The following is a 243,793-nucleotide window of genomic DNA, read 5'->3' on the forward strand; positions in this document are numbered from 1 at the left end:
CTAGTTGTCATGAATTACTGCTTATGTCCAACCCTCACTGACAATCTTTATTGGAACGATCAGCTTAACCATACTGCTGGTAATGGTAGTCGTCTTTGATATCATTAAAACGCATTTTGAAACAGGTATTGGCTAGATTGAAAAAACTTCCACTAGACAAATGGGTGTCTCATCCTAGAATATGGTTGTGACACTGCGGATCCCGACACAGAAGCAACTTATTAGCTTGAAGAGATTCAGGAGGGTGCGACACGGTTTCTGCCCCCAAACTATGACTTTACAAAATGATCCTCTCAGATGTGCGAAAGTGTATGGTTGCCTGTCTTACAAAGACATTCAAGTATTTATGGCTGGAGCTGTTTTACAATGTTATAGGCAAGATATGTTTTACAAAAGATACATATATGAAAGATCGCCAGCTCTATACCATCTTGTTTCAAGCATGCTGTAAAAGTTTGAGGATATATTTAAAAACTTCGATTTTTTTTTTTCAAACAGTGCCTGATTGGAATAAACTGCCGAAGAGAAGTCAGCCCCGCCATCTTTTCAAAAGAGTATGCCTTGAATTTTCTTGGGATAACTGCTTTTCTGCGCGTTTATCTTGTGAAATTTCTGAATACAGAGTTAATTCTACAAGTGAAATTGTGTTCGAGCCATTTGCACTTCATGGTTCTTAAAAAATAATGCGTCATTGTGTTCTTTGTTTGATACAGTGCGCCTTCTGTATAACCAGTTTTTCATGCCATATAATACATGTTTTCTTGTTCTGTGTGTTGCCCAGGATATCGATATGGCGATTTTTATTTTTACCATGGCTTGCTTTGTTTTTACCCTCTTTTAGCACCCATTTTGTTTTCAAATTGGAAGTAGTTTATTTTCGTTTCATCCTCTTTTTTACAATGTGTTATCTGTATGACAAGGTAAATTTCCTCTCGTATCCCCCATACAAAAAGGCCTTCAACGGGAGCTGCAAGAATCGGAATAAACAGAAAGGTAAATAAACAAATTTGTGTGAGAAATATTGCCGCCGTAATGATGTAATGCCCGACGAGCCCTGAAAACTTTTTTGGAGTTCGAAACCAGGCATCAAAATTGGTTTGGTTTGGTTTAGGGGGTTTGACGCCCCAAAGCGACTCAGGTTATGAGGGACACCGTAGTGTAGGGCTCTGGAAATTTCGACCAACTGGGGTTCTTTAACGTGCACTGACGTTGCACAGTACACGGGCCTCTCAATTTTTGCTTCCATTGAAATTTCCTTAAGGCATACCTCCAAACGCATCAGTAAAATAGCCACTATTATTATCTGTGAGAAGAGACCTTCTATCCTGTTTACCGAACGCATTGTTTTGAACGGAGATAAACTCAATTTGAATTTGAATGTCGAATGGGTAATATGGAACTGGGATCTCAAAAGTCGCTGACAAGGCATCGTAGTGTGCTGAAGGCTGTGACGATAGCCACTACTATTCTCTGTGAGAAGAGCCCTTCTATCCTGATTACCGAACGCATCGCTTCGAACGGAAATAAACTGAATTTGAATTTGAATGTCGAATTGGGCACATGGGACTCTATTTTCCAAAGTCGCTCACAGTGCATCGTAGTGTGCTGAAGGCTGTGACGCTGTCTCGAGTGTGGCAGGCTTCGATGGTCCTGTTATGTGCACAGTCTCGTCCATCCAATCCGCTCCGCGAGCAGACTCCCTCAAAAATTGTGGCGAGGCTGGCCAGCCTGCAAATGAAGACCATTGGTGTTAGAAATCAGGGTGTTTTACAAAAAAACTTAATTCGTAAGTGTTTGAAGCACTGAAGCGACTCTTGTGGTATGAATGATACTGTAGTGGTAGGCTCCCGACTAATTTAGGCGACCCGTGCTCGGAAACATGCGCAGACATCGCAAAAAAAAAATAACCAGAGCATGCCCTAATGTGTACATGGCCAATCTTTTAGGACTAACGCGCTACGACGAGATTAAACGCCATTGCTTCGTCGCTGCGCGCCGTGATACGGCGCTGACAAGGCGTCCGAACTACAGTTGCGGTACGTTGTTAAAAAATTGCCCGCGTTTTCTTACGATTTATGCCCTGGCTAGCTGGTTTGCGATTTCATTAGCACAATAATGACGCCAGGAAATAACGTTACGACGATTGCAATTATGCTAGAGAAGGGTCAAAATTTGTGGTCTACAGTTTGCACAGTCTTTAGGTAAAAACAAAGCGTCTGCGAGAGGGCTTGCGGGAAGCGCGCAAAACTCGTTCATCCACCTGCATTTTCCCCGCAGCATGTCGGTGTGATCTTGTCGCCCGCTTGCGGGCAGCGTCCAGAAAATACCGCTGTGCTTTAGCTGTGCGCCAGAATATCTAGCACGTTCATAGGAGTGACAAGTCACCGCTTAAAGCAAAGTGCTGTAGAGCGGCTAAGGGGTTAACTAAAAGACACATGCCGACTTGCTCCTTGTCACCTTCCCTTTTAACTAAAGGGCTCACGCTGACTGGTCTCCTTCCCTTGTGTGCCTTTCCTCGGCTCTTCCTTCTCTCTATGGACGCCAAACTACAACTTTAGACAGTGATTTAAAGAGCTTCTGCTGCAAATAATACATCCTGATCGAACGGAAATAGTTTTTGGCAAAGCGACTTTCCCTGAAATGTGACGATCGAGGCGGTGTTCATACGGCGGGGAAAAATGTCACAAAGCTCAAGAGGCAGATTTTGACATGCAGCCGCACTACCAGAAAACGTTATCAGTTTGGAAATACCAATATTAGGAAAATCACTTCTCAGCTAATATTTTTAAAAATTCATACTCCGGGAACCTTATTTTCATTACATTTCATTATAGTGAGTGATGAACAGAACATCGGGGAATTGACAATGCAAAGAAAGCAACCAAACATTCAAAATAGGCAATAAATGCAAGTGGGTTGTTGCTGGGCAGTTGGTTTGACAGAAGAGAAAGGAACTGCGTGGAGGCCAGATGGTGAAAGTCTAAGAACTTCAGTTGTTAGTGCCTCTCTGGTTCACCTTTATCGTCCTTTGCACCATAGATACTCTCCGCAGATAACACCGAAGAAAAAATTGCCTGCTTGGTCTCGGGTTTTTATTAATCAGGAAATGCTCTAATTTCCCTATTAATCAAAACGAATCGGTGCAGCACTGTGGACGCCGTGGTGGCTGCTGACCCGAAAGACGCGGGTTCGGTCGCGGTCGTGGCGGTCGAATTTTTGTGTAGGTGAAATTCTAGAGGCCCGTGTGCTGTGCGATGTCAATACAGGTTAAAGAACCGCAGGTGGTCGAAATTTCCTTAGCTGTCCTCTGTGGCGTTCCTGATAGAAGAGTTGCTTTGGAGCGTTAAGCCCACATAAACCGTAAACTGTAACAGGCCAAGGACAAAGCAGTTAGGCCATTGCTAACGACGGTTATTTCTTTATCAATTTTTGTTTTTGTCCAAACGGCCGCTCTAGTGTAGACCGCTCGGGGTGTACAGGTACAAATTCGACTTCCCCAGCGCTTTAAAATAGTACTGCCGCGCGAAAATCTCCTCTTAGTGCTGACGCCGAGATCCATGCAGCACGTAATAATTCATACTGAAGAGTCTTAACAGCAATGTCCATAAAAACTAATAATTTAAGGTGACAGATTGGTAGGTTTATGGCGTTTAACGTCCCAAAGCGACTAAGGCTATGAGAGACGCCGTAGTGGAGGGCTCCGGAAATTTCCACCACCTGGGGTTCTTTAACGTGCACTGACATCGCACAGTACACGGGCCTCGAATTTCTCCTCCAAAGAAATTCAGCCGCTGCGGCCGGGATCGAACCCGCGTCTTTAGGGCCAGCAGCCGAGCACCATAGCCACTGAGCCACCGCGGCGGCTCTTTTAAGGTGACAATTTCTTCCTCATATCTGTTCAGTGCTCTCTAGGTGATTTAGGTGCAAATTTTGAGAGCACTGAACAGATATGAGGAAGAAATTGTCACCTTAAAAGAGCCGCCGCGGTGGCTCAGTGGCTATGGTGCTCGGCTGCTGGCCCGAAAGACGCGGGTTCGATCCCGGCCGCGGCGGCTGAATTTCTTTGGAGGAGAAATTCGTTCAGTGCTCTCTAGGTGATTTAGATGCAATTTTTGTTTTACTGTTTGTTCGAAGTATTCTTGAGATGTTGTACAGAAGACTTTTTTCCCCTGGGGAGTACTGCGCTGAATTTCTCTTGAACTTTGTGGGGGCAAAAGAATCATATAAGGAACGACATTGGACATCATATGGCGATGGCATTTCTAATGTCCTTCAGTGACTCAGGCCGTGCATAACTTCAGACTTCACAGCCCCCACCAACCTTTCTTTTCCTACTTTTCAAACACAGCACTTCATTTGGACGAGCAACTTATTTGATGCCCTTGTTTGAACAATTGATTTTGGGAGCCGGTGAAACCCGGTGACGGATTCTTTCTGCATAAAGTTTTCATTTCTCACGAGCACTGAATCGCACCATCCTCAACTGCCTCTCACGTAGCTGCCTGAATGATTAACTTCAGCTTTAGTCGGAGATGTCTCCCCTTTCACTCATATCATGCGGACTTGGATGAAGGAGTAGAGCAGCCCGCCAAGCTCAGGGCAAACAAGGCGATCGTAGACCGCACCTTGGCTCCACATCCGAGCCGCCAGAGGCACCCTGCGAAGGTGAACCATGCACTCATTTGCATGATGAAGCACAAATAACGTTAATAATAGCACCATTCGTCCACGCTTAAACATTTTGTACGAGTTGCGTAGCGGAATGTAATGTCTCCCTTATGTCATGTCTCAACCGAGACCTTTGAGGAAATAAATAAATAAACTGTTCGGATATTTTCCTAAATATCCTCAGTATACAAAAAGATACACCTAGCTATCCAAATCAACAACATCCAGGCAACATCCAAGCTATCCAAGCAACAAATCTCAGGGTTTCTATATAATTGCGTGATTCAAGCCAAAATGGAGGAGGTGCACAAAATACGTGCAGTGAGTTGCACATAGACAAGTACACACAGAAAGTGCAACTGTAGAATGTGCGTACAGAATCCTAGAAAATATAAAAAGCCTTTATTTCAGCGCCTGCTAGCGCGTCCTACGAAAATTAGCGGTTTTTTTTTTAATGCTTGGTTCACTCCTTTCATTTTATTGGGTGATAGGCGGCGGTTGCTTCACCTTCACTTTTAAGTTACGCGGCGCTTGCTGCTGACACAAACAGATGGTACAACTTCGCGATGAACACAAAAAGCTGGACATCCTCGGCGCGGCTGATCAGCAGAGGAGCTCAAGCAAATGTCTGAACGCGAATAAGATTAAATTGAGCCCGAAAATCTTTTCTGAACTTTCACGAATAAGGCTAATACAAAAGTGAAAGCGAACATTTCCGCTGCTTATTTCGCCATAGCATTCTATGTCTGTTTATCATTTTTTAACAGCACGAAAAGACGACGACGTTTACACACACAACAACACGAGCGCCGTCTTTTCGCGCTGTTAAAAAAATGGATGACAACCACCTCGCCCCGCTTTCTGTTCTTCTATGTCTGGTTTATTGTTAGAGTAAACTTCCGGTTTAATAGCTGTGCGCAGTAGCTAGCTTTGCACCCCTGTCACCCCCAAGGCTTTCGGACGCACTGCGAAGCTGTCCGTCGAATAGCGCCACATGTGGTGCCGAGTAGCGTCACAAGTAGCGTCACTAGTTGCGTCACAAGAAGCGCCGAGTAGTGTCAGCATGTCCTACACCGGTGGCGTAATAGCTTTTGAATAGTTTCGTATGAGATATGGCTGCGGGAAAGTTCCCACGTGCGTGCTTTGGTCTTCATAAGGAAAGATATAGTTGATGTGTGTGTCTGCACTGCACCCCTAATGGGTCTAGGGACGGTCTCTTTATTTCCTCAGTAGGCTGACTGCCTGCTACGAAGGCCGTAAAGTCCAATGCATTTTAGCTGACCATTCATGCGGCGCTCACAGGAAAAATGAGAATGTGAGCGCTGTGGTGGTGGTAACCGCGAAACAATGGTTGAAAAATGGCGCGTTAGTTACCAACAGCGCTATCTAATAGTCATCACGTTCATTCAGAAGTGCACGCCAGCATTTTACAAGTTTAACCGTGTAATGAAAGGGTGATGTATCTAAGGACTTCCATTTTCGCGAAGCTTGGTGCTTCGATTTATGGAAAAAAACTACGTCAGCAGCATGACTTTCGTTTCTGAATCCCTCTGCTGAAAATGCACAAATTACTTTTCTTAATTTCTCGGCGGAATTTCCTTGGAAGCCTAACCGAAAATATGCCCAGAATATACAAATCCAAAGGCCGAAGTCATGCTGGAACCTTCACTGCATTGTTTTAAACGCGGTTAGCTTGTAACATTTGACAATGAATGAAGAGGGGTAAAACGGAGTTGGGCTGAAGAAGTAATGCCACTGCCCTGCATTCATTGCCTGGAAATTTTGTTCAAAGAAAACAGCCTCGTGGTAAGCAAGAAGCGCGCAGATGAGGAGTGAGGATCGCCAGAATTGAACCCGAACGGAGCTCTGACATTTCAGAAATATTTACGCCAACCGCTTATTCGGAAACACAGAAATTTATTCGGAAACACGGAAACACAGATGCAACCGGTACAAGGCTGGCTCCTTAATTAAAACTACTCGCCCGATAAGTGGACTGTGGAACTGACGCGCCATCTGGGCACTCGGCTGTAGGCATCGCCTTAAAGCCATCACAGCGCCTCCGACGAGAACCGCGTAACGGGTCCGGCCTGAGAAAAGACAAGGTGGAGTTTTAGGATTACAGGTACCTCTACTGCAGTGCTGGAATGACACTGAATCCTGAGTTCGCAAGCATTCAAGCGCTTTCGGAATAGGATAGGACACCCTCATCATTGCTTGTTTACCTGTCGATACATGGCGTCGCTGGATCCAAGTCTGCACAGGGGGCAGTTATTACACCATCCACCAGGCAGGAGGTTAACCACCTATCCGGCGTAGGGTTTCCGTGACCAGAACAGGGTCTAGACCTACATAGCACCCAACCTACTGGCTGTGGATTCACTGCACTCAAGATTCATGTGAGCGGTCAGCATATCCCTCTCTCCTACGGACCGGTCTCTCTAATACACACTGCTCGGTGTAATGTCAGTCTGAAGCAGTGCGAACGAAAATGACTATAAGAATTCTAGTCAAAGGTGACTTTTTTCCCCTTAGTCTGTAATCTGTAATCTGTGGTGTCTAGGTGGCTTAGACGCAATTATTCTTTCACTAAACGCTTGGTCGCAGTGTTCCCGCGATGTTGTAGGAAACGAGGGTTTTTTTTCTTTGGAAACATTGCACTGAATCTCACTTGAACTTTCCGGCGGCAATACAATCCAGTAACCGGAAATACTCGCCATTATATGGCGATGGAATCTCTTCAGTCCTCCGGTCGTACATAAAAGACACGACAGATCCCCCCCCCCCCCCATTCCCCCCAGCATATTTTGCTGTGTTCCTTACTTTAAAAATACAATTCTTCAGTTTTTACTACCTGGACTAGCCGCTTATTCAACGCCACTTGTTTCAACAAGCTATTGCGGTAGCCAGCGACACCCGGGCGCCGCATTGTGTCTGAAAGCAGTGGTCACTTCTGACGAGCACTTAATCGCACCATTCGCAACTCTGTCATGCAGCTGTCTGAATGACAAGCTTGTACTTTAGTCTGAGATGGCTGCCTTTCACTCACACCATGGCGACTCCACGTGCAGATATACAGGAGCAGCACCAAGCTCAGGGCAGACAAGGCGACGTTCATAGTACAAAGCGCATGTAGCGCCTGTAGTACCCTGCAAAGGTGAAGCATACAAACATTTGCTTGACGAAGCACCTCACCTTAAGGCTTTCTCACACTGCCCGTCGAGTAGCGTCACAATTTCTCCTCGATGCAACGCGAGCGCTGTGTACCAGTGTACACGTTGGCTTGCTCTGCACCAGTGGCATAACACGCTTTCGAATCGCGTAGTATACGATATGGATGCACGCAATTCGCACGTGCATGCTTTTGTCTCCATAAGGAAAGGTATAGTTCATGCGTGCGTCCGCATTTCGCACCTAGTGGGTATGGGGACGGTCATTTTCTTTTCTGGGTGGGCTGACTGCCTGCTATGTTGGCCTGAACGTCCAAAGTATTTTCTCTAACCATTCATGCGGCGCTGACAGGAAAAATTCGAATGCGAGGGCAATGGTGGGGATAACAGCGGTTAAAAATTGGAGCGTTAGATACCAGCAGCATTCTCCATTGGTCAGCACGTTCATCCAGAGATGTACGCCAGCAAGTATAACGAAGAAGGGTCATTCATGTCAGGTGTTCCATTTTCACAACGCTTTGAGCTTCGATTTATGGGGCAAAAAGTCATAAGCAGCAAGACACGTCTATGTATCTCCTTGCTTAAAATATGAATATCACTTTGCTTTCTGTGGAACCTTTACCGAAAAAATTCCCAGAGTATACCAATTCAAAGGCTGAACTTATGCTGGAACCTTCAGTGTATTGTTCAAAACGCGGGAAGCCTGTAGCACTTCATAAAGAATGAAGAGGGATAAAACCGAGTTAATGTGCAGAAATAATGCCATTACCCTCTATCCATTGCCTGAAAAGTTTGTTGAAAGGAAACGGTATCACGGTGCGCAAAGAGCATGCAGGCACAGCGAGTCAGGTTCGAAAGGACTGAGCCAGAATAGTCCCCTCTCATTTCACAAATATGTATATCAGCCACTTATTCCGAAATCCAGAAATTTGATTCTCGATACTTCCTCCACCCGATACAAGCCTGCTGCTACACTAAAAACTACTCACCCACAGACTGGATTCTGGAACTAGCGCCGTACCCGTCTCGCAAAAGCCATCAGAGCGCCTGCGACGACCCTCGAAGACGGCTGGTGCCTGCGAAAAGACAAGGCGGAATTTAGGATTACAGGTAACCCTCCTGCAGTACTGCCGTTATATTGAATGGTAAGTTCGCATTCTTTCACGCGTTTTTGAAATAAGAAAGGACACCCCTCTTATTGCTTGTTTACCTCTCGATATAAGGTGTCGCCGGATCCAAGTCTGTAGAGATGCTGCGGCCGCAGTTTTGACACCAAGCAGCGGGAAATGCGTTAACCTCCCACTCGGTGCGGCGTTTTCGTCGCCAGATCAAGGTCTAGATCGCGCATAGCGCCCAACCTGTAGTTTGAAGAATTACCGAGTCCTGATTCATGTGAGCGGTCAGCATACCTCTCTCTATATGCATTGGTCTCTCTAATACGCACTGGTCAGTGTGATGTCAGTCTTATGCAGTACGAACGAGAGTGTCAATAAAAATAATAATCAAAGGTGACTATTTTTTTCTCCATCTCTAATCAGTGGTCTCTATGTAGCTTAGACGCAATTATTCTTTCACCTAAACTGGTTGTTCGCAGTGTTCCGGAGATGTAGTAGGCAGATGTAGATGACAGATGTAGATGTAGGGGACAAGGCTAAATGCATATCGCTGAACGCTTCAGCTACCCTGCACTTACAGCTCTGGTTTATCACAAACGTTAGAAAAGAAAATAAATTTTGGTATATCAGTCATATTTTCAGTCGTGCACCAACTCCCCAGTGCCTCTCATTCTGTATAGAGCAGGCATTATTCGACTTTAAGAGTGACAGCTCTTATTCATAACGTTTCTCAATTTCTTGGGGTCAGCTACCACCTTCCTTCGACGTGAAATTTTCTGTCAACTTTTCTGTTTGCGCGAAATTTTTTGTGAACTTTTCTGTCCGAGGAATTCTAAATTGCGGCCCCAACAGTAAAAGGACATAGACCCTAATTTTTGATTGATTGGTGATGTTATAATTAACTAGTCACATTACTATGTTTAACTGCTTTTAACACAGTAATTATTAAGGCATCATAAAACGAATTAGATATTTTGAATCCCCTATATAAGTAGAACAGGATACAGCCCAAATTTTACTGAAGTTAATATTTAGTTAAGGTTATGATTATATTTATTTGCTATATTTATTAACCAATAATGTTATGATGTACCTAATGGATATATAATAACTGGCTCGATGAGTAGGACATGTTGGACACCAATATTGTCCAATTAGGTCAATATTTACTTATGGTTAGGCTTAACATGGCGGTCATGTCGTCAGCACGCGGGTGACAGTGGATATACTGATTGCTATGATGAAACGTCGATGGACAAGAGCCCACAAAAAAAAAGAGAGAGAGAGAGAGGAAAACTTTTATTTAAAATGAGGAAGGTTGCTCGAGCAACTTGGGTGGTACCCCTAGTCCAAGGTTTCACTGGCTTTCGCTGACTGACGGACTTGCTGAACCAACTTAAGTTGCTGATCCAGGGTCTCGCTGGTCAGGGCCACCTCCCACTGCTCATATGTCGGGATGGATACAGGGACTAAAGGTGGGGTGAAAGAGCTCTTTCCCAAGCATTTCACCCTAAAATGCCCGGCACCAGGCAGAGAAAGCTTGTATCTGGTGTATCATGGACGCGTCCCCGCCTCACTGGGTATCGCCCCAGGCACCTCCCACATCCCAGGCACATGCTCAAACGACTAACTAAGCAACCGCTGCGGTCTTCAAGTTTGTCTTCGGCCTGTCTCACAAATTCAGCGGCTCACGCAAATGGTGAATGAACAGAACTGGATCAAACTGAACACCACAATCTTTGCTGAACGCTCAAAAATTAAGATGATACATAAATTATGTGTATGACTCCAGTAGGGTATACTCCGATAGCATTCTAAGCGTCTTTTGAGGTAGGAAGTTAGCTCTAGTGGGCCCAGTGAATCCACATGAGACACTTCGTGTTTAATAGCTCTGCGTAATAGCTAGCCCTGCACCCCTGATATCCACAAATGCTTTTTGACGCGCTGCGAGGCAGTCCGAAGTGTAGCGTCGCATTTTCTCCTGCATCTAACCCAGTCCGTGCGTTCCAATGAAACCGCCGGCATTACCTGCGCCAGTGGCGTAAGAGCTTTGGAATAGTTTCGTATCAGATATGGCTGCATGCAATTCATACGTGCGTGCCCTTGTCCCAACCGCGGTTGAAAATTGGCATGCTGGATTCCAACAGCACTATCCACTAGTAGCCACATTAATCAAGAGGTGTACGCCAGCAAGTCTAACAGTTTATCGAAAAAGGTTCATGCATATCAGGTGTTACATTTTTACAACGCTTGGTGCTTTGACTTATTAGGCAAAGCTGCGAAAAAGCAATAGTTTTGTTTATATATCGCCTGGCTAAAAATATTAAAATTATTTTTCCCTCTACTCCAAAGAAATTTCCGTGAAAGCCTTGCCTAAAATACGGCCAGAATGTACCAGTCGAAAGGCCGATGTCATGCTGGAACCTCCAGTGTTTTGTGTTAAACGCCGTAAGCTTGTAGCACTTCTCAACGAACAAAGAGGGTCAAAAGCCATGTTAATGGGTAGAAATAATGTCATGCAGATGGAACAAGTTAGGTTCGCGAGAACTGAGCCAGAACGCAGCCCTCAGTTTTCACAAATAATTAGACCAGCCACACATCCACAAATACAGAAATTTAATTCTCAATCCTTCACCCCCTGGAACCGGTACAAGGCTGCTGCTTACTTAAGACAACTCACCCGCTAAGTGGATAGTGGTGCTCGCGCTCCGTCTGGGCACCCGCCTGTAGGCATCGCTGTAAAGCCATCACAGCGCCTGCGACCAGAACCTCGAAACTAGTGTTGCCTGCGAAATGACATGGTGGAGTTTTAGGATTAGAGGAACCTCTTCTGCAGTACTGCAATCACACTGAATCGTAAGTTTGCACGCAGTCGCGCATTTTCGAAATAGAGGACACCCATCTCATTGCTTGTTTACCTGTCGATATCCGGTGTCGCTCTATCCAAGACTGCAGAGGGGGCAGTTATGACATCAACCACCGGGCAACTTGTTAACCACCTACCCGGCGTGGAGTTTTCGTCCCCAGAACAAGATCTTGATCTTGACCAACATGGCACCCAACGTACCGGCTGGGGAATCACCCCACTACAGATCTATATTTGTGTCAGCATGTCTCTCTCCACTCTAAGTCCTCTCCATCTAACAAGGCAGTATCGCTGAGAGCGATAGAGGCTTGTTAAATGGTGAGCGAGGGTTGTAAATGTGCCTCTTTTCTTCCACTAAACAATTGGTAGTGGGCGCATATTAACCTTGTTCTTTCTTGGGTTGTTTTTGTTGCACCTCAGTATTTTCAGTCATGCAGCAACTCGACATACTGCCCGACATTTTGTAGAGGGGGAACTATTTTAATTTTCACCTCGGATGTAAACTCACGAATCACCGATGAGATACGCGGTGTTTGCTGCTGATACCGACAGATGACACAAACGGGCAATGTGCACGAAAGACGGACAGTGTCGTCATGATGATGATGATAAGTTTTTATGGTGCAAGGGTGTCTTAGGTTGAAGAGCGCCATGGCACCGGGTTTTTCCTTTACTCAAGGTGGGGTGAAATACCCATTTGCCAAGAACATCACCCTTAAAAAGTCGAACACCAGGCATGGGAAACTTGTTACCACTGTATCACCGGTAGGTTCCCGGCGGCACTAGGGATAGCACCCCGAATCTTGCGCAAGCCAGGCGGACGTTCAAATGACTAGGCTACCGCTGCTGTCTTGAAATTTGTCTTCGGCCATGCAAATGATGACTAAACCCCAATTGGGCCAAACTGAGCGAGACAATCTTTCCCCAACTTTGAGAATAAAAAAAAAAGCTGATGCAAAAGTGAAGGTGGACGGCTCCGCTGGATATCCCCCGATAGCATTCTAAGCGTCTTTTCTAGTAAGGAGTTAGCCCTCGCGGGTCATTGATATATACTTCAGACACTTCATGTTTAATATTTCTGCATAGTGAGGTGGAGGCCGCTCACCACTAAGTCTTTCTGACACGCATCCGACTATCAATTCAACGCGATAACTACAAGCCGCCTGTTTGGAATATGCCGCTGGCGTAACAGCTTTTGAATTGTGTCCATGAGTCTGTTTGAGGTATGGCTGTGGGATATCCGTACGCGAGTGCTTTTGCCTGGGCAAGGAAGGAAAACAGTTGATGTTAGTCTCCGCATATCGCCACTAGTGGATGAGGCGAAGGCCATTTTATTTGCTCAGCACACTGAGTGCCTACTACGCAGGCCTGAAATTCCGTTGTATTTTCGCTAACCATTCATGCGGCGCTGACAAGACACATGTGAATATGAGCGCCGTGGTGGTGGTAACCGCGAAGCCACTGTTGAAAATTGGCGCGTTAGATACCAACAGCATTATCCACTACGCGCTACGTTCCTCGAGAGGTGTACGCCAGCATTTTATGTGCAGCAGTTTAACGAAAAACGGTCATGCATGTCAAGTGTTTCATTTTTAAAACGCTTGGTTTTTCGATTTATGCATGGGGCAAAAAGCTACGTTGGGAGCAAGTCTTTCGCTGCTGTATTCTCTTGCCCAAAATACGAAAATTACTTTTCCCTCTTCGCCGCAGAAATTTTCGTGGAAGCCTAACCAAAAATACTCTCATAATTTACCAATCGAAAGACCAAATCCATGCTGGAACACTTAGTGTATTATGCTATACTTAATAATATTATAGCACTTCGCAAACAACGAAGAGTGGCAAAACCCTGTTAAGCTGTTGAAATAATATCAGTGCCCTGTATCCATTGTCTGAAAAGTTCGTTCAAACGAAACATCGTCCCGACAAGCCAGGAGCGAGCAGGCGGAATGAGTGAGGTTCTCCGGAACTGAGCCAGAACGGCGCCCCCAAATTTCAGAAACATTTGTTCCAGTAATTCATTCTGAAATACAGAAATTAGTCTCTCGATCCTCCCTGCAACCAATCCAACGCAGGTGCTGTAGAAAGCACTACTCACCAGCTGACCACAAAGTGGAACTGGCTCGCTGTCCGGGCACGTCACTGTACCCGTCGCGGAAAAGCCATCAGGGTGCCTACGACGAGACTCCGGGTGCTGCCTGCGAAACATCAAGGTGGAGTTTGAGGATTAGAGGCAGTGCTGCAGTCACACTGAATCGTAAGTTTGTCCGCTTTCACGTGTTTTCGAAATAAGAGAGGAAACGCATCTGATTGCTTGTTTACCTGTGGATATGCGATCTCGCGAGATCAAAGAGTACAGGAATGAAGCGCCCGCACTTATGACACCAACCTCCGGGTACTATGCTAACCCCCCACCTGTTACAGGGATTTCGTCACCAGAACAAGATGTAGATCGACACAGCGCCCAACGTATGGGCTGGGGAATCACACCACTCCAGATTCATATGAGCGGTCAGCGTACCTCTCTTTACTACGCACTAGTCTCCAGTACGCAATGGCCAGTGTGAGGTCAGTCTGAAGCAATGTGAACAACAATGTCTAAAAGAGGTAATAATCAAAGGTGACCTTTAATTCCTAGTCAGTGGCCTCTAGTTAGCTTAGACGCAATTTTTCTTTCACTAACCGCTTGGTCGCAGTCATCATCATCATCATCATCATCATCAATCTGACTACGCCCACTGCAGGGCAAAGGCCTCTCCCATGTCTCTCCAATTAACCCTGTCTTTCGGCATCCGCGGCCACCATATTCCCGCAAATTTCCTAATCTCCTTAATACATAAATTTCCAACAGCGTCTCATCTCCCCCCCTTCCTCCCTCTCTGTTTCCTACTATCGGAATACAATACTTCAATACTTGACTTTTTACTGCATGGAGTAGCCGCTTATTCAACGCCACTTGTTGCAACAAGCTATTACGGCAGCCGGCAACACCCGGGCGTCGCATTCTTTCTGAATGAACTGGCCACCTGTCACAAACACTTAATCGCGCCATCCTCAACTTTGTCATGCAGCTGCGTGAATTGCAAACCTGAACTTTAGCCAGAGATGTCTCCCATTTCACTCAGGCCATGCCGACCCGCGATGAAGCAATAGAGCAGCCCACCAAGCTCCTTGCAGACAAAGCGACACTCACAGCCCGAACCTCGTTGCCACATCCGAAATGCGAGAGCTACCGTGCAAAGTTGAAGCATACAATCATTTGCAATACGAAGCATAAATAATGTCCCGAATACTATCATTTGTCTGCATTTAAGCATTGTAGACGAGTAGTCTAGCGGCCACTAGTTGGGACTTTTTAAAAATATTTTCAGGATACAAGGAGAACACGCAGACACATGGAAAGTACGTTGATATATTTTGCGCACTATAGCCTTGAAAATCTTTAAAAAGTTCAATTTCAGTAGTGCCAGCATGTTCTATCAAAATTCGCATGGTTATTTTGTATGCACGTTGCGTTACTCTGAATTTATTGGGTGGTAAGGTCAGGTGGGAAATGAATGAATGGAAATATTGCGGCGTATTGATGACAACAGAAGAAAGAAAAGGGCAACGCATGCACACACTGCGAACTGTTTATTGGAAGAAAATGGCAATAATTATAAGCCTTGCTCAGCATGTAACAACGCCCTATCGCTCTCATCTCAGCCAGTAACAAGTAATCGGGAAATGACAAGTCTGAATACAAACCCCAGAGCGCTTCTTTAACCCTGCACTTATAGCACTAGCCTATGTCAAAGGTTAGAAAAAAAAATAGCAGTAGCGGCGCCAGTCAGTCGTAGCAGAAGCAGTGTCGGATTGTAAGCAGAAGCAGTCAATACCTTAATAGCTAAGTGGAGATAGGTAGACTTGCTTTGAACAATAAAAACTTCAGCGCAAGACTAAACCAAAACAAGAGATGTGCGAAAGCATCGACCTACTATGAAAAAAGCCTGCTTCTTGACATCTTCAGCATCTTTCCCACTTGTACCCTAGCGCCTTTCAGAGTTTTTCCGCAGCAACTGTAAGTCAACAATAGAGAGTTTTAGTATAGCGAGCTTTGCATGTAAAATAACTACATATTAGACGTGCAAACAACGAAGCAACATAAAAAGTGACAACAACACCGCCTAGGTTTAGGCATCGGACTCGCAAATAGGGAAGAAGGAATTTTCGCGGTACAAGTCTTCATAAAAACGTTTCCACTTTTTATTTGATACTGGCTGGGCTGAGAGCCATAGAGCCTTGTTACTTGATGAGTGAGGTTATAGATGTGCCCCTTAAAATAAACAGTTGATACTGTTCATATGTGCTGTCTTTTTCTTGTGTTGACGTGGTTGCGCTGCAGTATTTTCAGGCATACACCAACTCGCCCCAGAGCCCGCAAATCTGTAGAGCCTGCGACGGGTGAAATCTCACCCATCGCTGTTGAGTTACGTCACGTTTGATGCCTGCGCAGACAGATGACACAAGTGGGCGATTTGCACGAACACTGAACTTGGTCCTGATGATGATGATGGTGAATTTTTATCCCGCAAGGGCATCTGTGGCCGAAGAGCGCAAAGGCACAAGGTTTTTTTTTCTACTCAAGGTTGGGTCACAGACCGAGTTCCCCGGCATTCCCCCCTAAAAATGCTGAGCACCACACAGGGGAAAGCTTGTAGACATTGTATGAGCGGTGGGTACATGGAGGCACTGGGGATCGAACCCCGCACCTCCCGCCTGCGACGCGCTGCCCGAACAACTAGGCCGCAGTGGCGGTCTTGAAATTTGTCATCGGCACGGCTCATAAGCACAGCGACTCACGAAAATGGTGACTGATCGCAAACTGGACAAAACTCAGCCCGACAATCTTTGCCGAACTCTCAGAAATAAAGCTAATGCAAAAGTGAAGGTGACGGTCTCCACTGGGTATTCCCCGACAGCACTCTAAGCGTCTTTTCAGGTAAGAAGCTAGCTCTTGAGTGTCCAATGACATGTACTTGAGAAACTTCGTGTTTTATAGCTCAGCGTAGCAGCTGCGCCTGCACCCCTCACATCCACTACGACGTTCTGGTACGCTGTGAAGCTGTCCGCCGAGTAGCACCATAATTTCTCCTCCCTCCAGCACAACCGATGCTTTGCAGTAAACCCGCCCGCATCGGCTATGGCGGTGGTGTAACAGCTTTCGAATAGTGTCCCGATGCCTGTGTAAGATATGGCTGCGAGAAATTCGCACGTGAGTGCTTTTGCCAGGGTAAGGAAGGAAATAGTTGAGTCTCCGCATTTCGCAACCAGTGGGTGAGGCGACGGCCATTTTGTTTGCTGAGTATGCAGACTGTCTGCTACACAGGCCTGAAATTCCGTTGTGTTTTCGCTAACCATTCAGGTGGTGCTTACAGGAAACATGCGAATGTAGGCGTCGTGGTAGTGACAACCGCGCAACCATGGTTGAAAAGAGGCGCACTAGGTACAAACAAAACTATCCACTAGTCGTCATGCTCATCCAGAGTGTACGCCAGCAAGTAGAACACTTTAAAGAAGTAATGCAATGGAAGTCAGGTGTTCTATTTTCACAACGCTTTGTGCTTTGATTTATGGGTCAAAGCTGCATTAAGAAAAAGACACGGTGATGTTACCCTTCTTAAAATACAAATATCCTTCTTTCCTCTTAGAGCAGAAATTTCCGCGGAAGACTAACCGGAAATATTCCCAGAATATATCAATCAAAAATCCAAACAAAGTCAAGCTGGAACCTTCAGTGTATTGTACAAAACTCAATAAGCTTGTACCACATCACAAACAATGAAAAGGGATAAAGCAATGTTATCTGTTGAAATAATATCACTTCTACACATTGCCTGAAAAGTTCGTTGAAAGGGTATAGCGTCACGGTAAGCGAGAAGCGCGCAGGTGGAACGAGGTAGTTTCGTCAGAAATGAGCCACAACGGCACCCTCCCATGTAGGAAATACTGACACCATCCACTTATTCGGAAATCCAGAAATTTGATTCTCGAACCTCCCTGCACGCGATATAAGGCTGCTGATCTACCAAAAACTACTCACCCGCGGACTGGATTCTGGAACTGGCGGCGCTGTAGGGCACCGGGCGAATGCATGCATCGCCTAAAGCCATCAGAGTGCCTGCGACGAGACCCGCCAAACGGATGCGGCCTGCGAAAAGACACAGTGGACTTTGAGTATTACAACCACCTCGGCTGCAGTACTGCAATCACGATGAATCGTAATTTCGTGCTCATTCGCGCGCTTTCGACATAAGAAAGGACACCAATCTCATTGATTGTTTACCTTTCGATATACGGTGTGGTTGGATCCAAGTCTGCCGTTGGGCAGTTGCTACACCAACCCCTGGGATAACAGCTTAACCACCTACCAGGCGTGGGGTTTCCGTGGCCAGAACAAGCGCTAGACCGACATCGCACCCAACCTATCGGGTGGGGAATAACCCCACTCCCGATTCATTTGAGCGGTCTGCATACCTCTCCCTGCAATGGACTGGTCTCTGTAATACGCGCTAGTTGGTGTTATGTCAGTCTGAAGCTGACAGAACGAAAATGTCGTCAATCTCTCATCATTGGTCTCCAGGTGGATTAGACGCAATTATTCTTTCACTAACCGCTTGTGCGCAATGTCCCCGAGGTGTAGGAAACAGCGCTTTTTATCGTGGGGAGCAGTGCAATCAATCTCTGCTGTACTTTCCGGCGGTGTACCAATCCTCTAAGGGGCGTTTTGGACATTATATGGCGATGGTATCTCCTCTGTCCTCCTGACGTAGCTATTTGAAACCACTTTCCCCTCCCCCGTGTTTTTTACTTTCAAAATACAATATTTCAGTTTTCAGTTCCCTGGACGACCTACTTATTCATCGCCCTTTGTTTCAAGAAGCTGTCACGGCAGCCGGCAAAACCCGGGCGTCGCATTTTCTCTGAATGAAGTGGGAGCACGTAATCGCACCATCCTCAACTGTCTATCATGCAGCTCTCTGAACGACAATCTTGAACTTTAGTTTGGAATGGCTCCCCTTTCACTCACGCCATGCCGACTACAGATGCAGCAGTACAAGCGCACCGCCAAGCTTAGGGCAAACGAGGTGACATCTACAGCTCGAGAGTGGGTTGCCACATCTGAAACGCCAGAGGTACCCTGCGAAGGTAAAGCGTACTATCAGTTGCGTTACAAATCATAATTAATGCTCCAAATAGCACCATTTGTTTTCGTTTAACCATTGTAGACCATTTGTCCAGCGGCCGCTGGTTGTATTTTTTGCAATATATCCTCGGGATACAAAGAGAAACATCTAACGTGCCCACGAATGTCTCCGTCTCCAAACAAATGTGTCATAGAAGCTTTAAGTCTAAAAGATTCGGCAGTAAAAAATGTACGCACCGACACGCGCATACAATCAAACACGGAAAGTATTTTTGTATAATGTGCACATAGAAGCCTAGAAAATCTGGGAAAAAAATTTCTGCAGTTGCCAGCACGTTCTGTAGAAATTCGCGTGGTTATTTTGCATGCTTGGTACGTTTCATTGAATTTTCGGGGCGAAATGGTGCAGCCGCTTGGGGTCGAGATGCAATGACTGAAAATACTGCGGCGCAACGACGACGACGAGAAAGAAAAAACCAACACATGCGCAAAGTACGAACTGTTTATAGGAATAAAAGGGACAGGTTTATAAGCCACACTCACAATGTAACAACGCTCTACCGCTCTCAGCACAGTCATTAGGAAGTAATCTGGAAAAGAAAAGGCCAAATTCAAATCGCAGAACGCTTCTTCTACCCTGCACTTAAAGCACTAGTTTATAGCGTACGTTAGAAAAGAAAAAAAAGATAAGCAATAGTTGTATCAGTAAAATAAAAAAAGCGACAACACCACCTTGGTTTAAGTAACGGACGCCAAATAAGGAAGACGGAATTCTGGGTGGTGATAGTCTTCATAGAAACGTTTCCACCTTTACTTGTTACTGACGGGACTGAGAGCGATAGAGCTTTGGTAAATGGGGAGTGAGGCCTATAAATATGACCCTTTTCTTTCATTCAACAGTTGGTAGTGTGCGCAACTGTTGTTTTTCTGTCTTTTATTTTCAGACATGTACCAACCCGCCCCACATCTCGTCACTCTGTAGTGCCGGAGCTATTCGATTTTTCGCCACTGATGAAAACTCACCAATTGCTTTTAGTTACGTGGTGTTTGCATGTGACGCCGAAGGATGACAAAAGTTGGCGATGTGCACGAAAGGTGAACACCGTCTTAATAATGATGATGATGAAATTTTATGGCCCAAGGGCGCAAGTGGAGTCAAAGACCTATTACCTAAAAATTTCACCGTAAGAAATCTCAGGACAAGGCAGGGGAATGCTTGTACCCTTTGTATTACCAAGGGGTACCAGGCGACACTGGGGATGGCACCCCGCACCTCCGAAATGCGACGCGGATGTGCAAACGACTAGGCCACCGTAGGGGGTCCTGAAATTTGTCTTCGGCGTGGCTCGAACACAGCAGCTCACGCAAATGACGACTGAACGCGAATTGGACCAAACTGAGCCCGACGATCTTTGCCGAACTCTCAGAAATAAAGCTAATGAAAAAGAGAAGCTTCTCTTCAGGCAAGAAGTTAGCTCTCAACTGTCCAGTGATATGTACTTGAGACACTTCATGTTTTATAGCTCAGCGTAGTAGCTAGGTCCGCAACCCTCACATCCACCAAGACATTCTGGTACGCTGCGAAGCTGTCCGCCGAGTAGCACCATAATTTCTCCTCCATCCAGCGCAACCGATGCTTTGCAGTGAACTCGCCGGCATCAGCAGTGGCGGTTGTCTAACAGCTTTCGAATAGTGTTCAGAAGTTTGTGTAATATATGGCTGCGAGAAATTCGTACGTGAGTGCTTTTGCCTGGGTAAGGAATAAAGTAGTTGATGTGAGTCTCCGCATTTCGCAACCAATGGGTGAAGATACGGCCAATTTATTTGCTCAGCACGCTGACTGCCTGCTACGCAAGCCTGAAATTCCGATGTATTTTCGCTAACCGTTCAGACCGCGCTGAAAGGACACATGCGAATGTAAGCGTCGTGGTGGCGATAACTGCGCAACCAGGGTTGAAAACCGGCGCGTTAGGTACCAACAGCGCTATCCACCAGTCGCCACGTTCATCCAGAGGTGTACGCCGGCGAGTTAACAGTTTAACGAAGTAGGGTCTTGCATGTCAGGTGTACCATTTTCAGAACGCTTTGTGATTCGATTTATGGCGCAAAACTGCGTTAGCAGCACAACTTTCGTTTATGTATCGCGTTGCTGAAGGTATAAAACTTAGTTCTTGCTCTTGACCACAGAAATTGCCGTGGAAGACTAACCGAAAATACGCCCACAATATACAAATCTAAAGGCCGAAGTCATTCTGGAACCTTCTGTGTTTTGTGCTGAACGCCGTAAGTTTGTAGCCCTTCACAAAGTATGAAGAGGGGTAAAACCATGTTAATGTGTAGAAATAATGTCACTTCCCTTATCCATTGCCTGAACTGTTAGTTCAAAGGGTACACGGTAAAAAGGAAGCGCGCTGATGGAACGAGGTAGTTTCGCAGAAGTGAGCCAGAACGGCACCCCCATAGGTCCACTTATTCGATGGTACAGAAATTTGATTCTCGGTCCTCCCTGCACCCGATATAAGGCTGCTGTTATGCCAAAAACTTCTCACCTGCGGACTGGATTGATGAACTGGCGCGCTGTGTAGGTACAGCTGTACCTGTTGCTGAAAAGCCATCAGTTCCTCTACGACGAATCCCAGCAGAAGGTTCGTGCCTGCGAAAAGACAAGGCGGAATTATAGGATTACAGGCACCCCTACTGTAGTACAGTAGTCACACTGAGTCGCAAGTTCGCATGCTTTCGCGCGTTCTCGAAATAAGAAAGGACACCTCTATCATTGCTTCTTTATCTGTCGATATAGGGTGTTGCCGGATCTAAGTCTGCAGAGATGAGGCACCCGCAGTTATGACACAAAAAACCGGGCAGTGCGTTAAGCACCTACCCGGTGCGGATTTTTCGTCACCAGAACAAGATCTAGATCGCGCATAGCCCCTAACCTATAGTCTGCGGAATTACCCCACTCTTGATTTATGTGAGCGTTCAGCACAGCTTTCACTACCGCGCACTGGTATCTCTGTAACGCACCGGTCAATGTAATGTCAGTCTGATTCCATGTGATCCGGAATGTCTGTAAAAATAATAATCAAAGGTGACTTTTTTCACCTTAATCTCCAATCAGTGGCCTCTGTGTCGCTTAGACGCAATTATTCTTTCACATAAACCCTCTTTGGCAGTATTCCCTAGATGTTGTAGGAAACTGCGCTGCGCTTTTTATCCTGAGGAGTACTGCAGTCAATCTCTCCTGAAATTCCCGCCAGCAAAACAATCTCGTAAAGGGCTACGTTGGACATTATGTGGCGATGGTATCTCTCCTGTCCTCCGGTCGTGCATAAGAGAAAGGACGGCCACAGCAGTAACGCCGTGTTTCCTACTTTGAATATACAAGACTTCAGGTTTTACTTCTTGGACCAACCACTTATTCAATACCACTTGTTGCAACAAGCTATTATGGCAGCCAGCGCAGACTGGGCGTCGCATTATTTCTGAATGAAGTCGTCACTTCTCACGAGCACTTAATCGCACCATCCTCAACTGTTTATCATGAAATGAAATGAAATCTTTATTGGCCATCAAATACAGATGGGCGGATTGTAGAAAAAAGCTGTCTTTGGACAGCTTGACGGGTCCACAATCCCTTATTTCGGCAGAGTGGCAGCATCACATAACATATTCTTCATATCCAAACACATACATACATATTTAATATGATACAGGTATGTATCCACAGTAAACGAAAACAGAAAACAACAGCAAGGTTAGACAACATTACATAGAAACCAAATACATCTGCCGGAGGTCCTTGTAGGTTGCCGCGAAGAGGTCAGAACGGTCCGAATTATAATAATTCAGAAGCGTTGCTATTGTGTACTTAAGGCACTGTTTCCCGTAACTTCAACGTGGCATCGGTACTGACCAATCCTCGAAGTGTTTTTTAAGGTAACTTGGAGTTCTGTCCTGTAATTGGGATAGTTACGTATATTGTTGAAATTCATGTGGATTTCCAGTTTATATACATGGCTTAAGTGATATCTATAGAGATTGTGAGCTGGAATTACCGCAGAGTTGCTAAAGAAAGTTAATGTGGAAGCAGTATAAGAAGCATTATATGTGCAGCATTATATGCAGCTGTCTGAACAACAAACTTTAACTTCAGTCGGAGATCGCTCCCCTCTCACTCACGCCATGCCGACTCCAGATGCAGGAATACGGGTGCGCCGCGAAGCTCTGTGCTGACAAGCCGACATTCGTAGCTCGAAGCGGCTTGCCACATCCAAAACGCCAGGGGTGCCCTGTAAAGGTGAAGCATACAATCAGTTGCTTGACGAAGCATCACTAACTTGCCAAATAACACCATCTGTTTTTATTTAAACATTGTAGACGAGTTGCCTAGCGGTCCCTGGTTGGAATTTTTCCAACATGTCCTCACGATAAGAAGAGGAACATCTAGTGATCCCACGAATCTCCACGTCTCTAAAAAAGTGCATGATGGAGGCAAAAAGACTCTTCGCACATGTGCGCGCTGAGACACAATATCTCACAGGGAAAGTACGTTGGTACGATATGCCCACAGAAGCCTTGAAGATCTGAAAACACCTTTGAGTTTCAGCAATTTGTGGGGTTATTTTGAGTTCCGGGTGTGCTACAACGAATTTGTTGGTTGCTAGGGCGCAGCCGCGACGGGTACAGCAAGACTGGCTGAAAATTCTGCGCCGCTAGCACGACAACACAAGAAAGAAACAAGGAACACATGCGCGCACTGCTAACTGTTTAATATAAGTAAAAGTGTATATTTGGAACCCTTTACTGAGCATGTATGTACCGTGTATCGTTCTGAGCCCCGTCAGTAACCAGTAATCTGCAAATGACAAGGCTAAACGTAAATCGCAGAATGCTTCTTGCACTTAAAGCTCTAGTGTGTATGAAGCACATGAAAAGAAAAAAAAAATCTTTGCAATGGCAGCGTCTGCTGACTATCATAGCAAAAGCAGTGTCATGCATTTTTAGGGAAAGCGGTCATCGCCGTAAACGGAAAAGCTGAACAAAAAAAGTAACAAAGACATTGTAACAAATAAGTGACATATGAAGAAACAATGACACGACACAGGTTCGGGCATAGCAGCCCAAATAAGGAAGACTAATTATTGGAGGTACAGGCCTTTATAAACACGTTTCCACTTGTTACAGGCTGGGCTCAGAGCGGTGGAGCGTTTTTACATAGTGAGTGAGGTTATAAATGTGCTCCTCCCAATAATCAGTTGATAGTGTGTGCTTGTGTTGTCACTTTTGTTCTTGTGTTGGCGTCGTTACGGCGCAGTATTTTCAGTCATGCATCAAGTCGCCCCCCGCCCGTCATTCTGTAGACCAGGAACTATTTCATTTTTCACCGCTGATGAAAACCCGCCCATCGCTCTAGAGTTACGAGGCGTTTGCTGCCGACACCCAGAGATGACACAAGCGGGCGATTTGGACGAAGTCTGAAATTCGTCTTCATGGCGGTGATGATAATTTTCTTGGTGCAAGGGAATCTGTGGCCAAAGGGCGCCACGGCACAATGTTTTACGTTTACTCAAGATGGGGCGAAAGACCTAATTCCCAAGCATTTCACCATAAAAAAGCTCTACACCAGGCAGGGAAACCTTGTGCTCATTGTATCACCGGTGAATACCCGGCGGCACTGGGTATCGAACCCGGCACCTCCCGCATCCGAAGCGCATGCTCAATCGACTAAGCCACTGGTGTAGTCTTTAAATTCCTCTTCGGCACGGGTCACAAATTCAGCGGCTCGCGCAAATGATTATTGAAGTGAATTGGCCAAACTGAGTCCGGCAACCTTCGCTGAATGGTGAGAAATAAATCTGGTACAAAATTAGGACGCCCACTTGAGACACTTCGTGTTTAATACTCCGCGTAGTAGGTAGCCTTGCACCCCTGACACCCTCTAAGGCTTCCTGACGTGCTTCGAAGCTGTCTGCAGAGTAGCGTCACAATTTCTGCTCCACCCAACCCGGGCGCTGTGTGCTTGTGAGCCCACCAGCATGACCTGTGCCAGTGACGTAACAGCTTTCGAATAGCGTAATATAAAATGTGGCTCCGCGCAATCCGCACGCGCGTGCTTTTGTCTACATAAGGAAAGTTAGTTGAAGTGCGTGTGCGCACTTCGAACTTGGTGGGTCTAGGAACGGTCATTTATTTTCCGAGTAGGCTGACTGCCTGCTACGCAGGCCTGAACGTCCAAATTATTTTCTCTAACCATTCATGCGGCGCTGACAGGACATCTGCAAATGTGTGTGTCGTGGTCGTGATATCCGCGCAACCGCGGTTGAAATTTGGCGCGTTAAATGCCAACAGCCCTAACCATTAGTCGCCATGTTCATCTAGAGGCGTAGGCCAACAAGTTTAACAGTTCAGCAAAAAGGTTCATGCACGTCAGGCGTATCATTTTTACAACGCTTGGTGCTTTGATTAATGGGTCAAAGCTGCGATAAGAGCAATAATTTCATTTATGTATCCTCGTGTTGAAAATACAAAAAAAAAATATTTTTCTGTCTTCCCCCCCCAAAAATTTCCGTGAAACCTAACCGAGAAGACGCCCAGAATGTGCCAATCGAAAGACCATATTCATGCTGCCATCTTCAGTGTTTTGTGCTAGACGCCGTAAGTTGTAGCACTTCACAAAGAATGAAGACGGGTAAAAGCATGTTAATCTGTAGAAATAACGTCACTGCCCTTATCCAAAGCCTGGAAATTTCTTCCAAAGGAAACAGCGCCGCGCTGACCAAGAAGCGTGTAGAAGGAATTTCATTCTCAATTTTCCCCTGCAATCGGTACAAGCCTGCTGCTTACTTAAGACCACTCACCCGCAAACTAGATATGGGACTGACGCGCCATCTGGGCAGCCGCCAATAGGCATCGCCCTAAAGCCATCACAGCGCCTGCGACTAGAACCGCCAAACTGGTTTTGCCTGCGAAAAGACAAGGTGGAGTTTTAGGATTACAGGCACCTCTACTGCAGTACTTCCGTAACATTTAATCGCAAGCTCCCACGCACTCACGCGTTTTCGAAATAAGAAAGGACACCCATCTCATTGCTTGTTTACCTGTTGATATACGGTGTCGCTGGATCCAGGAATGCAAAGGGGGCAGTTATGACATCAACCACCGGGCAACTGATTACCCACCTACATGGCGTGGCGTTATCGTCACCAGAACAAGATCTAGACCGACATAGCAGCCAATGTGCTGGATGGGGAATCACCGCACTCCGGATCCATATTTGTGCCGGCATGTCTCTCTCGACTCTATGTCCTCTCAATCTAAACAGGCTCTATCGCTGAGAGCGATAGAGGCTTGTTATAATGGTGAGTGAGGTTTATAAATGTGTGCCCTTTGTTTCCAATAAATAGCTGGTAGCGTGTGCATGTGTAATCTCTTTGTTTCTTGTTTGGTCATTGTTGCACTGCAGTATTTTCAGGCATGCACCAACTCGCCCCACATCCCGTCATTCTGTAGAGCAGGAACGATCTGAGTTTTCACCGCGGATGTAAACTCAACCATCGCTGTTGGGTTACGTGGTGTTTGCTGCTGACTCCGAAAGACGACACAAGCGGGCAATGTGAACGAAAGCTGAACTCTGTCTTCATGATGATGATGACACATTTTTAAAGCGCAAGGACATCTGCGGCCGAAGAGCACCATGGCACAAGGTTTTTTCCTTTAAACGAGATGGGGTGAAAGGCCCATTTGCCAAGAACCTCACCCTAACAAAGCCGATCACCAGGCAAGAGAAAGCTTGTATCCATTCTATAACCTGTGGGTTCCCGGCAGCACTGGGGATAGCACCCCGTTCCTCGCGCATGAGAGGCGGATGTTCAAACCACTACGCCACCGCTGCGGTCTTGAAATTTCACTTCCGCACGGCTCAAACACAGAGCCTAACGCAAATGATGACTGAACGCGAATTGGACCAAACTGAGCTCGAGAATCTTTGCTGAACGCTGAGAAATAAAGCTTGTACAAAACTTAGGTGAACGACTCCGGTAGTGTATTCCCTGATAGCATTCCAAGCGTCTTTTCAGGTAAGTAGTTAGCTCTCGAGGGTCCAGTCACATGCACTTGAGACACTCCGGGTTTAATAGCCCTGCGTAGTATCTAGGCCTGCACCCTTCACATCCACTAAGGCTCTCTGACGCGCTGCGAGTAGCGCCACAATCTCTTCTCCATCCAACGCGGGTGCTGAGTTGCGGTGAAGCCGCCAGCATTTTTTATGCTGGTGGCGTAACAGCTTTTGAATTGTGTCCACGAGTCTGTGTAAGATATGGCTACGGGTAATTCGTACGTGAGTACTTTTGCTTAAATAAGGAATGAAACATTTGATTTGTATGTCCACATTCCGCAACTAGTGGGTAAGACAACGGCCATTTTACATGCGCAATAAGCTGACACCTTGCTACGCAGGCCTGAACTTCTGATGTATTTTCGCTAACCATTCAAGCTACGCAGACTGGACAAATGCGAATGTGAGCGCCGTGGTGGCCATAACCGTGTACCCCGGTTGAAAAGTGGCTCGTTCGATACCTACAGCAATATCCACTAGTCGCGACGTTCATCCAGAGGTGTACACCAGGAAGTTTAACAGTGTAACGAAAAAGGGCCATGAATGTCAGGTGTTCTATTTTCACGACGCGTGGTGCTTCAATTTGTGTAGCAATGCTGCATTGGGAACAAGGCTTTCATTTATGTACCCCTTGCTGAAAATACAAAAATTAAATTTCCCTCTTCCCGGCAGACATTTACTTGGAAGACTAACCGAAAATACGCCCAGAATGTACCAGTCGAAAGGTCGAAGTCATGCTGGAACCTTCAGTGCATTATACTAGGCGCAGTAAGCTTCTAGCACTTCAGAAATAATGAGATTGGGAGAGAAGAAAATTAATCTGCTAAAATAACGTCACTGCCCTCTATCCATTGTCTGAAAATTTCGTTCAAAGGGAACAGAGTCACGATAAGAAGAAGAGTGCAGATGGAAGAAGTGAGGGTCGCCAGAAGTGAGCTAGAATGGTGCCCTTGTATTTCACAACTATTTACACCAGCCACTTATTCAGAAGTGGAGAATTATGATTCACGATGCTCCCTGCGACCAGAGAAGGGCTACTGCTATACTAAAAACTACTCACCCGCTGACTGGATTGTGGAACTGGCGCGCCGTCTGGGCACATGGCTGTACCTTTCGCCTGAAAGCCATCACAGCGCTTACGACGCGACCCGCCAAACGGATGCCGTCTGCGAGAAGACAAGACGGAGTTTGAGGATTACAGACACCTCTGCTGCAGTACTGCAATCACACTGAATCGTAAATCAGCACGCATTCACGCGCATTCGAAATGAGAAAGGACACCCCTCTCAATGCTTGTTTACGCGTCGATATACGGTGTCGCTGGATGCAAGTCTGCAGACATGCTGCTCCCGCAGTTATGACATCAACTACCGGGAAACAGGTTAACTACCTATCCGGTGCGGAGTTTTCGTGACCAGAACAAGATCTAGATCGCGCATAGCACCCAACCTACCGGCTGGGGATACCCCGCACCAGATTCATGTGAGCGGTCAGCATACCTCTGTACAACGGACTAGTTTCTCTAAAACGCACTGGTGAGTGTGATGTACATTAAAGCTCAACTCCATAAGAATCCCAAAAGAAACGTTGCGACCATAATGATCAATGCACATTTGCTCAAAGGTCAGGGAAGCGAGCGATGGGACCGCTATAATAGATGCTTGGAATGACGAAATCATATTGATATGCAGCATGACCACCTCTTTCCCAGAAAACTATACACGCTTGTATATGCCGCTCCGCTCACCACACTGCGTTGCACACAGAGCGGTGCAAAGGCAAAGTAGAGGTTACACAAGAGAGGAGAACACGGACGGAGTCTCTATGTTCAGAAGCATATTCCAAATGCAAAATGCTCAAAGCTTCTTGCGAACTCTGCAACACGACCACTCATATGTTGTTCTAAGAAAGCGCGAAGAAAGCTCCAACTACCGTTTTTTGATAACACGACAGTTCTAAGTAGGATCACAAGTGGAAACTCGGGAAGAATGACCTGATCTTATGGCATGTTATCTCGAATGCCAAAACATTTCGTTTGATCAGATCAGAAGCATTCGAGGTCAAAACGAACAGCGGAACCTTCCTCTTTTCCAAGTTGGTTTGGTTCGGTTTATGGGCGTTTAACGTCCCTAAGCGACTCAGGCTAGAGGGACGCCGAAATGAAGGGCTCCGGATATTTCGACCAGCTGGTGTTCTTTAACGTACATCAACATCGGACACCACACGGACCTTTAGAATTTCGTCTCCTTCGAAATTTCCACCGCCGCGGCTGCGATAGAACCCGCGTGCCATAGCCACTCCGCCACCGCGGACTGGTTTCCTGTTTTCATCACGTGGCCGCCAACAGTAGAGGCAAAGGGAAACAATGCTACGAGCAATTTCATTTTATATGGTTAGCGGACCAGTTTCACTCTTTTTGCTGCTGTGCATGCAATTGAGGGGGAATAAATCTGGAGGTTCACTTGCCGCTGTCCTGATCATATTTACTAATAACACACAGTTCAGTTTCAGTTACGCATCAAGGGGGCTGTTGTACATTCGGAAATGTTAAGTTCTAATGCTATCCAGAAGACAGGCTCATGCCAGCCTCCCGTCACCGAATTCTTTTTATTATGTGTCAGTGCTTGTGAAGTGCTAATTACTTACTCCATGCATGTAATGTTGGAAACTATATTTTCCGAAGCCCAAGGAGGAGTAAAAAACAATGGGATACTGGTGTATAAAAAACGCGTATCTAAAAAATCTTTCTTGCGGAAAGTCAGACACATGGATCACTAATACAAAAATAAGTCTTGTATTTTGATATGAAAAGCGCTTCCACTATTTCCAGCGTAGTTCGATCTCGGTGACCCAACAGACCGCTCGTTCTCGAAAGTAACGGAGAGCGTTCTTTTTCCCCTTTGTGTTGCTGTAGTTTCAACAATGTGCTACCTAATTGCTTGAGGTATCACTCCTTGTGTGTCTTAGCAACCCGTCTTGTTGCGAGTGAACGCTTTGTTCCGCCCTTTGTGTCTGTCTGTAGCGCTTGCGTCCTTCACAATTTATGTTTACCAACTTGCTCAGTTATCTGCCCTGACGAAAATGGCTGATGCGAGCCTTCTTGCCTCACCGGCTGCATCGGTGATGAAGTGCGACCATACCACGACTTGGTGGATGACGACTGTTCATCGCACGCTGTTCCCATCGGCAACTTGCTCGCGCAGTGGATTCTCGCCGATTCCAGCCTGGCTCGGCTGTCTGCACAAAGAGAGAGTTTGCCGCAACAATTCCTGTAGTACGCTGTTCAGCCGATCGGCGCTTGTGCGCATAAACACATGCGAACTGTAATGTCTTGGAAGCAGAGCAGCTGCGCGCGGTTGTGTCCGTCGTCATATGACGCGACACTTTACACACATAGAATTAATTGCGGGCGCTGTGTGCTACCTCGCGAACATCGTTGAAGGCATGAATGTATAGTGCACGCAGGGTACCACTTTTCAAGCTCAGTAAGCACTTATATGAACATGAAGGAGCAGCACGTTCAGTATTACTTTCACGGCAATTATTTTCTTTGTTATAGCTTAATACGATCGCAGCTATTTGCAGGAGCACCCAACAAGGAGTTAGGCTGTTTAGCTTCATTCAGCATACCTTGGGCATTACGCTGTCACTGTGTTTTTGTTTAAAGAGGCGCCTCCAAACTGCCACACACGACGCCAATATGACAGCGACACTCAACGCGAGTTCACTACTTTTTGTTGGCACAAAATGATCCTTGAGGAAGACATTCTAAGATATTGCGCCATCAATATTACCTCTTTAGTTCGGCGACTCCAGTTATGGGCTATTTTTCTAGATCGTAAACGTTTTCAATGCATATATTCCTCGGTAATATAGAAATTGAACAATGGTCGCGGTAAAAATGGCCAAGGGCCAATTTGGTCGATATGCTTTTCTGGACTGCGGCAATGTGGTAGCTTTAGTACAGAACACCAGCAAAATGCAGTGGGAAATTGCCCATTTTTAGGAGGTTCATGCTTTACACTCGTACCGTGATCAGTGAGCGGGCATTACCATCAGTCGTATTGCGTCATTGGCTGCGAAAATTGCGCTCTCTAGAGCTCCTGCTCCGTTAAGTATTGACTGAGTACAGATATCACTTAGTGGTGCGTGCGGCGTGGAAAGTCGCAGAGCGGACACGGCATCACGCGTTTGATCATGGAGCACCACAATATTTCAATCATAAATACTTCAAGGACAATGCATACTGACTTCCCAAACACTGGTTGAACTTGTTCTTAACTGCCAGTCAGTATGCAGAGATGAATACCTATAAAAGTTCCTAGATTTCAATAATTTTTGTTTCTCTTTCTTCACAATTTCTTGCCCTTTTACTTGCCAACGTTCAAAAACAGCAATATATAAAAAGCAATGTCTTATTTCTCTTCAAAATACACCCTTGTTCAAAGTTTCTCTTTTCGTATGTTGTGCAATTAATTTGCAAAAAATTAAAACTATATTCTCAGCTTTTCTGAGAAAATAGGAATTATTACAGGAAAACGGGCGTATATTGAGCCTTGCCGGAGCCGAGTGTTGTTGAAGACCACTCTCATGAATAAATTTAGTTTAGTTTGAGTTTAACGTCCCAAAGCAACTCAGGCTATGAGGGACGCCGTAGTGAAGGGCTGCGGAAATTTCCGCCACCTGGGGTTCTGTAACGTGCACTGAGATCGCTCAGCACACGAGCCTCTAGAATTCGCACAGCACACGGGTCTCTCTGAATTCAGCCGCCGCGGCCGGGATCGAACCCGCATCTTTCGGGTCAGCAGCCGAGCGCCGTAACCGCTGAGCCACCGCGGCAGGGTACTCTCATGAATAAACAATGTTTAAATGAACAAAACAGAACAAGCGTAATTGAGATACAGTTGGCGATTTCCAGAAAGAAAAACACTGAACTAAAGACTTTGTATATTTAAGTCCCAGGCACGTACCAGACGACCTGGAACGCGCCGAGTGCGGCAGCTGTCATTGGCTGCTCAGTGGCTGGTCCATCTGCAGGAAAGAAAACCGAGTTTACGTTGGCACAATGGACAACCCAATGAACACTGGTATTCTCTTGGACGTCCCATTGACGTCCTAAACATCCAAAGGACGTTCAAGGAAGTTTCAGAGCTCATTGAGAACTGAATTTGGTGTTAACAGTACATATCTGGTGAAGGCAGCCCATGGTAATGAAGGGTGAAGACTACTGGAAACTATGAAACTAAGTGGGCAGTCGTTTCAGAGGCCAAAACCATACGCGTCAAGAGTTTGTAGTTTAGCGCTAGGCCCTTAGAGCGAAGGAGCGAGTCCTCGCAGAGGCCTCAATAGCAGATCTGCCATAAGCGCGTTCGTAGGTTGTCATACGGCATACTCACATCAACGATTAATTCTCTCAGGAGGAGATAGCGCTGACAAACAGCAAATATACCGAAGCAAGGAGCCGGTGTCCGAAACTTTACTTGGTTACAAAATCGAAGAAAGGTGAATTCTTTACCTGGAATCTCTGAAAAAAAAAGATGCAAATGAGTGAGGCATAAATACTACAACTCTCAGTTTCATAGAAAAGATAAAACGAAACCAGCAAAAAAAGTGCATTATCTGTGGGGGGTGACATGATGCGACTAGGGACTAGTTTTGCGGGAGGTGCGTTTAGTCGCAAATTCCACCGATGTGCTACACAGGCCTTTCCGAGGCCGAACGCATATTGTCCATTGAGATTTTCTGGCGTGCATTGTGTTTTATTCCAGATCAATGGCTCCAGGTTACATTAAGACGCTGTGATTCTGCGGCCGCTTTTACCATCTCAGCTTTTTACAATTTGCTGTGCACTTCAGTTCATGCCAACCTGCCCAGATTTCTTCAGCGCGCGCCAAGCTAATAGCAACGGTGTCTAGCGCGTTTTAAGGCTGCCAGCAATGCACAAGAGGACATGGAAGTTTTGCTAGGCTCACAGTCAAGCAGTGTTTGTGCTTTGTTTATCCATAAACATTCGTAATTGCTTCTAGAGTCTTAAATGGCAAACGCGAGCTCTGTCGCGGGCGTACATACCTGAGTAATGTCAAGGGCAGGCAAAATTACTGGAGCCCGGCGTTCATTTAAGGCGCTATTAAAACATTTAGATACCACCCGCTGCTTATTAGCTGATGCCGCAATTCTAGTCTCAATTAATCTTGTACTCAGCCACTGGAAGGCTTCCATCAAGCAAGGATGTGTATCCAAAAAGCTCGAACAAATTACGCTTAGGCTCGTGCTTCGTTCTCCTAACTTAAGAGGCGAAAAAAACTCATTGTGACACGCGAACCTGTTCTTGAATGCAACAGCACCAAAAATGCGTTACCTTCGCCTTTCGCCCACTTGCTCCGTGATATTCGTCTTCGAGAGCGCAAATAAACAACAAAGCGGACAGACAGTGCACGCAAATACAGTGCGCGCAAAAACGCTTTAGCTTCAGATCCCCACACAAAATTACAGTCAATCGCGATACTCAAGCTAAACAAATCAACAATGCGACATGTGTTGCATCGGAACAACGAAAGAGCTGGACGTCGGAAGGAACTCACCGGGTCACAGTAGTGCGACAGATGCTACAGGACTCGGCGCCGCTGGAAAGTCTGCTATTACGCGATGCAGGTATGCCACACGAACCAATGGCCATCGACCGCAGGAACAGCTCCACTGCATGATGCTGACACCTGCATGATTATGCGAAGCTTCAAAAGGCGCGGCCCATCACGACCCAGTCAAGAGTGTGCTTTAAATATAACAATTGCTTCCTTCCTTATCAATGCTTGTCAGGTTATTCGCTTTCCGATGGGAGCCATTGCGAAGTCACTTATTGAACAGGCAGGTGGAAGTTAACGATTGGTCGCTCCGGAGGAGCAACCTGGCCCGCACAAGCCCCATCGCTGGCAGCATCTTCCATCGCAGGGCAGTGGCGCATCCCTTAACTGCTTTACCACTGCGCTAGAGGAGTATGAGGACTACCAGTGATATATGAATGCAATGCAGAGAATGACCTTCTGCATATAGGCGAACTAACCCACTTGTCTTATCGCATTTGTCTTATATTGGAAGATATTTATAACGATTGTACACCTATTATAGTTCTCCATAAAATCAGCAATAAAATTCCAATACGGAAAGGTGTCAGGCAGGGAGACACGATCTCGGCAATGCTATTCACCGCCTGCTTACAGGAGGTATTCCGGGGCCTGAAATGGGAAGTGTTGGGGATAAGAGTTAATGGAGAATACCTGAATAATTTGCGATTCGCTGATGACATTGCCTTGCTAAGCCACTCGGGACAAGACCTGCAAAGCATGATCAATGAGTTAGACAGGAAGAGCAGAATGATGGGGCTAAAAATTAACATGCAGAAAACCAAAGTAATGTTCAACAACCTAGCAGGGGAACAGCAGTTCGAAGTTGGTAGCGAGGTGCTGGAAGTAGTAAAAGAATATGTCTACTTAGGTAGTGACCGCAGATCCGGATCATGAGAGGGAAATAAATAGAAGAATAAGAATGGGGTGGAGCACATATGGCAGATTCTCTCAGTTCATGAACGGCAGTTTGCCAATATCCCTCAAGAGAAAGGTATACAACAGCTGTATCTTACCGGTACTTACCTATGGGGAAGAAACGTGGAGGCTATCAAAGAGGGTTCAACTTAAGTTAAGAAAACACAGCGAGCAATGGAAAGGAAAATGATAGGCGTAACGTTGGAAGTAGGCGGAGTGGGTGAGGGAACAAACGCGGGTTAAAGAAATCCTAGTTGAAATCAAGAGGAAGAAATGGGCTTGGGCAGGACATGTAATGTGAAGGCAGGATAACCGCTGGTCCTTAAGGGTAACGGAGTGGATTCCAAGAGAAGGCAAACGTAGTAGGGGACGGCAGAAAGTTAGGTGGGCGGATGAGATTAAGAAGTTTGCGGGGATACAGTGGCCGCAACTGGCAAAGGACAGGGTTAATTGGACAGACATGGGAGAGGCCTTTGCCTTGCAGTGGGTATAGTCAGGCTGATGATGATGCGGATGATCTTACACTTAAGGCGGTGCGCTTTATTGTCCACTGCAATCTTGTCCTATTTTTTCCATCTTCTTTTGCTTATATATTTCAAGCCTACTAAGGATGAGCAATAAGCTCGGGTGTGCCGCTGGCTGCATCTTTCGGTTGCGCTGAATAGCGGCACAGGGTGGACTACGCAAAACTGCTCTCGCCGTGAAAATCCGGGTATTGGAGGCAGCCTCTTCAGATGGAAGTTTGACGCTGCGCATTTAGTTGCTTCGGTCTTACCGCTGTGGTAGTCACTGCGAGGAATACCTTTCGTCCCTTCGCCCTACATCTTCTGAGGTTTCAAGCAGTTTAATCGAAGCCTTTGAAGCTTTCGGCCTGATACATGCAACATTCGGCAAGCATATATGAATTAGAAAACACGTTAATAAAGAACTTCTCTAAGCGGCCAATCTGGAGAGCTCATTTACCGGATATATAAGGAGCACGTATCACTAAAGCCCCTCTTGAACATGCTCTTCTTCATACGATTGGATCTGTGGTGCGTACGCCTGTACTGCTAAAGTGCTACTCCCCTTGTACCTTGCTTGACTGTGGTTTACCGCGGGCTGCGCTCCGGTTTACGAGTAGAAGATGGGGGAAATTCATGGATAATCGAAACAGTCATTAATGAAGCCTATACTGAACACACCCCCTGGTTTTGTTTTTCTTGTTTGCCTTAAAAATAATAACGTCCGCCGCAGCCGCGTTTCGACCTAGGCGAACCGCAAAAGGCGCCCGTGTGCTCTGCGAGGTCAGTGCACGCTAAAGATGTCCAGGTGGTCGAAATTATTCCCGAGCCCTCCGCCACCCTATATTCTTCTTCTTCTTCTTCTTCACCTCTTTATAATGGCACATACCCACGTGGGGGGATTGGCCAAGGTGTAGTGGTATACGTAAGGAAATTTTCATAAGATTACGAGAAAGTATCGGAGCCAAACGTGAAGTTTAAGAAATGTATTCATGAAAAACGACAGAAGAATATTTGAAGTGAAATAACAAAGAACATTTTGGCGAGAATAATAATTAAAAAAAAAACTGCGAGATTTTTATCTGTCTCTTTCTTCTTTTACTTCCACCTTCTTTCCTTCCCTTACGGCGCGGTTCGGTTATCCACCGATGAGAGAGACAGTTCATGCGCCATTTTCTGTCGTCCAAGACCAGATTTAAAAAAAAAAACACATTACCCTTTTAAATGTCAGTCTCAAAAATGTTTCGCACGCGCAGTTGTAAGAGCGTGAAAAAAGTTGCGTTCATTCTAGGAGGATACTGAGAGGCTTCAGAGACTCTTTCTGCCACGATTGCAATGGAGTAAAAAATGGGGCCAGGCGAAAATAACCAATTGGCACCAATTTCAAATTCAGGACGTCCCTCCGGTACTATTCTCCGACGGCTATGCGGAGTGGGCAACACAGATCACCAACATACAGAAGCAACACACGCAAACACTTCACACCACCGACGAGATCCCCGCAGTGGACAATCACCTCCTGCATCTGTGGGAGGCGCGCCGGAGCTTAACAAAACGATGGAATAAACACAAGACGAATCGCAAGCTTAGAGCTCGTATTGCACAACTTACGGAGCAGGCTGCGGCATATGCCGCCCAGCTCACAGACACCAATTGGATAGAACGCTGCAACTCGGCAGCGCGTCAGATGAGCTGGAAGCGGACTTGGCGTCTCTTGCGCAGCCTCATCGACCCTTCTCAAACGAAAGGGGAGACGCAAAAACAGCTCCGGCGGGCTCTGCACGGGTACCAAGGTACGACGGCGCAACTTGCGGACACTTTGTGCGACAGGTATCTCTGCCGCACAAACGACCCGGTTGGGCCCGAGTACACGTACTCCGGCAAGCCAAATCAGGATTTAGACGCCCCTTTTGAGTTGCATGACCTTAAGGCGGCCCTGGCTAAAATGCGCCGAGGTGGGGCACCGGGTCGGGATCGCATAACAGTGAAACTGTTGGCGAACCTCTCCGACTGTGCATATCTCCATTTGCTACAATACATAAATCAGATCTGGGATGGGTGTCCGCTCCCACTCGAATGGAGAACATCCCTTGTAACGTTCATCCCCAAAGCAGGTAAAGCCGTGACTACGGACAACTTGAGACCCATCTCATTAACCTCGTGTGCGGGAACGCTCATGGAGACGATGGTTCGGGATCGTCTCTCTCCATACATGGAGGGTAAGGGCCTCTTTGCAGACACTATGTTCGGGTTCCGCCCGCACATGTCTGCACAGGATGTCCTACTCCAACTACACAGGGACATAATACGACCCACAGCCATGCAACAAAACGACAAGGCCATTCTCGCCCTAGATCTTAAGGGGCGTTTGACAATGTTAAACATGCCACCATACTCTCTAACTTGAACACCACTAACTGCGGGGCGAAGGTCTTCGCCTATGTCAGAGACTTCCTCCCTGCGCGTCAGGCACTCCTCCGGATCGAGGACGAGGAGTACGGCCCGTACTCTATGGGTACACGAGGTACACCACGGGGGGCGGTGTTATCACCGCTCCTTTTCAACATCGCCATGATGCACCTGCCCGGCCGACTGGCTCAGGTAGATGGCATAAAACACGCACTCTACGCAGACGACATTACAATCTGGACCACCGAGGGGAGCCTTGGGGAGATAGAGGACCGCCTTCAGCAGGCCGCCACCATAGTCGAAGCATATGCTGCCGACTGTGGTCTCCAATGTGCTCCCGCCAAATCAGAGCTTCTACACATCAGGACAAACCACAAGGACAACACGTCTCTACACATATCTCTGTCGGGCGGTCCCATCAGAGAAGTGGCGGAGCTTCGGATCCTGGGTCTGTTCATCAATAACAAACTTAGGCCGGACTCTACTACAGCGAAACTCAAGAGCATAGGTGAACAGGTAGGGCGCATGATCCGCCGTGTTTCCAACAAGCGGGGTGGTCTGCGGGGCAGGGACGCGCTACGGCTCGCCTATGCCTTCGTGGCCAGCCGGATCCTCTACGCCGTGCCGTACCTACGCACCACCAAACAACAAGACGAGCGCATTGACGCCATCATCAGGAAGGCAACAAAGCGAGCACTGGACCTCCCGGTGGCTACCTCCAACGCCAAACTGAAGGCGTTGGGAGTGGTAAACTCCTATCAGGAGTTGCGGGAGGCCCACCTCTTGAACCAATATACGCGGCTATCGCAGACGGTGCCTGGGCGCCGCCTGCTAAACCGCTTACACATCCAACACACATGCATACCAGAGGGGACGGAGAACAATCCGGTGCTGTGGCGCCACATGCTCTTGGTCGCTCCGTTCCCGCGTAACATGGACATGGCTTCACATGAAGGCAGACGACAAGCGCGGGTTCGCACGCTTGAGAGGCAATATGGGTATAAAGAGGGCGTCTATTACGTGGACATCACAGGGCCGTCGCCCGCGGGATTCTTCACGGCTGCCGTAGTCCACCGGGGAATGAATGTCGATGGGCTATCTTTTCGGGCCCCAAATTCAACACGAGCGGAGGAAGTCGCAATAGCTCTCGCTGCCGCCGATCCAAAATCGAAAACGGTTATCACAGACTCTCGCCGGGCCTGTGAACATTATCTTGCAGGCGAAATATCACCTCTGGCCTCGCAAATTCTAAGACGCGCTCTCCCCGATCCAACTCGCACAAAAGTGATCTGGGCTCCTGGCCACCAGGGTCTACGAGGCAATGAGGCCGCTGATGCGGCCGCCCGAGCGCTCACACACCGGGCTCCTCATCCTAGCTCTCATGGCTCAGAAGCTCATAAACCGCTTCTGCGGTTCCGCGAAATCCTAATTTATTATTGCGACAGCCACCGTCTCTACCCGGCACCTGCCAAGGGGCTGAGTAAGGCGGAGGAGCGAACTCTGCGGCGCCTGCAGACAGGAACCCTTCTCTGTCCTGCAATAGCAAAACACTTCGATCCGAACACAGATGGGCGCTGCCCGCACTGTGGAGAGATCTGCGATATCTTTCACATGGTGTGGGCATGTACTCAGAATCCTCATCTTCCCCCCTCCCCCACCCCCACCCGAGAGGCATGGGAGACTGCCCTCCTCAACTGCTCCACACTGGAGTCCCAAAGGGCTCTGGTCAAGCGGGCGCGAGACGGGGTCTCGTCATGCGGTGTCCCGGACTAAGGATACCGACCATGCAGCAGGGTTATTTCTTTTTAACCCTCAAGCTCTCTTTGATTAAAGTTTTTCACCACCACCACCATGGACATTGTCGGGTTTTAATTGGGGAGATAAATACGTTCTCCCCGCTTAAACCGGCTGACGCAGTTCAAAACCGCGCGGACTCCACCGCGTGGTCGAGTACGCTACCGAGCGTTCGCCGACCACGGCGGGCCTTGCTCTACGGGAACAAAGGAACGGCACACTGGCTGACACAAACAAGGCATTCATTGGTACAACGACAACAACGCCAGCTAGCAACAAAATACGCTGAGGAATTGAGCACGTGCGACTCACCAGCACGGCTACGAGCGAATGTTCACCCATGTTAGGGCAGGGGGAAACTCCGAGGCCAGACGGCGCGGACTGGCGGGAGCATGTTCCGACCAGGAGGCTCCCGTCGACGAAGAGAGGAGCCGCGCGCGACATGTCCGCGCGCTTTCCCGATGCCGAGAAGAGGCCCGTCTCTCCTCCGCGCGGGATGAGCTAACGCGTCATCCGTGGCGCTGGTGTCGCTGCGACGCGAGTGCCCTCCCCTGTTAGTTAAATTAACACAACTAAGGAGAGTGCGTTGCGGGGGAGTTAACCACAGTTTAGGGTGCATTGCGGGAAAGCGTACCACAGGGGACGAATGTCTCCCCACAACATATAGAATAACAAGAGAATATTTTACTCCTCTAGACATGAAATGAAATACAAACTAACTAATGAAACACGAAATAAAAATCTTAGCAGAAGGAGACTGAATACTTCAGCAGTTACTCAAAATTTGATGGCGCAAATAGGTCTTAAGAAGTGTGAAGAGAGCTTGGTGGAGCTCATCACGAGCTGTTATTTTTTGTTGCCCTACTCGAGATTCAGTTTTCGTGCTTTCTTTGACGCTAATGGTAGCGGTGAGCGGTAATAATTTAGATGCATTCCGTTAGGTGCAATAGGTTGAGGACCTAATTTCTCCGGGTGAAAAAAAAATTGAAAATTAGTTTGGAGGAAAGGAAACGACGTCGTAACTCTCTCATATTCCGGTGAACACCCGAACCGCGCCGTAACGGAAGGGATAAAGGAGGGTGTGAAAGAAGAAAGAAAGAGGTGCTGTAGTGGAGGTCTGCGGTAATGATGATGATGAAAACTTTATTTATAACAAGGGAGTTTTGGACACGTCGGTCCTTGGGCCCCCGCACGGCCCCACTGCACTCAAACGTTCATGTCCCGGAGGCTCATGACGCTGGCAGCCCGGCCGGTGGCGATGGCTTGCTTGGCCGGGTCCTCGGAGCGCAGTAGGGTCTCCCAAGCCTCCCATGAGGTAAGGTGCTCCAGGCCCCGCGGGGGAGGATCCGCCGGGCAGAGGAAAAGAATATGGTCGAGGGTGGCTTTGGGGTGGTGGCAGAGGGTACAGGAAGGGTTCGTGTGGACTGGGTGATATCGCGAGCGTATATAAGGGGAGGGCAAAGTGCGTGTTTGGAGCCGCCTCCAAAGTGTCTGATGGTAATTGTCGAGGGAAGGATGAGGTGGGGGGCAGAGCCGACGCTCGGCTTTGTAGGCCTGCGTCATTTCACTGAATGAGTGCATGCGCTCCCGCGAGAACCCCAGGTCGGAGGCCGCCGGTGCCCGGTTGAGAGAAGCTCGGGCTAAAGCGTTGGCGGCCTCGTTTCCGGGATTCCCGGAGTGGGCAGGTACAATTTCAACCATCTGAGGATCTTCAGCGTGCACCTACATCGCCCAGCACACGGGCGCCATTTGCGTTTCGCGCTCAATGGAAACGCAGCCGCCGCGGTCGGGTTCGAACTCGGGTACTCCGACTTAGTGGTCGAGCGGCCTAACCACTGACCATTAGCATTTTGCATCCACCTTACGCAGACAAAGAATACCGTCTTAACCACGTAAACCATGCAGTACACAATACTTTTGTCTTCACCAAGAAAGACTGAGGTATTTACCTGTGAGCTTGCCTTTCGATCCTCCTCAGGGGCTGTCGTCAGTTGTTTCCGTGACAACGAAGAAACTGCGTCCTTTAGCCACACCTGCGGATGCGTCGGAAATTCGGAAGCTGGTTAGAAAATACGAAGAGAGTTTTTTTTCCCTCAGCATAGGGAGCGTAACGATAAAAAAAGGCGGGAACCAAGTCAGTGTCGGTCTCCGACGAATACCACGAACAACGGCGAGGTTGTGGCTGGTAGTTTAGAGGGATTTGATGGTTATCACAATCGTTCCGGCTAAACGTACCAGGAAATTTATTTCCTGACGTGACGGTCACTTAGTCTGCAACAAACTTGACGGTGCAGGATCGAAGAATCCTTCAGCTAGCTAGGCTCAGGTTTTCGCTGCAGCGTTCATGCGAAAATGCCCTTATGTCAGAGCAGTTTATTCTCGGTAGGTTAAGCCTGAAATGATCCCCTTCAAATCGCGCTCGAAGACGTGCCTTGGGCAGTCGGGAAAGGGCAGACCCAGTACACTCCAATTGTCCACCTATAGAAAATTAGAATTTCGGTGGAGCGAAATTCTAGAGAGGAAAGAGCTGCCGCAGCGGAGGGCTCTGAAACGTGCCCTGGGAACGCACGGCACGGGTACCTTTTCGCGTTTCGCCTCCATCGAAACGCGGCCGCCTGGCCGGGTTCGAACCCGGGAACACCGGCTCAGCAGCCGAGCGCCCTAATCAGTGAGCCACCGCGGCGGGGACTTGGACATGCCCCCTTCGGTCTGTGCCAAGTGAGGCATACTTTGCTAAACCTTGCCCGTATTTAATGATAACGTGCTCTGGGATGAAGTGCACTGAAGACTGCATCAGTGCTGGCACCAGCTAAAACTAATTTTACTAACCCTACATTGAGGATGCTTACGGTTTTGCACTGAAGTGTCAAAACAGAGAGAAGCATTCGTTTTCCTAGGTGTTGGATTTAAACGAAAATTACGCGAAATGCGACGGACACGGCGTTTTCTTGCTCCTTTCTTGAACAGATACCAATTTCGGGACTTGCGGTCAGTGGACGCTTCAGGGCAATGGACCTAGTGGTGGTATTTTAACATGATAGCGTTAAGGGCCCCGTGTCGTGCCGCAGAAAAGCCGGTGTCGTCGTCGCCGGCGTTGGCTGTGAACGAAAAATCGGAGCAGCATTAATACATAAAACTAAAAGACTTTCGCGTCATAGCTTGAATTAGTCAAGAAGGCTTGTTCTAATGTATTGACTACTAGGACGTCCGGTCTATACAAAACTTTGTCTGGCCCATGACGCGGGTTCGATCCCGGACGCAGCGGCTGAATATCGATGGGGACGAAATTCTAGAGGCCCGTGTACTGTGCGATGTCAGTGCACTTTAAAGATCCTGAGGTGGTCGAAATTTCCGGAGCCCTAAACTACGGCGTCCCTCATAGCCTGAGCCACTTTGGGACGTTAAACCTTAATAAACCAAAACTTTGTTATGCAGGCTTTCGTCGGTACGGAAATGCGGCTATAGCGTTCGCCGGGTGCATCTGCTAGTTTCTGTAGTTCTGTGGCGCTCTTTTCAGTATCGCTCACATAGTCGTTTACGCCCTAGCGTTCGGTCGAAAAGCCGTCGGCGTCGTAGTTGTAGTTGCTGGCATCGCGGTGGAAAAAAAAAGGCATCATGCCAACCGTTTGCCGCAGTATGTCATAGACGGTGTAATACCATTCAGCGTTTCGAGCAGCATAAATTTACTGGTTTAGTCTGAGAGCTTGCGGCAGGAATTCTAACCTGAAACCTATAATCGTGGCTGTGGGTGTCCAGCGAGATGAGTGAGACAGTTACTACAGCTTCCTTTCCTCAAATCCAATTTTCGTGTCGTCCAATACGGCAACGAGACACAGCATCTGTTTTTCTCTCTCTCTCTCTCTTGTTTCAATCCCACCTACCTGCCTACTCAAGCTTAGCCAGAGCGAATTTTGTTATTTACTGGTAATAAAAATCAAAATGGAAGGAAAAGATGTTGCTAGCCGTGGCATCTGCCAGAGATACCTGTTTGGTGGCTAGCGGGAATAAAAGGACAGGGAGAGGGAAAGAAAGAGGAGAGTGAAAGAAGAAAGGATAGGGGCTCGGTGGCAACATACAATATGTATACAAATACACGATGTTTCGCCTGCAAAGAAATGCGGCCTTTGCGGCGGTGTTGAAACTCGGCAACTCCGGATTAGTAGCCGGGCGCCGTAACCACTCAGGCACTGCAGTGGATGTCCTTGGTCGTTATATTTAAAAGCTCCACCAGCAGCAGTCGCTGACAAATCATTCGAGAAAAAGTGACTTTGGTGAACTGCATAGGCAGTTGTTTTCCTAAAGGCACAAATATGCGAGTATTAACAACCTCCTTAAGGGCAGTTACGAGAGTTCGTAAATCTCATACTTGCCGCCGCGTGTAGCATAAGTGCAGTTTTTTTCAAAATTGAAGCGATATCGAGAAAATGACAGAATTAAAGCGCAGCAGCGAGATAAACTAATCAGACAGGTTAATCAAAGAGAGAACCGCAAAGATGCTGTCTTATCGTTTTGGTTCGTGTGATCACGTGTTCCTATAGTAATCATGAATTAAAGGATCCAATATCAACTTTGCCAACTATACCTCTTAACGATGTCGAAATTGTCTCCATGTCGACGTCGCCATTTCCCTGACGCGATGCTTTGGGGGTTTAAAAGTTCTTTCACATATTCGCCGCGGTAGCTCGGTGGTTATGGCGCTCGTCCCCGTAAGACGTGGCTTCGATCCCGGCCGCGGCGGTCGAATTTCGATGGAGGCGAAATTCAAGAGGCCCGTGTGCTGTGCGATGTCAGTGCACGTTGACGAACCCCTGGAGGTCGAAATTTCTGGACTCCTTCACTGCGGCGTCCCTCACAGTCCGCATCTGCTCATTTCTACTTGTTCGTTGACCGAGTGTTGGGTGCGCAGCAATGCAGACTTGGATATGAGCCTGTTCTCCCCTGTGCTTATTGCGTGCTGAAGTGCTCCTCCGGACACAGAGTCCTACAGACTTTGTGCATTGAATCTGCTGACTCTGTACTGATGTTCGGGAAGTGGATAGTGCGAATAGCTTCCGAGAAGACTGAATTAATATGAAACCTTTCTGCTGTGTTGAGGTCAAGACTGAAACAGATTTTAAAACCCCTATTAGTCCTCCGGTGCGGGGTTCTTTGGAAGATTATTTTTGTGTGTCGGTCGTTTCAAGGTGTATGTATATTTTGCGAACCGCGATTTGCTTTTAGTGAGCGAGTTGTAAGGCGCAGTGGCTACAGGTAAGACGCAGATAGACGACGTCCTGAGGAAGCTATCCTGTAGACCTTTCGGTTTGGTTAGGTTTATGCTGGTTTAACGTCCTAACGCAACTCAGGCTATGAGGGACGCCGTAGTGGAGGGCTCCAGAAATTTCGACCACCTGGGGTTCTTTAACGTGCACTGACATCGCATAGTACACCGACCTCTGGAAGTTCGCCTGTATCGAAATTGGACCTCCAAGGCCGGGATCGAACCCGCGTCTTTTGAGTCCGAATTAGAGAAATTAGAACAAGAAACTAGAAGCAAAGAACCAATATTTTGTTGTCCTAATATTCTCTTTCATGTGGTCTCGTAATCCAATGGTAATCATGAATTTAGGAGCCCGATACCAGTTATGCCGGCTATGCGTTTTAACGATGTCGAAATTGTACTCACGTCGGCGTCGCTCGTTTCCTGAAGGCCATGCTGCGGGTGTTTCACTGCCTCTTTCACATCGATGCGAATTCCTTCTTCCTAAAAGTGTAAAAGAAAAGGCCTGATAAGCTTCTATTTTTTTATTTGTTATTTTTTATTTATTTTTTTATTTTTTTGGGGTTTAACGTCCCAAAGCAACTAAGGCTATGAGAGACGCCGTAGTGGAGGGCTCCGGAAATTTCGACCACCTGGGATTCTTTAACGTGCACTGACATCGCACAGTACACGGGCCTCTAGAATTTCTCCTCCAAGTGTAACGTGGTATTTATGTGCTTTTTGCACGCGTTATTAGAAATCGGAAATTATAATTCCGTGCATTATCAAACGCACAGCTCCATTGATATTTAGATAAACATTGAGAAGGCACTGGCAGCAGTTATTTTTTGTCTCTGTTTGGAGACCAACCGGCGCTTGCATGCCGGTCGCGTAGGAGGGCTTAGAGAGTCTCGTTAAATCTCGTTAAGTCTCGTACGGTGCCCGGATGTTCTCATTTCAGAGCCCGGATGACTGGAATTCAGTGCCCGGATGAGTGGATTTCAGTGCCCGGATGACTGGAATTCAGTGCCCGGATGAGTGGATTTCAGTGCCCGGATGAGTGGATTTCAGTGCCCGGATTATGGCTCTCGGTCTCGGCGTGACGTCACCACACTGCCGACAACGGGAGCTAAAAGCATTTCATGCTTAAAAAAACGTGCAGCCCGGTTACTTTTGACAAAGACCGTATGTGGGATGATGAGAGAGAGATAGATGCGGGCTGTACTATAGGTTAGCGCTGGCAATGGTGAGCGAACTCCCGCGATCAACCATTAACTGCCACCTGCCAGGGTTGCAGGGTGGGTGGGGATATTAATATAGATATGAAGACAACAGGCATTCCTTACCACTGATGTGGGAGAACAATAGGAATTCCTTACCACTCATGTGGGAGAACATCCGGTTCCTCTCGCTCGTCACGCCTCTCTCGGCTGTGACAACCTCGCGAAATGCATAGACCTCTTCTTTGGAGTCGAGGCATTGGTGCAGCACAAGCTTCCTTCATGACACTCAAGAACTGTTAACAGGGTGTTTCTTGAGGAAGAAATATGTGTGAAATATAAAAAAAGTTGCCTGTAATTGTAAATACCTGTCTTGCTCGAATTCTTTGCCTCAATCTATCGAAAAGCTGAAACAGCTGACATGCTGCGCTCAAATTTCGCATTAGAAGGCAACGCAATCATCGGCAATTTTTTACAGTGAGAACAGAAGAATTCCCTTCGGTACAGAGCATAAAATAGGTTTAGTGGAAAGGAAGGTCGCCGTAGCAACTTCACTTCTCGGTGGGCAATTCTAAAGCACCGTTACTAAGGGGAGGATGCGGGATGGACAAAGGAAAGAGATAAAAGGTGCCGTAGTGCAGGGCTCCGGAATAATTTCGATCTCCTGGGAATCTAACATGCACTGGCTTGGTTTAGATTGGTTTATTGGGGTTTATTCTTCCAAAGTAACTCAGGCTAGGAGGGACGCCGTAGTGAAGGGCTCCGGAAGTTTCGACCACCTGGGGTTCTTCAACCTGCACTGACATCGCACAGTACACGGGCATCAAGAATTTCGCCCTCATCGCAATTCGGCCGCCGTGGTCGGGGTGGAACCCGCGTCTTTCGGGTCAGCAGCCGGGCGCCGTAACCACTGAGCCACCGCGGCGGGACTAACATGCACTGGCGTCAACTCAGCACACAGGTGATTCGCGATCGTTGTTTTTAGTGGCTATTTACTGTTAATAAAAATCAAAATGGAATTAAAAGATGTTGCTAGCCGTGGCATCTGCCAGAGAAACCTATTTGGTGGCTAGCGGGAATAAAAGGACAGGGAGAGGGAAAGAAAGAGGAGAGTGAAACAAGAAAGGATAGGGGCAGGGTGGCAACATACAATATGTATACAAATACACGATGTTTCGACTACAAAGAAATGCTGTCTTGGCGGTGGTGTCGGAACTCGAGAACTCCGGATTAGTAGCCGGGCGCCGTAACCACTGAGGCAATGCAGTGGATGTCCGCGGACGTGATATGTAAAAGCTCCCCCCGCCGCAGTCGCTGACAAATCATTCGAGAAAAAGTGACTTTGGTGAACTGCATAGGCAGTTGTGTTCCTAAAGGCACAAATATGCGACTATTAACAACCTCCTTAAGGGCAGTTACGAGAGTTCGTAAATCTCCTTCTTGCCGCCGCGTGAATAATAAGTGCCGTTTTTCCAAAATTGAAGCGATATCGAGAAAATCACAGAATTACAGGACAAGAGCGAGATAAACTAATCAGACAGGTTTCATTTATTTCATTTCATTAATTTTTCCCTTAAAAGCCCGAGGGCATTATATAAGGGGGGAGCACACTCAAGATTTGTACCAAAAAGACAAGAACACTACAAAGAAAGAAAAAAAGTAACAGTGAAAAGGAATAGAAATGTACAGCAGGTAAGGGGCGTCGAAAAGGTTATACAATATGTAACAAGTAAAAAAAAAATTAACACATGAGTAAACAAAGGCTAAGGAATGAAAAAAAGCGAGGGCACTTGTCTGTATCAAGCACAAGATATAATTGAAAAGATTGCTCTCACGAAAAATGGTGCTTTAGTATTTCACGGAATGATTTGCGATTAGTGCATGATACAATGATATTTGGCAGGGCATTCCATAGAGCTATTGCGTGCGGAAAAAAAGAAGAACTCAGTGCTAACGTGCGACAGTTAATGCGAGCGATGCTATGATCATGGTTCAAGCGGCTAGACGTCCTATGGAGGGGTTCTAGATTTGCGTGGCGTGAGCGCGGATGATAATAGAAATGATGCAGAAGACAGAGGCGAGATATGATGCGGCGTGACACGAGCGATGGAATGGAGACGGACTGTTTCAGTGCAGTGATGCTGGTTTTTCTTGAATAGGAAGATGTTATAAAGCGGATGGCGCGGTTCTGTACGGCTTCGAGGTCGGCGGCGAGATAAGCTTGAGATGGATGCCAAATGGATGACGCATATTCTAATTTTGGGCGAATAATTGTCATGTATGCTAGTTTGTTTATTTCAGGGGATGCGGCCTTCAAGTTACGTCGTAAGTAGCCGAGTGTGCGTGAGGCTTCTGCGCAAATGTTTTGAATGTGGGTTACCCATGATAGTGATGGTGTTAGGTGGAGGCCGAGATATTTGTATGATAATGTGCGGTCGACAAGAAGTGAGCCAATGCTGTACTGATACGGATTCACAGTGCGTTTTCTCGTGAAAAACATAGATTTGCACTTGCTAATGTTTAAGGAAAGGAGGGACTTATTACACCACGGGGCGAGTGTGTCAAGATCGATTTGAAGTAAAGATGAATCATTGGTCGCCTCAATAACTCTGTATATGACGCAATCATCTGCAAAAAGCCGTAAATTAGAGTTTATGTTGCAAGGGAGATCATTAATGTAAATGAGGAATAGAAGCGGTGACAATCCGGCGCCTTGAGGGACCCCTGATGTTACGCTGGTGAAGGGTGAGTGGCTATCGTTTGCGGAAGTGAACTGCTTGCGTCCTGAAAGAAGATTTTCGATCCAGTGGATTAGGTTGGCGGGAATTCCTAGCAATGAAAGCTTTTGAAGTAAGTGGTTATGGGGCACGCGATCGATTGGTTTAGAGTAATCGAGGAATATGGCATCTACTTGAAGGTTATTGTCCATGGATTCGAGTAAGTCATGTATGAACTCCGCAAGCTGTGTTTAGCATGAAAGGTGTTTCCTAAAACCGTGCTGGTGAGGATAAAAGAAGTCGTTGGATTCTAGATGTGCCATTTGGTTCGTGGATATAATGTGCTCGAGAAGTTTGGACTGAATACCGGTTAATGATATAGGACGGTAGTTAGCGGCTGATTTGCGGTCACCTGCTTTAAAGACTGGAACGATTTGGGCTACTTTCCAATCATCCGGGACTTCATCCGATCGCAAAGACTGGGTGAAGATTAATTCTAATATCTGGGACGAGGTTGATGATGGGTTTTTAATAACTTACTGTCGATGTGGTCACACCCAGCCGAGGAAGACAGTTTAAGAGAATCAATGAGGTTGCTGATACCGTCGGGATTAATCAGTATCTTACGTAGAAATGAGAGAGAATCAAAGAGAGAACCGCAAATATGCTGTCCTATCGTTTCGGTTCGTGTGATCACGTATTCCTATAGTAATCATGAATTTAGGGATCCAATATCAACTTTCCCAACTATACCTTTTAACGATGTCGAAATTGTTTCCATGTCGACGTCACCATTTTCCTGACGCGATGCTGCGGCCGTTTTAGTGGTTCTTTCACATGTTCGCCGCGGTAGCTCGGTGGTTATGGCGCTCTTCTTCTTACCCGTAAGACGTGGGTTCGATCCCGGCCGCGGCGGTCGAATTTCGATGCAGGCAAAATTCTAGAGGCCCATGTGCTGTGCGATGTCATTGCACGTTGACGAACCCCTGGAGGTCGAAATTTCTGGACTCCTTCACTGCGGCGTCCCTCATAGCCGGCATCTGCTCATTTCTACTCGTTCGATGACCGAGTGTTAGGTGCGCAGCAATGCAGACTTGTATATGAGCATGTTCTCCCCCTGTGCTTATTGTATGCTGAAGTGCTCCTCCGGATACAGATTCCCACATGGTTTGGGCGTGTCAGTCAAACCCATCTATCCCCCCAAACCCCAGCCCCAGCAGAGAGGACTGGGAGGCGGCCCTGCTCGGCTGTCAGGACCTAAAGACCCAAAAGGCCTTGGTTCACCGGACGCGGGCGGCGTTGCTTGCCAATGGGGCCCCGGAATAGGGGCTCCACCTAGTATTGTTAGGGGAAAGGGCCAATAGGGCCTACCCCAATCACCTCTCTGTAAATATTTATTGTATTATAAATGTTTTTCACCACCACCACCTACTGACTTGCTGCATTGAATCTGCTGGCTCTGTATTAAAGTTCGGGAAGAAGATAGTGCGAATAGCTTCCGAGAAGACTGAATTCATATGAAACCTTTCTGCTGTGTTGAGCTCAAGACAAACAGATTTTCAAACCCCTATTAGTCTTCCGGTGCCGGGTTCTTCAGAAGATTATTTTTTTTTTGTGTGGGTCTTTTCAAGGTGTATGTATATATTGGGAACCGCGCTTTGCTTTTACTGAGCGAGTTGTAAGGCGCAGTGGCTACAGGTAAGACTCAGATAGACGACGTCCTGAGTAAGCTATCCTGTGGACCTTTCGGTTTGGTTGCGTTTATGCTGGTTTAACGTGCTAAGGCAACTCAGACTATGAGGGACGCCGTAGTGGAGGGCTCCGGAAATTTCGACTACCTGGTGTTCTTTAACATGCACTGACATCACGCGGAGCTCTAGAATTTCGCCTCCATGGAAATGCGACTGCCGCAGCCGGGTTCGAGCCCGCGTCTTTCGGGTCAGCGCAAACACAGTTCCTATTTTCAAAAACTGGATTTCATCGTTTGGCGCTCGATTTTGTTCAGGTTTACTAATGTTGAAAACGTATTACTAGACGTCCTAATGCAATAGAATGCAAACAGGCATCCTAAATTTATAATCGAAGCAAAGCAAAATGCCAAAGTAAGCACAGTTTTGCATCAATAATTTAATGTAACTCAAAATTAAGTCGTGAAGCTTTATTTACCTTTCTGATATTCACTTTTCTTTCGTAGTGTAATAAATTCTATTAGAGAGTGATGCTGACAACCTACGACTTGACTGGCGTGACTGTACATGAAAGCATATTGACCTAAGGAACGGCGTACCTTATGAAAAAAAAAATGGCCAAACTTGTCGCTCTCCGCGCATTTTACTGTTATATTACGCATAGAGTTCTGTCATACTCAAACTCTCAAAGCCATAAGTGTTATCCTGACTTAACCCGATGTAACGCATGGGTTATTTTCAGAAGGGTCTCGAAGCGTGTATTTTCTTTTATTACCACGAATTATTTGGCTGTTCAGTGTAAACTAATTATAGATTGATTAATAAATTGCATCCTAATACAGTGACACGAATGTGCGATCGGGGACAAAAGTGGTATACTCCACGCGGTGGGAGCCGGAGCAACGGAGAACAGCGTTGCAATGTCAACTACGGGCGGCATCTGGGATCGTGACAGCCAATCTGTGACCTTTATTATCAGCCCACATGTCGCTTGGCTCGTTTCTTTGTTTGATGCGTTAGCGCACCAAAATGCCGCTGTTTTTCGTTGCTCCGGCTCCCGCCGCGTGGAGTATACCACTTTTGTCCCCGATTGTACATTCTGCAGACTGACTAGGCGCATAGCTTGTGTTTAGTGTCTAAGTTTTCGATGGTTTTTTCGAAACGTGTCTGTTTATTTCCCGGCGCATAAAAGTAAGGTATTATGAAACGTATATTACATCTTATAATTAATCAGTGAAATTCACTTCACTGAAGCTACAACTTCAAAATTACAGCCTTAAATAATTCGGACATATGACTTTATGTTGCAGCGTGCGGCGGCAGAAAGTCTTTTATGCGAGCGAGAGTAGGAATTTCACGGGGATAAGGTGGCTGTATTTGGCACAGGCCTTAGATTGGGCGTAGTTAGGTTAATGGGGATGATGGTGATGATTAAGATATTTCAAGGTGCGCGCATATTTTGCAACATCTGACAGTTTTCTTGAAAACGTGACGACAGGGTAACTCAGGAACCACCCTTGACTGGATTCTGCTTTGAAAAGCCGATGAAAAGGCGCTGACGCCCAGGTGGCCTTTTCTAGGAAGTGTGACGTTAACAGTGATACTGTCGCGTCGCTCATGGTCGAGGTTGGCTGTGTTTAGTTCTGGCAGCATATTCGGAGCGCCAGTAGTGTTGAACGAGAGATAGCACGATCAGCGTGACTATGCGCATTTTAGGGCAAAGGCCTCTGCCATGTCTGTTCGATTAACCCTGTTACCCTGGACTGCATTCATCTTGCATTTAATTCTTCGACCCCATGAGACACGCTCATGCACCTTTCCCTGTAACGCCAGCTTTTATTAAACCGCGTGTTATTTTCGTATGAATAACTAGACTGCTGGAAAGCCAACTGCAAAAGCAAGAAATATTACAATAAAAGTAGGTAGTTTAAGCAATCTTGTATCTTGCTTTATACACCGGCTGATTTGTTATGAGCCACATTTCTTGCAAGACAACATAGTTGTGTTCCGAATGTTTCTCTGAGCAAGACATATCGGCTAGTTTTATCTCTTTGTGCATTATGGCTTGCTAACGATAAATATGCGGAAAGGGGGGGCTGGAGGGAGCTAGGAGACTGAAAATAAGCATGAAGGGCTCTTCGCGCTGTTGCGGCGCACAGGGGAAGATTTCGTAGGGATCGATTTGACACACATTTAGCTCTATTTTAGCGCACTCAGTTTGTGTATTGCTGAAATGTCCACCTCCTCGCGGTTCAGTTATGCGACATCATATATGTGCGGGGCGGAACTGGGTCATGAACGCTGACAAAGAACCCTCTGAAGGATGGATTTCGCCGTACTAACGCTAAGGCTGTTTTACATCCAACAGGTCCGCTTTAATTTTTCAAATAAACTGCAAATATCAGCGTCACTCTCAAATTTGCTTCCGCGTCGGAAAAGAAATCATGTTATGCGCTGTCATCCAGTATACAAGTGTCGTGTCCGGTCGCTGTGTTGAATGCAGCGAAAGACGCACACGGTACTTTAAGACTTCGTTTATTTAAAGCCGATGAGGGTGCGACCAGCGTCGACCGAGGCAGGAGCCGAACTGGCCGCCCGAAGAAAGGAGGGAGCGGAGAAGCGTCCACGGGAGGGAGTGGCTTCCCAAAACAGGAGGAGGATGCGGGGGCGCACCATGGGGGGGCATCTGGCGACAGCGTGCGACGAAGGGCAAGTGGTCGTTAGGAGGAGAATGCGAGTGGTCGTTAGGAGGAGGATGCGGGGGCGCACACACACAAAAGCAATAAGGGGACACAACACTTCCTTCCCCCTTAGAAAGTTGCCTGGTATCGTGCAGGGGGTCGGCGCTCACGCGTGGAGGCGCGCTGGCTTTGTGCGCTCGGGGGAGAAACACTTGTAGGCTGGCTGTTGTTCGCTGTGTCTCCTCGGTCTGTCCTGGGCGAAGTCTCTTCTTCCGGGAAGAGGTGCCAGGCTATGTGGGAAGATGGTGCACGTGTTCTCTCCGCTGGCGGACAGCTCTCAGACGGCGTCGTAAATCTACGCAGCTGGTTGAGATGTCGGCGTGCTACTGTGCCATGTATGTTGACGAGCCAAGAGCGCAGGCCTATGCGTCTGACAATTGTAGCTTCCTCCCAGCGTGGCGTTTTCAGAAACTGTCGGGCGAGGACGCGCTGCCCCTCATTAAGCGTGCCGCAGCGCGGAATTGCTTTTTCTTCCCGGAACGTCTCTGCCTTTGGCTCGGGGAGGATGGCTGTGAGCTGGGTTCGCATTTCACGCTCGAACATCATTTTCGAGGGGGTCTCGCCTGTTGTGCTCTGAACCGTCGTGTGCTGCTTGAAGAGAAAGCGCGCAAGGCGACGCTGCAGCGAGCCTGTCTGATCTTTTTGAAGGGCGCGTTTTAGCTCGACTACGTAGCGCTCGGCTTGTCCGTTTGTCGCTGGGTGGTAGGGGGCCGATGTAACTGATGAGATCCCGTTGTCGCGATAAAACTTGAGGATCTCCGCAGACACAAACGGTGTTCCGTTGTCCGACACTACCTTGCGCGGCAGGCCGAACGTTGCAAATAGTGATCGGAGGTTGTCAATGACTGCTGCCGAAGTCGTCTGTCCCATTTGCCTTATCTCAAGCCACTTTGTGTAGGCATCTACGACCACAAGGAAAGTGCAGCCCTCAATTGGTCCTGCAAAATCAATGTGCAGTGTGTGCCATGGTGTGTCTGGCTTTTCCCATTCTGGGACAGGAGCTTTCGGCGGGGCGCTCCGGCTGCTCTGGCAAGGCTTGCATTCTCGCACCACTGTTTCGATGTCGTTGTCAATGCCAGGCCACCACATGTAGCTTCTGGCACACTTTTTCATTGCAACGATGCCCCGATGTCCGGCGTGGATGAGAGACATAGCTTGTGCGCGTAGTTCTCTCGGCATCACAACTCGGGACCCAAATATGATGCAGCCGCGATGGGTGCTCAACTCTGTAGCTCGCCTGCGGTAAGCGTCGAAGTTGTCCCCTTTGAGTTTATGCACGTTGCCTTGTTGAACAGCTGTGTAAACTAGCCGGAGAGCTGCGCACTTCTGCGTAGATGCTGCAACTGTGCCTGCTGTAAGCGGAGGTTCTGGCAGTGCTTCGAACATCAGAACGTCTCCTGGTGGAAATGGTTCGTCAACAGTTGCGTCTAGTGGCAGACGGCTTAGCGCATCGGCGTTTTGATGTTTACTCCCATTGCGGTAGACCAGAGCGTAGTCGTACGCTGAGAGTTTGATGCACCAACGTGTCATTCGCGGAGACAAAGTTGGTGGCATAGGCCTTTGTGGTCCCAGAATGCCCAATAGCGGTCGGTGATCGGTTATAAAGGTCACCTTCCGGCCGGCAATGTACTGGTGAAAATGTGTCGCCGCGTAGACGATGGCTAGCCCTTCTTTGTCAAGTTGCGCGTAGTTGCGTTCTGCTTGCGACAACGTACGTGAGGCGAAGGCGATGGGAGCTTCCCTTCCTTGCTCGTCAGTTTGCGATAGAACCGCGCCGACTCCGTACGGTGATGCGTCGCAAGCCAAAAGCAGAGGCTTCCTTTCGTCGTAGTGGCGGAGGACTGTACATCTTCGAATCAGGTCTTTCAGGGCATCGAATGACTGCTGATGGCGTGGCGACCATGTCCATGTCACATCTTTCCGAAGGAGTTGGTATAAGTCGTTGGCCACGGTAGCTCTTTGTTCCAAGAACCGGTCGTAGAACGTCAAGAGTCCGAGAAAAGCCTGTAGCTCCTGCTTGTTTGTTGGAGCTCGTGCTTCTGTGATCGCTCGCACTTTGTCCTCGGTAGGGTGAATGCCTTCCGCATCAATTCGGTGTCCCAGAAATTGCACCTCTGGCACCGCAAAACAGCACTTCGATTTGCTTATGCACAAATTAGCGTTTGCTAGCCTTTCGAGAACGAGCTCTAGGCGCACTGCATGCTCTTCAGTGGAAGTGCCACTGATGATGACATCGTCAAGGTAGACACAAACTCCTGGGATGCCCTGAAGCACTGTCTCCATGAATTTTTGAAATATGGCCGGGGCTGCAGCTACGCCAAAAGGCAGTCGCTTGACTTTGTACAAGCCTTTCAGTGTGTAAATTGCCAATAATTCAGCAGTTGACTCGCTCACCTTCAGCTGCTGATACGCCTGGGTGAGGTCCAATGTGCTGAAGACTCTTGCGCCACGCAGTACACTGAATACTTCTTCAGGTGTCGGTAGCGGGTAAGAGGACGCTTTAGTCGCAAGATTGACGGTGCTCCGGTAGTCTCCGCAGAGGCGTATGGTTCCGTTCTTCTTGCGAACTACGACAAGTGGTGTGGCCCATTCTGAATGCTGCGTCGGCTCGATGACACCTTGCTGCTCCAGTTTGTCCAACTCTTTTTCAACTGAATCTCGGAGAGCAAACGGCACCGGCCTGGCCTTCAGAAATTTGGGTTGCGCGTTGTCCAACAACTCCAGTGTGACCGGGGGCCCTTCGTTTCCTGGAATCTCTTCCGAGAATACTCTTTCGTATTTCTCTTGCAGTTGCTCAACCATGTTCTGGCTCGGCGTCTGGTGTATGCCGCATATCATCACGCCTAGTGGAGAAAACCAGTTTCTCCCTAGAAGGCTTGATCCTGTGCCCTTCACAACAAGCAGAGGTAGCGTATGGGTCTGGCCGTTGTAGTTAACCTGCACGTTGGCAGAGCCCAATAGTGGCAGATTCTGTCCTGACCACGTTCGCAGGTGCGTGTCGTCTTGTTGCAGGGCGGGTGCGTCAGATGGCCATGAAGTTCGGAACGTGTCCTCACTGATCAGAGTACAGGCTGCGCCGGAGTCCACCTCGAACTTAATCAGCTGGTGATGTACGCTTACTTCTGTAAAAATCTTCGGTCGCGTGCCGAGATTCATGGTGTTCAGGTCGTACAACACAGATGGTGTTGCTGATGTTGCTCCATGGAGATCAGATAGCGGCGTATTCTCTGAGGCGTTGACGCTGTGATTAGGCTGGGAAGGTGACTTTATCTTGGCAAGTCTCCGTTTCGTAATGCATGCTCTTTCGATATGCCCTCGCTTGTGGCAAAAATTACACGTGGCTGACTGGAATCGACATCCCTGGGGGTTGTGTTGGTCGTCACACCGCCAGCAGCGTTGTGCCTTTTTGACCGATTTTACAACAACAGAAGGCTTGCGCACCTGGTTGCTTGTCTGGTGTACCGGCTCGGTGTTCCGGCGAATCCCTCTCTGCTGGTGACCGGCGCTCTCCGCTCGAACGGCGATGTCGTAAGCTTTGCTGAATGTGAGGTCCTTCTCAGCGAACAGGCGCTGCTGCAGTGACTCGTCACTCAGTCCGCACACAAATCTGTCGCGTAACATCACGTCCAAGGGAAGCATGGTGGTGTTAGCAGAAGAAGCTGCGTCTCCCTCCTGCCCGGTAGCTGTTGTCGACAGCGTTCCAAAATTGCAGTCGGCAGCGAGCTTCTTGAGCGCGGCTACGTAGGCGCTCACAGTTTCTCCTCCCAGTTGATCTCGTCGTTGGAAGCGAGCCCGGCTGTAGACCTCGGATGGCCTTGGGTCGTAGTGCTTTTGCAGCGCTTTTACGATGTCGTCGTAAGACACTGCCGCTGGTGTGCTTGGCTGAATAAGGGCGCAGACAGTATCGTAGGTCTGCTCCCCGCACAGCGTCAGCAGGTTGGCCCTCTTCAAGGCTGGGTCTGTGATGTTGTTAGCTTCAAAGTAGAACTGAAGGCGTCCAACCCACGATGACCACGATGAGCCGTTGAACTCTGGTATCTGATTGGGAAACCCTCGCGTAGCCATGGCTTGTCAATAGCGTTGCGTAGCGCGGGTCGAATCCACTTTCTCGTCGCCACTGTCGTGTCCGGTCGCTGTGTTGAATGCAGCGAAAGACGCACACGGTACTTTAAGACTTCGTTTATTTAAAGCCGATGAGGGTGCGACCAGCGTCGACCGAGGCAGGAGCCGAACTGGCCGCCCGAAGAAAGGAGGGAGCGGAGAAGCGTCCACGGGAGGGAGTGGCTTCCCAAAACAGGAGGAGGATGCGGGGGCGCACCATGGGGGGGCATCTGGCGACAGCGTGCGACGAAGGGCAAGTGGTCGTTAGGAGGAGGATGCGAGTGGTCGTTAGGAGGAGGATGCGGGGGCGCACACACACAAAAGCAATAAGGGGACACAACAACAAGAAAACGAAAGAAATAAGAGGTACAAGGAGTGGCATGAACCAGAATAGTAGTAAACAGCGAACATTCTACATTGCTTTGAGAACACACTCTAAGAACAAAAGGAGTGCGGGGAACTCCTTTCGATGGAGTATACGCTTGTCCCATATTTCACTCCTTTATCCAGAGTCGCCGCACTCCTGCTAGGCGCACTCCCTCTGCAGGAGTAGCAACACTCCTTTATTACGAATGGCTGGGGAAAAAAAAAAGCTGCGCCGGAGGGAGGATTCGAACCGGGAAACTCTGCATTGCGAGCCGAGTGCGCTACCTCTCGGTAATGCTTTTCAGTAGTTATATATGCTAACATTTTGAGTTCAGCGGCAGTTTCGTGCGTAATGTCGCGAGTTCTGTTCTCTAAATTGGTAGATCGCTGGCTGGTTAGAGTTGGCACAGCTCAGTAAATGATGAAACAGTAAAGGCAACATCTGAACGCCACAACGCCACGGTAAATCTTTACTCCACAGCAATTTCATGGTGCACAGTACGTTGACTCGCCCTTCGCGAACGAGTTAACTGGTGTCCTGATGCACTATTATTCGTATTAAAATGATGTTTAGCTTCCCTAGAGCACTCGTCGATCATTCATACCGTAGTAGGAATGCCATATAAAGTGTTTAGACTAATGTTTCGCCGTCGACCGCGAAGGTTTACGGGATCTGACAGAAGTGTTTTCCTTTAACAGAAGCATCGCTCGTTTCTGCGAACCGCTTTTTCTTGGAGGTTGTTGTGCTGAAATAGATGTTGCAAAATGTGAATGGCTGTTCCGAAGGGCATAAAATATATTCACACAGCAATGAACTAATGTTTAGGATAAATTGCGACACTTACCATGACAGTCTCTTCTTAAACGCATTCTACGCAAGTGCATGACTTCGCTGAATGGTATAGACTATTCAGAACCCCGCGGCGGTCGCATTTCGATGAATGCGAAACTACAAAGCCTCATGCACTGCGCGATGTTAGTGCACTTCGCTTTGGGATGTCGCGATGTCAGTGCAGTTGCTTTGGGACGTAAAAACCATTGAAATCAAATCAAATACGCTGTATGAATGGAACGCAATAATCTCCAAAGTGTACACTGCACGTATCGGTTATGTACAAGGTCTGGCTCTGTGGGCGGAGCACAGCGCACTTTCTTGTTTGGTTGTTTTTGCTTATCACTAGTTTGCATGAGATGCGAATCACAGGTCACTATATATATGGCTCCGCTGCAGTACAAAAGCTAAGAAAATAAACAACCTCCAACTCCCTCAGGCCCTAGAGGGAGTGCGCTCGCAGTTTTACTCTTTACCGAAGGAGTCGTTTCACTCCTTAGGCAGTTTGGGCGGAGTAAACTGCTGCTAGAGAGAGTACAGTATCCGGTATACTCTATCATAGAGAGTATCAGTTCTTAGAGTGCACAGTTTCATGTGTGACATTGTAACGAAGTAAACAAAATATCGAAAGTTTGCTATCTAATGTGTGAATGAAGGGAAAGTAAATCACTCGAGGGAAAGCAGATGCTGATAGTGTTGTTCAAGTTCCTTCGAAAAATTTTGAGCATGTTTTATTCTAGACGATCTGTTGTTCCATATTTTTCGGAACGATGGTGGCGCCGTGCATCATCCGAGCACACGGCAGCTGATCTTCGCCACACCAGCGTGTGTGCAGCCAAGTGAGCGTCCAACAACAGGTCCATCAGCTGGTCGACACAGTCGCCGCTATCCGGTGGAAGGCGGCGTCCAGCATCCGCAAGGTGTCGAGGCCCTCAGAGCGGCGGTGGCCAATGTCACCGTGCGCTTCATCAGCCGGTGGTGGAACTAGGCTGTCAGCCGAGTCCGGCGCTTGGTTCTGGGCGCGATTGAGCATCATCCCAGTTGCCACCGAAATAGTGCGGAGAAAGACAGGTCAGGGGAGGAGACCTCCGGCAGGGGGCGATTCTTTCTGTTCCTTCTGCGTCGCACTCTCTGGTGCCTCTTCGCCTTCTGTGCGGCGCGCTCCACATAAAAAGAGGAAAACGAAACAATAACTATAAACTACAGACATCTTCCTCAGAATGTCTTGTGCAAATTAATGTAACACATGATTTACATGAATGCTCTACCCTCATCCAAGAAGACAACTTTTTTTGGGCAAATGCAACACGCCTTAAGAACGGGTCTTTTCTACGAGACACAACTGATAGAATTTGGTCATAAATTAGCACTCTCAGTTAACAATGATAGCCAGGTTGACTGTACGCTCTTGGACTTCCAAGAACCTTTAACTCGGTTGCACACATGGTTTTTGGTGGTGAATTTGCCTACCTTCAAAATTATACCTTCCCCGTTCAAATGGCTCGAAGCGCATCTTTTGAGCAGAAAGCAACGTGTTATTCTAGAAAGAGTGCCAACAGTTCTGTGCCGTCTTTTCTTAACATTTAGCAGTCTTATAGTTCATGAAGTATCTTGGGGGGTGAGATCGTACGCGGACTGTTGCCTCTACCGTGCTGTCACCTGTGTGGCACCTGTCAATCAGCTACAACGTGGCCTAACCTAAGTCTTAACATGGTGCAGTACCTAGCACACGACATTAAATTTTTGAAAATTTTTACATATCTACTAAAATTAACAAAAAGCCGACCATTAACTGAGCAGTACTTTCTACTGACACGAACATACTAGTTGTCATGAATTACTGCTTATGTGGAACCCTCACTGACAATCTTTATTGGAACGATCAGCTTAACCATACTGCTGGTAATGGTAGTCGTCTTTGATATCATTAAAACGCATTTTGAAACAGGTATTGGCTAGATTGAAAAATCCTCCGCTAGACAAATGGGTGTCTCATCCTAGAATATGGTTGTGAGACTGCGAATCCCGACACAGAAGCAACTTATTAGCTTGAAGAGATTCAGGAGGGTGCGACACGGTTTCTGCCCTCAAACTATGACTTTACAAAATGATCCTCTCAGATGTGCCAAAGTGTATGGTTGCCTGTCTTACAAAGAGATTCAAGTATCTATGGCTGGAGCTGTTTTACAATGTTATAGGCAAGATATGTTTTACAAAAGATACATATATGAAAGATCGCCAGCTCTATACCATCTTGTTTCAAGCATGCTGTAAAAGTTTGAGGATATATTTAAAAACTTCTATTTTTTTTTTCAAACAGATCCTGATTGGAATAAACTGCCGAAGAGAAGTCAGCCCCGCCATCTTTTCAAAAGAGTATGCCTTGAATTTTCTTGCGATAACTGCTTTTCTACGCGTTTATCTTGTGAAATTTCTGAATACACAGTTAATTCTACAAGTGAAATTGTGTTCGAGCCATTTGCACTTCATGGTTCTTACAAAATAATGCGTCATTGTCTTCTTTGTTTGATACAGTGCGCCTTCTGTATAACCAGTTTTTCATGCCATATAATACATGTTTTCTTGTTCTGTGCGTTGCCCAGGATATCGATATGGCGATTTTTATTTTTACCATGGCTTGCTTTGTTTTTACCCTCTTTTAGCTCCCATTTTGTTTTCAAATTGGAAGTAGTTTATTTTCGTTTCATCCTCTTTTTTACAATGTGTTATCTGTATGACAAGGTAAATTTCCTCTCGTATCCCCCATACAAAAAGGCCATCAACGGGAGCTGCAAGAATCGGAATAAACAGAAAGGTAAATAAACAAATTTGTGTGAGAAATATTGCCGCCGTAATGACGTAATGCACGACGAGCCCTGAAAACTTTTCTGGAGTTCGAAACCAGGCATCAAAATTGGTTTGGTTTGGTTTATGGGGTTTGACGCCCCAAAGCGACTCAGGTTATGAGGGACACCGTAGTGTAGGGCTCTGGAAATTTCGACCAACTGGGGTTCTTTAACGTGCACCGACGTTGCACAGTACACGGGCCTCTCAATTTTTGCTTCCATTCAAATTTCCTTAAGGCACACCTCCAAACGCGTCAGTAAAATAGCAACTATTATTATCTGTGAGAAGAGCCCTTCTATCCTGTTTACCGAACGCATTGTTTTGAACGGAGATAAACTCAATTTGAATTTGAATGTCGAATGGGTAATATGGAACTGGGATCTCAAAAGTCGCTCACAAGGCATCGTAGTGTGCTGAAGGCTGTGATGATAGCCACTACTATTCTCTGTGAGAAGAGCCCTTCTATCCTGATTACCGAACGCATCGCTTCGAACGGAAATAAACTGAATTTGAATTTGAATGTCGAATTGGGCACATGGGACTCTATTTTCCAAAGTCGCTCACAGTGCATCGTAGTGTGCTGAAGGCTGTGACGCTGTCTCGAGTCTGGCAGGCTTCGATGGTGCTGTTATGTGCACAGTCTCGTCCATCCAATCCGCTCCGCGGGCAGACTCCCTCAAAAATTGTGGCGAGGCTGGCCAGCCTGCAAATGAAGACCATTGGTGTTAGAAATCAGGCTGTTTTACAAAAAAAAAACTTAATTCGTAAGTGTTTGAAGCACTGAAGCGACTCTTGTGGTACGAATGATACTGCAGTGGTAGGCTCCCGACTAATTTAGGCGACCCGTGCTCGGGAACATGCGCAGACATCGCAAAAAAAAATTAACCAGAGCATGCCCTAATGTGCACATGGCCAATCTTTTAGGACTAACGCGCTACGACGAGATTAAACGCCATTGCTTCGTCGCTGCGCGCCGTGATACGGCGCTGACAAGGCGGCCGAACTACAGTTGCGGAACGTTGTTAAAAAATTGCCCGCGTTTTCGTACGATTTATGCCCTGGCTAGCTGGTTTGCGATTTCATTAGCACAATAATGACGCCAGGAAAAAATCTCTGCCTCTCCCGTAACCGAGAGTAGAGTAAGCATGAAATGTTTACGGGCCTAATGTCATCTCGGTGGACACCCGAACCGCACCGTACAGGAAGGGAGGAACGCCACCACCCGTTCAGCGCGATGCCTTGTCATTTGAACGCAAGGTTTTTTGAGGAAAGGAAATGGCGCAGTAATTCTCTGCCACCTCGGTGGACAGCCGAACTGCACCGTAAAGGAAGGGAGGAACGCCACCACCCGTTCGGCACGATGCCTTGCCCTTTGAACGCAGCGCTTCTCCCCCGGATCACGTACGACAACGAAGTGCAACATGCAATTTATGTGGTTTTTGCACGCGTTATTAGAAATCGGAAATTATAATTCCGTGTGTTATCAAACACACAGCTCCACTGATATCTTGATAAACATTGAGAAGGCACTGGCAGCAGTTATTTTTTGTCTCGTTTGGATACCAACCAGCGCTTGCATGCCGGTCGCGTAGGAGGGCTTACGGAGTCTCGTTAAATCTCGCTAAGTCTCGTACGGTGCCCGGATGTTCTCGTTTCAGAGCCCGGATGACTGGAATTCAGTGCCCGGATGAGTGGATTTCAGTGCCCGGATGACTGGATTTCAGTGCCCGGATGACTGGATTTAAGTCCCCGGATGACTGGATTTCAGTGCCCGGATGACTGGAATTCAGTGCCCGGATGACTGGATTTCAGTGCTCGGATGACTGGATTTCAGTGCCCGGATATCTGGATTTCAGTGCCCGGATGACTGGATTTCAGTGCCCGGATGATGGCTCTCGGTCTCGGCGTGACGTCACCACACTGCCGACAACGGGGGCTAAAAGCATTTCATGTTTAAAATAACGTTACGACGATTGCGATTATGCTACAGAAGGGTCAAAATTTGTGGTCTACAGTTTGCACAGTCTTTAGGTAAAAACAAAGCGTCTGCGAGAGTGCTTGCGGGAAGCGCGCAAAACTCGTTCATCCACCTGCATTTTCCCCGCAGCATGTCGGTGTGGTCTTGTCGCCCGCTTGCGGGCAGCGTCCAGAAAATACCGCTGTGCTTTAGCTGTGCGGGAGAATATATAGCGCGTTCATAGGAGTGACAAGTCACCGCTTAACGCAAAGTGCTGTAGAGCGGCTAAGGGGTTAACTAAAAGACACATGCCGACTTGCTCCTGGTCACCTTCCCTTTTAACTAAAGGGCTCACGCTGACTGGTCTCCTTCCCTTGTGTGCCTTTCCTCGGCTCTTCTTTCTCTCTATTGACGCCAAACTACAACTTTAAACAGTGATTTAAAGAGCTTCTGCTGCAAATAATACCTCCTGATCGAACGGAAATAGCTTTTGGCAAAGCGACTTTCCCTGAAATGTGACGAACGAGTCGGTGTTCATACGGCGGGGAAAAAATGTCACAAAGCTCAAGAGGCAGATTTTGACATGCAGCCGCACTACCAGAAAACGTTATCAGTTTGGCAATACCAATATTAGGAAAATCACTTCTCAGCTAATGTTTTTAAAAATTCATACTCCGGGAACCTTATTTTCATTACATTTCATCATAGTGAGTGATGAACAGAACATCGGGGAATTGACAATGCAAAGAAAGCAACCAAACATTCAAAATAGGCAATAAATGCAAGTGGGTTGTTGCTGGGTAGTTGGTTTGACAGAAGAGAAAGAAACAGCGTGGAGGCCAGATGGTGAAGGTCTAAGAACTTGAGTTGTTAGTGCCTGTCCGGTTCACCTTTATCGTCCTTTGCACCATAGATACTCTCCGCAAATAACACCGAAGAAAAAATTGACTGCTTGGTCTCGGGTTTTTATTAATCAGGTAATGCTCTAATTTCTCTATAAATCAAAACGAATCGGTGCAGCACTGTAGACGCCGTGGTGGCTGCTGACCCGAAAGACGCGGGTTCGGTCGCGGTCGTGGCGGTCGAATTTTTGTGTAGGTGAAATTCTAGAGGCCCGTGTGCTGTGCGATGTCAATGCAGGTTAAAGAACCGCAGGTGGTCGAAATTTCCTTAGCTGTCCTCTGTGGCGTTCCTGATAGAAGAGTTGCTTTGGAGCGTTAAGCCCACATAAACCGTAAACTGTAACAGGCCAAGGACAAAGCAGTTAGGCCATTGCTAACGACAATTATTTCTTTATCAATTTTTGTTTTTGTCCAAACGGCCGCTCTAGTGTAGACCGCTCGGGGTGTACAGGTACAAATTCGACTTCCCCAGCGCTTTAAAATAGTACTGCCGCGCGAAAATCTCCTTTTAGTGCTGACGCCGACATCCATGCAGCACGTAAATAATTCATACTGAAGAGTCTTAACAGCAATGTCCATAAAAACTAATAATTTAAGGTGACAGATTGGTAGGTTTATGGCGTTTAACGTCCCAAAGCGACTAAGGCTATGAGAGACGCCGTAGTGGCGGGCTCCGGAAATTTCCACCACCTGGGGTTCTTTAACGTGCACTGACATCGCACAATACACGGGCCTCGAATTTCTCCTCCAAAGAAATTCAGCCGCCGCGGCCGGGATCGAACCCGCGTCTTTCGGGCCAGCAGCCGAGCACCATAGCCACTGAGCCACCGCGGCGGCTCTTTTAAGGTGACAATTTCTTCCTCATATCTGTTCAGTGCTCTCTAGGTGATTTAGGTGCAATTTTTTAGAGCACTGAGCAGATATGAGGAAGAAATTGTCACCTTAAAAGAGCCGCCGCGGTGGCTCAGTGGCTATGGTGCTCGGCTGCTGGCCCCAAAGACGCGGGTTCGATCCCGGCCGCGGCAGCTGAATTTCTTTGGAGGAGAAATTCGTTCAGTGCTCTCTAGGTGATTTAGATGCAATTTTTGTTTTACTGTTTGTTCGAAGTATTCTTGAGATGTTGTACAGAAGACTTTTTTCCCCTGGGGAGTACTGCGCTGAATTTCTCTTGAACTTTGTGGGGGCAAAAGAATCATATAAGGAACGACATTGGACATCATATGGCGATGGCATTTCTGATGTCCTTCAGTGACTCAGGCCGTGCATAACTTCAGACTTCACAGCCCCCACCAACCTTTCTTTTCCTACTTTTCAAACACAGTACTTCATTTGGACGATTAACTTATTCGATGCCCTTGTTTGAACAATTGATTTTGGCAGCCGGTGAAACCCGGTGACGTATTCTTTCTGCATAAAGTTTTCATTTCTCACGAGCACTGAATCGCACCATCCTCACCTTCCTCTCACGTAGCTGCCTGAATGACAAACTTCAGCTTTAGTCGGGGATGTCTCCCCTTTCACTCATACCATGCGGACTTGGATGAAGGAGTACAGCAGCCCGCCAAGCTCAGGGCAAACAAGGCGATCTTATGCCGCAGCTTGGTTCCACATCCGAGGCGCCAGACACATCCTGCGAAGGTGAACCATGCACTCATTTGCATGATGAAGCACAAATAACGTTACAAACAGTACAATACGTCCACGCTTAAACAATGTATACGGTTTGCGTAGCGAACACTGGTTCGCTATTTTGCCAAATATCCTCAGAATACAAAAAGATACACCTAGCTATCCAACAAATCTAAGGGTCTCTATAAAATTGCGTGATTCAAGCCAAAATGGAGGAGGTGCACAAAATACGTGTAGTGAGTTGCACATAGACAAGTACATATAGAAAGTGCAACTGTAGAATGTGCGTACAGAATCCTAGAAATATAAAAAAACCCTCCATTTCAGCGGCTGCTAGCGCGTCCTATGAAAATTAGCGTTTTTTTTTAATGCTTGGTTCACTCCTTTCATTTTATTGGGTGATAGGCGGGGGTTGCTTCCCCTTCACTTTTAAATTACGTGGCGCTTGCTGCTGACACAAACAGATGGTACAACTTCGCGATGAACACAAAAAGCTGGACTTTATCCTCGGCGTGGCTCATCAGCAGAGCATCTCAAGTAAATGACTGAACTCGAATAGGATTAAATTGATCCGGACAATATTTGCTGAACTTTCACGAATAAGGCTAATGCATATGTGAAAGCGAACATTTTCGCTGCTTACTTCGCCATAGCATTCTATGTCTGTTTTTATGTTAGAGTAAGCTTCCGGTTTAACAGCTGTGCGCAGTAGCTAGCTTTGCACCCCTGTCACCCCCAAGGCTTTCGGACGCGGTGCGCAGCTGTCCGCTGAGTAGCGCCACATGTGGCGCCGAGTAGCGCCACAAGTAGCGTCACTAAATGCGTCATTAGTAGCGCCAAGTAGCGTCAGCATGTCCTACACCGGTGGCGTAATATTTTTTGAATAGTTTCGTATGAGATATGGCTGCGGGAAAGTTCCCACGTGCGTGCTTTGGTCTTCATAAGGAAAGATATAGTTGATGTGTGTGTCTGCACTGCACCCCTAATGGGTCTAGGGACGGTCTCTTTATTTCCTCAGTAGGCTTACTGCCTGCTACGAAGGCCGGAAAGTCCAATGCATTTTAGCTGACCATTCATGCGGCGCTCACAGGAAAAATGAGAATGTGAGCGCTGTGGTGGTGGTAACCGCGAAACCATGGTTGAAAAATGGCGCGTTAGTTACCAACAGCGCTATCTAATAGTCATCACGTTCATTCAGAAGTGCACGCCAGCATTTTACAAGTTTAACCGTGTAACGAAAGGGTCATGTATCTAAGGACTTCCATTTTCGCAACGCTTGGTGCTTCGATTTATGGAAAAAACTTCGTCAGCAGCACGACTTTCGTTTCTGAATCCCTCTGCTAAAATGCACAAATTACTTTTCTTAATTTCTCGGCGGAATTTCCTTGGAAGCCTAACCGAAAATATGCCTAGAATATACCAATCCAAAGGCCGAAGTCATGCTAGAACCTTCACTGCATTGTTTTAAACGCGGTTAGCTTGTATCAGTTCACAAAGAATGAAGAGGGGTAAAACGGAATTGGGCTTAAGAACTAATGCCACTGCCCTCTATCCATTGCCTGAAAATTTTGTTCAAAGAAAACAGCCTCGTGGTAAGCAAGAAGCGTGCAGATGGAACGAGTGAGGATCGCCAGAACTGAACCAGGACGTATTTCTGACATTTCAGAAATATTTGCGCCAACAACTTATTCGGAAACACAGAAATTTATTCGGAAACACGGAAACACAGATGCAACCGGTACAAGGCTGGCTGCTTAATTAGAACTACTCACCCGATAAGTGGACTGTGGAACTGACGCGCCATCTGGGCACTCGGCTGTAGGCATCGCCTTAAAGCCATCACAGCGCCTCCGACGAGTACCGCGTAACGGGTCTGGCCTGAGAAAAGACAAGGTGGAGTTTTAGGATTACAGGCACCTCTACTGCAGTGCTGGAATCACACTGAATCCTGAGTTCGCAAGCATTCACGCGCTTTTGGAATATGATAGGACACCCGTATCATTGCTTGTTTACCTGTCGATAGATGGCGTCGCTGGATCCAAGTCTGCACAGGGTGCGGTTATTATACCATCCACCAGGCAGGAGGTTAACCACCTACCCGGCGTAGGGTTTCCGTGACCAGAACAGGGTCTAGACCTACATAGCACCCAACCTACTGGCTGTGGATTCACTGCACTCCAGATTCATGTGAGCGGTCAGCATGTCCCTCTCTCCTACGGACCGGTCTCTCTAATACACACTGCTCGGTGTAATGTCAGTCTGAAGCAGTGCGAACGAAAATGACTATAAGAATTCTAGTCAAAGGTGACTTTTTTCCCCTTAGTCTGTAATCTGTAATCTGTGGTGTCTAGGTGGCTTAGACGCAATTATTCTTTCACTAACCGCTTGGTCGCAGTGTTCCCGCGATGTTGTAGGAAACGGGTTTTTTTTTTCTTTAGAAACATTGCACTGAATCTCTCTTGAACTTTCCGGCGGCAATACAATCCAGTAACCGGAAATACTAGCCATTATATGGCGATGGAATCTCTTCTGTCCTCCGGTCGTACATAAAAGACACGACAGATCCCCCCCCCCATTCCCCCCAGCACATCTTGCTGTGTTTCTTACTATAAAAATGCAATTCTTCAGTTTTTACTACCTGGACTAGCCGCTTATTCAACGCCACTTGTTTCAACAAGCTATTGCGGTAGTCAGCGACACCCGGACGCCGCATTGTGTCTGAAAGCAGTGGTCACTTCTGACGAGCACTTAATCGCACCATTCGCAACTGTCTGTCATGCAGCTGTCTGAATGACAAACTTGTACTTTAGTCTGAGATGGCTGCCTTTCACTCACACCATGGCGACTCCAGGTGCAGATATACAGGAGCAGTACCAAGCTCAGGGCAGACAAGGCGACGTTCATAGTACAAAGCGCATGTAGCGCCTGTAGTACCCTGCAAAGGTGAAGCATACAATCATTTGCTTGACGAAGCCCCTCACCTTAAGGCTTTCTCACACTGCCCGTCGAGTAGCGTCACAATTTATCCTCGATGCAACGCGAGCGCTGTGTACCAGTGTACACGTTGGCTTGCTCTGCACCAGTGGCATAACACGCTTTCGAATCGCGTAATATAAGATATGGATGCGTGCAATTCGCACGTGCATGCTTTTGTCTCCATAAGGAAAGGTATAGTTCATGCGTGCGTCCGCATTTCGCACCTAGTGGGTATGTGGACGGTCATTTTCTTTTCAGGGTGGGCTGACTGCCTGCTACGTTGGCCTGAACGTCCAAAGTATTTTCTCTAACCATTCATGCGGCGCTGACAGGAAAAATTCGAATGCGAGGGCAATGGTGGGGATAACCGCGGTTAAAAATTGGCGCGTTAGATACCAACAGCACTCTCCATTAGTCGGCACATTCATCCAGAGATGTACGCCAGCAAGTATAATGAAGAAGGGTCATTAATGTCAGGTGTTGCGTTTTCACAACGCTTTGAGCTTCGATTTATGGGGCAAAAAGTCATAAGCAGCAAGACACGTCTATGTATCTCCTTGCTTAAAAAATGAATATCACTTTGCTTTCTGTGGAACCTTTACCGAAAAAATTCCCAGAGTATACCAATTCAAAGGCTGAACTTATGCTGGAACCTTCAGTGTATTGTTCAAAACGCGGGAAGCTTGTAGCACTTCATAAAGAATGAAGAGGGATAAAACCGAGTTAATCTGTAGAAATAATGCCATTACCCTCTATCCATTGCCTGAAAAGTTTGTTGAAAGGAAACAGTGTCGCGGTGCGCAAAGAGCATGCAGGCACAGCGAGTCAGGTTCGAAAGGACTGAGCCAGAATAGTCCCCTCTCATTTCACAAATATGTATATCAGCCACTTATTCCGAAATCCAGAAATTTGATTCTCGATACTTCCTCCACCCGATACAAGCCTGCTGCTATACTAAAAACTACTCACCCACAGACTGGATTCTGGAACTAGCGCCGTACCCGTCGCGCAAAAGCCATCAGAGCGCCTGCGACGACCCTCGTCAGACGGCTGGTGCCTGCGAAAAGACAAGGCGGAATTTAGGATTACAGGTAACCCTCGTGCAGTACTGCCGTTATATTGAATGGTAAGTTCGCATGCTTTCACGCGTTTTTGAAATAAGAAAGGACACCCCTCTTAGTGCTTGTTTACCTCTCGATATAAGGTGTCGCCGGATCCAAGTCTGTAGAGATGCTGCGGCCGCAGTTTTGACACCAAGCAGCGGGAAATGCGTTAACCTCCCACTCGGTGCGGCGTTTTCGTCGCCAGATCAAGGTCTAGATCGCGCATAGCGCCCAACCTGTAGTTTGAAGAATTACCGAGTCCTGATTCATGTGAGCGGTCAGCATACCTCTCTCTATACGCATTGGTCTCTCTAATACGCACTGGTCAGTCTTATGCAGTACGAACGACAGTGTCAATAAAGATAATAATCAAAGGTGACTATTTTTTTCTCCATCTCTAATCAGTGGTCTCTATGTGGCTTAGACGCAATTATTCTTTCACATAACTGGTTGTTCGCAGTGTTCCGGAGATGTAGTAGGCAGATGTAGATGACAGATGTAGATGTAGGGGACAAGGCTAAATGCATATCGCGGAACGCTTCAGCTACCCTGCACTTACAGCTCTGGTTTATCACAAGCGTTAGAAAAGAAAATAAATTTTGGAATATCAGTCATATTTTCAGTCGTGCACCAACTCCCCAGTGCCTCTCATTCTGTATAGAGCAGGCATTATTCGACTTTAAGAGTGACAGCTCTTATTCATAACGTTTCTCAATTTCTCGGGGTCTGCTACCACCTTCCTTCGACGTGAAATTTTCCGTCAACTTTACTGTTTGCGCGAAATTTTTTGTGAACTTTTCTGTCCGAGGAATTCTAAATTGCGGCCCCCACAGTAAAAGGACATAGACCCTAATTTTTGATTGATTGGTGATGTTATAATTAACTAGTCACATTACTATGTTTAACTGCTTTTAACACAGTAATTATTAAGGCATCATAAAACGAATTAGATATTTTGAATCCCCTATATAAGTATAACAGGATACAGCCCAAAATTTACTGAAGTTAATATTTAGTTAAGGTTATGATTATATTTATTTGCTATATTTACTAACCAATAAGGTTATGATGTACCTAATGGATATTATAACTGGCTCGATGAGTAGGACATGTTGGACACCAATATTGTCCAATTAGGTCAATATTTACTTATGGTTAGGCTTAACATGGCGGTCATGTCGTCAGCACGCGGGTGACAGTGGATATACTGATTGCTATGATGAAACGTCGATGGACAAGAGCCCACAAAAAAAAGAGAGAGGGACTAAAGGTGGGGTGAAAGAGCTATTTCCCAAGCATTTCACCATAAAATGCCCGGCACCAGGCAGAGAACGCTTGTATCTGGTGTATCATGGACGCGTCCCCGCCTCCTGGGTATCGCCCCAGGCACCTCCAACCTCCCAGGCACATGCTCGAACGACTAACTAAGCCACCGCTGCGGTCTTCAAATTTGTCTTCGGCCTGTCTCGCAAATTCAGCGGCTCACGCAAATGATGCCTGAACAGAACTGGATCAAACTGAACACCACAATCTTTGCTGAACGCTCAGAAATTAAGCTGATACATAAATTAGGTGTATGACTCCAGTAGGGAATTGCCCGATAGCATTCTAAGCGTCTTTTGAGGTAGGAAGTTAGCTCTAGTGGGCCCAGTGAATCCACATGAGACACTTCGTGTTTAATAGCTCTGCGTAATAGCTAGCCCTGCACCCCTCATATCGACAAATGTTTTTTGACGCGCTGCGAGGCAGTCCGAAGTGTAGCGTCGCATTTTCTCCTGCATCTAACCCAGTCCGTGCGTTCCAATGAAACCACAGGCATTACCTGCGCCAGTGACGTAAGAGCTTTGGAATAGTTTCGTATCAGATATGGCTGCATGCAATTCATACGTGTGTGCCCTTGTCCCAACCGCGGTTGAAAATTGGCATGCTGGATTCCAACAGCACTATCCATTAGTAGCCACATTACTCAAGAGGTGTATGACAGCAAGTCTAACAGTTTATCGAAAAAGGTTCATGCATATCAGGTGTTACATTTTTACAACGCTTGGTGCTTTGACTTATTAGGCAAAGCTGCGAAAAAGCAATAGTTTTGTTTATATATCGCCTGGCTAAAAATATTAAAATTATTTTTCCCTCTACTCCAAAGAAATTTCCGTGAAAGCCTAGCCAAAAATACGGCCAGAATGTACCAGTCGAAAGGCCGATGTCATGCTGGAACCTCCAGTGTTTTGTGCTAAATGCCGTAAGCTTGTAGCACTTCTCAACGAACAAAGAGGGTCAAAAACCATGTTAATGGGTAGAAATAATGTCACTGCCCTAATCTATTGCCTGAGTTAAAAATTCGTTGAAGGGGAATTGCGCCGCGCTGGCCAAGAAGCGTGCAGATGGAACAAGTTAGGTTCGCGAGAACGCAGCCCTCAGTTTTCACAAATAATTAGACCAGCCACACATCCACAAATACAGAAATTTAATTCTCAATCCTTCACCCCCTGCAACCGGTACAAGGCTGCTGCTTACTTAAGACTACTCACCCGCTAAGTGGATAGTGGTGCTCGCACTCCGTCTGGGCACCCGCCTGTAGGCATCGCTCTAAAGCCATCACAGCGCCTGCGACCAGAACCTCGAAACTAGTGTTGCCTGCGAAAAGACATGGTGGAGTTTTAGGATTAGAGGAACCTCTTCTGCAGTACTGCAATCACACTGAATCGTAGGTTTGCACGCAGTCGCGCGTTTTCGAAATAAAGGACACCCATCTCATTGCTTGTTTACCTGTCGATATACGGTGTCGCTCTATCCAAGACTGCAGAGGGGGCAGTTATGACATCAACCACCGGGCAACTTGTTAACCACCTACCCGGCGTGGAGTTTTCGTCCCCAGAACAAGATCTTGATCTTGACCAACATGGCACCCAACGTACCGGCTGGGGAATCACCCCACTACAGATCTATATTTGTGTCAGCATGTCTCTCTCCACTCTAAGTCCTCTCCATCTAACAAGGCAGTATCGCTGAGAGCGATAGAGGCTTGTTAAATGGTGATCGAGGGTTGTAAATGTGCCTCTTTTCTTCCACTAAACAATTGGTAGTCGGCGCATATTAACCTTGTTCTTTCTTTGGTTGTTTTTGTTGCACCTCAGTATTTTCAGTCATGCAGCAACTCGACATACTGCCCGACATTTTGTAGAGGAGGAACTATTTTAGTTTTCACCTCGGATGTAAACTCACGAATCACTGATGAGATACGTGGTGTTTGCTGCTGATACCGACAGATGACACAAACGGGCAATGTGCACGAAAGACGGACAGTGTCGTCATGATGATGATGATAAGTTTTTATGGTGCAAGGGCGTCTTAGGCTGAAGAGCGCCATGGCACCGGGTTTTTCCTTTACTCAAGGTGGGGTGAAATACCCATTTGCCAAGAACATCACCCTTAAAAAGTCGAACACCAGGCATGGGAAACTTGTTACCGCTGTATCACCGGTGGGTTCCCGGCGGCACTAGGGATAGCACCCCGCATCTTGCGCAAGCCAGGCGGACGTTCAAATAACTAGGCTACCGCTGCTGTCTTGAAATTTGTCTTCGGCCATGCAAATGATGACTAAACCCCAATTGGGCCAAACAGAGCGAGACAATCTTTCCCCAACTTTGAGAATAAAAAAAAAGCTGATGCAAAAGTGAAGGTGAACGGCTCCGCTGGATATCCCCCGATAGCATTCTAAGCGTCTTTTCTAGTAAGGAGTTAGCCCTCGCGGGTCATTGACATATACTTCAGACACTTCATGTTTAATATTTCTGCATAGTGAGGTGGAGGCCGCTCACCACTAAGTCTTTCTGACACGCATCCGACTATCAATTCAACGCGATAACTACAAGCCGCCTGTACGGAATATGCCACTGGCGTAACAGCTTTTGAATTGTGTCCATGAGTCTGTTTGAGGTATGGCTGTGGGATATCCGTACGCGAGTGCTTTTGCCTGGGCAAGGAAGGAAAACAGTTGATGTTAGTCTCCGCATATCGCCACTAGTGGATGAGGCGAAGGCCATTTTATTTTCTCAGCACACTGAGTGCCTCCTACGCAGGCCTGAAATTCCGTTGTATTTTCGCTAACCATTCATGCGGCGCTGACAAGACACACGTGAATATGAGCGCCGTGGTGGTGGTAACCGCGAAGCCACTGTTGAAAATTGGCGCGTTAGATACCAACAGCATTATCCACTACGCGCTACGTTCCTCGAGAGGTGTACGTCAGCATTTTATGTGCAGCAGTTTAACGAAAAACGGTCATGCATGTCAAGTGTTTCATTTTTAAAACGCTTGGTTCTTCGATTTATGCATGGGGCAAAAAGCTACGTTGGGAGCAAGTCTTTCGCTGCTGTATTCTCTTGCCCAAAATGCGAAAATTACTTTTCCCTCTTCGCCGCAGAAATTTTCGTGGAAGCCTAACGAAAAATATTCTCATAATTTACCAATCGAAAGACCAAATCTATGCTGGAACACTTAGTGTATTATGCTATACTTAATAATATTATAGCACTTCGCAAACAACGAAGAGTGGCAAAACCCTGCTAAGCTGTAGAAATAATATCAGTGCCCTGTATCCATTGTCTGAAAAGTTCGTTCAAACGAAACATCGTCCCCACAAGCCAGGAGCGCGCAGGCGGAATGAGTGAGGTTCTCCGGAACTGAGCCAGAACGGCGCCCCCAAATTTCAGAAACATTTGTTCCAGTAATTCATTCTGAAATACAGAAATTAGTCTCTCGATCCTCCCTGCAACAAATCCAACGCAGGTGCTGTAGAAAGCACTACTCACCAGCTGACCACAATGTGGAACTGGCTCGCTGTCCGGGCACGTCACTGTACCCGTCGCGGAAAAGCCATCAGGGTGCCTACGACGAGACTCCGGGTGCTGCCTGCGAAACAACAAAGTGGAGTTTGAGGATTAGAGGCAGTGCTGCAGTCACACTGAATCGTAAGTTTGTCCGCTTTCATGTGTTTTCGAAATAAGAGAGGAAACGCATCTGATTGCTTGTTTACCTGTGGATATGCGATCTCGCGAGATCAAAGAGTACAGGAATGAAGCGCCCGCACTTATGACACCAACCTCCGGGTACTATGCTAACCACCTACCTGTTACAGGGATTTCGTCATCAGAACAAGATGTAGATCGACACAGCGCCCAACGTATGGGCTGGGGAATCACACCACTCCAGATTCATGTGAGCGGTCAGCGTACCTCTCTTTACTACGCACTAGTCTCCAGTACGCAATGGCCAGTGTGAGGTCAGTCTGAAGCAATGTGAACAACAATGTCTAAAAGAGGTAATAATCAAAGGTGACCTTTAATTCCTAGTCAGTGGCCTCTAGTTAGCTTAGACGCAATTTTTCTTTCACTAACCGCTTGGTCGCAGTCATCATCATCATCATAATCAGTCTGACTACGCCCACTGCAGGGCAAAGGCCTCTCCCATGTCTCTCCAATTAACCCTGTCCTTTGGCATCCGCGGCCACCATATTCCCGCAAATTTCCTAATCTCCTTAATACATAAATTTCCAACAGCGTCTAATTTCCCCCCTTCCTCCCTCTCTGTTTCCTACTATCGGAATACAATACTTCAATACTTGAGTTTTTACTGCATGGAGTAGCCGCTTATTCAACGCCACTTGTTGCAACAAGCTATTACGGCAGCCGGCAACACCCGGGCGTCGCATTCTTTCTGAATGAACTCTCCACCTCTCACAACCACTTAATCGCGCCATCCTCAACTTTGTCATGCAGCTGCGTGAATTGCAAACCTGAACTTTAGCCAGAGATGTCTCCCCTTTCATTCAGGCCATGCCGACCCGCGATGAAGTAATAGAGCAGCCCACCAAGCTCCTTGCAGACAAAGCGACACTGACAGCCCGAAGCTGGTTGACACATCCGAAATGCCAGAGCTGCCGTGCGAAGTTGAAGCATACAATCATTTGCATGACGAAGCATAAATAATGCCGAATAGCGTCATTTTTCAGCGTTGAAGCATCGTAGACAAGTAGTCTAGCGGCCACTAGTTCGGATGTTTTCAAAATATTCGGAGGATGGAAGGAGAACACGCAGACAATTATACATGGAATGTACTTACGTTGATACATTTTGCGCACTTTAGCCTCGAAAATCAATTATACATGGAATGTACTTACGTTGATACATTTTGCGCACTATAGCCTCGAAAATCTTTTTAAAAAACTTGCAATTTTAGTAGTGTCAACATGTTCTATCGAAATTCGCATGGTTATTTTGTATGCAGGTTGCGTTACTCTGAATTTATTGGGTGGTAGGGCGCAGCCGCTGCAGGTAGAAAATGAATGAATGAAAATTGAAAATATTGCGGCGCAATGATGACAACACAGGAAAGAAAAAGGCAACGCGTGCACACACAGCGAATTGTTTATTGGAAGAAAATCGCAATATTTCTTAGCCTTGCTCAGCATGTAACAATGCCCTATCGCTCTCAGCACAGCCAGTAACAAATAATCGGCAAATGACAATTCCAAATAGAATCCCCAGAGCGCTTCTTCAACCCTGCACTTATAGCACTAGCTTTTAACAAAGGTTAGAAAATAAAAAAAAATAGCAGTAGCAGTGCCAGTCAGTCGTAGCAGAAGCAGGGTCGGGTTGTAAGCAACAGCAGTCAATACCTTAATAGCTAAGTGGAGATAGGTAGACTAGCTTTGAACATTAAAAGCTTCAATGCAAGACAAAAGCAAAACAAAGAGGAGTGCGAAAGCATCGACCTACTCTGTAAAAAGCCTGCTTCTTGACATCTTCAGCATCTTTCTCACTTGTACCCAAGCGCCTTTGAGGGTTTTTCCGCAGCAGCTGTAAGTCAACAATAGAGAGTTTTAGTACAGCGAGCTTTGCATGTAAGATAACTACATATTAGACGTGCAAAAACCGAAGCAACATAAAAACTGACAGCAACACCGCTTAGGTTTAGACGTCGGACGCGCAAACAGGGAAGAAGGAATTTTCGCGGTACAGGTCTTCATAAAAACTTTTCCACTTTTTACTTGTTACTGGCTGGGCTGAGAGCGATAGAACCATGTTACTTGGTAAGTGAAGTTATAAATGTGCCCCTTCCAATAAACAGTTGGTACCGTTCAAATGAGCTGTCTTTTTCTTGCGTTGGCATGGTTGCGCAGCGTGTATTTTCTGGCACACAACAAAACGCCCAAGAGCGCAGAGATCTGTACAGCCCGCGGCGGATGAAATCTCACCCATCGCTGCTAAGTTACGCCACGTTTGATGCTTGCACCGACAGATGACACAAGTGGGCGATTTCCACGAAGTCTGAACTTTATCCTGATGATGGTGATGATAATGATGAATTTTTATCGCGCAAGGGCATCTGTGGCCGAAGAGCGCCATGACAAAAGGTTTCTCTCTTACTCAAGGTTATGTCAAATACCGAGTTCCCAAGCATTCCCCCCTAAGTAAAACTCTAGTTTGGGCGAGTTGGTTCATGATGAAATAAAAACTGGTATGGCGCAAGAAACGGGGACACAGAAGGCACACAAAACACAGGACTGACGCCAACTTGCAACTGGGGTTTATTTATTGCACCAAGCCTGCCTTTTATACCACAACCAAGCCATATCCACGAAAGCGTAAACGTTGTACATATAAAACGGCAATTCATGCGACCACTGGCAATAAAGTAACGCTGATCATAACAGAATCTAATCTAAACAGAGCTTGGGAGGCCAACTTATTTTCTGGCCAGCAGAAACACATCAACCAAGGCAAAACGTGCCCACGAATGTCTAGGTCTCCAAACAAATGTGTGATAGAAGCTTTAAGTCTAAAAGATTCGGCAGTAAAAAATGTACGCACTGACACTCGCATACAATTAAACACGGAAAGTATTTTTGTATAATGTGCACATAGAAGCCTAGAAAATCTGGGAAAAAAATTTCTGCAGTTGCCAGCACGTTCTGTAGAAATTCGCGTGGTTATTTTGCATGCTTGGTACGTTTCAATGAATTTTCGGGGCGAAATGGTGCAGCCGCTTGGGGTCAAGATGCAATGACTGAAAATACTGCGGCGCAACGACGACGACGAGAAAGAAAAAACCAACACATGCGCAAAGTACGAACTGCTTATAGGAATAAAAGGGACAGGTTTATAAGCCACACTCACAATGTAACAACGCTCTATCGCTCTCAGCACAGTCATTAGGAAGTAATCTGGAAATGAAAAGGCCAAATTCAAATCGCAGAACGCTTTTTCTACCCTGCACTTAAAGCACTAGTTTATAGCGTACGTTAGAAAAGAAAAAAAAGATAAGCAATAGTTGTATCAGTAAAATAAAAAAGCGACAACACCACCTTGGTTTAAGTAACGGACGCCAAATAAGGAAGACGGAATTCTGGGTTTTGATATTCTTCATAGAAACGTTTCCACCTTTACTTGTTACTGACGGGACTGAGAGCGATAGAGCTTTGGTAAATGGTGAGTGAGGGCTATAAATATGACCCTTTTCTTTACTTCAACAGTTGGTAGTGTGCGCAACGTTGTTTTTGTCTTTTATTTTCAGACATGTACCAACTCGCCCCACATCTCGTCACTCTGTAGTGCCGGAGCTATTCGATTTTTCGCCACTGATGAAAACTCACCAATTGCTTTTAGTTACGTTGTGTTTGCATGCGACGCCGAAGGATGACAAAAGTTGGCGATGTGCACCAAAGCTGAACACCGTCTTAATAATGATGATGATGAAATTCTATGGCCCAAGTGCGCAAGTGGAGTCAAAGACCTATTTCCCAAAAATTTCACCGTAATAAATCTCAGGACAAGGCAGGGGAATGCTTGTACCCTTTGTATTACCAAGGGGTACCAGGCGACACTGGGGATCGCACTCCGCACCTCCGAAATGCGACGCGGATGTGCAAACGAATAGGCCACCGTAGGGGGTCCTGAAATTTGTCTTCGGCGTGGCTCGAACCCAGCAGCTCGCGCAAATGACGACTGAACGCGAATTGGACCAAACTGAGCCCGACAATCTTTGCCGCACTCTCAGAAATAAAGCTAATGAAAAAGAGAAGGTGAACGTGTCAACGGGGTATTCCCAGATAGCATTCCAAGCTTCTCTTCAGGCAAGAAGTTAGCTCTAAACTGTCCAGTGACATGTACTTGAGACACTTCGTGTTTTATAGCTCAGCGTAGTAGCTAGGTCCGCAACCCTCACATCCACCAAGACTTTCTGGTACGCTGCGAAGCTGTCCGCCGAGTAGCACCATAATTTCTCCTCCATCCAGCGCAACCGATGCTTTGCAGTGAACTCGCCGGCATCAGCAGTGGCGGTGGTCTAACAGCTTCCGAATAGTGTTCAGAAGTTTGTGTAATATATGGCTGCGAGAAATTCGTACGTGAGTGCTTTTGCCTGGGTAAGGAATAAAGTAGTGTATGTGAGTCTCCGCATTTCGCAACCAGTGGGTGAAGATACGGCCAATTTATTTGCTCAGCACGCTGACTGCCTGCTACGCAGGCCTGAAATTCCGATGTATTTTCGCTAACCGTTCAGACCGCGCTGAAAGGACACATGCGAATGTAAGCGTCGTGGTGGCGATAACTGCGCAACCACGGTTGAAAACCGGCGCGTTAGGTACCAACAGCGCTACCTACCAGTCGCCACGTTCATCCAGAGGTGTACGCCGGCGAGTTAACAGTTTAACGAAGTAGGGTCTTGCATGTCAGGTGTACCATTTTCAGAACGCTTGGTGATTCGATTTATGGCGCTAAACTGCGTTAGCAGCACAACTTTCGTTTATGTATCGCGTTGCTGAAGGTATAAAACTTAGTTTTTGCTCTTGACCACAGAAATTGCCGTGGAAGACTAACCGAAAATACGCCCACAATATACAAATCGAAAGGCCGAAGTCATTCTGGAACCTTCTGTGTTTTGTGCTGAACGCCGTAAGTTTGTAGCCCTTCACAAAGTATGAAGAGGGGTAAAACCATGTTAATGTGTAGAAATAATGTCACTTCCCTTATCCATTGCCTGAACTGTTTGTTCAAAGGGTACAAGGTAAGAAGGAAGCGCGCTGATGGAACGGGGTAGTTTCGCAGAAGTGAGCCAGAACGGCACCCCCATAGGTCAGAAATGTTTACTCCATCCACTTATTCGATGGTACAGAAATTTGATTCTCGATCCTCCCTGCACCCGATATAAGGCTGCTGTTATGCCAAAAACTTCTCACCTGCGTACTGGATTGATGAACTGGCGCGCTGTATAGGTACAGCTGTACCTGTTGCTGAAAAGCCATCAGTTCGTCTACGACGAATCCCAGCAGAAGGTTCGTGCCTGCGAAAAGACAAGGCGGAAATATAGGATTACAGGCACCCCTACTGTAGTACAGTAGTCACACTCAGTCGCAAGTTCGCATGCTTTCGCGTGTTCTCGAAATAAGAAAGGACACTTCTATCATTGCTTCTTTATCTGTCGATATAGGGTGTTGCCGGATCCAAGTCTGCAGAGATGAGGCACCCGCAGTTATGACACAAAAAACCGGGCAGTGCGTTAAGCACCTACCAGGTGGGGATTTTTCGTCACCAGAACAAGATCTAGATCGCGCATAGCCCCTAACCTATAGTCTGCGGAATTACCCCACTCTTGATTTATGTGAGCGTTCAGCACAGCTTTCACTACCGCGCACTGGTATCTCTATAACGCACCGGTCAATGTGATGTCAGTCTTATTCCATGTGATCCGGAATGTCTGTAAAAATAATAATCAAAGGTGACTCTTTTCAGCTTAATCTCCAATCAGTGGCCTCTGTGTCGCTTAGACGCAATTATTCTTTCACATAAACCCTCTTTCGCAGTATTCCCTAGATGTTGTAGGAAACTGCGCTGCGCTTTTTATCCTGAGTACTGCAGTCAATCTCTCCTGAAATTCCCGCCAGCAAAACAATCTCGTAAAGGCCTACGTTGGACATTATGTGGCGATGGTATCCCTCCGGTCGTGCATAAGAGAAACGACGGCCACAGCAGTAACCCCGTGTTTCCTACTTTCAATACACAAGACTTCAGTTTTTACTTCTTGGACGAACCACTTATTCAATACCACTTGTTGCAACAAGCTATTATGGCAGCCAGCGTAGACTGGGCGTCGCATTATTTCTGAATGAAGTCGTCACTTCTCACGAGCACTTAATCGCACCATCCTCAACTGTTTATCATGAAATGAAATGAAATCTTTATTGGCCATCAAATACAGATGGGGGATTGTAGAAAAAAGCTGTCCTTGGACAGCTTGACGGGTCCACAATCCCTTATTTCGGCAGAGTGGCAGCATCACATAACATATTCTTGATATCCAAAACATACATACATATTTAATATGATACAGGTAAGTATCCACAGTAAACGAAAACAGAAAACAACAGCAAGGTTAGACAACATTACATAGAAACCAAATACATCTGCCGGAGATCCTTGTAGGTTGCCGTGAAGAGGTCAGAACGGACCGAATTATAATCATTCAGAAGCGTTGCTATTGTGTACTTAAGGCACTGTTTCCCGTAACTTGAACGTGACATCGGTACTGACCAATCCTCGAAGTGTTTTTTAAGGTAACTTGGAGTTCTGTCCTGTAATTTGGAGAGTTACGTATATTGTTGAAATTCATGTGGATTTCCCGTTTATATACATGGCTTAAGTGATATCTATAGAGATTGTGAGCTGGAATTACCGCAGAGTTGCTAAAGAAAGTTAATGTGGAAGCAGTATAAGAAGCATTATATGTGCAGCAGTATATGCAGCTGTCTGAACAACAAACTTTAACTTCAGTCGGAGATCGCTCCCCTCTCACTCACGCCATGCCGACTCCAGATGCAGGAATACGGGTGCGCCGCGAAGCTCTGTGCTGACAAGCCGACATTCGTAGCTCGAAGTGGCTTGCCACATCCAAAACGCCAGGGGTGCCCTGTAAAGGTGAAGCATACAATCAGTTGCTTGACGAAGCATCACTAACTTGCCAAATAACACCATCTGTTTTTATTTAAACATTGTAGACGAGTTGCCTAGCGGTCGCTGGTTGGAGTTTTTCCAACATGTCCTCACGATAAGAAGAGGAACATCTAGTGATCCCACGAATCTCCACGTCTCTAAAAAAGTGCATGATGGAGGCAAAAAGACTCTTCGCACAACATGTGCGCGCTGAGACACAATATCTCACAGGGAAAGTACGTTGGTACAATATGCCCACCGAAGCCTTGAAGATCTGAAAACACCTTTGAGTTTCAGCAATTTGTGGGGTTATTTTGAGTTCCGGGTGTGCTACAACGAATTTGTTGGGTGGTAGGGCGCAGCCGCGACGGGTACAGCAAGACTGGCTGAAAATTCTGCGCCGCTAGCACGACAACACAAGAAAGAAACAAGGAACACATGCGCGCACTGCTAACTGTTTAATAGAAGTAAAAGTGTTTATTTGGAACCATTTACTCAGCATGTATGTACCGTGTATCGTTCTGAGCCCCGTCAGTAACCAGTAATCTGCAAATGACAAGGCTAAACGTAAATCGCAGAATGCTTCTTGCACTTAAAGCTCTAGTTTGTATGAAACACTTGAAAAGAAAAAAAAATCTTTGCAATGGCAGCGTCTGCTGACTATCATAGCAAAAGCAGTGTCATGCATTTTTAGGGAAAGCGGTCATCGCCGTGAACGGAAAAGCAGAACAAAAAAAGTAACAAAGACATTGTAACAAATAAGTGACATATGAAGAAACAATGACACGACACAGGTTAGGGCATAGCAGCCCAAATAAGGAAGACTAATTATTGGTGGTACAGGCCTTTATAAACACGTTTCCACTTGTTACAGGCTGGGCTCAGAGCGGTGGAGCGTTTTTACATAGTGAGTGAGGTTATAAATGTGCTCCTTCCAATAATCAGTTGATAGTGTGTGCTTGTGTCGTCACTTTTGTTCTTATGTTGGCGTCGTTACGGCGCAGTATTTTCAGTCATGCACCAAGTCGCCCCCCGCCCGTCATTCTGTAGACCAGGAACTATTTCATTTTTCACCGCTGATGAAAACCCGCCCATCGCTCTAGAGTTACGAGGCGTTTGCTGCCGACACCCACAGATGGCACAAGCGGGCGATTTGGACGAAGACTGAAATTCGGAATCTGTGGCCAAAGGGCTCCACGGCACAATGTTTTACGTTTACTCAAGATGGGGCGAAAGACCTAATTCCCAAGCATTTCACCATAAAAAAGCTCTACACCAGGCAGGGAAAGCTTGTGCTCATTGTATCACCGGTGAATACCCGGCGGCACTGGGTATCGAACCCGGCACCTCCCGCATCCGAAGCGCATGCTCAATCGACTAAGCCACTGGTGTAGTCTTTAAATTCCTCTTCGGCACGGGTCACATATTCAGCGGCTCGCGCAAATGATTATTGAAATGAATTGGCCAAACTGAGTCCGGCAACCTTCGCTGAATGGTGAGGAATAAATCTGGTACAAAATTAGGACGCCCACTTGAGACACTTCGTGTTTAATACTCCGCGTAGTAGGTAGCCTTGCACCCCTGACACCCTCTAAGGCTTCCTGACGTGCTTCGAAGCTGTCTGCAGAGTAGCGTCACAATTTCTGCTCCACCCATCCCGGGCGCTGTGTGCTTGTGAGCCCACCAGCATGTCCTGTGCCAGTGACGTAACAGCTTTCGAATAGCGTAATATAAAATGTGGCTCCGCGCAATCCGCACGCGCGTGCTTTTGTCTCCATAAGGAAAGTTAGTTGAAGTGCGTGTGCGCACTTCGAACTTGGTGGGTCTAGGAACGGTCATTTATTTTCCGAGTAGGCTGACTGCCTGCTACGCAGGCCTGTACGTCCAAATTATTTTCTCTAACCATTCATGCGGCGCTGACAGGACATCTGCAAATGTGTGTGTCGTGATCGTGATATCCGCGCAACCGCGGTTGAAATTTGGCGCGTTAAATGCCAACAGCCCTAACCATTAGTCGCCATGTTCCTCTAGACGCGTAGGCCAACAAGTTTAACAGTTCAGCAAAAAGGTTCATGCACGTCAGGCGTATCATTTTTACAACGCTTGGTGCTTTGATTAATGGGTCAAAGCTGCGATAAGAGCAATAATTTCATTTATGTATCCTCGTGCTGAAAATACAAAAAAAAATTATTTTTCTGTCTTCCCCCCAAAAAATTTCCGTGAAGCCTAACCGAGAAGACGCCCGGAATGTGCTAATCGAAAGACCATATTCATGCTGCCATCTTCAGTGTTTTGTGCTAGACGCCGTAAGCTTGTAGCACTTCACAAAGAATGAAGACGGGTAAAAGCATGTTAATCTGTAGAAATAACGTCACTGCCCTTATCCAAAGCCTGGAAATTTCTTCCAAAGGAAACAGCGCCGCGCTGACCAAGAAGCGTGTAGAAAGAATTTCATTCTCAATTTTCCCCTGCAATCGGTACAAGCCTGCTGCTTACTTAAGACCACTCACCCGCAAACTGGATGTGGGACTGACGCGCCATCTGGGCAGCCGCCAATAGGCATCGCCCTAAAGCCATCACAGCGCCTGCGACTAGAACCGCCAAACTGGTGTTGCCTGCGAAAAGACAAGGTGGAGTTTTAGGATTACAGGCACCTCTACTGCAGTACTTCCGTAACATTTAATCGCAAGCTCCCACGCACTCACGCGTTTTCGAAATAAGAAAGGACACCCATCTCATTGCTTGTTTACCTGTTGATATACGGTGTCGCTGGATCCAGGAATGCAAAGGGGGCAGTTATGACATCAACCACCGGGTAACTGATTAACCACCTACATGGCGTGGCGTTATCGTCACCAGAACAAGATCTAGACCGACATAGCAGCCAATGTGCTGGATGGGGAATCACCGCACTCCAGATCCATATTTGTGTCGGCATGTCTCTATCGACTCAATGTCCTCTCAATCTAAACAGGCTCTATCGCTGAGAGCGATAGAGGCTTGTTACAATGGTGAGTGAGGTTTATAAATGTGTGCCCTTTTCTTCCAATAAATAGCTGGTAGCGTGTGCATGTGTAATCTCCTTGTTTCTTGTTTGGTCATTGTTGCACTGCAGTATTTTCAGGCATGCACCAACTCGCCCCACATCCCGTCATTCTGTAGAGCAGGAACGATCTGAGTTTTCACCGCGGATGTAAACTCAACCATCGCTGTTGGGTTACGTGGTGTTTGCTGCTGACTCCGAAAGACGACACAAGCGGGCAATGTGAACGAAAGCTGAACTCTGTCTTCATGATGACGATGACACATTTTTAAAGCGCAAGGACATCTGCGGCCGAAGAGCACCATGGCACAAGGTTTTTTCCTTTAAACGAGATGGGGTGAAAGGCCCATTTGCCAAGAACCTCACCCTAACAAAGCCGATCACCAGGCAAGGGAAAGCTTGTACCCATTCTATAACCTGTGGGTTCCCGGCAGCACTGGGGATAGCACCCCGTTCCTCGCGCATGAGAGGCGGATGTTCAAACAACTACGCCACCGCTGCGGTCTTGAAATTTCACTGCCGCACGGCTCAAACACAGAGCCTAATGCAAATGATGACTGAACGCGAATTGGACCAAACTGAGCTCGACAATCTTTGCTGAACGCTGAGAAAGAAAGCTTGTACAAAACTTAGGGGAACGACTCCGGTAGTGTATTCCCTGATAGCATTCCAAGTGTCTTTTCAGGTAAGTAGTTAGCTCTCGAGGGTCCAGTGACATGCACTTGAGACACTCCGGGTTTAACAGCCCTGCGTAGTAGCTAGGCCTGCACCCTGCACATCCACTAAGGCTCTCTGACGCGCTGCGAGGAGCGCCACAATTTCTTCTCCATCTAACGCGGGTGCTGAGTTGCGGTGAAGCCGCCAGCATTTTTTATGCTGGTGGCGTAACAGCTTTTGAATTGTGTCCACGAGTCTGTGTAAGATATGGCTACGGGTAATTCGTACGTGAGTACTTTTGCTTAAATAAGGAATGAAACATTTCATTTGTATGTCCACATTCCGCAACTAGTGGGTAAGACAACGGCCATTTTACATGCGCAATAAGCTGACACCTTGCTACGCAGACCTGAACTTCTGATGTATTTTCGCTAACCATTCAAGCTACGCAGACTGGACAAATGCGAATGTGAGCGCCGTGGTGGCCATAACCGTGTACCCCGGTTGAAAAGTGGCTCGTTCGATACCTACAGCAATATCCACTAGTCGCCACGTTCATCCAGAGGTGTACACCAGGCAGTTTAACAGTGTAACGAAAAAGGGCCATGAATGTCAGGTGTTCTATTTTCACAACGCTTGGTGCTTCAATTTGTGTAGCAATGCTGCATTTGGAACAAGGCTTTCATTTATGTACTTCTTGCTGAAAATACAAAAATTAAATTTCCCTCTTCCCGGCAGACATTTACTTGGAAGACTAACCGAAAACACGCCCAGAATGTACCAGTCGAAAGGCCTAAGTCATGCTGGAACCTTCAGTGCATTATACTAGGCGCAGTAAGCTTCTAGCACTTCAGAAATAATGAGATTGGGAGAGAAGAAAATTAATCTGCTAAAATAACGTCACTGCCCTCTATCCATTGTCTGAAAATTTCGTTCAAAGGGAACAGAGTCACGATAAGAAGAAGAGTGCAGATGGAAGAAGTGAGGGTCGCCAGAACTGAGCTAGAATGGTGCCCTTGTATTTCACAAATATTTACATCAGCCACTTATTCAGAAGTGGAGAATTATGATTCACGATGCTCCCTGCGACCAGAGAAGGGCTACTGCTATACTAAAAACTACTCACCCGCTGACTGGATTGTGGAACTGGCGCGCCGTCTGGGCACATGGCTGTACCTTTCGCCTGAAAGCCATCACAGCGCTTACGACGCGACCCGCCAAACGGACGCCGTCTGCGAGAAGACAAGACGAAGTTTGAGGATTACAGGCACCTCTGCTGCAGTACTGCAATCACACTGAATCGTAAGTCTGCACGCATTCACGCGCATTCGAAATGAGAAAGGACACCCCTCTCAATGCTTGTTTACGCGTCGATATACGGCGTCGCTGGATGCAAGTCTGCAGACATGCTGCTCCCGCAGTTATGACATCAACTACCGGGAAATAGGTTAACTACATTTCCGGTGCGGAGTTTTCGTGACCAGAACAAGATCTAGATCGCGCATAGCACCCAACCAGCCGGCTGGGGATACCCCGCACCAGATTCATGTGAGCGGTCAGCATACCTCTGTACAACGGACTAGTTTCTCTAAAACGCACTGGTGAGTGTGATGTACATTAAAGCTCAACTCCATAAGAATCCCAAAAGAAATGTTGCGACCATAATGATCAATGCACATTTGCTCAAAGGTCAGGGAAGCGAGCGATGGGACCGCTATGATAGATGCTTGGAATGACGAAATCATATTGATATGCAGCATGACCACCTCTTTCCCAGAAAAATATACACGCTTGTGAATGCCGCTCCGCTCACCACACTGCGTTGCACACAGAGCGGTGCAAAGGCAAAGTAGAGGTTACACAAGAGAGGAGAACACGGACGGAGTCTCTATGTTCAGAAGCATATTCCAAATGCAAAATGCTCAAAGCTTCTTGCGAACTCCGCAACACGACCACTCATATGTTGTTCTAAGAAAGCGCGAAGAAAGCTCCAACTACCGTTTGTTGATAACACGACAGTTCTAAGTAGGATCGCAAGTGGACACTCGGTAAGAATGACCTCATCTTATGCTTAACTTTGGCATGTTATCTCGAATGCTAAAACATTTGGTTTGATCAGATCAGAAGCATTCGAGGTCAAAACGAACAGCGGAACCTTCCTCTTTTCCAAGTTGGTTTGGTTCGGTTTATGGGCGTTTAACGTCCCTAAGCGACTCAGGCTAGAGGGACGCCGAAGTGAAGTGCTCCGGATATTTCGACCACCTGGTGTTCTTTAACGTGAATCAACATCGGACACCACACGGACCTTTAGAATTTCGTCTCCATCGAAATTTCCCTCGCCGCGGCTGCGATAGAACCCGCGTGCCATAGCCACTCCGCCACCGCGGACTGGTTTCCTGTTTTCATCACGTGGCCGCCAACAGTGGAGGCAAAGGGAAACAATGCTACGAGCAATTTCATTTTATATGGTTAGCGGAGAACAGCTCAAGAGAATGCAAAGAATACACAGAATTTGATCAAAACAAAGCGGACCAGTTTCACTCTTTTTGCTGCTGTGCATGGAATTGAGGGGGAATAAATCTGGAGGTTCACTTGCCGCTGTCGTGATCATATTTACTAATAACACACAGTTCAGTTTCAGTTACGCATCAGGGAGGCTGTTGTGTATTCGGAAATGTTAAGTTCTAATGCTATCCAGAAGACAGGCTCATGCCAGCCTCCCGTCACCGATTGCTTTTTATTATGTGTCAGTGCTTGTGAAGTGCTAATTACTCACTCCCGGCATGTAATGTTGGAAACTATATTTTCCGAAGCCCAAGAATGAGTAAAATACAATGGGATACTGGTATATAAAAATCGCGTATCTAAAAAATCTTTATTGCGGAAAGTCAGACACATAGATCACTAATACAAAAATAAGTCTTGTATTTTGATATGAAAAGCGCTTCCACTATTTCCAGTGTAGTTCGATCTCGGTGACCCAACAGGCCGCTCGTTATCGAGACTAACGGAGAGCGTTCTTTTTCCCCTTTGTGTTGCGGTAGTTTCAACAATGTGCTACCTAATTGCTTGAGGTATCACTCCTTGTGTGTCTTAACAACCCGTCTAGTTGCGAGTGAACGCTTTGTTCCGCCCTTTGTGTCTGTCTGTAGCGCTTGCGTCCTTCAGAATTTATGTTTACCAACTTGCTAAGTTATCTGCCCTGACGAAAATGTCTGATCCGAGCGTTCTTTCTTGCCTCACCGGCTGCATCGGTGATGAAGTGCGACCACACCACGACTTGGTGGATGACGACTGTTCATCGCACGCTGTTCCCATCGGCAACTTGCTCGCGCAGTGGATTCTCGGCGATTCCAGCCTGGCCCGGCTGTCTGCACAAAGAGGGAGTTTGCCGCAACAATTCCTGTAGTACGCTGCTCAGCCGATCGGCCCTTGTGGGCATAAACACATGCGAACTGTAATGTCTTGAAAGCAGAGCAGCTGCGCGCGGTTGTGTCCGTCGTCATATCACGCAACACTTTACACACATAGAACTAATTGCGGGCGCTGTGTGCTACATCGCGAACATCGTTGAAGACATGAATGCAAAGTGCACGCAGGGTACCACTTTTCTAGCTCTTTAAGCACTTATATGAACATGAAGGAGCAGCACGTTCAGTATTAATTTCACGGCAATTATTTTCTTTGTTATAGCTTAATACGATCGCAGCTGTTTGCAGGAGCACCCAACAAGGAGATAGGCTGTTTAATTTTAGCATACCTTAGGCATTACGCTGTCACTGTGCTTTTGTTTAAATGGGCGCCTCCAAACTGCCACACACGACGCCAATATGAGAGCGACACTGAACGCGAGTTCGCTACTTTTTGTTGGGACAAAATGATCCTTGAAGAGGACATTCGAAGATATTGCGCCATCAATATTACCTCTTTAGTTCGGCGACTCCAGTTATGGGCTATTTTTCTAGATCGTAAACGTTTTCAATGCATATATTCGTCGGTAATATATAAATTGAACAATGGTCGCGGTAAAAATGGCCAAGGGCCAATTTGGTCGATATGCTTTTCTGGACTGCGGCAATGTGGTAGCTTCAGTACAGAACACCAGCAAAATGCAGTGGGAAATGCCTATTTTTTGGAGGTTCATGCTTTACACTCGTATCGTGATCATTGAGCGGGCATTACCGTCAGTCGTATTGCGTCATTGGCTGCGAAAATTGCGCTCTCTAGAGCTCCTGCTCCGTTAAGTATTGACTGAGTACAGGTATCACTTAGCAGTGCGTGCGGCGTGGAAAGTCGCAGAGCGGACACGGCATCACGCGTTTGATCATGCAGCACCACAATATTTCAATCATAAATACTTCAAGGACAATGCATACTGACTTCCCAAACACTGGTTGAACTTGTTGTTAACTGCCAGGCAGTATGCAAAGAATACCTATAAAAGTCCCTAGATTTCAAAAATTTTTGTTTCTCTTTCTTCACAATTTCTTGCCCTTTTACTTGCCAACGCTCAAAAACAGCAATATATAAAAAGCTATGTCTTATTTCTCTTCAAAATACACCCTTGTTCAAAGCTTCTATTTTCGTATGTTGTGTAATTAATGGGCAAGAATTTAAAACTATATTCTCAGCTTCTCTGAGAGAATAGGAATTATTACAGGAAAACGGGCGTATATTGAGCCTTGCCGGAGCCGAGTGTTGTTGAAGACCACTCACATGACTCGAGGAAGAAGAGGAGGTTCCGCTCCGGCCTTGGGTCCCTGGGCACGGTGGCATTGTTTCTGATGAGAGGGCTGATTTTTTAGCAAAGTCTGCCCTTGATGGTCCTATTGTCCCTTTCGTCCCAAATACTATTTACTTGACTCTAGCACGCTTTCAGCGATTCCAGCGTTTCCACACCTTGAGCCATGAGCCTCTCCTCGCTGCAGCGGATTTTCAACACCTGGCATTTCCTTGGAGTGTGCGGATGTGCAGTTAAAGGCAATGTGAGGTGTCCATGACCCTTTTGCGCTGCAGGATACCGCGGCTAAATCTTTATTTTTGCCGATCGGGGCTTTCGATATCCAACGTTTGTGAGTCTTGTGGCGAAATTGAGTCTATAGAACATTTTTTCCTCTCCTGCCGGCGGCTCGCTGCTCTCCGTAGAATTTGCTTGGAGTTCCCCCTCGCTCGGCATGGGCTTCCTCTATCTATTCCGATTCTCTTATCCTTCGGGGCAAGCGCCAAGGGATATGCCCTGAAACCAGTGTTCGATTCTATTCACAATTATATAATTTCATCTGGTAGATTCCTCTGCTAGAATGTGAATTCACAACTTTTCTTTCTCCGTATTTTTTGTATTGTACAAATTCTAGCTCTGTGTCCCAAATTTTAGATTTAATTATACTCCATTCCCTGTACATGAGTGCGTTTGTATCCGCTATGCACCCTGGCCAATCCCCCGCTGTGGGTATGTGCCATTCAGCCGAAGCACATCATCATCATCATCTTCATCATCACCTTTCGGTACTGTCACCGCTTCTCGGCTTTTTTTCATGCGCAACAAACACTCAAGAGCTCACTCTTATGTCCAACCTATCCTAAAGGTGAGCGCTTTCCAACCGCTAAAGACATTACTAGATGCAGTCCACTCTTCTGACCGCACCGACGTCGTAAAGTTCGCTCCCGCCGCGCTGGGCCTCGCCTCGCCTTGAGGCTAGGCCTATCACCGGCAGCGCACCTACCCCAATAGCCATGGAGGTGCAAGCGCAGGGCGACAACCTCGACCCTGAAACGTCCCGACCCAGTGAGTGGACCGCAGTGCTCCACGCATACCAGGTTCGAGAACCAAGCCCGAATACCCTGGTTGGACCCGCACAAACAGCCGTGTCCGCCGTCGGTGCTCAGGCCGAGACTGCCCCTGCGCCCTTTAAGCCGACGTACCGTGCTCAACAGCAACAGCTGCGCGTGTCGCACGCTGTCTCGCAGCGAAGTAAACACCTTGCTTCACTCCCACCCGGCACTATACGGGTAGTTTTTCGACCGAGAGGCGGGCTCGCTTTGAACGGAGCCATGGCGCAGCCCCTTATGCAAGCCCTGCCAGTCACTGCCGAAGGCCGGGACCTAGGGGACTTTCACCTCCGGATCCATACTACGAATAACATATTCACCGTCGCTACCCACCAGGAGACAACCGCCCTGCACCTCGTCCAACTCAAGGAAGTGGTACTCCAAGGGACCAGTTACCCTGTCGCCGCCTACATCGCACCGCCGCCCGCAGCTGTACGTGGAGTCATCTCGCAGGCCTACTGGGCGGAAACCACGGAGCAGATGCTACGAGACCTCCAGACCCGCAACCCGGACGCTGATATTATCGCAGCACGCAGAATGGGGAGGACGCTCTCCATATTAATCACTTTTGCGCATGGACCAGTCCCTCATACCATACGCTACATGTGTGGTTTATAGATGCACGGCGTACAAGGGCATTCCAGATGCCTGCACCAACTGTCGCCGACCGGGCCACAGATATGACGTCTGCCCCCACCCCAAGACTGGTCTCTGCACGCGGTGCGGGGACAAGCATGACCCGCAAGCTGTTCCTTCCTGCATCCCGATCTGCATTCTGTGTGGGGGCGAGCACCTCACGGGTACCGGCTCATGCAAGGAAAGACAACTCCGAAACAACGCAGCCCGCCGCCACAGAAAACAAAGCCCTTTAGCAAGAAGGACTTTCCCCCGCTGCAAACGACCCTTCCCACTACCTCTACGTGGGCCTCCAAGGCCGCCAGGACTCATACGCTGACCTCCCAGGACCACGAAGTGACTGCTCTGCGGGAAGAGGTAAGGCAGCTCAAGGCAGCCATCTCTACCTCCACCACCGCTCTACCCCCAAATCCTCCACCCCAATTCTCTCCACCCACCTCGCCACCTGTCGAACCTCCTTCGAAAAAGAGGAGGCCTGATGAGACGCCAGCACAACCCATAGACTTGGAAGCAAAATTTCAGGACTTCGCCAAAAACTTAGAAGCTAGGCTCGCAGAGCGAATTACTGCACAGGTCACTGCACAGTGCCAAATTTTGATTGAAACTACCATTACCCGTTTAATGGATACTGTCATAACTAGCATCATGGCCAAGGTAGAGGAGCGTTTACATCAACTTGCTCCTAGCCTCTCACAGGCCTCTCCTTCCACAGTGCCACCCTCCACACCCCTCCTGCGCCCTCTACGCTACAGCATGGCTCCTCCGACGGACCATAACTCTTTACACATTATTCAATGGAACTGCAGGGGCTTTCGGCGCAAGCGCGATCCTCTGCTGCAAATTATTGCTACTTCCTCATCCCTACCAGACATCATCGCAATTCAGGACGCAAACGTTTGCAAACAAATTCCCGGATACGCTCTTATCCCCTCGGACTCTACTGATCTTCCTCGGGCGGTCACATACGTCTGCAACTCTTTGCATTACATGGAACACACAATTACCACACCTATCGCTCACAGGTTCATCGAAATTTCACCTCCAACCCCTGCACAATCTCCCTTGTTCGTTCTTAACTGCTATCTTCTACCACGACAGCCAGTTAATCTACTCCCTCCACTCCTCAAATCCGTGGCGCAATTGGCTGGATCAAATCCCCTACTAATTGCCGGTGACTTCAACTGCGCACACGTGGACTGGGGCTATCGGCGCACAAACCACAGAGGCACAGTTCTCTGCAATGAAATGATGATCCTCCACTTGTCCATCTATAATGATTTCAGCCTGCCTACGCGGGTTGGTAACAGTGTTACTACAGATACCAGCCCAGATCTCACGCTTAGAATAAATGTGGCCCACCTGCAGTGGGAAAGAACGCAAACCACACTAGGCAGCGACCATCATTTAATTCGCATAACACTAAGCTATCGCCGCCCTCAGCACAAATTTACCGTTAGACAAAGTAATTGGGACCAGTTACGAAAATTTCACCAGGAACACGTACAGTCAACACAGGTACCCTTCGAGCTAGACACCTGGACTACCCAGTTACAGGAGGACATTCGCCAACATACCCGAACGCTAGACACTACCCCAGACACCCCCGTAATTGACAGTAAGCTCGTGCACCTCCTACAAGCTCAAGAACGCATAACACACAGATGGAAAACTCAAAAACATAATAGGAAACTAAAACTGAAACTCGCACAGCTTCAGAGTTAAATAGAACACCACAGTGCCACTCTTTGCAATGCTAACTGGAATCAGATTTGTGACAGTCTCCGCGGCAATCTCTCCACAAGCGGTGCCTGGCACCTCTTACGCCACATGCTAGACCCCACGCAATCTAAACACGCCTTAGCATTCGCCGCCTTACTCATAACCACAGGCAGGACACGAACGCCTTCCTCGCGCAGGTGAAATTAACATATACCACCCCAGGTGACCCTTGCAAGCACCCCGAGTACATGGGTCCACCTCAACCCCAGCTTGACGCCCCTATTACAGAGGCGGAATTTCGGAAAGCCCTTTTGAAATTGCGCAATACTGCACCCGGGGAAGATCAAATTACCAATGCTGCCATCCGAAACCTTGACGATGCCTCCATATCTCATCTAGTCACCCACTTCAACGAGTGCTGGAAGTCAGGTACCCTCCCAGCCACCTGGAAGCATGGAAAAATCATATTAAGCATGAAATGCTTTTAGCTCCCGTTGTCGGCAGTGTGGTGACGTCACGCCGAGACCTAGAGCCATCATCCGGGCACTGAAATCCACTCATCCGGGCACTGAATTCCAGTCATCCGGGCACTGAAATCCACTCATCCGGGCACTGAAATCCACTCATCCGGGCACTGAATTCCAGTCATCCAGGCACTGAAATCCACTCATCCGGGCACTGAATTGCAGTCATCCGGGCACTGAAATCCACTCATCCGGGCACTGAATTCCAGTCATCCGGGCTCTGAAACGAGAACATCCGGGCACCGTACGAGACTTAACGAGATTTAACGAGACTCTCTAAGCCCTCCTACGCGACCGGCATGCAAGCGCCGGTTGGTCTCCAAGTGAGACAAAAAATAACTGCTGCCAGTGCCTTCTCAATGTTTATCAAGATATCAGTGGAGCTGTGGGTTTGATAATGCACGGAATTATAATTTCCGATTTCTAATAACGCGTGCAAAAAGCACATAAATGCCACGTTACACTCCGTTGTCATATGTGATCCGGGGGAGAAGCGCTGCGTTCAAAGGGCAAGGCATCGCGCCGAACGGGTGGTGGCGTTCCTCCCTTCCTTTACGGTGCGGTTCGGGTGTCCACCGAGATGGCAGAGAATTACTGCCCCATTTCCTTTCCTCAAAAAACCTTGCGTTCAAATGGCAAGGCATTGCGCTGAACGGGTGGTGGCGTTCCTCCCTTCCTGTACGGTGCGGTTCGGGTGTCCACCGAGATGACATTAGGCCCGTAAACATTTCATGCTTACTCTACTCTCGTTTACGGGAGAGGCAGAGATTTCTTGCCCGACTAACCACGTACATGGAAGACAACCACCTTTTTCCGCACAGCATGATGGGCTTTCGTGCGCACCTATCTGCACAGGATGCCCTAATACAAATTACACATGACGTGCTTGATGACACGATCCCTCACCTCACTAAAGCTATTCTGGCGGTAGACCTCACAAAGGCATTTGACAGGATTCGACACGATGCCATTTTGCGAGAACTGCAGGCACTACAGGTAGGCTCAAATACCTACAACTACGTTCTCGCCTTTCTCTCGGGCCGCACTGCCTCTCTGCACATAGCAGAGCTGAGCACACCACCTTATACACTCGGCGAACTTGTAACCCCCCAAGGCGCGGTCCTCTCCCCTCTTCTCTTTAATATTGCTCTCATCCCCCTAGCTCATAAACTCGCTGTCATCCTACACCTAAGGCATAACTTGTACGCTGATGATATTACCGCATGGACCACTCATGGATCTGATGGAGAAATTGAGGAAACTCAATTAGCAGCTGAAACCATCTCTGCTCATGCGTCATCTATTGGGCTCGAATGCTCGACCTCGAAATCCGCACTTCTCCTCATAAGACCCGAAATCTGCAGCTAACTCGCCCATTCAAATCGCTTTAAAAGGAACCCCTATCCCCGTCACCCCCACCCTCCGTATCCTTGGCCTTTACCTGCAGGATTCAGGACGCAACGATCATACCCTTAAAACACTCAAGGCCTCCACGCAATCTGTGTTGCAACTTGTACGCCGCGTATCCTCCCTGCACAAAGGTTTAGACGAAGCGGACAGCATGAAAGTAGTGCATGCTTTTACACTTAGCCGCATTTTATACGCCACCCCACATCTTAAGCTCAACCGCATGGAAACAGAGCGAGTGAACGCCATGATTCGTCTAGCAACCAAGGCAGCCTTAAACTTACCCCGCAGCACTAGCACAGCCAAGCTCCTTGAACTAGGCATGCATAACACCTTTCAGGAACTAGTAGACGCGCACCTCCAGACACAGTATCTGAGACTTGCCGCGAGCGCAACTGGCCGGCATATCCTCGTTTCCCTTCGCATCAACATTCCCGCTAATCAGACATGCCTTATAGCTATTTCTCGACACATTCATACCCCCCTCGTTGTTAACCCCTTCCCCGGAACGTTCATCCCCAGTACCACATCCCTCGCCGCATGGCTCGCGCTAAAGCCCTACACAAGTATTATGGACAAGCCCAGGACGCCATTTGGGTAGACGCCGCGTGCACAACTCATGAAGCTGTAGCTGTTGGTTACAATCCAGCCCTCGCACAGCCCCTCACACACCGCCTTCCGTCGGGCTGTACGCCTGAGGAGGCAGAGGAAACCGCCATCGCCCTAGCCCTTGTACATTCCAATGCAAACTACATCTTTAGCGATTTCAAAACGGCTCTGTTCAACTTCGCGCGAGGCAGGATTCACGCCCCTGCTTGGGAGTTGTTGAACACACCCACCAAAAACTTACCACGCAGGGTAGAGCTCCAGTGGGTGCCGGCTCACTCTGGGAATCCAGGAAACGAGGCTGCCGATAAATTGGCCCGAGGTTTGATTTGCCGGGCTCAGGACGGCCTCGATCCAGGTTTCTCGAGAGAACGGGCGCACACCTTTGGAGAGCTCACGCAAATGCCCCGCTTGGACCGCCGGACTTACCCTCCTCCACACCCCTCCCTTACCCATTCCCAACAGATCCTCTGGAGACGCCTCCAGACCCGCTCTCTCTCATCCCCTCAGCTGCTATCCCACTACTGTGGCACCTCCCCTGCATGCACCCTGTGCGGCGACCCTCACGCCACACTCTCCCACATCCTTTTCGGCTGCCCTGCTGATCCTCCCCCGCAGGGACAGCCCGCGTTATCAAGTTGGGAGGACTGGGAGGTCGTGCTCTCGTCTCCGGACCCGCCATCGCAGCTTGCTGCGGTGCTTCGGTGTGCCGACGTCATGGACAAACACCACATGAACGTTCCGACGGAGAGTGGGACCGTGCGGTGGCCCAGGGACCCAAGGAGGGTCTAACACACTTGCCATAATAAAGTTTTTCTCTCTCTCTCATGAATAAGTTTAGTTTAGTTTGAGTTTAACGTCCCAAAGCAACTCAGGCTATGAGGGAGGCCGTAGTGAAGGGCTCCGGAAATTTCCGCCACCTGGGGTTCCTTAACGTGCACTGAGATCGCTCAGCACACGAGCCTCTAGAATTCGCACAGCACACGGGCCTCTCTGAATTCAGCCGCCGCGGCCGGGATCGAACCCGCATCTTTCGGGTCAGCAGCCGAGCGCCGTAACCACTGAGCCACCGCGGCAGGGTACTCTCATGAATAAACAATGTTTAAATGAACAAAACAGAACAAGCGTAATTGAGATACAGTTGGCGATTTCCAGAAAGAAAAACACTAAACTAAAGACTTTGTATATCTAAGTCCCAGGCACGTACCAGAGGACCTGGAACGCGCCGAGTGCGGCAGCTGTCATGGGCTGCTCAGTGGCTGGTCCATCTGCAGGAAAGAAAACCGAGTTTACATTGGCACAATCGACAAAATGAACACTGGTATTCTCTTGGACGTCCCATCGACGTCCTAAATACCCAAAGGACGTTCAAGGAAGTTTCAGAGACCTACCTTAAAGTGCGATTTAGGGGTCCACTGAACCAGGGAGCGATTTATCCGCCTTTTCTTTCCTCAAAAACCGGATTGTGCAGCGTTGTCAGCTCCAATAAGACGATGAATGGCGGTTACCTATTCTGTGGCGTGTTTGTGCCACGTTACCCTGAAAAACGGGTTCACTAATTCCACGGCTTTCGCCGAGAATGCAGCTACAATTTCTAGAAGGGATGTCGGGGCACGTTATGTTTCACCCGGTAGTCCAAATTATTCGAAAGCGCTCCACTACTGCGTTTATTTCTCTCTATCGCCTTGCTCTGTGATGTGAGACAGTTACTGCGCCATTTATGTTGCTCAAAAACCACTAATTCCGCCCCCGCCGCGGTGGCTCCGTGGTTACGGCGCTCGACTGCTGACCACAAAGACGCGGGTTCGATCCCGGCCGCGACGGCCGAATTTCGATGGAGGCGAAATTTAAAGAGGGCCGTGTACTGTATGATGCCAGTGCACGTTAAACTCCAGGTGGTCGAAACTTCTGGAGCCCTTCACTACCTCGACACTCATAGCCTAAGTCGCTTTGGGACGTTAAACCCTAATAAACCAAACCTAAACTACTGATTCCGGGGGTGTGTTGCAGGTTACGACTTTGGGTGGTCGAGCCCAAGGCCGCAGTAGCTGCCTCACTTCTTGGTGGACACACGAACGCACTGTTCAAGTAGTGAGGAAGGTCGGATCTCGAAGAAAGGAACAGTGCTGTAGTGGAGGGCTCCGGAATTATGTCGACCTGATATCGCGAAGCACACGGGCCCCCTTCCATTTCGCTTCCATCGAAACACGGTTGCCGCGGCCACTTTCGAACACGGGAACCCCGGCTCAGTAGCCGACCCACCGCGGCGGATGGCTGTGAAATTAGTTGCAAACTTCCACCAGCACCAGTTTCTCCAGAACATTCGAGACAAAGAGAAATTGGCGAAGTGCATAAGTAGTTGTTTTCCTAAAGGCATAAATCTGCGTGTATGAGCACTCTCAGAAAAGAGTTACAAGAGTTCATCGCTTGTATTTGCCGCAGCGCATGGAACAGGTGCCGCTTTTCCAGAAACTGACGCGATGTAGAGAATGCTCCTGTTGTTGTTGCGAATGAGAAAATGATGAAAAGGAAATTGCCCGGGCCTGCTTACTGGCTCGAGCCGAGCCACCACCGCTGCCGCGTGCAGATAGAGGGGAGTTAAAAATTCAGAGGAAAGAGGAAAAGACAAAAACAGACGTACGTCGCAGCAGCAACCGCGTCCACCGCGAAGCGGACGCTGGCTGAAAAAAAAAACAGATAAGCGGCCGAAGCTGCGATTCGTTCGCTCCACCTCCTCCAGAATGCTCCTAAAGTCCAGGTCATGAGCAAAATAAGATGTAGACACGATGAAGAAAAAAAAAAGGGTTTATGAGTTCATGGGGGTTTAACGTCCCAAAGTGGCTTCGGCTATGAGGGACGCCGTAGTGAAAGGTTCCGGAAATTTCTACCACATGTGGTTCTTTGACGTGCAGTTACATCGCACAGTACACGGTCCTCTGGAAGATCGCGCCTATCGAAATTCGACCTCCAAGGGCGGGAACGAACCCGCACCTTTTGGGTCAGAATTAGAGAAATTAGGGCAAGAAACTAGAAGCAAACAGAGAACCAATAGTTTGTTGTCCTAATATTCTCTTTCGTGTGGTCTCGTATTCCCGTGGTAATTATGAATTTAGGATCCCGATACCAGCTGTGCCAGCTATACGTTTTTAATGATGTCGAAATTGTACTCACGTCAGCGTTGCTCGTTTCCTGACGGCCATGCTGCGGGTGTTTCACTGACTCTTTTATATGGATGCGAATTCCTTCTTCCTAAAAGTGTAAAAGGAAAGTCCTGATAAGCTTCTGGAACACACAAAGAGTCTTTCAGTGAACGACCCAACAAGGCCTGCCGACACTGCGTCCGAAAGCGCATTCAATCATCTTTCACTTTCAAAATTGGAAGTTTTTTATATTTTTTAAGGCGCACTCGTCGAGTGAACGGTTCTCAGTACTAGGCCTATTCGAGGATGCTAATTTGCGAGGATGCAATGGCTCTGAGGTTGAGAGGGTGATGAGAGCGTCCGTCGCCGCCACCTTGAACACATCGAACCGAGGAAGCCGATGCGCTATGTGATAGTCGCGAACTCTCGAAGAAGTAGTACATCGGGTGGATGCACGTGGCATACAAAAAGCTGCACGAGTAGTGAGCGGCAGCCGTCTCGTTATCTTATCAGAAGCTTATGAATGAACAAGGTGCATCGAGGAAGCTAGCTCGGACGCACGTCGAGCGCTACGACACCTACATCCAGTACGCACAGAGCGCTTTGACCACCAAGGAAAACGAGAAAATGCGGTAGTATATAATGAAAGCTTCAGGACCAGTTACCGGGCAAACTAATCGGCCGTAGACTTCCCGTGGGATGTCCTAAAGAGACTTGGATCTACCTGCCCGCCTTCGCTGTTCCGGAAGATGCTATGTCTTCGTTCTGTTAAGAGGGCAGTGTAGCGCTTACCATGTACTACGATGACGTATAGATCCCGCGCCGAGGCAGATATCGTGGAAAGCTGCTGCCGGTCGATATCACTCCACATAATTATTAAAACTAATCCAGGTTTTGCCGCCGCCTTCAAGAAGTCGCTTTTGTGCATTCCGAGACAGGTTGCACCCGCGGCGTGACCCGAACACAATGGCGTCTCTTCCTGGACTGATGTCGCAGGCCCGTCTAACTGGGTGGACTGCCGCGTCAGCAGAACAAGTCATGCTCACGTGCTCTCCATCTCTCTCTCTCTCTCTCTCTCTCTCTCTCTCTCTCTCTCTCTCTCAGCTTTCTCGTGGTTTCTTTGGCGCCCGTTTCTGCGTTTCGTGGCGTCGCCGTCGCCGTCGCCGTTATCCGTTGCAACCAGCAGTGGACACGCTTCAAGCTACGAAACCAATACAGCGGGAGCTTGGAGAGCAGACGGCAAAATTAGGAAATTGGTTTTTGAGGAAAGGAAATGCGCACTATCTCACTAAACCATCACGGTGGACGCCTGAACCAGAGGGAAGGCGCATAACTGCCGTCTTGGAACACTGGACACCTCACTCGTGCTTTAAGCTACGTGGCGGTAGTGAGAGATGTGCGCTGCATGCAGGTGGTCGAAATTATTCCGGAGACCTCCACTACGGCACCTCTCTCTCTCTTTCTTCTTTCACTCCCACCTTCCTCCCTTCCCTTACGGGGCGGTTCAGGTGTCCGCCGATATATGTGAGACAGTTACTGCGCCATTTCCTTTCCTCAAAAACCAATTTACATTTACATTTACATAGGCCTTCGGCGTTCATTATGTTCATTGGCGTTGGCGTCGAGAGCCTTCTACACTCCGATCAATTAAAGAAAGGAAGTGCGCATGACTGGCTCCTTGAGTCAGACGGACGCCTGAATCGCGCTGAAAGGTACAATCTTTGTACCTCTACCATATGGTGTGGGCATGCCAATTTAATCCCTTACTTGACCCCATTCCCAACCCCTCGGAGGAGCAGTGGGAGGCTATTCTGCTCAGCGATGATCCTGACCGTCAGCACTGGCTGGTGGGGAGGGCCACCGCAGCAGCAGCAGCCAATGGACTACCGGACTAGGCGGCCCACCGACATGTTCTGAAAATACTGAATAAATAAAGATGTTTTCAATCAAAATCAATTGTCAAAAGTAACCGGAGTGCATTGTTTGCTTCTCATTCGTATAACAGGGTCCTCACGGCTTCTTCTTCTCTTTCCTCTGATCTTTTACCTCTGCTCTATCTGCACGTTGCAAAGATGGTGGCTTGGCTCGAGCCAGTAGGCAGGCCCGTGCACTTTCCTTTTCATCCTTCTCTCAGTCACAACAACAACGGAACAACTCAAAGATCAAAAAGTTATTTGAAGGTGAGAACAGGGGTCCTTCTAAGATTTAGAGTGTGATACAGAGATTTAGAGTGTGAGGGCTGGCATAATAAGTTTAATATACGACTGAGAAGAAAAAAAACATGCAGCCCGGTTACTTTTGACAAAGACCGTACGTGGGATGATGAGAGAGAGAGAGGTAGATGTGGGCTGTTTACGTTAGCGCTTGCAACGGTGAGCGAACTCTCGCAGTCAAACATTAACTGCCACCTGCCAGGGTGGCAGGGTGGGTGGGGACTTTAATATATATATGAAGACAACAGGAATTCCTTACCACTGATGTGGGAGAACAACAGGAATTCCTTACCACTGATGTGGGAGAACATCCGGTTCCTCTCGCTCGTCACGCCTCTCTCGGCTGTGACAACCTCGCGAAATGCTTAGAGAGAGAGAGAGAGAGAGAGAAACTTTATTTCATCAGGAATTCGGGGCACGCCCCAGGGTCCCCGCACGACCCCACTGCACTCATGTGTTTATGTTCCTAAGGTTCATAACACTGGCAGCACGGCCGGTGACGATGGTCTGCACAGCCGGGTCCTGGCCGCTGACGGTGGTGGTGAAAACTTTTAATTTCTGAAATAGAGTTTGGGAGCCACAGAGTGGCCACGCTACATGGTCGGCGTCCCTAGTCCGGGACACCGCATGACAATGCCCCGTCTCTAGCCCGTTTCACCAGAGCCCTTTGGGACTCAAGCGAGGAGCAGTTGAGAAGGGTAGTCTCCCATGCCTCTCTGGAAGGGGTAGGGGAAGGGGGGAGGTGGGGATTTTGAGTACATGCCCACACCATGTGGAAGATATCACAGGTCTCCCCACAGTGTGGGCATCGCCCATCCGTGTTAGGATCGTAATGCTTTAAGATTGCAGGACAGAGTAGAGTACCTGTCTGCAGGCGCCTTAAAGTTCGCTCCTCCGTCTTACTCAGCCCCTTTGCAGGGGCCGGGAAAAGGCGGTGGATGTCGCTATAATGCGTTATAATTTCCTTGAATCGCAGCAGCGGCTGGTTAGTCTCCGAGCCAGAAGAGCTGGGATGAGGAGCCCGGTGAGTAAGCGCTCGGGCAGCCGCGTCAGCGGCCTCATTACCTCGTAAGCCCTGGTGGCCAGGAGCCCAAATGATTCTTTTGGGTGTTGGATCAGTGACAGTCCGTCTTAGAATGCAAGCAGCTAAGGGGGAGATCTCCCCTGCCAAGTAATGATCACATGCTTTTCGGGAGTCCGTAATGATGATTCGGCTGCCCGAGCGCTTATTCACCGGGCTCCTCATCCCAGCTCTTCTGGCTCGGAGACTAACCAGCCGCTGCTGCGATTCAGAGAAATGATAACGCATTATACCGACAACCACCGCCTTTTCCCGGCCCCTGCAAAGGGGCTGAGTAAGAAGGAGGAGCGAACTTTAAGGCGCCTGCAGACAGGTACTCTACTCTGTCCTGCAGTCCTCGCTCGAGTCCCAAAGGGCTCTGGTGAAACGGGCGAGAGACGGGGCATTGTCATGCGGTGTCCCGGACTAGGGACGCCGACCATGTAGCGGGGCCACTCTGTGGCTCCCCAACTCTATTTCAGAAATTAAAAGTTTTCACCACCACCACCACCGAGCGCAGCAGGGTCTCCCAGTCCTCGCAGGTCTTGAGGTTCTCTAGGTCCCGCGGGGGAGGGTCCGCCGGGCAGAGGGAAAGGGTGTGGAGGGAAGAAGCGAAGGGTTCTGGGCATAGGGCACAAGCAGGAGTGGGGAAGGAGGGATGATAGTGGGTTAGGGTAAGGAGCGAGGGGAGAGTATGTGGTTTATGGTGGTTATGGTTTATGGGGTTTAACGTCCCAAAGCGACTAAGGCTATGGGAGACGCCGTAGTGGAGGGCTCCGGAAATTTCGACCACCTGGGGTTCTTTAACGTGCACTGACATTGCACAGTACACGGGCCTCTAGAATTTCTCCTCCAAAGAAATTCTAGCCGCCGCGGCCAGGATCGAACCCGCGTCTTTTGGATCAGCAGCCGAGCACCATAACCGCTGAGCCACCGCGGCGGCAGTAGTATGTGTTTGTAATCTGCGCCAGAGTGTTGCGTGTCTGTTATCTAGGGAGGGGTGGGGTGGGGGGTAGAGCTGGCGTGAGGCTCTTTATGCCTGGGCCAGCTCACTGAATGACTGCATGCGATCCTTCGTGAATCCCCGATCCGAGGCCACCGGAGCCCGGTTTAAAGAACCTCGGGCTAAAACTTTGGCGTCAGGCTCACAAAAAAATTACCGACGATTACGTTACTTCCTAATGCGGAATTTGAGCGCAGCAAATAAGCTGTTTCACCTTTTCGATCGATTGAGGCAAAGAAATCGAGCAACACATGCATGCGCTATCACAGAATTTTTTTTTTATTTTTCACACGTATTCCTTTAACAAAGACTCCACTAACAGTTCTTGACAGTCATGAAGGAAGCTTTGTGGTCGGAGAAATAGACTGATATATGTTCGACTTGGTACACCAATGCTTGATTCTCAAAGACGAGATCTATACAAGTGCCTCGCGAGGTTGTCACAGCCGTGGGACGCGTTACGAGCGAGAGGAACGGGATGTTCTCCCGCATAAGTGTTATGAAATTGCTGTTTGTCTTTATGTCAACATTAAAGTCCCCCACTACTAACATCGGTGTGGATCGATGGACGGTTAATGCGAGTTGCAGGAAGTGCACGACGTCTTTCGTGAGTGCGGTAGGGGCGAAGTAGGCAGCTACTACCAGCAAGCCGTTGGGCAACTTTGCGGCGCACAGTTCGCCAACTTCATGTGACGTGCCAAACATTTCGACTGGTATTGCATTCTACTGTGCGCAAGTAGATAGCGACTCCCGCCGCTCTGTTGTGGTCTCTGCGAGCACCACAGCAGTATAGGAAATCTATGATTTCGAGAGGCTCTTCGGGATCCATCCAGGTTTCAGCAAAGCAAAGTACAGAGGAATGGCGCAGAATGTGATCGTGGTGTACGTCCTTGGCATGTGCGGCAAGGGAGCGTACGTTAAGAATGTGGTTGTGAATGATGAATCAAGTGCTGCCAGCGAATGACGCGTCCATTGGCTGTCTGCGTGTGTTACTGATGTGTGGTTAACATGTTAAGCTTCGCCTGTAAGAGTGGAACGCGACAGCGTCTTGCAACGCTGCCAGGGAGTCCACAGAACGCCATCGCCAATTCGGCTGTACGCCTTGCTGGACGGTAAATTTATTTTTTGAGGAAAGGACATGTATCTCTCTCGCATATCTGGGTGGACACCTGCACCTCGCCGTAAGGGAAAGGGGGAAGATGGGAGTGAACGAAGACGCCGTATTAGCTAGACGCGCCTTTGTTCATTCCAAACCATTCAGCTGGCATTACGGAGTGGCTAGCGTGCTCGTATCGCACTCCGGAGACCCTGGTTCGATTCCCCAACTCGACCAATTTCGTTCTCGGTTTTATTGATTTATGCGGTCTAACTAGAAAGGTTAATTAGGCTATTTCATATTTATATTATTGTATTTCTATCCATCGTGTTCTGTCATTAACCTGTCAATTGTTGGAACTGTCTAGGATGTTCGACACAACGTATATGAAACGAGCAACGTCTTACTGAGTGGGGAAGTGCGTGGTGGTGGAGGGAACGCGGCTTCGTACTTATCTGTTTTTTTTCAGCAGCGTCTCCTTCCGCGGACGCTGTTGTCGCTGCGGCGCGCGTCTTTCTTTTCTTTTCTTCTGACCTCTTCATTCTCCTCTATATTAATTAGGCTAATTGATTAATTAAGCATTAACTAAACTCAGTCCAACTTAGATGCAGCATCACTATACGATCCCTTTGATTGGTTGCATGGTTACTAGCCAAAGTACAATTGGCCCCATTTGAAATTCGCGCACTCTGACGTCACGAGCATTTCGACCAATTGAAAAGCGTGACATTGGGGGCGGAGCTGGTTACGAGGCCGACGACGACGCGAAACCCAGGAACGGACGCCAAAGAGCTGCGCTCTAAAACTTCCGCAGGTCGGTATATCCTGGACTCCCTGGGAATCAGAATAGCGGCCAATGACCCTCCTGGCCATCGCACGATCCCTTCACCGAGAGCTTCTCATCAGGCCGCTCCCGAGGAATATGCACCGGTCCCACCATGAGCAGCGCCGCAGAGCCCGTGCGAAGGCACTCCATCGAGCGTACGGCGCCGAGCCGGAAGCCGTATGGGTGGATGCTGCCTGCACGGGTGATGAAGCGACAGCATCTGCGGTGGACTCCTCTTCATCCACCCTCCTCACACTACCTCTCCCTCCAGACACGTCCCCAGAGGCTGCAGAGGAAGCCGCCATTGCACTTGCTATCACCCGCACGGAAGCCCGGTATATTTTAAGTGACTCTAAAACTGCGATTCTAAATTTTGCTCGACGCCAAGTTCATGCCCCTTCTTTTGACATACTGGACTCGCCCGATGCACCCCCGCCCCGCCAAGTGGAGCTGATATGGGTGCCTGCGCACTCCGGGAATCCCGGAAACGAAATGCATAGACCTCTCCTTTGGGCACGAAGCATTGGTGCAGCACAAGCTTCCTTCATGACAATCAAGAACTGTTAGCGGGGTGTTTCTTGAGGAAGGAAAATGTGTGAAATATAAGAAGTTGTCTGTAATTGTAAATATATGCCTTTCTCGAATTCTTTGCCTCAATCTATCGAAAAGCTGAAACAGCTGATGAGCAGTGCTGAAATTTCGCATTAGAAGGTAACGCAATCGTCGGCGATTTTTTACTGTGAGAACAGAGGAATTCCCTTCGATGCAGAGCATAAAATTGCTTTAGTGGAAAGGAAGGTCGCCGTAGCAAATTCACTTCTCGGTGGGCAATTCTAAAGCACCGTTACTAAGGGGAGGATGCGGGATCGACAAAAGAAAAATATAAAAGGTGCCGTATTGCAGGGCTCCGGAATAATTTCGATCACCTGGGAATCTAACATGCACTGGCTTGGTTTAGATTGATTTATTGGGGTTTTACCTCCCAAATGAACTCAGGCTATGAGGGACGCCGTAGTGAAGGGCTCCAGAAATTTCGACCACCTGGGGTTCTTTAACCTGCACTGACATCGCACAGTACACGGGCCTCAAGAATTTCGCTTTCATCGAAATTCGGCCGCCGTGGTCGGGTGGAACCCGCGTCTTTCGGGTTAGCAGCCGGGCGCCGTAACCACTGAGCCACCGCGGCGGGACTAACATGCACTGGCGTCAACTAAGCACACAGGTGATTCGCGTTCGTTGTTTTTAGTGGCTATTTACTGTTAATGAAAATCAAAATAGAAGAAAAAGATGTTGCTAGCCGTGGTGGTGGTGAAAACTTTTTAATAAACAACAGGAGAGTTTGCAGGCCAAAAATGGCCCTTTACATAGGTGGAGTCCTTAGTCCGGGACCCCGCTGGACGAGGCCGCTACTCGCGCCCGTTGGACTAGAGCCCTTTGAGACTCCAGCCCCGAGCAGTTGAGCAGGGCTGCCTCCCATGCCTCTCGGGAAGGGGAAGGATTGGGGGGAAGGGAAGGATTCTTTTGACAGGCCCAAACCATGTGGAAGGTATCGGAAACTTCCCCACAGTGAGGGCAGCGCCCATCAGTTTTGGGGTCGAAATGTTTCACTATTGCAGGACACAACAGAGTGTTGGTCTGCAAGCGCCTCAGAGTTCGCTCATCAGCTTTACTCAGGCCCTTAGCAGGGACCGGGAAAAGACGATGGCGTTCGCAATAGTCGTCCAGAATTTCTCTGAACCGCAGAAGCGGTTGCACAATCTCCGAGCCGGAAGAGCCTGGGTGAGGTGCCCGGTAGGTAAGCGCTCGGGCAGCCGCGTCCGCAGCCTCATTACCTCTAACGCCCTGATGGCCTGGAGTCCAAACTATGCGTTTGGGCGAAGGGTCCGATTCCCTCACTGCGCGCTTTAATATACTCCAGGCTAAAGGTGAAATCTCGCCAGCCAGGTAGTGTTGACAGGCTCGACGCGAATCTGTCACGATTACCTTCGAATTCAAGTCCGAGGCGGCAAGCGCAATGGCTACTTCCTCAGCCTGTGCTGAATTTCGAGCTCGAAAGGAGAGCCCGTTAACGCATTGATCCTGGTGAACTACTGCGGCCGTGTAGAATCCAGTGGGCGACGGCCCTGCCACGTCAACGTAGTATACACCCTGTTTGGATCCGTGTTGGTGTTCGAGGGCCCGAGCGCGCGCCTCTCGTCTGCCTTCGTGTGTATGTGTGTCCATGTTGCGCGGGAGTGGAGGGACCCAGAGCTTGTGACGCCATAGCTCCGGAATCCGACACGTCTCCTCTGGAGTGCACTCGTGTTGGATGTGCAAGCGGTCTAGCAGGCGGCGCCCGGATGCCGTCTGCGAGAGTCGCGTATATTGGTTCACGAGGTGGGCCTCTCGTAACTCCTGGTAGGAGTTGATCACCCCCAACGCCGACAACTTAGCATTGGAGGTGGCCACTGGGAGGCCCAGTGCTCGCTTTGTAGCCTTTCTAACGATGGTGTCGATTCTTATTTCTTGTTGTTTCGTAGTGCGAAGGTAGGGAGCGGAGTAGAGGATCCTGCTGGTCACGAAGGCATGGGCGAGCTGAAGCGCGTCCCTGCCTCGCAACCCGCCGCGCTTGTTAGAAACGCGATGGATCATGCGTCCGACCTGTTCGCCTACGCGCTTGAGTTTGGCAATAGTGGATTCCGGGCTGAGCCTGTTATGGATGAACAGACCTAGTATGCGGAGCTCCCCGACCTCTTTGATGGGGCCTCCCGTCAGAGAGATTTGCAAACTCGTGTTGTCCTTAGGATCGGATCTGATGTGCAGAAGTTCCGATTTTGCGGGAGCACATTGGAGACCACAGCCGATAGCGTAGCTATCGGTTATGGTGGCGGCCCGCTGAAGGCGGTCCTCCATTTCCCCAAGGCTCCCTTCGGTAGTCCAAATTGTTATGTCGTCCGCGTATAGTGCGTGATGAATGCCTTCCACCCGGGCCAATTGGTGGGGAAGCTGCATCATGGCAATGTTGAAAAGAAGTGGCGACAAGACCGCCCCTTGGGGTGTACCCCGTGTACCCATCGTGTATGGTCCGTATTCGTCATCCTCAATCTTGAGGAAGGCCTGACGCTTGGAAAGAAAGTCTCTTACATATGTGAATGCCTTGCGCCCACAATCAGTGGTACTCAAGTTAGCCAAGATGCTGCTATGACGAACGTTGTCAAAGGCCCCCTTAAGATCAAGGGCAAGGATGGCCTTGTCGTTGTGGCGCATGGCAGTGGGTCGTATTATGTAGCGGTGTAACTGAAGGAGGACGTCCTGCGCAGACATATGCGGTCGGAACCCGAACATAGTGTCTGCAAAGAGGCCCTTGGTCTCTATGTGTGGAGAGAGGCGATCCCTAACCATCGTCTCCATAAGCTTGCCCACACAAGAGGTTAGTGAGATGGGCCTCAGGTTGTCGGTATTCACTGGCTTGCCTGGCTTAGGGATGAAAGTGACCAAGGAGGTCTTCCATTCGGGAGGGAGTGGACGCCCGTCCCAAATCTGGTTAATGTACCCTAGCAGGTGGAGGTAGGCCGAATCTGGGAGGTTGGCCAACAGATTGACTGTTATGCGATCCCGACCCGGAGCCGTACCTCGCCGCATTTTAGCTAAAGCCGCCTTAAGGTCGTGTAACTCAAAAGGGGCATCAATGTCGGGATTCGGCTTTCCCGCGTACTCGTACTCGGGCCCAACTGGGTCCTCTATGCGGCAGAGATATCTGTCGCACAGGGTGTCCGCGAGTTGAGCCGTCGTACCTTGGTACCCGTGCAAAGCCCGCCGGAGCTGTCTTTGCGTCTCCCCTCTCGTTTGAGTGGGGTCGATGAGACTGCGAAAGAAGCGCCATGTTCCTCTCGAGCTCATCTGACGCGCTGCCGAATTACACTTCTCTATCCAGTTTGAATCGGTGAGCTGGGCAGCATACGCCGCAGCCTGCTCCGTGAGGTCGACAATGCGAGCTTTAAGTTTGCGATTCAGCTTTTGCTTCTTCCACCGTTTGGTAAGACTCCGGCGAGCCTCCCACAAGTGCAGGAGGTGATTGTCCACTGCAGGGATCTCTTCAGTGGTCTGAAGTGTCGTGACGTGTTGTCTTTGTATTGTGTCTAATTGCTTTGCCCACTCCGCATATCCGCCGGATAAGAGCACGGGAGGTATCTCTTTTGTTCGAAACTTATGCCAATCGGTCAATTTAGTGTGGCCCCACTTTTTGCGAGCCGCCTTCGCCAGAAGAGTGACCCGGAGAAGGCAGTGATCGCTACCAAGAGTCTCTCCCAGGTTCTCCCAGGTAGCGTCTCTGGTGTTCGTAACGAGAGTCAGGTCAGGGCATGTGTCTCGTGTAACCGAGTTGCCCACACGTGTGGGACAACACGGATCCGTGAGGAGTGTAAGACGAAGTGTGGAGATGAGCTCCGCCAGCTTGCGTCCTCTGGCCTTCTCAAAGTGGTAGCCCCAATGTAGGCTTGGAGCATTGAAGTCCCCAACGATCACTAGAGGTTCCTTGTCAGCCGATTTGAGCGCGCGGTAGAAGATTTCGTTGAAGGTCACGCGCGGCTTATGCGGGGGGCAGTAAATGTTAAGGACATGTATTGATGGGTCGCGGCGCTTGAGCGGCAGGACCTTGACCATACTGTATTCCTGTTCAGTCTCCAGTTCGAGGTCTACTGGGACTGCGGTGTACGCTTTGTTCACCAGGATGCACGTTGTAGGACCGCCTTGAAACGAGCTATACCCTGTGAATTTAGCATCTGCGCCGGGTTCCTGAAGAGCTAGGAGCGCCGGTGCGGTACCGAGAGACTGCAGGTAGAGCTGGAGGTGTGACCGTTTTTTCCAGCTCCGTAGACCCCTGCAGTTCCACTGTATGATCTCGAATTGCTCCGAATTGTTGTTGGCTTTCCGCTGGGGTCGGCTAGCCATCGTGAACGTGATTATTTAATTTTGGGGGCCAGGTCCCACCCCCGAAGGTGATGGGGCCTCAGGCAGAGGCACCAGCACGTCCGGAGAGAGAGCGGCCGGAATGTTTTCTAGTGAGCCTGTGGCCTGGCGAAGGACCACCTTCCGCCTGCGGAGGTCTGGTCGCGGAGACCGCGAGCGGGAGCGGCTTTGACTGAGTTGAGCTTCAATTTGGTCCTGAACGACAGAGAGAGCTGTCTCAGTAACCTGTGCCACTATAGCAGGCATGATTTTTGCCAATTCGGCCTGAAGAAGTTGCTGAATGGAGCCCCGGACCGCTTCCATGATTTTACCTGGCAGAGCATCAATTTCGCTCTCCAGGTTGTACAGGCGGCTCTCCACCATTGGCAGCCTACCAACCACTGTGCTGGCCGACTGCTGCGACACGCTTGTCAGCCCAGATACGACCGAGGCATTCTCATCTCGGTCCTCCGGCTCGGCTAGTTCTATAGGCTCGGAAGGACCAGCTTGAGGTTCTTTACGTCCCTCTAACTTAGCCTCCAGCTCCTGAATTTTCCGCACTAGGAATTCTGTTTGGCGCCTAAGTTCAACATTTTGCCTCTGTAGGGCGGCTTCCGTAGGGGAGAGGGAGGGAGAAAGAGGCCCGGAGGCAGCCCTAGCCCAATCGCTCACCTTGTTTTGGGCGGTCGCTAGAGGCGGGAAATCCCCAGCGCTGAAGTTCGGCGACCTCGCCTGGGTCCCGGACTTCACAGCCGTCTTGACATGACCGGACTTGCCCGGCGCAGAAGTGGACTTGCTGTCCTTGGCATTGGTGGGCGGAGCTTGCTTCTGAGCCGACTTCCGCTTGCTTTGACTCCGTGATGGTCCCGGCTTGATCGGTTTCCGGTACTTGCCGACGCAGCCGGCAGCACCGGTGAAGTGGGCACCCGCGCACAGCAGACATCGGGGGGTGCACTCATGTTGTGGTATGCCCTCGGGTGTGGTGGCCACCTGAGAGCCGCAGAGGCCGCAGCGTCCCGACTGCGGCCGCGGGCAGATGTCAGCCCGGTGCCCCACCGTGCCGCATCGATGACAGGCGGGGATCGTCTTCTTGTACAGTCTCACAGGAATGCCCTGGTCGCTGCAGAAGATTTGGCGGGGTACCTTCTTCCCTTGAAAGGTGACCACTGCGATGGCGGTGCCGCCCAGCTTGCGCACAGAAAGTATTTCTCCGTGTCTCCACTCCAGCTTCTGCTTGAGGGAGGCCGACGTTTCGCCGGGGTGAACGTTGATCACTCCCTTGCAGACCTCGCCAGAAGCCTTGGCGTGCCCGCGAAACAGAAGCTGGCGGTCGCCGACCGTCAGCGTGACATCGCCGAGGAGCTTCTCAGCGGCTGGCACAGAGTTCACGCCACACACCAGCACATTTTGGTCCCACACGGGCCATACAGAGAGTTGCACCTCTCCACAGTCCCGTATGATGTTGCGCACGGCAACTCCGGCTTCACCTGGAGCGAAGGTGGCCTTCAGATCCAGCGTCTCGCGTGGCTTGAGCACCACGATGAGGTCGTCGCGTCCAATGCGCGGCGTCTGCTGCGGCCGCCACTGGGGTTTGCAAGTTGCACCCTTCAAGGCCGCGCCACCGACACTTCCTTGCGAAGCGTGCGGGGACCGAACTGCCGCCTGGTGCTGGGCGGCGGCTCCAGTTGGCTTGGGAGCGTTCGTCTTCTGCCGGCGTCTCCAGATTTTGACCATATCTGCCAAATAGTCATCTTCCGATGTTGGAAGGTCCTCGGGTTGAACGGTTTCCATGCGTACGACTTGCATGGACAGCGGATCATAGCCGGTAACCGTATTTGGAGCCGCCATCGCCGGGGAATCCCCAGCCGGGGCTGGCGAACGCCGGCGAACGCCCCGCCGCCGTTAGGCTTAGCGCCGCGGCGGTGGGCGAAAGCTTCAAAATCTCAGAATTTCGTCAAAAATGGGCCCACCTTGATGGAAGTGGGGCCCACTTGTGCCGCTGATCTTCGCGGAGACGATGGTGCCAAGATTCGTGGGGTCCGAGTTGACAGACCGCAATAAGGAGCGATCAGAATAGGAGCCGATGTGCGCCCGTCTTCTCCCTTCGCGCGCCCTCTAGCCGTGGGATCTGCCAGAGAAACCTGTTTGGTGGCTAGCGGGACTAAAAAGACAGGGAGAGGGAGAGAAAGAGGAGAGTGAAAGAAGAAAGGAGAGGGCCAGGGTGGCAACATACAATATGTATACAAATACACGATGTTTCGCCTGCAAAGAAATGCGGCCTTTGCGGCGGTGTTGGAACTCCGGAACTCCGGATTAGTAGCCGGGCGCCGTAATCGCTGAGGCACTGCAGTGGATGTGCGTGCACGCTATATTTAAAAGCTCCACCAGCAGCAGTCGCTGAGAAATCATTCGAGAAAAAGTGACTTTGGTGAACTGCATATGCAGTTGTTTTCCTAAAGGCACAAATATGCGAGTATTAGCAACCTCCTTAAGGGCAGTTACGAGAGTTCGCTATGGTTTGGTTTGGTTTATGGGGTTTAACATCCTAAAGCGACTAAGGCTATGAGAGACGCCGTAGTGGAGAGCTCCGGAAATTTCGACCACCTGGGGTTCTTTAACGTGCACTAACATCGCACAGTACACGGACCTCTGGAATTTCTCCTCCAAATAAATTCAACCGCCGCGGCCGGGATCGAACCCGCATCTTTCGGGTCAGCAGCCGAGCACTATGACCACTAAGCCACCAAGTCGGCTACGAGAGTTCGTAAATTTCCTACTTGCCGCTTCGTGTAGCATAAGTGCCGTTTTTCCAAAATTGAAGCAATATCGAGAAAATCCCAGAATTAAAGGACAGGAGCGTGATAAACTAATCAGACAGGTTAATCAATGAGAACCGCAAAGATGCTGTCCTATCGTATCCGTTCGTGTGATCACGTATTCCTGTAGTAATCATGAATGATGAGATCCCATATCAACTTTCCCAACTGTACCTTTTAACGACACCGAAATTGTCTCTATGTCGACGTCGCCATTTTCCTGACGCGATGCTGCGGGCGTTTTAGTGGTTCTTTCACATGTTCACGGCGGTAGCTCGGTGGTTATGGCGCTCGGCTTCTTACCCGCAAGACGCGGGTTCGATCCCGGCCGCGGCGGTCGAATTTCGATGGAGGCGAAATTCTAGAGGCCCGTGTGCTGTGCGATGTCAGTGGACGTTGACGAACCCCTGGAAGTCGAAATTTCTGGACCCCTTCACTGCGGCGTCCCTCACAGCCCGCAACTGCTCATTTCTATTCGTTCGTTGACCGAGTGGTGGGTGCGCAGCAATGCAGACTTGTATATGAGCCTGTACTCCCCCTGTGCTTATTGCTTGCTGAAGTGCCCCTCCGGACACAGAGTCCTACAGACTTGGTTCATTGAATCTGCTGACTCTGCACTGATGTTCGGGAAGTAGGTAGTGCGAATAGCTTCCGAGAAGACTGAATTCATATGAAACCTTTCTGCTGTGTTGAGCTCAAGACTGAAACAGATTTTCAAACCCCTATTAGTCCTTCGGTGCCGGGTTCTTTGGAAGATTATTTTTGTGTGTGGGTCTTTTCAAGGTGTATGTATATTTTGGGAACCGCGCTTTGCGTTTAGTGAGCGAGTTGTAAGGCGCAGTGGCTACAGGTAAGACGCCGATAGATGACGCCCTGAGGAAGCTATCCTGTAGACCTTTCGGTTTGGTTAGGTTTATGCTGGTTCAACGTCCTAAGGCAACTCAGGCTATGGTGGGCTCCGGAAATTTCGACCACCTGGGGTTCTTTAACATGCACTGACATCGCACAGCTCACAGAGCTCTAGAATTTCGCCTCCATGGAAATGCGACTGCCGCGGCCGGGGTCGAGCCCGCGTCTTTCGGGTCAGCGCAAACACAGTTCCTATTTTCAAAAACTGCATTTTATCGTTTTGCGCTCGATTTTGTACACGGTTACTAACGTTGAAAACGTATTACTAGACGCCCTAATGCAATAGAATTTAAACATGCATCCTAAATTTATAATCGAAGCAAAGCAAAATGCCAAAGTAAGCACAGTTTTGCATCAATTATTTTATGTAACTCAAAATTAAGTCGCTCAAAATTAGTCACTTTTCTTTCGTACTGTAATAAATTCTATAAGAGAGTGATGATGCTGACAACCTACGACTTGACTGGCGTGACTGTACATGAAAGCCTATTGACCTAAGGAACCGCGTACCTTATGAAAAAAAAATTACCAAACTTGTCGTTCTCCGCGCATTTTACTGTTACATTACGCATAGAATTCTGTCATACTCAAACTCTCAAAGCAATAAGTGTTATCCTGACTCAACGCGATGTAGCTCATGAGTTATTTTCAGAAGGGTCTCGAAGCGTGTATTTTCTTTTATTACCACGAATTGTTTGGCTGTTCAGTGTAATCTAATTATAGATGGATTAATAAATTGCATCTTAATACAATGACATGAATTTGCGATCAGGGACAAAAGTGGTATATTCCACGCGGTGAGAGCCAGAGCAACGATGAACAGCGTTGCAATGTCAACTACAGGCGGCATCTGGGATCGTGACAGCCAATCTGTGACCTTTATTATCAGCACGCATGTCACTTGGCTGGTTTCTTTTTGTTTAATGCGTTAGCTCACCAAAATGCCGCAGTTTTCCGTTGCTTCGGCTCCCGCCGCGTGGAGTATACCACTTCTGTCCCCGAGAGTACATTCTGCAGACTCTGAGTAGGCGCATTGCTTGTGTTTAGTGTCTAATGTTGGATTCCAATGGCAGATCGGGATCAAGTTTTTTTGCTCGGTTTGGATTAGTCGCATTCCAATGGTAAAATGGGAGCGCGAGTTGTATGATCCAATGGCAGATCGGGATCAGGCGTAAATCCCGGATCGCTCCGTGGGGCAGTGATACTTGATCCGCTGAAATCGGCGGATTTAACCGGAACCTCGCGTGACCTTTTCTTTTTCGCCGCGCCTGCTTCCTGTCGCAACCAGCAGCAGCCGCTTTGTTCCTGTCGTCGCTACGTGGTGAGCCGGACGAGCCGGGCGAGCCGGGACAACCGGGCACTTTCCAGTCAACAGTGGACAGCAATGAGTTTGCTTCGAGCCGTGCGGCACTAATTTTGCTTCATGGTAGTGACAGTTCCGACACGGGCACTGAAAGCTCAGAGTCCAGCAGTGAAGATTGGTCTGAAACGGACAGCGAGTGTGAAGCTGCCGGCCTGTATGTCTGCCGCCAACGTCAGAAAAATGCGCTAATATTCTTTGTTCGCGTTCATACCAAGCACTGGAGTAGAGGAATGTAAAAAATGAATCATTTTTGAGAATCGTTGGCCAACACCGAGTTGCTGGTAGAAGTGATAACTGCGATACAAGCAAATTTCTTTCTGATGCCCAGTGCGGCTGGCCTGCTGTCTGCTAGCTCCGTTGTTGGATGGCGTCGCAGAAATCGATCACTTGTTTATTTTATTATGAGACGAAGAACACAGAAAAACGTTGACGCGAGTAGCACCTTTACTACAGCGCTAGTCAGTTCCGAAGCGCCCTCAGCTGCGGCATCGATGAAAAACAGTTAGGCTTAGCGACGACTACGGCAGCCAGGGAGAAACGTTGGCCAGGGGGCAGCGCAGTTCGTCGCTCGGCGTGTCCGCGGGCGGCGTCGTTGCCGAAAGCTCGACTGTCTCGCTGATTGGTTCAGCGGCTTGCGTCTCACAGTCGCAAGGCTTGAAAATCGAGCAGCCAGCGACCTACCTGCGCGTCGTTATAGTGCCTAGAATGTACTGGCTATAGCGTCGTGAACCAATATACGCGACTCTCGCAGACGGCATCCGGGCGCCGCCTGCTAGACCGCTTGCACATCCAACACGAGTGCACTCCAGAGGAGACGTGTCGGATTCCAGAGCTATGGCGTCACAAGCTCTGGGTCCCTCCACTCCCGCGCAACATGGACACACATACACACGAAGCCAGACGAGAGGCGCGCGCTCGGGCCCTCGAACACCAACACGGATCCAAACAGGGTGTATACTACGTTGACGTTGCAGGGCCGTCGCCCAATGGATTCTACACGACCGCAGTAGTTCACCAGGATCAATGCGTTAACGGGCTCTCCTTTCGAGCGCGAAATTCAGCACAGGCTGAGGAAGTAGCCATTGCGCTTGCCGCCTCGGACTTGAATTCGAGGGTAATCGTGACAGATTCGCGTCGAGCCTGTCAACACTACCTGGCTGGCGAGATTTCACCTTTAGCCTACAGTATATTAAAGCGCGCAGTGAGGGAATCGGACCCTTCGCCCAAACGCACAGTTTGGACTCCAGGCCATCAGGGCGTTAGAGGTAATGAGGCTGCGGACGCGGCTGCCCGAGCGCTTACCTACCGGGCACCTCACCCAGCCTCTTCCGGCTCGGAGATTGTGCAACCGCTTCTGCGGTTCAGAGAAATTCTGGACGACTACTGCGAACGCCATCGCCTTTTCCCGGTCCCTGCTAAGGGCATGAGTAAAGCTGATGAGCGAACTCTGAGGCGCTTGCAGACCAACACAATGTTGTGTCCTGCAATAGTAAAACATTTCGTCCCCAAAATTGATGGGCGCTGCCCTCACTGTGGGGAAGTTTCCGATACCTTCCACATGGTTTGGGCCTGTCAAAAGAATCCTTCCCTTCCCCCCAATCCTTCCCCTTCCCGAGAGGCATGGGAGGCAGCCCTGCTCAACTGCTCGGGGCTGGAGTCTCAAAGGGCTCTAGTCAAACGGGCGCGAGTAGCGGCCTCGTCCAGCGGGGTCCTGGACTAAGGACTCGACCTATGTAAAGGGCCATTTTTGGTCTGCAATTTCTCCTGTTGTTTATTAAAAAGTTTTCACCACCACCACCACCGCCACTTCTTTCGTGAACGGTAGGAACAGGCTCACTGGCACTCCGAAGACCGCGGCCGCATACTCGCGTGTTCACGGAAAGCGGACCATCCTGTACATACGCTTTGGGTTTGTTTTTACATTACGGCCTTCGTACTACCTCCTTTTTGTTTCGCCGAGACGGCGTCTGTCAACGCGGATATTGCGCCTCGCGCAACTCCTGTCGCACTTGCACACGAAGCTAGCAGGGCGTCCGCTCCGGCGGCGCCCCTACTTTCCGCGGCTCACCGCTGCGGCACTGGCGTCGCGATCCCAAACTTGCACCAAGTGCTCCCGAGGGTGCACTCGCGTTCCAATCGCAAAATGGGAGGTGGCGAAGCTACGCGTTCCGACGCGCTCCGTACGCGATCCGACGGAGCGGTCCCGATCTGCCATTGGAATTCAGCTTAAGTTTTCGATGGTTTTTTCGAAACGTGTCTGTCTCTTTATTTCACGGCGCATAAAAGTAAAGTATTATGAAAAGTATATTACATCTTATAATTACTCACTGAAATTCACTTCACTGAAGCTACAACTTCAAAATTACAGCCTTAATTAATGCGGACATATGACTTTATGTTCCATCTTAAGGCGGCAGAAAGTCTTTTATGCGAGCGAGAGTAGGAATTTCGGGGGGTAAGGTGGCTGCATTTGGCACAGGCCTTGGAGTGGGCGTAGTTAGGCTGGTGGTGATAATGGTGATGATTAAGATAGTTCAAGGTGCGTGCATATTTTGCAACATCCGAGAGTTTTCTTGAAAACGTGATAACAGGGTAACTCAGGAAACACCCTTGAATGGATCCTGCTTTGAAAAGGCGATGAAAAGGCGCTGACGCCCAGGTGTCCTTTTCTAGGAAGTGTGACATCAACAGTGATACTATCGCGTCGTCCGTGGTCGAGGTTGACTGTGTTTAGTTCTTCTGGCAGCATATTCGGAGCGCCAGTGGTGTTGAACGGGAGATGTCACGATCAGCCTGACTATGCGCATTGTAGGGCAAAGGCCTCTGCCATGTCTGTTCGATTAACCCTGTTACCCTGGACTGCATTCATCTCGCATTTAATTCTTCAACCCCATGAGACACGATCATGCACCTTTCCCTGAAACGCAAGCTTTTATTAAACCGCGTGTTATTTTCGTAGGAATAACTACACTGCCGGAAAGCCAACGGCAAAAGCAAGAAAAATTACGATAAAACTAGGCAGTTTAAGTAATCTTGTACCTTGCTTTATACATCGGCTGATTTGTTATGAGCCACATTTCTTGCAAGACAACATAGTTGAATTCTGAATGTTTCTCTGAGCGAGACATATCGGCTAGTTTTATCTCAGTGAGCATTATGTCTTGCTATGAATAAATATGCGGAAAGGAGGGGCTGGAGGGAGCTAGGACACTGAAAGTAAGCAAGAAGGGCTCTTCGCGCTTTTGCGGCGCACGGGGCAAGATTTAGTATGGATCGGTTCGACACACATTTAGCTCTTTTTTAGCGCACTCAGTTTGTTTATTGCTTAAATGTCCACCTCCTCGCGGTTGAGTTATGCAACATCATATATGTGCTGGGCGGAAATGGATCATAAACGCTGATGAAGAGCCCTGTGAAGGATGGATTTCAATTAACTAGCGTTAAGGATGTTTTACATCCAACAGGTTCGCTATAATTTTTCAAATAAACTGCACATATCAGCGTCACTCTCAAATTTGCTTCGGCGTCGGAAAAGAAATCATGTAATGCGCTGTCATCCAGTATACAAAAAAAAACGAAAGAAATAAGAGGCACAAGGAGTGGCATGAACCAGAATAGTAGTAAACAGCGAACATTGTACGTTGCTTTCAGAACACAGTCTCATGTGTGACATTGTGACGAAGTAAATAAAATATCGAAAGTTTGCTATCTAATGTGTGAATGAAGGGAAAGTAAATCAATCGATGGAAAGCAGATGCTGATAGTGTTCTTCAAGTTCCTTCGAAAAATTCTGAGCATGTTTTATTCCAGACGATCTGTTGTTCCATATTTTTCGGAACGATGGCGGCGCCGTGCATCATCCGAGCACACGGCAGCTGATCTTCGCCGCCCCAGCGTGCGTGCAGCCAAGTGAGCGTCCAACAACAGGTCCATCGGCTGGTCGACACGGTCGCCGCTATCCGGTGGAAGGCGGCGTCCAGCATCCGGAAGAGGTCGAGGCCGTCAGTACGGCGACGGCCAATGTCACCCTGCGCTTCATCAGCCGGTGGTGGAACTAGGCTGTCAGCCGAGTCCGGCGCTTGGTTCTGGGCGCGATTGAGCGTCATCCCACCGTGGCCATCGGAATTTTGAGGAGAAAGACAGGTCACTTGGGAAAACCTCCGGCAGGCGGCGATTCTTTCTGTTCCTTCTGCGTCGCACTCTCTGGTGCCTCTCCGCCTTGTGTGCGGCGCGCTCCACATAAAAAGAGGAAAACGAAACAATAACTATAAACTACAGACATCTTCCTCAGAATGTCTTGTGCAAATTAATGTAACATATCATTTACATGAATGCTCTACCCTCATGCAAGAAGACAACTATTTTTGGGCAAATGCAACACGCCTTAAGAACGGGACTTTTCTACGAGACACAACTGATAGATTTCGGTCACAAATTAGCCCTCTCCGTCAACAATAACAACCAGGTTGACTGTACACTCTTGGACTTCCAAGAACCTTTAACTCGGTTGCGCACAGGTTTTTGGTGGTGAATTTGCCTACCTTCAAAATTATATCTTCCCCGTTCAAATGGCTCGAAGCGTATGTTTTCAGCAGAAAGCAACGTGTTATTCTAGAAAGAGTGCGAACAGTTCTGTGCCGTCTTTTCTTAACATTTATCAGTCATAGTTAATGAAGTATCTAGTGGGGTGAGATCGTACGCGGACTGTTGCTTTTACCGTGCTGTCACCTGTGTGGCACCTGTCAATCAGCTGCAACGTGGCCTAACCTAACGTGGCCTAACGTGGCCTAACCATGGTACAGTACGCGGTACACGACATTATATTTTTCATAATTATTATAAATCTTCTCCAATTTACAAAAAGGCAACCTTTAACTACCCGATAATTTCTACTGACACAAACGTACCATATGTCAAGAATTACAGTATAGGCGCCGCCCTCTCTAGCAATCTAAATTTGAACGGTCAGCTTAATCATATTGCTTTTAATGTTAGTCTTTTTCGATATCATTAAAACGCATTTTCAAACAGATATTGGTTAGATTGAAAAAATCTGTGCGGCGGAATATCTAGCGCGTTCATAGGAGTGACAAGTCAGCGCTTAAAGCAAAGCGCTATAGAGCGGCGAAGGGGTTAACTAAAAGGCACATGCCGACTTGGTCCTGGTCACCTTCCCTTTTAACTAAAGGGCTCACGCTGACTGGTCTCCTTCCCTTGTGTGCATATCCTCGCCTCTTCCTTCTCTCTACGGACGCCAAAGTACAACTTTTGACCGTGATTTATCATTAAGAGCTTCTGCTGCAAAAATACATCCTAATCGAACGGAGATAGTTTTTTGCGAAGTGACTTTCCCTGAAATGTGACGAATGAGTCGGTATTAATGCGGCGGGGAAAAATGTCACAAAGCTTAAGAGGCAGCAGTTGACATGCCACCGCACTACCAGAAAACGTTATCATTTGGCGATACCAATATTAGGAAAATCCCTTCTCAGCTAATGTTTTTAAAATTCACACTCCGGTAAATTTATTTTCATTACATTTCATTATAATGAGTGATAAACAGAACAGATCAGCGGGGAACTGACAATGCAAAGAAAGCAACCAAACATTCAAAAGAGGCAATAAATGCAAGTGGGTTCTTGTTGGGTAGTTGGTTTGACAGAATAGAAAGGAATAGTGTGGAGGCCAGACGGTGAAGGTCTAAGAACTTCACTTTTTAGTGCCTGTCTAGTTCACCTTTATCGTCCTTTGACCATTAATACTCTCCGCAAATAACACCGAAGAAAAAATTGCCTGCTTGGTCTCTGGTTTTTATTGATAAGGAAATGCTCTGGTGTCCCTATAAATCAAAACGAATAGGTGCAGCACTGTAGACGCCGTGGTGGCTGCTGACCCGAAAGAAGTGGGTTCGGTCGGGGTCGTGGCAGTCGAATTTTTTTGTAGGTGAAATTCTAGAGGCCCGTGTGCTGTGCGATGTCAATGCAGGTTAAAGAACCGCAGGTGGTCGAAATTTCTCTAGCTGTCCTGTATAGCGTTCCTCATAGAAGAGTTGCTTTGGAGCGTTAAGCCCACATAAACCGTAAACTGTAACAGGCCAATGACAAAGCGGTTAGGCGATTGCTAGCGACAGTTATTTCTTTCATTATAATGTTTTGTTTTTGGCCAAACGGCCGGCTCTAGTGTAGACCGCTCGGGGTGTACAGGTACAAATTCCACTTCCTCAGCCCTTTAAAATGGTACTGCCCGCGAAAATCTCCTTTTAGCGCTGACGCCGAGATCCATGGAGCACGCAAATAATGTATCCTTAAGAGTCTGGACGACGATATCCATAAGAACTAATAATTAAAGGTGACAATTTTTTCCTAATATCTGTTCAGTGCTCTCTAGATTATTTAGATGCATTTTTTCTTTTACTAACTGTTTGTTCGAAGTATTCTTGAGATGTACAGAAAACGACTTTTTTGCCCTGGGGAGTACTGCGCTGAATTTCTCTTGAACTTTGTGGCGGCAAAAGAATCCCATAAGGACAGACATTGGACAGCTATGGCGATGACATTTCTAATGTCCTTCAGTGACTCAAGCCGTGCATAACTTGAGACTTCATAGCACCCACCCACCTTTCTTTTCCTACTTTTCAAACAAAGTACTTCAGTTTATACTTTTCTGGACGATCAACTTATTCGACGCTCTAGTTATAACAATTTATTTTGGCAGCCGGTGAAACCCGGTGACGTATTCTTTCTGCATAAAGTTTTCATTTCTCACGAGCATTGAATCGCACCATCCTCAACTGCCTCTCCCGTAGCTGCCTGAATGACAAACTTCAGCTTTAGTCGGGGATGTCTCCCCATTTCACTCATACCATGCGGACTTGGATGAAGGAGTAGAGCAGCCCGCCAAGCTCGGGGCAAACGAAGCGATCGTAGACCGCACCTTGGCTCCACATCCGAGCCGCCAGAGGCACCCTGCGAAGGTGAACCATGCACTCATTTCCATGATGAAGCAAAAATAACGTTACGAATAGCACCATTCGTTCACGCTTGAACATTGTATACGGTTTGCGTAGCGAACACTGGTTGGATATTTTGCCAAATATCCTCAGAATACAAAGCGATACACCTAGCTATCCAACGAATCTAAGGGTCTCTATACAATTGCGTGATTGAAGCCAAAATGGAGGAGGTGCACAAAATACGGGTAGTGGGTTCCACATTGAGAAGTGCACATAGAAAGTGCATCTGTAGAATGTGCGTCCAGAATCCTAGAAAATCTAGAAAACCCATCATATCAGCAGCTGCCAGAGCGTACTGTGAGAATTAGCGCTTTTTTAATGCTTGGTGGACTCCGTTCATTTTATTGGATGATAGGTAGGAGTTGCTTAATCCTTCACTTTTAAGGTAGGTGGCGCTTGCTGCTGACACCAACAGCTGGCAAAAGTTCGCGATGGGCACAAAAAACTGAACTTCATCCTCGGCACGGTTCACCAGCAGAGCAGCTCAAGCCAATGTATGAACGCGAATAAGATTAAACTGAGCCCGACAATCTTTGCTGAACTCTCACGAATAACAGTTACAACGAACATTTCCGCTGCATGTTTCGCCATAGCATTCCATGCCTGGTTGCATGTTAGAGTACGCTCCTGGTTTAATAGCTGTGCGCAGTAGCTAGCTTTGTAACCCTGTCATCCCCTATTGCTTTCGGACGCGCTGCGAAGCTGTGCGACGAGCAGCGCCACACGCGGCGCTGCGTAGCGTCAAGAGTAGCGTCACGGGTAGCGTCACTAGTTGCGTCACGAGTTGCGCCGAGTAGCGCCAGCCTGTCCTACACCAGTGGCGTAACAAATTTGGAATAGTTTCGTATAAGATACGGCTGTGGGCAATTCGCATGTACCTGCTTTGGTCTTCATAAGGAAAGATGTAGTCGATGTGTGTGTCCGCATTGTGCACCTAGCGGGTTTAGGGACGGCATTTTTATTTCGTCAGTAGGCTGACTGCCTGCTACGTAGGCTCGAACGTCCAATGCATTTTCGCTGACCATTCATGCGGCGCTGACAGGACAAATGCGAATGCGAGCGCCTTGGTGGCAGTAGCTGCGAGCCCCCGTGAGAAGTGGCGCACTAGGTACACTAACAGCACTATCCACAAGTCTCCACGTTCATCCAGAGGCGCACGCCAGCATTTTACAAGTTTCACATTGTAATCAAGGGGTCATGTATGTAAGAACTTCCATTTTCGCAACGCTTAGGGCTTCGATTAATGAAAAAAAAAAAACGGCGTCAGCACCAAGACTTTCGTTTACGTATTCCCCTGCTGAAAATGCACTAATTACTTTTCTCTCTTTCTCGCAGAAATTTCCTTGGAAACCTAGCTGAAAATATGCCCAGAATGTACCAATCCAAAGGCCTAAATCATGCTGGAACTTTCAGTGCATTGTTCTAAACGCGGCTAGCTTGTAGCGCTTCAAAAAGAATGAACAGGGGTCAAACGGAGTTGGGCTGAAGAAATAATGCCACTGCCCTCCATTCATTGCTTGAAAAATTTTGTTCAAAGGAAACAGCCTCGTGGTAAGCAAGGAAGCGTGCAGTGAGGATCGCCAGAACTGAGCCAGAACGGAGCTCTGACAGTTCAGAAATATTTACGCCAACCACTTATTCGGAAACACAGAAATTTGATTCTCAATCCTCCCTGGAAGCGGTACAAGGCTGGTTGCTTAATTAAAGCTACTCACCCGATGAGTGGACTGTGGAACTGACGCGCCATCTGGGCACTCGGCTGTAGGCATTGCCTTAAAGCCATCACAGCGCCTCCGACGAGCACCGCGTAACGGTTCCGGCCTGCGAAAAGGCAACGTGGAGTTTTAGGATTACAGGCTCCTCTACTACAGTGCTAGAATAACACCGAATCCTCAGTTCGCAAGCATTCACACGCTTTCGGAATAGAATAGGACACCCGTCTCATTGCTTGTTTACCTGTCGATATACGGTGCCGCTGGATCCAAGTCTGCACGGAGAGCAGTTATTACACCATCCACCAGGCAGGATGTTATCAATCTACCCAGCGTGGGGTTTCCATGAGCAGAACAAGAAGTAGACCGGCATAGCACCCAATCTACCAGCTGTAGATTCACTGCACTCCAGATTCATGCGAGCGGTCAGCATATCTTTCTCTGCTACGGACTGGTCTCTCTAATACACACTGATTGTATGCTTCACCTGTGCAGGGTACCACAGCCGTTCCAGCCGCTTTGTACTATGAATGTCGCCTTGTCTGCCCCGAGCTTGGTGGTGCTCCACCAAGCTGCGAACCACCACTGCGAACCGCTTGTTCGCAGTGTTCCCGCGATGTTGTAGGAAACAGCGCTTATTATCTTTGCAATACTGCACTCAATCTCTCTTGAATTTTCCGGCGGCAATACAGGCAATACTAGACATTATATGGCGATAGCACCTCTCCTGTCCTCCGGTCGTACACAAGAGGCACGACAGCCCCCCCCCCCCCCCCTTCCTCCCCGCGACCCCTCTCCCCACCACATTTTCCTGTTGTGTTTCCTACTTTCAAAATACAATACTTAAGTTTTTACTACCTCAACAAGCCGCTTATATAACGCCACTTGTTTCAACAAACTATTGCGGCAGCCAGCGACACCCGGGCGTCGCATTCTTTCTGAAAGCAGTGGTCACTTCTGACGAGCATTTAATCGCACCATTCGCAACTGTCTGTCATGCAGCTGTCTGAACGACAAACTTGGACTTTAGTCAGAGATGGCTGCCCTTTGAATCACACCATGCCGACTCCAGATGCAGATATACAGGAGCACCACCAAGCTCGGGGCAGACAAGGCGACATTCATGGTACAAAGCGGCTGGAACGCCTGTGGTACCCTGCAAAGGTGAAGCATACAGTCATTAGCTTGACGAAACCCCTCACCTTAAGGCTTTCTGACACCGTCCGTCGAGTAGCGACACAATTTCTCCTCGATGCAACCCTAGCGTTGTGTAGCATTGTAGACGTTGGTTTGTCCTGCACCAGTGGCTTAACAGGTTTCTAATCGCGTAATATAAGATATGGCTGCGCGAAATTCTCAAGTGCATGCTTCTGTCTTCATAAGGAAAGGTATAGTTCATGTATGTGTCCGCATTTCGCACCTAGTGGGTTTGGGGACGGTCATTTTCTTTTCTGAGTAGGCTGACTGGCTGCTACGTAGGCCTGAACGTCCGAAGTATTTTCTCTAACCATTCATGCGGCGCTGACAGGAAAAATTCGAATGCGAGCGCAAATGTGTGGAAAACCGCGGTTAAAAATTACCGCATTAGATACCATCAGCGCTCTCCTTTAGTCGCCACGTTCATCCAGAGTTTTACGCCAGCAAGTTTAAGAGAATAATGAAGAAAGGTCATGCATGTCAGGTGTTCCATTTTCATAACGCTTTGTTCTTCGTTTACGGGACAAAGCTGCATTAGTAGGAAGACTCGTTTATGTATCCCCTTGCTTAAAATACGAATATTGCTTTTATTTCCGTGGAGCCTTACCTGAAAATATTCCCACAGTATATCAATTCAAAGGCCGAAGTTATTCCGGAACCTTATGTGTCTTGTACAGAACTCAGTAAGCTTGTAAGACTTTACAAACAATAAGGAGGGGTGAAAACGAATTAACCTGTAAATAATGTCACTGCCCTCTATCCATCAACTGAAAAGGTCATTCAAAGGAAACAGTGTCGCGGCAAGCAAGAAGACCGAACGAGTCAGGTTCGCCAGAACTGAGCCAGAATGCTTCCTTTTCATTTCAGAAATATATACATTGGCCACCTAATCGAACATAGAAAAATTTGATTCTCGATCCTCCCTGCTCCCGATACAAGGCTGCTGCTATACTAAATACTACTCACCCGCAGACTGGGTTCTGGAACCAGCGCCGCACCCGTCGCGCAAAAGCCATCAGAGCGCATGCGACGACCCTCGTCAGACGGCTGGTACCTGCGAAAAGACAAGGCGGAATTTTAGGATTACAAGCAACCTTCCTGCGGTGCTGTAGGCACATTGAAAAGTAAGTTTGCATGCTTTCATCCGTTTTGGAAATAAGAAAGGACGCCCCTTTCATTGCTTGTTTACCTCTCGATATAAGGTGTCGCCGGATCCAAGTCTGCAGAGATGCTGTGGCCGCAGTTATGGCACCAACCAGCCGGAAATGCGTTAACCACCTATCCGGTGCGGAGTTTTCGTCGCCAGAACAAGGTCTAGATCGTGCATAGCGCCCAACCTATAGTCTGGGTAATTACCCCACTCCTGATTTCGGATTTATGTGAGCGGTCAGCATACCTCTCTCTGCTACGCACTGGTCTCTCCAATACGCACTGGTCAGTGTGATGTCAGTCCGATGCAGTGCGAACGACAGTGTCGATAAGAATAATAAAAGGTGAGTATTTTTTTTCTCCATCTCTAAACAGTATTCTCTATGTGGCTCAGACGCAATTATTTTTTCACATAACTGGTTGTTCGCAGTGTTCCGGAGATGTAGTAGGCAGGTGTAGATGACAGATGTAGATGTAGATGACAAGGCTAAACACACATCTCAGAACGCTTCTGCTACCCTGCACTTACAGCTCTGGTTTATCACAAACGTTAGGAAAGAAAATAAATCTCGCAATATCAGTGTCACGCAATCGTAGGAAAAGGAGTGCCACCTATGAAAGCGCTCAATAGGAAAGCAAAATAAGAAAGAAATAACAAAAACTAAGATAAGAAATGAAACAAACACTATCATCGGGGTTTGGGCAGCAGACACCATCGTGATTGTCCGTGCTACAGGCTTTTATAAAAATGTTTCCACTTGTAATCGTGACTGGCTAGGCTGAGAGCAGTAGAGGGTTTTTACATGGTGAGTGAGGGTTATAAATATGCCCATGTTCCTGCAATAATCAGTTGATAGTTTGTGCATGTCTTTTTTCCGCAGTCGTAGTTTTGCCCCTATATTTTCAGTCATGCACCAACTACCCAGTGCCTGTCATTCTGTATAGAACAGGCATTTCAGTGATAGCTCTTATTCATAACGTTTCTCGATTTCTTGGGGTCTGCTACCAGCTTCCTTCGAAGTGAAATTTTCTGTCAACTTTTCTGTCAGGGCAAAATTTTTTGCGCAATTTTCTGTCCAAGCAATTCAAAATTGCGGCCCCCACAGTAAAAGGACATAGACCCTAATTTTTGATTGATTGCTGTTGTTATAATTAACTGGTCAAATTACTAATGTTTAACTGCTTTTAACACAATAATTAATAAGACATCATAAAACGAATTAGATATTTTGAATTCTCTATATAAGTACAACAGGTTACAGCCCAAAATTATCTAATGAAGTTAATTTTTAGTTAAGGTTATGATTATATTTATTTGCTACATTTACTAACCGTTAAGGTTCTGACCTACCTAATGGATATTCATAACTGGCTCGATGAGTACGACATGTTGGACACCAGTATTGTCCAATTAGGTCAATATATACTTATGGTTATGCTTAACATGGCGGCCATGTCGTGAGCACTCGGGTGACAGTGGATATACTGATTGCTATGATGAAACGTCGATGGAAAAGAGCCCACAAAAAATGAGAGAGAGAGACTTAAGGTGAGGTGAAAGAGCCCTTTCCCAAGCATTTCACCATAAAATGCCCGGCACCAGGCAGAGAAAGCTTGTATCTGGTGTATCATGGACGCGTCCCCGCCTCACTGGGTATCGCCCCAGGCACCTCCCACATCCCAGGCACATGCTCAAACGACTAACTAAGCCACCGCTGCGGTCTTGAAATTTGTCTTAAGCCTGTCTCACAAATTCAGGCGCTCACGCAAATGGTGAATGAACAGAACTGGATCAAACTGAACACCACAATCTTTGCTGAGCGCTCAGAAATTAAGCTGATACAAAAATTAAGTGAGACACAAAATCCACGTGACACACTTTGTGTTTAATAGCTCTGCGTAGCAGCTAGCCCTGCACCCCTCACATCCACCAATGCTTTCTGACGCGCTGCGAGGCAGTCCGCCGAGTAGCGTCGCATTTTCTCCTGCATCTAACCCAGGCGGTGCATTCCAGTGAAACCGCCGGTATGAACTGCGCCAGTGGCGTAAGAGCTTTGGAATAGTTTTGTATAAGATATGGCTGCGTGCAATTCGTATCCGCGTGCGTTTGTCTCAACCGCGGTTGAAAATTGGCATGCTGGATACCAACAGCACTATCCATTAGTACCCACATTAATCAAGAGGTGTACGCCAGCAAGCCTAACAGCTTATCGAAAAATGTTCATGCATATCAGGTGTTCCATTTTTACAACGATTGGTGCTTTGACTTATTAGACAAAGCTGCGAAAAAGCAATACTTTTGTTTATATATCCCCTGGCTAAAAATATTAAAATTGCTTTTTCCTTTTCTCCAAAGAAATTTCCGGGAAAGCCTGGCCAAAAATACGCCCAGAATGTACCAGTCGAAAGGCCGATGTCATGCTGGAGCCTCCAGTGTTTTGTGCTAAACGCCGTAAGCTTGTAGCACTTCTCAACGAACAAAGAGGGTCAAAAACCATGTTAATGGGTAGAAATAATGTCACTGCCCTTATCTATTGCCTGAGTTAAAAATTCATTGAAAGGGAATTGCGCCGCGCGGGCCAAGAAGCGTGCAGATGGAACAAGGTAGGTTCGCGAGAACTGAGTCAGAACGCAGCCCTCAGTTTTCACAAATAATTTGACCAGCCACACATCCACAAATACAGAAATTTAATTCTCAATCCTCCCCCCCCCCCCTGCAACCGGTACAAGGCTGCTGCTTACTTAAGACTACTCACCCGCTAAGTGGATAGTGGTGCTCGCGCTCCGTCTGGGCATACGCCTGTAGGCATCGCTCTAAAGCCATCACAGCGCTTGCGACCAGAACCTCGAAACAGGCGTTGCCTGCGAAAAGACATGGTGGAGTTTTAGGATTAGAGGAACCTCTTCTGCAGTATTGCAATCACACTGAATCGTAAGTTTGCACGCAGTCGCGCGTTTTCGAAATAAAGGACACCCATCTCATTGCGTGTTTACCTGTCGATATACGGTGTCGCTGTATCCAAGACTGCAGAGGGGGCAGTCATGACATCAACCACCGGGCAACTTGTTAACCACCTACCCGGCGTGGGGTTTTCGTCCCCAGAACAAGATCTTGATCTTGACCCACATAGCACCCAACGTACCGGCTGGGGAATCACCCCACTCCAGATCTATATTTGTGTCAGCATGTCTCTCTCTACTCTAAGCCCTCTCCATCTAACAAGACAGTATCGCTGAGAGTGATAGAGGCTTGTTAAATGGTGAACGAGGGTTGTAAATGTGCCTCTTTTCTTCCACTTAACAGTTGGTAGTGGGCGCATATGTAACCTTGTTCTTTCTTGGGTTGTTTTTTTGCGCCCTAGTATCTTCAGTCATGCACCAACTCGACGTACTGCCCGACATTTTATAGAGCCGGAACTATTTTAGTTTTCACCTCGGATGTAAACTCAACAATCACTGTTGAGATACGTGGTGTTTGCTGCTGATACCGACAGATGACACAAGCGAGAAATGTGCACGAAAGACGGACAGTGTCCTCATGATGATGATGATAAATTTTTATGGTGTAAGGGCGTCTTAGACGGAAGAGCGCCATGGCACCGGGTTTTTCCTTTACTCAAGGTGGGGTGAAATACCCATTTGCCAAGAACATCACCCTTAAAAAGCCGAACACCAGGCAGGGGAAACTTGTACCCACTGTATCACCGGTGGGTTCCCGGCGGTCCTGGGGATAGAACCTCGCATCTTCCGCAAGCCAGGTGGACGTTCAAACGACTAGGCCACCGCTGCGGTCTTGAAATTTGTCTTCGGCCATGCAAATGATGACTGAACTCCAATTGGGCCAAACTGAGCCAGACAATCTTTCCCCAACTTTGAGAATGGAAAGAAGCTGATGCAAAAGTAAAGGCGAACGACTCCGCTGGATATCCCCCGATAGCATTCTAAGTGTATTTTCTAGTAAGGAGTTAGCTCTCGCGGGCCCATTCACATATACTTCAGACACTTCATGTTTAATATTTCTGCATAGTGAGGTAACAGCTTTTGAATTGTGTCCATGAGTCTGTTTGAGGTATGGCTGTGGGATATACGTACGCGAGTGCTTTTGCCTGGGCAAGGAAGGAAAATAGTTGATGTTAGTCTCCGCATATCTCAACTAGTGGATGAGGCGAAGGCCATTTTATTTGCTCAGCACACTGACTGCCTCCTACCCAGGCCTGAAATTCCGTTGTATTTTCGCTAACCATTGATGCGGCGCTGACAAGACATGTGAATATGAGTGCCGTGGTGGTGGTAACCGCGAAGCCACTGTTGAAAATTGGCGCGTTAGATACCAACAGCATTATCCACTAGGCGCTACGTTCCTCGAGAGGTGTACGCCAGCATTTTAAGAAAAAACGGTCATGCATGTCAGGTGTTTCATTTTTAAAACGCTTGGTTCTTCGATTTATGCATGGGGCAAAAAGCTACGTTGGGAGCAAGTCTTTCGCTTCTGTATTCTCTTGCCCAACATACGAAAATTAATTTTCCTTCTTTGAAGCAGAAATTTCCGTGGAAGCCTAACCAAAAATATTCTCATAATTTACCAATCGAAAGACCAAATCCATGCTGGAACACTTAGTGTATTATGCTATACTTAATAATATTATAGCACTTCGCAAACAATGAAGAGTGGCAAAACCCTGTTAAGCTGTAGCAATAATATCAGTGCCCTGTATCCATTGTCTGAAAAGTTCGTTCAAACAAAACATCGTCCCGACAAGCAAGGAGCGCGCAGGCGGAATGAGTGAGGTTCTCCGGAACTGAGGCAGAACGGCGCTCCCAAATTTCAGAAATATTTGCCCCAGTAATTTATTCTGAAATACACAAATTTGACTCTCGATCCTCCCTGCAACCAATCCAAGGCAGCTGCTGTACAAAACACTACTCACCAGCTGACCAGATTGTGGAACTAGCTCGCTGTACGGGCACACGGCTGTACCCGTCGCGGAAAAGCCATCAGGGTGCCTACGACGAGACCCCGGGTGCTGCCTGCGAAAAAAGAAGGTGGAGTTTGAGGATTAGAGGCAGTACTGCAGTCACACTGAATCGTAAGTTCGTCCGCTTTCACATGTTTTCGAAATAAGAGAGGAAACGCATCTGACTGCTTGTTTACCTGTGGATATGCGATGTCGCGAGATCAAAGAGTACAGGAATGCAGCGCCCGCACTTATGACACCAACGTCCGGGTACTACGCTAACCACCTACCTGTTACAAGGATTTCGTCACCAGCACAAGATCTAGATCGACACAGCGCCCAACGTATGGGCTGGAGAATCGCCCCATTCCAGATCCATGTGCTCGGTCAGCGTACCTGTCTCTACTACACCCTAGTCTCTCTAATACGCAATGGCCAGTGTGAGGTCAGTCTGCTGCAGTGCGGACAACAATGTCCTATAAGAGGCAATAATGAAAGGTGACCTTTTTTTTTAATCCCTAGTAAGTGGTCTCTAGTTAGCTTCGACGCAATTTTTCTTCTTCTAACAGTTTGTTCGCAGTGTTCCCGAGATGTTTTTAGAAAACATCGCTTCTTATACTGGGGAATACTGCACTGAAATTTCCAACAGGGGCCCATCCCCCCTGCCACCTCCCTCCTCCTTCCGTCAAAAGAGCTACTACTGGGGCTAGTTGGAAATACAAACTTGAAGAAATTGGTGAGCGCTAAAAAACCACGGAAAAAGGACGAACACACAGGACGAAGCGCTTTCTAACAACTGTTTTAATCTCAAAAGGAATATGACTATATACACACATTTGACGTCTTATCATGCACAGAAGAGGGAGGTACGCACGCGCTGACAAGAATAAAAATGAAGGAAAAAAAAGAAAACAGGTAAAAACTACGCGCGCTTACAACAGCCGAAGATTGCTATTCCTGAGATAGGTTAATTCAGTTCCCCCTAACATCACCGAAGGGGAGCTGACGCATTGCTTATCCGGAGCAACGTGCATTGCGAAAGCTTCGATAATTTCTCTTTCGCGTCTGTTCCGAGCCCTACCTATAACCTTGGTGTTTTTAGCAGTGGTATGCATTTACAGTGGGCACAATGAGGTGTCAGATTCCCGGATTGTCAGATTCCCGGACATAATCTTTCGTGTTCCCGGAGCCTCTTGTTAAGGCATCTGCCCGTTTTCCAACGTAAGTTCGTTGGCAGCTGAGTGGAATGCTGTAAATGACGTTTTCGTCACACTTTACATAGGTGTTTTCGTGTTTGATATTGCACCCAGGCTTCTTTTTGTGGTCTTCAGTCTCGTTGACCTTTTTGCACATTCCAATGAGCTTATTGGGAGCTGAGAAAACCACCTGGACTCCGTACTTGTTGGCTATCCTCCTTCCGTGTTTCCTGCTATCAGAATACAATACTTCAATACTTGAGTCTTTAATTCCTGGAGTAAAGACCTTTTTGCAAGGCACTTGTTGCAAGAAGCTATTACGGCAGCCGGCGGCACCCGGGCGTCGCATTCTTTCTGAATGAACTGGCTACTTCAAACCAACACATAATCGTGGCATCCTCAACTTTGTCACGCAGCTGCCTGAATGGCAAACCTGAAATTTAGCCAGAGATGTCTCCCCGTTAACTCAGGCCGTGCCGACCCGCGATGAAGCAATAGAGCAGCCCACCAAGTTATTTGCAGACAAAGGGACACCCACAGCCCGAAGCTGGTTGCCACATCCGAAATGCCAGAGCTACCTTGCGAAGTTGAAGCATAAATAATGTGCAGAATAGCGTCATTTGTCTGCGTTTAAGCATTGTAGACGAGTAGTCTAGCGACCACTAGTTAGAAGTTTTTTAAATATTCTCAGGATACATGGAGAACATGCAGACAATTACAAACGGAAAGCACGTTGCTACATTTTGCGCACTATAGCCTCGAAAATCTTAAAAATATAACTTTCAATTTCAGTAGTGCCAGCATGTTCTATCGAAATTCGCGTGGTTATTTTGAATGCAGGTTGCGTTACTCTGAATTTAGTGTGTGGTAGGGCGCAGCCGCTGCAGGTAGAAAATGAATGAATGAAAATATTGCGCCGCAATTATAACACAGGAAAAAAAAGGCAACGCATGCACACGCTGCGAAGTGTTTATTGGAAGAAAATGGCAATATTTATAAGCCTTGCTTAGCATATAACAACGCCCTATCGGTCTAAGCCCATCCAGTAACAAGTAATCGGCAAATAACAAGTCTAAATAGAAACCCCAGAGCACTTCCTAAACCCTGCACTTATAGCACTAGCGTATAACAAGGGTTAGAAAATAAAAAAAATAGCAGTAGCAGTGCCAGTCAGTCGTTGGAGAAGCAGTGTCGGGTTGTAAGCAAAAGCAGTCGATACCTTAATAGCTAAGTGGAGATAGGTAGACTAGCTTTGAACATTAAAAGCTTCAATGCAAGACAAAAGCAAAACAAGAGGAGTGCGAAAGCATCGACCTACTCTGTAAAAAGCCTGCTTCTTGACATCTTCAGCATCTTTGCCACTTGTACCCAAGCGCCTTTCAGGGTTTTTCCGCAGCAACTGTAAGTCAACAATAGAGAGTTTTAGTATAGCGAGCTTTGCATGTAAGATAACTACATATTAGACGTGCAAAAACAGAAGCAACATAAAAAGTGACAGGAACACCGCCTAAGTTTAGGCGTCGGACGCTGATACTGTTCAAATGTGCTGTCTTTTTCTTGTGTTGGCATGGTTGCGTAGCATTATTTTCAGGCATACACCAGCTCACCCCAGAGCCCGGAGATCTGTACAGCCCGCGGCGGATGAAATCTCACCCATCGCTGTTGTGTTAAGTCACTTTGGGTGCTTGAACTGACAAATGACACAAGTGGGCGATATCCACGATGACTGAACTTTATCCTGATGATGGTGATGATGATGATGATGAATTTTTATCCCGCAAGGGCATCTGCGGCCGAAGAGCGCCATGGCACAAGGTTTCTTCTTACTCAAGGTTGGGTCGAAGACCGAGTTGGAAAGCATTCCCCCCCTGAAAATGCTGAGCACCACAGAGGGGAAAAGCTCGAAGCCATTGTATCAACGGTTGGTACACGGAGGCACCGGGGATCGAACCCCGCACTTCCCGCCGGCGACGCGGATGCCCAAACAACTGGGCCGCAGTGGCGGTCTTGAAATTTGTCTTCGGCACGGCTCATAAGCACAGCGGCTCACGAGAATGGTGACTGATCGCAAACTGGACCAAACTGAGCGCGACAATCTTTGCTGAACTCTCAGAAATAAAGGTAATGCAAAACACAAGGTGAACGTTTCCCCTGGGTATTCGCCGATAGCATTCTAAGCGTCTTTTGAGTAAGAAGTTAGCTATTGAGTGTCCAGTGACATGTACTTGAGACACTGTGTGTTTTATAGCTCAGCGTAGTAGCTAGTCCTGCACCCCTCACATCCACTAAGGCTTTCTGGTACGCTGCGAAGCTGTCCGCCGAGTAGCACCATAATTTCTCCTCCATCCAGCGCGACTACTGCTTTGCAGAGCACTCGCCGGCATTGGCTATGGCGGTGGTGTAACAGCTTTGAGATAGTCACCAGAAGTCTGTGTAAGATATGGATGTGAGAAATTTGTACGTGATTGCTTTTGCCTGGGCAAGGATAGCTGATGTGAGTTTCCGCATTTCGCAATCAGTGGATGAGGTGACGGCCATTTCATTTGCTCAGTACGCTGGCTACGCAGGCCTGAACTTCCGATGTCTTTTCGCTAACGATTCAGGCGGTGATGACAGGACACATGCGAATGTAGGCATCGTGGTGGTGATAACCGCGCAAACATGGTTGAAAAGTGGCGCGCTAAGTACCAACAGCACTATCCACTAATCGTCGTGCTCATCCAGAGGTGTACGCCATCAAGTATAACAGTTTAAGGAAGAAGTGTCATGCAAGTCAGGTGTTCCATTTTCACAACGGTTTGGTTTCGTTTGGTTTATGGGGTTTAATGTCCCAAAGCGACTAAGGCTATGAGAGACGGCGTAGTGAAGGGCTCCGGAAATTTCGACCACCTGGGGTTCTTTAACATGCACTGACATCGCACAGAACACGGGCCTCTAGCTTTGTGCTTCGATTTATGGGTCAAAGCTGCATTAAGAGAGAGACTCCTTGATGTATCCCCTTCTTAAAATACGAATATTACTTTTCCCTCTTACAGGAAAAACTTCCGCGGAGGCCTAACCGAAAATATTCCCAGAATATACCAATCGAAAGGCCGAACAAATTCAAGCTGCAACATGCAGTGTATTGTACTACGCTCAATAAGCTTGTAGCGCTTCACAAACAATGAAAAGGGGTAAAGCAATGCTAGTGTGTTGAAATAATGTCACTACTTCTATCCATTGCCTGAAAAGTTCGTTGAAAGGGTGCAGCGCCACGGTAAGGAAGAAGCACGCAGATGGAACGAGGCAGTTTCGCCAGAAATGAGCCACAGCGGCACCCTTCCATGTCGCAAATACTGACACCATCCACTTGTTCGGAAATACAGAAATTTGATACTCGAACCTCCCTGCACCCGATATAAGGCTGCTGATATACCAAAAACTACTCACCCGCGGACTGGATTGTGGAACCGGCGCGTTGTAGGGCACCGGGTGAATGCATGCATCGCCTAAAGCCATCAGAGTGCCTGCGACGAGACCCGCCAAACGTGCGCGGCCTGCGAAAAAACAAGGTGGATTTGATGATTACAGGCACCTCGGCTGCAAAGCTGCAATCACGATGAATCGTAATTTCGTGCGTTTTCACGCGCTTTCGAAATAAGAAAGAACACCAATCTCATTGCTTGTTTACCTTTCGATATACGGTGTCGCTGGATCCAAGTCTGCAGATGGGCAGTTCTGACACCACCCACTGGGATAACAGCTTAACCACCTAGCAGGCGTGGGGTTTCCGTCACCAGAACAAGATCTAGACCGACGTCGCACCCAACCTACCGGATGGGGAATTACCCCACTCTTGGTTCATTTTTAGCGGTCAGCATACCTCTCCCTACAATGGACTGGTCTCTCTAATACGCGCTGGTGGGTGTTATGTCAGTCTGAAGCTGAGCGAACGAAAATGTGGGCAAGTAATAATAGTCAGAAGTGACTTTTCCCCTTAATCTCTGATCATTGGTCTCCAGGTGGATTAGACGCCATTATTCTTTCACTAACCGCTTGTGCGCAATGTTTCCGAGATGTAGGAAACAGCAATCTTTATCGTGGGGAGAAGTGCAATGAATCTCTGCTGAACTTTCCGGTGGCGTACCAATCCCGTAAGGGGCGACTTCGACATTGTATGGCGATGGTATCTCTTCTGTCGTCCTGTCGTACTTAATAGAAACCACTGCCCCTAACCCCTCCCCCGTGTTTCCTACTTTAAAGATACAATATTTCAGTTCTTATTTCCCTGGACGAGGTACTTATCTCAACAAGCTGTTACGGCAGCCGGCAAAATCCGGGCCACGCATTCTCTCTGAATGAAGTGGGAGCACTTAATCGCACCATCGTCAGCTGTCGGCCATGCAGCTCACTGAACGACAATCTTGAACTTTAGATGGAGATAGCTTCCCTTTCACTCACGCCATGTCGACTAGAGATGCAGCAGTACGAGGGCACCGCCAAGCTCAGGGCAGACAGGGTGACATCCACAGCTCGAAGCGGGTTGCCCCATCCGAAACGCCAGAGGCGACGGAGAAGCCTACGATCAGTTGTGTTACGTAGCATAAATAATTCGCTAAATAGCGCCATTTGCTTTCGTTTAACCATTGTAGACGAGTTGTCTAGCGGCCACTGGTTGTACTTTTTTCAACATATCCTCAAGATATGAAGAGAAACATCATATGAAGAGAAACATCTAACGATCCCACTCATCTCTAGGTCTCCAAACAAATGTGTGATCGAAGCTTTAAGCCTAAAATACTGGGCGCTAAAAACGTGCGCACTGAGAGGAGCATACAGTCAAACACGGACGGTGTTTTTGTATAATGTGCACATAGAAGCCTAGAAAATCCGGGAAAAAAAATTTCTGCCATTGCCAGCACGATCTATAGAAATTTGCGTGGTCAATTTGCATGCTTCGCACGTTGTTACACTGAATTTTCGGGGCGAAAAGATGCATCCGCTTGGGGTCGTGAAGCAATGAACGAAAATACAGCGGCTCCACGACGACAACAAGAAAGAACCCAACACATGCGCACACTACCAACTGTTTATAGGAAGAAAGGGGGCAGATATATAAGCGACATTCACAATGTAACAACGCTCTATCGCTCTTAGCACAGTCATTAGGAAGTAATCTGCAAATGAAAAGGCGAAATTCAAATCGCAGAACGCTTCTTCTTACCTGCACATAAAGGACTAGCTTATAGCGTACGTTTGAAAAGAAAAAAAGATAAGCACTAGCAGTATCAGTAAAATAAAAAAAGCGACACCACCTTTTTGAGTAACGGACGCCAAAAAAGGAAGACGGAATTCTGGGTGGTGATAGTCTTCATAGAAACATTTCCACCTTTACTTGTTACTGACGGGACTGAGAGCGATAGAGCTTTGGTACATGGTGAGTGAGGGCTAAATATATGCCCCTTTTCTTTCATTCAACAGTTGGTAGTGTGCGCAACTGTTTTTCTGTCTTGTATTTTCAGATATATACCAACTCGCCCCACTTCTCGTGACTCTGTAGAGCCGGAGCTATTCGATTTTTCGCCACTGATGAAAACTCAACAATTGCTGTTGAGTTACGTGGCGTTTGCTTGCGACACCGAAATATGGAAAAAGTTGGCGATGTGCACGGAAGCTGAACACCGTCTTAATGATGATGATGATGAAATTTTATGGCGAAAGGGCGCAAGTGGAGTCAAAGACCCATTTACCAAGTATTTCACCGTAAAAAAGGCCAGGACCAGGCCGGGGGAAGCTTGTACCTATTGTATCACCGGTGGGAAGCAGGTGACACTGGGGATCGCCCCCCGCACCTCTCGAATGCGACGCGGATGTTCGAACGACTAGGCCACCTTAGGGGTCCTGAAATTTGTCTTGGGCGTGGCTCGAACACAGCAGCTCACGCAAATGATGACTGAACGCGAATTGGACCGAACTGAGCCCGACAATATTCGCTGAACTCTCAGAAATAAAGCTAATGCAAAAGAGAACGTGAACTTATCAACGGGGTATTCCCAGATAGCATTTTAAGCTTCTCTTCAGGCAAGAAGTTAGCTCTAAACTGTCCAGTGACATGTACTTGAGACACTTCGTGTTTTATAGCTCAGCGTAGTAGCTACGCCCGCACCCCTCACATCCACTAAGGCTCTCCGGTACGCTGCGAAGCTGTCCGACGAGTAGCATCATAATGACTCCTCCATCCAGCGCGACCGCTGCTTTGCTGTGAACTTGCCGGCATCGGCTATGGCGGTGGTGTAACAGCTTTCGAATAGTGTTCAGAAGTTTGTGTAACATATGGCTGCGAGAAATTCGTATGTGATTGCTTTTGCTTGGGTAAGGAATCAAGTAGTTGATGTGAGTCTCCGCATTTCGCAACCAGTGGGTGAGGATACGGCCATTTTATTTGCTCAACACGTCGACTACCTGACGCAGGCCTGAAATTCCGATGTATTTTCGCTGACCGTTCAGACCGCGCTGACAGGACACATGCGAATGTAAGCGTCGTGGTGGTGATAACTGGGCAACCACGGTTGGAAACCGGCGCGTTAGGTACCAACAGCGCTACCCACCAGTCGCAACGTTCAATCAGAGGTGCACACCAGCAAGTTTAACAGTTTAACGAAGAAGGGTCATGCATGTCAGGTGTTCTATTTTGACTACGATTGGTGATTCGATTTATGGGGCAAAACTGCGTTAGGAGCACAACTTGCGTTTATGTATCCAGTTGCTGAAAATGTGAAAATTACTTTTGGCTCTTAACCACATAAATTTCCGTGGAAGCCTAACCGAAAATATGCCCGCAGTATGCCAATCGAAAAGCCGAAGTGATGCTGGAACCTTCATTGTTTTGTGCTAAACGCCGTAAGCTTGGAGCAGTTCACAAAGAATGAAGAAAGGTAAAACCATGTTAATCTGTAGAAACAATGTCGCTGCCGTGAGCCATTGCCTGAAAAGTTCGTTGAAAGGGTACAGCGTCACTGTAAGCAAGAAGCACGCAGATGGAACTAGGTAGTTTCGCCAGAACTTAGCCAGAACGGCACCCTCACATGTCAGAAATGTTTACTCCATCCTCTTATTCGGAAATACAGAAATTGGATTCTCGATCCTCCTTGCACCCGATTGAAGGCTGCTGCAATACTAAAACATACTCACCAGCTGAATAGATATTGGAACTAGCGCGCTGTATGAGTACGGCTGTACCTGTCGCGGAAAAGCCATCAGAGCGCCTCCTACTAGAGTCACCAGATGGTTCGTGCCTGCGAAAAGACAAGCCGGAATTTTAGGATTATATTCACCCCTACTGCAGTACTGCAGTCACACTGAGTTGCAAGTTCGCACGCTTTCACGCGTTGTCGAAATACGAAAGGACACCCCTCTGAGTGCTTGTTTACATGTCGATATAGGGTGTTGCCGGATCCAAGTCTGCAGAGATGAGACACCCGCAGTTATGACACCAAAAACCAGGCACTGCGTTAACCAACTACCCGGTGCGGAGTTTTCGTCACCAGAACAAGATCTAGATCGCGCATAGCCCCCAACCTAGTCTGCGGAATTACCCCACTCGTGGTTTGTGTGAGCGGTCAGCACACCTCTCTCTACCGCGCACTGGTCTCTCTATAACACACTGGTCAATGTGATGTCAGTCTGATTCCATACGATCTGGAATGTCTGTAAAAATAATAACCAAATGTGACTTTTTTCCCCTTAAACTCCAATCAGTGGCCTCTGTGTGGCTTAGACGCAATTATTCTTTCACATAAACGCTCCTTCGCAGTGTTCCCTGGATGTTGCCGAAAACGGCGCTTTTTATCCTCAGTAATACTGCACTGTATCTCTCCTGAACTTCCCGCCAGCAAAACAATCCCGTAAAGGGCTACATTGGACATTATATGGCGATGGTATCTCTCCTGTCCTCCGGTCGTGCATAAGAGAAACGACGGCCACAGCAGTAACGCCATGTTTCCTACTTTGAATATACAAGACTTCAGGTTTTACTTCCTGGACGAACCACTTATTCAATACGACTTGTTGCAACAAGCTATTACGGCAGCCGGCGAAGACCGGGTGTCGCATCCTTTCTGAATGAAGTGGTCACTTCTCACGAGCACTTAATCGCACCATCCTCAACTTTGTATCATGAAATGAAATGAAATCTTTATTTGCCATCAAATACACATGGGGGTATTATAGAAAAAAGCTGTTTTTGGACAGCTTTACGGATCCACAATCCCTTATTTCAACAGAGTGGCGGCATCACATAACATATTCTTGATATCCACACATACATACATATTTAATATGATACAGATAAGTATTCACAGTAAACGAAAACAGAAAACAACAGCAAGGTTAGATAACATTACATAGAAACCAAATACATCTGCTGGAGGTCCTTGTAGGTGCCGTGAAGAGGTCAGAACGGACCGAATTATAATAATTCAAAAGCGTTGGTATTGTGTACCTAAGGCACTGTTTCCCGTAACTTGAACGTGACATCGGTACTGACCAATCCTCGAAGTGTTTTGTAAGGTAACTTGGAGTTCTGTCCTGTAATTGGGATAGGTTACGTATATTGTTGATATTCCTGTGGATTTCCTGTTTATATAGATGACTTAAACGATATCTATAGAGATTGTGAGCTGGAATTACACCACAGTTACTAAAGAAAGTTAATGTGGAAGCAATACTGTATAAGCATTATATGCAGCTCTCTGAACAACAAACTTGAAAATTCAGTCGGAGATTGCTCCCCTCTCACTCACACCAAGCCAACTCCAGATGCAGCAATAAGGCTGCGGCCGCGATGATCGGTGCAGACAAGCCGACATCCACAGCTCGATGTGCGTTGCCACATCCAAAACGCCAGGGGTGCCCTGCGAAGGTGGAGCATACAATCAGTTGCTTGGCGAAGCATCAATAACGCGCCAAATAGCACCATCTGTTTTTATTTAAACATTGTAGACGAGTTGCCTAGCGGTCCCTGGTTGGATTGTTTCCAACATATGCTCACGATAAGAAGAGAAACATCTAGTGATCACACGAATCTTCAAGGTCTCTAAATAAGTGCATGATCGAGGCTTTAAGTATAAAAAGACTCTTCACACAAGATGTGCGCGCTGAGACACAATATCTCACACGGAAAGTACGTTGGTACAATGTGCCCACAGAAGCCTTGAAGATCTGAAAAAAAAACCTTTGAGTTTCAGCAATTTGTGGGGTTATTTTGAGTTCCGGGTGTGTTACAGTGAATGTATTAGGTGGTAGGGCACAGCCCTATCGGGTACAGCAAGATTGGCTGAAAATTCTGCGCCGCTAGCACAACACAAGAAAGAAACAATGAACACATGCGCGCACTACTAACTGTTTATTAGAAGTAAATGAGTATATTTGAAACCCTTTATTCAGCATGCATATGTACGCTGTATCGCTCTCAGCCCGGTCAGTACCAAGTAATCTGCAAACGACAAGGCTTAACGTAAATTTCAGAATGCTTCTTGCACTTAAAGCTCTTAAAGAAACACTTGAAAAAAAAATGTTTCAATGACAGTGTCTGACAATCACAGCAAAAGCAGTGTTATGCATCTGAAGGGAAAGCAGTCATCACCTTAAACGCAAAAGCTGAACAAAAAAAGTAAAATTTCGGTGGAATTTCTTTGGAGGAAAAATTCGAGGCCCGTGTACTGTACGATGTCAGTGCACGTTAAAGAACCCCAGGTGGTCGAAATTTCCGGAGCCCTCCACTACGGCGTCTCTCATAGCCTTAGTCGCTTTGGGACGTTAAACCCCATAAACCAAACCAAACCAAAGACATGGCAACAAAGAGTAACATATGAAAAAATACTACCACACAGGTTCGGACGTAGGAGCCCAAATAAGGAAGACTTATGATTGGTGGTACAGGCATCTATAAAAACGTTCCCACTCGTTACAGCCTGGGCTGAGAGCGATGGAGAGCTTTTACATAGTGAGTGAGATTAAAAATGTGCTCCTTTTAATAATCATTTGATAGTGTGTGCTTGTGCTGTCACTTTCGTTCTTGTGTTGGCGTCGTTACGGTGCAGTATTTTCAGTCATGCATCAAGTCGCCCCCCACCCGTCATTCTGTAGACCAGGAACTATTTCATTTTTCACCGCGGATGAAAACCCACCCATCGCTCTAGAGTTACGAGGCGTTTTCTGCCGACACTCACAGATGACACAAGCGGGCGATTTGCACGAAGACAGAAATCCATCTTCATGATGATGATGATAATTTTCGTGGTGCAAGGGAATCTGTGGCCAAAGAGCGCCACGGCACAATGTTTTACTTTTACTCAAGATGAGGTGAAAGACCTATTTCCCAAGCATTTCACCATAAAAAAGCTCAACACCAGGCAGGGAAGCTTGTACCCATTATATCACCGGTGAATACCCGGCGGCACTGGGTATCGAACCCGGCACCTCCCGCATCCGAGGCCCATGCTCAAATGACTAAGCCACCGCTGCGGTCTTGAAATTCGTCTCCGGGCCGACTCACAAATTGAACGGCTCGCGCAAGTGGTGATTGAACGGAATTGGATCAAACTGTGCACGATGATCTTTGCTGAACTCTCAGAAATAAAGCTCATGCAAAAATTATGTGTATGACTCCAGTAGGGTATTCCCCGATAGCATTCTAAGCGTCTTTTGAGGAAGGAAGTTAGCTCTCGTGGGCCCAGTGAATCCACTTGAGGCACTTCCTCTTTGATAGCTCTGCGTAGTAGCTAGCCCTGAATCCCTCACATCCACTACTTTTGACGCGCTTCGAAGCTGTCCGCCGAATAGCGTTGCATTTTCTCCTGCATCTAACCCAGGCGCTGCGTTCCAGTTAGATAGATAGATAGATAGATAGATAGATCTTTATTTAGACAACAAGTTCTCGGATACAGGGGCAAAAGGCAGATGCACTCTGCCTGACGGGGCCCAAGCACCCGACACAATGCTCAGAAGAAGCGGCAAAAGAAGCAAGAGCTTCATACACTCTCATTACAAAAAACAACACATAATTATACAAGGTAAAAGTAGGAGGAAGGTGCATACTTTTGCAATGACATAATTAAAGTAAATATTTACAAGGCACATCACAACAAGAAAAACAGTTCCACTGGTGTAGTCATTAAATTTCTCTTCGGCACGGCTCACAAATTCAACGGCTCACGCAAACGATTATTGAAGTGAATTGGCCAAACTGAGTCCGGCAACCTTCGCTGAATGGTGAGAAATAAATATGATACAAAAATTAGGACGCCCACTTAAGACACTTCGTGTTTAACACTGTGCGTAGTAGGTAGCCTTGCACTCCTCACATCCACTAAGGCTTGCTGACGTGCTTCGAAGCTTTCTGCTGAGTAGCGTCACATTTTCTTCTCCATCAAAGGCAGGCGTTGCATTCCAGTCGGCATGTCCTGTGCGAGTGGCGTGACAGCTCTCGAATAGCGTAGCATAAAATATGGCTACGCGCAATCCGCACGTGCGTGCTTTTGTCTCCATAAGGAAATTTAGTTGATGTGCGTGTGCGCACTTCGCACATGGTGGGTCCAGGAACGGTCATTTTATTTTCCGAGTAGGCTGACTGCCTGCTACGCAGGCCTGAACGTCCAAATTATTTTCTCTAACCATTCATGCGGCGCTGACAGGATCAATGCGAATGTGTGTGTCGTGGTGGTGATAACCGCGCAAGCGCGGTTAAATTTTGGCGCGTAAATGCCAACAGCACTAACCATTAGTCGCCACGTGCATCTTGATGGACGTGCACCTTTAAACTTGATGGCTTAGGCCATCAAGTTTAAAGGTGCACGGAAGAGGAATCCGAACTTGTCTTTTTGCCACGGGAACTCGATCTACACGTTCCGAGCTTTCTTAGAAACTTCGATTTATTGCCCTTGTGGCCGATTTTCATAATTATATCGAATTAACGTCCGGCTCCCGCCTTTTTTTTTTCAATTCTCCCTCGTACGATGGGCGGAGTCGACCAACGCGTGGAGTGCCTTTCACCCAGTCCCGTGGCGGCTTGCCGCTCTGCCATCGACGGAGTAATACGTAGTAGTCCGTAGTAGGAAATAGTCCGCGCCGATTTTTATTTCTGCGAGCTTATTTTGGGGCTTTATTATCTGCGAATGAAACTATTTGTTCATGGAAGCCTAAAAAAGAAAATAAAGCGAAAGCAAAGCCTCCACGGTGCTGGCTGAAAGGCACTTCACGCGTTGGACGACTCCGCCCACCGTACGAGGGAGAATTAAAAAAATAAAGGTGGGAGCCGGACGTTAATTCGATTTAATTAGAGAAATCGGCCACACAGGGCAATAAGTCGCAGTTTCTAAGAATGCTAGGAACGTGTAGATCGAGTTCCCGCGGCAAAAAGACAAGTTCAGAATCCTCTTCAGTGCACCTTTAACAGTTTAGCAAAAAGGTTCATGCACGTGAGGTGTTTCATTTTTACAACGCTTGGTGCTTCGATTAATGGGTAAAAGCTGCGATAAGAGCAATACTTTCTTTTATGTATCCTTGTGCTGAAAATACAAAAAAATATTTTTCTCTCTTCCCCCCCAAAATTTCCGTGGAAGCCTAACCGAAAAGACGCCCGGAATCTACCAATCGAAAGACCATATTCCTGCTGGCATCTTCAGTGTTTTGTGCTAAAGGCTGTAAGTTTGTAGCACTTCACAAAGAATGAAGACGGGCAAAACCATGTTAATGTGTAGAAATAATGTCACTGCCCTTATCCAAAGCCTGGAGATTTCTTCCAAAGGAAACAGCGCCGCGCTGACCAAGAAGCGTACAGAAGGAATTTAATTACCAATTCCCCCCAAGGCTGCTGCTTGGTTAAGACTACTCACCCGCTAACTGGACAGTGTTGCTGTCGCGCCATCTGGGCAGCCGCCTATAGGCATCGCCCTAAAGCCATCACAGCGCCTGCGACTAGAACCGTCAAACTGGTGTTGCCTGCGAAAAGACAAGGTGGAGTTTTAGGATGACAGACACCTCTACTGCAGTACTGCAATCACACTGAATAGTCAGTTTGCACGCACTCACGAGTTTTCGAAATAAGGAAGGACACCCATCTCATTGCTTGTTTACCTGTCGATATACGATGTCGCTGTATCCGAGACTGCAAAGGGAGCAGTTACGATATCAACCACGGGGCAACATGTTAAACACCTACCAGGCGTGGGGTTTCGTCCCCAGAACAAGATCTAGACCGGCATTGCACCAAACATAACGGCTGGGGAATCATCCCACTCCAGATCTATAATTGTGTCAGCATGTCTCTCTGGACTCAATGTCCTCTCCATCTGATAAGGCTCTATCGCTGAGCGCGATAGAGGCTTGTTACAATTGTGAGTGAGGTTTATAAATACGTGCCCTTTTCTTCCCATAAATAGGTGGTAGTACGTGCATGTGTAATCTTTGTGTTTCTTGTTTTGTCACTATTGCGCTGCAGTATTTTCAGGCATGCACCAACTCGCCCCACATCCCGTCATTCTGTAGAGCAGGAAAGATCTGAGTTCTCACCGCCGATGTAAACTCAACCATCGCCATTGGTTTACGCGGTGTTTGCTGCTTACACCGAAAGACGACACAAGCGGGCAATGTGCACGAAAGCTGGACTCTGTCTTCATGATGATGATGACACATTTTTAAAGCGCAAGGACATCTGCGGACAGGTTTTTTTCCTTTAACCGAGGTGGGGTGAAAGGCACATTTGCCAAGAACCTCACCCTAACAAAGCCGATCAGCAGGCAAGAAAAAGGTTGTACACATTGTATAACCTGTGGGTGCCCACAGCACTGGAGACAGCACCCCCTTCCTCCCGCATGAGTGGCGGATGTTCGAACAGCTACGCCACCGCTGTGGTCTTGAAATTTCACTTCGGCACGGCTCAAACACAGCGGCTCCCGTAAATGATGACCGAACGCGAATTGGACCAAACTGAGCCCGACAATCTTTGCTGAACACTCAGAAATAAAGCTTGTACAAAACTTAGGTGAACGACTCCGGTAGTGTATTCCCTGATGCATTCCAAGCGTCTTTTCAGGTAATAAGTTAGCTCTCGAGGGTCCAGTGACATGGACTTGCGACACTTCGGGTTTAATAGCCCTGCGTAGTAGCTACCCCGACACCGCTCACATCTCCACTAATGCTCTCTGACGCGCTGCGAGTAGTGCCACAATTTCTTCTCCATCCAATGCGGGTGCTGAGTTGCGGTGAAGCCGCCAGCATTTTTTATGCTGGTGGCGTAAAAGCTTTTGAATTATGTCCACGAGTCTGTGTAAGATACTTTCTACGGGTAATTCGTACGTGAGTGCTTTTGCTTAAATAAGGAATGAAACATTTGATTTGTATGTCCGCATTCCGCAACTAGTGGGTAAGACAACGGCCATTTTACATGCGCAATAAGCTGACAGCTTGCTACGCAGGCCTGAACTTCTGATGTATTTTCGCTAACCATTCAAGCGACGCTGACTGGACAAATGCGAATGTGAGCGCCGTGGTGGCCATAACCGCGTAGCCCGGTTGAAATGCGGCTCGTTCGATACCTACAGCAATATCCACTAGTCGCCACGTTCATCCAGAGGTGTACACCAGCAAATTTAACAGTGTAACGAAAAAGGGCCATGAATGTCAGGTGCTCTATTTTCACAACGCTTGGCGCTTCAATTTATGTAACAATGCTGAATTAGGAACAAGGCTTTCATTTATGTATCCCCTTACTGAAAATACAAAAAATAAATTTCCCTCTTCCCCGCAGAAATTTCCGTGGAAGACTAACGGAAAATACTCCCAGAATATACCAATCGAAAGGCCGAAATCATGCTGGAATCTTCAGTGCATTGTACTAGGCGCAGTGAGCTTGTAGCGCTTCAGAAATAACGAGATTGGGGTAGAAGAGAGTAAATCTGCAGAAATAACCTCACTGCCCTCTATCCACTGTCTGAAAATTTCGTTACAAGGGAACAGAGTCATGATAAGAAGAAGAGTGCAGATGGAAGAAGTGAGGGTCGCCAGAACTGAGCCAGAATGGCGCCCTTATATTTCACAAATATTTACACCAGTCACTTATTCAGAAGTGGAGAAATATGATTCACGATGCTCCCTGCGACCAGAGCAGGGCTACTGTGATACTAAAAACTACTCACCCGCTGACTGGATTGTGGAACTGGCAGGCCGTCTCGGCACATGGCTGTACCTTTCGCCTGAAAGCCATCACAGCGTCTACGACGCGACCCGCCAAACGGATGCCGTCTGCTGGAAGAGAAGACGGAGTTTGAGGATTACAGGCACCTCTGCTGCAGTACTGCGATCACACTGAATCGAAAGTCTGTTCGAATTCACGCGCATTCGAAATAAGAAATTAGACCCCGCAGTTATGACACCAACTACAAAGAAATAGGTTAACTACCTATGTGGTGCGGAGTTTTCGTCACCAGAACAAGATCTAGATCGCGCATAGCACCGAACCTACCGGCTGGGGATACCCCGCTTCCGATTCATGTGAGCAGTCGGCACAGCTCTCTGTACAACGGACTAGCTTCTCAAAAACGCACTGGTGAGTGTGATGTACGTGCCACCTCAACTCCATAAGAATCACAACAGAAATGTTGCGACCATGATGTTAAATGCACATTTGCTGAACGATAAGGGAAGCGAACGGTGGGACCGCTATGTGGGACCACTCCTTGGAATGACGAAATCATATTGAAATGCAGCATGACCACCTCTTTCCTAGGAAACTCTATACACTTGTGAATGGCGCCCCGCACAGCGCATTGCGTTGCACACAGAGCGGTGCAAAGGCAAAGTAGAGGTTAGACAAGAGAGAAGAGCACGGACGGAGTCTCCAAGTTCAGAAGCATGTTCCGAATAAAAAATTCTAAAAGCTTCTTGCAAACTCCGCAATACAACTATTCATATGCTTTGCGAAGAAACCGCGATGAAACCGCCAACTACCGGTGGTTGATAATACGCCATTTCTAAGTGGGATCACAAGTGGAAACTCGGTAAGAATGACCTGATCTTATTCATAACTTTGGCATGTTACCTAGAATGCTAAAACATTGGATTTGATGAGATCAGAACCATTCGAGGACAAAACGAACAACGGACCTTCCTCTTTTCCAAGTTCGTTTGGTTCGGTTTATGGGCGTTTAACGGCCCTAAGCGATTCAGGCTAGAGGGACGCCGAAGTGAAGGGCTCCAGAAATTTCGACCACCAGGGGTTCTTTAACGTGAATCGACATCGGAGAACACACGGACCTTTAGAATTTCGTCTCCATCGAAATTTCCACCGCCGCGGCCGTGATAGCACACGCGTACCATAGCCACTCCGCCACCGCGGACTGGCTTGCTGTTTTCTTCACGTGGCCGCCATCATTGCAGCCCAAGGGAAACAATGCTACATGCAATTTCACTTTATATGGTTAGCGGAGAGCAGCAAAAGAAAATGCAACGAATACACATAATTCGATCAAAAGAAAGAGGACTAGTTTCCCTCTTTTTGTTGCTGTGCATGGAATTGAGGGTGAGTAAATCTGGCGGTTCACTTGCCACTGTCCTGATCATATTTTCTAATAACACACAGTTCAGTTTCAGTTACGCATCAGGGAGACTGTTGTACATTCGGAAATGTTAAGTTCTAATGAAATTCAGAAGACAGGCTCATGCCTGCCTCCCGTCACTGAATTCTTTTTGTTATGTCCCGGTGCTTCTGAAGCGCCAATTACTTACTCCATGCATGTAGCGTTGGAAACTACATTTTCCGAAGCCCAAGGATGAGTAAAAAACAATAGAATACTGGTATCTAAAAAATCTCTTGCGGAAAGTCTGACACATAGATCACTAACACAAGAAGCCCCGTATTTTGATACCAAAAGCGCTTCCACTATTTCCAGAGTTAGTCTCGGTCACCGAACAGAACGATCGTTCTAGAAAGTAACGGAGAGCGTTCCTTTTCCCACTTTGTGTTGCTGTAGTTTCAACAATGTGGTACCTAATTGCTTGAGGTATCACTCCTAACAAGGCCACTCGCATGTTCAATAATCCACACGTTAAGACACCGTGCACATTGTGTGTCTTAACAAACCGTCTAGTTGCGAGTGAACGCTTTGTTACCCCCTTTGTGACTGTCTCTAGCGATTGCGTTAGTCACATTTAATGTTTACCAACTTGCTCAATTATCTGCCCTGACGAAAATGGCTGATGTGAGCGTTCTTGCCTCACCGGCTGCATCGGTGATGAAGTGCGACCACACCCCGCACTTGGTGGATGACGACTGTCCATCGCGCGCTGTCCTCATCGGCGACTTGCTCGCGCAGTGGATTCTCGCCGATTCCAGCCTGGCCCGGCTGTCTGCACGAAGAGAGTTTGCCGCGACAAGTCCTGCTGTACGCTGCTCAGCCGATCGGCCTTGGTGCGCATAAACACACGCGAACTGTCATGTTTTGGAAGCAGAACAGCGGCGCGCGGTAATGTCCATCGTCATATCACGCGACACTTTACACACATAGAATTAATTGCGGGCGCTGTATGCTACCTCGCCAACATCGTTGAAGACATGAATGGAAAGTGTGCTCTGGGTACCACTTTTCTAACTCAGTACGCACTTATATGAACATGAAGGCGCAGCACGTACAGTATTATTTTCATGGCAAGTATTTTCTTTGTTATAGCTTAATACGATCGGAGCTATTTGCAGGAGCACCCCACAAGGATATAGGCTGTTTGGTTTAAGCACACCTTAGGCAATACGCTATCACTGTGCTTTTGTTTAAATGGGCGCCTCGAAACTGCCACACACGATGCCAATACGAGAGCGACACTCAACGCGAGTTCACTACTTTTTGTTGAGACAAAATGATTAGTCAGGAAAACACAAGAAAATATTGCGCCATCAATATTACCTTCTTTATTACGGCGACTCCAGTTGTGGACTATTTTTTTAGGGCCCAAACGTTTTCGATGCATATAAGCCTCAGTAATATGGAAATTGAACAATGGTCGCGGTAAAAATGGCCAAGGGCCAATTTGGTCGATATGCTTTTCTCGACAGTGGCAATGAGATATCTTTAGTACGGAACACCAGCAAAATGCAGTGGGAAATTGTCAATTTTATTAATAATAGCCCATTTTTTGGACGTTCATCTCTAGCGCTCGTACCGTGATTCTTGGGCGCTCATTAGCGTCAGTCGTATTGGATGACTGACTGCGAATATTACGCTCTCTAGAGCTCCTGCTACGTTAAGGACTGACTGAGTACAGATATCACTTAGCAGCGCGTGCGGTGTGGAAAGACGCAGAGCAGACATCGCATCACGCGTTTGATTATGCAGCAACACAATATTTCAATCATAAATACTTCAAGGACAATGCATACTGAGTTCCCAAACATTGGTTGAACTTCCTCGTCACTCCTGGTCAGTATACAGAAAAGAATACCTATATATATTTGTAATTTTTAATGATTTTTGTTTCGTTTATTCTTCACAATTTTTTACCTCTTGACTTGCCAATCTTAAAAAATTGCAATATATGATACGCAAGGTCCTTTTGCCTTCAAAATGCACCCCTGTTAAAAATTTTAATTTTTGGTATGTTGTGAAATTAATGGAAAAAAATTGAAAACTACATTCGCAGCTTATTTAGAGAATAGGAATTATTACAGGAAAACGGGCGCACATCGAGCCTTGCCGGAGCCGAGTGTTGTTGAAGACCAGTCTCATGAAGAAACGATGTTGAAATGAACAAAACAGAACAAACGTGCTTGAGGTACAGTTGGTGATTTCCAGAAAGAAAAAGACTGAACTAAAGACTTTGTATCTTTCACTGGCAGTGAGTTTTACGCAAACGTTTGGCGTAGGGCAGAAGCAGAAATCCTACAGGCGATATACCAATCTCTGGTTTTCGCATCTTACGCCCGTTGGCGTAAACGCTGTCCCTCTGTGTCAACAATTATGTGAGCACAGATGTGCAGAGCTGCTCGGGCAGTGCGCTCGCAGGCAGCGTCTTAAGCTTATAACATGTACGATAGATTCGCAGCACGTTTTCAGGCTTTTACTGGCACCTGGCTATGTGCGGCGTTCGAGAGGCGTTTCGCAGCGTTTGGAGGGGCTTAAGGTATCTTACAGTCAGCGTTGTCGCTTCGGCGGACGCGGTTGTTGCGACGCCCGTCTTTTCATGCAATCTTTCTTCTCACATCTTTCAACTCTCTTCTGTCTGCATGTGGCAGCGAGTGTGACTCAGCCCTAGCCAGTGGGCAGGCCCGTGCAATTTCCCTTCCATCCTTCCTACAGCCACAACAACAACACAGCAACAAGGGTTTGGGGTGTCTTACGGCATCGTCTCCTACCCGATGACACCAAAGATTGCGCTATGCGAGAGGCAGGGCGCTTGAGTGTGTGGCCACGTACTCTCCCTACCCTCCTCGCGCGCACTCCAAAGACGAAGTGAACGCAAGCCACGAGCTGGAGGTTGTCACGTGATTACGGAACGAGCCACGGGTGGGTCGTTGTGGGACGGGCGTATCATGGCTATGCTGCTGAAGACATCTCTTCTGAAATCCTTTCGTGCCTTGCATTTTTCTTAAGCTGTGTATACGATGCAGCTCACCTAATGACGAACAATTATTCAATCATCGCGGTTTTCTCTGCAAGTTGCTTTCTGTAATGCACGAAGGGATCGAGGGCAGCTGTAAGGGTATCTTCAGATAGCAAGAAGAAGGAATTCGCAGTACACAGATCGGAAAAGTTGTTTCAAACGACATTTGCATTTTGTATATGGCAAACGCGAGTGTTTGCAGAAATGGAGCTTGGAAGAAACATTTTTAATAACTTCGAGTATGCCTACATTTTCGTCATGGTTATTTAGCAAGCGTATGTGAATCTTCAATAGGATTTTTGTTTTTTGCAGCGTTGCTTGTTAATGCCGCAGTTTAAAGAGTTTATACGAACCACTCGCTTTATGTACAGCTTTGGTCGTGAACCAATGCATTCGTATTAACGAGAGACGACTGTTTTCTAGGGATTTAAAAAAGAAAAAAATGTGACCTCCCCCTTCTTCTCTGCTTATTCGCTAGGAAAGTTTTTTTAAACAATTCATTATAACTCGTGAAATCACGACCCAGCAGGAGCAAGTCATCATAGTGCAGCAATGAAAGGGAATGGTCCCATCGATTAGTTTCAGCGATCTATGCGAAAAAATAGCCAGCCTCACTGCAGGTTTTCAAAGAACAATCGGCGGCGGTTACATTCGAGTTTAATTTTTTGGCTGTTATTTTAAATTTCTTAATGAATGTAGCCTTTTTCTCATTAAGATGTGGTAAACGACCAATACAGGTTAACTCCAGTTTTGCCTTCATTGTATCCGTATCCTGCGTAGGAATATTACATTGTTCTTGCAGGCATAACTATGCCTAGTTGTAATGTATCAACATACTTTCGAATAAAAGCCATCCTCATCCCTGCTTGTCGGTTGTGGCGGTCAGGCCGACCTCTGGCACCCACGCAACGGACACACTTCAGACGGTGCAGCTCACCCCACCTGCCCGTCATTCAGGGAGCTGGTTTGCGACCGGCTCCTGTGAGCAAAGTGCAGTGCACAAATGGCGCAAGTATACTTCACAAAATATCTTCGCTACGCCAAAAATGGTGCTTGAAAAACAACGACAAACAAATACTGGAAGAAGACCCTCAGGGATACTGGAAGGGACATTCCTTTGGTTACTGCCAATGAGCATGTATTTTTAACTTGTAAGCTCTGATATGACATCCCTTTAAACCCTTTCATTTTGACTGACCGCGACAGGCATCGTCATCATCATCATCATGATCAGCCTAACAACGCTCACTGGAGAGCAAAGACTACCATGTCTCTCCAATTAACCTTTTTTTTTGCCAGCCGCGGCCACCGTATCCCCGCAAACTTCTTATCTCATCCGCCCACCTAACTTTCTGCCGCCCCATGCTAGGCTTGCCTTCTCTTGAAATCATTCCGTTATATTGATGAGGACTAGCGGTTATCTTGCCTTCGCATTACATGCCCTGCCCAAACCTGCGTTATTTTCCTCACCCGCACCCACCGCTTCCTATCTCTCAACGCTATACCTATCATTTTTCCGTCCATAGCTCGCTGTGTAGTCCTTAAGCTGAACTCTCTTCGTTAGCGTCCATGTTTGTGCCCGATAGGGGAGTACCGATAAGATACAGCTGCTGTTTAGTTTTCTTTTGAGGGATATTGGTAAACTGACATTCATGATATCATGCGAGGTTGTCCATTCTCCAGAAAACATGGCGTGCACACTATAAAATCATATTGAGTAAATCATGGCCCTTTGCGCTGCGAATCAACGGTCTAATTCAGGTGATAACCTAAAAGAGCGCTGAATATTTCGATCAATTTGAATTTTTGTCTACGTACGCCATATGAGGAATTTCTTTCGTGATTAAATCGGTGCTGCCGTTTCCCTGCGCTACGAGGTTTCCCACAAGCGTTTACAAGACTTGCAGATACATTACTGAGGGCCGACTATCTGTCTTAACCTTTTGAAAATCACTGGTATATGGTAAAGAGGGCAAAACGCTTGACTAAAACGCTTGTTTAGAACACATTCTGGCCGCGTTTCGGGCTGAACTCGTGAAAGCTAGGGATAACATCTGTCTGAAAATGGTCTGGATGTAAGCACGGGCACAGTTAACCTCACCGGATTTTGTCAACATTTTTTTGCCTTCCTGGATTTTAGAGCTGTGGAACATAGTTCGACTCATTCTAGACATGTGTTCTGATCTGCAGATTCGGCTAGTTGGTGTGGATTCATAATGGTGGTTTAACAGCGCAGACAGACACAGACGAAGAAAGAGTCAAGACACACACACAAGCGCTGAACTTAAAACTGATTTTTTATTACGAATAAGCACGTTATAATAAAGACAAACCAAAAATTAGCGCTGATGCGAACGTCAACAAACTCCTAGTGCTGATAAAAGGTAAAACCGCTTTCATATATGAAAGCTGAAGCCTTTCATATTATCCAGAAAGATAAAGGGTGCGTAAGTGCGCCATCCGTCATATTATCTCGTCGAGAAATGAATATGCAACATTGTGGGTAGCGGTTCGGCGGATGTACACGTGCTTTTAAAGCGGTTTTACCTTTTACCAGCACTAGGAGTTTATTCACCTCCGCATGTGTGCTGTTTTTTCGTGTGTGTATATTATGACGTGCTTCTTCCTAATAAAAAATCTGTTGTAAGTTCAGCGCTGGTGTGTGTGTCTTGTCTCTTTCTTGGTCTGTGTCTGTCTGCGCTGTTGAACCACTATTATGAATGTGTTTTGAGCTCTGCACGAAGCGTCTCACTTACTGCAAGATAGCGCGCTCTAGCAGGTGAGCAATATATGGAATATTTATGTGCAATTCAATTTTGGATACTATCTGAGGTGCAAAGGCGCATTGCATATGAAGCATTTTTAATTTTTCAACTTTCAGCTAACATGTCCGCTGGATTAAAGCAAACTGTTCCCGTAGAAAACCTCTTACTTGGCCACTTCAGGCCCACCCACACACCTTCACGAGGTGAGCTTTGCTCATATTAGAAAAAAAATGTACCAGTGAAAAGTAATGAAAATTTGAGCTCGGATACACTGGTAGTATGCTTTGTGGCACAGGCTGTCTTCGCTTCTCCATATCTTTTAAATGCACATTTATAACTAGGATACTCAAGCTCACCCTCACCAAATTTTTTCACTTTGAATTAGTGTTGACCCGTGCTGGCGCGCGCGACGCATACGTCCCTGAAACGTCCCAGACGACACAGAAAGCGCACTGGGCTGCCGCTGTCACGGGCTTCTCAGTGGCTGGTCCATCTGTAGGAAAGAAAACCGGGGTTACATTGGCACAACGGACTCAATAACCACTGGCATTCTCTTGGACGTCCCATCGACGTCTTAAACGTCCACAGGACGTCCAAGGAAGTTTCAGTGCTCATTGAGAACTGAATTTGGTGTTAGCAGTTCATGTCTGGTAAAGGGAACCCATGGTAATGAAGGGTGAGGACTAGTGGAAACTATGAAACTAAGTGGGCAGTCGTTTCAGAGGCCAAAACCATACGTTTCGGAATTCGTATTTTAGCATTAGGCACTGTGTGCGAAGGAACGAGACCTCATACTCACTTCAACGACGAGTTCCCTGAGGAGGAGAAAGCTTTGACAAACAGCAAATATACCAAAACAAGGCGCCGGTGTCCGAAACTTTACTTGGTTACAAGATCGAAGAAAGGTGAATTCTTTACCTGGAATCTCTGAAAAGGAAGAAGCGGAGGATTGAGCAATAAATACTACAACTCTCAGTTTCACAGAAGAGATAAACGAAATATACCCCAACAAAGTGCATTATCTGCGGGAGGTGATATGATACGACCAGAGACCAGTTTTGCGGGAGGTTCGTTTCAGCGTGAATTTCACCGATCTGATGCTGAGGGCTTTCCGAAGACGAAAGCATATTGTAATCTATTGCTCCAGGTTACATTAAGACGCTTTTAATGTGGGGCCGCTTCTACCATCTCTGTTTGCTACTACCTCCTATGCAGTTCAGTTCATGCCAACTTGCCCACATTCCTGCAGCGCCCGCCAAGATAAGAGCGGCGATGTCTAGCGCGTTTTAAGGCTCTCTTGCAATGCACAGAAGGACATGGAATTTTTCCTAGGCTTACAGTCAAGCAGTTTTTGTGCTTTATCTATAAACATTCATAATTTCACCTAGAGTCATAAGTGGCATACGCGACCCTCTGGCGCCCCCGTCTATACCTGAGTAATGTATAGGGCAGGCACAATCAACGAAGACCTGTGTTCATTACAGCCACTCTTATAACATTTAGGTACTAGCCACTGCTTATTAGATAACGTCGCAATTCTTGGCCCGAATAAGCTTCCACTCAACCAGTAGAAGTTTTCCATTTGTTAAGGACGTATCGCCAAAGAGCTCGAACAAATCACGCTCGTGCTTCGCTCTCTAAACTTAAGAGGAGAAAAAATTCATTGCTGCACGTGAACATATTCTTGAATGCAACAGCGCCAGAAAGGCGATCTGTTTTCCCTTTGCTCACTCTCTCCGTGACATGCGTCTTCTAGAGCTCAAGTAGAGAATAAAGCGGACAGACAGTGCACGCAAATCCAGACCCGCCAAAATGCCTTAGCTTCAGATCCCTACATAAAATTAGTCAGTCGCGATACTCAATGTGAAGCATCGGAATAACGAAAGAGCCGGACGTCGGAAAGAGCTCACCTGGTCAAAGTAGTGTGACAAATGCTACAGGACTCGCTGCCGCCGGAAAGTCGGCAATTACGCGATGCAGGTATGCCACACGACCCAATGGAAATCGACCGCGGGAACAGCTCCGTGATGCTGACACCTGCATCATTATGCGGAACATCAATAGGCGTGGCCCATCACGGCCCAGTCAAGAGTGTGCGTTAAATATAAGCAGGTCTTCCTTCCTTATCAATGCTTGTCAGATTATTCTCTTTCCGATGGGAGCCATTGGGCAGTCACTTATTGAACAGGCAGGTGGAAGTTAACAATTGGTCGCTCGGGAACAGCAACGTGTCCCGCAGAAGGCCCATCGCTGGCAGCACCTTCCATCACCGGGCAGTGGCGCACTGCTGGGCAGCTGCTCCACTTTGCCAGAGGGGTATGAGGACTCCCAGTGATATATGAATACAATGTAGAGAACGACCTGCACATATGCGAACTAACCCATTAAGCTATCGCATCTTCCCCTTAAGGCAGTGCTTTATTGTCCACGCCAATTTTGTCTTATCTCTACACTCTTCTCTTTATATAGTTCAAGCCTATTAAGCATGAGCTATAAGCTCCGGCATGCCGCTAGGATCGGTTGCGCTGAATAGCGGCACAGGGTGGACTGCGCAAAACTGCTCTCGCCATGAAAGTGCGGGCATTGGAGGCAACCCCTTCAGGTGGAAGTTTGACATTGTGCAGCATTTATTTGCTTCGGTCTTACCGCTGAGGTAGTCACTGTGAGGAATACCTTCCGTCCCTCCGCCCCACAACTTGTGAGGTTTCAAGCAGTTTAATCGAAGTCTTTGAAGCTTTCGGCCTGATACATGTCGCATTCAGCAAGCATGAATGAATGAGAAAAGAAGTTAACAAAAAATTCCTCAAAGCGGCTAATCTGGATAACTCACCAAGGAACACGTATTAAACACTACACCCTCTTCTTGATACAATTGTTTGTTGAACTGCAGTGCATATAACTGTACTGCTAAAGTGGTACGGTAATTTGTTTAGAGGCCCGTGCACTGTGCGATGTCAGTGGACGTTAATGAACCCCAGGTGGTCGAAACTTCCAGAGCCCTTCGGTACGGCGTCCGTCATAGCCTGAGTCGCTTTGGGATCTTAAAGCCAAATAAACCAATATTTTACACACGACGAGAAGACGCAAAAACACTAAACGTAGTATAGTGTGGGTATCCCGGACATGAGGGGAATTGGGGTCAATGTGCCAGGAGACAAAGCTCGAGGGTACGTCAACCGAGCAGTCTCAACCCTTTGCACCACGGGCACCTTTGACCAGTTACCCCACGTACTCAAATATACTCGATCATTACAGGTGTCAGCGGAAACGCTACCCAGCCACACACAAAAGGCTTACCAAAGAGGAGACGGTAGACTGGCGCAGACTACAAACCGGTACCTGCCCGCACCTGCACGAACTACACAATATTTTCCCTGCACAATATGCAGACGAATGTCTGTGGTGTCAAGGTGAAGCTACACTAGAGCATGTCACGTGGACCTGCCCTAGTGCATACTCAGAGCCAAGAATAAACCACCCGAGTATGATGCAGTGGGAGCACTCGCTGGCCAGCGAGGACGATGACACGATGCACGATGGCAGCAGTGAAGTGCGGCATCCTTGACCAAGGAACGAACACGGCGCCCAGTGACCCGTAAGGGTGAAGAACAGTTTAAATTTTTCAGCAATAAAGTTTTTCCCATCCATTCATCCATCCATCCATCGAACAAAATTTTCGTCCTGGCTTGAAGGTGCTCGGCGGCAACCAGTTCAGGAGCAACAGTTAGTCTTGGCTGCCGACCACGAAATGGTGGGTGACTGAAAATCAACGTGTATATGCCCTCCTTACGCGCCATTCTTTTCAGCTTCAACTGCAAGAATCAAATCGCAGCTCAGTCGTCTTACGATAAACGATGACTTATGTTCGGCATGTAAGCTTCTGCAATAACTCTTGCATTTACTCGTGGCGACGCTTCTACATTTGTTCACTACAAAACACCGCAACGGTTTTGCAGCGGTTTGAAAGGAATCGTGTAATGAGTGGATGGATTAATTTCCAATAGAGAACATGCGTGGATGAACATTGTAATAGGCTGCCTAAATGCGAGATGCTGTGCCAAATGTGCAACGCCGCAAATCAATTCAGTTATCAACTCTTTAAATCAGTTTGCAGGTAAGTTAGACACGCAAACTCTGCAGCATTCCTTCAGTCGTTTCTTGCAAGTGTTCATAGAAATAACTGCGCTGCTTTAAAAATACCTGTAGGTTCCGCAGTTTACACTGTAAGCTTAGTTGCTAGCCTCCGGTGTTTCTTTAACTTTGGAAGCGTAGAGAAAAAAAAATTCCACCAACACTGCCTGTGTTCGACATAAGAGCTCTAGCTCTGGAAGCTTCCAGTGTTGACATCGGTGTGCTCAGCAAACGTGGAGAAGACAATCCAAACATCCGCGGATGTTTCCTTTCCGGAAACCAACATCCCTTCCAATACACAAACAGCGCCATCTACCTCATGGATTTTCACTACTAATTTACAGCCACATTTGCTATATCTGGTTTATTCCCCCGGTGCACCAGTTACATTTACAAATGCGCGCATCACACGAAGCCGAGAACATGCTATGATGAAGGATATAGGCGAATTGTGTAGCGTTGGAGTGGCATTTTGTGTCCGCCCACCGCACTGCTTTCTGCGTATTTCGACTTTTAATTCCCATTTTGGTTTGGTTTGGTTTCGTTTATGGGGTTTAACGTCCCAAAGCGACTAAGGCTATGAGAGACGCCGTAGTGGAGGGCTCCGGAAATTTCGATCACCTGGGGTTCTTTAACGTGCACTGACATCGCACAGTACACGGGCCTCTAGAATTTCTCCTCCAAAGAAATTCCAGCCGCCGCGGCCGGGATCGAACCCGCGTCTTTCGGGTCAGCAGCCGAGCACCATAACGACTGGGCCACCGCGGCGGCAATTCCCATTTTGCAGTGAAATAGTGTTCCTCGAGAAACCATGTAACCACGTCACCCGCCGCAATTGTACGGATCAGTGCGTGACACCGCAACAAGTAGTTTGCTTTTGCATAACACTGTGGCATATGAAAGTTTTCCATTGGGCAGAAATGTCATATTTGCTATGACGTTACCCTAACCTATCATCAGTATGTAGCCTTAGTGTTCCCTTCTGTTGTCCCTTTAACATGAAGCGATTGTAACGGCATAAAGAAAAAAAAATTCCAGACTACTGTGTTACACCCATTACGACTGGTATCAACACTGCGTACCAGCGTTTCTATCGCTGATATACGGCAGGGATAAACATTCAACAATTTTTTTCAGTTATTTTCTGGTAAGAGTCAAATGACAGGATGCGGCGCAAACTGCGTGCGAGTGAAGTTGGCCGCTCGTTTTTCAGGATCTTGACTCACGCAGAATGTGGTATTGAACGTTACAGCCACAGACGTCTGGCTCGTAGAATAATTCTCTATGGCCCAGCCTCACTTTCATGTGGTGGCCTCTTTCTCTGGACCATGTAGAATTTGATGCACGAGGACAGGTCATTAGCTTCACTGTGCCAGGCACCTTTCCTTAAAGTGGCTTCGAAGAAAAAGGGTGCGGGAGCGCTGCAAAACTAAAATTGAAAAAGAAAAATGCAGGATGCCCATAGGTTTATTTCCAAGCAATGAGAATATCGTCCCCTAAGCTCATCCCCAAAGTATGATACGTAAGCTAGAACGGACAGCCACAGGCACGAACAAGATGTGAAGCTGAGAAGCAAACACTACGTGAAGTAATATACTTCTTGTAACTACTGATCTTTTGTAAGCAGATTACACAGACACAATAAGGCGGAGCTCCTCAATGGAAAACTTATCATTGCCTGTCGTAACAAAATGGCATGATAAGTTACACTGGTAGTGAGCGTGCTGCATCTGCGCAGGCCATAAACTCAGCCACCATCAGGCACCTCTCTCGATCGGCTTTCATGATGTCTTAAGGGCTGTTCACTCTCTTTATAAAACCTGCCAGCAATGATTTGGAGTGACCACCTTACACTGCTTGCTTGCTACACGCCCGACTGGTACTTTCAATGGGTGGGTGCCACTGACGAACGAGAGGCATAGAATTGCTTAAGTTCAAATGTTTCTTGACAACTAGGTAAGCATATTTAAAAATTAGTCATAACAGCTGCTGAACTCTATTCTGTTTTTAGACATACTGAGAAGAAACTGGTAATAAAGAGAATGCTTTTACTGAAACGAGTATTCATATGCTATGCAATCCTGAACATAGACATATAGCCGTCGACGCCACCTAATGGACAATTTTATTAGCGGCTGTTCCGTATAAATCTTCTTGCTGTTACCAGCAGTACCCGTCGCGGAAGCTCAATGGTTAGCGTGCTCGGCTACTGAGCAGGTGTATATATAAGTAAGTACGTATAAAGAAAGCTCGAACGCGACCATGGCGGCCGCGTTTCTGTGAGGGCGAAACAAAAAATGCCCCTATGTGCTGTACGGTGTTCTTCTAGAGCCTTCTACTATGGCTCCCATTTTTCTATTTTTTCTTTCAATTGAACCTTCCTCCCTTTCCTCAGGGGGCAGTTGAGGTCAGGTTTAAACTTCTCGGGAAAAAATTGTGAATATAGAAAAAATGTAAAATGCTGATTGTAGGCACCCTGTGAAGATATGCTGCAGGTAGCCCATCAATGGCTTGTATGTTTGCTGGGTCGCGTTTTTTTTTGCGTGTAATGTTCTCCTTCCGACCTCCTGTGGCAAAGAGACTTCATACAACTCTCGATTTCCCCAAGCTGCGCAGAGTGTTTATTTGCGGTTTGTCGCAGCCCGGGCTGTGTCGCTTCCTGGGCCTCTCAAATGTGCCGCGAACCATAACAAGCACGCATCACTCCAATTGCACTCCATCCAGACGCGGCAGGTCCGAGGTGGCGAATTCAAAGCTACGAGACATGGCAGCGACGCAAATACTTTCGCATAACGCGCCCCAACATGCGCAGAGTCTCATACTGTCTTACTGCACGTGCGGGAGTAATTATGCATTGGCTCAGCGAGAAGTTGACACGCATGCGTACCTTGGGTGTCTACCTTGGGTGTCTGCCCGTCTCTCGGAGTCTCCGCTGGCTGTATGGCTCCTCCGGCTCAGCATGGATGCGGGGACATGCTTCACATATTTGGCCCAGGCGTCTGCACAAAGATCGTTGGATGTTTCTGGCGTTGAGAATAATCGATACTTCTGGAAATACCGCCACACTCTGATGCTTTCCCATTGCGTCAAAATAGCAGCCTGTGAGCAGACAGAAGATGCTTGAACGCATCAATGGTATACACCTTCTGTTCAATGTATGGAATGTGCCTTGTGCTCACCCATTGCTCACGTTACCCAGCCTAGCTAAGGGAATTGTAGTATTAATGGAAGTTTATGGAAAGACGGGACATTGATACACTCAGGTTATTGCCACAGAAAAGGACTCACTATATTTTGAGTGGTATCCTCGTCACCTACAGCACCAGCCATATACAATGGGGGCTCGAGGGCCATGCTGAGGCGTCTGCCCATAAGAATGGTACGCGCACCTTCATAGTATGTAAAAATATACCGGGAAAGACTTTAGTGTTGGCTTCGTGTGCTTTACATGTTGTCGTGCAAAACACAGACAAAGGCACTACTGCATACTGAGCCGATTATTTATATTTAGTCACTCGCTGTATTTAATTATTGATCAAAAATGCCCGAAAGGTTTGCTTGTAGTCCGTTAAAAAAAGAAGAAAGCTTAGGGAGGCTTGTACTATTCCAGATAGCCGGTAAGTTACCCGTCGGTAAAAGAATCAAGCAAAGCACATTCTCATACAAGATGCAGGCTTGGATGTAACGTGGATGCTTGCGTTGATTGTAATCATAATTGAAAGCGTATACACTACAAGTAGACACAATGCATATTCGTTGCCACTAAGCCGTCACAGCGGAGCTATCGCTCGCAACATTTGCAGCGCCTTTCTTTGCGCTGACACAGCTGGTAAAGCCATCTGTCTATTTCTGAGAGCGAACTATGCCTAGGAGTCCACCAGACAATAATGTGATTCACATTTCACCACTCAGACGTGTATAGTAGTGGATTGATGATAGAGTACAGCTGAGGCTAGCCCATACCCATGTGCATTGTGCCACGATTACACACAAGCCGGTGGTTCTCTCCGCACATACGAGAAGAAGGTGTGCCGTTATTTATGGCTGCGTAGAATGAAACAGCAGCAAAATCGAAAGAAAAGGTTATTTTGCAACCTCCGCGCCATCGCATTCTGGCGGCAGATTCCACGCTCAGTTGCAACTTATTAATGCAAGAGGAATGTCCGCCTGTTAAATCCGCCTAAATCGGTACATATCGTCCTGGCAAACGTGGCAGCCTCATTACCTGACATCACATGATTGTGACGTCGCCACTTTCAAAACGGCCTGCTTGTGCCCGGACAGCGTGGTGTTGTGTCAGTTGCTCTGCGTTTCAAGCTGGTCACACTTGGTTTGGGCCTTTTATCACCAGAACCCTAGGACACACATTCATGAATATATGTTAATAGCGTTATTTTGTGGCCCTTTCTGAGCGTTGTGATGGGAAGGGAAAATGGCACCGCTCGCGAATGTCGTTGCATTGCAGCTAACCGCGCCATTTACCGACGCCTCTGTGCCTAACGACTGTGCTGCAGCCAAGCTCGTATACTGCATATGCCAGGCGGCTTGCACTCCACAAAGATCCTTCGAATCAATATCACCTTTCCAGATCCTGCAGTAATGGTGGAGTCGACGCCCAGTAATTAGTGTGAATATCGCGGTCTTTTGGCACCATAAATGGTAGGCCTATATAGCCTGCACTGAACTGCTGCTTAGCTCCGAAGATACTATCCAGATGTCTGCAATTACCAGTGTACTTTCTGAAGATAGCATCATGCTGCTGGGTACCGTAGCGAATGTTTGCTGGTCCTTTTTTTTGGCCGCAATCTGCGCCTAGGAACTCCTGTAGCGAAAACACTTTATACAAATCTCGATTTCCCCAAGCTGCATACAGTGTTTTACGTTTCGGTTTTTCGCACTCCGGGCCATGTCGATTTCCTGGGGCTCTCAGATGTACCTCGAACCCTTGGTACAATGCATTAGTAGATTTCCACTCTATCTAGGTGCAGCAGGCGCGCGGTAAAGAATACAATTCCTCGTGGAATGGCATGGACACAAATGCTTTCGTATAATGCGTGCCGGTATGAGCAGAATCTTATACTGGCTTACTGCACGCGCGCAAGGAATTATGCGTTCGCTCTGGGAGAAGTTAACACGCATGCATTCCTTGGGTCAGCAGTGCTTTAAAAAGGTGTCTCGACACACGAGCTCCGCTCGGCGTCTCGTCTGTTGTTTCGTCTGTTTTGTCCGTTCTGAAGTTAAGCACTCCCCTATAATAATACCTTGGGTGTAGAGTCGGACCAGGACCTTCCACTCGAAGGCGGCCACCACGTGGGATCTTCGTAACAGGCAACGTCACAAAGCCGTAACCTGCTGCCAGACCACGCACGTGATGGGTGACGCCGACTGCCCGGCACCAGGTGTCGACGGACTCCGCGCTGGAGGGTCCCTTCTGCTGATCTGGATGCAGGGGCTCTGTGCTGGATGGCTTCTTCTGCTAAGCTTGATGCAGGGACATGTTTCTCATATTTGGCCCCGCCATCTGCAGAAAGATCGAAGGGAGTTCATGACACTGAGAATAATAAACTATTCTTGAAGTACCACTGTGCGCTGGTGGGTTCCGAATGCCTTAAAACAGCTGCCTGTGAGTAGGCACAAGATGCTCGATCATTACTCGTCAATTGCATAAACTTCTACTTCAATGCAAGGAATGTGCCTTCTGCTTACTCATTGGTCACGTTAGCAAGCCTAGCTAAGGGAATTGTAGTACTAAAGAGAGTTCATGAGGAAAAGCGGAGTCTATACTCTAAAAATTAAGGCACGGGAAAGAGGTCACTGTACTTTGTTTAGTTTGCAAACTCCTCGCCTACAGCACCGGCCATATTTCATAGGAGCTGGAGGACCATGCTAAGGCGGCTGCCCATGACAATGTTTCGCGAACGATTATAGTATTTAATAATGGACAGGCAGTAGGCTCTAACGAGTCTTGGCTTCATGTGCTTTTAAATTTTATTCTGTGGATCACCAACGGCGGCAGCAGTATATATGGAGCTGATTGCTTATTTTTGGTCACTTATATTCACTTATATGGGCTTAATAGGTCCCCGGAATGTTTTCCTGTAGTCTGCTTTAAAGCGCTGAAAGCGTAGGGAAACGTACTATTTGAGGGAATCGGTCAGTTTAGTAAAAAAACTAAACAGCAGATTCCGATACAGAGTGCAAGTGTGGATGTAACTTCGGTGCATGGACTGAACTTTGCTATATTTGAACGTAGGCACACAACGTGGACAAAACGAGTATTTTTCGCTACTAAGCGTTCAAAGCACTTTCAACATTTGCTGCCATTTTTTTTGCGCTGACACAGGTGGTAAAGGCCCTCTTTATGTTTCCGAGAATGGGCTATTGTCTAGTAGTCAACCAGACAGTCATGTGATTCGCACCTCTAAACTCACATGGTTACAGTAGTGGATTGAAGACTGAATACAGCTGAGGCTAATACATATTCATATACGCGGTGACACGGTTACAAATGAGCCAGTGGTTGTGCCTGAATACGTGAAGAAGGTGCACTGTTATTTATGGATGCATAGAAAGCAGCGCAATTTTGCTGCCTCTGCGCCAGCGCTTTCTGGCAGGTTACGCGGTCAGTTACCACTAGGCAATGCAGGAGATGTTCCCTCTGTTAAGTCCGCCTAAATTGGCAGACATCCTCCTGCCAAATGCGACAGCCTCATGACCTGATGTCACATGAGTGTGATGACGGACCTCTTTCATGGCCTCCTGCTTGTGCCCCACTTTGCGGTGTCGCCTCAACTGCTGTGCTTTGCAAGGTCGCTACGCTTACTTTGGGCCATTTATCACGAGTTGAAGTTTCCGTAATAGCGTCGTTATCCTGCGGTCTTTTCTGAGCGTTTTGATGGGAAGGGAAAATGTCACCGTGCGCGAATGTCGCCGCATTGGAGCTATCTGCGCCGTCTGTCGATGCCTCTGTGCCTATCGACTACGCAGTAGCCAAGGTAGTTAACTATGAATGCCGCGCGACTGTTGCTTTCCCCAGCAGATGGGGAAACGCCATTGAGCGCCAGCATCCCCTTTGCGATAAATCAAAATCGCCTTAGCTGATTCTGCAGCAACGTCGGAGTCGATGACCTGATATTAGTGTGCATACGACGCTGTTCTGAGATCGTAAATAATGGATATATTTGGCCTCGACCAAACTGCCACCTTGAGAGATATCAGTGCTCCTCAGCCCACTCGCACAAAACAATTTAGTGCAGTTCGAAGTCTAGTCAGATTCTCGGTCTATACTCCTGTTGCTTCCGAGGAAAGGAAAGGTGGAGCAATTGGCTCATTTTGTGGGTGGATACGTCAACTGCACCGTGAGCCACTCCCCCCTCCCCACCACCTATTGGGAGAAAAACCACGATTGTTAAAGTCTGCTCCCCCCCCCCCCCTGCCTATCCGGAAAAACCCATGAATGTTAAAATCTGGAGTATGCAGCTGCTTTGGTGCTTTTTTTTTTGTCTCCTGCTATCTTGTGTGCCGAGAAAACCACTCTCCACTGCTTTTTGTGGAAATGCGCACAGGGGAAGATATTTGAAACTGGAAGTATTTTGTTACCATCTTTGAGATCATCTCTTTTCCGAATCACAGTCTGTTTGAAGTGATTGAGTAACCACTCAATATTTCACAGGGTAATAGGAGTCGTTAGGAACGTATTTTTGCGTATTTAGTAGGGTGGTGCCAAGAACTTGCGGAACCATGCGCACCCCTTTTACTGCTCTTTGAATCATTTTTACGAATAAACCATATGCGCAGGCACTAGAATCCAATAGAAATGATCGCCCGAATCTGAGGGCAGCTTTACTGCTTTGAGTTGGCTACATTAGGCAGTGCTTTAACCGCGGAGGTTGCTTGCAGGCTGCGAACTGTGCGGATTAAGAACGCACGCTTGGTAAAATCGTTTCTGTTGCGACCACGAATAGGGGGTTGTCACGTGACGTCACGTGCGCCATTTTGATCTCCGGCGCATAGTTGTAGCAGAGCAGGCTGGAGCAAGAGGCGACGATCTCACAAGACACGCCAGCAGCCTTACTCATTTCTGCACGGGCAACAAAATGGCGACCGCTGTGACGTAAGTGATTACTCCCTTTAGTACCCTTGATCTATGCGGTTCGTCCCGGCGACACATCTGTAGGACATGGCAACGAATCAGAAAACAGAATTGACAGAAATCACTCACCGGTCACTTGCTGTAAGGCAAAGTCTCTGGCGCTGTTTCCACTGTGGCTCCTGTCTGTGCTGCAGTGAAGGCCACATTACAGACGACCAGAGGCACTTCCAGTGCATTTTCCATCGAGGATCGTGGCGGGGCTGGCCATTCTGGAAGAAGATGTGAAGGGCAGTCCTCACTATGAGGCAAGAAAAAGTACACAGTGTCCAAATGACTTGGCTTCTGTTTGCGAAAAAGTTGGAAGAAGCCGTCACGCCATTCCATTTGCACCTCGTGGTTTGCTACGTGCCATCAAGTAAACCGTGAGTGTCCGAGGTTTTTTTTTTGATAGTCAGGAATGCACACTCGAAAAAGCGAAGTTTCGATATGATGCTCTTTGGACGAAATTTATAGACGTTAATGATTCAAAGAGAACTACTCCTGCTTTTATTCCAACACGGTAAACTTTAGAACTCACGCTATGATAGCTTATATGCAGTCGTGTTCTCAATAGTGTCCTCAAAATTTAATATTCATTCTAAAATTTTTCACCTAGTATGCTTCGTGCGTCTTTGCCTTTTTATCGGTGCCTGCATATCGTACTTTGCTAGTGCCGCCAAATTAGGTAAGTCAGAAAGTCCACATCCAGGAGCAATTAGTTTATTGCCCTTTGAAGGCAATTTGTCGAATGAAAGACCAAGTCGAAGGTTTGAACCATCTTGAATCCCAAAAGAATAAGTATTTCTGCAAGAAATATTTCGTTTTATAGCAGTTTTGCTGGACTCGGGCTGGAAGTTACACATTGGCGCAGAATTTTTTTTCACACACTTTACTCGCAATGGCACCAAAGATTTTGACTGGAAAGCACTCAGTGTTGAGAACATGTTGACATGAAAGACACTATCCAATTTCCATATATTCGAGAGTACAAGGCGTGCAGCAAGTGTGTCGCGAACTAAAATAGCTTGGCTGTAAAGCAATGTAGGAGGTGCCACCTCGACCGCTCTCTTGTGCCGACGTACAGGATCTGGATTTTGCCACTGGGCGGAATGTGTAGCTCTGCAAGGGCGTTCATAGACTTGCTCCTGGCTTCCGACATGGAGTCCAGCATTTTGTCTTCCTTCTCCCTTTAGGCATAGAAGCCAGCACTCAACACAAACGTAGCTTGAATCAGACACTTTTACTTAAAGTAAAATATTCTGCTTTTCAATCCCTAATATATGCTGTGTATCGTGCTGGGTATGTTCAGAGTATTATGTTCGTCTTGTCAGTTCCGTTTGTAGATTCTAGACAGTTATTTTGTTAAGTAGGGTGGCTGCCGAAAGTCTGTCTAGCGGCGCTAGTGAATGAGAGTTCGGTGTTCGTTTGTTCAGCGATTCAGCTTTCAGCTGTATGTCATCCCCGCACATGCTCACTGCAGCCCATTTTTCAAAGCCAATATCTTATGCAAAATATGTGAAGTTCTAATGCGCGGATAATTTCAGATTCTCTTGAAGATAGCGCTGTTAAATCCTTCAATTTTCTCCACGAACTAAGTTATATCTACAATAGTGCCTTGATGTTATTCTTTCCACCATTTACGAGGACAGTGTATACTGGAGTGGTTATCTTGCGGAAGTGCGCAAGTTATAAGAGATCGCTAAGTCACAGGAGCCAGAATAATTTGCGAAGATCTTTTCAAATTCAATACCGGCTTCGGAATATGTAAAATCGTCATAGCATGATTTCTGTGAGGTCTAGCTTATGCTATTTTTTATGACTGGTGTAGGGCCTCGTGTTCCTCGCTCGGCCAGGGTTTCCAGGAGAACGCGGAGGCTAAGAGGGAACAAAAGGCATTGTCACGCAGAGCCCTCCACCTTCTTCACTCAATGCTTTCAGAAGTTACCTTTAGAAGGCGGGTTAGATTCTGCGAATTAAGACTGACTAAACCTCAAATCACAGAAGTGTAGGCCATAATCAAATTGTTGTTACACTACAAGTTATTTGATAATAATAGATGTGACAGTTTCTTTCTGCAATTCTTTCCTTCTCAAAGATGAAACACGTCCATTGTAAAAAAACACCAGGACACAACTGTTCAATTTGTGATACTTTCTGCAGAATAAAACATGTTGTTCCTGTGCCTCCTGCAGATATCGCCAAGAAGAAAAAATATCAGGCAAGAATTGCTCTACATTTCACAAAACGTGTGACAATGGCAGTATATAAATGCTTGCAATGTAAATTGCCTTGCAATAAGTCTACACACTGAACTTTGTGAGCCGGCTGGACGTGAAGTAGATAAGTGTGCATGGATAGGGTGTCGAGGCAGACCGGCAACTTGTACTCATCGGCGGCCATCACATGGTGCCTTCATGGCGGCGAGCGTCACGAAGCTCAAGCCAGCTGCCACACGGGTTGGCAGATGTCGACTGCCCTTCCCTAGGTGCCTCCTCTGAAGGCAGCGCCGCTTGGATGCGGGGACACGATTCCCGTATTTGGCGAACCCAATCTTCTGAATAATGGTTGGCTACTAAAAGCAGTATATTTCTACGTTGGGGGCACTCACCCGCCCAACGTCCCCTTCGGTTTTCTTCCCCGCGATGAATCTTCCTTAGTTTTTATGACCGTTAAAAAGGAAGGCGTCGCTGACGCAGCGCCACGGATGGCGTCACTGCTGCGTGCGTGTGCGGGAGATAACTGTCTCTGGCTTGGGAACTCGTTGCGTGCATTACAATCGGCGTGGTGCTCTTGGTCTCCGCCAGCGGGCTGAGGCCTCCTAGGAGGGACGTTTCCAGCGGATCGTCCCGTCCGGCCTCTGAGTATTTCCCCAGCCCTAGCGTGGGTGAACATGCGCCCGTAACCTTGCTGGCGAGTCGGAAGACCTGGATTCCTTGCGAGTATTTTTGCTGCTAGCTGAAGCTATTGTTGCAGCAATAAATGTGTCTTCTTACTTCAGCGACATTGCAGCTCTCGTCAAAGAGAGGGCGTCGTGCCGTGTCATGAACAGGAATTAGGGTCAAGTTTTACATCCAGTTCACGAAAAGATTCCTGGAGATGCCACGCAGAGAAATATTCGTGAGTGTGTAGGATCAATTTAACTCAGAATATCCACTCCCATGTTCAGACAAACGAAAATATGCACATGCCTGGAAATTTTCTTTCCAGCAATAACAGAGCACCTTGTCAAGACATGCTGTGGGTAGCGCATCAATGGCTTGTATGTTTGCTGGGTTGCATATTTTTGGCTGTAATATTCGCCTTCGGAACTCCTGTGGAAAAGGGACTTTATAAAAATCTCAATTTGCCCAAGTTGGCCAGAGTATATACGAAGCAGTTTGTCGTACTCCGGGCCGTGTCACTCCCTGGGGTTCTTAAATGTGCCATGAACCCTTGCTACTGAGCATTAGTCAATTTCCACTCCACTGAGGCATGGCCGGCGTGCGGTATCGAATTCACTGCCACGAGCCGTGGGAGCACTACAAATCCTTCCGCATAATGCGTGTCAATATGCGCACAATTTCATACTGGGTTACTGCTCGTGCGGGAGGAATTACACATTGCCTCAGCGAGAAGTTGACACGCGTGCGTACCTTGGGTCTCTGGTTGGCCGCTCACCTGAAGGCAGCCATCACGTGGGACCTTGAAAACAGGCAAGGTCATGAAGCCATCACCTGCTGCCAGACCACGCACGTGATGGCAGACGCCGACTGTCCGCTGCTGGCGGTCTCCGCTTTCGGACCCCGCCTGCTCCATGCGGGGACATGCTTCTCACGTTTGGCCCAGACATCTGCAGAAAGATAGTTGCGTGTTTATGGCATTGAGAATAATCAATTGTTCTTGGAATACCGCCGCACCAGGGCGTTTCATGTATCTTGAATCAAGGATTAAAAAAGTGGATTATTGATCTACTGTGCTTAACTACGTTAGCAGTGCGTTACGTCAACTACGTTAAACCCAGTAGAGCTTCGAAAGCATTTAGTATGACTGGCTCATGGCTTTGCAGGGTCGTCGGCACGTCTGGAGACAATATTAGACACACTTAGACACACGTCAATCTCTGGTCGAGGTTAAGCTGATCTGTTCTGTTAGCACCGCAGGTATAAGTTGATGAAGACGGCGATGTGCCGTTGTTCAGTCGCTAGCGAAGCTGATGTGTTCGCACTGCCATGGGTTCGGAACCCCGTCGCGTCAATACTTTTATTTCTAGAAGCTCCCTCAAGGTCATGCAAGCTAAAAGATCCTTTATTTGGCTTGACACCGTGAAGAAGTGCTTTCACTCTAAAAACGTGCGTACATGAGTGGGGTGAATGATCGGTTCCTGTCATGTGGCGCTCCTCAGTATTTTACGCGACTAGCTCGTTCAGTCGAAAAGCCGTTTTCATATTAGTAGTAGTCGGGACCGCGTGCCAGAAATAACTGGGGGCTGCGCAAAAATTGCCGCAGAATGTTTCGGATAGTGTCATACGATTCAGTTTTTCGGGGCAGGGATCCGAAAACCCGCGATCTATAATCAGAGTTGCATAAAAAAAAATGGCCTGGCTTAGCTTATGGTTAAGGCTAGGATGCGAAGCATAGTCCGCATCGGTGAGACATTCTTCAGTCTGCAGTAAACCCATTTCTTCTGCGCGCTGCTATTTCGTTTCTCGCGTTGCTTCTTCCGGTAAGCACGCTCCTTTACAAGGCGCTGTTCCCGCTGTTCAGGAGTTTCTTCAGCACGCATTTTCCGTTTGGTAGAATTTCGCGGCTCGAACCGAGTAGAAGTACTCGAAGCTTCATCCTTCACCTCGGCATCGGTTGTCGAACGCTGCCGTCTAGCTGCATACTGTGCACGTCGCTTGGCAAGCCGTACTTCTCGTTCTTCTCCCGTTCCCGTGGCTCTTTGTAACTTGCGCTTTGCGGTCTGGCGAGCCGCCCTCTCCCTGGCGGACATCTCGCTGCTCAACCGACTCAACGAGTGCGTCGCCTTTTACAAGGTAGATGTACTATGGTAGCGTAGGCTGCATAGAGGCCCATACGTTCAAAACATGGCGGCTTGTGGAGCGCAGCCAGCGCCGTCTTCGAAATGCGTGGACAACTAAAAAGTGACGTCGCAGTCACGTGTTTTAGTGACGTCATATTCGTGACGTCAGCGTCACTTGCTGCTTGGCGGGAAAAATAAACTGCTGAACGCCGCTACGCTTCAGCGCGACACCCGACACGAGAACGAAGAAAGAAGACACGACGAGTGCCGACCACCAACGCTATTTTAGAGTGCAGCTCTTTGGCGTCCGTTCCTGGGTTTCGCGTCGTCGTCGGCGTCGGCCTCGTAACCAGCTCCGCCCCCAATGTCACGCTTTTCAATTGGTCGAAATGCTCGTGACGTCACAGTGCGCGAATTTCAAATGGGGCCAATTGTACTTTGGCTAGTAACCATGCAACCAATCAAAGGGATCGTATAGTGATGCTGCAACTAAGTTGGACTGAGTTTAGTTAATTGCTTAATTAATCAATTAGCCTAATTAATATAGAGGAGAATGAAGAGGTCAGAAGAAAAGAAAAGAAAGACGCGCGCCGCAGCGACAACAGCGTCCGCGGAAGGAGACGCTGCTGAAAAAAACAGATAAGTACGAATCCGCGTTCCCTCCACCACCACGCACTTCCCCACTCAGTAAGACGTTGCTCGTTTCATATACGTTGTGTCGAACATCCTAGACAGTTCCAAAAATTGACAGGTTAATGACAGAACACGATGGATAGAAATACAATAATATAAATATGAAATAGCCTAATTAACCTTTCTAGTTAGACCGCATAAATCAATAAAACCGAGAACGAAATTGGTCGAGTTGGGGAATCGAACCAGGGTCTCCGGAGTGCGATACGAGCACGCTAGCCACTCCGTAATGCCAGCTGAATGGTTTGGAACATGGTGTTAGAATAGGTTAGGTGTACGAACGAGTCTCGCCGGCGCGGCGCGCCGCCGCTCGTAGTGTGCCTGCACTCCGGCAGGCGGCGCGCCAAACTTGGGGCCCTAGGGGCCCTCGACGGCGCAGCGGCGCAGCGCCCGTAAACGCGCGGGTAGACTTGCGTGGATTCGCGCGCACTGCTGGCTGCTTGCATTATTTTATCAGAGCCAATTCTGCCTTAGTCGGAATAAACCTAACCCCTTCTGGCGCTTTGTATTAAATGCTCGTCGTGAAAATCGTACGCCACTAAATAAGAGCTGTTCGCTCTCGCTCGCACTGAAATTTCGAATTGATGCGGGCTGTAAGAGCACCTACTCTGCGATACGTCTGAAAGTGTTCCTAATAGTCTGTCCTCATATTAAGCTATAATGCGAGCGGTGTTGCGCTTGATTATGCAAAACACTGTCGACACGTCTGGAAGTTGGCGTCCGGAAACGAGTTTCTCGTGTTTTCGCTTGCAGCTATTATACGCGCGAATTTGTGCGTAGCTTTCGAGCGCCGATTATTGCGTTCATGCTCTGAAAAAAAAAACACAATGCTACATCAACATTTATTTCACACACATATCTGCAATCACAAAAAAGGCCACATTCTACAGGTTTGCGTAAAATTTGGCATCAAAAGTTTGCATGAGATCCGGCTACATTATGCTATCTTCTGTTTAGTTCACAAAAAAAGATCTGGCACACAAAAAACACAGATAAGTAAAAAATCACGCATTAAACAAGTTTAGCAAGCTTTCGCAGCTGCTGCGTTTTGTTTTTCGCATCAGCTTTTCTTTGCTTGCAGACCTGTCGCATTCGCATTGCTATATAGTGATGCAGAAGGCCTGCCATAATTTCTTCTTTGTGTTCCGGACAGGGAAAAGAAAAATGGTAGCTTTCTAGCATGCTTTCTACTGTCAATTCATAGACATTTCTATGAAAAGTATTCTTCTGAAATTCAGCCTCGGCTGCTTGCAGAAGGTGGAAGATGGTTCTACTCGGGTGCAATAGTCCACCTCGAGTTTTGCACTGAACTAGAGCACTTTCTTTTAGAGACTGTGCAGTAGCTTCTCCAATAAGGCACTCTCTACATTTTGAGCATGCTGTACTCTTCGTAAGTTTTCGGCACATAAAACCAGCGAGGTAATAAATTATACAGTCAATAACCTCTGGCTCTGTACACACATGATCAAAAACGTCTTCACACTCAGCTTCCGCGTCGACTAAGCCATCCAGCTTTTGTTTCAGTTGCTGAAGCTGTGTCTTTTCTTCGGTGTCAGCCTTGAACGCAAGCTTAATATCATTCAGTCTTAGTGCATGTGCATTACTGGCGCTTTGCACTTCGCAATTGCCAAACTTTGGCGGCTTGAGCAAACTGTACACCGAGAGCATGTTATACAATTGCAGGAAAGTGGGCATAGCGGGGTGGTCATTTTGGCCGCCTGCCTGGCGAATAATTCCGAAGAAACGTTCAAGCACGTCCTGGTTAAACTTGCCCGTCAAGACATAGCTGAACCCACATTCTTTAAGCAGATACCGAGACAGCTCCAGTGCAGGTAAAACTGACACGCGCAGACCCTCTGCGGTCTGCTCGGTGAGGCAATTTGCACGGGAAATCTTTCCAGATAATACATCTTGCTCCCACCTGTTTAGCCAATGCAATGAAGAAGCCAAAACTCGCAGATCTTTGCTCCCTACAGTAATACCTTCTTGCGGGCAGTTTCGATTGAGGGCGTCAAAGAGGTCATTGAGTTTCATGGTAAACTCCATCGTTCCTTTCACGTTTTCCAATCCTTGCGTGCCTCTCCTCGAATAAAACTCCAGCCCTTTTGCTACACTACGGCTGAACAACTGGGTCGCCAGCTTGACACGCATTTTTTCAGTGTTCGTTGGATTGATATGGGAAAATGTTATTTTAGGACAGACACGTGCCAGACCGGGTTGCTTGGAATCTTCAACAAAGAGTCTGTCATAGTGCGCCCAGTGCACCCGTTCACCATTAACAACCAAAACCTTTTGTCGATGCAAGCGGTTCCGCACACATTTGAGGAGGTGAGGCACATCGGAAAAAACAAAAACACTGCGTTTGTTGTCAACAGGATGAGTAAAGAAGTGTTTAGTGTGCCGAAGAGCCCCACTCACTCCAAACTCTTTCCACATTAGGCGATTAGTAGCTGCTCCGTCACACACTATTCCATCGACCAACGCACCTGCTTCCTCCAGGAGACATATCGCTTTTAGTATGAGCTGTGCAAGTTTCGTCCCTTTTGTAGGACCCTTGCTCGCAAAGACAGCAACTGGCTGTGAGTAATGGTCCCCAAATGCTCGAAAAGTGAAGACTAGTCCATGGTCGGCGAGGTCATCACTGGTCGGCGAGCTCTCCCCAAAATCGCTGAATCCACAATAAGTCATTGACTTTGAGTGTACTCTCATCTCCTTTCTCACTTGCATTTCATCGAACACCAAAATCCCATGTCGCTGGAACTCGTCTTTGGTTGCCATTTTTTTCTTAAATGCGGCAAAAAATCGCGTGTCAAATCCGCACTTCACCCTCACCAAACTTAAGTACTTTCGCACTGTGGTGACGCAAGGAAGCGGTAGGACATCATTTTCTCGAAGGAAGGAGTAAGCCGATGGGCTTCGAATGTGCAGTAACAGACACAGCAAAAGCCAGTCTTCGGTGTAGCGCCTGCTCTTTTTATTTGCTAGTTTAGCAGCTGCCAAACACTCTTTCACTGCTGTCAGCTGTATTCCTGGTAGCTCAGCTTCGGAAAGCTTCGTTTCAAGGTCTTCTCCAGAAATTGTCTGCAGGCGCTCACGAGCTTGCTTAAGCTCGGCAGTGAGGATCTTCAGCCGGTTACAAAGGCGATTCTTGGATCTTTTGAGGGCATAGTTCGCACGCCTGAGCGTTGCAAGTTTTTCGCGGTTTTGCAAGTTTTTCGCAGAAAAAAGAGCACCACCAGGCTTCAACTTGCGTTGCTTCTCCATTAGCCTCTTCTGGCGAATTCGGAATGTGTCTGAGAGGCTGGAGCACTTCTGGCAAACCGATTCAGCAGCATTGAGGATTAGTGGACATTTCTTGTGGCGCCATTTATTATCGTAATCAAGAAACGCACTTTGCGGCTCAGCCTTACGATACTCTTTGGCGCTTGGTCCTCCAGTACAAAGCCTTACTTTGTCTACCTGCTCCAGAATAGTTTTAACGTCCTCCAAAGACCTCACAGAGCTTGCACATTTCAAATCCTCCAAGGAAACGACTTTGCCCATCACCACTACTCTCACCTCCATTTTGTCATTAATTTCGACGAGCTTGGCAGCCGTCAGAGAAGCAGCAGGGCAGATGGCGCCCCACGAGCACGTTGCTTCATTAGTGTCCGACGTTACGTCGTCCGCCGATGCAGCACGCGAGGTATCCGACGACAACTGGCTGGCAGATCTCCTGGAGCGTTTTAGTTGAAGAAAGACAACACTTTTGACTTCGTCCATTTCGAGTCGGTGAAAACCCCAGCCTTTAGACAGTAGGCACGAGAGTGGAGCATGGAGTGGAGCGTTTTCGAACAAGCTTGCGAATACTGATATCGCCGCTGTTGGTGAGTTGGAATCAGATTCTTCTTCAACCGCTGTCACGTTGTACGCCTCAGCTGTAATCGAGGAGGAGCGCATGCTACCTTCTTCTGAGACTTCTGCGCAAGGTTCGGCGCTCTTCAGTTTTTTCGGTTCTAGCGGTTGCCTTTCGGCGGGTCGCTTTCTGCTTTTTGAAGTCTTCGAAAGGTAGGCAGGACAGTCAGGGAATTTCGTGGGCACCGCGTCCTTTGCTAACAACGCACGTCGTGGTGCGCTTTGCAGCACATGCCCATTGTACTCTGCCGTCCAGGTTTTGGACACACAACTGGGCTCAAAATGTCTTTCACAAACGTAATCTGTTGTTTGTAGAGTTCGGTCCTTTCTTGGTATGGCCCGCCGCCACAGCTGCAGCCGTTCCCTCATTGCAGCCGTTCCCCTTCCCTCATTGCTTACTTTCCACCTTCGGGTGGCAAAATTACAATTGCTTGCGGGCCCAATTCATTTATATTGATTGGTTTACAACCGCTATACAGTAGTGTTGCGGGAGAGGCTCATTTTCTAATTCATTTAATATGCCTCGAACTACTTCATGCCGGTCGCTAGGTGCCTCCGCAGAAGCCAGCGCTGCTTAGATGTGGTGACATGATTCCCGTATTTGGCAAAGCCAATCTTCAGAAAGATCGTAGGATACTTAAACCAGCATTTTGCTACGTTGTGGGGACTGTCCTTCCTCCGTCCCCTTCAGTTTCCTTTTCCGAGATGAATGTTCCTTAGTTTTTAAGACCATTAACAAGGGAGGGCGTCGGATTCGCTCGCAACCTTGCTGGTGAGTCGGAAGACCTGGAGTCATTGCGAGTATTTTCGTTGCTACCTGAAGCTATTGTTGCCGCAATAAATGTGTCTTTTTACTGCAGCGGCATAGCAGCGCTCATCAGAGAGAGGACGTCATACTCGGCCATGAACAGGAATTAGGGTCAAGTTTCACATCCAAACCACCAAAGATTCCTGGGAGAACCACACACAGAAATATTCGTGAGTGTGTAGGTTCAATTTAATTCAGAATATCCACCACCATGTTCCGACAAACGAAAATATGGACACGCCTGAAAATTTACTTTCGAGCAATAACAAAACACCATGTCAAGATATGCTGCGGGTAGCGCATCAATAGCTTGTATGTTTGCTGGGTGGCGCCTTTTTGCCTGTAATATTCGCCTTCGGAAGACCTCTGGAAAAGGGACTTTATACAACTCTCGATTTGCCCAAGCTGGACAGAGTATTGACGCTGCAGTTGGTCATACTCAGGGCCATGTCACTTCCTGGGGCTCTTAAATGTGCCATGAACCCTTCCTAGTACGCACTAGTCGATTTCCTCTCCATCCTGACAAGGCCGGCGGGCGGTATTGAATTCAGTGCCACAAGCTATGGCAGCACAACCAATCCTTCCACATAATGCGTGTCAATATGCGCGCAATTTACTGGGTTACTGCTCGTGCGGGAGGAATTACGCATTGCCTCAGCGAGAAGTTGACACGCGTGCGTACCTTGGGTCTCGGGGTGGACGTTCACCCGAAGGCGGACATCACGTGGGGTCTTGCAAACAGGCAAGGTCATGAAGCCGTAACCTGCTGCCATACCGCGAACGTGATGGCAGACCCCGACTTTCCGCTGCTGGCGGTCTCCGCTTTCGGACCCCGCCTGCTCCATGCGGGGACATGCTTCTGACATTTGGCCCAGGCATCTGCAGAAATATAGTTGGGTGTTTATGGCATTGGGAATAATCAATTGTTCTTGGAATACTGCCGCGCTCTGGTCCTTGCCCAATGCCTCAAAAGCAGCTGCCTGTGAGTAGGTACAGGATGCTTGAACGTCACGCGTCCATGGCGTAAACCTTCAATTCAATGTGTGGAATGTGCCCTGTGCTTGCTATTGCTCGTGGTAACCAGCCACGCAAATGGAACTGTACTACTGAAGGGAGGTCATCAAAAAAGGGGAGTTTATACACTAAAAATAATGGCATAGGAAAGACGTCGCGATGTTTTGTGCAGTTTGTAACCTTTTCGTCTAAAGCACCAGCCATATTTCACGGGGGCTGGAATACTGTGCCAAAATGGCTATTACCTCCGCCCTGAAAAGCCTATTTCTCCGCCCTGAAATGCAGCTTCCTCTGTAACACTGCAGATTTCAATTAAGTGAGATAGTTTAATTGCACTTAAAAATTTCTTTTTGTCGTTGGGCACCGGGGCTTGGCGCCCTGTAGTCGGATTTCAAATTGAGTAGGACCCATGCAACAATCTTTAATGCATATCTATGTACTCAACGAAATTCAACCATTATTAAAAAGTGCTTGATTGTTTATTGGTTGGCTTTCAGTTTACGTTAGCCGCTGCGGAGGGCATAATGAAAAACATTAGCTGCAGAGGATTAAAATAAAATGTACTAGAAAGTCAGCCTTTCAACATAGAACTTTTTCAGTGCAGCTCTGTATTTGCCATTGGCTGGTTATATTCCCGGAAAAAAGTGTTTAATTTAAACCGAAGGAAACTGAAAAACTCAGTTTAAATTTTACATCGAAGATTTGAAATTTTGTTTGGAGGGATTACCTGAGGAAGAGCTTAGAGAATATTCCTTTTTAATGTGAAAGCATTTAGAATGTTGTCCTGGAATAACCACCTGGTAGCTGCGTAACGATATTTCGTGATTGGTTTGAGTTAGAGGGTTTAAGGTACCAAACTTACTCAGGCTATGAGGGATGCCGTAGAGAAGGGGTCCGGAAATTTCGACCACCATGTATCTTTTGACGTGCACTGACAATCGCACCGCACATGGGCTTCTTGAATTTCGCCTTCATCGAAATTCGACCAAAGTGGCCGGGATCGAACCCGCGTCTTTCGGGTGAGCAGCCGAGCGTGGTAACCACTGAGCCACCGCGGCGGGGCAGAATAAACATTAATAAAAAAAATGCAAGGCTGCCGTATAGTGATATATGAATATATTGATTGTTATAGTGAAGACTTACATTATATAAAAAATTGCGTTCATAAACGGAGTCCCGCTGAATAACGCTTTTGTCAAAAATTTTTCGGTATGAATTGGGCAGAAGCCGAAAGCACCCCTTTTCATTTTTTTTTCTTGCAGCGAACACATGAATGGAACAAGCAGAATTGCCATCCAATTGGCGTATTTCATTACTATTGTGAACGAGCATAAGAGACTCGCTCCATGAACTCTATAGCTGCCCTGCCTTGGCACTTGTTAAATTTTAAGGCACCATGCCATTTGACATACGTGGCGAAAAAACAGAAAAAGAATGCGTCCTGTGTGTGTGCTCAAATAGCAGTGCAATATTTAGGGGACTACTCCAATGCGGAAAAAATTTGCAATCAGGCATCAATTTCTCTTTAGAATCGACTAGATACGACTACAATGAAAATCTGTACATAGCATTTTAAAGAAAATTTGTTCTGGGCCTGAGAACACGGGCCTCGGACCAAAATGTTCTTCAACTATGTAATTTGTGTGGAAACTGCATAACTTTCCTCAATAGCAGTATGACTGCGCTTGGGTAGATGCTAATAAGTGGTTGCTCCCTGACGATTTGCACGGATTCATGACGTCAGTGATTACTGCAGTCATCGCACCGTAAGAGAGCTATGAACCACAGCTTAAATCTTTATAACCAACTTGCCTCCCGGGTGATGAAATCCAGGGTTCGTCGAGCATAACAACAACAACTACAACAAAAAAAACGATACTTAGGGTAGAACGACAGTGTCATGTTGTTTTGCTTCTACCTGTATATACAGGTAGCGAATCGGACGCTTTAAGCCAAAAATTGCAGAACTAATTGATCTATTTGAAAGGAATGCTCAGAATAATAGAGCGAAGAATTGTTGTTCCACACAGTGCTTCAAAACTGGCGTAGGAAAGCGTGGGCTCCGAGTTACCTTAGGCAGCAAAGCCAGTGAAAAAAAATGCTGCTTTATACGTGGCCAAACGTGCCTAATAAAGCCACATTTACCGATAAGCAACCTCAAGTACCATAGGACACGAGTCTAAACATTCATATCTGAAATGCTCGCTCCTGCACTCAAATGTACGGGTCCGCACCGTACATACTGGTTCTCGAGTATGCAAAGACCATCTCATAGATCAGCAATCACTCACCTGGCTTTTGTAGTGTCAAAGCCACGCTACTGAACTATATTTTGTAGTGTGATGAGGACAGTGATGCTGCTAGAAGCGTAGCAGCCAGTTTGAAACGCGACGCAGGCATTGGAGACGACGAACCAGTGGCAATGCTGCCTGCTTCCGGAACCGAGGCGACGCTAGCCGGTCTGCGAGATAGAGACCAATAATGAACGCAGTCTCGCCATTGTGGCCACAGTTGCGCATGAACTGAACGGCACGCGTTCGGACGTCTCCCTCATGAGCCTACTCTGATTTGCTGCAAAAAGATTCGACATGAAAGTGGATATCAACACTTTCAAGATAAACGACCTCTGCATGATGCTGACCAGTCAAAGAATGGCGTAAGAGGTCTCGTTATGACGTTCATGAAGGAAACCATCAGTCACTGAAACCATGGAGCATACTGGAGTGTCTTTTTTGTTTGTGGTGTTAGTCAAAGGGAGATTAATGCTGTAACCATTTTCTCACTTAAAGAAAACTGCTTATAAACAAAAGACAATCACATGCCGCCAGTGGGATTACAACCCACAGCTCCGAGGTGGGATCGCTACCAACGTGCTAAGAATTTCGTGCCCAGGCATGTTAGGAGACAAGAGAGGAGGAAAAGAAAGTGGTGTAGCACTAGGCATCAGTCACCGCATCTATATGCTCGATGGATGGTTGGAATATAGGAGCATCCTCTTTGAAATGGGGTGCTTTCCTTTTATATTTCTTTGAGGAATCTGTCACAAGTGACGTTATCTATAAATTCGCTATTTCTTCTTCAACTCGACTTTTCAGCTTCAGCATGTAACCTTATGTTACCACTCGCTTTTTGAACCACCGATCTTCCAATCGCTTTTTGCTGGCTCCTACCGCACATTTATCCAAATGAAGTTTGTTGTTTCTGAGCACTAGGGTCTCATGGAGAGCATGTGCCTGCGTCGACGTCCAGATGGGCATGGCCATCTTCGAGTATAAGATGTCTGATTTTTTTCTAATTTCCCGCACACTTCACATTCTAAGTTCTGACACCCAAATCTACCCTCAAATAGCGGGGTGAGTTATCATACGACCGTTCCTGTCTGCTTTGGGTTTTCTTTTTTCTATGTAGTCCCACAGTGCGCTTATATCCGATTGGACTAATCCAGTTCTTGATTTCTAAGTGTTTTAATTGTCCACTCACAACAACAGACCATAGAAATATCAAAATCATCGACGTATATACTTTGGGTACTTCAGTGATACGTGTTCGGGTGCACTGCAAGCCCTTGTTTTAGATGCCCCGATATGCTATCTGATGAATATACCGTTTCGGAGATAATACGTACACTAACTTGGCGTGCATATTCTTTCTGCGGAGATATCAGGACATGTGAACCGTTGGATAGCCCGTTTTGGTGATATTATAGACATTTACTTGAATCATGTCTGATTACGTCTTCAGAATGTTCGGGACAAAGCTGGGAGAGTGGACGTTTGAAAGTTGTCTTCAATGCGTTCTAGACATTTTAGTTTCTTGTTTGCGTCATCAAAGATTGATAAATGAATGAAATAATAATTCTCAACGGGGAAGCGAGACTGGCTTCAAAGCGAAGGTCTTAGATTTGGAGTATATCTTGCTTTGTAGGCGTATGGTCAATATGTTCGTGTGTCGTGACTCTGGGTTGTATCAATTCTTTAGCCTGATCTGCGTTTTGCATACGATGGTTTTTAGACACGTTCGCTATGACAGCATATGATACTGCGTAGATTTTACCCGAGGAAAATGTCACCACTGGGGCAAGTCAATAAATAATTGTGGAAAGCAGCAGTAGTTTGATGACGCCTAAATCTCAAAACATGTAAATCAGACTTTGCGAACATTCTTCACGTGGGCCCATAAACTTATTCCTCTAGCCGATAAGAATCGCCCAGTGAAATATTTGAACCATAGCCGGTGTGTTCCTCCTTTTCAAGGCCCGCTAAAATCCTCGGGATTTCTTAGAGACCTCCCTTCAATACATGAACTGCGGAGAAAAGGATATCTAAGGGATGTCCGCGGGAGTTTCTGCGCATTTCTTGGCCGCATGTCCTGTCAAGACTTCGCAGGGACATCCTATGGATGTCAGTGTTGTCAGGAAGGGTACACGCATGAGTGACTTCATTATATCTTCTCAAACCAGGAAAGTTAGACCGCCGAGCAAACTACTGTCTCCCCATGCGTAGAAACCATAGAAGACTTTCCTTTTACACTGTTAAAAAATGGAGCGTCTTAAGGCTACAGGATCACCAGTATACAGCATCTAAAGTGACTCAGTATGCCTCTCAATCTCCCCGCAGACAATCTTTGGTAAGATAGATTTGGAACTTTGAGTTATGTCAGACAACAGCACTGGCCAGATTATCGCCATTCGAGGAGCATACCACAGGCCGCCTTTCTTATTTCATAAGCAAACAATTAGCACGGATTACATCCGCTCAAGGTGAAGATTGTTTAGCCACAGTCACATAGTTGATGACCATATATTGAGCTGTAAAATTCCACACAGTTAAATGCTTTCTTTTAAAAGAAAAACTGACAGAACGAAATCATACTGATTCTATTGTCCTAGTGGTGTAAACTTTGTCGTCGACCGCGGCGTCGTAAGGTCGCCCCCAAAGACAGCTCGTGTCGGATTGAGGGCATTTCCGTGAACATTTTTTGCCAGCCGTTTTCGCGCATGTGCCACAGAAATTTAACGCGTGTTATGGATATGCTGAATGATGGTGTGAACAGTGGAGATCGGGCTCTGGAGGAACACACTGTACTTGTGAAGCAAACATTGCCGCAGTTCCGCATACAAATCTAGATGGACATAACGCGGACAAATAATCAGGTGCACATCACCTGAAGGACAAAGGGGCTGCAGTTACTGCTGCTCTCAGTCTCCTGACGACTGAAACTTAGAGCTGTTCGATATTAACTTGGCGGTTTTAAGGCGTAACATCTAACTTGTTTGAATCAATGAAGGAAGATGTACTTCCGGTAAACCGGTTTCACTGAACCTGAATACTGACCGCTTCTCTGCACCGAAATGCTAGGGGACAGTCTATATGTGGCTTTTAAAATCTGACAGCGCCAAATGAAAGCGAGGGTTTCTCCTGCAGTAGTTTCCCTGTCTGACTAGCGTTTGCAAATAAAGGAGGTCATAATTTTTGCTTCGTTTACGTAGCCGCTCCATACTGTATGAAAAGAAGGCGAAAAGAAATAGGCGGTGCAGTTGTTGTTAACAGTATTCAAGAGGCGTTAACAAGGGTTAAAAGACTTAATAGGCGTTTATCAGTCTTGTTAAATTCCTCGACACGTCGCCAGATGTTTGTGCTGGGTGTTTTTCTTTCCGGAGGCATAGCGTGTAGACGAAACTCCGTCGCACACATGTTAGTTTAAAGGTTACTACAGCTGTGTGTTCGGCGCTGAAATGATCCATTGGCATTGAATGAAGGCGTTGCCTTTACAGCAACGCTCATCATTTCAACTGCTGCAGAAACACGTTTCAGCGCTTCCGGAACACTTTTCGATGTAGGCCGATCTCATCTAGATTGCACAGGTGGTCTACCCTACTACCTTCAGAACCATGGATGAAGTGTACGCGCTCCACGTCCCCAGGTAGTAACAGCTTGGTTTGTAAGGGATCTGCAGTCTGTTACAGTGGCAGCTGATACAGTAGCGGTGCTTCTGCTGGTTCTGCGGCACCAGCTATGGAGTGGCGTCATTCACGACGTCACCGCAAAACAATGCGCTGACTTGTCTGCATGCAGTGACTTCAAGGTTCAGTCAGCGCACAATGGCACAGCACTGCGTGGAGTAGTCTGACCAGAGTGACGTCACGAATGAAAGCATAGTGACGGCATGCGCTGTCTGAAATAAGAAAAATAATTACGAATTAACAGTTGTAATGGGAACGACCGGCAGCCGTTCACGCGGAAGGACGAAGAGGAGAACGAAGTGCTGTGCTGGTTTCGGTGTGACTCTTGGGTGTGTGCCGCCGTGACGCGTCTTTGATCAACGGCCTCCGACCTGCACTTCGAAGACGCACCTGTACACTTGGTGGATGTGCTTCGATCCCCGTCCCGGTGCTCAACCTGGAACTTAGGAGCGGAACGCTACTTGCCCCGCCAACAATGCCAAACACTTCGACGCAGTCGTCGCCGGCCACCCCTACCACCGTCCTCTGTTCCGGGGTCCAATGACAGTGCGACCCTTCCCCATTTAGCGGTACGGACGACCAGGACATCGACGACTGGTTGGCGTCCTACGAGCGCGCCAGCACTTACAATCGGTGGGACGATTCCATCAAGCTGAGCAACGTGCTCTTCTATCTCACAGACGTTGCCAACTTATGGTTTCGTAACCATGAAGCCGACCTTCCCACCTGGTCATCATTCAAGACAAGCTTCGCCGACGTTTTCGGCCGCCCTGCCGTGCGGAAACTCCGCGCCGAGCAACGTCTCCGTGCTCGAGCACAGCTACCGACCGAAACATTCACCGGCTACATTGAAGACATTGTCGATTAAAGTAAGCGCGTGAACCCTTCGATGTCCGAGGCTGCCAAAGTTAATAACATTCTTAAAGGCATAGCCGATGACGTTTTCCAAATGCTCCTGGCGAAGAACCCCACCTCCGTCAGTGCCGTCATCGAGCTGTGCCAAAGCTTCGACGAGTTGCGCAAGCAACGTGCTTCTACGCGGCAGTCTGGTGCACCTCCCGAGAGTCTTGCTGGCTTGGCCCTTGGTCCCTCGTCTTCGGACCAAACCCTCTTCATGGAGCGCGTGAAAAATTTTATACGCGAGGAAATCGCCCGCCAACTCTCTCTTCTCCATCACGTTCCAGACCCTGTCTGCCCTACTGCGTACCTAGCGCCCTCCCTTGCGCCGACTATCCGCAGTGTTGTTCAGGAGCAGGTCGCTGCAGTCCTGCCGTCCAGCCCCCCGCGTTCTCCTGTCGCAGCACCACTCACCTATGCGGAAGCCGTCGGACGGACACCGCGCTCTCTTGCCTCTCCCACGTATCGCAGCAGCCCTGCCTGTTATGCTCCAGCCCCGTCCATGCCACTTCCGCCAGCCTCGTTTCCTCGACCAAGACGACATCCCACGAACCCTTGGCGCACCGCCGGTAATCGGCCCATCTGCTACGCTTGTGGGCTTCCAGGGCACGTCGCACGTCTCTGCCGTCAGCGCTTGCCTCGCTATGGGGATGCTGAGCACCCTTACGATCACGGATACGATCACGAGCCGACCTTGCCCAATGGCTCTTCTGGCTCGTCTATGTCTCGCCCCCAGTACTCGACTCGCCGCTCGCCTTCGCCTCGCCGCCGTTCAATTTTCCCCAATGCTTCGGCGACCGGAACCTCTCCGAGAGGAAAACTGAATGCCGCAGTTCCGGAGGCAAGAACTGCGTCTTTTGCGAACTCACCAAGTCCTCCGTTTGCTCCCGCTAATGTGGTTCAGGCGTTTGTCGAAGGTGTCCCTGTTCTCGCGCTCGTTGACACGGGCGGTGCCGTGTCTGTGATTAGTGACTCTCATCGCCGCAAAATTCGCAAGGTGACGACGCCCCTGTCTGACTTTTCGCTCCGTACGGCCAGCTCGCAGCGCATCCACCTCATCGCAGCCTGCACGGTACGAGTTTCTATCAACGACGTAGAATATCTCATCGAGTTTGTTGTGCTGAGTGCGTGCTCTCACGATATCATCCTAGGATGCGACTTCCTGTCAACCCACCATGCAGTGCCCTCCGCTAAACTTCTCGTAGCCGCCGACACCACCATACCTCCCTTTTCTTCTGTCCTTGTCCCGCTCTTACCTGACTCTGCCTTCAGCAGCCCTGTTCTCTTCGCGCCCAGTACTGCTGCTACCCGCCGTCACAACCTTCTGATTCCTTTCGCCGTTCTCACGATTGCCGGTGGTCACTGTGCCATTTATGTCTCCAACCCTTTTGCTTGCCCGTCCTCTGTCCTTCGCGGCGAATGCCTTGGTCGTATCGAAGAACTGGACCCTGCACTTGCCTACGAGTTCTCCGATTACCGTGCATGTCCCGAGGTTCCTCTCCTGGACATTTGTGCGACCACGCCCGATCCCCTTCCCGCCGACGTCTTTCATCGCGCCATCGCTACCGACCTTCCACCCGCTCAACGTGACCAGCTACTGAAACTTCTCCAACACTTCAGCACGTCTTTTGACCTTTCCCAACCTTCTTTGGGCCGTGCGTTCGCCGTCTCTCACGAAATTGACACAGGTACGCACGCCCTCCTGCGCCAGCGACCGTACCGCGTCTTGCGCACAGAGCGCCGCGTCATCCGTGACAATGTCGACGATATGCTACAGCGCGGCATCATACAGCCCTCTCACAGCGCTTGGGCCTCTCCTGTTGTCTTGGTGACGAAAAAAGATGGCTCCATCCTGTTCTGCGTGGACTACCGTCGTCTCAACCAGATTACTTGTAAGGACGTTTACCCTCTACCCCTAATCGACGCACTGGATTGCTTGCAGGGAGCGGAGTATTTTTCGTCCTTAGACTTACGCTCTGGATACTGGCAAGTCCCAATGGCTCCTGCTGACCGGCCAAAAACCGCCTTCGTCACACCAGACGGCCTGTATGAATTCAATGTCATGCCATTCGGGCTATGCAATGCCCCAGCCACATTCGAGAGAATGATGGATAATATTCTCAGCGGGCTCAAATGGGAAACGTGTCTGTGCTATCTGGATGACATTGTCGTTTTTTCCAAAGATTTGTCTTCCCATTTACTTCGCCTCCAGCGTGTTCTCAAGTGCCTTACTGCAGCCGGCCTACAACTGAACCTAAAGAAATGTAACTTCGGTGCCACGAAGCTGACGATATTAGGTCATGTCATCTCCAAAGATGGTGTTCTTCCTGACCCTGCCAAACTTCGCGCCGTCGCTGACTTTCCCAAACCGACCACCTTAAAAGAACTCCGCAGTTTTATAGGCTTGTGTTCCTACTTCCACCGCTTCATCCGGAATTGCGCCTGTATCATCGCACCTTTAACGCAGCTTCTTGCCGGCAGCCCAAACCTCTCGTCTTGGTCACCCGCCTGCGATGCCGCATTCGGCACTTTACGTCGCCTCCCGGTCTCCCCCCCAATACTGCGGCATTTTGATCCCGACTGTCCGACCGAAATTCACACTGACGCCAGCGGTGTGGGGTTGGGCGCAGTTCTTGCCCAACGGAAATCTGGGTATCCAGAATATGTTGTCGCTTACGCCAGCCGCACCCTCACCAAGGCGGAATCTAACTATTCAGTCACAGAAAAAGAATGTCTCGCCATCATTTGGGCGATTGCCAAGTTCCGCCCTTACGTCTACGGCCGGCCGTTCTATGTCGTCACCGACCATCATGCTCTTTGCTGGCTGTCCTCCCTCAAAGATCCCTCTGGCCGACTTGCCCGCTGGGCTTTACGTCTGCAGGAATTTGATATTCATGTCATTTATCGCTCTGGACGCAAGCACTCCGACGCCGTCGCACTTTCCCGTTCACCACTCCTTTGCGATTCCGCCTCTGCCCTAGTCTGTGCCTGTGATTTCTCGTCGTTCGGTGTCCCTGATATGCTCTCCGAACAACTGCGGGATCCTTGGATCAACTCACTCCTCACCTTCCTCTCTAATCCCTCGCCACCTTTTTCATCCCGTACTCTTCGTCGCCAAGCCCACAATATTGCCGTTCGTGATGGCCTCTTATACCGGCGTAACTACCTGTCCGAAGGGCGGAAGTGGCTGTCGGTGATTCCTCGCCACCTCCGTGCTGCGATCTGCGCCTCCTTACACGTATACCCACAATACGGCCATGCCGGTGTACTGAAGACGTATGCTCACCTGCGTCTGCGATATTATTGGCGCGGTATGTACCGCTTCGTACGACAGTACATTCGGTCGTGTACAGCCTGCCAACGTCGCAAGAACCCTCCCCGCCACAACCCCGCCCCATTGCAGCCGTTACCCTGCCCTGCCCGCCCCTTTGACCGCGTCGGCATTGAACTTTACGGTCCGCTTCCCACCAGTTCGGCTAACAACCGCTGGGTCATCGTGGCCGTTGACCACCTAACACGCTACGTAGAAACGTCGCCTCTCCAATCTGCGACCGCACAGGATGTTGCTTCTTTCATCCTACACCGTCTTGTTTTTCGTCACGGCGCCCCGAAGGAATTGCTCAGTGGCCATGGCCGTGTTTTTCTATCGGAAGTCGTCGCGGCACTGCTCAAGGAATGCAAAATCGTTCATCGCTGCACCAGCGCCTATCACCCCCAAACCAACGGCATGACTCAACGGTTCATCCGCACTCTCAGTGACATGCTCGCCATGTACGTTGATACCGCCCACTCCAACTGGGATAAAGTACTTCCTTTCGTAACCTACGCATATAATACGGCTATGCAGACGACGGGATTCTCTCCTTTCTTCCTTTTATATGGTCGCGAGCCTACCTCCACAATGGACACCATCCTTCCCTATCGCCCCGATTCTTCCGAGACAACATCCCTTTCCGACGCCCACATGTATGCCGAAGAAAGTCGACAACTTGCGCGCTCTTTCACCACACAACTCCAGCAGCACCAGAAGCACCGTCGGGACCCCTTGGACCCTCCCGCGTCATATCCCTCCGGCGCACTCCTTTGGCTCTGGGTGCCTGCCTCCACTCCCGGCCTCCCGCTATCCTATCCTGCTTTCCCGCTATCACGGCCCTTACCGCGTTCTTCAACAAACTTCTCCCGTGAATTACATAGTTGAGCCCCTTGACACCTCCCGGATCATCGTCGCCGGGGGCGTACACGTGGAGCGTCTTAAGCCCTACTACGATCCGACAATTCTTTCGTCCCCGTAAGTCGCCAGGATGGCTTCTTTTCGCCGGGGAGGTAACTGTAATGGGAACGACCGGCAGCCGTTCACGCGGAAGGACGAAGAGGAGAACGAAGTGCTGTGCTGGTTTCGGTGTGACTCCTGGGTGCCTGCCTCCACTCCCGGCCTCGCCACGAAACTGCTTTCCCGCTATCACGGCCCTTACCGCGTTCTTCAACAAACTTCTCCCGTGAATTACATAGTTGAGCTTCTTGACACCTCCCGGATCATCGTCGCCGGGGGCGTACACGTCGAGCGTCTTAAGCCCTACTACGATCCGACAATTATTTCGTCCCCGTAAGTCGCCAGGATGGCTTCTTTTCGCCGGGGAGGTAACTGTAATGGGAACGACCGGCAGCCGTTCACGCGGAAGGACGAAGAGGAGAATGAAGTGCTGTGCTGGTTTCGGTGTGACTCCTGGGTGTGTGCCGCCGTGACGCGTCTTTGATCAACGGCCTTGGACCTGCGCTTCGAAGACGCACCTGTACACAGTATTATATTAATCGGCGCAAGGGGCCGTCGCTGATCTAGTGGTACACAGCGGAAACGGTTCTGTGACTTTGTTTCTTATCCAGGAAAGGCTGACCATGCATTTTTATCCAGAAAGAGTGCACATAAAAAGATGACGCATATTCGGGGCGCACACCAAGCAGATTGTCTTTTAGCACTCAAAAAACTTTTGAGCTTATTCTGTCATGAATGCAATTTTTTTTTCACTTACCGGCAGCTGACTGGGAGGGCTCACAGGTCGCCAAGCTCAGAGCAGACAAGTTGACATAATTCACCCCGAATCATGTTCGCCATCATTAGAACCAACAGGTTCCTGCAAAGACCATGCATACACATAGCCATGTATGGAATGGAAAAAAAAAAACTACATTGAGGACAGCTGCAGTCTCTCTTCTCCGACGTTATTTTTTAGTTGCATAGGGTACGTCATAACTAAACTAATTAACTCACAAGGTTGCCAACAGGTTGTTGCCTTCTTTTCAAGGCAGATAACACCTCGGAGTGGCACACGGTGGAACTATTCCAATGCTCGGTTGTTCTGCAACGTGCTGGAACTCTCAGCACTCTTCAAAGGTTTAAATATCACCCCTAGTAAAATCTCCGCCATTCGCTAAGGCAACATGGTGATACGTCTAGCAAAAATGCATTCCAATCTGCCTGAATAGTCACTCGACTTACAGGACTTGTACAAAACAAGAATATCTCGACACTTCGTGTGGACCTAAACGCAAACGTTTTGTGCGGAAAGGCAGCCGCACCGTCAGCTCCGGCGGCTGATCCGTGGCTAGTCATAAGAAGGCAAGGGTGGTACACTAATTCAAAAAACAACCAAAATGCTGAAGGTCTTATTCGTTCGGGGATTAGCTGCATTGTCATAATCGTGGATCTATCTAAGAGCAATCCTTACTTCATGATGTTGAAACTGCTGGGAGAGGTCAGTGCTCCTCGGCCCACTAGGACAAAGCAAATTTTATAGTCTGATAATCTAGTTAGACTCTCTGTTGGTGTTGAGAAAAGGAAAGGCACAGTAACTGGCGCATAGTGTCGGTGGATACCTCAACTGCACCGTGAGCCACTTCCGTCCCGCCTATCGGGAGAAAAAACAACCATGAAGGCTAAAATCTGCAGTTTGCAGCTAGAGTTGCTGCTTTTCGTTTGTTGTCCCTTTTTTTGGCATAGAAAACACTCTCTAGTGCATTTTGTGGATACGCACACGGGGGACGAGATTTTAAACAGGAAGTACTTTCTCAACAGCCTTGTTTTCATCGGGTTTTCGAATCGCCATCCTGGGGATTCGACTCAGTAATTACACAATATATAATCGGGAAATAGAAGTCGTTAGGAACGCATTTTTGCGTATATATTAAACTTCAGCATCATTGCACACCACTTCTACTGCACTTTGAAGCATTTTTAAGAATAAACCATACAAGTTTCCACTAGATTCCAATAGAAGTGATCGATCGAATGTGAGGGCAGCTTTACTGCGTTGAGTTCACAAAATTTTGCAGTGCATTAATCGCAGAGTTTGCTTTGCAGGCTGCGCACTGTGTGGGTTAAAAACGCGTGCTTGGTATAAAGTCGCTACTGATGCGATCACGTATAGGGGGTAATCACGTGACGTCATGTGAACCATTTTTTTCTGGGGCACATAGTTTTAGCAGTGAAAGAGGCGACGATCTCATTAGACACGCCCACAGCCTCTCGCAGTTCTGCACAGGCAACAAAATGGCAGCCGCTGTGACGTTAGTGAGTACTCCCTTTAGTGCTCTTCTATCCGGTTCGTCCCGGCGACGAACCTGTAGGACATGCCAATCAATCAGGAAAAAAGGATAGCCAGCAAAGGCTTACCAGGCCCTTGCTGTAATACGAAGGCGCTGATGTTGTCTCCACTGACTCGTGTCGCTGCTGCAGCGAAAGGCGTATTGCCGACGAGTCAGTGGATTTCCAGTGCATTTCCCATGGACGATCGTGGCGAGGCCGGCCATTCTGGAAGGGGAAGACTGAGGCAAGAAAAAGTACATCGGGTCCAAATGACTTGACTTCTGTTTGTGACAAAGAGGGTAGAAGTCGTCGCATCATTCCGTTCGCGCCTCGTGTTTTGCATTGTGCGATCAAGTAAACCGTGAGGGTACAACGTTTTTTGAGTCAGAAAAGCACACTCCGAAAAGCCAAATCAAGTTTTGATATGATGCTCTTCAGATGAAATTTATAGAAGTTAATGAACAAAGGAACACTCTACCTGGTTTTATTCCAATATGGGGAACTTTAGAACATGTTCTTTAGTCATGTTCTCAATAGTGCCCTCAGCACTTAATATTAGTTCTAAATTTTGTCGGCCTGGTATGCTCCGCGCGTTTTAGCCTTTTAATGCCTGCTTTACAGAGCAAGCAATGAAAGAATCGGTACCTCCACGTTATACTTTGTTAGCGCCGCCAAATTAGATTAAGCAAAATGTCAAAATTAAAGAGCAATTAGCTTATGACCCTTTTAAGCCAACTAGTTTGAACTTAATGAAAGGCCAAGTCGAAGGTATTCAACCAGCTCGAAGCCGAAAAGAGTAAGTTATATTTCTCCAACAGACGTCCCAATTTACAGAGCATTTGCTGGACTATGGCTTGTATTCGCAAATTTGCGGCGCATTTTTTTTTTCACAACTAGTATACTCCCAATGGTACTTAAGCTTTGACCAGAAAGCACTCGATGTTGAGAACATGTTGACATGAACCTCGCTATCCAAATTCCATATAGTGGCGAGTACACGGCGTTGAACAAATGTGTCGCAAAATGACATAACTTGACTGTGAAGGGTTAAACAGGAAGCTATGTAGGAAGTGCCACCTCGACCACTCTCTAGTGCCCATGTACAAGACCTGGATTCGGCTGCCGTGCGCACCGTGTAACTATGCAAGGGCGTGCAGAGACTCAAACCAGGCTTCCGACAGAGAGTCCAGCATTTTCCCATCCTTCTGTCTTTAGGCATAAAAGCCACCACTTTACACAAACATAGCTTGACTCAGTCACTCTTTACTTCAAGTAAAAAGTAACTCACAGCGGTCTCTCTGCTAATCTCTGTCGGCAACCAGATGGATTGCAATATTGAGATGTGTTGGCAATGCACTGGAATAAATTAGAAGGGCATTCATTCGAGTTGAGATTTTCCGCGCTCGAACAGTAGAGCAGCTGTCACGAAAAGAAACAAAGCTTTCGCGGTCGAAATGCACCGTGTGGGTATGTTGAAATCCAGTTATTGCGAATTACATGTTGATCTGCCATGGGCAGCTATAGCCACCCCACGTCGCCTTCCCGGTTGTGGGGTTAGGCTGGAGGGCTGATGTTCACCCGCAAAACAAGTGCTGTCCAGAAGCTGTAGCTGTCCACAAATGAACGTCTTTAAGGCAGCCGTATGCAAGTTCAAATGCCTTACCCTTGAAGTTTGCAAATATTTTGGTATCAGTTTTAGCATCCATCTTATATGGATTGCGCATATTTTAAGCATTTTCTTATCAGCTTTCTTAGACTATTGTTTTCTCAAATGTAAATTCAGATATGCTCCGTCCAGTTTAAAACTTCTGCCTTACAACAATGACAAGAGCAGATTTGCACATACAATTTCTGATCCAAGAAAACAGTTAAATCCTTAAATTCTATCGTGGAAATCAGCCTGTAACTATAGTGCCTTGACGTTTCTCTCACAAGATTTTTCAAGTAAAGTGTATACTGAGTGGTTACCTTGCGGAAGTGCACAAATTATACCGATGACTAAACTGCAGAAAAAAATAATTTGCTGAAGATTTTTTCAGAGAAACAATCTGTTCAAGTTCGAGACCCACCTAGATGCGTAAAATCGTCCCTGCACGATTTGTCTCAGCTCTAGCTTGTGCCTGGTTTTTAAACTGGTCGAGGGCCTCGTTTTCCTGGCTCGCTCATTGTTGCCAGGAAAAGTCGGAGGCTATGAGGGAACAAAAGGCTCCCGTCACTCAAAGCCCTCCGCCCTCTTTACTCAATGCTTTCCGAAGGGGCCGGTACTAGACGGCTGCTATTCGACCAAGAGTGACCGGACCCAAAATCATGGGAGTGTAGGCCGTACCCCAGTTGCCGTAAGACTAAGAAATATTTGATAACAATGGCTGACATAAATTCTACATGCATTTTTGCCCGCTCAAAGAAGAAGCACGTTCACTGTAAATGAGCACCAGGACACATCCGCTAAAACTGCAATGCATTCTACAGAAAAATACACGTTGATCCTAAGCGTTTCTCACAGATATCGTAAAGAACAAAAATATCAGGCAAGAATTGCTCTCCATTTAAAAAAAAAACAAGTGGCAGTAGCAGTATTGAAACGTCAGCAACGTAAGGTGCCGCTATACAATGACGCTATACACTATCTCTCATACTTAGGGAACCGGCTGGGCTATAAGTAAATACATGTGCGTGGATTGTGTCGAGTCCGAGCGGCAACTTCTACGCTCACCGGCGGCCATCACGTGGGGCCTTCACGGCAGTGAGGGGCACGAAGCTTGTGGGAATCCTGGCTTTCCGCCGTCGCCTTTGCGCGGCTGTGCCGGCCTCCCGCGTTGTTTCTCCTCTTTCCCTTGCTCCCGCCTCAGGCGGTGGAGAGGCGGCTGGGTGACTAATCACTGTCATTTAGCCACAGCTCCGCCCCAGCTCCCCAAGGGCCTTTGCCATTGGCGCCTTTTGGCGGGAATTCGCGACCCGTTTGGGCGGCCGCGTACCGCGCGACCGTCCGAGCGGGGCCCGGAGAGAGAGATCCCTCCGAGACAGCGTAAGGTGCGTACGTTACTGTTTGTCCGTGCCGGCCTTTGCCGTTCGGACCAGTGCTTACTCGAGCTCGCCCGCACGTGTCCTCTGACCTGCAGCGGCTCGAGCCTGTCCAGCGGGGTCCAGCGACCTCCGACAGGCGTACCTTGCGTTGAATGCCCACTCTCTCTCGCAACCGGCCCAACGGTCGACACGAGAGAGAGATCACAGCACTGCCGCGGGGACATTCTCCTGCAGCGGCGTGCTAGCGGCGCACATTGCTCGAGTCGCTTCGTGCGCGCAGCGGAGCCTTGCTCCTCGCGCGCCCCCGGGACGGGGTGACTATTGAGTGCGTGTGTGCCTGCTGAAGGACGACGTGAATAAACGTCTCCTTTGTGAACTTGGAGGCTTATTTCTTTGCGGCGAATCGCTCTCCTCCCAGCGGAGGTTGAGTGCACTGCATCGGTGTCCCAGTGTGTGTGTGGTGACGGCTGATCGGGGCCCTTGGCTCGCGCGAAGCTCGAACCCGCGGTGGGTGGTGGCCTGTGTCCACTTAGAAACCCACAAGCTAAAGTCAGCTGCCAGACCACGCACGTGTCGGCATAGGTCGACTTCCCTTAGCTAGGTTCCTCCTCTGAAGGCAGCGCCGTTTGGATGTGGGGACACGGTTCTCATACTTGGCCCAGCCAATCTTGTGAATGATAGTTGGCTACTTAAAGCAATATTTTTCCACGTTTCGGGGACTCTACCCCACCAGACCCCTTCGGTTTCCTTGCCCGCGATGATTCTTCTCTAGTTTTTCGGAACAAGGGAGTGGTGGTGGAAAACATTTATTTACACATGCACTACTGGAGGTATTGCATGAGCTGACCCAGAGGGGGCCAGCGCTTACAAGTACTAGGTGGAGGTCCCTAGTTCGGGACCCCAGTGGCGTCGGCCGCCGCCCGGGCTCGCGCGACCAAGGCCCGTTGGGCCTCCAGGTCAGAGCAGCCGAGCAGGGTCGCCTCCCAGTCCTCCCGGGTTGGGTTGGCGTGAGGGGGGATAGCAGGGTTGGAGGGGCAGGCCCACACCATGTGGTAAATGTCCGAAGACTTCTCCGCACAGTGCGGACAGCTTCCCGAGAAAGAAGGGTCGAAGTGTTTGAGAGCTGCCGGGCACAGCAAAGTATTGGTATACAGGCGAAGCAGAAGCCGCTCCTCCGCCTTTGAGAGACCTTTACACGGGCGGGGATAAAGACCGTGGCCAGATTGATATAGTAAAACAATGTCTTTAAAGGAGTAAGCGGGAGTGAATTCGAGGTCCTGATCGTCGGGGTCGGAGGGGAATGTCCGGTGAGAGAGCGCGCGGGCGGCGGCGTCAGCTGCCTCATTTCCCTGAAGGCCCATGTGAGCAGGAGCCCAAACGATACGCCGGTGCGCGGGGTCCCCGGTGTAGACGCTGTTTTGGAGAATGCGGTAGGCTAGGTATGGTACCCAGCCCTGCTCGACGTTCCGACATGCCCCTCGCGAGTCGGAAATAATTGTTTTTAAATTAGAATCAGATGCAGCCAACTCAATGGCGACCTCCTCCACGTGTGTTATGTCACGGGCTCGGAAAGTAAGGCCGTTCACTGTTTTGGATTGATGGACGACTGCGGCCGTGTACCATCCCCCATGGTGGGGGCCGGAGACATCCACGTAGAATACGCCGGGTTTCGATCCATAGTGGCGGGCCAGGGCTTCCGCCCGTGCCAGGCGCCGGCCATTATGGTCTTCACAGTTCATGTTCGCGGGAAGAGGGCGCACGTGGAGGGCGCATCTCCACTGGGATGGAATACGTACGCGCTCTTCCATAAGAGCGGTGTGTTGGATGTGCAGTCGGGCAAGGAGGCGGCGACCCGACGATGTCTTTGAGAGACGTGTGTATTGGTTGGTCAAGTGGGCTTCCCGAAGCTCCCGAAATGTGTTCACCATGCCTAGCCCCTGGAGGCGCTTGTTGGAGGTGGTCACGGGGAGGCCTAGAGCCCGCTTAATAATTTTGCGGAGGATGACTTCGAGTGAATCGTCGTCTTGGTTCCGCAGGTGGAGGTATGGAGTCGAATATAGAATTCGACTGGTTACAAATGCATGCGCCAGCCGCAAGGCGTCCTTACATCGTAACCCCCCGCGCTTGTTAGAAACCCGGCGGACCAAGCGGCCTACCTGGTCCCCCACCTGACGAAGTTTGGCCAATGTTGTTTCTGACCGTCTGTTTTGATGTATGAAGAGCCCCAATACCCGGACTTCGATATTTTTAGGAATTGGACCTGTCTCGAGAGACAATGAAATTTTGGCTGTGCACTTTGGTGAGGGGCGTATGTGCACAAATTCGGACTTTTCGGTGGAGCATTGGAGGCCGCAGCGGCGAGCATAACGGTCCACTATGGTCGCCGCCTCCTGCAGGTTGGCCTCAATATCTCCAAGGGAACCCTGTGTGGCACACAGGGTGATGTCATCGGCGTACAGCGCATGCTGCACACCGGCGACAGCGCCCAGCTGGGCCGGTAGGCGCATCATAGCCAAATTGAACAATAGGGGAGAGAGCACCGCGCCCTGGGCTGTACCCCTGGTTCCTAAATGAAAAGGGCCATGTTCTTTATCCTGGATTCGAATGTAAGATTGTCTGTCGGTTAAAAATTGCCGAATGTATTGAAAGGCGTTTCTACCGCAGTTAGTTTGAGAGAGGTGGGTGAGAATGATCTCGTGGGTAACGTTGTCTAATGCACCCTTCAAATCTAAGGCGAGTACGACCTTGTCATTGTGAGGGCATTCGACGGGGTCGAGGACATCCCGATTTAGTTGTAGCAGAACATCCTGTGCAGATCTGTGTGGGCGAAACCCGAACATGGTGTCTGCGAAAACGTGTTTGGATTCCATGAACTCGGACAACCTGTCACGTACCATCGTCTCCATGAGTTTGCCCACACAGGAAGTCAGAGAGATGGGGCGGAGGTTGTCCGTGCTGATGGTCTTGCCAGCTTTAGGAATGAAGGTGACCAGGGCGGTCTTCCAGTGGATGGGGAGTGGCACTTCCCCAAGCCAGATTGAGTTAATGTAATTCAATAAAGACAGGTATGCCGGGTCGGGGAGGTTGGCTAACATTTTGACTGTAATTTTGTCCCGACCCGGAGCAGTGCCGCGTTTCATTTTTGCCAGGGCTGCCCTCAGGTCGTGGAGCTGGAATGGTTGATCCAGCTCAACGTTCTCAGAACCTGCATAAGAGTACGCCGGCCCGCGGGTGTCCTGGGTGGTGCACAAGTACTGGTCCTGGAGCTTGTGCGCCAATTGAGTTGTGTTGCCCTGAAAGCTGTGTATTGCTCTTTGGAGGTGTTTTTGAGTTTCCGTGCGTGTTTGCGTTGGGTCAATTAGGGCGCGAATGAGCGGCCACGTGTTCCGGCTTGACATTTGCCGCGCGGCCGTATTGCATCGGGCCACCCAGTTGCAGTCGGCGAGTTGGGCCGCATACTCAGCCGCTCGTTGAGTGAGCTCGGCGATGCGAGCTTCGGCTGTGCTTTTGCCGGCGCCACCGACGGACGAGGCAATGCCGGGCCTCCCAGAGGTGGAGCAGGTGGTTGTCCACATCCGAGACCGCCTCTGAGAGTTGAATTTGAGTTTCGGAGGAGCGAAGGCCAGATACTAAATGTTGTGACCAAGACTGGTAGCCTTGCTCATGTATGGGTGTGGTAGTGTTATAATTTTGCGTGAACTTGGTCCAATCTAGGAGTCGGATTGCGTTGTTGGTCGTGCGAAAGGATGTGTCCTAATCGTAGTGTTCAGGGGGCAGTGGTCGCTGCTGAGGGTTTCCTCGGTGTTGACCCAGTCTGCATACTGAATGTTGCGGGTGAAGGTCAAGCCCGGACAGGTATCCCTAGTCACGGAGTTGCCGATACGAGTTGGGTGGACTGGGTCAGTGTGATGAGTGAGGCCCAGCGCTGACGCAAGCTCCGCCAACTTGCGTCCTCGCTTCTCTTCACGGCAGTAACCCCACATCCGAGCGGGAGCGTTGAAATCGCCCACAATCAGGAGGGGGTCCCGACCCGCAACTCTCAGCGCGCGGCTAAAGAGGTCCGCGAATGATACATTCGGCAATTTCGGATTGCAGTATACATTGAGTATGTGTAGCGGTGGGTTCTGCTTGCGGAGTGGGAGGAGGGTCACCATTACATAGGAGTATTAAAGTTGCATGTCTAAGTCGACCTGGTTGGCTGTATAATTTCTATGGACTAATAGACAAGACAAGGGGTCCTGCTGGAACGTCCTATAATTTGTTAGTGCGGCGCCTTTCCCTGGCTCTTGGAGGGCAACCACGGCTGGCAAATGCTGAAAGGTTGAGAGGAAAAGTCGGAGGTCGGCCCGCTTGGAACGGGACCGGAGCCCCCGACAGTTCCAGTGAGTAATCGTAATGGGGGAAGCCGATTTGTAAAGGGGGGAGCGCCTACACCGGGTGTGTCCCGCCATGCTCAGATTTAGAGGTGAGAGGTGGAAGTGAGGCTGCCCCCGAGCCAGATACTGTTGTGAACGTGAATTTCTAACACCGGAACGCTCCCAGTGTTGCGCGTTCGGCCGGTGAGCTACAGAGACGCTCCCCAAGAACGGCGTCGAAGCATGCGTCTCTCCGAGCCCGCACGTCGTCATCGTGGAGCGCGTTGTGCGTTCGGGCCGGACAGCTACCGGAACGCTACCGGGGTTGGCGTTCAAGCCTTGCCGGGCAATCAACCAACAGGACGCACCTGATTGGACGAAAAGGGGCGGGAGTCTGTGCCGACTCTATTTAAGGGCTCCCGTCTCATGTGTCTGTGTCTTTTTCCTGTTGAGATACATCGTGCCATGTATCGTGCTTCTCGCTACTTGTAAATATGTAAATACATATACCTTTTTTTTCACGCTGCTCCTTAACCCCCTCGTCTCTTCATTGCTCCGGATGGTCGGCGACAGCGGACCCGCGTCCCGACGGCAACTGAGAGCCCGCGTCTCAACAACTGGTGGCAGCGGTGGGATCGAAGTCAGCTCTTCGCATCGCCTAGCAGAGTTCGCAGTTGCAAGAGCTCCCACGTTGGTGGACCCCATGATCGTGGCTCTGTGAGTGTCCGACCTTTCTTCCCTGAGGTATTTTGCCAGGCTTTTGAATTTAGCGTCAATGCTGGCAGGCTTTCTTTGGCAGTGTTGTGAGTACTGATTGTTGTACGCATTGCTAAGAAGAGATAGGGGATCGGTCGAGTGTCTGAGCGCATCATGGACCTGAAATCTTTGCAAAAGCCGGATCTAATTTTGATCAGCAAAGAATTAGGGGTTGAGCGTGGGAAGGCCATGCGGAAACCGCAAATCATAGAGGCAATAATTTCTTGCGGAGCGGACGATGAAGAGCTTATCGAGACATGGGAATTGATCAAGGAAAGGGAAGCGGCTGAGAAAGAACAGCGCGAGCTAGAACAGAAGCAACGCGATCGAGAGCTTCAGGTTCGAGAGAAGGAGCTCGAGTTAGCACGCCGACAGCAGGAAATTGACCTAAAGAAACTGGACGCGGAGTCGAAAAGAGCCGAAGCCGGCGTCGCTCAGCCACCATCCCCCGGCCCAGGAGGAAGGGAAACAATCAAAATTAAAGATTTCATGCAACCCTTCCAGCTAGGCGAGGACATTGGTATTTTTTTGGTGAACTTTGAAAGGACATGCCAAAAAAACAATCTTGGGAAAGATGGGTGGCCACAGCAACTATTGAGCCTGTTGCCGTGTAAGGTAGCGGACGCGATCGGGAGACTGAGTGCGGAAGAATCGGAGGACTATGAGACCGTGAAGGCAAGCCTCCTAAAGAAGTACCGCCTGTCTGCCGAGGCTTTTCGACAGCGTTTCAGAAACGCCACTAAGTCTAAAGAAGAATATTACCTCGAGTTTGGTTATAACTTGAAAACAAACTTAGTGGAATGGTTAAAGAGCGCAGGCGTTCACGCGGACGCAGGGAAGATCATGGAATGCATGTGTCTAGAGCAGTTTTATGACACAATTCCGGATCGAATGCGTTGGTGGATTCTCGACAGGGCCGAGGTAAACACTGTTGAGAAGGCTGCTGAACTCGCGGAAGAGTATGCGTCACGCCGCGTGTTGCTTGAAAGTCGTGGTACAAGCAACAGGTACAAGCAACGGTACCCCGCTAGGCATAGAGCAGACGAAACAGGCGCGAAGCCAGTTTTTAAGAATGCCGGAGCAGTAAAAGGGGACGACCGTCCAAAAGGAGATGCGGACGCTAAAGTCCGAAGTGATAAAAGGGGGCAGCGCTCCCATCTGTGTGTCAGCGACCAGCCTAGGAACCCCGCTTGGTCAGCTGAGGACACAACCGTTGCTCAGGGAAGTAACGGCAGGGAAGGTTTAAACCCAGAAGCAGATGCTGCTTTTAACAGTGAGTCAGTTGTTATCTCTCAGGAAGAGAGTAGTGAGCTCACAGGCCAGCGCAGTGAAGGATTCAAAGGAGACGCTCCTTCGATGCGGCTGGTGAGCAACAGTAGCCAATTATTGGAGGCGCTTTGCTGTAATCAGAGTGACTGTGAGTCACCTGAGGGCGTCGCTGAAACGCCAGGCCAGAACGCAGCGTTACCCAAAGGGAGTGGTTTAGATAGAGTTGCGGGCCAGGTAGTTAGTGTCATGGGGTCGGATAGCAATCCTCAGGAGAGCAGGTTGCTAGACTCAGCGAAAAGTAAAGTGCAGTCGGAACAATTTGAGGTTACGACGTGCCGTGACTCATCGAAAGCGCGAGCCGATAGTTCAAATCCAAATGGGAAAGGTGGCTCGGTGCTGAGTCAAAAAGCAGATGTGAAGGGTGAGGGCACCATGAGAAATGGAGGTGTGCAAGAAAGAACTGCTAGGGCAGTTTCCGAAAAGCGGCTGCGTGCAAGGAGAGCCAAGCCAAGTGGTAGTCCACAGAGAAAGGACAAAGGACGGGCCAAAAACGTCATAAGGGTGAAGGCACGTCAACATTGTAATCGTGCAAGACTTTCACCACGGCACTCCAGATGCGATAGGCACCGCACGCAGACCAAACTGACTACATGGGTTCAAAGAAAGCGAATGCCGCCTGCCCCATTGTGGCGACACTGCAGAAGTTTTTGCACGAGGAGTGAAACGCGCGGTGAGCCACAAAGCAGAGCGCACTGCTACCGCGTGAAAGAATCCTGGGAAAAAAAGGAAAGGAAGGGTGTTCAGGAACTGAGAAAGGAAGGCACCCAGGCATTTTTTTCATATTCGATCATCCTCTCCCTCTCGCATTTAACTTTTTATGTGCTGCTCAGGCGTTGGAGACGCGCGGCCGAGGGCGGAACGAATCATTGTCGTGTGGCGTCTGGAGCTCGCAGGGGTCAGCGCCCACTTAAGAACTTCGGTTTTTGTCGTGTACCGCCTGCTAAAGCTACTGTCGGTCAGCGACCGAGCAGGGCGCGACTGAAGAATAGAAGCGAGTACCTTCCTTGAGTCTAAGCATGGTTTTCAAACGGATTGGATCTCGCATATATACTTCTGTACATTGTCAGTTTGAGGTTTAGTCCTTTCTCACTCTAAAGGAAGCCCTGATGAAGGATTCCCTGTTATACAAAACAGATTATACAAAACAGTTCATAATCCAGTGTGACGAGAGCAACAGAAGAATGGGTGCTGTGCTTTGCCAGACAGATGATAAGGGAATGAACACCCAATTCTTTATGTAAGCAGGAAGCTCACTGCCAGGGAAGAAGCATACAGCGCTTCTGAAAAGGAATGCGCGTGCCTGGCGTGGGCGATAGAAAACTTGCCTGCTACGTGTCTCGTACGAAGTTCATCGTACAAACTGACCACTGTCCTCTAACCTGGCTAGAACGCATGTCGGGCAAAAATGGTCGCCTCCTGCGCTGGAGCCTTGCTCTGCAGCAATTCAGCTTCGAGGTTCAGTACAAAAAAGGAAAGGCAAACGCCAACGCAGATGGCTTAAGCCGATGCTTCTAAAAAGGGAAAGGAATAGAAGGGATTTGGATGGGCTGTTAATTTTTTTTTTCTGTTTTGTAGTCTTCTTTTTTTCTACTCGCGAAGAAGTCTGTGATGCGACAGTGCACTCGCGATTGAACCTGTCGCCTGTCAGCGAAATTGTTGGTAAGATAGAAGCCTGGCAGATCCCTGGGGAGATGGAAGGGCATTTGCTCGCTGCTGTTGTGTCCGGTCCAGACCACCTCCCTTCCAGACCTGAAGAGACCGGTTGGCGAGCAGATGACAGCCGGCGGACAAAGACTAAGCCCCGACCTCGGCACTTCGCGAAGTGGCTGCGGACCTCTTCCCTTCGTGCACGATTTTCCGGGCGGGGGCGAGCTGTTGTGAACGTGAATTTCTAACACCGGAACGCTCCCAGTGTTGCGCGTTCGGCCGGTGAGCTACAGAGACGCTCCCCAAGAACGGCGTCGAAGCATGCGTCTCTCCGAGCCCGCACGTCGTCATCGTGGAGCGCGTTGTGCGTTCGCGCCGGACAGCTACCGGAACGCTACCGGGGTTGGCGTTCAAGCCTTGCCGGGCAATCAACCAACAGGACGCTCCTGATTGGACGAAAAGGGGCGGGAGTCTGTGCCGACTCTATTTAAGGGCTCCCGTCTCATGTGTCTGTGTCTTTTTCCTGTTGAGATACATCGTGCCATGTATCGTGCTTCTCGCTACTTGTAAATATGTAAATACATATACCTTTTTTTTCACGCTGCTCCTTAACCCCCCCGTCTCTTCATTGCTCCGGCTGGTCGGCGACAGCGGACCCGCGTCCCGACGGCAACTGAGAGCCCGCGTCTCAACAATACCAGGGGCTGAAGCTCAGCACCTAGAGGGGGGCAGCTGTCTTCGTCAGCATCAAGGTCATTTACTCGGCGGGACAATCTGGAGGGCCGACCAGATACGTCCTTAAGAGGACCGGCTCTGCGAGAAAGGCGGGTGTTAGTCGCGATGTGTTGAGCGATCATAGAGGGGATAGCCTCCATGACTCTAGCGATGAGGCGTTCCATCGCTGTCTCCAAGAGGGTGTCAAATTTGGCATTAAGACGGGTTTCGAGTTCGGCAAGGGAAGGTTCCAGAGCCGGCGTCGCCGCCGTCTCACTCTCCATAGCGTCCGTGTCGGAGTTACTAGAAGGAGGTGGAGTTGTTTTAGCCTCTAAAGCTTCAATTTTGGCAAGTAGCATCTCGTTTTGTGCCCGGAAAGAAGCTACAATGTTGTCGATAGGGAGCCTACATGTCGCGCCCCCTCCCGGCTTAGGGTGGTGACTTCCTTTGACACAGCAGATGCCGCCTCCCGCTAAGACCCATGTTGCCAGCGCGCGCGTTGTCATGGTTACGGGAAGACGCCGCGCCATCTTGTTCCCCGCCGTACATAGGCGCGCATTAGCTGCTGCAGCAGTTGCGTCTTCATCGCCGTTCATCGTCGAGTGGGACAGTCATAAGTTGTCGGTTGTTGCACGAAGTGCGCCAGAAAGCTTACGCAGCAGCAATGCCCGGGTGTTGCGTTCCGCAGTGCTCGAACCACTGCAGGAACGGCACACGGATGTTTCGTTTCCCTGCTGACCCCAACCGAAGAAAACGTTGGCTGGCACAAATTACATGACAATTAACTAATTACCGGTAATTAATTGAGACCTAGAATTAGTCCGGTGCATTAAGATTAGTTCAGTGCAATTGTACTCAACATAAGCTATCCAGCGATATACGACTTAGTGATGTAGCGTAAATTTCAATTACATTACAATTAACTAATTACCGGTAATTAGTGGAGACCTACAATTAGTCCGGTGCAATTATACTGGACATAAGCTATCCAACGATAGAAAACTTGCGGTGATTATGCCTGACATAAGCTACACAGCCACTACGGCCACATTCTGTGCAGGCCGCGCATGAACCAAGTAATTAATAAGCATTAAAAAGTGGGCCTGCGGAATCTTTTGATTACCGTTATAACATTGAATTCTGAACGCCCAACACCTAAGCTCGGTTAGTGCTCATCGTGACGAGGAACCCTTTTTACGTAATTGATAAGCGCTGCCTTTTGGCGTGATGACGCGCGCAGTGTAATGCACCGTCGCTGAGAACTGCTCTATGTCGTCGGAACGGCGTCATCTGTTGGTACTAGCTTCGAAAGAGACGCCGATAAACTAGAATATAAACTAATGTTGTAGATCGCCCCAGCGACCACGCCACTGAAAGCCGGGGATGCTCTCTTCAAGGGGACCAACATGGCTGCCCGTCATGTTTAGCGGCCGTTTTCGGCAACACTGGGAGAGATGTCACCACCCTAAGCCAAGCGACATGTAGGCTCCCTAGTTGTGGAGCCCAGCGTCAGCCGCCTAGCAAGGGGGAGGTGAGAGGAGGTGGGAGGAGGAGGCAACCCTGCCTTAACCGCTCACCTGTTTGCCATTTTTGACGGCGTTGGCCCAGGAGCCGGTCGCGCCATTGTTGTTTTGGGAGCGGGCTTGCTTCTCCTGGCCGCCGTGTGGGGGCGGTGGTGGCACTTGACAGCTTTTGGCGTCCTTCCCGCTGGTAGGCGTCTGCCGTTTTGAAGCATCGCTGCCGATGCTGCTTGGGTGACGTGGCTGCCTGCCCGTCCCGCTGGATTTCCCGCCCTTAGGGACGGCTGGCTTGGTATGGCGATATTTTGCAGTGCAGTCCCGCGAGTTCGTGGCATGGCCACCACCACAAACCGCACATTTTGGCTGACACTCGTGAGGAGTCCGCACCCCCCCTTTTATGGGTGTCTGCTGTCCACACAGGCCATACTTGTCTTGGGTTGGGTTGGGGCAAGAGTCCACCCGATGGCCGACAGTTCCACACAAGCTGCAGGCCGGAATAGTGCGCAAATATGGCTGCACTGTGACAATCTCGGAGTTGTAGTGCACGTATCGAGGCCTCACCGTACCGGCTAAGGTGAGCCTGGCCTTATTTGACGAGCCGAACTTGCGGATATCCAGTAAAGTGCCGCTCCTCCACTGTACGCAAGGTTGGAGAGACTCAGACGTCTCTTGGTTGGCCACCGTAATGACCCCATAGCAGACATCCTCTTCATGTTCTTTCAGATGGCCGGCGAGAGGCACATCTCCTTTGGTCGATTTGATGGAAAACTCGCCTAGCAGACGGTCTGCGACGTGGGCATTCCGGGTGGTAGCTAGGATCAAATTTTGCTCCTTGCATAGGAGGAGACTCAACTCGGCCGCGTTAGGCGCCCCGAGGAAAGCGCCGAACGCTGCACCGAGTTCGCCGTACTGAAAGGCGTCCCGGATGACCAATGATTTCCGGGGCTTGATGACGATGACAAAGTCGTCTTGGGTGAATTTTGGTAGAGGCTTGGGCCTCCATTTGGTCACAGGTTTGCGGCCAGCTTGGCGGGTAGCAGCAGCCTTATCGGTGGTTGGCGCGGCGTTCGCCGCTACCTTGGTCTCTCGTCTGGAGCGGCGCTCAAGCTGACGCAGAAGATTTTCATTGCGGATCGGGTCCGCGGGCGCCGATTTGGGTTCCACAGTGACGGGAACGGTCGACCAAGACATGGCGTCCGGGTCATAGCCGCGTTGCAGAAGCGTTTCTGCCATCTTGCCGAAAGCGGCTCCCTTGCAGCCGAACGCCGGCGCAGCTGTTAGGCTTAGCGGCGGCGCCGGAGGCGGGAAGGAAAACCCGCTCTAAAATTTGTAAAAGTCGGCCCACCTAGATGAAATTGGTGTCCACAGATGCCGATGAACTTGCCAACTCCAAAGGCAGCAAAATTGATGTGGTCCGATGACTTGAGCCGTGGCTCCTGCCAAAAAATGACGGAGCCGAAGCGCCGCACGCCTGGCAAACGCCGGTTCAGGTGTCCACCCCCACCCAAGGGAGGCAATGCCGGCGCAACACGAGGAGGGCGGCAGCGTAACAACCAGAAGACGCCACGGCGTGGCGTGAAGGGCGTCGGTGTCGTAATGAGGCGGACGGCTTGACTGCTGCATGCGCAGGCTCGGGATATCTGCCATGTTCGGTGACCTGTCGCGTGCTGTACCGTCAGCGCAGTGCTCCGCTCTCCGCCAGCGGGATGATGTCTCTTGGTGGAAACAATTCCTTCGGGCTCATCGCGCCCGGGCTTAGAGTATTTGCCCAGCTTTAGCTTGGGCGAAAATTCGTTTGTAATATTGCTGGGAAGTCGGAAGGCCTCGATTCCTTTGCGTATTTTGTTGCTAGCTGGCGTTATTGTTGTAGCATTAAATATTTCTTTCTGCGTCAGCGGCATTCCTGGGCTCATTACAGAGAAAGCGTTTCGTACAACTGTGGAATGAACCAGAATTAAGGTCAAGTTTCACATTCAAATCGCGAAGAAATTCCCGTATTTTCCGGTGTATAAGACGCGGTTTTTTTTTTTCAAAAATCTTGCTGGTGCGTCCTATAGAATGGTGCGTCTTATATGCGAATTTTCCGATTTTTTTTGTCAGTTCAGAAATTACTCAGGTTCATGTTCAAGCTTTTTTCACCGAAAAAATATTAGTACCCATAACGCGGTTGTAACATGGTTAATACTTCAATACGGAGACCACCGTGCGCAACTTTTTGAGGTGAACTTTATCATGAAACGGCGGGGTTGACCACTTCCGGGATCTTAAAGGGGCTGCGAAACACTGCCTGGGGGAATACCGGCTATACTTCAGGTGGGTTCTTTATGTCACACAGATGCTGACTTAAGAAGAATTACAGGAATCGATGCACAGGAACGGGAGTTATTCAGTGAAGAAATTTCAAAATACAAGCAAACAAAACGCTGCCCTCAACTCGATTTTGGCGGGGCTTCACACTCCTATTTCGCTCTCCCAATGACGGCACCTGGCGCAACCAATTAAAACAGCCAGCCAGAGCACGTCGCGGAAGTTTGCACTCCATGGTTGCCTGTTCTCTGTGAGACTGGCAGCGTTGTTTCCATGCCACAGCGCCCCTGGTGGTGTATATTTATTTTACTTGTTTTGCAGGGCTTTTATCTAAGAGAAACAAATTGTTTTTGTTGATATAATATAAAACTCAGACAGGTGACAAAATGTGTCTCTATTTATTCACACAATTTGCAGTATATTTACTGTTTGTCCGGTCATCAAGCTCGCGCCAGGTGATGTCATATCCGCTGCTAAAAACCCGCCACTGTGTGGCGACACCATCAGAGCCATGAAGTTGTTTTTGGGAGGACATTAAAATATTAAAAAATGGAATGTACGCGGTATTACCGACGCTAATAGCACCATTATAACTCACGGTATGCAATCAACAGGCAAAACAGTTAACTAAGATTGTGTTTCTGGGCCCCTTTAAACACGCGGCCGTTTCGGAGGCCCCAAGCAAAGGTAATGTGAAATGCCAAAGGATGGCGACAGTCGCCCTTCTCGCCATTGTCAAGACAAGCCAAGAGAAGCCGATATTTTTTTTTTAGTCAGCATTTGCAAGTACGAAGTGCGAAGAGAATGCTTCAGACGTGTTGCCTTTTCAATAGCGCATCCGAAGATGAAGATTTTGAAGGTTTTATGTAAAAAAAAAATTGTTATGGACATAAACAGAGTTCTTTCGCTTTTTTTTCTTTTGTGCTAAAACGTGGCCTGGTATGGTGTGAGTGTTGACTTTTTCGATCACTTAGCGTTGCTTAAGAACTTCTCACACGTACGGTGCATTTTGCGATGGTCGCATAAGCATGTTTAATTAAGCCTCACTAGCCTAACTGGGTAAATTGGGGTTCGTCTTATAAACGGGTGCGTCTTATATACCAATTTTTTCAATGACAGCCTGCATATATGGCGGGTGCGTCTTATACAAGGGTGCGTCTTGTACACAGGAAAATACGGTACTGCAAGCGCTCCGCACAGAAATATTCGCATGTTTCTGGGATCAATGAAATTCAGAATATCCACTCGCAAGTTGACAGGCAAAATATCCTGATGCCTGAAAATTTACTTTCTAGCAATAACTACACACCCTGTGAAGATACCTTGCTTTCGGGTACCTTCTTTTTTGCCTGGAATTTGTGCCCCGGAAACTAATTCAAAAGAAGTTTGTACAACTTTCATTTCCCCAAGCTGCACAGTGTATTTACGTCGCGGTTTGTCGCACCTCGGGCCCTGCCACTTCCTGGGGCTCTCGAATATGCCTTGAATATTTCACCAATAATGCGTAAGTCGATTTGCACTCCATCCAGACAAGGCAGGCGCGCGGTAGCGAATAAAAGGTTACGAATCAAGAGAGCGACACAAATCCGTTCCCACAATGCGTGCCAATATACTCAGCCTCATACTGGCTTCGACTATGTGTAGGACGAATTATACATTGCCTCAGTAAGAAGTTGACATGCATGCGTACCTTGGGTGTCGAGTCGGAGCAGAAGCTTCCACTCGAATGCGGCCACCACGTGGGGTCTTCACGGCAGCCAAGGTCATGAAGACGGAACGTGATGCCTCACTACGCACGTGACGGGTCACATTTCTTCCGTCGCTCTGGCTGCATGCCGATCCTGCTCCGGACTGATGCGGGGACATGCTTCTCATATTTGTCCCTGTCATCTGCAGAAAGATGGTTGGGTGTTCATGGCATCGCGAATAATCAATGCTTCTCGAAAAGCCGCCGCGCTCTCGCGCTTGAGGAACCAATGGCGTATTAGAGCTGCATGTGAATTTAAAAAAGATGCTTGCACAATTCAATGTATTGGATGTCCCCGGTGCTTGCCCATACCTCATCTAAGCCAGCCTAGTAAAGGGCATTGTAGTACTAAAGGGCCCAGCTATCCTGGAAAGTGGTAGCTAAATGAACGGTTGATGGCAAGAGTTATGGTTTGCTTCACGGTGGCTGATCGTCCCAAAGCAACGCAGGCTATGAAGGATGCCGTAGTGAAGGGCTCCGGATAATTTCGACCACCTGGGGTTCTTCACGTGCTTCACGTGGGGTTCTTCACGGGTTCATCGTACAGTACACGGGCCTCTAGAATTTCGTATACATCGAAATTCAACTGCAGCAGCCGGGATCAAATTTCGATAGAGGCGAAATTCCAGAGTTGCTGACCCAATGAACGCTGTGACCTATTGCTGCAGTGCCACCCCAAAGAATTCTGCGCCTTAATGCTGTAGTGCAGCGTGTTTGCCTCAATGTTGTCATTACTAACGCATGCAAACCACATCTCTTTCTCACCACCACCACGTGCCTCAAAGTGCGATTGAAGCGTCTGCTTACCCAGGGAGCCAGTTATGCGCACTTCCTTTCACTGGAATAATGGGAGTCTACAAGATTTTCAACGCCAGCGCCTATGAACACAATGAACACCGAAGCCCTATAGAAATGAAAATTGAAAGTTTGCTTTCAAGAAGGAAAGGATGGTCTAACATATCTCTGTGGACACTGGAACCCACGCCGTATGGGAAGGAGTAAAGTAGTGAAAGGAAAAAGGATGAAAGAGGTGGGACTGCGGAACAATTTTGACCATCTTGCACCTTTAAGGAGCACAGATATGGCATAGCACACGGGCGGATTTAGCGGTTCACCTAGCACCCCGTTTCTGCAACAACGGTGTGAATGCTAACATAGGTAGCGCACGTCTGTCACTACTGTCAAATAGCTTAAGGCGTGACTGAGGTGTTCTCTGTCCCAGGAGGACCAGTTATGCACTTTTCGCTTGCTTTGGAAGCGCCCGCAGTTCATCCGTTTCGGCGCATCTCTGGAGTGACTGAAGGTCGCCGAAGGTCAAAGCGATGAAGCAGGAAAACATGGTAGAAAATGGTACACTAGAGCTTTCGCTTTAAAACGACGGTTTGTAAACTAGAAATAATGGCACATGAAAGTGGCCAGCAAATTTTGCGTAGTTTGTAAACTTTCTCGCCTACAGCACCACCCTTCCTTAAAGGCGTGTGGAAGACCGTGCTGAGGTGGTAGCCTAAAAGTATGTTCCAGGCGCCGTAATGGCATGTAACAATGGACAAGCAGCAGGCTTCAATAAGTGTTGGCTTCATGTGGTTTCAAATTTAGTCCTTGCGATGTCCTCGTGATGTCCTTGTGGTGTCCTTGCCGTGTGGTTTTGATCGACAGCGGCCCTAGTATATATTGAGCAGATCATTTATATTTGTTCACTCACCATATTTTACTAAATGGTTAAGAGATTCACGAAAAGTTTGCCTGCAACCTGTCATAAAGCGAAGAAATCTTAGGGAGCCTCGTAATGTTCGAAGAAAGTGGTAAATTACGGTCGGCAAAAAAAAAAAGCAAAAAAAAAACTAAGAGCACATTCCAATTCAAGGTGCATGTTTGGATGTAGCTTGGATGCGCGCATTGACCAGAATCATATTTGTTTATGTTCGATCGCTTATGTTCTACCGTTTATCACCAGTGCTATAGAACACTCATGATGAAGTTGTGGTAATGCGTCGTCATCCTGTGTTTTTTTCTGAGCGTTGTGATGGGATGTAAAAGCGGCACCTTTCCACGAATGTTGTCGCATTGCTGCTAATCTCGCTGTTTACAGACGCCTGTGTGCCTAACGACTACGCAGTAGGCAAGCTCGTTCACTATGAATGCCGCGTGGCTTGCGCTTCACAAAGCTTAGTTCTTTGCATTTGCACATGTGAATGTGCGTTCCACTGCAAAGCTGCACGGAATTCCCAGAAACTTCGTAGTTGAAAATAAAATTCGCTTTGGTTCACTGAATCCGGGCCCCGGACTAAGGCGAATTTTTCTTCAACAATAGTATTTCTGTGGAATTTCTATAGCTCTTTTCCACAGCTGTATTGCTGGGCTTGGGCGGATTGTAATGAGCGCTTACTCCCTAAACCCATGAATTTTTATGAAAGAACAACTGTGCTTCTTTTATTTGCTTCTACCTGTACATACAGAAAAGGAATTAAGACGCTTCCAGCCGAAAATTGCCGACCTAACTGACCTATTTCAATGGTAAGCTGAGGGTAATGGGGCTAAGAACTCTTGTTCCATACAATGCTTCAAAAGTGGCGAATCAAAGCGCGGGCTCTGCGCTGCCTTTTGCAGCAAAGCTAGTGATACAAGACGCTGCTTTATATGAGGCCAAACCAGCCTAATAAAGCCACGTTTACCGATAAGCAACCTCAAGCACCATAGGACAAGAGCCTAAACATCCATATCTGAAATGCTCGCCCCTGGCCTCCCATATACGGGTCTCCGCTGTACATTCTGGTTCTCGAATATGCCAATCCCATCTCATAGATCAGCAATCACTCATCCTCCTCCTGTAGTAGGATGATGACAGTGACGCTGTTAGAAGTGTAGCAACCAGTTAGAAACGCGACGCTGGCATTGCAGACGACTCATTAGCGGCATGTTGCCCCCTTCCGGAACCGAGGCGACGCTGGCTGGTCTGCAAGATGGAGACCAATATAGTGATCACCGTCACTCCGTGCTGGCAACAGCTGCGCATGAACTGAACGGTACGCATTTAGATGCGTCCCAAATAAGTGTACTATGATTTGCTCTTAAAGAAGATTCTGCAAGAAAGTGGATATAAACATGGTCAAGATAGATCACCCCTGTGTGGTGCTCACCAGACAAGGGATATGGCAAGAGGGCTCGTTATGACATACACGAAGGAAACCATCAGTCACTGAAACTAAGGAGCGCATTGGAATGTTTTTGATTTGTGCTGCTGATCAATTGGAATAATACTTGTTTTCTCACTTAAAGACAATTGATTAAATATACAAGACAATGACATGCCGCTGTTGGGATCACAACGTGAGACCTCCGAAGTTCTTGTTCAAACGCGTTAGGAGGAGAGAGAAGAGGAAAGGAGTCTGGCCTAGCAGAAGGTGCCGCATCAATACTCTCGATGGATGGATAACAGTCGCGCCCTCTTTGAAATGGGGTAATTTATAATTTTTTTGAGCAACATATCAAAATTGATCGCGTTGTCTATAAATTTGCTATGTTTCTATCTGCTCAACTTTTATTGCGAAAGCAATACTACTCGCACTTTCAAGCCTTCGCGTGACCCGGCCGCAGTTACGTTTTACCTTTAGCGGAGTGAATATGGGCGACCAACTCGCTCCTTCAGATATCCCGGCTGGAGTTACGCCGCTCCGCGCACCTGTGGCGCTACTGCCGCTGTGACGTCACACGAGCGGTAGATTATGCGTGATGATCTCGCTCCTTCAGAGAGCTCGCCTGCAGCTACAGTGCGTGTTTGCCGCGCTGCGCACGTGTGGCGCTAGTGCCGCTGTGACGTCATGCCAGCTGTAGATTGTTTTCTTTCTCTCAGTTGCAACATCATCAAAAACAAAATATAAAAAAATTATCGAAGACGCTTTGAGTCGTCGCGCAGCGGCGGCCGGTAGCCACGCGTGACCTGTAGACGCGGCGCACTGCGTTCCAAGACGCTTTCAGTCGTCGCGCTGAGGCGGCCGGTAGCCACGCGTGACCTGCAGACGCAGCGCACTGCGTTCCTTCAGTTGGAGGTGGTGCGCTTTTGCTTTCATAACCTACCAGGCTTAACCAAAGCTAAGCCCCCGCCAATTTGTTAACCTTCAACTCGTAACCTTATGTCACCACTCTCCTTCTTTTGAGCCACACATCTTCCAGTTGATATTTGCTGACTTCTACTGCAGACTTAATGAAATATTAGTTGTCTCTAATCCATAGTGGGTCGTCGAGAGTGTGCGCCTGCAACGACAACCAGATTGGACATGGCCACCTTAGAGTGTCTGATTTTCTCTGTCTGTCTGATTTTTTCTCACATTTACCACACACATCATATATAAGTTCAAAGACACCCAGATCTAACTTCAAGTAGCGGAGCCAGTTATAATACGACGAGTCCTTTCTGCTTTGGGTTTCCTATTTTCTATGTAGTTCCATAGTCCACTCATTTTCGACTGAATTAATCCAGTTCTTGATTTCTATGTTCTTTAACCGGCGCAGTGAGAACACCAGACAACAGGAATATATTCGAATCATAGAAATATATCCTAAATCCTCCGTGTACCCGCTGGATATGTCTGCCGCAAGTCCTGATATGTTACCCTGTGTATATATCGTTTCAGCGATATTACAGACACTAACTTGGCTTGTATATTCTTTCAATAGAGGTGTCTTGACATGGTAGTCGTTGGATAACCGGTTTTGCTGATATTACGGGCGATTCCTCGAATCACATCTCATTACCGTTAAAGTTTATGGGGGTTTAGAGTCCCAAGGCGACTCAGACTATGAAGGACGCCGCAGTGAAGGGCTCCGGAAATTTCGACCACATGGGGTTCTTTAATGCGCACTGACATCGCACACTACATGGGCCTCTACAATTTCACCTACAACGAAAGTCGACTGCCGCAGCCAAGATCGAATTTGCGTCTTTCGGGTCAGCAGCTGAGTGCCATAACTACTGATCCACCGTGGCGGCTCACTTCTCATTATATCTGCGGAATGTTTGCGACAAAAATAGGTGAGTGTGTACTAATGAAAGTTATTTGCAATGTGTTCCACCCATTTTCGTTTCTGGTTTGTTTCATCAAAGATTCACAAATTAATGAAACAATATTGCTCAACGTGCAACAGAGACTGGCTTCGAAAAGAGGGCCTTAGATTTGGAGTATAGAAGCTCTTAGAAATTCTTCGTTCTGTAGATGTATGCTCAATTTGATTGGGTTGTGTGGCTTTGGCTTGAAGCGTTTCTGTAGCCTGATATCTGTTTCGGATATGACTTTTTTACACGCTCGCGTTGACAGCGGGAATACTATGCAGATTTTAACACGGCAGCGTTGACCCCGTGTTGCAGAAAAGTCGGTGTCGTCGGTGGCGGCGCTGGCCGTGAGCGAAAAATTCCAGAAGCATTATTAAATAAAACTGAGTAGGAAATACATAAACCGTGGCGAAAAGGATATCTAAAGGATATCCGCAAGAGTTTCTTCGCATTTCCTGACCGCATGTCCTCTCAAGTTTTTATAGGGATATCCCTTGGAAGTAAATGCCAGGAAGGCGCTGTGCGCAAGTGACGTCATGTAGTCTTCTAAAACCAACGAAGTTAAAAGCGCACAGAAAACTACTGTAAAAAATTATGTGTTCCGCATGCGTAGAAACCGTGGAGGAGTTTTATTTTTACAGTGCTAAAGAATGTAGCGTCTGAGAGCTACAGGATCACCCGTCTGTCATGTGAAAGGACTCGGCGCGCATGTAAAAGTACTCTGTACGCCCGCAGACGATCTTTACTGGTATGAAATTCGCACTTTTTAGTTCTGACGGACAATCAGAAGCCATTTTGTAGCTCATCGAAGAGCCTGTCATAGGTTGTCTTCTTTATTAAATCAGGAGATAGCTACCATGCATTACATCTGCTCATGATCAACTTGGATACATTCACAGAGTTGCTGACACTTGGTTGAGCTGTAATGTTAGGGTGGATTCCAATAGAACTGGCCGTTCGATTCGGAGGGCTGGTTTATAGCCTTCACTTCACCACATTTTGCAGTGCAATAATCGCAGAGGTTGCTTTACAGGATGCTATATTGGCGGAATGAAAACGCGCTTGGTAAAATCGCCTGCTGTTGTGACCACGTTGAGCGGGTAATCACATGACGTCAGGGGCACCGTTTTGGTGTCCAGCGCATAGTTTCAGCAGTGCAGGCCGGAGCAGGAGACCGTGATAAAATTAGACACGCCCGAAGCCTTTCGAAATTCTCCACAGGCAACAAAATGACGGCCGCTGTGACGTCCAGTCAACACACCCGTAGGACATGCCAACCAATCTGGAAACAGGATAGCCAGAAATCGCTCGCTCACGGGGCCTTTTTTGTAGGACGAAGGCTGTGACGCTGTCTCCACTATGGCTCCCGTCGCTGCTGCAGCTAGAGGCGCAGTGCAGAGGAGCCACTGGAATTCCAGTCAATTTTCCATCGAGGATCGTGGCGAGGCCGGCCATTCTGCATGACGAAGATTGTGAAGGGTAGTCATCACAATGAGGCAAGAAAAAGTACACCGGGTTCAAATGATTTGACTTGTGTTTTTGAAAAAGAGGTAAGAAGTCGTCGTATCATTCCGTTTGCGCCCTGTGGTTTGCTTTGTGCGCCCCAGTAAACCGTGAGGGCACGAGATTTTTTCGCTGCTCGGAAAAAACACTTGAAAAGCCATGTCTCGATATTATGCTCTTCAGACAAAAGAATGAAGGTTTATGGGACACTGTTACCCATGCTTATGGCAATTGATACAGTCGTGTTCTCAATACTGCCCTGAGCAGCTAATAATCCGCTATAAAAATTTTCGTCCCAGTATGCTTCGCGTGTCTCGGGCTTCTGGCTCAACACGAACACTGCTTGCCAAATTCAGGACAAGTAAGCCGACATACAGTGCCAAAGAATCGACCTCGTGGCGAGGCTGGCCATTCTACAAGAGGAAGAGTGTGAAGTGAGTTCATCACTATGAAGCGGGAGAAAGTACACCGGGTACAAATGACTTTTCTTCTGTTTGCGAAAAAGAAGGAAGAAGTCGTCACATCGTTGCGTTTGCATCTCGTGGTTTGCTTGGTGCGATAAAGTCATACCGGGAGAGTTCCAAGGTTTTTTTTTGACAGTCAGTAAAGGACACTTGATAATGCCATGTTTCGATATGATGCTCTTTTGACGAAATTTATAGAGTCTTATGATTCAAAGTGAACTCTTTCTGCTTTTGTAATGTAATAGGACACGTTGGCGCCCATGCCTAAGAAAGCTTACATACAATCATTTTCTTTATAGTGCTGTCAGCAGTTACAAATCACTCTGAATACTTTTGTCCCAGCTTGCTTCTCGCGTCTTAGCTTTTCAGTAACTGTCAGAATGTCCACATTAAGCAGCAATTATCCTATGCTCTATTTAAAGACACTAGTTGACGCTCAGTGAAAGGGCAAGTTGAAGGCATTGAACCATACAGAAGCGCAAACGACAATAGTTATTTCTCCAACAAAGGTTTCATTTTTGCGGAAGGATTGCTGAACTCGGGTTTGAAGTCACACATTAGCGCAGAAATTCTTTTTCGCACTTTACTCACAGTGACGCCAAAGGTTTTGACTGGAAAGAGCTTGGCGGGGAGAACATTTTGAGATGAAACATACTATACAAATTTCATATAGTGACGACTACATGGAGTATGTCGCGAATTGACCAAACATGGCTGCAATGGTTTAAACGTGAAGCAATGAAGAAGTGCCACCTCGACTGTTCTCTTGTTCCGACGTACAAGACCTGGATTCGGCCACCAGACTGACTGTGTAACTCAGCAAGGGCGTTCACAGACTCGCTGCTCGCTTTCGCCTAGGAGTCGGGCCTTTTGCCATCCTTCTGTATTTAGAAGAGTGCGGTGAGGGGCTAGTTGGTACGACATTATGAGAACAAAAGCAACTGCGCAAAAGGACGGGACAAGAGAAAGAGAACCACGCGGGACAAACGCAGACTGACAACTGATTTATTCCACCTACTCCTCTTTCCTTCAGCAGCAAAGCGCATGCGCACCAACCACAAAAACAAAAAACAGAAGCGACACTCATCTCGTGGAATCAAGGAACTCGAACTCCTTGCGGTACAGGTGTACTGAAGTATCGCTAATTCACTTATCAGGCCCTAACCTCGCGATTTCCAAGGCCTCGATAATTTCTCGTTCTTTCTTATCCCTCGAGCGTCCGATAATCTTAGTCCTATCGAAAAGCGGATTACAATCTCTGTCATCATGCTTGCAAGTGTGACAATGCTTAGGCAGATGCTGCCCCCTTGAATCTTCTAAAGAATTTGCGTGCTCTAATAATCTAATGTTGATGCAGCGGCCAGTTTGCCCTATGTAGAACCTACCACAACTCAGGGGAATCTGGTAAATTACATTGCATGTACACTGGACGAACTTATTCCTGTGGTTAATGCCACACTCAACCTTCTTTTGCTTATCTTTTCTCGCCAAATTGCACAAACGCGACAACTTGCAAAGTGGAGAAAAAATGACGTCAACGCCGAATTTTCCGGCGACCCTCTTGAGGCCGTGCGAGATCCTGTATATGTGTGCGTGTGGTTCTCTTTCTCTTGTCCCGTCCTTTTGCGCAGTTACTTTTGTTCTCATAACTTCTGTATTTACGCTTAGAAGGCACCCCTTTACATAAACAGCTTGACTCACTGACTTTCTATTGAAAGTAAAATATTGTATTTTAGGATGTATAATATATGCCGCGCGCAGTGCTGGGTTTCGTCCGAGTTTTCCGTTCCCTCTTTACAGTTCTTTTTGTAGATTGTAGATAAGGTGCGTTTGTAGATATGCTATTTTATTAAGGAGGGCCAGCTCTCGAAAGTCTTTGTGTAACAACGCTATTGAATCAGAGTCGATGTCCGTTTCTTCAACGATTACAAGGTGCCAGACGAACAGGTATTGTCCATGATTAAACTGTCACATCAAGCAGGCACACGAGAGAACTAAGCTCAAATATTCACCCACATGGCTTCGAAAAAAGTTGAACAGCAGCAGGTCGTCCGTCTCGACAGCCGGTCTCAGTGTCAGCACAGAGGCTGCTGGCCAAGTTCAGGACACGTAAGCCGACATATAATACCATGAAGTATCCACATCCAAGACGTTAAAGGCTACCTGCGAAATCAAGAATAAATATATTTGTAATAAGTGTACAGTGTAAAAAGTATACAGAGTATATGCGTACTGTATACGCTTATGGTAGCCTGAGGAAATTAAGCGATGGCTTGCGTTCTTCTTACACTCAAATCACGGATGATTCTGGCAGCTAAATATGTCTGCAAGAGGGAGGTAGAAAAGGTACTGTTTAGCTGGCATGTGCACCACTCAAGTCATCTCTTCACGCGGTCTCCGGTTATTCCGAGTTCATAATTTATTTATTTATTTATTTATTTATTGAAATACCGTAAGGGCCCACTGGGAGCATTACATAGGGGGGGATAACTAAAAGCACAATTTTCAAAGGCAAAAAAACACTTTAGGTGGTTAATACATCAGGTTGAGAAAGATCATGAACGTAAAAACTGTTACAAAAAATGCACAAATAACAAAGAAAGAGAACATACTGGTTTGCAAGTAAGTGATATAAAAATAAATCTAGCTACTGAACGCGCTGGGATTCCAGATAAGTTAGCAGTTCCGACTGAAATAAGGTAAACTGGATTATGGTAGCGATACTGGAGGGCAACTCATTCCATTCTTTTATTGACAAGGTTAAAGGCGAATTCTTCTACTTTTCCGTCCGAGCGAAGATGGGGTTAACTTTGTAGATATGATCGGTGCGACGTGAAGTATGAGGTGGCGGTAAGATGTGCGACCGGGCAAATGATGTACTGCTGTGAAAGAGAGTGTGAAAAAAATATAATCTGGCAAATTTTCTGCGCATTGCGAGGGGCGGCATGTTGAGCTCTTGCTTCAAAGATGATATGCTTTGAAATCTCGAGTACGTTGATAGTATGAATTGCGCGGCTTTATTCTGAACGGCTTCAAGTATATTGGTGAGGGTGGTTTGGTAGGGATGCCAAATGACTGAAGTCTGGTGTCCCTGTCGGCTAGATATAAGCACCCCTTCAGAAAGCCAAGTTTTCTTTGTGCTTTAGATGTAATATTTTCGATGTAGTCTGTCCATGTTATGCTAGAATTTAGCAGAATGCCGAGGTATTTAAACGATGAAACCGAGTCTACTATGCTATCATTTATTAGGTAAGTGTTTGGTTGCGATTTTGAAACAGAAGTGAATCTCAAATGATTGAATTGCTGCACTGTGTAATACACCTGCGAACACATTACAAAATTCTTGCCGCCTGTAAATGAAATTTCGTCGACATCTGTGACTGGCATCTGTGGAGGTATGACACAGATAGAAACTTATGTCCTTGGGGTCCTTGTCGCTTAAAACATGTTCCGAGGTACGAAATCACTTGTAGCAGATCGGTATTTCGATATATGAAATGGGTGCATGTGCGGCCAGTTTTGTGGGATCAGCCTCTTTGGTGGTAGCGCCTAGGATATTACTGGATGAGTTCCGAATATGTGCCTACGGGACATATTCAGTGCTTCCTGAACAGTACGGCCAGGAATAAGTGCGCTGCGATGACTATGCAGTCCATACCGAGTCGAGCAGCAGTATACCTCGCATCTCACAGCAATCCCTCTGCTAATCTCTGTCTACAACCAGATGGATTGCAATGTTGAATAAAGTAGAAGGGCTACCATTTGGGATGAAATTTTTTTGTGCTCGAACACTGGAGCACCAGTCATAAAAAAAAATATGAAACTTTCGCTGTCGAAATGCACCATGTCGGTGTGTTGAAATCAAGGTATTGCGAATTACATGTTCATCTGCCATGGGCAGCTATACCCACCCCACGTCCCCTTCCCGGCTGTGGGGTCAGGCTGGAGGGCTGATGTTCACCCCCGAAACAAGAGCTGTCCACAAGGTGTAGCTGACCACAAATTTATGTCTTTAAGGCAGCCATACTGGTGCCAGCTACTGAAAGTGCAAATTCCTTACTTTCGAACTTTGCAAATATATTGATATCGGTTTTAGCAACTGTCTTATATAAATTTCGCATATTTTAAATATTTTCTTATCAGCTTTTTCAAACTCTTGTTTTCTCAAATGTACAGTCAGATATGCTCCGTCAAGTTTAAAATTTCTGCCTTTCTACTCGGACAAGAGCAAAGTTGGACAGAAAATTTGACTCAGGAAAGCGTAGTTAAATCCTTAAATTGTGCCCAAGAAATGAGGCTGTAACTATAGTGCCTAGACGTTTCTCTTTCAAGAGTTTTCAAGAAAAGTGTATGCTGTGGTGGTGACCTTGCGGAGGTGCGCAAGTTACACCAATCGTTAAGCTGCAGAGAAAGAATAATTAGCCGAAGAAATTTTCTTTTTTTCCAGAGAAACGATCCGTTCAAGTTCGAGATACACCTATAGATACGTAAAATCATCCCTGCATGGTTTCTGTTAGATCTAGCTTGTGCTTGGTTTTAAATTAGTGTAGGGCCTCGTTTTCCTGGCTCTCTCATCGTTGCCAGGAGAACTCGGAGGCTAGTGCCAGGAGAACTCGGAGGCTAGGAGCGAACAAAAGGCACCTCTCACTCAAAGCCCTCCGTCCTCTTCACTCAATGCTTTCCGAAGGGTCCGGTAATAGGCGGCTGCTATTCTCCGAAGACTGACCGGACCCGAAATCATGGGAGTGTAGGCCGTTCCCTAGTTGCCGTAAGACTATGAATTATTTGATAACAATGGCTGTGATGATTTCTTTATGCATTTTTTTCCCGCTGAAAGAAGAAGCACGTCCACTGTAAATGAGCACCAGGACACATCCGTCCAAACTGCAATACATTCCACAGGAAAATGCACGTTGATCCTACGCGTTTCTCACAGATATCGCAAAGAAAAAAATATCAGCCAAGAACTTCTCTCCATTTTATAAAACATGTGGGATTAGTAGTATTAATATGTTAACCTATGGTGCCTTGCAATAATGCTATACACTAATACCTTATTCTTGGGGAACCGTCTCTGGTCCGCGTTACTTCCTGGGGCTCTCGAATACGCCTCGAACCTTTGGTAGCATACATTAGTAAATTTCCACTCATCCAGACAAGACAGGCACGCGGTAGCGAATTGAAGGCCATCTGACATCACAGCGACGTAAATCCTTTCGCGCAAAGCGTGCCAATATGCTCAGTTTAATACTGGTAGACCACGTGCGGGAGGAATTATGTATTGCCTCAGTGAGAAGTTTACATGCATGCGTACCTTGTGTGTCGGGTTGGACCAGAAGCTTCCAGTCATGGAGGTCACCACATGGTCCCTCATGGCGGAAAAGGTCATGAAGCCGGCCTCACCACCCACGTGATGGGTGACACGAATGTACTTCCCGTCCTCCGGCTGCATGGTGTTCCTGCTTCGGACGGAGGCGGACATGCTTCTCAAATTTGGCCCAGCCATCTGCAGAAAGATGGTTGATGGTTTGGTGTTCATGGCGTTGAGAATAATCAATACTTGTGGAAGAGCCGCGGCACTCTGGTGTTTGAGGAACCAATGCCGTATAAGAGCTGCTTTGAGTACACAAACGGCACTTCTTCAATTCAGTGCATTGAATGCGCCCAGTGCTTGCCCATTGCTCACATGAGCCAGCCGAATAAAGGAGGTTGTAGTACTAAAGTGACTTTATGAAAAAAGAAAACTAGCTGCGGTTTAACTGCTTAGAGAGCGAACCTGTGGTGTATCGGGAATGTTGAGTGCGTTCGGGGCACTGGATGGGCAGCACGCGCACTCTGCCACCCTGGCAGGTGGCAGTTATATAAATGGTTGATCACGAGTGGTTTGATTTGGGTGGCACTTGGTGGTTTAACGTCTCAAGGCAACACAGGCTATGAAGGACGCTGTAGTGAAGGGCTACGGGAATTTCGACCACCTGGGGTCTTCTGCGTGCACTGACATCGCGGTGTACTCGGACCTCTAGAATTTCGCCTCCATCGAAAGACAACAGCAGCAGCCGCGATCGAATTTCGATGGGGGCGTCATTCCAGAGTTGCTAACGTAGTGAATGCTGCGGCCTATTCCTGCAATGCCGCCCCAATGAATGCTGTGGCTTAATGCTGAAATGCCACGTGTCTGCCCCAACGTTGTCAACGCTAATGCATGCAGCCAACATCTCTCTCACCACTGCCACGGACTTGAAATCGAGATTGGGGCGTCGACTGACCCAGGGACCAGTCATGCACACTTCGTTTCGTTAGTCCGGAACGTTGTCAACGCCTATGAACATAATGAATGCCGAAGGCCTATAGAAATAAAAATTGAAGTTGGTTTCGAAGAAGGAAAGGATGGTCTAACATATTTCGATGGACACTGGAACAGTGCTGTACGGGCAGGAATAGATGAGTCAAAGAAGAAAAGAAGAGGTGGGGTAGGTCTCCGGAAAATTTCGACCACCTTGGACCTTTAAGGAGCACTGATGTCGCACAACAGACAGGCGGATATAGAGCTTCGCCTAGTGCCGCGTTTCTGGCACAACTTTGTGAATGCCAATAATGTAGCACACGTCTGTCACGACTGTCACGTAACGTCACGTAGCTTAAGCTGGGACTAAGGTGTTTATTGTGTCAGGGTGGCAGTTATGCTCCTTTCGCTTGCTTTCGAAGCTCCCGCTCTTCATCGGTTTCAGCTCAGCTCCGGAGCGGCTCAGGGTCGCCGAAGGTCAGAGCGATGGAGTAGGCGAAACTCGCCGAAAATGGTGTAGTGAACCTTTCGCTTTAAAACTAGAGTTTATTCACTAGCAATATTGAATGGCACAGGAAAGGGGTCAGCAAATTTTGTGTAGTTTGTAAACTTGTCGCCTACAGCACCAGCCTTATTTCACGGGGACTCGAAAACTGTGCTAAGGTGGCAGCATATAAGGATGTTCAACGCGCCGGAATGGCATGTAACAATATACACTAAAATTCTCTGATATTCGTACGGACCTCCCTTCTATACATAAACCGCGGCGAAAAGCAAATCTAAAGGTTATCCGCGGGAGTTTCTCCGCAATACCTGGCCGCCTGTGCTGTCAAGATTTCGCAGAGATATCCCATGAATGCCAGTGTGGTCAGGAAGGTGCCGCACACGAATGACGTCATGTAGACTTCTAAAACCAGCTAAGTAAGAACAGGATAGCAAACTACTGTCAAAATTGCTTCATTCCACATGCGTAGAAAGCGTGGACGAGGTTTCTTTTTAGAGTGCTAAAGAATGTAGCATCTTAAGGCTATAATATCACCCATCGGATTCAGTACGTCTCTGTCTGCCCGCAGACAGTGTTTGCTGCTATGAAATTCGTACTTTTTAGTTTTGCTGGAGAAACGCATGCCAGTTTCTGGGTAATCAAGGAGCCTGTCACAGGTTTCCTTTCTTGTTAAACAAGCGAAGGGGTACCGTGGATTAAATCTCCTCATGTCAACTTAGCCACATTAACAGAGCTGCTGACTCTTGGTAGAGCTGTAAAATCACGAGCGGTTAAATGCTTTCTTTCAGCAAAAAAAAAATAAAACAAAAACAAACTGACTGAATGAAAACATTTCGGTTTCTAGCCCTAGTGGTGTAAACTTTGTCATCGGCATCGTAAGGTGGCGCCTAAAAGCAGCTAGCTGTTCTTGGATATGAGGGCTACCCTGTGAACCTTTTTGTTGATAGCCGTTTTCATGAATGTGCAGCAGAAATGTACCACGTGTTATGGATGGGTTGAATGATGGTGAACATGGCGGAATTCGTGCTCTGGAGGAATACAATACACTCGTGCACCAAACACTGCTGTGGTTCCGCATGTAAATGGTGATGGAGATAACGGCCACAAATATTTAGATGCACATCACCTGAAAGACAAAGGAGCTGCTGTTACTGCCGCTTTCAGTCTTCTGACAACTGAAGCCTTGAGCTACTCGACATTAACCTGGTGTTTTAGGGCATAACACGTAAAATGTTTGATTCACTGAAGCAAGATATTCTTCTGGTAAACTGCTCTTCCTGAAGCTGAATACTGACCGCTTCTCTGCGTCAGAAATGCTACGGAAAATCTGTGTGTGGCTGTTCGAAATTGAGCTAGCAACTGAGAGGAATGGCTTATCCTGAATAATCTTTGCCTCTCTTATTTGGATCTAAAAACAAAGCACATCAAAATTTGTTTCTTTTTGGTAGCCGCTCCATATTGTACCAGCGCAAAGAGAACGAAGAGATATAGGAGATTCATTTAAACGAAACACGGTTCACACCAGACGTCTTACAAACGCCATTCTTACTAAAGGACTTTGCACGTTGCCAGTCGTTTGTGCTTGCGGTTTTTCTTTCCCGTGTCCTAGCGTGTAGATGAAACTCCGTTGCATATACATTAATTTAAAGGTTAGCACAGCGGAGTGCTCGGCTTGGAAGTTATGCAATGGAGTAGAATCGAGGGGTTGCCTTTACAGCAACGCTCAGCATTTCAGCTGCTGCATAAACCCTTTTCAACGCTTCCGGAATATTTATCTTTGTCGTCAACCGACCCCATCTAGATGCACAGGTGGCCAGCGCTACTACCTTCGGAACCATGTATAAACTGTACGCGCACCATATGGCCATGTAGTGATCGTCCGGGTTTTGAGAGATCTGCGGTCTGTTATAGTGACAGCAGATGCAGCAGCGGTGCGTCTTCTGGTTCTGTGGAAGTCAGCTTTGGCGTTGTCGGCTTAGCACCGCTCCACGCTGATTGGTCAACATGGAGTGGTGTCATTCACGACGTCACCGCAACACACTGCGCTGACTTGTCCGCATGCAGCGACTACAATGTTGATTCAGCGTGCATGGCATCGCAGCTCACCACACTGGCGTCACGAATGAGAACATAGTGACGGCACGCGCAATCTGTCAGAAAATAAGACAAATAATTAGGAACACACGATATCACATTAATCAGCGTAAGGGTCCGTCGCTGGGTTTAGCGGTAGGCAGCAGTCACTGTTCTGTGATTTTGTTTCTTATCCAGAAAAGGCTGCATCTGCATATTTATGCAGGTTAGTTCTTGGAGGGATGCAGAAAAAGAGCGCAAAAAAGAACACGTATAGTCGCGGCGCACACCACGCATAATGCCTTTTAGAGCTGAAAAAAAGTTTTTAGCTCATTCAATCAAGAATGTAATATTTTTTCACTGACGTTCTGCTAGTCGGGGTGGCCTGAGAGTGCTCGCCCAGTTCAGAGCAGACAATTTGACATAACTGACCCCAAGTTATGTTTGCCATCCATATAGCCAATAGATTCCTGCAAAAACCATGCATACACGCGACCATGTCTGAAATGGGGAAAAAAAAAATTACGTTGATTACTGCTGCTCCCCCTCTTCGCTGGCGTCATTTTTCAGTTGCATCAAGTAGGTTAAAAACCAATTTATAGCATGCACTCACAGCGTTGACAAGAGACAGGGTAATTAACGCCTCGGAGTGGCACACGGTTTAACCGTTCCTATCCTCGGTGGCTCTCCAACGTGCTGGGAACACTGAATCTAGAAAGGCTTAATCTCTCCTCTAGTCGAATCTTTCCGCCATTCGCCGATGCAACAAGGTGACGCAGTTTGGAAGAATGCGTTCAAATTTTCCAGGCTACTCAATGGAATTATTGAACTTGCACAGAACGAGTTTATCTCGACACTTGTTGTGGACCAATGCACGGACAGCTTTTACAGGAAGGCAGCAACACTGGCAGCTCCAGCGGCTGAGCCGTGGCCGGTCTTAAGACGACGAACTTTTTTCACTAATTCAAAAAACAACCAGAACGCCGAAGATCCTATTCCTTCGGGGACTAGCTGCGTAGCCATAATAGTTGATCTATCAAAGAGCGACCATTACTCCATCACGATGAAACTGCGGAGAGAGAGAGAGCAGTGCCTCTCGACCTACTTGCGCAAAGCAAATTAGGTCGTCTAGTTTCAAGTCTAGTCTTATTCGCGGTCTTCACTCTCCGTTGGTTCTGAGGAGAGGAGCGGAGCAGTAATTGGCTCATTTTGGTGGTGGATACGTCAACTTCACTTTGAGAGAATTCCTGCCCCACACCATGGAAAAACAAGCAGAGCGAAAGTTAAAATGCCCAATTTGCAGCTAGCGTTGGTGTTTTCTTTGCTCTCTCCTATTTTCTATACCATGAACACTGTTCTGAATTGCATTTCGTGGACACACACAAGGAGTACATTTGAAACAGGAAGTATTTTTCATTACCTTTCGTTTCATTTGGTTTCCGAATCGTACTCTCGTGGATGCGGCTGAGTAGCTACTCAGTATTTCATTGGCTAGTAGGAGCTATTAGCAACGTATTTTTGCGTATGCAGCAGCGCGCTGCCAAGTACTTGCGCATCCCTGCGCACCACATTTCCTGATGTTCGAAGCATTTTTGGAATAAAGCATGAAAGGTTGCAGTGGATTCCAATAGAACTTTTCGCTGGAATTGAAGGGCTGCTTTATCACCTTCAGTTCACCTTAATTTGCGGTGCAATAATCGCAGAGGTTGCTTTACAAGATGCTAAATTGGCGGAATGAAAACGCGCTTGGTAAAATCGCCTGCTGTAGTGACCACGTTGGAGGGTAACCATGTGACGTAACTGGCGCCAAGTTGTTGTCCAGTGCATAGTTTCAGCAGTACAGGCTAGAGCAGGAGGCGATGATAACATCAGGCACGCGCGCAGCCTGTCGCTGTTCTCCACAGGCAACAAAAAGGCGGCCGCTGTGACGTCAGTGAATTCTCGCTGTAATACCCTTGATCTACCCTGTTCGTCCCGGCGACAAACCTGCAGGCCATGCCTACGAATCAGGAAACAGGATAGCCAGAAATCGCTCACCGGGCGCTTGCTGTAAGACGAAGGTTGTGGCGCTGTCTCCACTATGGCTCTTGTAGTGGCTGCGGGGCTGGACGACGCCGTATAGACCACTCGCAGTGCATTTTCCACGGAGGATCGTGGCGAGGCTGGCCATTCTACAAGAGGAAGAGTGTGAAGTGAGTCCATCACACTATGAAGCGGGAAAAAGTACACCGGGTACAAATGGCTTTTCTTCTGTTTGCGAAAAAGAAGGAAGTCGTCACATCATTGCGTTTGCACCTCGTGGTTTGCTTGGTGCGATGAAGTCAACCGGAAGAGTTCCAAGGTTTTTTTGACAGTCAGTAAAGGACACTTGATAATGCCATGTTTCGATATGATGCTCTTTAGACGAAATTTAAAGAGGCTTATGATTCAAAGTGAACTCTTTCTGCTTTTATAATGTAATAGGACACTTTGGCGCACATGCCTAAGAAAGCTTACATACAGTCATGCTCTCAATAGTGGTTTCAGCTGTTACAAATCACTCTGAATACTTTTGTACCAGCTTGCTTCTCGCGTCTTAGCTTTTTAAAAACTGTCAGAATGTCCATATTAAGCAGCAGTTATCCTATGCTCTATTTCAAGCAACTAGTTCAAGCTCAGTGAAAGGGCTAGTTGAAGGCATTGGACCATCTAGAAGCGCAAGCGACAATAGTTATTTCTCCAACAAATGTTTCATTTTATGGAAGCATTGCTGAACACGGGTTCGAAGTCACACTTTAGTGCAGAAATTCTTTTTCACACACCTTACTCACAGTGGAACCAAAGATTTTGACTGGAAAGCGCTCGGCGTTGACAACATTTCCAGATGAAACATACTATCCAAATTTCATATAGTGACGACTGCATGGAGCGTGAAATGTGTGTCGCGAATGGACCAAATATGGCTGTAATGGTTTCAAGAGGAAGCAATGTAGGAAGTTCCACCTCGACTGCTCTCTTGTGCCGACGTACAAGACCTGGATTCGGCCAAAAGACGGACTGTGTAACTCAGCAAGGGCGTTCCCAGACTCGTTTCTGGATTTCAGCAACGACTCGTTCCTTCTCCCATCCTTCTGTCTTTATGCTTAGAAGGCGCCCCTTTACACAAACACAGCTTGACTCACTTTCTATTCAAAGTAAAATATTTTATTTTAGGATCTATATTATATGCTGCGCGCAGTGCTGGGTTTAGTCCGAGTTTTCCGTTTCTCTTGTCAGTTCATTTTGTAGATTGTAGATAAGGTGAGTTTGTAAATAAGTTATTTTATTAAGTAGCGGCAGGTCTCGAAATTTGTCTAACAATGCTAGTGAATCAGAGTTCGATATCCGTTTGTTCCACGATTACAATGTGCCAGACGAACAGGTATTGTCCATGATTATACTGTCACACCAAGCAGGTACACAAAAGAACAGCTCAACTACTCACCCACATGGCCTCAAGAATAAAGTTGAACGGCAGCAGGTCGTTGTCTCGCGCCAGCCGGTCTCTCTGTCAGCACGGAGACTGGTTGCCAAGTTCAGGACAAGTAAGCCGACATATGCCGCCATGAAGTATCCAGATCGAAGACGCCGAATGCTACCTGCGAAAAGCAAGAACACAAATATTTGTAATAAGTGTACAGTGTAATAGGTATACAGCATATATGTGCGCTGTATACGCTTATGGTAGCCTGAGGAAATTAAGCGATGGCTTGCGATCTTTCTTACACTGAATTCACGGATGATTCTGGCAGCTAAGTTTGTCTGCATTAGGGAGGTAGAAAAGCTGCTGGTTATCTGGCATGTGCGCCGGTAAACTCATCTCTCTTCACGCGGTCTCCGGTTGTTCCGAGTTGCTTAGTGTTGCTCTGGCTGGTGCCTCGGCAAATACCTCACAGAATGCTTACCGCCTTTAAGTGGAATTTCATCGACTTGTGTGACTGGTGCGCGTGTATATACTGTGCAGAAAACAGAGCTATGACCCAGATAGAAACTTAAGTCACTTGGGTCCTTTGCCGCCTAAAAGATGTTCCGAGGTACGAAATGACTTGTAGCTGATCGGCATTTCGATATAAGAAATCGGTGCACATGTGGCCAGTTTTGGTGGGATGAGCCACTTTGGTAGTAACGCCGAGGATATTACTGGAGAGGACAGAATCTGGATTATGTGCCGATGGGACATATTATGTAGGTTCTGTATGGAAGTGGCCGGGAACAAGTGCATGGCAATGTCGGAGGTCCTTGTCTTGTCGAGCGGCACATACCTTCCAGCTCACAGCCGTCTCCCTGCTGGCGAACTGGCAAAGCTATGCCCTCGCATCACCAATCGAGGAACAAAGTGCTTTGAACAAGAAGCACGCTAGGCCTTTTGCGGGATGCGGAGTCGCAGTTGTCTACGAAATACCACTGACTTGTGGAAAAACGTACGTAGGCCAGACGACGCTGCTTGAACGATCGCGCACGGGAACATGGACTATCGCTAACAGGGGAGGGATCTAATTTGGCTAAGCATTTCCTGTCCTGCAGCGACTGGCGGCCATGGCTGAATGAGATTAGAATTCTGAGAAAGAGTCGCGATTCAACAGCACGTGAAGCTATGGAAGCCTATTTCATAAAGAAAAGAGGAGATACAGGTGTCAGCGATTCTTCGGTTGTACTGTTCAATAGTGTGGTAGCGTTCCTCGATAAGATGATGTAAGTTCTGGCCTTGGTGTGCTACTGATTGTCACATGCTCTACCCTTTCGCTGCGCATGCTAAAAGTGTATTCTTTTTTCTGGAAATATGTGCTGTGTCCGTTGAATAAAATCAGCTGTAAGTTTGCGCTCGTCCCGTACCCTTTCGTGTGTATGTGTGTGCTTCCCGCAACTACCACGTCTAATGTATTGAACCAACTAGCCCGACCACACGTTCTACAATACAGCCTTTTTTATGGTTTTAGTGGGTCTAACGTCCTGAAGTGACTCAGGCTATGACCGTAGGGAAGGGCTCAGGAGATAATGACCACCTTGGTTTCTTTAACAGGTACGGACATCGCCCGTACACGGGCCTCTAATTCCGCCGCCACAAAATACACGTGAAGGAAAAAAGCGCTAGGGAACGGAATAAAGCGGTCGTCAGATAACTCCTGCCCGTTTATATTTCTTGGGCTCCTCTTCAAACTTGGCGCTTTTTAATATTGCGAATTCTCTGAGTGAGTTACTTGAAAGACAATAACTGCAGTGCATGGCGAGATGCCATTGATAGTTGTCACTTCAGACTTAGCCTACTTGTTCTAAGGGTTCCCAATGGAGTTTAGTATTGAGAAACAGCTGAGCAAAATACATCTCCTTAGGTAGCAACTCAGTAGTCATTCTTGCGCAATGATTTGGAGTATTGGCCCTAACGAGTGGAAGTGTTCACTGGTACTGGTCGGCGTAAACGAAGGCGATAACTTCGAAACCACACCAGCGTATAGGCAATCCTTTAGCTCGCTTGTGGGATCTGTTTTCACATAAGCTTCAGTGTAGTGTAAGTGCCTTAGAAAAAAAACTTCGGTATGAAGGCTGCGAACATTTCATAAACATAGGCTCTTAAGCACAATAATACCACGATACGTTCGGAATCAGCAGGCGGGCATCTTTTTGCCGGGTTTCACATTACAAAATTGCAAGTGGGTTACGACGGAGCACGAAGTGGAGCACTTGAGAGAAATTTCGGGTACCCGCGTTTCATTTTAAGCGGCTTTGATGTGGCACAGAGCATGGAGGGCCTTTTTATTTGAAAAAAAGAATTGAAACAATTCAGCAGGCACTTTCACTGTCTTACGTGCGTAGAGGCGAAAGCGTTTTCTGTCCCACTTTGACTGCGTCTGTGGCACTGGTGACATCACCTCCGGATTAGGTCACGCATAATTAATGACTAATTACTAAGTAATGAAAAATTATTAATGAATGGCTAACTACTGAATAATGACCAATACTATTTAACTGATTAATTACGATTAAGCTTCTGCTTTATGAGTGTACGGCGACAGCGTGTTGCAGCAGGGAGTCCACGGTTGGAAACGGCGCAGTAATTGTGATCGGTGGACAGAACCGCACCATAAAGGAAGGATAGAAGTGGGAGTGAAAGAATAAAGAGAAAGAGGTGCCGTAAAGAAGAAAATGAAAATTATATTTGAGGAAAGGAAATGAAGCATTAACGGTCTCGTCTCTTTGGACACACGTCACCCATTTGACTGACACCTATAGTGAGAGTTTTCGGGAACAGTATGACCTATTACAGGATTTCGCTTTAAACATGGTTTTGAGGAAATGAAATGACGCAAAAACTGTCTTGCATACCTAGGTGAACACCCGCACTGCGCCGTGAGGGAAGGGATAAAGGAAAGAGTGAGAGAAGAAATTAAGGAAGAAACAGCTGAATAGTGGAGGTCTCCGGAACCATTTATACCACCTGGGAACCTTTAGCGTGCACTGCCGTTGACAGCATACGGGCGCGATTTGAGTTTCGCCTCCATCGAAACGCGGGCGCTGCGCGATGGTTCGAACCCGGGTACTCCAGCTGCATGCAGTGCAATGCGGCCGACTCCGTCGGCATTCAATTCATTGACCTTCCAAATTAATTCCTTTGTGCCAGTAGGTGAATGCGATTATGAATATCTTAGTGTAGTAACTTGCACTCGCCTATGCAGATATCCGTATTTCTCTATTCGCTGGCCACTATATAATATAAACCACCTGAAACCCATCGCTGGCCAACAACAGGCAATGCAAAATTTTTCTAAGGGCCATTCAGCCCTGCGCGATATTGCATGAATTCTGTTCTGCTTTTCCGACCGCAATGCTGGCTGGATGACTTGTCGCCCTCTCACCTTGCGCATCTACCATCGTGCGCCCAGCCGCTGTAGTGAAACGAATGCCGAGTGGTATGGCTTCCCTGGGGAAGTGGTCCAAACGCGACGTAGGTATTACACACGACCCAGTGAGCTTCAACGTCTCGTCACCTGCGCAAGAAAACCTATTGTAAGTCTCCATCGTGGCTACGTTAGAAGTATAGTTACGGAAAGTGATCAGAAGCCCTAACAAAACGGGCAGGAATCAACAACGACAGACCGACAGGCGTTTTCTTTCGTTCTCGCTTCATTTCGTCCTATGCTATTTTGGTAACAGCATGGGACGCCTCTAGTCCTGCGCCTCTAGTCCTGCGCCTCTAGTCTGGGAAATGGTGAACGCCTGTTAGAAAAGGCTGCACATGACAGCAGTAGACATGGCTGCGGTTTAGGCCTGGTTGGTAAAAAAGAAAATGCCATGCTTACACTACCTGTTTCTCCGGCTAAGCTATAATGCAGCCACTGCCAATATCAGCCGGAATCTCACACACACACACACACACACACACACACACACACACACACACACACACACACACACACACACACACACACACACACACACACACACACACACACACACACACACACACACACACACACACACACACACACACACACACACACACACACACACACACACACACACACACACACACACACACACACACACACACACACACACACACACACACACACACACACACACACACACACACACACACACACACACACACACACACACACACACACACACACACACACACACACACACACACACACACACACACACACACACACACACACACACACACACACACACACACACACACACACACACACACACACACACACACACACACACACACACACACACACACACACACACACACACACACACACACACACACACACACACACACACACACACACACACACACACACACACACACACACACACACACACACACACACACACACACACACACACACACACACACACACACACACACACACACACACACACACACACACACACACACACACACACACACACACACACACACACACACACACACACACACACACACACACACACACACACACACACACACACACACACACACACACACACACACACACACACACACACACACACACACACACACACACACACACACACACACACACACACACACACACACACACACACACACACACACACACACACACACACACACACACACACACACACACACACACACACACACACACACACACACACACACACACACACACACACACACACACACACACACACACACACACACACACACACACACACACACAAAAACAATTTTACAAGGGACGAACTTCTAGGAGGGTCGAAAACAATGCTCGGCGAACGTGACTGGTTGTTCGAGCGTTGATGAACGTTGTTACGGCACTGGCGCAAGGCGCGCCGCCCCCAGCGCTTTAGCGCCCAAGCAACACCGGTGAAGTGACAAAGTAGTGCTGAAGTAGCGCACAAGAAAAGCCATGTAAACACAACGAATTGTCTTCTTTACTCCCAGTTCGTAGCAGCGCAGATGTGTCTGGACTTGTACGATCGTACTCCCTGAAGCGTCGTCACCTAACGAGCCGTTTGCAGTACAGCTATGTCTTCCATCAGAGACCGAATCGACCGCGGAACACACGAGTGCAACAACGCAAGTGCGTGTGTTAGTTTTCGTGGCAATGAACGACGCCCGCTGATAGGGGGGTTAATTTGGGAGGTGATGCTAATCCTGGTGTCACGTCCAGAGCAGTACAATTGTACAGAAGACACGTCTACAAACGAACAAAAATACTTGTGCTTGGCTGGTTGGTTGGTTTATGGGGGTTTAACGTCCCAAAGCAACTCCGGCTAATAGGGACGGCGTACTGAAGGGCTCCGGAAATTTCGACCACCTGGGCTTCTTTAACGTGCACTCACATCGCACAGTATACGGGCCTCCAGAATTTTGCCTTCATCGAAATTCGGCCGCCGCAGCCGGGATCGAACCCGCGTCTTTCGGGTCAGCAGCCGAGCGCCATAACCACTGAGCCACCTTGGCGGGGTACTTGTGCTTGGCGCATGATGGCCTTAGCTGCTTATATGCCATTGAACCCAACACAACACAAACAGCACTGAATTTAATGCAGAAAGAACGCTAAACAAACCGACACTGAGGAACCGAGTTTAACCGACCGCCGTCAAGTCCGAGGCGCTTAACAAAACGATTACTGGACCTACGCTTTGCGGCTTATCGCGTTAATCAGCAAAACGTAACTGGCATTAACGACCGAGGCGTCTGGAGCTGCAGGGCCCTTTTGACGTCCCACGACTGTTCGTATGAGTGTCTCTACGCCCACGTACATAGTGGGCCTTCTTGCTCTTGCGGGCTCGGTTTGACCGCGTTCATTACACACTTCACGGGCTCGAGGGCATGAAGAAAGTCCAGTTAAAGTCGAGTTTATAGCCTAAGTTTATTCGCAGTCGGGATCCTTCCCTGATTGGACTAAGAAAGGCGCATTACTGAATCACTTTGGTGGTGGACACCTGAACTGCACTGTGAGAGAAAAGTACGAACGCTGGCTGGAAAAAAGTTTTTACGTCCGAAAGCAACTTAGGCTATGTGGGAGGCCGTGGTGAAGGGCTCCAGAAATTCCGACCTCCTGCTTTTTTTTTTTTTAACATTTACTGACATAGCACAGTACAAGGGCCTCTTAATTTTGCCTCCAACGAAATTCGACTGCTGGAACCGGGATCTTGGCGTGGTTCATGTGTCCACCGAGATGTATCAGACAGGTATCGTGCCATTTCCTGTCCTAAAAAACCAATTTTAACAGCGATCAAACTCGCGCCTTTCTGGTCAGAAGCCGATAACCACTCAGCCACCGGGAGACAAGTTGAGTTGGAAGTCTTATTTGGTAAGCACAAGGCATTGGGAGGGGGTAACGAAGAGTAGGAAGTCTTCAATGTCTGCGCGGTCATCGTCATTTGATATGCTCTGATCACGCCAGGAAGGAAGCCGTATGTTTCAAACATCATTTGGATATGTGCGGCTGCGGTGGCTTCAGTGGTTATTATGGCACTCGGCTGCTCACCCGAAAACGGGGATTAGATCCCTGCCGCGGCGGGCGAATTTCTTTGGACGCGAAGTTCTAGACGCGCGTGTACAGTGCGATGTAGTGCACGTTAAGAAATAACTGCTTGTCAAAATTTCCAGAGCCTTCCACTACGGCGTCCCTCACGGCCTGAGCCGCTTTGAGACGCTAAACGGCCATGCATCAAACCATTAAACCAACCATTTGGACATTAGTCAGAGCTACAAGGGCGAGTTAGTTCGAGCGGTAGGATCCAATCTCGATATATCCTGTGGCAAAGCCACGGTAGTCCGTCACCGCCGAAATTGGGCACTTCCACACGAGATGGAATACGCCGCCGTGTGTTAGCTGCCATTAGTGTCTAATTATTAATAAAATGAAAAAGAAAACAATGAAAGGAGAAAATTGTAGGGCGCTTATGCTTCACCTTTAGGAGTGGAACGCGACAGCGGGTTGCAGCGCTTCCAGGGTCCACGGACCACCATCGGCCATTCGGCGCGACGACTTGCCCGTTGGAAACACCTTTGAAGGCAACGCATTTTTGAGGAAAGGAAATGGCGCAGTAATTCTCTGTAATCTCTGTGGGCATCCGAACCGCACAGCAAAGATGGGTGGAAGTGGGAGTGAAAGAAGGAACAGGTGCCGCAAACCCGACACCCGCAGTCTCCCGCAGTAGACACCCGCAGTCTCCGATTATAGGTATCCGGTCAGAATTCCTGCAGCAAGCTAGGCTCTTACTAGCAAGATGATGCTTCACGAAACGCTGAATTTTATGACACAATCCGGCGGCAAACGGCTGGCATGAGCGTCGGTGACAACTAAAGCTATACGACGCCGTTAGCTTTTCGACCGAACGAGCTGTAAGGCGTCAGGTATATTTTGCTAGCCACGGCATATGCTATGGAAACCTGACTCAGCTGCTGCTAGCGAGAAGAAAAGGTCAGGGAGCGGATAGGAAGGGGGAAAGAAACGCGGGGGAGCGATAGTAAGAAAGGATGGGGGGAGGGGAGGGCTCCGGAAATTTCGACCACCTGGGGTTCTTTAACGTGCACTGACATCGCACAGCACACGGGCCTCCAGAATATTGCCTCCATCGAAATTCAGCCGCCGCGGCCGGGATCCAACCGGCACAGTGTGAAAGTGGGAAAGCATCCCGCGTAACGTTACACGCTAGGGCAGCCGCTGTGCTACACCCTAAGAAGCTTATAACAAAGCTGCTGCAGCTTTCTCGGTGAAAGATCCCACATTTCTGTTACGGCCGTTACAGGGCTACAATAATAGTTCGAATGGTGGCGTGGGTCGCCATCACGATGCTGGGGAAGTGCTGGTCTGGAGGAGAGACGCCGGTTGATGGTGCCGCGTCAAAGGAAGAAGGTGGTTTTGTGGCCAGTCTCAAGGCCTCGACGAATTCTTGGGCCTCAATATTCAGCCGAATCTCGCAGGCTGGCCACGGACACCAAGGTCTTAAGCGCCGAAGCGAAAAAGAAGCCACGGGTGCAAGGTCCGCGAGTGGATCGAACGCTCAAATGCGAGACGCCATCACATGCGTTGCCTCGCATCGAACGCCGAACGCGGCCACACTTGCACGGTCACGTGTGCTCACTCCGTTTCATGCCTTCCTCCGCCGAATCCACGTCATTGCAGTTGGAGATCAGAGACAGACTAGGCAATGTCCTGAAAACTCTCTTTGTACCACAGGGTCGGCGCAAGAGTATTTATAAGTCTGGATCCTTCTGTACTGTCCTTCGCCTGCGAACGCCGCGACCGCAACCGATTTAACGACTCGACCTTAACCAAGAAGGTCGTCTAACTTTCGACACGTGATAGCTCCGATAGGGACGCCGCACCAAATAGCCCAGAGATGACTCCACGCTGTACCAATACCCATGTTGGGGCCGTAATAGACACAATCAGCGCAATTGTTGTTCTCCTAACTACGCGAGCATTAAGATGGAATTAAGAAATACGCAGAAAAAAGGAAGGTCGAACCTTGAGTACAGCGTCGCTCCCGGAACTTTGTGTGGAGCCTCCGTCATTTCTCTGAGAGGAAGCCAGAACGCTTGCCTGGCGCATTGTGGTCGGAGCCTGCGGTCTGGTGGTGAAAGGCAGCGGAGGGAGGAGATCAGCAGGCTGCTGTGCGCAGCAGGTGTTTGCCTTGTAAAACACCAACGTCGGTAGGTGAAAACGACCCAGGTGCATAGCACAGCTCCTTGAAGCCGCACGCCACCGCTCGGCTCCGGTTCTGGTCGAACACTGTTCGTCCACGTCAGCATCGAAAGATTTTATCCACCTGGTCTCGTGGCACGCGCCCACACCACGCCACCTATACTCTCGTTGGCTCGAGGTGCATTGGACACGCGAGGAGACATCCTCCTCTCATTGACGCCAAGGCTGGTGCCACGTAAGGTGGGAAGGGGCGGAGCTTACCCTTCTCTGCATTGCTTGGCAATGTTTCCTCCACCACCGTTTCAGGTATCGATTGCAGATGCTGCGTCTATCAGGATATTTTGACGATGCAATTTTAGAGCTCAGCTCTTAGGAGCCCATTTCCGCGCTTCGCGCTGTCGCCGTCGCCGTTGTCCGTTGTAATCAGCAGGACACCTTAATGGAGCGCGAGCTTGGAAAGCAGAAGGTAAAACTGGTAGATTTGTTTTTGAGGAAAGGAAATGGCGCAGTTATCTATCTCACACATCTCGGTGGACACCTGAACCAGAGGGAAGGCGCGTAACTGCACTCTTTCAGCAGTAGACACCTCATATTATTGCGCCAGAAACACGTCGCTGAAGCCATAGGCCGTCGGTGTTCGTTTTGTTCACTGGCGTTGACGTTGACAACGTTTTACACTCCGATCACTTTAAGGAAATGAAGTGCGCATAACTGGCTCAGTGGGTCAGTGGACGCTCGAATCGCGCTTTCAGGTACGTGGGGTGGTGAGAGAGTGATGTGGGCTGCATGCATGTGTTAGCGCTAACAATGTTGTGGCAGACACTCGGCACTGCTGCATTAGACCGCAGCGTTGAACGGGTGAGCAATCTCTCGCTATCAGCCATTAACTGCCACCTGCCAGGGTGGCAGGGTGGGTGCGCTGCCTATCCAGTGTCGGAACGTACTCAATTCTAGAGACGCCAAGCCACTTATAACTAGTCGCCCGACACGCCATAGCTTTCGCTCTGTAACGAGGTTGAGCAGTAGTTGAACCGCACCATTTTCCTGAGACCTGCACTAGGGCACCTCCTTATCCCTTCTTTCACTCCCTCCTCTTACGGCGCAGGTGAGGTGCCCACAGAGATATGCGAGACAGAAACCGCGCCGTTTCCTTTTCTCAAAAACCAATTTATCAACTGCCGCCGCGGTGGCCCAGTGGTTATGGTGCTCGGCTGCTGACCCGAAAGACGCGGGTTCGGTCTCGACCGCGGCGGCTGAATTTCTTTGGAGGAGAAATTCTAGAGGCCCGTGTACTGTGCGATATCAATGCAACCCAGGTGGTCGAAATTTCCGGAGCTCTTCACTACGCCGTCTCTTATAGCCCGAGTCGATTTGGGTCGTTAAACCCCATAAAAACAAACAAAGAAACAATTTATCAACTTACCAATTTACCAATTTTAAATGATTGAATGAATGAATGAATGAATGAATGAATGAATGAATGAATGAATGAATGAATGAATGAATGAAACTTTTATTGATCCTCCGAGAAGGAGCCCCCCGGTCCCGGCAAGCATCCCTGGGAGGCGGGTAGCGATGCTCCGCGACTAACGACGAGTGAAGTTACACTGTTGCTCCACGGCATCAGCCGCCAGGCGGGTGACCTGCTGCTGGATGGTGGGGTCCTCGCTCTGCAGCAAAACTTCCCAGGCTTCTCCACTGTTAAATGAATGACTAAACCACTTAAGGTTGGTAAAAGCGTGCAGCGAGATGCGAGACAGTTACTGCGCCATCCCGGCCGCGGCGGTTGAATTTCTTTGGAGGAGAAATTCTAGAGGCCCGTTTACTGTGCGATGTCAGTGCACGTTAAAGAACCCCAGGTGGTCGAAATTTCCGGAACCCTCCATTACGGCGTCTCTAATAGCTTTAGTCGCTTTGGGACGTTAAACCCCATAAAACCAAAACCAAACCATTTTCTTTCCGCAAACACGTTTTCGCAATCAAAAGGCGCCCGTGTGCAGTGCCATGTCAGTGAATGTTCAAGATCCCCAGGATCAATGCACGTTAATGGACCCCGGGTGGTCGAATGTTTCAGAGCCTGTGTTGCTTTGAGACGTTAAAACCCAATAAACCAAACCAAACCTTCACTACGGCGTCTCTCACAGCCGGAGTCGCTTTGGGACTTTAAACCTCCATAAACCAACCATTATCCCAAGGAAGTCTAAATGATGCCGAATCCCTCCAAAACGCCACCTGTTTCTCTCTCTCTTCTTCCGCTTCCAGCTTCCTCTCTCCTGTTCCGGCGCGAGTGTGTCCACTGAGAAGTTACGGTGCGATATTTTCTCCTGAGAACCGATCTTTACGTGACAACGTATAGAGCTCGTTCGCTCGAACGAGCTGCTAGTAGACGGCACCGCGCATCGGAAATTATCGGGGGTTGCGTAAAATATGCCGCAGAATGTTCCGGATAGTGTCACATTAATAATTTTTTTTCAGGAAAGGAAATTGCTCAGTATCTATCGGCCTTATCTTGGAGGACACCTGAACCCGCCGTAAGGGAAGAGAGGAAGGTGGGAGAGAAAGAAGAGAGAGAAAGCAGTGCCGTAGTGGAGGTCTCCGGAATAATTTGGACCACGTGGAGATCTTTGATGTACACTGACGTCGCACAGCACACGGGCGCATTTTAAGATCCGCCTCCATCGAAACGCGGCCGCCGCAGTCGGGTTCGGACCCGGGTACTCGTGCTCGGTAGACGAGCGCCTTAACCCCTGAGCCACCACGGTGGGTGGTAGTGTCATACGATTCAGTGCTTCGTGCAGCATAACTAGTTAGAGCCTAGTTTGTGGCAGGAATCTGAACTGGCGGCCTATAATCGGGGAATTGGCGACCTATAATGAGGGCTGTGTAAAAACGTGTGCGAGATTCTGCGGACGGCGAGAGGTCGTGTGGTTACATTTGAAGACACAACCAAGCACTACCGCTGAGGCTGACTTCTATGTCCCCCCGCACATAGTTGTCTCACCAAACCCCAACAGGTTGTGTTGAGGCAACTCCAAACGAACACTTCATCAACCCTGCGATATATTACCGCATATACCCTGAGATCTACTCCGGTTCCTGCCAACTATGTGGCCAGCATGCCACTCTGTTCCACATACTCTGTGATTGTCCTCAGGACACCCCTCCTCGAGGTTTGCAGCTCTCGAATACAGACCAGTCGGAGGCCGAATTGCTTATTTGCGACTTGGACACACATATCCGGGTTGTGACAAGAGCCCTAGAAGCCCTAGAAGTCTCCGAACACCACGGGCTCATGGCCACTTGATGGGGCTATAACCCCACACAATCTGCTGTTGTTGTTGTTGTCCTCTAGAAAATGGCGCATACCCACTGCGGGGGATTGGCCAAGACACAGGTGGCAACTGATAGGTGTACAAAATGTTAAACAAGAAAATAATGGTGGGGAAAAATAAAATAATCATGATAATAATAGCAATTAGGAAATAAATGAAAGGATCACAGATGTGTAATTGAAATAGGTTAAACAAATGCTGTGAGATCGGTGACTGAAATAGAGAACGGGGCTAAATATTCCACGTTTCAGAAAGCTTTCATTCTAGAGAAATATTGATCATGAGAAAGAGCAGAGCTTAAGACGGCAGCCGTTTAGTGTCTGTAAGGAAGTTTTGCATGGCGGAGAGCACATTCCAGTTGCTGTGCCCAAGGGAGGAAGCCCCAAGAGACAGAGCAACCCCAGCTGACAGACTTAGACCAAGCTGACGTAACGGAAGCTCCAGCAGGCGGCTCCGTAAAGAGGAGAAACGGCGGCAGGTCAACAAGAAATGATCTATCGTTTCGGGTTCTCCGCAGAACGGGCACAATGGGGAGACTGCCAGACCAGATCTATAAAGGTAGAAGTTTAAAAGAGGCACGCGACAACGTAGACGCGTGAAGGAAACCTCAAGCTTGCGTGATCGCCATCCTTTACTGCACCACGGGTAAAGGAGATGCCGGAATTCGGGAGAGGAGGTCAGAGCTGATGCTGCGAATTCTTTCAAGAGCAGATACCTGCGAAACCTGGCCGCGGTAATATATGCGCTGGGTGGAAGCACAGATACGACTGGGCCTTTAAGAGATGCCTTCGCCAGGGTATCAGCAACCTCATTCAAATGGATTCCTCTGTGCCCAGGCACCCAGACCAACCGTAATGAACACACGTGGGGTGGAACCAAGCATTTGAGTAACCGAAGTGCCTGAGATGTTGTAGGCGCGGTGAGAGAGGAACACAACGATAATGAATCTGTCATAATTATGACAGAAGACAAGGAGCTGTTTAATTTGCGCAACGCTAAGACTACTGCTAGAAATTCGGCCAAATAAATAGGGGTGTAATCGGGAAGGCGGAGTGAGAATGACCAGTCAAGGGAGATGGAGAAAATGCCAACACCGGCCTTTTCTTCACACTGTGAGGCGTCTGTCGCTATGAGCACATGAGATTTAAAGCACAGCAGGTAATCCTGCAATAAACCGCTGAGCAAATGAAAAGGCATTAACTTTGCATGTTTTGGAAAGATGTCATCGAAGACAATCTCAATAGATGAGTTGGCGCATACCGGACGGATGTCCGAAATGCGGACGTTTAAGGGGTCCAGGAGGGATTGCACCAAACATATCTGAGGGGTACGGAAACGAGACCAGGTTTCGTTGAAAAATAGCCTAGGCTGACGAAGGAAGATCAAATTGGAGGCATGGAGCGAAGAATCGCACATCCTTACGAACGTTTTCACCGTTAAGAGCCGAAATCTAGAAGTCAATGATGGAGTACGCGCTTCCAGGTACAAAACGGAATTCGCCACAAATTTTGGAAGGCCCAAACAAAGGCGCAACGCCTCCCGCTCCAAGAGAATCAAGGGGCGAAGTTTATACGCTGGTGCACCAGAGAATAAAACACAGCCGAACTCTAAGACTGGACGGACGTACATTCTATAAATCATAAGAAGTGAGTGCCTTCTCATGCCAGAACGAACACTGCTCAGCCTGCGCAGCATACCGACTGCTCGGACTCCTTTCACAGTGATCTGCTCGATATGGGCCGCCCAGGAAAGAGAAGGATCATAAATTACTCCGAGGTATATGACACTTTGCACTTGAGGAATTACATGGTTCCGGTAAACAATAGAGATATTAACTGGACGAGAGAGCGGAAAAACCAATAAAGCACATTTATTGACATTAAGGGACAGATTAATGTCTCCTAACCTCCTAACCATTGGTCTAGGACATTGAGGTAGGACTGTAAGGACTGGTACAAAGAGGAAATGTCGTTCTCTGAAGCAAAAAAGGCGATGTCATCAGCATACACATAGGTGGACACCTGAGGACTGCAGGGAATACTGCTGAGTAAGATGTTAAAAAGTACAGGGGAGAGGACCGCCCCTTGGGGCACTCCTCTCGATTGTCGAAATTTGCTTGATGAAACACCGTTCTGAACGCAGTAAAATTCCCTGTCAGCAAGGAATTCAGTAACCCAAGCCACAAAGTATCTCGGAAGTCCTACTGCCTGCAGTCTTTGCAAGAGCGTCCTGTGCTCAACGCTGTCATAGGCTTTAGATACATCTAAAGTAACAAGCGCTGCGTATTGGTTTCGGCGCCGAGCTAACTGTATGCGGCTCTCTAGATCGGTATGGGCACACCATATAGAGCATCCTGGTCTGAAACCAATCTGGCAAGGGTTCAACAACCCAGCCTCTGAAATAACAGACGTTATTCTACCATGCAACACCCTCTCAATTAACTTAACGAGATTCGAAGTTAAAGAAATTGGCCTTATATTGTCTAACACATAACCATCTCCCTGCTTTTTAAGCAACGGGATAATCTTTGCTAAACGCCACTCATTTGGAATCCATGGCCCCTTAAGAGAGTAATTTATAAGCGCCAGTAAGTCGGTGGGAGATTCCTCAAACAAAATTTTAATCATAGAAGAAGTCACACCATCAGGGCCAGGGGCCGCGGGAGGAAGGCGGGATACAGTGTTCGAGAGCTCAGTGATGGTGACCTCCTCGAAATCGTCCAAAGTGGCAAGAAATCTCTGAGGAGAAGGAAGAAGAGCCGTAAACCGGCGCTCAAGACCTCTGCCTATCTCTTCCAGGGACTTTGCAAGTTCAGCCGGTGACTGAACTAGGGAGACA

The 243,793-nt window shown here is 48.0% G+C and overlaps 4 protein-coding genes and 2 long non-coding RNA genes across 37 annotated transcripts in view; all 6 read right to left on the reverse strand.

Annotated features, from left to right (window-relative positions):
* The window catches only part of LOC149324556 (uncharacterized), a 2,843-nt gene extending 1,115 nt beyond the window's left edge, over positions 1 to 1,728 (reverse strand). Inside the window, exon 1 of the long non-coding RNA XR_016286823.1 lies at positions 1,590 to 1,728. This is a non-coding gene — a long non-coding RNA (uncharacterized LOC149324556). The remainder of the gene's footprint in view (positions 1 to 1,589) is intronic.
* A 4,760-nt stretch (positions 1,729 to 6,488) lies between these two features.
* LOC149324557 (uncharacterized) lies at positions 6,489 to 8,900 on the reverse strand. The gene is made up of 3 exons (XR_016286821.1): positions 8,828 to 8,900; positions 7,718 to 7,817; positions 6,489 to 6,758 (listed from the first exon to the last, which is right to left on the reverse strand). It is a non-coding gene; the product is annotated as an uncharacterized LOC149324557 (long non-coding RNA).
* A 9,006-nt stretch (positions 8,901 to 17,906) lies between these two features.
* On the reverse strand, positions 17,907 to 32,573 carry LOC149324558 (uncharacterized). Its single transcript, XM_089565358.1, has 6 exons — positions 32,089 to 32,573; positions 30,228 to 30,355; positions 28,179 to 28,284; positions 23,185 to 23,294; positions 21,555 to 21,658; positions 17,907 to 18,009 (listed from the first exon to the last, which is right to left on the reverse strand). The coding sequence occupies exons 3-6, from the start codon at positions 28,244 to 28,246 to the stop codon at positions 17,971 to 17,973; spliced, it is 321 nt and encodes a 106-aa protein (XP_089421484.1). The 5' UTR covers positions 28,247 to 28,284; positions 30,228 to 30,355; positions 32,089 to 32,573; the 3' UTR covers positions 17,907 to 17,970.
* A 26,378-nt stretch (positions 32,574 to 58,951) lies between these two features.
* Positions 58,952 to 100,283, reverse strand: LOC149324559 (uncharacterized). Of its 11 annotated transcripts, none has more exons than XM_089565347.1 (15): positions 100,024 to 100,283; positions 99,263 to 99,340; positions 97,299 to 97,359; positions 93,907 to 94,298; positions 90,087 to 90,130; positions 88,614 to 88,741; positions 84,181 to 84,285; positions 81,538 to 81,647; positions 79,921 to 80,024; positions 76,460 to 76,540; positions 74,495 to 74,594; positions 72,212 to 72,317; positions 69,547 to 69,634; positions 67,374 to 67,479; positions 61,799 to 61,816 (listed from the first exon to the last, which is right to left on the reverse strand). In XM_089565347.1, the coding sequence occupies exons 4-11, from the start codon at positions 93,947 to 93,949 to the stop codon at positions 74,571 to 74,573; spliced, it is 639 nt and encodes a 212-aa protein (XP_089421473.1). In that variant the 5' UTR covers positions 93,950 to 94,298; positions 97,299 to 97,359; positions 99,263 to 99,340; positions 100,024 to 100,283; the 3' UTR covers positions 61,799 to 61,816; positions 67,374 to 67,479; positions 69,547 to 69,634; positions 72,212 to 72,317; positions 74,495 to 74,570. The 11 variants fall into 11 exon arrangements, with proteins under 11 accessions (XP_089421477.1, XP_089421476.1, XP_089421483.1 ...); XM_089565346.1 differs by lacking the exon at positions 61,799 to 61,816 and adding an exon at positions 65,567 to 65,602; XM_089565356.1 differs by lacking the exons at positions 61,799 to 61,816; positions 76,460 to 76,540 and adding an exon at positions 65,567 to 65,602.
* An 18,915-nt stretch (positions 100,284 to 119,198) lies between these two features.
* Positions 119,199 to 229,054, reverse strand: LOC149324560 (uncharacterized). Of its 22 annotated transcripts, XM_089565321.1 has the most exons (26): positions 228,905 to 229,054; positions 227,479 to 227,612; positions 221,895 to 222,086; positions 218,597 to 218,743; positions 209,510 to 209,709; positions 192,255 to 192,406; positions 190,615 to 190,716; positions 181,020 to 181,189; positions 178,397 to 178,593; positions 170,950 to 171,146; positions 167,408 to 167,547; positions 164,448 to 164,707; positions 162,074 to 162,185; positions 156,966 to 157,092; positions 155,418 to 155,982; positions 153,128 to 153,269; positions 149,918 to 150,046; positions 147,838 to 147,946; positions 141,445 to 141,555; positions 139,835 to 139,938; positions 136,094 to 136,200; positions 133,983 to 134,063; positions 131,442 to 131,541; positions 126,331 to 126,418; positions 124,171 to 124,276; positions 119,199 to 119,676 (listed from the first exon to the last, which is right to left on the reverse strand). In XM_089565321.1, the coding sequence occupies exons 17-23, from the start codon at positions 149,991 to 149,993 to the stop codon at positions 131,518 to 131,520; spliced, it is 612 nt and encodes a 203-aa protein (XP_089421447.1). In that variant the 5' UTR covers positions 149,994 to 150,046; positions 153,128 to 153,269; positions 155,418 to 155,982; positions 156,966 to 157,092; positions 162,074 to 162,185; positions 164,448 to 164,707; positions 167,408 to 167,547; positions 170,950 to 171,146; positions 178,397 to 178,593; positions 181,020 to 181,189; positions 190,615 to 190,716; positions 192,255 to 192,406; positions 209,510 to 209,709; positions 218,597 to 218,743; positions 221,895 to 222,086; positions 227,479 to 227,612; positions 228,905 to 229,054; the 3' UTR covers positions 119,199 to 119,676; positions 124,171 to 124,276; positions 126,331 to 126,418; positions 131,442 to 131,517. The 22 variants fall into 22 exon arrangements, with proteins under 22 accessions (XP_089421447.1, XP_089421459.1, XP_089421458.1 ...); XM_089565333.1 differs by lacking the exons at positions 136,094 to 136,200; positions 139,835 to 139,938 and adding an exon at positions 129,270 to 129,375; XM_089565332.1 differs by lacking the exon at positions 133,983 to 134,063.
* Positions 203,962 to 206,864, reverse strand: LOC149324561 (uncharacterized). Its single transcript, XM_089565314.1, has 2 exons — positions 205,570 to 206,864; positions 203,962 to 204,091 (listed from the first exon to the last, which is right to left on the reverse strand). The coding sequence occupies exons 1-2, from the start codon at positions 206,743 to 206,745 to the stop codon at positions 204,077 to 204,079; spliced, it is 1,191 nt and encodes a 396-aa protein (XP_089421440.1). The 5' UTR covers positions 206,746 to 206,864; the 3' UTR covers positions 203,962 to 204,076.
* Positions 229,055 to 243,793: the final 14,739 nt, after the last annotated feature.

This window comes from Amblyomma mixtum, unplaced genomic scaffold, assembly GCF_055824585.1.
Source record: "Amblyomma mixtum isolate Tamu unplaced genomic scaffold, ASM5582458v1 scaffold_23, whole genome shotgun sequence".
In the NCBI taxonomy this organism is placed as follows: Eukaryota; Metazoa; Arthropoda; class Arachnida; order Ixodida; family Ixodidae; genus Amblyomma; species Amblyomma mixtum.

Bases quoted from the DNA above. Each gene is read 5' to 3' on its own strand.
- LOC149324558 (XM_089565358.1), bottom strand. From the start codon at position 28,246: ATGGCTTTCAGGCGAAAGGTACAGCCATGTGCCCAGACGGCGCGCCAG. The intron at 23,295-28,178 runs GTGAGTAGTTTT...TCACCTTTACAG, and splicing joins TTCCACAATCCAGTCAGCGG to GGCACCCCTGGCGTTTTGGA. The intron at 18,010-21,554 runs GTGAGAAGTTTT...GTCTTTTCGCAG, and splicing joins TTCATCAATCCAGTCCGCAG to GCCGCATCCGTTTGGCGGGT.
- LOC149324559 (XM_089565347.1), bottom strand. From the start codon at position 93,949: ATGAGATATGGAGGCATCGTCAAGGTTTCGGATGGCAGCATTG. The intron at 84,286-88,613 runs GTGAGGCAAGAA...GTCTTTTCGCAG, and splicing joins CTTCATCACCGATGCAGCCG to GCAACACCAGTTTGGCGGTT. The intron at 80,025-81,537 runs GTGAGTGAGAGG...GTCTTTTCGCAG, and splicing joins GCATCTGGAGTCGGCATGGC to GCACGAACCTTCTGCTGGGA.
- LOC149324561 (XM_089565314.1), bottom strand. From the start codon at position 206,745: ATGGCAGAAACGCTTCTGCAACGCGGCTATGACCCGGACGCCATGTCT.
- LOC149324560 (XM_089565321.1), bottom strand. From the start codon at position 149,993: ATGAGGACAGCGCGCGATGGACAGTCGTCATCCACCAAGTGCGGGGTG. The intron at 147,947-149,917 runs GTGAGGCAAGAA...CTTCTCTTCCAG, and splicing joins CTTCATCACCGATGCAGCCG to CAGACGGCATCCGTTTGGCG. The intron at 131,542-133,982 runs GTAGGTCGATGC...CTTTTTTCGCAG, and splicing joins AGAAGCAGGCTTTTTACAGA to GCAGCACCCGGGGTCTCGTC.